This window comes from Heterocephalus glaber, unplaced genomic scaffold (assembly GCF_053883595.1).
Source record: "Heterocephalus glaber isolate CG9 unplaced genomic scaffold, H.glaber_assembly_v1.0 deba00001606, whole genome shotgun sequence".
Classification (NCBI taxonomy): Eukaryota; Metazoa; Chordata; class Mammalia; order Rodentia; family Bathyergidae; genus Heterocephalus; species Heterocephalus glaber.
The window spans coordinates 5,643,654-5,932,011 of NW_028258377.1; the positions used below are offsets into that span (position 1 = coordinate 5,643,654).

The window sequence follows — 288,358 nt, forward strand, 5'->3', positions numbered from 1 at the left end:
ATGCCTTCCCTGGCCCATGTACCTTGTGTAGAAACAAGTGTTTTTATGTTGGAACAATAAACCCAGAAAACTATAGCATTTCAAATTTTTTTTAAAGAACAAATCCTCTTGTTTACTTTGAAAATTTATTGAATTACTTTATTCAAGTATTTCCTTATATTATGTATATAGTATAACTTAGGGAAGTAGTTCTCAAAGTGTGGTCCCCAAGCCAATATCAACAATGCCTAGGAACTTGTTAAAAATGCCAATTCTTGAGCCTTGTCCCAAATCTAGTAAAACAGAAACTGTGAATTACCAAGTCTTCCAGGTGATTCTGATGCATGTTCAACTATAAAAATCTCTGACTTAAAGATTGTCATAAAAAAAAAAATCTGAAGAAGGCTGAATTCAACTTTCTTTATACTTCCTACAATGTATCAGAACTGAAAAAACTATATCAGGTTTCAACTGCTTATCAATATACCTGAAAATAAACCATTTTTGTAAATTGAAGTTTTTCCTTTTGAACTAATAGTCTGAAATACTGACCCCGGAATTAAAAATGTAAACCAATGGCTTTTAGAATATCATCTCAATTTTATAAGAAAAATACAAATGTTTAATGATGAAAATATTAACAAATTTTATTGTAACATTATTGAAACACAATAAAAATGAGGCTAAGTTTATACAGTGCCAAGGCACAAGGATTACTTTTAATTCAAATGTCAGTTCTGACTTGGGACTAGAAATATATAATATTCTAAGGATAACTAGGTATCATACATTTATGGTTCTATGTTCTATGTAAGAAAAGCTCTCAGCTACAGAGTTCTGAAAATCTTAAAACTATTTATTCTCAGACACCAGACAAGAGGGAGAGATTTTTAATGTGACAGCAGAGTGGAGATGGTGGGCTGAGGAGAGAAGTTGACCCATCCACTTTCACATCCTTTAGTCTCAATTAAGGAATTTGAGAAGATACAGACGTTTATAGAATTACTGCCAATTCTGCATCATTCTGTAGTTTAAAAGAACATGAGTTTTAAGTAGGTTTTTCCAATATTTTGTTCCAACCCTGAAATTTTCCCAAAGGAAAATGGTTATCTTACATATATAGAAAGAAGAAACAAATCAATTTACACACGGCAGGTTTTAGTCAGGAATGTTAAATGGCAGTGAGCTGATGATGTCTCCAGATTCGGCAACAATGGCATCATAAACCCATCTGCGGCTGCAGCGGCACTCGGGCCCACACTTGTTGGAGTTGCACTTGGGGCAGGGGTAGAAGCAGCCCAGGCAGTTCTTCTCTAGACAGTCACACAGATCAACATCATTGCAAATCAGCCTGCCACTTTTGTCATACTTCTTCATAACTCTGCAGAAGTAAGAAGGACATTAATATGATAGTACAGTGGGCTTCAACACTGAGAATAAATTACTGTGCGGCAACTTCATACACATGCTCTTTTGCTTTGAGAGAACAGCACCCTGGAGATTACCCAGAAACTATCCAAAATAATGTATGGCAGTGATGTCATGGAAAATTCAGTCCTTATGTAATCAAACTGTTTCTGGTGTAGCCAGGCTTGTCATGGAGAATAATTCCAGTTTTCTAGCATTGCTAGACAGTATAACAATGCAACTAAGAAAATTGTGAGGAATGGGTGACTAAAGATTCCTCCTAGAAAGGCTCCAAATATTTCTTTAAAATATGACCTTTCTTTTTTCCCTTAAAGAACTATACTGAACGCAGCTACATTTTTTAATGATTCAAGGTGAGGACGATCAGTTACTATACCATAACCATTTAAAGACAACAACAACAAAAACCCTACCCTTTTGCTAACAGTCTACAGGTGCCAATTCCTCTGTTCTCTTCTGATTCTGTTGTCTACACAGTTACAAAAATAGTTGGACCTTGTATCATAAGTTCTCAGTGAAGGCAAGATGCTTTCTTTGTGCCAGAGGAAAGCCCCAGAGTCTAGACTGTGCTGGGGCTTCCCCACTTGCTCTGTTAGGCTCAAAAACATGTCCAAAAGGAAGAGACTTTTATAAGCATTTCACCACACTCCCCAAACCAAGAATATTTTGAAATATCTTTCAAATCTGAGATGCTTGAAAGATTTAGATAACAAAAACATCTATGTATAGCTTGTACCATTATTACCAGTTCAAGTCCAAAAGACTAGCCCATCACTGGTGTGGTCAAATTGTATACCCTCTGTACCCTTGTCCCCAGCAGGCGTAACACCTCCTTTTTTCCTGTACAGTTAAGTAATGCAGTTTCTAACAAAGCAAGGAAAGGCAAGACGTACATTACATATACTTGCCACCTGATTATCATACTTCAGCAGAAATGCCTTCTATGAAGGTTTACACTTAAACTGCTTCCTCTGAAGACTAGATCTTTCTCGAGCCCCTCAGGAAATCCAGTGGAAAATATTCAAATTTAATTATAAGAATGATGGGCATGAGTGTTCCTGAGAAAAGTTGAGAGCACAGGCCAGATTCTGTCCTTCCCACCTTTTCCTTAGCCCAGTCATCCCCCTGCATCAACTCAGACATCCAGACACAGGTTGCATGGTTTCCTTCCTATAGGATGCTATTTTCATGAAATTCTGCATAAAATCTACATACTGCACACTTACAGAAGTATTATACCTTTGAAGTCCTCTCCTTTCCCCACTCATTACATCATCTCCCACACTCCAAAAGGAACTTTAGCTGGATATTATTAAAATCACACCCTTGTTTTATTTTCAGTTATGTCATATATGTGTGTCTCCCTAAGGATATTGTAGTTTTTCTTCTGTAATTTTTGAGATTCTTCCATGTTAGTATGTTCAGTTGCATTTAAAAATGTTCACTTCTATGTGTATTCCATTCTCTGTATATTCCTCAAGTTATTTTTTCCATTATTGATTATCTGGATTATTAGCACTTTGTTTTCTTTGCTATTACAGTGCTATTATGAAACTTATTGAATGTGTCTCCCTTAGTTGTATATAAATCTTTTTCCAGTATATACCAAGGAGTGAAGATGTAAGGTCATAGGGCACATAGGAGATACCAAGCTGTTCTTACACAGTGATTGGTACCATTTTATAATCAATGCATGTCCCCTAGCTTCATCAACTTTAATACCTCTGAGATGTGTGGCACTTCTTCATAATATACTAAGGAGGTTCGATATTTTGAATGTTTATTATCTTTTTTTCTATAAAATTCTTATTATTTTCTTCATTCATGAGTTGTGTTTATCTTATTTACTTGTAAGATTCTTCACAAATTTTGGATACTGATTTCTTATGTTATGATTTCTCCACTTTATAATCTCTTTCATTGTTTTAAAAATACCTTCTAATAAGCATGTTTTATCATTATTGTGGTTGTATTTACTGACATTTTCTTTATAGGTTGCTTAATTTAGCTTTTTTTTTTTTGGAATGCTAAGGATGGAACTCTGGGCCTCCCTCCCTCCTGCTAGCCAAGTGCTTTATCATTGAGCTATTCCCCCAGTTCTTAGTTTATTTCTGGAAGCTGTTAACTTGCAGTATTAAGAGGTGCTGCTGTAAATTTAGGAAAGATATTTTTAAATCATACAAGAGGCAATTATTTTGCTTTATCAGGGGGAATTGTGCATTTTTAAACCCACAAATCAAATATATTAAGTCACGTCCTTACTTGTACTTTACAGAAAAATATTCATTCATTTTTGACATCCGTGCTTTCTTTTTCTGTTGTCTTGTTTCAGGATTAAAGTCTGCTACCTGTGGTCCAGGGTTTTGAAATGCCAGGCATTTTAGCTGCCGCTCTATTTGTTGCTGTGAAATAAACAAAATGTTTTATCAGTGAGAGACAAATAATTTTATTCATTTTACACTGTCTCAAAATGAACTCAGCCTGAGAGCAAAGATCCTTCCTGTGGAGTCCTGACTGAGCCTGCCCTTTCACCAAATCCATGAGCATCTCAGAGGTCCCCAAGCTGGGAACTCAGCGAATACTATGGAGTCATAAAATTCATATGCCTTACCAGTTGCTTCTGTCCAATTTGACAGCTTTTCTCTGAAGAACTTTGATCTGTGTGTCCCTCTTGAATGGAATTGTTTTTATCTGCCTGTTCACTCATTTTTGATCACTATAAAAGTAATGGGAAAGAAAACACATTAATATCACACATCTCTAGTAACCTTATTTATACTCCTTTTCTGCTCTCCCTTCAATTTCTTTTAAGCCCAGGCTTCCTGAAAGAGTCATCTGCACTCCCCGCTCCTTTATTCCCACTCACTCTTACTGCATGTGACTCCACAGAACTCTTACTGGCTTTTTCCCTAGCAAGTGCTCCATGAGCAAATTAATTGTACCTCTTATGATTCCTAGCACCATAGACCTCTCTGGAATAGGCAACATTGGAACCATTCTCTCTCGCTTAATAAGACTGTGAATTTTTATATTTCTCCTTCCCCTTTTCATCTCCTTTTACACTTACTCTCTTGAGGAAAAAAAAGGTAAGATATGTTTATGTCATACACCCCCAGGAACTTAGTGAAAAATCTCATCTACTCCCAGGGCTCCAGCTGCTACCTTCTCAATTATCATTCCCCAGCTACCTCTAAAAGCCTTGTCCCCCACCCCCTACTCAAGTTTTCTGGCAAATTTCTAATACAACTTGGGCTAAAAGAAAGATAGCGGTTTCCCATAACACTGAGTTGCTAAAATGCCTATAACTTAACTTCAATGTACTTCAGTGTACATAGGGGTACTTGGTGTGTGTGCATATGTGTGATTGAGCTGAAGTCCACAGTTGCTGATCGTAAGTGGGCAATGCAGAGCTGGTATGCAGTGCTTCTGTAACACTACAGAAGAGTCCACAAGTGCTGCTGTCATCCCTAACTCTCATCAACCACCAATGCAGCCTATCAGGTACTGTTTCTCCAAAAGGAACCAAGAGTTAGACTCAAGTTGACTTAGGTTATTTGGCATCAGCTTCCAACCAGCCACACGGAAATTCCATTTCTATCGGTGGATCTTCATTCTCCCAGCATCTAGGTTCACCATCTTTGTTCCTACTTTTGCACCCTACTTTTCAATCCCCAATCTCATATTAGAAAATCATATTCATTTTTATTTTCTCATAGTTGTAACATGTATTTTTTCTATTGTCTACTGAGTAGTCTACCATAATAATAAAAGTAGTTGTAGTCATAGTAGTAGCACTGGTAATAGTGGTAATACACTATCTTAGCTTGACTAAACTTCAGGCAAACTTCTTCCTGACAATAAGACCTTGACATTTTTTCCTTAGAGCATTTGCTGTAGAAAACTTGCAATTATAATCTTGTTTTTGCCCCTTTTATATGTAAATCCTCTCCCATACTCCTGTCATTTTGAAATCCAGAGCTATTCTTCTTAAGGACCTGGTGCCAACTGTTTGAAATGTAATCAAGGGAAACAGCACCCCATATGAGGATAGGAGGTTAATTTTCATTAAGTCCCAATTAGCAAACACAGGTGACCTTATCACAGAGAAAGATATTTGCAAAAGTAAATCAATGTGCTTGATGCATCCATTGACCAGTCTCCCCCTCATGTCCTCCAGTACTCTTCTAGTAGTTTACCAGCCAGTTTCTGTAGTGTAGTGGTTATCACATTTGCCTCACATTTTTCCAGTAATTTATCCCATCCCTTAAGAGCTTGCTCAGCCTTTGTTTCAGTGGAGTTAAGTTCAGGCTAAGTTGTGGTCTGTTATTTATGGGAATAGCTCTGAATAGTCTTCCATGTTTCTTTAAAAATTGGACCTTGTCCAGAACAATTTTTACATCAACACTTTCATGTTAGTTCAGATGGGGTCAAACAAATGTTCCTAAGGAGTGTTTTTCAACTTGTATGAATATAAAACTATGGAGCTTTAGACAATTATGAACTTAATTCATTCGCAAGGGCTGGTCGTAACTCAAGTTGGTCAATTGAAGGCTCAGGCTCCTCTGCACAGCCTTCAGTCTCTCTCCTGTATACAGGCAGATCTCAGTGTCTTTAGAGAGACACCGGCCCAGGATTTCTCAATTAATTCCACACAGGAAAGGATATTGTAATGTTCTTTCCAGAACTCTTTAAGGGTTAAATCTGTATCTGAGACCATGTGGAAACACTTGAGCTGAAGGTGCCTGATCTCTTTCCATTAAGGCAACTCTCACCTCGTACCTAAATGAATCTTTCAACTTTGGCCCCACACTGTCTAGCTTCTTTATATAACAAATTTTCCTTCTCAAAGACAGATACAAACATTTCTGCAAGCAAAAACTTTTCTCGAAATGGTACGGGATTTACATCACTGGGAGAAATAAGTATCTTATGCAAATCTTCTCCCTGGGGAAACTTTGCGTCCATCATGAAATGTAAGTCTACACAAAGAGATTAGGAGGAAAACTTGCTCCCTTTGTTCCAAATAAAGTGAAAAAGAAATTATAATAGTATTTCATGAGGTACTGAAATTATAACAAGATTTTATTGTAAGCCCAAAATATCTGTTCCAGGAAAAGTATAAAAAGGCTCAGAATTTCCTCTCCCCTTGTTTGGTATTTCTAAAACAGAAGTTCTTAACTCAACAATGCAGGGAGTCCTTGAACTTGGATGAATAAAAAATACATGTTTATTTTCACTAACTTTTAACTGAAATTCAGTCATTTCCTTCAATTATAATGTAATCAACAGACCCCAGCAGTGTTAGCAGTATCTGACTTTGCTGACTATGAAAATGCAGATTTTAATAACCCACTAGAATTACTGTACATATCAACATTTCATTTATATCTACCACTTCTTCCAAATAATGGTAGTTCTCAGACCTTCCACTTGATCTTATTATTTGATGTGTTAATAATTTAGCACATATGTAACTATCAAAACATTTTGCTAAGTGTATTTTCATCTAGTTTCCTTTGAAATGTTACGGATTTTACTTTATAAGATTAAAAACTTCCTTCTGAAAAATAGTCCATACATATCACTGTCTGACAAAAGGGTCCATGACACACAAAAGAAATAAGATTAAGAGCCCCTGAAAACAGGCCTGGAGAACCTACTGGCACCATCTCCACTGTTCATGGTGATGAGAATGGCAGCTCCCAGCTCAGCAAAATTACAATTTTTACATGAAAATTCCTATTTCTATTAGGTGTTCTGCTAACTTGAAACAGTCTTCCACCTTTCTTTCTTATTAATGCATATTAATTATACAGAGTAATGAGTTCCATTGTGACATATCACCCCTGTTATCCTCCTATGCCCTACCCTACCCTTCTTACACCTGTTTTCTTTACTCTCAGGAAGCCCAGAACTATTTAGTAGCTAGTGCTCAAAAAATACCTTGTAAATAATGCACTTATGGCATCTGTTATCTGCTAAACATTACGCATATATTCATTTATTGAATTTTCAACACTGTGAACTACACATTATTTTTCTACTTTACAGATGAGGAAACAGACCAACAAAGATCATTTAGGTCACATGGTTTAGTAGTTGCATGAGTTTTGAATCCTCATCTGCCTGACCCCAAATACTATGGGGATCTTTTGGGGATGTTATACTGTGTTATGGCTTGTGTCTAGATGTGCCCCCAAAGCCACATGCGGTCATGGAGGTGCTTTTCAGAGGTGGCTGGATCTGGAGTGTGTGATGCTGGGATCAAGGGAGTGTGGTTACTAAATTAGTCCACTGATTGGTTTGGCATAGTTCTGGGTAGGATTAAGGGTACGCCACCCTGGATGGAATATAAGGGACAGAAAGAGGGTAGCCACTTATTGCTTGCTGCTTCTTTGCTGCTTTGCTGCCTTCTGCCTGCCAAGAGCTGTTTCTCCTCTGTGATGGCCCTCTGCCATGCTGCTCTGCCTTGGCTCCTTGGAGCCAGCCAACTATGGAGTGAAACTTCTACAAACTGTGAGTTACAATAATCCTTTCCTCCTTTAATCTTGGATGTTGGGTATTTTGTCTCAGCAACGAGAAAAGTAACTAAGACATAGTGTTTTAAGGTTAATTTTAATGATGATCATAATTTCTACATAGGATATTGCTGAGGAAGGGGATGCAATTGATGTCAGCCACACAGAGCCTTTTCAAGGGATGGGGAAGATGTGCTGAGGAGGGATGGGGAGAATTGCCTCCCTAAGTCACCTCAAGTTTGCCTTGTTCAGTTCTTCTACAGTAGCACACAGCTAGATGCCCATACTGGGAAAAGGCTCCCATCTTCGGCCACAGTTGACTTCAGGACTGGATAGCGAGGCAGGCGGCAGAACCACTGAGCTAAATCCCCGACCCTTCAGGACTGGATAGCGAAGTCAGCATAAATGAAGAAAGTCACTGTACTAGTCTCCTTAGTTTGCCATAATAAAATACCATGAAATGGGTGGCTTAAATAGTACACATTTATTTCTCACAGTTCTGGAGGTTGGGAGGTTCAAGATCATGGTACCAACTGATTTGATTTTGGCAAGGGCTCTCTTTCTGGCTTGCAGAGTGCCACCTTTTTACCAACTCCTTTCATGACCTTTTCTTGGTGTATTAATATGGCGGGGAGAAAGGTAGATCTTTTTATTTATTTATTTTATTTTTTAAATTTTTTTTTGAAAGGTAGATCTTTTTGTCTTGCTCTTCTTATAAGGGTACCATCCTCTCAAATTAGGGCCCTATCCTTATGATTTCATTTAACCTTACTTTGTAAAGGCCTTATCTCCAAATATAGTCACAGTGGAATTAGAGCTTCAGCCTATTATTTCAAGAGAGGGTACAATTAAGTCCATAGTACTCACATTTAGGCAAAATTACTCTTTAAAATTCCTTTATACAAATACCATATTGGAAGTGTCCTATACAGCCAAATATTTCTCCAGCATTGGAATAGAGTATACTTTCTTAGGTTGAGCATCCAATGAAGCAGTTAGCTTATACATAGTAGCCATGCTGGCTAAATTAGTCATTATGGAAAGTGATTTTTACCTTTAAACTCTGTAATCACACACCTGGCAAGTTGTACTCTCTGGAGTCCTCAAGAACTATGTCACCTGAAGAAAGAGCACCAGGTCAGGTCTCTATCATCACACTCACTCTAAGGGACGGGTCACAGAGGGAACTCCAGGCAACGAAACAAAAAAACTCCCACTTTAATCACTTATACTCATCGTTAGGGTACCCTGGAATGTGTACTGCTGTGTCATCCATACGATGCAATGAATATTTTTCTACCTTTATCCCTAAGGACATCAGCAAATTATCAAAGCAAGACAGGTGTTCAGTTTAAACTCTGGGCCAAAAATTGGCCTCTATTTTTATTAGTATCAGATTGAGTCATTTGTTCAGAGACATTATCTCTTAATATTCCTGGAAAATTATTTAGAAGTAAAATAGTACACATATATTTATGAAAGACAAAAGAGTCAAGCTGTTTTAATTTCATCCTGTCTCTAGCCTTAGTTCCTATACTTGCTAAAAAAAAATTGACATGCCACTGAGATAATTGACAGGTGTGTCAAATCCCGCCAGGGACATATTTGGTAAAAAGAGATGACATTGTGCAGGTGGTCAGTTAAATTATTCCCTTGCTGCTCCTTGCCATTTGAGTCAGCTGTTTTCAAAGCCACAAAACTGCTCAATAACCTTTAAAAATACTCCATTGCCATTTGTCCATCAGAATCTAATTTTGACCTATGCTTTTGAGAGTGTAATTTGATAAATAATGTTAGTGCTTTAGAAACAACTTCATAGTATCTACAGATATTCCAGAGATATGGTATATTTAAAATAATTTGAAAGTGCATGGAGGAGAGAATTTGATTATCTGGAGAACACAATATGACCATACAATAGCTATTATTACTAATGCCATAATTGCAGCAGTCTGGTATCACTTTACAACCAATCCCCCTAAAGTGCCCATCAGGTCAGTTATAGATCAGCATCTACAAGAGATGCTGACTACACATTATTTACAATGTGGAACTCTTGAATTATGTATTCAAATTCTTATTTGCAATTTACAGCATTATGAGAACCAGGAACCTGTCAGTTTACCCTGCCCCACTGACAGAGTACAGAAGAAGGAAACTTTTACAAGACCAGAAGGCTGGACTATATTCAGCATTATCTGATAAATATTATTTTAAAACACTCATCTCCAATATTTCAAGGTGAAGGTTCTTTTTCCCACCGTCCTACAATCCTTTCATACTCATTTCTTAGTTTTCATTTTGATTTCAGTCCAAACTGCAATAGTAGAACTCCAACTGTCTTTCCCTCTCAAGAACACCACATAGAAACATGTATTCAGAGTCAGCGTTTTGTAGCTGTTTCTCCTGTTCTTTCTCTACCAGCCTCAGAGGGCACTGAGTTTAAAATATGCATCATTCGTGAATTAGTGGCCTTCAAATGAAGTCATATCTCTATTTCTGCCTACTTATAAATGACAGTTGCCTGCTGAAGCTGAAGTTGTAGAGTGGTAAAGAGAAAGTACACATACCTTTAAGTTGGATGAAAAGAAGGAAAGAAGATAGGAAAGGAAGAGAAACTGTAGTCCCTTGTTTTCTTTGTTTTGCTGAGAAACCATAAAGCCCTCAAGGGAAAAATCCTAAGGCCTCAAAGGTGTTTCTATAATTTAGTGGTTTGGTAATAATGGCTGGGAGGAGGAGGAGGGGTGGAAAGGGCGAGGGGTTGATGTAAGTGTCATCTCGCTCTCCACTATGAGTTAATTTCTAAAATCCTATGAAATCAGTGATAATTAATCTTCTCTCCCATTTCCCATTCAAAATAAGCAACTGCTCTAGAGTTTTGATTGTACGGCTCAGTATTATATCTCAACTTTAAATGTTTAGCTAATATTAACAGCAAATTGCCCATTGGCTGTTTATACACATGAGTGTATATAGCACACTATCTATATACATTTTGGCTAAAAATTAAGAAAAAACTGCGTTGCCCCAAGAGAAAACTAAACCATGTTTATTAGCTGTGTCTAAGAAATGTATTAATCTCTAAATTATAGCCCTCTAAACATTGTCCTCTGCCACCAGGATTCAGATATTATGTTGTGAGTCATTAAAAATCACTTCACTGGCAGGTTAATACCAGTCCTGTTCATTCGAGAATTACAGGGTAAAACCCACCATTTCATTCCTAATTACTTATATTGCAAAGAACAAGAAAAGGAAACAAAATCTTTAGAAGCTAGCAATCCAGCTGGCAATGATGAAAAAGCTTAAGGTGACTCCAGAATGAAGTGTATTTGATCTGAACCTTACATTTATTAAGGCACTGCTATCTTTTAGGTAAATTTTGAATAAACCACAAATACGTTCAATCTTTCTAGTTTTAGACTGATAAAACTCAAATCAGGTAAAAATCTCACCAGATATTTCCACAATCAATCACAACCTAAAAAACATTCTTTGGCCAGGGTTTGGCTTCATCCTGATGGTCAGTAGAAGGGATTTTTCTGGAGACTTCACTGTACAAGATGCTATATCAACACTGACAAAGAACATCAAGGGCCAAGTGTAAACACAGTAGGGCTCTTAAAAGTAGGTGGAGAAAAATCTTCTAAAGGATAACCAACCAAGAAAAGTACCAATGAAAAACTTAAAAATTCAAGCTGTTAAGAAATAACAGTGCACCACAGTATTGAAAGCTGTTACTTCCTTATATTTCTTCAATTTAAATATCATACAAAATAATTATCTTGTATTAGTTACAAGTTTCTTAAGCATAACCTAACTCAGTTTCTGGTCTACCAACTAGTAAGTCTTCCAAGAACTGTATAGCACCTCTTTTAAAGATTAAAATTTAATTTTAAAAGATAGAAGAGTATTTTTCAAAGATAACAATATCCTACTAAATTTTCTAGCCCAGAATTGATTGTACTTTGGACATGACTTTTACTAAGAAAATATATTTCTGTCTCTCCAGATATTCTCAGGTTTGCTAGAGAATAAATGTAATGTAATGTAAAATTGATTGTTTTTCCAAAGAAGGATTCACATTCTAAAATATTCCTCAGTTCATCTAGTTTTTATTTTCTTCTTTATTTTTAATCCTATTTCAAGCAAAAAATTCTAACAGATTTTTAGGATTTGTAATATTATGTAGGTTGTAGATCTAATACATATGACCAATACAGAACAAAATGAAAACACTGAATGTTGTTTAATAATGTGTACTTAAATAATAATCTGTGTCATAAATGGGAAATTTTAACCTTACACATGAATTTTTATCTTCAAAAACTTATACATTTTAGATTTCCAGTGAACTATATGTCTTTCTTAGTGCATATTGATCATATACAATGGGTTTCATTGTGACATTTTCATACTTGCATGCAATATACTCTGACCATATCTTCCCTCCCATTACTCTGTCACTCTCATCATCCCTCTCTAGTCCTGGCCCTCTTCCTCTTTTCTGGTAGCCTACCTTCTCAACTTTACCTATTGATTCTCAGTGTAAAAATCTTTATGGTTTAATTTATCAGTTTGTAGCTATTTATATATTAATTTGCAGTATACAATGTACTTATAACTCATAAGCTTATTAATTGTACAGTAGTACTAATTATAACTGCAAAATATTGAAATACCCATACACAGCAGAGTAGTTATATGAACCATAGTACATATGCATGGTAAATTGGAATACTATGCAATTATGAAAAAGAGTAAGGAAGATTCCTATAAAGTGACATAGTATGATTTGAAAAAATTTTAATTAAAAAAGAGTATAAAAGTGTATTTCCTCAACTTATGATGAAGTTATATCCCATAAACCCATGGTAAGTTTAAAATGTCATAAGTCAAAATGCATGTATGGGGCCAGGTGTGGCGCTACACATCTGTAATCCCAGGTTTAGGCAAGAGGAACACAAGTTTGAATCCAGCCTGGGGAACTTAGTGACACAGCAAAACCCTGTCTCAAAATAATAAATAGAAAAGAGTGGAAATATAGCTCAGTGCAAAGACTATGGGTTCAATCACTGGTACTACCAAAAAGAAAAGGTATGAATGGCTGGGAGTGTGCCTCCATGTCAGAGCATCTGCTCAGCATGCATGAGGCCCTAGGTTCAATCTCCAGGACTGAAAAAGGTTACATCTAATCCTGTGAATGTCCTATCCTAGCAAAACAGTGCCCTAAGGAGTATCAGTTGTTTCCATTGGGAGGACAGGGCTGCCTGAGGGTCGAGGCTGGATCCCCCTGTCCTGCATCACAGGAGAGGATCACTGCACAGTGCCAGCATGGGAAACAGAAGGTAAAATCTGAGGTCAAAGAATCATCAGCTGAAGCACTGTACACCGTGATCTAGGGTTGTCTATATATGACTGTCATATACAAAGGGGATAGAAGAAAATTCCTATTGTGATCAAACAATTTTAGCAAATTCAATATGACTTTTGTATGAAATTAATATATATGGATGAATTTAATAAATTCAATATGATTCAATAGGTTTTTTGTTCCAAAATAATTAAAAAGCCATGACTTTGAGTGCCATAAGCATCTAAAGAAGCACTGCAGTATCATCTTTTCTAGTTTTATTACCCTAAACATTTTAACATCTTATTCAGCAGTTATTGAATAAACTCTCCCTGGATTTATCCAACCCTCTAATAGAAAAACCCCAGGAAGGCATGATTTGTTGTCTGTGCACCACTACTTAAGGCTCACTATGGTGTTTGTTTGATCAAGGCGTTGTGCTGCTGTGGAACCGTAATCAGTTATACATTTGAAAAGTATATTTTGGGCCAGGGATTTAGCTCAGTGGTTCCACCGCGTGCCTCCCAAGCACAAGGACCCGAGTTCAATTCCAGCTACCAAAAAACAAAACAAACACACCAAAAAAAAAAGTATATTTTCTGGTGGGAATCACGGAGAAGATCCAGCTGTGTGGAGCTGACAACCCGAGCCAGGACTGGCAGCTCTGTCATTGGGGGCCTTCAAGAGTAGCCTGGCTACGCTTAGAATCAGGCACTCTTGGCTGCATGTAAAGACCATGAAGGCATAGTTCTTCTCTTCCAGAGCTCACAGGTCTAGTACGAGAAGATATGTAATTAGATAAGTTCAGGTTGTTTATCACAAGAGTTCAAAGTACTGCTGAGCAAATAGAGAGGGTAGAGAGTCTGGCTAGCTTTCCCCAAGAAGAATGATGTCAGAGAAAGCTCCCTGTAAGAGGCTCATTTGAGAGAATCTTGTAAAGTGCACAGGGAATCCAGTTAAGGAAGGACTGGAAAAGCCACTGCAGGTGGGGATGCTGCTCTGAACAAGAATTTCATGTAGAGAGAAGTCTATATATTTCACAAGGTTCTATTGAGAGTGTGAAGAATTGTCCTAGCTATGATAGGGCCAAACCCCAAAATGCACTACAATAGCCTATGTGTGGGAATGTGGACTCTAAAGAATGTCATTTCCAGTGGCAAAAATAGAACGGCTGGCAGGCAGATGAAATAAGACAGAGGAGAATAAGCAGAGCTATGTAACTGCAAGACCTCCAGCAGCTCCATTTGGGATTAAAATGATTTTACATAATTTTTAACCTAAACAGAATAGTATAAGTGAATGTAATGCACAGCTAATAGCTTTATGCCAAAATTAAATTATTTTACTCTTACTACTCTTGTATTTACTATCACTATATTTTACTATTATTAATATATCTATTATGCTAATATTGTGTTGCTACTTTGATTTATTAACATCATGGTACATTTCCTACTTCATAGAATATTTCCCATTCTCAGAACACATTTTGTGCTTGCTTTGTCCATATTTGCTCCTATTATTCTGTCTTCCAGGAATGCCTTCTGTCATTTCTTTAAGGAAAACTGGAGCCACTTGGTATACAACAAAAGCTTTAAAAATAGGCATCTCTGGTCGTGCAACTCTTCTTTGGGGAATTTGTTCTAAAGAAAGATAGAGATCTTCACAAAAATGTAGCTATGAAAGTAAATCTTGATCAATTTCTAGGTTGTAGAATTGCTAAGTTGGGGATGTAAAATTTAGCAACAACTTTATCACATAAAATAATATGATGATTAGACATTAAGATGATATTGTAGGTATTTATTTACAGAAAGAAAGATGTACATATTTTACTGATAAGAAAGCAGATTTGAGAATGCAGAGGATTTTATCTGTCCCATAGGGCAACTTGTACCACCTTATGGAACTGTCTTATGCTCCCGAATGGGACAGTCATGCAGGTATCACCAGTGGTTCAGAGCCGTCTGGCAGCAAAACATAAATTATGACCCCATTGTGAACATGTTAAAAATTTCTTTGTGCGACTCTTTGAGTTAATTATACTTTTCTATGAATTTAGCCATTTCTTTCAAGTTTTCAAACTTATTGATATGAATATGTTCATGTTATCACTATGTTGTCATTTATGTCTATAATATCCATAATTACTTTTTAATTCAAAATATGTAGACTTTCCCTTACATTAAGTTCATTAATTCTCCCAGGAATTTCTCATCTTATCAAAGAATACTTAATATTCTTCTTTTTTGTATTTTCCATTTACTATCTTTCTAAGAACTTGTGACATATTTTATACTCTTGATTACACTTTGACATTCAGTTGTCTTAAGACATATGCTTAGCTCATTATTTTTCATTCTTATTTTCCCCTAATTAAAGCATTTAAAAATATAAGCACCGTTAGATTCTGCCTCTGCCAACCCAGCTTATTTTTTATCTTATCATATCTCTATCATTAATTTGATCTCTTCCTTCAAGGAAGAAATGTTTTCTTAATTTTTTCCATTAACAAATTTGTTCAGTATTTCCTTCTGCCTTATGGTATATTTGTTCTTCCATGTATTCCTTACCAGTTAACTGTTTCTCCCAGCACCTTTGCAGAGGGCCCATTTTAATCCTTTTTTGTTATCTGTGATCTTTGCCTGGACCCCTTCCTTACTGGAGCAGATAGATGCTTATTGAAAGATGACTAGAAGAGGGTTTGGGGTCAAGGGAGCATGAGCCTGTGAAAACCATCAGTTTGGATTGAGTTTGGATGATTTTCCACCAACCCCTGTTCAGGGCATAAGCCTCCACCTTTGGCTCACACTTATTCCTGGTGGACAACGGAGTTTGAATGTCTCCAGTCCTCTTATTCATCAAGACCAATACCTGCAGAATTGATTGTTGTTACTCTCACTCAACTATAGTATAAATATATTAAATGGAAAATATACAGAAATAATTCATAAGTTTTAAATTGCATGCCACTCTGAGTAGTATGTTGAAATCTCATGCCATCCTGATTCCTTCTGGTCATGTTCAGGACATGAATTGTCCTTCTGTCTCACATATCCATGCTTTATGTGTGATCTACCTGCTAGTCACTTAGTGGGTATCTCTATTATCACATCAACTGTGGAGGTATCTGGTGCTTGTGTTCATGTAATATATAGGGTCTGGTACTAACAGAGGTTTCAGAGGGTCGTGGAACACATCCCCCTCTGATAAGGAGGGACTACTGTACTTCTTTACATCCTTGTCTTCCCCACTAGACTTCTATCAGTTCAAGGCAGTACCTACATGACTTCTCTGGCATGTGCCGCAGCAACGAGCACATTTTTCCCCATGCATATTCACTAAGAGAAAAGATAAATGACATTTTCCACTGGGAATAGTAACCTGATGATCAGAGCAGTGAGTCTGAGCAATTTAAGGTGCTTTTGCCAGAATCCAATGCCCCCATCCCTACCCCAACCCTATCCTGATAAATTACAGCATAAGATTTCTGCTTTACATGAAAGGCAAAGCAAGCCTTAAGAAACAAACACAGCAGTGATAGAGAGCAGTGCCTCTACATGAACCTCATATTTGCAGTCTGTCCCCTCTTCTTATATAGCCATACCTGAATAAATGTAATGATCTCAAATGATCATAAAAAAACAAAAAATGAAAACATGTTCTTCTATGTGCACGTTAGAAAATATTGTTAGATATTAATAGATGTCTCTGAATTTTTTTCTTTTCCTGTATTTACCTATTCTTATAAAAAAAAACCATGGATTTCACAATGTTTAATGTTTTAGAGGAATTAGAGGTATTGCTAAAATGCTAAAAGATACTTCTGAGAATAATGGATAGTACAGATCTCTTGTATGTGCAGAATAAATATGTCCAGCAGATGGTGCAATAACCCTAATCCAGAACTAAAACACATTCAAGGGGGAAAAAAATCACTGTTATTAATTCAAGAATGCAATATGAAAGGCATGTTTGTGACCTGGAACCAGCCAGTGTACACTGGCTTTAAAACTATTATCTCCTGTAAATAAGATTTGTTTACCTCTTCTATAGCTAAAAAGGAGTCATTTCCATCCTACAGAGGCTGCAGACCAAGACTGTGTGGAAGATCTCCAAGGAGTGGACCATGTTATATCACACCTACAAATGGCTGTGGAGGTCATACACAGTCCAAGAGCTTTCCATTACTGTTTAAAAGATTTTTCTCTAAATAATCTTTGCACATGAAACCCACAAAAATGAAGCTATCCTAACTAAAGTAGGAGATGGGAGCAAGATCTATGCTAGGCCTTCTGTGTCTCAGCCCAGTCCTCCCTCTTCAGTGGCTGACATCAAGAATTGGCTGGCTGGGGATTTAGCTCAGTGGTTCCACAAGTGTAAGGTTATGAGTTCAATCCTCAATACAAAAGGAAAAGAAAAAGAAAAGAAAAAAAAAGAATTGGCTATGCTTAATCAACATTCATGGGATCCATAAAATACTTCCAACAGGTCTCCACCAATGCAGAGAAATACTTTCATTTTACTACTGAGAAAAGAGATGTTCAGAGGAAAGCAGTATGTTAAAAATGGAAAAATAATAAGTAAAAAGAATCATTAACTCCTTTTAAAGAAAACCATTGATAAGAACATCTGAAAGGTGTTCAGAAACCCAACATTAATCTTTTACATAAACCTGAGGTCTGAAATTTGAATTAATAATAGTGTATTAGTTTCTGATATATGTAAACGTAGATTCACTTAAATCTATTTTAGAGTTGTATATGGTTTATAGAAACCCAGGGAAACAGCATTTCAGTTACAGGTAGCTTTTACAAGTGATATAAATATATTCCTAGGATATATATCTATATAATAAACCACCATTTACAAGTGATATAAATATATTCCTAGGAAATATATATATATAATAAACCACAATAAAATATCCTTAGGCTGTATTTCTTTCATATAGTATAATTGTATCTTATGATTTGCAGCATTGAACCCAAGGTCTTCACACAAAGCTAACCCCTCAGCCCTTTTTATCTTTATTTATTCTGAAACACAGTCTGGCTAAATTGCTAAGTTGCTTGGGCTGAGCTGGGCTTGTACTTGCTATCCTTCTGCCTCAGAGTCCCAGAGTGCTGGAATTACACCTGTGTACTGCTACCCATAGCCCATACTGTGTAATTTTAAATGCAATTATGAACTATATGAAACAATAATTTGATAGCATAAAGCTAGTCATTTTAGAACTTCTGAAATCCCATACAAATCTGCCTAAATAATGTTTGCAAAGTAGATACAAGACCTATTTAAATGTATTTGCCTAAAGTTTCTTTTCTGTACAAGTCTAAATTTAACTGTTCTTGTTGTCTTTTGTTCTGAATGCCTACATACATGCAAAGTACTATTATTTCCAGAAGTTTCCTACTTAACACCCTATATTTCTTGTCTAAAGATGCATGTGGAGTAAAGCTTTCAGATGATGCTTCTCAACATATAATACTACCAGTCATAAGGTAACAGAAAACAAAAACGTAAAGGTAAATAGGATCTGGAAGTAGACAGAATGGGTTTTCTTGTCCCTGCCTCTGCTGGCACTGTGATCTTAAACCACCATTCCCCACTTGTTACAATCAGGAGAATTATATTGGCCCGAGTAAGCTAGTAAGCCATTTTCTGTCAGTTCCAAATCCATTTTTTCACTCTGTACTTTGTTACGACTGGGACTCTGCAAATCACATTTTGGCTTTGCCAGCTGTGCCAACATGGGGTGCCAAGGGGTAAGGACAGGATGGAGGAAGTGGAAGTGGCTCACTAGCTTCCTTCTGTTTGCTTCTGACTTCTTTCAGGATTACCCCCGCAACGACTTTCCTTTCTACTTTGGCTGTTGGATTCCAGTTCCCAAGATTTTCCACTCAGTCTCCCAAACCCAGGCTAATGCAGCCCCTGAAGATAAGCAGCATCAGTTGCTCGAGCTCCCTCTTCAGAGGTCTGAGTCCAACTCCCAGGGACTGTCTTTTGGTTTCTGAGGCCCAGTGAAGCCAATTTGCTCCTCAACATGTGGATCCCAGCTCTGCTGAGCCCTTGAGCTGCTGAGGCAGGTACACAAAATTTTAGGTTCTAATTACCCCATCTCTTCCCTTGTCCCTGTCCAGCAATTGCTAGCTGTTTCTTGTTGTTCCTATCTTAGTGTTATCTCAGTGTTATTCTTTGTTTTATTAGTTCTCCATTGCTTATTCCTTATGTTACGTTCTCTCAGTCAAAAAAGCCAATCCTTTCTGATTTCCTGTTTGTACCCTGACTGATACTAGAGAATGCCAGGAAATATATTCTCATGTGAGGATTCTGAGTTCAGGCTTGATCATTCCTTCAGTCTTAAATATAGTGCTGTCTCCTAAAGACATTTTGATTAATTAGTAATCAGCTGTGGTTGATTACAATGAGAGAAAGTCATACTCAGTTATCTGTGGGGAATTAGTTTCAGGATCCCCATGGATACCAAAATCTTTGATGTTCAAGTCTCTTATGTAAAACAGGATAGTGTTTGCATAGCTACGCACATCTCCCATATACTTCAAATCACTTCTAGATTACCTGAAACAGCTAATATGATGTGAATAATATGTAAACACAATAGTTATTATATATACTGTATCATTTAGGGCAGCAATTCCCAACCTTTTGAGGCAGGGACTATTTCACGCGAGACAATTTTTCCATGGACTGGGTATGAGATGACATTTTTGGGATGGTTCAAGTGCACTGCATTTATTGTGCACTTTATTTCTACGATTATACTGTAATATATAATGAAATAATTATACAACTCCACCATAATGCAAAATCCTTGGGAGCCATGTTTTCTTGCAACTAGATCTGGGAGTGCTGGGAGAGAGTGAAACCCAAAGTGTGTTGCTTACATCCATATTCATAATCTCATATTGTTGCTATTGCTTCAGAAAACCCTGCTTCACAAAGACCAAATGTTGGAAATGGAACCAGGGTTTTCAGTGCTTTTGTTGCAATCTCAAGCTATTCCACCTTAACTTTGATCCAGAACATACAGAGATTTGAAGTTGTCTCAAATATACCATTAAGGTCACCATAATTTGTGATCTTAGCAACTAATCCTCTTCTAGCACAGACAAAATTGATTCACCTGGCTTACTACAAATTGGTTGTGGGTCTACTCCTTCCCATTTCAGGGGTCTTTTGTGGTTGGGAAGTAATTCTCAAACTCTTTCGAAAGCGAGATAAGTGATCATGCACCAGCTAGGAGAAAGAAGGCCCTGGCTCAATCTCTTGCAAAACATCTGCTCATATTTGAAACAAGTAAAAAAATCCCAAAGTATTTTCATTGTCCCCATAATCTCCCATAATCCAAGTTTGTCTGGAATGTAGCTGCTTTATCTGCCAACTTGAACAGAGCTGTCACTCCCTCCTTGCAGTGACAGGTTGAGTTTGTTGAACAGGTTGAACATGTACATGAGTAAGCAAGTTTTGTGACCTACCATGTCATTGAGTTTTGCTGCCAGTGGTGAGTGTTCTTCTAAAAGAAATCTCTGGAGTGGTTTTCATAACTCAGTAACTCTGGCCAATGATCTACCTTTAGAAAGCCATCTTATGTCTGTGTACAAGAGAAGACATGTGTGCTCTGCATCCATGGACTGACTAAAGTTAAGTGTTGGATTCTGACTTAAAGCTTGCCTGCAGATGGAGCTGTACAATTCAAGTACATCAACTTACTTGCCGCTATAAAGCCTGCTATCAGATGCAGTTTGATTGCCACTTGCCACTTCATTGATGGAGTTTTGACATGCAAGCAATTGATTTGTCTGTGCAGTCAGAGCTCTCTGCTAATATTAATCTGTATTTTCAACCGTTTCCCAGTGCTAGCATCCCTGCCTCAGCTCCATCTCAGATCATTGGGAATTTGATGCTCCTAAGGAGCATGCATCCTAAATCATTCACACAGGCAGTTCACCTTAGGGTTCTTGCTTCTGTGAGAACCTGCTGATCTGACAGGAGGCAGAGCTCAAGTGGTAATGTGAGATATGGAGAGCAGCTGAAGATACTGATAATGTTTGCTTGCTTGCCTGCCATTCACCTCCTGCTGTGCAGTCTGGTTCCATGGCCTAGGTGTTGGGGACCCCTGATATATGGGAAAATTACAAGAAAAAAGTCTATACCTGTTCAGGACAGATGCAATTTTTTAAAAAATGTTCACTTTAAAAGAAAATGTGTTTGCTTTTCAGTTGGTAAAATCCAACTGAACCCACAGATATAAGGGCCAATCATACCTACTAAAGAAGTGTAATACCACCTGCCATGTTGTGACATAATCAGATGGTCCTCATCACTGGCCAACCAGATGGAGCCACCCAAACTTGGAATTTGCACCCCTAAACTGTGACCTAAATAAATCTCTTTTCTTTATAAAACTATCCAGCTTTGGGTGTTTTGTTATACCAATAAAAGACAGATTAAGACATGATCAGAGAGCCAGAGATCATCTAAGGCAATTAGTCTAAACAAATCCCTGAATTCTTGTAGCTGCTCTCCAGAATACATCATTACAATGCAAGTTGAAATCACAGCCTTCCCAAGTGCCTTCTGTGAGAATTAGAGGTTTGGTCAGGAAAGAGAAGGAACCTGAGATGAAATAAAACAAAACAGAAAATCTTGTACTCTCTCATTCAATTGTCTACATTCTATTTACTCCAATCCTTGCCCTCCTAGACAGGAAAACTATTTTCTGGGCTATAGCTTGGGATTCTTCTTTTACTTCTCCATTGCTCTAATATTTAACAAATTCCTACCATTAAAATCCCTGTTAAAATGAATGCACTAAAAAACAAATATGGTTTGTTTTTCTGATTGACCCTAGTGGACATACTGACTCAGGAATTCTCTGAAGCTGAGGCAAACTGCATATAGCACATTGCTAAGTGTATCACAGAGAAGACATTTGCAAGGAGTGTTTTTGTACTGATCACAGCTCTCCCCTACTGTGTTACACTACTTTTAATTGGGGGCATCATATCCTCTCTCCAAGATTATAAAATGAGTGCACTTTCTCTAAAATTTTGGATATGTTTTGGGAAGAAGGATGAAGGAAAATATCGACCTTATGAAGAAACAGATTGTTGGGCTAGTACTCCCACCTGCCTATCTCTTACAGGAGTTCATAAATATTGGATCCATCATCTGATGCTAGGTGATTAGGCAGGCCTCTTCTTCTCTCTTGATAAGTCAAAGAAACACATGATGGAAGAAACTATAGCTATCCTCCATTATGGGGTATTCTTAAGAGAGTCTTGTAAATGAGGCCTGAAACTCCTGGCATCCCCAGGGATTATTCTTGTTTATGGGAACCAATGGGACTAATAGTCTGAATTGTTCTCAAATAAGATATGCTAAAATTGAGGGACATTTTCTGACTGATAGGGTGATCAATGCACAGGGGTAGAAAAGCCAAATGTCCTTCAAATCCTAAACTTAGGGCCCCTTCACTCCTCTGATGCATTTATTTATGAGCTTTCAGGATCTAGGACTTGTTGAGTCATTATAATAGGCCACTTTTAGCAGGCTGGAAGCAGAGAAAATGACAGCTTCCTCTCACTCAGCTTGGCATGATGTTTGAGGAAATAAAGAAAAAGAGAAAGCCTTTTATCTTGGTCTTTCTTATCCACAATAATCAAAAGAATCAAAGTTCAGTTCAGCGTAGGACAGGAAGGTGTTCACATACATACTATTTATGCATGCACATGCACACACACATATACCATATTATATATATATGAACACACACATCATACACAAAGTGCCTTTTTCACAAAGTAAACTTTTCAGCAAAGGAAATGTTATCATATACTTTGAAGAATACAGCTTATGTAGGAAAGTCTATTATAAAGCTTGCAATTTATTATATTGAAAATCCTGATATAAGGAAATCAATTTAACAGAGCAAAAACTACCTGTATTTTTCATTCTATACTTCCATAAAACTTGATTTAGAATTCTAAACTTGATTTAGAATTGTGAAGTCATATCATAACAATCAAGTCAAAATAAGTTTTATTCATGTAGCTTTTCTCCATAGAAGAAAGTAAAACTCTATAATTAGCAAAGAATTTTTATGTTTGCATCCATTAAATCAAGATGATAATACTTAAGAATATATAGCTATATATCGGGTATTGTATAAAACCTCTAGGCTTATAAACAATTCATCACTAGTTATGTGAATGGCAGTATGTTATTTAGGTATCATTGTAGCATGGAATAAGTCAAGTTGTTGGCAGTGACTTCAAGGTTACATTCATCCATGTACAGCGGTACCTCAGTTCATGAACTTAATTTGTTCCACTATTCTGGAAAAGATGGCCAAAACATTTGTATTCATGCAGGAAAGATGGCCACAGTGGCATTTGTCACCCGATGCAGAGTTCACAAACAAAAACAAAATTTGCCAAATGTTTCTATTTGTGAATCAAATTGTTCACAAACAATAGTGTTTGTGAACCAAGGTACTACTCCCCCCTCCAAAAAAAGCAGTGACATTCTGTTTTAGCAGTATCAAGAGTATAACACACAGCAGTTTCAAAAAACATTATGTGAAAATGTACTGATTTACATTTACTTTACCTCTACACAGTGTTGTTAATTTTAAATGTTTAAAATGTTTTTAAGCCCTCTAATTGAAAATGAAAAGTGTTGACTGAAACAATAAATTAATTCTTTTGGGACAACTTGTATTTCCACTCTGTGATCATTAAAATGTTTAATAGATCATTTCAGGGCTGTGGCTGTTTGAAAGAGAAAAGTTATTTTGAAAGAAAAATGCATTGATGTTCTAACAACAAATAACAGTTTTAAAATTTATTTCATCACAAACTTACAGAAAAGTTGGACTTATTATTAAAAAAAATTTTTTTTCCTGAACCACCGATATATTTCTGGTATCTATTCCTCAGGATATTAGCCTCCCATTTTGTAACAAGTACCAGAGAGAATCAACTTAAGAAAGTTTATTTTGGCTCACAGTTTTGGCAGTTTCAGTCCATGCTGGGTTGGCCCCGTTGGTGGGGCACCATATCACAGTGGGGAGCACAGGACCGAGAAAAACGATCATCTAAATGCAGCAGGGAAACAGAGCCTGAGATAGCAAGAGCCTGAAGACCCACATACCCAGTTGCCCTCTGAGGGGCAGGGCATGGCCCCAGTGACCTACAGCCACTCACAGGCCCCGCCTCTTAAAGGTTCCACCATCTTCCAGTAGCTCTAAGCTATTCTAATTGTCCCACGAACATCCTTTGTAGGCCAGTATTTGTCCAGGAACTATTAGTGGTAATTGCTTCACCTGGTCAGTACTGTTCTGACCCCATTCTTTCACTCTTTCCTCTGCTTTGTCCCAAGGGCTGCACATTTTCTCTTTGCCCTGAACAGGGCTGCCCTAACTCTGAAGGTCCAGCATCACCAATCCCTGAGGATACATTCTCAAACTGGCAAAGCTGCCTTTTCTATTCATGTAGGTTGCTAAATAGCTGAGGTCCTGATGGCTGCCCACTGACTTGCATCCCCTGCTCCTGGAAGTGGCTAGCAGGCCTTTCAGAGTAGCCTGCCAATCAATTTTGGCGTTGGCCATGAAGTCAGCTGCTGGTCTTAGGTCACTGGGGGCATGGCCTTGCTCTCCTCAAAGGGGACTAGAATCTTGCAGTTTCTCAATGAATGTGTTTCCCTGTACAGACAGAGAAGAAATGAACAAAATAGAAGAAAGGGTGGAGTCAGGAGAGTAGTGGGCCAGTGAAGCAATTACCAGCCATAGTTCCCAGAGAGGCCATCAGCAGATATTGGCTCATTACTGATGGTGGAGTACAACATGAAGTGGTATATGTTGAAGGTTCCACCTTATCAGAACACTAAACTTCTATAGAAAGAAATATTCTAATCCTTAGTGGGGAGGTTGATCCAGCAGAGCAATGTACTGGACCACCATGAGCAGCAGCAGAGATGTAACTTCATTTTGCAAGGGCAAATTTTGGGGGGTATATGATGTGAAATAGTCAAACTGAAACCAAAGATAGTTACTATGGCATAGATTGGCCAAATGATGATCAATGGATATAAGAATTATATATGTATCTGGGTGTGGTGGCACAGGTCTATAATCTCAACACTCTGGGAGGCTGAGGCAGGAGGAGTGCAAGTCTGAGCCTAACCTGGGAACTTTAGCAAATTAGCAAGACTGTGCCTCAAAAACAAAACAAAACATAAATGAATAAGGCCAGAGATGTAGCTCAGTGTAAGAGCCCTGGGTTCTATCACAGAAGAAGGGAGAGGTGAAAAATATTTCCTGACGTCTTAGACAATCTTAAAGGAGACTGGTCTTGGGTTCTAGTGGAAAACACTACCGAGCAAAGGAGTTTTATTATGTAATTAATGATTTGACAGCTGCCCCAATCTCCATGTCTCCAGAAGAAGATTCTACATGTGAGTGTCTCAGACCGATTCTTGACATCTCCATGAAATATTGAAACAAGATAGGAAACAAGATAGGAAAACTGAGTCAGTTTGACAGAAGCCCTGCTACTCCATGAAAAACAGCTTTGGCACCAATATTATCCTGTGGAATTTTCAAAGAATGTTATCTGTATTGCATATTTGCAAGTGTGGATATTTTACATTGTTTGGAAGAAAGCTAAACTTTAAAGGGCTAATCGTGTGTGCTGCAAATAGCCTTCTTGATTGCCAAATCCTATACATGACATCAAAATGAGTTGGCCAACTATGAGTTCCTTAAAGTTTTCTCTTTTTAAAATTATTATTTTTTAATCAAAAAAGCAAGTGGAAACTATATATTCTAATGAGCCAGAGTGTTATTTTTTAAAAAGTCATCTAAAAGACAATTACCACAGCAAATACTGCAAACTATACTAAGCCTAGAATGTGATTTTCATTACTTTTTATAGCTGAATGAGGTTTTTGTTTTATTTTGTGAATCTTAAATTTGGAATTTTGGAGGAATGAATATCATTATTTTGCTTTAGTGGGGAGTTCTTGATAGTGTTTCTCTTCCAAAAAAATTGGTAAGAAAGTTAAAAATGATTAGCAATGCTTCATTTAAAATTACAAAAGAGAAAAAAAGAGTAAAAAAAAGAATGTTGTATTTTTGTCATTTCATTTCATTAAATAGAACAACATTTTTATTTATCTCGTTGTGTTGATGTTCAAATTAATCAGTTGATTAAGGTGACATCTGCCAGGCTTTTCACTATAAATTCCTCACTTTCTCTTAATAACTAATCAGTATTTTGTAGAAAAGTACTTTGAAATTATATAAATATACTTTTCTTCATCAAAATTTGTATTTATTATTTAAATATATAAATACAGACTTGTGGTTTTTTATGTTATTCTCTTACCGGTTTTATTGATACTCAAATTTTTCTAAATTTGGTCCCAGGGGGTCTCTTCAAGCTTGTTTTTATGCCCTTCTGCTATGTTCTTTAAGCACTCCCTTGCTTTTTGGTACAAAAAAATGCCCCATATCTAATGGTCCCTCTCCTGCTTTGGCCCTGAAATCAGTCATTTCTCCAAAGAACTCTGGTTCTTTTAGTAGAGAATGGCATTTCAAAGCCAAGATCTGGGCACTGGTTATTAGGGTTGTCTTAGCTTCAGCTCTTATAACAAAGTACCACAGAATTGGGTGGACTAAGCAGCAGATGCATTGCTCATAGTCCTGGAGGCTAGGAAATCCAGTATCAATGGGCCATAAGATTCTGCTCCTGGAGAGTTCTCTTCCTGGCAGGTAGACATCTGCCTTCGCACAGCATACACACGTAGAGAGAGAGAGAATGCTCTGGTGTCTTTCCTCTCCATACAAAGACACTAATCACACAACCAGGGCTTTGGCACAACTTCATCTGAACCTAATTACTTCCTAAAGGCCCTACCTCCAAACACCATTACCTTGGTGGTCACAGCTCAATGGAGGGTACATTCAGTCCATAGTAAGGTGTTGATGCTCCCAGGTCCTCTGAGTTGAAGAGTCAGGGTCTATATCTACACCCTTATCTATGTATGTATGGATAAATAAAGAGAAAAACATGATCAGTGGTGATTAGATCAGTGGTGGCAAATCTATGGCACACATGCCACAGCAGGCTGTTTGTTATCACTGAAAGCTCTAAAAGGTTTGCCATCACTGCTTTAGATATTTTTAAATCTGTCTGTATATTGAAAACCATGCATTCCCATCAATACTAATTCAAAAGCAGAGTTAATTCTAGTTTCCTCCTTCTGAATATCTGTAACTCCCTTCCCCAGTAATGAGGAACCTGGGTCCTGTTATCACTTAGATATTTTTTGGCTTGGTCCATGCACCTGTGGTAACCAAGCTTCGGTCTCTGCTTCTCCCTTCCTGATGTAGAGGGCATCTCTACATTCCCTCTTCATTCATTCTCAGTTTCTAGTACCTCATTGCTTGGCCATTACTCTCCTCAAACTCCAGACATCTGAACTTTCTGGAACTTGAACTCCTCACTGTGGGTTTCCCTGCAATTCAAAGCCCATCTCACTCAAGTCCTTCTTGCCTTGTTTGGCTCTGGCTCCTCATGTCATAATCCCATCACCATACCATGTGGTCCCTATCTTCACCCTGCTTAGGCTCCAATGTCTTGTGTGAGCTCATTCCCTCTGTGTGAACTTCCTCACCCCAGTCCAGCTCCTATGCTCACATCAGGTTGTGGCCCACAGCCTCTCCTTGGCTTCCATGGGTGTAGATGTTTACTTGTTCTCTTTTGCCTTTATGGCTGACTTGTTTGTGAAGAAGAGTCCGAATACTCCTAAATATGTGTTGTAAAGATTATCTCTGATGAATCTGGTTGAATTAGAGGAAAAAGTGAGCTACAGGCACTGTATGTATTGTTTCAAATGCTACTATGTTACTTAATTCGCTGTGAAGGAGAGGCAGTTATATTTACTTGTAAGTCCTCATTAAGGCTTTGCTTTGGACATTAATCCTGCTAGAATTTGGATGGGGAAAAAGCTACCATTTATTAGTGCAAAGAGTGATTCAAGAGGAAAAGTAACTAAGAAGAGCTTTCTTAAGAAAATAAGATAAAGGAAATCTTATTTTTGCTTGTTCATTCATTCCTCAATACGTCACTGTACAAATTTTCCTCAGAGATCTAAATTACAATTGATCACAAACATCAGAGTAAGGCATTTGTCCTTGTATTTGGTGTCAGCAATGGAAAGGCTCTGAGTAGGTCTGAGTAGGAAAAAGCATAAGATTGTGAGGAAAACTATAATTTCTAATGGCTGCATTTTTAAAAAAAATCATAAATACGTTGTATATTTTATTAACTGTTTTTAGGATGCGTGGTATAAAGTAAACTGATTGGGCCAGGAAAGCTGTTTTATACTTTGAGTACTAATAGATTTGCTGGTTTTATGGGTTAATAAAATATTTATTCCATTTGGATAAATCTGCCTTGGTATTACTCCCTCCCTTGTACTGCCTTAGTGCTACCACAGTAATCAATCAATAATTATTTATATTTACAGTAAGCATAAAGGTATAATAAGAAGTGTTTGATTTTGGAAAAGCACCTTCAACACTGTTTATTATTGAAGCTAAGATATAACAAGACTGTTACACAAACAGGCTGGAAGAGGTTGGAGAGGCCTGCCTACTTACTCTTCCAGCTAGACAGGCAGGGCTTGGCATCACCCAGTACCATGGATCACAGCCCTCATGGCCCCAAGTGTCTCTTCAAAGTGCACTTGGTGAATCAGAGCAGGGTAGAATATAAGACAAGGAGAGAGCGGAGGACAGCCAGACAGTGGGAAGGCAGAGGTTACTGGGAAAGGTGGAAGGGAACACATGGCAGGCCGAGGGACAAAGAGAGGGACTAGAAATGGAAGGAAGGGAGAGAAGGAAGAGAAAAGCAACTGAGAAGACAGAGGAAGACAAAGTCATTGAAAGGCGAGATTATCAGAGGAAATACAAATCTACAGGATGAATGTTGAAGAAAAAACAGGAAAATATCATACACATAACAATTTGAAGGCGATTAAAATATACATTGCTAATTTTAAAGACAACATCCTCTGTACTGTGACCTATGGCCAGGTCAAGCAGACTCCTTTGTTTTGCCAACGTAGTGAAGTTCATAGACTCCCACTGACACATAGGGAACATCCACTTGTGAAGGAAATATAAAGGTGAATTTGTATTGTTCTTTAACTTGTGGCTGCCTTAACTTATACAAGAAATGGGAAAAAATCCTTAGATTACACTTCCTTGAGTTTACATAGTATCTTCAAAGATTTTTAATTAAAAGCATATTCTACACATGTTACAATATTATTCTGAGGTAGATAAGAGATATGCAGTTTTTACCCCCATTCTACAAAAACAAAGCAAGATGTAAGAAAGAAGGATTTAATTATATACACAAAGTTTAGAGTAGCAATGATTTGCCTCAGTTGTCCTGTTTCAATCAGGTGTGACAAAATTTAACTAATTTCATACATTGCAACTGATGAAACTGTTTGAATTGACCCACATTACAAGTAGATTCAACTTGGCCGAATGAAAGTACATTTCAAACTTAATCCCCTGAATGCAAAACTGTAAGGATTATGCTCTCATTAGCCTTTTATTTCTGTTTCCCTTCATTTGAAGATTTCCCTGAGCCCCAAAGATAAGTTCATACTTGGTGCTGTTTTTTTTTTTCTTTTTTTTTTTTTTTTTTTGGTACCAGGGATTGAACTCGGGTCCTTCTGCTTGCAAGGCAGGTGGTGGAACCACTGAGCTAAATCCCCGGCCCCTTGGTGCTGTCTTTAGCAGCATTATTTTCTCTTACAAGCTCTGGCTAAAAGAGTGTCCACCCCACACATCAACACACATGGGCTTCAGGGCAGACCCTTCATCCCCACAGTGACCACCACAGCAGTGGTGTTAGAGGCATCTCATGGGTCTTACAATCATTTGTCATTTTATAATTTCATAAAATTCAGTACCATCAAAATATACTTCAATGTAATAAGTTCTTTGGGAGAGAGAAATGGCACATTTCTTGTCTTTAGGGCACTTAATATGGCTCATAAAATTGTTTGCTTTTCCTCCTTGAAACTTGCTTTGCTTTGGCTTTTGTATCTCTTAGTGAATATTGTTTTTCTGGTTTCTGTTTCTTCACACTGTAATGTTGTGTTCTCATTGTTCTTTCAATACTGATCTGAATAAACCCTAGAGTATTGCAAGTCTGTATTTTCCTCAGAAAAGAATGTTCTCTTCGTTAATGCCAATAATTTAATATTCTACGGTCTTCACAACAGAATTAGCAAAACTTTCTTGGAAAAATTTGTTTTCATAAGGTATTTAAAGTAAATTCTTTGGGTTTATTGCCCAATGTGCAGTGCAATTTTCCTCAGAAATATAGCAGTTTTGACCAAATCCTCATCAATCACTAAGCCTCAGGGCCAAACATGACAACATAGGAACAACATGAGTCTGAGTAGTGAATGTGACTGAAATACAAACAAAATATGCAGTTCTCAAGACCCGCAAAGTATTGGGAGACAAAACTGTGAGCAAACAAGATTATAATATGTAAGAGGTATGCTGGACGTAGCCTCAAACTATATATTTTTCCGGAGCCACTCAGCTATCCTGGCACTTCGCTTTTTGGTTTTGAGATTTTCATTCTTTATTGTCTGTAATTGGGCATGAACTGTAATCCTCTGGTGCTCCTCCAACATGTTACTGAAAAACTGCTGCAGCTGGAAGGATAGAGAGACATTTTATCAGTGCGATCTAACCTCTTATTATACAAAACAAAGTTCTTGCTAACTGGTAACATGATTTTGCAAAGGAGTAATGATGTCTGGAGTGAGTAGGAATGTGTATTCCTAGGCTGTGTGTCCCCCAGGGGAGTCTGCGACTAAGATAATGTGATGAAGACCACACCTGTTCCCCTGTTCGGAAGAATTAAATGTGAATAGAAAGTCCAGTATGCAAGAACTTACTTCTGAGTATTTTAGCTAAATTGTCACTATTTGCAAATGACAAGGTCTTATCTTTAGAAAACCCCAAAGATTTCATTAGAAAAAAAAAAACTATTAGAACCAATAAGCAAACTTAGCAAAGTTGCAGGACACAAAATCAATTTATAAAAATCAGCAGTTTTGTTGTACTGGAAAAAAATCAGGAACGCTACCCTATTTTTCAGTAGCTACAAAACCCAAACCAAAACAAAAAACAGTAAAATTTTTAATCAAAGCAGAGAAAGAGGTCTGTAAAGAAAACAAAAAACACTGAAGAAAAAAATCAAAGTACATACAAAATAAATAGACATCCTATATTCATGGCTCAGAAGAATCAGTATTGGTAAGATGTCCATACTATCCAAAGTAATTCACAGATTCAATATAATCCCTATCAAAATACCAATGACATTCCTCACAAATCTAGAAAAAAATTACTAAAATTTGTATAAAAATACAGAAATCCCCGATAGCCTAAGCAATCTGGACCAAAAAAGAATAAGGCAGGAAGCATTATACTACCTACCTTCAAATGTATTTCAAAGTTATTAAAACAGCATATTACCATAAAAAACAGACCAATGGAACAGAACAGAGAGCCTAGAAGTAAAACTACATATTTACAGCCAACTGATGTTTGACAAAGGTGCTAATAGCATGGATTATAGAAAAGACAGTCTTCAATAAATGGTGCTAGGAAAATGGGTGCGTATGTAAAGAAGAATGAAATTAGACCACTACACACAAAAATCAACTCAACACAGGTAATGGGGAAAAAAATAAGAATCAAGATATATCATGTACAGGTACAAGCACCCAATGATAAATGTAAATGTATTGTATACCTAAAATGTGCCAATAAAAGAATTTAAGCAAAAAAAAAAAATCAACTCAAAATGGATTAAAAACCTAAATGTAAGACCTGAAACTATGAAACTACTAGAAGAAAACATTTCATAAAACTAAAAAGTTTTTACACAGCAAACAATTAAGGATGTGAAGAGAGAACCTCCAGAGTGGCACAAATTGTACTTCTTGAGAAGGGGTCAATGACCAGAATATATAAGGAATTACAAAAGTACAACAGCAAAATAAGTATGATGATAATAATCCCTATTAACAAGTGAATAACAGATTTAAATACAGTAGGAATTTCTCAAAAGAAAACCTACAAATGGCCAACAGTTATATTTAAAAAAATACTCAGAATACTTAATCATCAGGGAAATGCAAATTAAAACCACCTTACCTTACTTCAGTTAGATTGACTATTTTAAAAAAAAAAAAGACAAAAGCTAGGAAGTGTGTGAAAGGATGTGGAGAAGTGTGTGTGTACATTAGTGACGAGAATATAAATTAATACAGACATGATGGAAAGTAGTAAGAAGGTACCTTAAAAAACATAGAACCACCATATTATCCAACAATCCCACTACTGTGTGTATATCCAAAGAAAATGAAATCAGTGTATCAAAGAGATGTCTGCACTCTCATTTTTATTGTAGCTCTATTCACAATAGCCAAGAAATGGAAACAATCTAAGTGTCCATCAACTGATGACTAGATAAAGAAAATGTGCAACATATGCACAAAGGTATGCTCTTCAGTAAGTAAAAAAAATGAAATGTTATTTGTGACAACATGGATGGAACTGGAAATCATTATGTTAAGTGACATAAGCCAGGCACAGAAAAACATACTGCATGATCTGACTCATTTGTGAAATCTAAAAACAGTTGATGTCATAGAAGTTGAGAGTAGAATGATGATTACCAGAGGCTGGGAGAAAGTAGAGGAGAGACAGGGGTAGATAAAAGTTGATTAATGGGCACTAAGTTAGAGTTGGGTGGGAAAAAGAAGTTCTGTTGCACACCAAAACTATAAATGATGGCTATAAATGGTGGCTATAAACAGTGATAATGTATGGCATCTTTTACAGCTAGAAGGAGGGATCTTGGATGTTTTCACCATAAAGCAATGATAATTGAGAAGATAATGAGGAGCTATATAAGTCTGTCCTGATTCGAACATTACACAATGTATAATCATAGGGCATTCCATAAATGTGTTTAATTTTATATATCAGTTAAATTTTTAAAGGAATTTTTAAAAAGCATATTTTGACAGTGAATTCATCCACTGGTTAAATTCTGCATTGGGTTGGGTTAAGGGTTCAGTTATTGGAACATTTGCTACAATATTTTATATAAGCCAGGCGCCAACTGAATAATAAGTTATCTTCCAAAAGTCTATTTTCTGCATCCGTACTTTTGTTTCAACACATATCACTGTAACAGAGTACCCATACCACATCATCAATGCTCACTTAAGCCCTGATGCACTTGAAATTGAATAGTAACAGGGCCCATAAGCCTAATTATACCATAAAAGAAAAGTAAATTCTAGGAGAAAGTAGGTTACAGAGCTAGGAACAAGCCTCTCACTCTCGCCTTCCCTGCCCATACTTCCAGGAGGTGGAAGCCACATACCCACAACTCCATGCCACAGGTGATGTGTTCGTGACGGGACTGCTGCAGTGGTGGCAGGGGGATGGGGAGCCTGTGGGACCTCAGGGAAACTCCATGTGCACTTAAGGGTATGAGTGAGGCCAGGTTCCTGGCAGGGGAAGCCATAAAGACCAGGGTCAGAGTTGTGGAGTTGTGGAGCTGTGGGAGCTGGGAGGGTGGAGAGGGACAAGGGACTCAGATGATTGCTTTATACCTTGCCATTTTAGCATTTATTTAGCTATTGTCCTGTGAACTGATGTGATCGAGTAAAACTGTTGGACATTGAAACATTGTTGACAAAGATACTTGATATAGCTAATTTGTTTTCAGAATTGCAATAATCTAACTACTGCTAAATCTATTTTTGCACTAAAAAACAATTATGACTATAAAGTTTTGGAAAGTTGAGAATTGCTAAATTTATACAAGCCTTATTCATTCATTTGTTAAACAAAAACAACAAAACTGGATTCTGTAAAGGCAAAGATTAACTGTGTATATTAGAAGATACAAACACAGTGGATATGATCAAAATACATTACATGCATGTATGAAAACACCACATTGAAAACCAACATTTTTAAAAATTAATAGGCACTAATAAAATATAGAAAATACATAATAAAACATACATTAGCGAAAAGAAGAGAGCAAACACAAACTCAGTCTTGATCCTGAGAGTTTTCATTCCTAGCATGCTGTGTGTGTTCTCTCTTTTCCAGGGAATCCCTGACCCATCTGATCCTGACAGCACAGCCTCAGGTAGGCCAAAACCCAAAGAAAGATCATTCCTTTGGCAATTAGCAGTTCTCCCTCTCTTATTATCACAGCTACATAACTTACTGCTTTTCCTTTATTTTTATTTATTTATTTTTTGGCTTATAGGCTAAGATCCAATTTCAAGCCTTGGGACCTACACATTTATTTATTTGCTTGGGGAGGGGCTGAGGTTTTTTTCTCATTTATACAGCCTCTTCCTATATTTATTAATATAGTACCAGGTCCTAGTGTTTAATTTTATTGGGATATAATATATATAATAAACGATATCAGGTTAAACTTAATGAATTTTGATACAGTATAGACCTTTGAAACTATAGGAACAATCTGGACAGGATGCATTTCCCTTACCCTGAAAAGCTCCCTCATGACATTTTGCAGCTCTCTCCCTGGCTGCCAGGCAGCCACTGATCTGCCTTTTATTACTCTGGATGAGCTTTCTTTTCTCAAAATGTGACTGGTTTCCCTTACTCAGCCTAATTGATGTGTGTGGCTAAATAAATTTATTCCTTTTTTTGTTTGGAGGTAGTATTCCATCGTGTGGTTATATTACCTCTTCTTCCTAATCCCTTGACCTGATGACTTCCAATTCTTCCCTAATGTGAATAAAGCTGCTATGAACATTCATGTACAAGACAGGTCTTCTTTCTCTTGAGGAAAAAAACCATCAAAAATGTAATGTTTAGGTCATGTGTGTCTGATTAACATTTTCAAAAAACTACCTGTTTCCAAAATGGTTGTACCAGGTTATGGTCCCACAATCCCAAGTAAGATGAAAGGGTACAATTGTTCCACATTTTTTCAAACTTTTGGTGCTATAAATCTTTCTAACTTACCTATGCTACTGGGTGTGTGAAAATTATATCTGTATTCTTGTTTTACACTTCCCCCACCCCAGTGCCTGGGGTGTGAGGTGGGCTGACTCCAAGAGTGGGCACATGATCCAGGCTGAACCAATCAGGGTATCCCACCTCCTCAAACACATACACATACAATGATTTGTACCAAGACAAGCAAAGGTCCTTTTTTTTCTTCTTCTTCTTCAGAATAGGAACATGATGCTGGGTAAAAAAGGATCCCTCCTTCTGCAACAGAGGGTCCTGATAGTATTAAAGCCTGGAGATATGCTTGCTTCCCTATGAAGCCTGCATAAGAAGAAATTCAGCCCATAGGAAAGCAAATAGAAGAAATAACAATCCCTGTCTTATGCTAATATATAAATATGGCTGATACAGTGTCAGTCCTCAAGGAATTCACCATAGCTCACAGGACAGAATATTTACACACTGATTACAGAATAAGGCAGTAAGTCCTATGATAAAGATATTGATAGGATGATTTGGGGGCATGGAGGAGGAAAGTGTATAGATCCATTCACTAAAAAAATTCCTAGACTAGGTGGTTGGGAATTATCCAGCCAAGAGCAGGGATGGGGATGGTACCCCACAAAGAAGGTACAGAGTTGGTGAAGTCTAGAAAGTAGAAACAACATGATAATTTAGCAGAACCCCCAATGATACATACAGCTAGAGGAAAAGTACTGGGGGTATCTGTCAGTCTCTCTTGCTCTCCGACACTCTAAGGTGAAGTGGCAAATCTGAACCACAGAGTAAGACAGAGAATGGATCATAAAGGGCTTCATGTGTGAATCAAAATATTTGTTAAATTTCTTCTAAAAACCATAAAAAGCTACTGAAGCTTCTGGAGTGGGCAATGACTGGCACCAATCTGAAAGCTTGGATGGTGGGAAGAGCAGCCTGGTAGAGGGAGCCTGTGTCAGAGACCACTGAAGGAATTCAGGTAAAAGGATGAAGTCCAACCTCCATAAACAGAGCAGTCTATTTCAAGGCAAGGATGCAGTTAAATACCAACCACCTCCTTCACAGTGATAAGAGGACCAATGGAAGCACCGATTGCAATAATTTAAATAAACACATGACTTCTAATTTTAGTTCAAATTTTATCAAAAATACTTTCTAAATTATCATTATATTTCACAATATTTAAAGTTCTTACCTCCATGATTTGTAGATCTGTACTTATGGTTCTCCCTATTGTATACATTAGAGTAACCAGTGATTGTGTCCCATACCTACAAAGCAATACAATGCTAATCAGGTATCAAAAGTATTTTGCAAAATACAGTTGTATGTTATGAGCAGAGAAAAAAGCTAAATATGCAACCCCTATTAATTCCTATTTTCCAAATCTAAGCAAAAGCAATTAGTTTAGCTGCACTGTTCTATAGAAAAATCTATTTTATAGAAAATTCTATTAACACTAAATGAATATTTATAGTTAAATACTGATTTGTGTAGCATCATTTTAAAAAAGTTTTATGTAAATATAGTAAACTTTTTTCTAAAAACTATTTTTAATGAGGTAGTTAGAACACATGTCTTGTGTCTCAAATTAGGAAAAGTTATAAGGGAGTAAATAAATATTAAATTATGTCCCTCAAAAGACAATAATACAGGATCAATTTCAGAACTATTCATTAAAACACACTGCAGTATATTTGAAAGGTTAATTCGTATATGCTTTTGGAGAGAGGACCCCGTCTTTGGATATTCTCTGAGTAACTCCATGCTCAGCACCATAGCTAACTGAGCCTCCTCCAGCAGGCATGGTAACTCAGAGTCCCCCTTTAGTGCAGAGTTCTTGAATATCCAACAAGAGTCATCCAACAAAAATGGTGAAGTGTTTCTATGGAAAAAGAACAGATACGTACCTTTCCCCATTGTTGCTGCAGTTAAAAAGTAAATAAGGGACTTTGGAATGCATTAAAAAAGAAAGAAAAATTAAAATAGGGTTATTATAATGGACAGAACAAGAAATGGTTAAATGTTTAAACTGTCTTGGTAGTTAATATACAGTGAATTAATTCAAAAATGTATTTTTGAAATTGAAAGTCATAAGGATTAATTTTGACATATGAACAAATAAAAGTGAGAAAAAACAGAGCTATGTTTTTTAAGGTCCTAGCAGTAAGTAAAACTGTGGCTACTTCAGAAAGGAGGTGGACAAGACAGTCAGGGAAACAAACCTGTGTTTATGGAAAATGAGGAAATATCTATTTGCTCTCCATTTTAATTAGCCAAGAAAAAAAAGCCCGTGAGATGACATAAAGAATTGAGTTTTAACAAAAATGAATTCCAACCTTAAAAACAAAAGTATAAAACAGAAGAAAATCTGCCTAATGTGTTTAACATGTGATTTCTTACCAAATACAAGAGAAAGGTTACCTCAAGAGGCAAGGCTGCCTTGAAAGTTATCTGGTGCAACTCATAAATTGTAAAAATGAGAATTTAGAAGCATTATTCTGAGGACTCGAGAGCTGAGATACTGTACGTGGAAGTGCGTACTCTCCATTCCTCCCTGATCTCAATTATAAGAGGAGTAAGATAGGGTTTTATCACTCTTGTGAGAGCACGTTCTCTTGAAATATTCCTGAACAAAAATATATACATTACAAATAGTTTATCCCCATAAGTATTCAAACGGATTCTAATTAATATAAAGACAAGAGCCAATATGTGTCAATATATTATCCCATTGAAGACAACAGTATCCCGAGGATTTAGCTCAGTGGTTCTGCCGCCTGCCTCAAAAGCTCAAGGTCCCAAGTTCAATCCCTGGTACCAAAAAAAAAAAGAAAAGACAACAGTAACATCCAGTCATTGGCACTCTAGTCTGCTTGCCATCTGCCTCTCCTCTTTCTCAGTCCTCTCCATTCATCCTGTCTCTACCAGCTCTGGTTCTCTATGGGAAACATGGTCATGAGGCAAGCCAGGGGACACCAAGGCCTGATTCAAGGCCAGGCTCCGGACACAGGCCCTCCAGGGAGGGCTTGAGCACTACACTATGATAACATCTCAGTTTGCATATGTTTCTGTTTAATCTTTTCAACTCTGTGTTCCCCATCTGAAATCAACAGCATAGAAAGGAAAATGAGTTCAAGCTTTTAAGCTTAGCACTTTAGGGTATATAACAATAGTTGGAAGAAATCAAAAGTTTGGTGAAGACAAGGATAAGATTCATTTTGGATCAGTTAAGTTTGAAACTGGCTGTGCCTTGAATTCAATATTCAAATAGGGCCGGGGATTTAGCTCCGTGGTTCTGCCATCTGCCTTGCAAGCGCAAGGTCCCGAGTTTGATATCCCCGGTACCAAAAAATAAATAAATACATAAAAATTCAAATAAAATAATTTTCCTGTAGACTGTGAAGAACACTTAAGGTACAAATATTCCTTCTATCACACCAATAAGAAGTCACAAAAATACTATTTCTTCTTCCTTGTTTAGATTCTTTCATAGGTTCTATCCATAGCCACATGTACCTACTGAATTTTCTGTAACTAGAAAGATGTATGTATGGCCAGTGGAGTCTCCTTCATTGGAGTCAGCACTCAAAAGATCATCTTTGATTCCAAAATTAAGTAAATTCCCCACAGCAGTAGTAGCTGCTTCTGGGAGTGAGGAGAAGGACCAAGCCAAAAGTTGTTTTACTCAATCAAATATTTCAAATATTTCTGGATTAGACTTCTGGGAAGAATTCTAGGCCTGGTTGAGGTGAGGAAAGGTCCATAGTCTGCTATGGGTAGTACTCTCAGCACCAGCACCTGACCTTTGAGTCTTGGTTATTAATTGGTAATGTTTCAGGTGGTTATAAAAAGCATAATATTGCATATATAAGCATGTTATTTAAAGGACTAAACCTGAGAAATTTAAAAAATTCTAATCATGGTCTTCCAACAGTGCTGAGGGATGTTATCAATGTCATCAAGCAGAAAATAATGATATTGAGAAAAAGAAATAAACTGATTAACATAGGGACTCATAATAAGATAGGCATATAAAGTCTAAAATAATTTAATAATAATGAACATTAATCATTTGTTGTGTGCCAAGTACTTTAACTAACACATTAAGAAATCATCTTAAAATTTAGTTCTGACTACCCTGTTTATAAATTAAAAACTGAAGCTCAGCTTTAAAATCTTGTCAATGTCACACATCAGCAGTCTCACTGTAAGAGTGACTTGATTCTAGATTCTGTATTTTTTGTTCTATGACACACTATGTCTTTAATGGAGAAATAAAAAAATAGAAACACAATAAATAAAAGGACAAAAGAAAGTATCTGAAAGATGCTTATCATAATTCTCAGAGGAATAAACCACAACTTTGCTGTACTGCTTTTTGCAGATTGGCCCCCATTTCCTCCATTCTACAGTTGCCCCAATAGCCTTGTGACTGTTAAGGCTGATCTGTTAATGGCATTATCCTTCTGCTCTGCTTTCCTTCCCAGCCACCACAAGCTGAGCAGTTTTGCTCTACCATGGCCTTTCTGCCACGAACTTCCTGGCTTGGAGCCTGTCGACCATGTGAATTTCCTGAAACGTGAATTAAAGAAAACTTCTCCTCCTTGGGTACTGTATGCTGCAATGGGAAAGCTGACTAACACAAATTTTAACACACTGTCACCATCAAGTACAACCAGTGTGTGCCTCACATCCTACACAAGTTAGAAACGAGATCACCACTGAAGAGTGCACAAAATCAAACTCCTTGGCATGATTTGAGGCCTGTCATCACCCCCTGACTCCAAACTCATCTTCTTAGCCTTATCTTCCCTTTTCCAGTGCTTCAAGCTTTGGAACTCAAACGGTACTTGTGACCAGTTTAAAATCAACCTTCCAGTTCTGCCTCTAGATATTTTCCAGTGTCTAATCTTCCAAGTAGAAGGAATTTTCCAACTCCACCTATTCAAATCACAACCAACTCCTTTTTGCTCTTTGAATCCCCAAAGCCCTTGCTATTTCTCCTTTACCACATTCATCAGACTCTATGACCTAGTCACTTTACATCCCCAGCAATGGCATGAACTGTACCTTATAATACCTTATTATCAGAAAGAACCTTAAAATGTATCAAAACCCAACCTCTGTCAATTTAAAGGAAAAGAGAAAAATAAAGCCCAAATATCACCTAATGGGCAAACAATAAACAGATGTTTCAGAGCATAGGATTGGAAAATTCTGTATCTTTTATCTCTTTCTTCTGGAACAACTGGTCTACTAGGAAAATGATTCTTTGTTGATATTAGCATACTCCAAGCTGGAGATCAGAAGGACTGTCCCTATAAGATGCTAGGTTGCCAAAATGCATGGAAAACTAAATTTCTTTTTACAGGGCTTCTTGGAGACTTTACAATGATAAAATACATTGTGAGTTTACAAAAACGAGGGCTAGAATAGACAGTTTTGAAACTGTGTGGGCTATTTTTCTTTTGTTCACTGCTTCCATGAGTAACACATAGCAAAACACACTTGAGAAATACTAAGTATTAACTTGTTAATGATCAGTTACATTTTAGAAAATTCAGTATAAATACTTTTCACACAGTTAATATAAAATTTAATTGGGGCATAAGCTATTTTCACTTATATTTTTATACTATCTTCATTACTTGAAGACTGTCGACATTCAAATACTCATGTAAAATATAACTTTCATAAGTGACAGATATTCTGACTTACAAAAAAACTAAGCATACCTGTGCTGTTTTAAGTGTTTATAATATTTTAATTATTAAATTGAACCTTTATTTTAATAAATCATATATATTGTTTTTTCAAATAAAACCACTGGCAAAATTGAACAAGACTGCTATATAAAAATTAAACTCTAAAAATTAATGTATTCAATGTAAGCATTTACTGTATGAGCAACATACGTAACTATATGAGTAGCATACAGTGTTTTCTTGGGAATAAGATGAAAATTCAAGACATGGTTCTAAAAGTTCATTCATTTATAATTCTAGGACATTCTTGGAGATTATAACATGACTGTGAATTTTATTTAAAGAAATTACTTGCATGCTCTTATTAAATGCAGTTATGTAGAGAATTTAAATAAATCACTAGAAAACAGACTTTTCAAAGAGTAGAGTTTAAGCCTCAGTAGAATGTTGTCAACATTTTCCTGTTCTTTAAAAATACTCTTCTGAAAGCTAAATGTTAAAATACACATAAAGTCACTTATATTGAGAGCAGTCTTTCTCATCATTAGCACTCTTGTGATTGAGCACGGGTGCAGTATATCTTCTGATTGTTTAAAAATAAACTTCTGTCAGGATAGTTTTAAATTTACAGAAAAAGTTGTAGGAATATTACAAAAAGTTCTGTATACCCTGCACCCACTTTCTCCTGTGGTTCACATTACTATGATACATTTGTCTCAATGAATTAGCCAATGATCCTCTCATTTTTAAGTGAGAAATCTACTGGATTAGAACCATGCCCTTATCACTTATTTTCTACTCTACTGACTTACAGTGGCTGAGTAAGTATAAATATGGGGAATGCATCACAGGAGGATAGGACAGCTATCCAGCAGCAATGCCAAATATATGTCTCAGGTGACATCATGTAGTGGATTCCACAAGTTGCTTAAATCCATTGTGAGATTTTAAAGTGCATGTGTGCGGTGTATGGTATAAGAAGAGAGGAAAAATTAATCAAGGGGCTGCTTTCCTCCTGACATTGGTCCTGTCCAATTGAACTCTACAATGACAAAAATATTCTTTAAGCTATCTAATATGGTAGCCAGTAGCCACACTGAGCACTTAAAACAGATAATGCAACAGAGAAACTGAATTTTTTTTCAGTATTGGGGATTGAACCCAGGGCCTTCACGCTGAACTATATCTCCAGCCCTTTTTTTAAAAAAATTATATTTTGAGACAAGGTCTTGCTAAGTTAATGAGTTGCACAGGCTGGGCTTGCCCTTGCAATCCTCCTGCCCTAGTCCCAGAGTACTAGGATTACAGGTATCCACCACTACACCTAGCCCGAGGAACTGAATTTTAAATTTTATTTTATTTTAACTAATGTCGATTTAAATTCAAATATCCACATGGTAACCAGTGGCTAGTATATTGGGAACTGCAGCCTTATTTGATATTCAATCAGTTTCAGTATACTAGAGTTACCTAAGAATCCAGTGAAAGGTCCAGATTCTCTATCCTATTTTAGAAAATTCTGGTTATGAAGGGTAGATAGGCTTGGGAAACAATGTTTATGAGCCATCCCAGATGATTTTGAACCTCTGCTAAATTTGAAACTCTCTGTTTTGTGCTCAGCTCACCAGTCTATGCGTGGACATTTCTTGGGGCCGAGAAGCACCATTTTGACTCATTTTGACTCATTTTGACCCACAACAATACATATGATTCTTAACACTCTTAGTGGTACAAGCATACAGAGCAACAGGTACTACGAGGTATTAAGCCTGGGAACTAACCGTGAACCTGTGTCTTCTCAGAAGCCAGTAGTGCATCAGAAGACATACAGAACCTGACAGCCTGTGGTGATTACAACTCCTCAGACAAATCATGACATATTTCTTAAAAGATCTATTCTCTCCACATTCAACTCCAAAATTGCTATTAGAAAGGTTAACAGGAGATTCTGGAGGAGTCAAAAACTTGCAGCTGAAGTGAATGATTGAGCAAGCTGACCAAGGCCACAGGAGGACAAATGGCTTCACAGACCAGGCAAAGTCTGACCTGTTAGACCCAGAGGAGACACAAGAACAGAGAACTTTTGTTAAAAGCTTCAGGAAGAGTGAACAGACACTAAGAGATGACCCCATGAGGGTCAAATCTCCAAAATCTCATGCAATAGGGGAACTTGTGTAAATAATTCTTATTTAAAACTCAACTACCAAATTCTCAGTGGGATGTAGGATTGAAGGAGGGGATTATTTTTAATGATTTAAGTAAAGACAGAAGACATAATTTACCCTCAAGTTCTGAGAGAACCCAGGAAACATAAGGAATGTATATGATCCTCTAAAGAAATGAACTACAAATGACAGATAATCTAAAGTAGGAAAAAAGACAATATTCTCACTGTGTAGGTATAGTATTCCACAAATGAGCTACAGAATAAGTTTTTGTCTACACATTTTAATTTTTTTGATTAAAAACCAGCTCTTTTGGTATTTTAAAGATGTTCAAATGTTTACAGTAGGAAAACATTTCTTTAATTACTCTCTAAGAGAACCAAATCCATATTCATAAGTATTTATACTTATATATACTTATTATTCCAAAAGGATAAACTTATTTATAAAAATTATCTTTTAACTTTTCACACACTTTGAACATAACTATTAGCTACAATAGTGTATCTGCTAAATCTACAACAGCATCTGCTAAATCTGCTTCTTGCACACATTGATTCTAGTATTTTAAGAATGTACGGTGAAGCCCCCAGAAAGGATGGCTGCTATCAAGAAATCAACCAATAACAAATGCTGGCGGGGGTGTGGGGAGAAAGGAACTCTTCTCCTTTACTGGTGGGAGGGAAGGATGGTGCAAGCACTATGGAAATCAGTATGGAGATACCTCAAAGAACTAGGGCTGGAGGTCCCATTTGACCCAGCTATTCCCCTGCTGGGGATCTTCCCCAAAGAATTAAAAGAATCATACCACAGCGATATATGTGGACATGTTTATAGTGCACAGTTTGTAATAGCTAAAGCTTGGAAGCAGCCTAAGTGCCCATCAACTGGTAACTGGATAAAGAAGATGTGGGGGTTTTTTTAAAGGAGTACTACTCAGCCATAAAGAATGAAAAACTAGAGTCATTTATAGCTAAATGGATGCATACCGAGGCCATGCTCAAGAGAAATAAATAGGACAAACATGTGTAAATACGGAATAGTTTCTCTAGTGTGAGAAATTGATAGTGTAAATAAGGGTTAAAATGATTAAAATGAATAATTGATAATTTGAAATAGGAAAAAAGGTCCAAAGACATAGGGGTGAAGGAAGGGGAAGGGGAAAGGAAAGGAGGGAAAGAAAAAATTATGAGAAAAGGAAAAAAATGGAAATGATGTCTATGTAAATAGGGAAGAGTGGAGGGGGTGAAGGGCACACAGGTAATGGGGAAAAAATAAGAATCAAGATACATCATGTACAGGTACAAACACCCAATGATAAATGTAAATGGATTGTATACCTAAAATGTACCAATAAAAGAATTTTTTAAAAAGAATGCATGGTGAAGTAATAATCTAGAAAGACAGTCATCAAGGCTATGCTCTCTGTTTTTTATATGCTAATATATGTTTTACTGAATAGAGGTGCTAGGAAGCAAGCAGATTTACTCTTAAAATACAAAACGTGTTAAAAGCTCAATAATATAGGATTTAGATATATAAAGGGAATCTGCCAAAAATTAAAGACATTAGCAACATCTAGACCAAGGGACCAGCATTGTTTCTTTAAAATGTGGTGATGTCAATGAATAAATTAATGGTGTATACTCACAAGTAAACATGACTTAATCAAATGTATGTCCCTTAAGAAAAATTTCTTTGTGGGCATAATGGGGAAACTGAAGTAGGTAAGTATTCTAAGCTAATCCATTTTCACACAGAAAGCCAAAATTGAGAGTAAGTGACCTCTTCCCAGTTGGTAATAAGACAAAATGCAGGAACCATCATAATTTTGCTAGTCAGTGCAAAGGATTATTGTGACCTAGCCAGACAGTTGTACTTCTATCAAAAACCAGTTACTTAAATGAAATTGAGATCTCAGCTTCCTTACCTTTCACTCACAGTTTGCCAATTGTCGACTAAAAAGTCCTTTGCGACATATCGGCCAACTTCAGATGCTGCCACAGCTTCTATTACATTTGTTTCATTAAAAGTGAATGGAGATGCAGTGATGGCATACTGCATATATCTGAAAAAGTGTATTCACAAAAAGTAAGCTTTAAGAATCCAATACAGAGTAAATAAATAGACTAAAATCTCATGGTTCTAAGTTAGTAATGTACAAATGTGCTTTTATTTTAATTCTATTAGCATGTTTCTACTTTTCTCTCTTTGGTGTATAAATTACATTCTTCCACCAGTAACTTTCAAATTAAGTTGACCATAACTACCTGTTAAGTATCCATGGGTCTTTACTGCAGCACATTGCATAAGCAAGTTGAATTCTTTCCTCTTCTTCTGTTGTGTTAGTGTAGACGTTTAACAGAAAATCCCATTCTTTATCACTTCCCAAGGCAATGCCATAGCATAAAATCACACTTTTAATCGGATTAGGTATTCTGTAAGATATAACATGCAATGATATTTCTCATAGTAGTTAAATTATCCAGGTTGTCGTATATTTTTGGTTTTTTGTGTTGGCTTTTTTTTTTTTGGTACTGGGGATCAAACTCGGGACCTTGAGCTTTCGAGGCAGGCACTGGAACCACTGAGCTAAATCATCAGTGCCAGGTTGTCGTATGTTTAGAAGTATAAATCTAGAAAAAATTGAGACCTCAGATATAAAAATCAAAAGCAATGATCTACAAATGAAATTGTGAGAACTGTACAAGCATTAATACATTGAAAAGAGATCATCAAATTAGCTTAGAAATGAATCTAAGTTTTCAGAAAGACGTGAGTTAGAATGCTGCAGGGCAGATTGGTTGTATATCATCACATTTCTTAAGAGTCCATCTCAGGTGGAATGTTAGAGGTAAAGCCAAAACAATAGACTCATAGTCTCTGGTCTCAATGAAAGTGCGAACTCCGAGAGAGAGAGAGAGAGAGAGAGAGAGAGAGAGAGAGAGAGAGAGAGAGCTACTCTGATATATTCATATATATAAAACATTAATAAACAATCATAAAAAATTAAGACTCAAAACAAGCATATTAGATTTCAGTGTGTTTATTGAGAGATCACTAGTGACAATTCACTATATAAATTCTAATCTTCTACTGTTATGCACAGACCTGTAGGCAATCGTCTTTAAAAGATATTTAAAAAGAAATCAGAGATTAATTAGGAGAAAGCAAAGTGATCACTTTCACTGTGAAACTATCAAAAAGGCAGAGAAATTCCTGATGCTAGTAGGACAAAAACAAAGGGAATTAGATTACTCTTACTTATTCTCTGGATGGCTCATCCATTTTCTGAAGAGTTCTCTTGACAGCTGAAGACAGTCTTCAAAATCGAACCCACATGCAGTTGTGAAAAGTTTTTCCAGTGATATTCTTGAAGGAAAAGACAAATAAAAGCATTTCATTTTGCATTATCACCTTCACTTTGTCTGCTTCCAAGAATGTTTATTTCATGAAAGGATGAATACTTCCAAACAGCTTTCCATAACATCACATTTGTTTTAAAAACTAGTTTTTGCAGATGACAAATGTCTTTAAGATTCAGAGAAACATTTGCTGAGGAGCTCTGAGGCACCAAGAAAAGCTCCTAAGACTAGTGTATTTTAAAAGTTAGAAATAAACTACTGCTATCTTTCATCTCCCTCAAAGACACATGGATGTACACATACTCCACATCTGTTACCAATTTACTCTTCCTCCCTTTTGCAATAATTGCTTATGGATTAGAAAATGTCTGCAGTATCTGGTCTGATATGTTTAAAAATAAAATTCTTTATACAAGAAAAGGAAAGAAAATAGTGTATTTCTCTCCTTCTACAGTTTGCTTTCCCTTGCTTAAGCATCTATTTCTTTCCTTACTTCTCCTGGCCTTTATATACATGTCCAGGAAAACCACAGAGCTGTGTGTTTGGTTTGCTTTGTTTTTATCGTTGAGAAGAAGCATGCATTGTGGTTCAAAACAAAACAAGTTGGACAAAATATAGTAAAGAATACCACTAAATCCAGGTAAATAGTACCTTTTAGTGTATCTTACTACCCTTCTCTGATTTTAGGTCTAAGTAGAGGAAGCCAAACATAAGTTTCCAGAAAATGCAAGAGCCAAATCTCTGTTGCCCCACCCTCCAGTTTCAACCTAGTGGAACTCGACCTTCTGATAAATGGGCTTGGCATTTCCAAGAGCAGAGGTCCTCTGAGAGACAATTCTGGGCATCATTTATACACCCACTCCCTCTGCCTCCCAAGCCAACTCCAAACTGGCTGTAACAAGATGGAGTTCTATGGAAATACAGTCTGTCTCCAAAAGAAGAACTGGCCCAAGATGCCTCAGAAAATGCCCCAATTCAGACCAAAGTAGGAGAGCTGTGAGTATGTCTGGTTAATATACGTGCTGTCTAATGGAGCACAATTTTTCCTTCCCTTTCTTTCACACAATTTGCCTGTACCCACTCTATCCTAGACATGTCCTCCTTGTTTCCATCTACTGGTCCATTCCATTCCATATCCTTTCTGTTACTAAAACTTCTAGCACTAAAATTTCTATCTTCTCTAAAGGATACTATTGTGAAAGAACAATCACATTTCGTTTATTTTGTATTTCTCCATTGGTCTAATTATTTAAGCTTAATGTGGACTAGAAGTTGTAGCTTTAATGTCTGTACTATTTTTGGCAACAAATACTCTTCCTAAATCTAGAAGTCCAGCCTCCACATACAAACCTCATGTTGCCTTTCACTCCTTTCCAGACCATCATGACAGTATGTTTACTCCCCACAGGAGGGAAATTTGCAATACTTAATCATAATCACATAAAAGTCACAGATATGTATCACTGACAACCTACTTCAGCGCTCCACCCTGCCCCCTGTGGTACTAGGGTTTGACCCAGGGCTTCATTCCAAGCTCTCTCTCCCCCTTTTTTTCCTTGAGACAAGGTCTTCTTAAGTGACTAAGTGGCCCAGGCTGGACTTGAACTTGCTATCCTTTTACCTCAGCCTTCAAAAATGCTAAAATTATGCACCACCACCCCTGGCTACCTCATCACATATGCATCATAGTAGAATTCCTGTTAACAATAATACACAGAAGGGACTTTTTCTCTGTGGCCTTCCCATATGTTTCATCTTACTAGTATAGGGTAGTTTTGCTTAGCACAACCTATCATCATTAGCAGGACTCATTTACAACTTCAACCATAGCCTAAATTCTAAGAATTTAGCACTATAAACTGTGTGTACATGCATGTGCCTTGTAGGTAAATTAAGATCCCAAGTTATTATTTCCTGTGAGGATATATGTAGCCCATCAATCTCAGTACTATTGTTCTCAAATAGCACACAAACTGTCTTAGTAAACAATAGGTATTAGCATTTTATTTTATGAATCTGGAAGCCCATCTTTTCCTTTTTTGGTACCAGGGATCAAACTTGGGATCTTGCGCTTGTGAGGCAGGTGGCAGAACCACTGAGCTACATCCCTGGTCCAGGAAGCCCATCTATTAATATGAATCATTTTATTCAGTTATCACTGCTTTAAAATACTTACAGAGCTAGATAGTCATCTTGCAATGCTGCCACGTTTTCACGAATTATAGTTGCATAAATATTCCATATTGACTTTAGTCTCTTTAATAGATATTTCTACAAGCCATAAAAAATATATACTGTTAATTCTGGCTCACAATACTGGATTTTCACTATATTCTATTTGTCTGTAAAGATATTAATGGAAAAATGATATATCTTTTCAGAAATTATCTTTGTTATTAAATGTGTAACTGTTGTATTTTTTAACTTCTCTAGGTTCAGTTCCTTTATACATAAAATGTGATGTATAATAATACCAATGTTATGGTGTTGCTATGAAGATTAAATAATATAATGTCTATAAGCATGTCTATGACACATAGTAAGAACTTAACAAATATTAATTATTGCTATCATTAAATATCAGCCAAAACATTTCTGATATTAAGGAAAATGTAAAAGTATAAAACAACTTTTTACCTTAAAACTTTCAGAAGTGTGCCTACTTCCAAAAATAATAGCTGACTTATGCTCTAGACCAGTGATGGTGAACCTATGGTACAGGTGTTGTTTTTCTTTTAAGACAAAAGATGTTAATATATGAGTTGTCTTTCTAAACTAAAACTTCAGTATTAAGATTTAATTGCAGTGTTGACACTTTGCAATAAATAAGGAGGATTGGGGCTGTAGTTTGGGCACTCAGTCTCTAAAAGGTTCACCATCACTGCTCTAGACAAATTGAAGCCCTGAGTCTGAAGTAAAGCTTCTCCAACTGAGCTGTCAGCTGGTAAATACAAAATTATAGAAGTTAGACATTTCTTAATATACCCCAAGAGCAAACTAGATGCTATTCATTGAAACTTTTTAAAGGTAAGGATTATATTTTATTTCTTTTTTCGAAACTTCTTCTTCTGGGCCGGGGATTTAGCTCAGTGGTGCCGCCACCTGCCTCGCAAACTCAAGGTCCTGAGCTGGATCCCTGGTACCAATAAAAAACCTTTTTCTTCTATTGATCACCAATTCTAACTAAGTTCCCAGTGGTACTTTGAATACTAGAAAAAAATAACATCTGGAACTTGAGGTATTTGTGATTATCAACCTCAGAAATTTCAGAAACTCACTTGCAATCACCATCTAACACTTTCTGGTTTGCTTGAGGCTGCTAACTGTCTAAGAGTTGCTCCCTAAATTTTATTTTTATTATACTTATGCCGTCTTTCTTAGCATTACTGTTTAAGATCTAATAGTGAAACTTCTTTATATTTTCTCATTTTTGGTAGCATGTCATTCTTCATTCATTCATTCATTCATTCTGATTTCCCTCCCTCTCTTCCTAACATCAAAAGCAGCTTCAAAACTTCTGCTTTTTCTGTAATGTGCCCCTCTGGTTTTACATGCTGGCCCTACTAATCAGAATATTGCAATTATGAACAGAGAGTTGTTAAAAGACATTCTGTTTGTCTACCAACATCTTAGGGAAATAGTTTCTATTAGATAATCTCTTTTTCTGTAAGAAAAAAGATATTATTCCATCATTTCTGAATTCTTAGGGTACACTGTTCCTTCATCAAGAGTGAAGTGCTCTTCCAAACTTCTCTTATACTCATCTAGACTAGGACAATGGCTAAGGTACTTTCTTCTAAGTATAAGTAACTATTGCTAGGAAAATGGATAAGTATATAGAATGAGTAGTCTACTACTGTGGGAAAGATCTGTCTCACAGATGCCAGCTAGAATATGGAAAGAAGAGATGATTTATTTTAAAACTACATAACAAAGCTTGAAATTACCTTTAATAATGGATATATATCATACTTGCTCACATCAGAAACAAGATCCGTGGTTATCAAGTTTGCCAAGACTTCATACCATACTATGATTTCATCTTCTTCAGCAAGGTATTTGGTTAAATCAAGTGCTGTTTCAATCTCAATATAATTGTTTCTGTTTGGTTTAAAAGAAAATATGCTCACAAAACCTTCATCTACTAAATGATTTGTACTCTTTCCACATTTGCTCTATGCTTCAATGCCTGACTTCAGTATGATAAGTGAATAATTCAAGAAGCAAGAAGGTGAAGGTCTTATCTTATTGATGAGATAGAACCCAAGAAATGTTGCCAGACTTCTCATTTCAATTTGGTATGTTCAAAGTGTCCAACTGGAACCATAAGAAATCCAGCCCAACTGTTAGACCAATTATTGAGTGATAAAATATTGTGTACTTGATATGCACTCTTATGAGAGTATAACTTCCTTTCAACAAATATTAATTAAAAATCATTCTCTAATTGTGTGCCAGCTGCTTGTGAGTAAACACCACTACATAGGACACCATGCTTGCCTACCTTAAGAGCCTTAGTGAGGAGCTGAGACTTAGCATAAGAAGCTGATCATGAAAAGTCCGAGAAAAGGTGATGCATACTAAAAAAGTGGCAAAGAAGGAAAATATACACCTGGAAAAGTCAAGGGAAAGAGGGAAAAGTCAGGAAAGACCTCATGGAGGAGGAACTTGAGAAGAACACTGAAAGATGGGTAGGATTAAAATGGGTAGAAAGAGGAGGGCAGCCCAGGACAAAAAGGTGAAGTGGTAATTTGTATGATGGGCATACTCATCTAGTAGAGTCAGGGAGAGGTACAGTGAGAGGTAAAGGCCAACAGGTAAGGTGCTTCAAACCCACTGAGCTCCCTGAAGATCAGAATGAGTAGTTTGTATTTGTTGGCAAGGTACTTTAGGTAGTTATGTAACTAGTGTAACATGATGCAGTTGATGCCTAAAATGTTTTTCCACATTGCTAAAGAAGACAAAATGGAAATCAAAAAACCAAAAGGGTACACACCGTCTAATGCAATAGACCAGGAAAAAGATGATGAAAATTTGGATTAGCATGAAAGCAGTGAATGTATAAGGTCAGAATCAAAAAGATACTTCCTGAGCATAAGAGATCGAGAGAGGGAAAAAGACAACATTTCTGATATTTTAAGTTTGAGTGTTGGGAAGAATAGTGCACTACTGACATACAGAGGGAAACTGGTAACAAGAGCAACTTACAGACAGATATATGTTTAGAATTTAGGCACTGAATTTAAATGACTATAGGATAAACATAAGACAGGTGAAAAGACAGGTATTAGCTTGGAGGCATTGATTTAGCATATCTACTGACCATTTTATATCTGCTGGGCACTGTACATATACATAATAAAATGGTCACCGAACTAATAAGATTAATGAGTTATTTAAAGAAAAGACAGAAGAAAATAACACAGTCATGTTTGGTCTTATGTGTGCTCAAAGCAGTAGAAAGAAGTGAAGTCAGATACATGAAAAGATCTGGGTTTGTATATTGGAGTCTCAGGAAATCAAAAAGGACATTTTCAGGAGGAAGTGGTCCACAGAACTAATGTCATATTGACCTTGAGAGTTTCAGCAAAGTATTAAGCAAGGGAATTGCTACGGGTCACATAGAGAAAAAGCAGTATACATGTGACATGTATCCAAGAAATATGTCAGGCCAAAGAAAGAGAGAACACGTAATAATTTATTATATATACACCTTAACTTTATTGCCTGAAAACTTAAATCCCAAACATATATTAATTTACCTGGTTAAATATTTAGCAGCATAACTACACTGAATAAATCTAAAATATATAAAAGTAATATCTGTAATGATATCATCGTTAAAATTATACCATCACTTCAAAATCTCAAGTGATAGTCTATTTCCAACACATTTTATGTTATAAAATTCCACTATGACCATAGAATTTGACTGTAATATTAATCAGATAAGGCCTGTGTATATGAAAGGGCCAAATTCATAGTAGTAAGGTATTATTTTTATAAAATACTCAAGATATACTCTAAAGCCATGAGCAAAGAGAACATACTCACTTAGATAAGGAAAAGGCATCATCAATCAACTGTAATCTGTGAATAACAGGAATAGCCTGCAGAAGGAGATCCAAGCAGTTGCAGTAAAAGATGAGAACATTTTTTAGTGAAATATTTTCAAAACAATTTAAAGGTCATTGCTGCCTACAGAGCACTTTCATCTAAAGTGTCTCATCTGCAGAGAAATGGTAATTATTATAGACAGTCCTCATAATTTATCATTATACATCTCTTTTAATAAATGATCCCTCTGGACATCAATAATAATGCTCAGATATTGCATAGAGTTATCAAAATGCTCCCTAAACTACGCCACGGTAAGAAATAAAACAACCAAAATGAAAAGGCCTCTCTAAGCCAGAAAGTACACATCAAATTGTATTGCACTGTCCAAATGATTTTCAGAAGAGTTTTTGACATAGGAGGCTTTAAATAAATATTATTTATCACTATTTTGGTAATATTGTGGTAATCTTTTAAATAATACGTGTCTTCTCAAGATTTTACTTATGTGACACAGTCCCACTGAGAGAGCCCTCTACACACACACAGAGGCAAGAGCAATTGCCAGTGTAATTCTTTAGGTCTCTGTCTAAATTCCTTGACTTTGCCAGGGCATCAGACTCATCTCAGCTGCAGTTCTCCAAGAGCACCCAAAACCTCCTATATTATTCCTTCAGTGTCTACTGGCACTTTGATATATTTGGTCCTAGAAATTTTATCTTCACAACATTCCTCTGAGCACCTGAGTAAGCCAAGCTTAATTCTTCTATTTGTAGGAGTCTCATTTCTTTTCTGGAAGTAATGCTGCATTTTCTAGATTAATATTAATAATATAAAGTCCATTTTACTTGCTCACCAATCATGTTGTAGAAAAAAATTTAACTCAGTTTTTCAATAAACAAATCTACACCATTTTCAAGGAATTATTGCTGTAATGGCCTAACCTAGTACTTTGGTGGCTTCGAATATTCTTAGAAATCTAAGAATTTAGCCACTCTGAAAAAGGTTTTAAAAGAAAATATTACTCTAAGTGGATTTGGTAGCTTTGTTCAAAATCTCAATAACTTTGTATTAAAAAATTCCTGAACATATTCTGAATGCCAGTGCCTGAATTGTCTCTGGCCTCTGTTAAACATAATACATATATTATCTTATTTCATCGTCATAATATTTCAAGGTTGGCCTCTTACAGTCATTATACAGATAAGGAAAACTGAGGTGCTGGTCAAATGACAGGCCCAAGACCACACTTCTGATAATTGATGAACAAAATGTGAATACAGCTGAAGCTCTGGAACAATATGGTGCAATGCCTCCTCTGCTAGAAGAGCTGCCGTGTTTCAAAGAACTTGCAAAGAGAGCAATACTGAAACCATCTTTCAGTTCAAGCATCCTAGTCTTATAAACAAAGTCTAAGTAAAATGTCCAAGTATTCACAGCAGAGCCAACTGTATAGACTTCTGAGCAGTGTCCTCTACCAGTGGAGACTTGGTTTAATTCAGTGTATTAAAATCTGATTAGTCTGAGCTGACCAAAACTTTAATTTTTATAGATTTTGTAAGAATTTATAGTTATTTTATAATTTAAAATGATATTAGACTATTATTGATGTTTTGTGAGTTAAGTTCTGAGGGAGAATGGGAATATGTATTTAGAAGTAAAATTAATATTTTATAGCATATATACTAAGTATCTATTATGGACTTAGAAATTTAAAGTATATTGTAACTACATTACCTCTACTGCTCATGATAAATATGAAATTATAATATTCCCATCTTAAAGTGAAGAAATGTAAATAGAACAATTAAATAACTTGCCAAAGTTTACAAAATAAATGATTATGTGGAAAATGTGTTCTGATTCCTATCTGATAAGGTAAAATTATTTTGGAAAAACAAGAGGAATGTTCAAAAATAAACCACGTTCAGCCAAAATCACTCCTTTCTAAGAATAAGAAAAAAATCTCTCCAGTATGGCTGGAAGTGAGGAATGGGAATAGGGATGGAGTCTTTTCCAACCAGAAAGCTCACCCTCTAAAAGAAGAGAGGATGTATATTAATAAACATAAAAATTTAAAAACTAAAAGAAGACAGAGCATACTCAGAATAGTATTTACTTAAAAACATCAAAAATAGTCTTACCTTAGGATCCTTTTCAAGCTGTTGATTTAATTTTTTCCAACCTAATTTATCATAATTAACTCTATAATATCCAGTCATATTCAAATTTAAAATCACCCAGTCATTATTAGAATCTGAAACTTGCATTTCAGGGAATACTTCTATAAAAAAATAGGAAAAGTTTGAAATAGCATGATTTTTAAAAATATTCTAATTACTTTTTTATACAATTCACTCTTAATCCTAAACAATGAACCTCTAATTAAAGTAATTCTAAATTATATATTTGTTTTACCATATAATTATATTTTTCACATATAATGAGTTTTTATTTGAAACTTTTCTTCAAAACTCTATGTCCAGTGAAAAGATATTTTATTTTTAAGTGAGATACCTTTTCAAAAGCTAGACAGTTTAGGATTTTATTCTCTATCTTCCTATGTGTGTATATGTGAAGATGCTTTTAAAAGTGTTACTTACCACTGCTTTTATTTAGCCAGACTAAGGACTGTGTCATTCCATTTTTCATCCAAAGAATGGGGACAGTCCATGTGCCACTTTTTGGAAGAAAAAAAATTAGTTAATTTTCAGACATAAGAATTTACACACAATAGAATACCCCTCTGCCATAAAGAAAGATAAAGTTGAGTCATTTGTAGCAAAATGGATGAACCTTGAGATCACAATGTTAAGTGAAATAAGTCAGACACACAAACTTAAATAGTGCATTGTTTCTCTTACTTGAGAAAACCAATTATAAATAAAGAGCAAATAAAAGACAATAGGAAGTAGGGTGACAGCTCTTTCTCAAATGGGAAGAGGATCAAGAGATAGAGGGAAGGGGGAGGGGAAGGAAAGCAGATGAAGAAAGAATTAAGATGTGTTACATACATGTACAAACTCTCCACAAGGAACATAAACATTATGTACTCAAGCATGTTCCAATAAAAAAATAAAATCCAAAGTGTAATTACATTTTACTTTGAAAAAACAATATACATCTAATTTAATATTAAAGAGATGGTAAATAGTAGACACAACTCAATTTCTTTGTTCATTCCCTCTAGATATGTAGGACTTTGTTCTTAGGGTTCTTTGCTGCTATTTTGCTTTGGCTCTTTGTCCACCCCTCTCCCTTGTTGTGTCCTATGGATTTACTTTTTATAGCATAGGTAACTGCTAAGACTGCCTTGCATCTGAAATTTTCAAGGTCTGTTTATATGAAATTATAGCCACCTGGTCTGACTAAAGGGTGTTCAAATATACACTGCACGGCCCGCCCAAATCAGTCCATGCCCAGAGAAGTGAAGAGTAATTTAAGAAAAAAAAGTTTGACAAACATTTCAAAATACTTTTCAGCATCAAGCTTTTTCCAAACCTGAAATGTGATCAACAAGAACCATCAGGAGGGCCATACCAAAAAAAAAAAAAAAACCCAGCAGGATATTTATATTTATTGAATGGCTATACTTTTCCCACATTGGTTGGCGCGACCTAGGTGAAGCAGGCAACTGAGGAAAAACATTAGTCATCTGAAGATGTGTGAGACTTGTAGCTTGACCAATATTCCCAACTCCCCCAAATTCTCACATGCCTGCTTCTCAGACTTTCAACTGTGGGTCCGTATTTATCCGATTGCTAAAAGTGCCCCCTCTTCTCAAAAAATCACAGAACATTACAGGGAGAAGGATCTTGAGTCTCCTGTTTCTTTCCCCAGTATTTTGTAGAATGAGAACTACCTGAAAATTTTGTTGATGGTATTTGAAAATTAATTACTTTTGTGCTGTTACCTATTATAATGAGATGTGAGAATCAAAACTATCAAAAACAGTTTAAAATTATCTCACAAATTAAGAAAGGAAAGGAAAGGAGAAGGTGACGAAGGCTAGGTTACTACTCATTTTATCTTTACATTTCATTTTATAGACAGACAACTAAAACTAAGTTAAAGTAAGATTTATCTAAAGTTTGAAATTGGTGAAGTCAACACAGGTCTAACTATATCTAGAAGTATTCTAATATTGCAGGTATGATTTTAAATACACTCACAGACACACAAACACACAACATGCACAACCATGTATAGAGAAATTCCTCAACGATATAGTTACATTCACTTCTATATTTCTAGGGAAGAGGCTACTTTGTAATAGGACGTCCTTTTCTCTTAACTAGCGTGTGGCCACTTGTGGCACCATCTTATTGTTTCTTATCCAGCATCCTGAATAGTTCACTACCTCTGTCTGAAGGTATACAGGCCCCCACAAAGCTTTGGCCACTAGTGTGGCCCTGAACCCTGACTGAGGGAGGGGCACACCTTGAATCTCTAACTGCAGATCTTTAGTCTGGCTCAGGTCTTGGGGGCTCTGCCTCACTCTAGCACACAGTGACATCCCTTCGTGCAGTCACTTGCAGAAGGGAGTGTTCCAGCAAGGGGTGTGTGCTTTCTCACTGCTGGCTGGTTTCCATCACATCAGAGATCAAACTCAAGGAAGGCAAAGACAGAGAGGAGTAAAGCTACCTACTTGTGGGTCAGAAGGGTCTGATTTTCAACTTTTCCCAGATAAAATGGCTCCTGATTCATGACACCACTGGACACATTTAAAGTGATGACTGGAAAACCACTCCGGTGTGTCCAACTGTCCATTATGCTTTTTACTGTTGCTGGCAAAAGAATTTTACTCTGGTCATCTATAGCCTGATTTAAAAAATCATCACAAAACAAAAAACATGTATGGTTATCAGCATGTTTTGAAGTAGCAACCTCCTAAAAATAAAAATTCTTTTCCTGATTTATATACTGTAGTTATCCCAAATGGTTGATGTTCTGGGCCAAATTCAGAATTCTGTTTATTTTACATAAATGTACGGAAAATTATAAGTTTTCCTTTGGTATTTGAGAGGAATTAGTTCTAGAACTCTCACAGATTCCAGAATTCATAAATGCTCATGTCCCTTATACAAAATGGAATGCATTTACATGTAAACTGTGCACATTTTCCCACATACTGTATATCATTTGCAATTATTTACAATGCTGTGAATGCCACATAAATACAATAGTTGTTGTATTGTGTTGTTTAGGGAATAATAACAGTAAAAAGAGTCTGTATGTGCTCAGTACAGATGCAGCTTTTCCCCTAGTATTTTCGATCTGGAGTTGATTGAATCTACAGATGTGAAACCACAGATATGGAGAACCGACTCTATATGTATGGTTCCTTATTTCATTGATTGATTGATTGATTCATTCATTCATTCACTAAGCACACTCATGTATCTAATTTGTGACAGACTGTTCTATGTATGGGAATACAATGAAAAAAAAAAAAAAGATGCAACTCTTACCCTAAGAGAGCGTCACAAAGTAAAATGACCTGATCTTGCAATGTATTAGACAAAATAGCTTCACAAATATATGTCAATGTAGGTAGGACAATTACCATTTGAAAATGCCTCCATAGATCATCTTGCTCGGCATTTGAGTAAGAAAACGCCTTCAAATAAGACTGTAAAAATAGAGAAGCGAAAGTTTTTAAAAATAACATTTCAAAGCAATTTGTGTTTGCTGTCATTCAGGTAATAACTATTTTGCCAACTCACCTTAAGTGCACCGATGAACACATGTTCATTCAGGAAACTGGAAAGCATGCGGGCCATAGATGCTCCCTAGGAAAGAAGAAGCTGCTCATTATTTGAACAAAATATTCCATTTTATGAGCACTATTTGAGCTGTGCTCTTGACTACAATTTGTACTTTAATTGAATGTTTGAATTATTCCCAAACATACTGATGAAATGGTGAATAGTCACTAGGTAAAAAGTGAGCAAATGTCCTACATATAAAGAGGTCAGGATCTATACCAAAAATTTTAAATTGAGGTATTTATTTGGAAGAATAAATTTCTACTAAACAGAAGGGTTTGTCATTAAAATAGCACATTATTTAAGTCTATTCATAATGATAGGTTGTACCCAGCATCTAATATGGGATTCATTAATACTTGCTGACTCAGAACTGATTTAACCATATTTTCTGAAACTAATTTATTCAATAAAATTAAGGTATTAGTAGTAAAAATTTTAAATTGCATATTAATCTGCAATCCTTAGAATCCATTTTATGCAACTCTCTAGAAGAGTACAGAAAAAAGGGAAATATATAACTGCTTTTACCTTGTTGTAAGTAAATAAGTCAAAGAGTTCATGTATTTCACTTGTTTTTGTGAAATTTTCCACCTTCATGGACACAGCTCTAGACACCAGGGCATGATCTTCGCTGAGGACACCATGTAAAAAGTTAGAAAAAAAGATCTCATTCTATAAAGGAAAAAATTGAGCTATATTAACTTCTGAGGTGTCATAAAAACATTAAATTCAGTGGTTCTAAAATGCTTTCAAAATATTGAGGCATTTTAAATTTCAATATATTGAAAGCATGGATATTCAATATCAGACTTTCATGATAATGAAAGGAGAAAAAAGACAATTGAGAAGTATGAGTGAATTGCAATATGCCCCCAAATCAGATTTTCCTGAATAACAGAACTGTAGGATATTTTCCTTCCTATTTTGTTTCTCTTTTATATTTCAATTTTTTTAAAAAAAATCAATTACTGTGGTTTCTAACAGTCATATAAGTTTCCTCACAGGAGATCCATAGCTGCCTGACAAAGCCTTCAGGAAGCAACATCTCTTAATTCTCTAGAATTTTATTGGGAAATGCATTAATGTCTTCTTAAAATTGCTCAGTCTCTCTTATATGGATATTTACAAAGCAAAATGTAAATGTGTGTTAGATGTGCAAATTTACAAGGACGCTAACATAATAACTTACAGCTGGAAAGAAATTCACAACTGGATACTAGAGCTTATGGCTCATGCATTATGAGAAGACAATTTATTATATTTTAATAAAAACTACAGAATTCTCCAAGAGGCTAGCTCTCTCTCTCAAACACATAACAAGGACAATTTATCCCTCATGTAAAGCTAGATAGAAAACCAATTTATAGTCAGAGGGTCTTGGGATGACAGAAACCAAGCAAAGATCTGTGAAGAAACCATACAGTTTGTTAATAGCCTGTAGAGCCGATTAGCCCCTGAGAATCCATATGAAACTTCAGGTCCCTGCTGCCTGTCTTTCATACTCCCAAATTAACTATCTCAGCCTTTGACAGTGTCAGAAAAACTTTCAAATTTTATTCTACTTCCATTTGTGAATGTTTCAATCAACCTTTCTTGTTATCACTTTAATTTTAATTAGTAATACACGGATCAGGCTATTATTAAACTCTGTTCTTCCAAAAATGAGAAAGTCACATAGAGTAATGTGTTTCAAATGATTTTTTTGAGACAGGGGCTCACTATGTTTATCAGACTGTCCTTGAAGTCATGATTCTCCTGCCTCAGTCTTCCAAGTAGCTGGGCTTACAGACACACACCACCACACTGTCAAACTTTAGTGTGAACAAGGGTCACATGGGGACTTTGTCAAACTCATATGCTAATTCAGTTGGTCCAGGTTGGAGCCTATATTGCTAATAAACTATCCAAATACTACTGATGTTTCAAGTCCAAGAATCATACTGCAAGTAGCAAGAATTTAGAGAAAACATCAGCATATGTCTTATTCTATTCATTAAGCATAGGTTTTATTAGTTTGACACTTAAGGGTTCTTGAGAATATCTCAGTATTAAACCATATGTCATGAAGCACAATGTAAAAAATAGAGAGAAAACACCCATAATCTAATACCTTAAGATTTAACCACCACTACAATATTAGTATAGCTATTTCCAATCTTTTCCCCTATGCAGTTCTTTGTCCCCATAGTTGCACACCCTACTTAATATAGTATTTTAAAGTTTGCTATCTAATCTTCACAACTATTCCTTATAATGGCTACTACATTATAAATGGAACAGAAATATAAATTTGAAGAAATAAACCAAAACTTAATAGTGATTATTACCACAGGGTGATCAAGTCACAGAGGATTTGCTTGTTTTCAAACTATAGCAGATAAAATTTTTGAAAAAGTAAAACATTAAAATAAAAATGTAGTTTTTAGGTCAGTGGACCATAATCATTACCCATCTATGTTGTTTCCAGCTTTTTGTTGTTATAATCAGTTTTAATGAACACTTTTGTACCACATATGACATTCTTCCTATTTTGTGAGATTTTTCCCATTTCAGAATAGATTGTTTGTCTTTCTTTTTCCTGTCTGGCATAAGGTTTTACATAATCTTGAGGGTATCACTGCAACCACACAAGATAACTGTGATAAATGAGGCAAACATCTTTTCCTCAAAAACCTGGAAGTCTTTCTACTCTGGGCCTGTCATAAAGTAATGTTGTCCCCACCCTGTTCCTGTCCTGCTGAAGGCAAACAACATTTTAAAAAGTGATATCAGCTTTTAGGGGAAAAAGACATTTAGCCACTGCATATAGTGATTAGATAAAATCCATCTGTACAACCAGTACTTCTTCCTGCAAGCCATGATATCCCAGAGAAGACTATTTCTACTAAAATCTATTGTTATCCTTGGAAATATAACACTATTTGTTATTATCTCATTTATTGTTGTTTTTACCATTTTCAGATGGTAAAACAATTTCAGTTTTTAAAATGGTGCAAACAGCAATGTTCTCAGTGGACTACTATGAGTACTAAGTTAATTCACACAAGTTCTTTGCATAATGCCTAGCAAATAGAACATGCTCTTCCTCCTCCTCATCATCATATCTTCAGAGCTCTTCTGAAGATGGAATGAGATAAACACATAATGAATGGTTAGTTATGGGCAAGTTCTAGAATATACACAGCTGATGATCAGTGATCAGCTGAAATCCTGCATGAAGCGCAGTTAAGCTCAGAGGTGTCCCACCGTGCGCCTCAGCTTGATGACAGTGGGATCTTACTGGGCTGAGGGGCCCTCCATCAAGTCTGCTGTTTCCTTGGATCAGTCAGAACAAGAGACAGAGAAAGGTTATTGAGTCTCAGTGTTAGAACTGGAGCTTCTAGAGCCAAGAACCCCTTTGTCCTTAACGTTCTGCACCCTTGACCACAACTTTCACATTCTGCTTTGATGACTTTCGACTGAAATTAAACTAAGCAATAGTAAAATGGAAATCTGCTCCTGCCTCTGGTTCTATAAGTTCCATACTAAATTTCAATCAAATTAATAGATTAAAAGGAAATCAAAGTTCTTGGTCTCCAGAGATCATTAAAATAAGGCCTGAAGCTTTTATAACATACAACTCATTGTAATTTCCTGAAGCTCCAGGAACTGACATTCTTCTGACAAGAGTTATATTTGCTCAGCTTTACAAATGACTGAGAAATGTTGACTAGAAAAGAACGATTAAGAAATCAATGAAAAAAAGAAATAACTAAATGGTTCAAAAAGAGAATATTATAATTTTAGCTTCAAAAGTATCAGTAATATGTTTTCATCAAGTTTTGCCAGATTCTGTTAAGTTAGCCATTTTAGTTGTAAGAGGTAACTGAAAGTCATGTGAATACTATAGTCTATTCAATTAAGAAAATAACATGAATTCCATTTTTTGAAATTTATTTCTTTCATTATTGACTTTAAGCACAGAGTTAATTTCGGATCCAACCAAATGCTTTCAAAAACATTCATAGATGGCATTAACCACATTTGGTTCTATTTCATAAAAGAGGTATATATGCAGGTTTGTAAGTATAGAACCTATAGAAAGAACTTTAGGAGACAACTATACATATATGTTTATTATATGTATGTGAGTAAAAAACATATATACACATATAGAGATTGCCAAAAAATGGATACACACTTCAGGAAAAGAATATATGATGTTTCTTCAACAAATGATGTTACCCTCACATGGGGGACCTTAGAGGATTTCATATATCACAAAAAACCCACTGCACTCCCAGCCCTTAGAGAAGAAATTGAAAATGCATGTGCAGCAATTTCAATGACCAAGGTTACCCAAGCAGCAGTTCACCATACTAATAAATGTCTGGAAACTGATGGCCACCACTTTGAGCACCTCTTGTAATTGTAGAGGCCAAGGGTAACATATATTAATCTCACGATGTTTCGATAAATTTAGTATTAACATATTTATACAAGTTTTACTTTTCCTAAAGTGTGTATACATTTTTGGTGGTTGCTCTGTCTGTCTGTCTCTCTCTCTCTTTATATGTAATGTATATATTATATATGATAAAATAAATATATTCATATATTAACCAATATTAATTAATAACAAATATAATAAAATAACTATATTATATAATATAATGTTAATAATATAAATATATTATATATAATCATAAAATAAACACACATCCCATGAGCATCTTGAGAATAAGAGTATTCCTGTGTCTTTTCTCAGCATAGTGATAAAAAGCTTGGTCAGAGTCCTGGAATTGAATTTTGGCTTTAACATTTAATAACTGTGATACCTTGGGCAACTCAATTAATCCTTTTCTGCCTCCATTTACTTATCTGTAAGGTAGAAGTAATAACAACTATACTCATGTGGTTATTCTGAGGATTAAGATGATATATGTATAACATTCACCCTGCCTGGAATTGACCTTCTAGGTACCCAGTGAATGGCAAATAGGATGTTATTACTGCTATCATCATCTTTATGCTTATCATAAGTTAGGCCCACAGTTAGGATTATAGTCACAGTTCTGGACTGGTTAGGAAAAGGACCTGGAGTGAGTCACAGAACCTCTGCATCTCCTGATCTATATAACAATGTCCAGCCACAGGGCCTGTGCACAGTCCAGGGAGGAAGGGGAGACACTGCCGAGTGACCACACTGGCTGGGAACATCTTCCAGGATGCCTGCAAAGAACAGAACAGCTGGCATAGGATCCAGTGTCAAGAGGCTGCTCAACTTCCCTGTTTCCCACACACTGTGACTTCACAAGCAGAGAAAAGAAAGCTTTCAAAAGCCTTTGATGGAACCAAGATCGGCTTTTTGTATTCTGCCCCAAAATCAACAAAAAGCATTGAGCTATTACTACTTTTCACAAAAGAAAGAAACTTTACTAGGAAGATAATATAGACAGTCTTTTATACTGTGAATCCCACATCCAGGGATTCAACTAGCTGAGGATCAAGAGCAAATGGTGGAAAGAAAATGCATCTGTACTGAACACATACAGATTTTTTTTCTTGTCATTGTTCCTTAGGAAATATGGTATATGTACCTACACAGTAGTTAAATTATACTAGGTATTACAGGTAATCTAGAGATGATTGAAAGTATACAGGAGAGTATGCATAGGCTATATGCAAGTAATACATTTTTTATAGAAGGGTTTTCCTGTCTGAGAAGTATCTGGGAGCTAATCCCAGAGGATCCTGAGGAACAACTACAGAAAGGAGCACCATCTTAAACTCTTCTTTAACAGATTTAGTGTGCAAAGAAGGCCTGGCCAATGGAGACCAGCATTTCCAATATTAATAAGCTCCGAATTAATTAGGGTAGGGAGAAGAGAGAGGAGGTCAGGTACATAGCCTTAAAACAGTGAGGAGGTGAGATGACAGAATGCTAGCCAACAGTCGCAGGGAGGAGCAATCCTGAGGAACAGAAGAGGGACAGGAGGCAGAAATGGGGCTGGGCGGGGTAGATATGCAAATGAAGAAAGGACTTTCGCTTTGCTAAAACTGTGAAGTCCACCTCAAAAGATAACATTAAATCTAAACATTTATATATCTAAATCAAATCAATTGGCTTTATCATGTCATTCTAAAAGGACTATCTAATTACTTTAAATAAATATCAGAAACATATGCTATAGTTGAAATGATCAGATTCTGATATCTGATTGTGATATCTGAAATTAAATTTATTTTCAACACATACTACTTTTCACTACAATCAGCAAAACAATATCAGCAAAAATATTTAATGAGTCACTAAAAGTAACATATTACTTACCATTGAAGTCAGACTAAAGATTGCAACTGCCTTAAAATTTAGTAGGAATAATGAAAATAATCAAAAATCTAAATAATTAAAAAGATTATATGTAAACACTTTATAAGATAACATAATAAAATACTGAGTAGCCATTAAAAACCTTGTTTTTAAAGAGAATTTGATGAGTAGAAATGCTCATGATATAATATAGAGTATGAAAAGTACTATGAGTTCTGTATAATTCCCATTTTCAAAATATTTATAATAGGTGTAAAGCCTGGACTAAAGACATCAAAAAAAATCATGGATAATCTCTAGTATTGATATCAATAATTTAATATTCTTTGAAATTTATATATTTTGAACAATATTATGCATTGCTTTTAAAACTGGGAAAAAAAATTTAAAAATAAATTTAATAAACATACTTACTCTTGGGAGTTTAGGATTGAAGTAGTTAGTTATTCCAAACTCAAAATAAGATGCAAAACCCTCATTGAGCCAGATATTGTTCCACCAATTCATGGTAACCAAGTTTCCAAACCACTTTTGGAAATGGGAGGGAAAAAGAGCTTTCATGAATTTGTCATACTTGCATATAAAATAAACATAAGGTCCAAAGACATGATTCAACTTTATCTGCCATCAATCATAAAGCTTGAAAACAGGATTCCAAAGACCAGCTTATTGTTTCAACTTAAGGAGATAGTTATGCATTTCTCTGAAACAATTATTTCATGTACAATAATTGAATGCAATTTTTGCTTTAAAATTATGATGTTCAAACATAAGGTAGAATAGTATCTTTTAAATCATTTTACTTTGCCAAAAAGTTGTGCTTAGTTAAATAAATCAGAAGCCCTGAATGCAGACTTACCACCTATTAATTCTCTCACCTTATACACTCAACAGAATTTTGTTGTAAGCAGTTTAATAAGAACATGATTTAATCTGTGCCACACATAAATCACTAATGGTCCACATATGATTATTTTCTATTTCAATTGAACAGAAAAAAAAGTGCTGATTTTGAACAGAATTAGGAAAGAAAAATATAATAATTTCCAAAATCAACAAATCCATGCCCTGGTCTTTAACCAAATTCTTATAATAACTTTTAGAAGCCTGTATTCCAAAACAGTATGTCACTTAGGCTTTAGTTTAAAAAATGACACTTGGGGTGACTGGTCAACACTTGTGAAAAGGTGTGTTGACTGTGTTCTGGGTGTTACCCAATCCTAGGAAGTTGCTCTTTTCAAAAACTTATGAGGCCACATAACTAAGAAGATAACATTTTCATGGTGGAGATAGTTTCTTTCTTGACAAATGTGTGTTAATGGAATTGAAACTAAAACATAGATGTGAGAACCTTCATCAAATCAAACGGCTAACTTTCTAAGATGACAGTGTGAACACACCTAGATCTAATGAAATGAATTTTTATTTACAGTGCTATATGGATGCATCTTGAAGATTAATTATCGCTCCTCTTATTACTGTGCTGTCTGCATCCACTTAGCCTTTCTTCAAAATAAAAATAAACGTTTATAATCAAAAATAAAATTTATGACAATCTAGCGATGGAGTGTGAGTATCTTGCAGTGACATTTTCAAATATCCCTTGTTTTAAGGTGGAATGAAAAACAAATACAGCTCTGTGCAGCTTATGTTTCTTAAAGAAAACCTTGCAATACAAAATTAATCTTTGGATGCAAATCTTCAAACTTGGATCAGACTGTGAAGTCCCATTACTTCCATTCATCACCAATAACTCAACTCCAGCCAGAATCTCGGTACACAGATTCTTCATTGCTTTTACTCACTGTTGTACCTTTCAAGAAATGGGGGGTTTTTTCTTTCCTCAAATTTTATTTACGGCAGGGATTTCTATTTTTTTCCTATTTTAGGCAGAGCATCTGGCGAATGTGAAATAAGAAAGAATATTTTACCACATGCCTGATGTCCAATCTCATGGGAGACAATATGGGAGATCAGAGCCTTTTTTACTGTCAGTTGATCACTTGGCAGCAGCAGTAACAATGATTCATCAAACATCATTAGTCCCCAATTTTCCATTGCATGGTTGTCAAAAACAGGCAAGGCAATTAGATCTGAGTGGATTGAAATGAAGGAAAAATGAAATCATCAGTTACAAAAATATTGAGATTACACCTATGAATTATCTCAAAATGAAATCATAGGGAGAGCTCCAGGGCTGGATGTGCACCTGCGCGAGTTGGTTGCGCTAACCCAAACTCGCAGGGTTCGGCAGCAGGGGCTGAGGGACGCCGGGCGGTCAGCGGTCTGCGGCGAGGCGATGAGGTTTTTAATGTGAATATTAATACCAATCAAGGTACATTGAAATAAGGGCAATACAACAGAGTCCAGTCCTTGCAGCATATTATACAACATGTGAATTTTGACAGCATGATTAACCCACAGTTGCTGTAGGTGGTACAATAGAGGCTAGCCTAACTGAAGAAATAAAACCAATGTTTATGTTTCACATTGGAAGTAGAACCTGAAGACAAAGACTTTCTTATATTAAGCAGTTTTGATGGCAGAAAAAAGACAGTCTTATAGTGTTGGAGAAGCAATGGAGCAACTCACAGGACCTGATAGATAAAAAATGGACCAATATGGATCCAGAAGAAAGAATGTTGTCAGCTGCCACAGCTTTTGCTCGTATCTGTGCAGGGCAGGGTGATGGAGACCTAAGCAGAGAAGCCCAATCTATCCAGTATGATCCCTACAGTAAAGCTTCAGTAGCCCCAGGGAAGCAACCTGCTCTGCCTGTGCAACTGCAGTACCCACATGTAGAAAGTCCTGTCACTTCGAAAACAGTCTCAGAGGTCTCTCAAAGGCTCCGAAAGCCAGTGATGAAGAGAAAGGTGCTTTGTAGAAAGCCAGATGGGAAAGTATTAGTGACAGATGAGTCAATTATCAGTGAATCAGAATGTGACACAGAAAGTGATGCAGATCTCTGGGACTTAAAACAAAGGCTGATGAATCTGCAGTTCCAGGAAGATAGGGAGTCCCCAGTGGATATTTCACAAAAATTTAATCAGCCACATGAATACCAAGGAATTTCACAAGATCAGGTCATTGGCTATCTACAAAGAGAGGGAATGGGCCCTCCCGCTTATGAACAAGACCTGATTGTTGCCAGCAGACCCAAGTCCTTTATTCTCCCAAGGCTGGACCAGTTAAGCCGAAATTGAGGCAAGATAGACGGGGTAGCTCGATATTTTGAATACAAAAAGGACTGGGACTTGATGCGGCTGCCTGGTGAAGATCACAGGAAGGAGGTACAGTGGGGTATCCAAGAAAGGTTTCTTTCCCGAGCAGAACCCCAGTCCAAGCCTCAACACGTGTATGTTCCAAACAATTACATAGTGCCAACTGAGAAAAAAAGATATGCCATTTGTTGGGGTGTTTGCTGTGGCCTTGCAAACGGTGACATGCCCAGGAAGCTTCCTTTCCCTCTTTCTCCTTCTTAAGATTTTTTTAACCTGTCTCTCCTCCTACAGAATTGTTTAAGATATCCTGTTTCTTTATCTGGTTCCTTTTAAATAGAAACACCCACCATTAGTGGTCCCCTGCTGTGTATCATACAGCTATCAGACACTACTTAACTTCCAAATTACTACTCTCAAATATAGAAATTACAAGAAAAATCATGCCAGAGAGATAAAAACTTATCTGGTCTTTGTATTTTGTCAAATTAGTAAGCACTATTTGTGTTTGAAAGCCTTTTTACCTTGGGTCAATGTAAGCTACTGTGTTTTAGTGTGTTTTAAAATTGGTGGGCATTAAGCTTATCTATTAAAGAATTTTGGAAACAAAAAAAAAAGAAACCATAAAATTACTAGAAAATGCAACAGGTTATTAATAAGTTGAAGGTTTTCAAAAACTAACACCAAAGATAGAAGACAAAAAATAAAGTTTCACTATATAAAAATCAAATACAACAGAATATTAATAAGCTGAGGCTTTTCAAAAACTAACACCAAAAATAGAAGACAAAAAGTAAACAGTTTTGCTATATAAAAATCAAATACTTTTGATAAAGGACTTATAAAAATATATAAAGAACTCTTAAAACTCAATCTGAAAACAATGGTCAAAACTAGGAAAGACGCCTTACTAAAGAAAATACACAAATATCAAATTAACATGAAAAGATGCTCAACACCATTTGTTGTTTAATAATGGTAAACTTTAAAGCAATGAGATACCACTATAGAGAATGTGAATTTTGAGCAGAGTTAGGAAATGAAATGGCTACTACAATGGCTAAAATCCAAACTATTAGCAATACCAAGGATGCAGAACAAGACAAATGCTTATTCACTGCTGTGGAATGCAAAATATCATAGTCACTTTTGCAGGTCGTTTGGTAGTTTCTTACAAAGCTAAATGTAGGCCTACCATAAGATTAACAATTGTACTTCTAGGTATTTACCCAAATGAACTGAAACCTTACATGTACACACAAAAATCTGCACACAAATGTTTATAGCAGTTTTACTCATAATTGCTAAAAATTGTAAACAATCAAGATGCCCTTCAGTGGATGAATGGATAAATTGTTGTGCATTCTTACAATAGAATATTATTCAACAACAAAAAGAATTAACTCTCAATCTATGAGGAGATGGGGAGGAACCTGAAATGCATATTGCTGAGTAGCAAGAAGCCAGTCTGAAAAAGCCACATACTGATACATACATACTACATGTCATATAGGTGTGATTCCAGCTACATGACATTGTGGAAAAGGTAGAAATATAAAGTAAAAAGGTCAGTAGTTGTTCAAGGTGCAGGGAAAGGGAAAAAGATCACTATGTGAGCACAGGAGACATTTATGGCAGTAAGACTATTCAGTATGATATTGTAATGGTGGAGACACATCATTCATTATATACTTATAAAAACATATAGATGTAGAGCTGGGGATTTAGCTCAGTGGTTCCGATGCCTGCCTTGAAAGCGCAAGGTCCCGATCCAATCCCTTGTACAAAAAACAAACAAACAAACAAACCACATAGACATATACAACATGAAGAGTGAACCCTGACTTAAATTAAGGATTGCAGCTAGTAATAATGTGTTGGCAATGGTTCACCACTCGTGACCAATGTACCACACTAGTGGAAGCTGTTAACAATAGGGTATGGGGTGGTGAGAAGGCGTAGTGGAGAGAAGATATATGGGAACTCTCTGTACTTTCTGCATAATTTCCCTGTAAGCTTAAAGCTGCTCTGAAGCATGAAGTCTATTTAAAAGTAAATAGTTCACCCAAAACCCCCACTATGAACAAATTTGAAAGGCAAACCACAAACTGGGAAAAATATTTGTAATACATACCACAACAACTAGGTTTTTGAAAAAAATATTTAAAGAATACTGACAAACCTAAAAGAAAAAGCATAGTCGGGAAGCTGAGATGGGAGAGGGGAGGATCCCTGCCTAGACTGATCTCAAACAAACTGCTCAACATAGTGAGACTCTTACCTCAAATATAAGCAAACAAAAACAATTCACCAAAGAAATAATTCAAACAGTCAAAATGTTATTTAAAATACTCATCAAGAAAAAAAGCTTTAAAAAAAAGAAACAAAGCTTAAAATCATATAGCACTTCCAAATGCTTGAAATTAATAATGAATACTGGTGTAGATGTAGGAAAATTGGCACCTAGACCATCGGCGAGGGTGCCAATAAAACAGCATTTCTGCAGAAATCTAGCGAAGTGTTTTAGGGTTCTCAGAATACTGATACAATTATACTAAATCATTCTACAGTTGGAATTTATACTAATCCAAATAATACAGATATTTGGAAACATTTTCTTATAAGGATTTTATTTTTTATTTTATTTTATAGAGACAGGGTCTCGCTATGTAGTTCAGGCTGGTCTTGAACTCACTCTGTAGCCCAGGCTGGCCTCAAACTCATGGCAATCCTCCTGCCTCAGCCTCTGGAGTGCTGGGATTACAGGTATGTGCCACCACACCTGGGTTTGTATTTTTAAAATAGCCAAGAAAGTAAAATCAACCCAAGTATTCAACCACAGAGGATTAAATATAAATAAATTGTTTTGTTAAATGATATATGGGAATTCCATATCTGAAATGATAATACAAAATAATATTTAGTTATCTCTACCCTGTTGAGTGTACTGTTATCTTTTTTTTTTTTTTTTTTTTTTTTGGTACCAGGGATCAAACTCGGGACCTTGCGCTTGCGAGGCAGGTGGCGGAACCACTGAACTAAATCTCAGGCCCTGTTATCTTTTTATAAAGCCATTCAAAGAGCAGTGTCAACTCTATTGTGACATTTTTGTTAAGAGGAAGACAGAGATTGAGACTGACAGACCTTGGGAAGATATACACCAAAATGCTAGTGATGATTAACTTTGTGTGATAGTATTACAATAGATTTTTCTTCTCTTTTTTGTGCCTTTCTGTATGTTTCCAAACCTCCTACATTGTGATTATTTATTACATTTATAATTAAAAGAACAATAAAAGTATTTTTTCTTGTAATGTCATCCCTATTGCCCTAATGCCAACCTTTGCAAACAAATGTCCTGACATGTATTGTGTTAAGCATTTGCATTTGCACGCAGCTGAAATGCACACTATGTAATTAAAGTCCATCCCAGACCTCTCATAACCTGCATCAGCGAGTGCCACACATGTACTGAGTTGCTTAGCCTAGATTGCTCATTCTCCTAAACTTTCTCACTTCCCTTCATACCTACCCTGGCTACCAACCTACTCATTTTCCTCATAAAAGACTATTCTGCTCAGCCAAGTTAACACAACCAGAGCCTTTTTCTCTGCACGCTATTTGCAATCCCAGGAAATTCTCTGTTCAACCTATGGTTGTTACAAAAGTCATTTCTTACTAATCCTGATAACTATTTTTAAACTCTTTTATTCAGATGTATAGAATTAGATTAAGGAAAATTGGTGAACTAACACTGGTTCACTCGTGACCCTGTTTTATTTAAATGATTAGCTCATTATTTTAAAATAATAATATAAACATCCATGAATCTACCACTTAACTCTGTAGAACAGGGATTGGCAAACTTTTTCTCTAAAAGACCAGCTATCAAAAATGTTGAGCTTTGGGGCCAGGGATTTAGCTCGGTGATTTCACCGCCTGCTGCACAAGTGCAAGGACCCGAGTTCAATCCCTGGTACTAAAAAAAAAGCCAAGCCCAGTGGTAGGGGCTTCTCAGCTGCCTTCCCACTGCTCCTGGTCCAGAGGAAGGGGCTTCCTGGTCACCATCCCTCCTGTCGCTCCCAGCCCAGAGGAAGGGGATTCCGGGCTGCCATCAGTCCCACTACTCCCAGCCCAGAGGTAGGGGCTTCTGGGCCACCATCCCTACCACTGCTCCCAGCCCCTGTCCCACCTCTCCCAGCTCAGAGGAGGAGATCCGCATGGGCTCCATCAGCACCCCCTCCCCGCCCCCCAGTTGAAATGAGAAAACACATAAATAAGTTTCAAAACCACACTTCCAGATCACCTACAGCAACCCCAAAGGGAAATGAGATGGAACACTCTGATACTCAACCACCTGGACCCCATGAACTGGCAACAAAAAGGGATCTAGAAAAAATGAAATCAGAAATAATTTCTCAGATAAAGGAGAAATTGTGCTCCTAGTGCAAGACATGATTAATAAACCTAGAGAGGAGCCGAGGAACATGATGGAATCCCAACATAGGAAACAAATGGAATCCATAAAACAGATGCAAATAGATTTCCAGGAGATGACAAACTCCACTGAAAGTCTATACAGCAGAATGAGCCAATGTGACAGAATTTCAGATATAGCAGATAAGATTGTAATTAGTGACCAGGAAAAGAAAAATTGCTTCAAAATTATAAGGAAACATGAGAAATCAATCCAGCAGCTGCTAGATGATGCAAAGAAGAATAACATAAGACTGATTGGAGTCAATGAAGAAACAGGAGACAGTGCAGATGACATAAAAAAAACTCTTCACAGAAGCAATGGCAGAAAACTTCCCAAGCAGGGGAAAAGAACTTGACATACAGATAAGTGAGGCATGTAGGACTCCAAATAGCCTTGATCAAAATAAATCTACACATAGGCATATAACTGTTAAGATTCCAGAAACTCAACAGAAGAACAAAGTTCTACAAACAGTTAGAGAAAAGAAACAAATCACATACAAAGGAAAGCCCATCAGAATCACAGCAGACTTCTCAACACAAACCATCAAGGCAAGAAGAGCTTGGAGTGACATATTCCAAGCCCTAAAAGAAAACAGCCTCTAACCTAGATTGATGTACCCTGCAGAACTATCTTTCAAAATTGATGGAGAAATAATATATTTTCATGACAAAGAGCGCCTTGGGAACTTCATGAATACCAAGCCAGCACTCCAAAAAATTTTACACACTATCCTAGGAACAGACATTGATGATCACAACCACAGGAAGCAAAGCAGAATGAACCCATCTGGCAGGACAAGAAATTAAATGTAAAGAGGGAGAAAACAACAAAAAGAAAAAGTCATGGCAATGACAAGTCAATATGTTTCAGTTATAGCTATCAACATTAATGGTCTCAATTCACCAATCAAAAGAAATAGACTGGCAGAATGGGTCAAGAAGCAAAATCCAACAATATGCTGCATACAAGAAACACAATTCAAAAGGAAACTCATAGACTGAAAGTTAAAGGGTGGAAAACAATACTCCATGTGACAGGAATCCAAAAAAAAGCAGGAGTAGCTATCCTCTTGGCAGATCAAGTAGATTTCAAACCAACACTGATGAAGAGAGACAAAGAAGGACATTACATCCTTGTAAAGGGAAGAATCCAAGAGGAAGAGATGACAATCATAAATATCTATGCACCAAACACTAGTGGCCCAACTATATAAAACAAATACTAACAGACATGAAAAGTCACATATGCACTAATACAATTGTAGTGGGGGACCTCAACACCCCATTGTCACAAATAGATAGATCAAGTAGACAAAAAATAAGTAATGAAATACTAGAACTCAATCAAACTCTTGAACAAATGAACTTAACAGATGTTTACAGAGTCTTCCACCCCACAAAATCAGAATACACATTCTTTTCAGCTGCACATGGGTCATTCTCCAAAATAGACCACATACTCACACATAGAACATGTTTAAGTAAGTGCAAAGGAATTGAAGTGATCCCCTGTATATTATCAGACCATACGGGAATGAAATTGGAGATCCATAGCAAATGAAACTGGAAAAATTTCATAAACACATGGAAATTGAACAACACACTTCTGAATAACCAATGAGTCACAGAGGAAACTAAAGAAGAAATCAGACAGTTCCTTCAATTAAAAGACAATGACAATACTACATATTGGAATCTGTGGGACACAATGAAAGCAGTCTTACGAGGAAAGTTCATAGCAGTGAATATACATATTAGGAAAACAGAATGAGCCCAATTAAACAAACTCATGCTGAACCTCAAGCTTCTAGAAAAAGAAGGGCAGGACAACCCCAAAGCTCATACAAGGGAGGAAATTATAAAGATCAGAGGAGAAATCAATGCAATGGAGACTAAGAGAATGATACAAAAAATCAATGAAGCCAAGAGTTGGTTCTTTGAAAGAATCAACAAAATTGGCAAACGCTTAGCCAACCTTATCAGAAAAAGGAAAGAAAATGCCCAAATCCATGCAATTAGGAATGAAAAGGTTGAAATTACAACAGACCCAGCAGAAATCCAGAGGATCATCAATACCTACTTCCAGAACCAATACGCCAATAAGATGGACAACACAGAAGAAATGGACAGATTCCTAGATACATATGAATTACCAAAGTTGAATGAAGAAGACCTAAAAATTCTAAACAACCCAATATCAACCAATGAAACTGAAAATGTAATTAAAAACTTATAAACTAAGAAAAGCCCGGGCCCTGATGGCTTCACTACTGAATTCTACAAGACATTTAGAGAGGAACTACTGCCACTACTGTTTAAACTCTTCAATGAAATTGAAAGGGAAGCAATACTCCCAAATTCATTCCTGGAAGCAAGCATCACCTTGATCCCCAAAACAGAGAAAGACCCAACTGAAAAGGAGAACTACAGGCCAATCTCACCAATGAACATAGATGCAAAAATCCTTAATACAATACTGGCAAATAGAATGCAGAAGATGATCAAGAAGATTATACTCCCTGATCAAGTGGGATTCATCCCAGGGATGCAGGGATGGTTCAATATACGAAAATCAATCAATGTAATACACTATATCAATAGAGCCAAGGACAAAAACCATATGATTATCTCCATTGATGCAGAAAAAGCATTTGACAAAATCCAACATGCATTTATGATAAAAACCCTACAAAAAATTGGAATAGATGGTCTCTACCTCAAACTGATACAAGCCATCTATGAAAACCCAACAGCCAATAACATACTAAATGGTCAAAAACTGAAATCCTTCACACTAAAATCAGGAACAAGACAAGGATGTCCACTATCACCATTCTTGTTCAATATAGTTCTGGAAACATTAGCCATGGCAATTAGACAAGAGAGAGAAATAAAAGGAATAAAGATAGGAAATGAAGAAGTCAAATTGTCATTATTTGCAGATGACATGATACTCTTTACAAAAGACCCCAAGAACTCCACCAAAAGTCTTCTAGACTTAATAACCAAATTCAGTAAAGTAGCTGGTTACAAGGTCAACACACAAAAATCAATAGCTTTCCTCTACACAAATGACAGACTCACTGAGAGAGAAATAGGGAAAATAATTACTTTCACAATAGCATCCAAAAAACTGAAAAACCTAGGATTCAATCTAACGAAAGAAATCAAAGACCTCTTCTCTGAAAACTATGGCACTCTGAAAAGAGAGATTGAAGATGATATCAGAAAATGGACAGACATCCCCTGCTCCTGGGTAGGAAAGATTAATATAGTGAAAATGTCCATACTTCCAAAACTGCTATATAGATTTAATGCAATTCCAATTGAGATCCCAGCAGCATACTTCATGGACCTTGAGAAAACAATCCAAAAATTCATTTGGAACAAGAAGAGACCCAGAATAGCAAAAACAAATCTAGTTAACAAAGACATGGCAGGGGATATCACAATCCTCAACTTGCAACTATCCTACAAGGCTACTGTGATAAAAACAGCATGGTACTGGCAAAGAAACAGACTTGAGGACCAGTGGAACAGATTAGAAGATGCAGAAACAACACCAGACACACTCAGCCATCTCATCTTTGATAAAGGACCCAAACATTCTCACTAGAGGAAAGATAGCCTCTTTAATAAATGGTGCTGGAAAAATTGGGTTTCAACTTGCCAAAGATTAAAACTAGACCTATATCTCTCGCCATGCACTAAAATAAATAAAAATGGACTAAAGATCAAAATATTAAAACAGAAACTCTGAACCAGTTGGAACAGAGGTTAGGTAGAGCTCTTGAAGACATCGGTGTAGGAAAAAATTCTATGAACAAAACCTCAGTTGCCTGTGAACTAGCACAAACAATCAACAAGTGGGATCTCTTCTTATTAAAAAGCTTCTGCACAGCAAGAGAAACCACCAGCAGTGTGAAGAGACAACCCACAATGTGGGGAAAAATCTTCACCTGCTTTTCCTCAGACAAAGGTCTATTATCTCAAATCTATAAAGAACTTCAAAAGATAAGACCTCCCAAAGTTAAAGACCCAATCCAAAAATGGGCATCTGAAATGAACAGACATTTCTCACACAAAGAAGTAGAAATAGCAAATAAATACATGAAAAAATGTTCAACATCACTGGTAATTCGAGAGATGCAAATGAAAACAACACTGAGATTCCACTTCACTCCAGAAAGAATGGCTGCTATCATAAAATCAACCAATAACAAATGCTGGTGGGGCTGTGGGGAAAGAGGAACCCTCCTCCACTGCTGGTGGGAGTGTAGACTGGTGCAAGCACTGTGGAAATCAGTATGGAGATACCTCAAAGAGCTAGGATTGGAAGTCCCATTTGACCCTGCTATTCCACTGCTGGGGACCTTCCCCAATTAAAAGAATCATACCTTAGTGATATATGTGCACCATGTTCATAGCGGCACAGTTTGTGATAGGTAAAACTTGGAAACAGCCCAAATGCCCATCAACTGGAGACTGGATAAAGAAAATGTGGGTTTTTTTATAAAATGGAGTACTGCTCAGCCATAAAAAATGAGAAATTAGAGACATTTATAGCTAAGTGGATGCACATTGAGGCAATACTCTTAAGTGAAATAAATAGGACACACATATGTAAATACTGAATAGTTTCTCTGGTGTGAGAAACTGAAAGTGTAAATAAGGACTAAAATGTATAATAGGTAATGTGAAATAGGAAGAAAAGGGGCACAGGGGAAGGAAAGTTGGAGGGCTAGGGGAAAGGAAAGAAGGGAATGGAATTAATATGAGAAAATGGAAAAATAGGAACAAAATCTTTGTAAATAGGGAGGACTGGAGGGGTTGAAGGGAGGGCTGGGCAAGGGTGAAAAATAAGAACCAAGAGAGACTATGTAAAGATGCAAATTTCCAATGATGAATGTCATTATATTGTATACCTAAAATGTACCAATGATTAGAATGAATAATTGATAATGCAAAATAGGAAGAAAACGTCCAAAGGGGTAGGGGTAGTGGGAAGGGCAGGGGAAAGGAAAGAAGGGAAAGGAAAAATGCTGAGAAATGGAAAAAATGGAAATAAAGTCTTTGTAAATAGGGAAGGGTGGAGGGGGTGAAGGGAGGGCTAGGAATGGGGAAAAAATAAGAACCAAGATGCATCATGTAAAGGTACAATTCCCAATGAGAAATGTAATTGTGTTGTATACCTACAACGTACCAATAAAAGAATAAAAAAAATAACATTGAATCCTCCCTAACACTTGCCATTTGCTAGAATGTTTGCCTTTTTCACTGTAGTTTGAGCCAGGGTCTTGTACGCAATGCAGACTGGCCTTGAACTTGCTATGTAGCTCAGGCTGGCCTCAATCTCACAATCCTGCTGCCTATAACTCCCTGAGTACTAATATTGAAGGCATGCACCAGCACACTATGTTCAAATGTTTATGTTCTGACCACTTAGGAAGCATGATGCTTCACTGTGGCTTTGGATATGCATTTCTCAAGTTATTCATGAAGTGTCTCTTCATTGATTTATTAGCTACATATATTCTCTTTTCTATTCATATATCTTTTACGTGTTACTTTTTCTACTCGATGGTATTTTCTCATTTATTTTTAGATGTTCTTTATGCATTTGGGACACTCAAACTACCACTTTCTCATCCTCTTTCCTTTAAGACTTTTACTTAGCTAGCACTTTATCTCTTGCTAATATAATTTGTTACTCGAGGAGTAGCTGTTCCCTTCACTTAGTTACTTCCACAAAGTCCCAGCCACTTTCTGCTTTTACATTCATACAGCATCTAGGAGTGTATTTGGTACCCAGTATTTCCCCAATAAATTATCATAGTTATCATCATTTTTTCTCTGCTTTATGATTTACCTTATACTTGGGTTTTATTTCTCCAAAAATATATATCACTCAGGAGTGTACAACATAGTCCATTATTACTACAAGTTAAGAGTATAATCAAAACATGAAAGGGAATCTGCCATTTACAATTTTGCAAATCTCTAATGCCCTTGTTTAGTCTTAAAAGCATTAAACACTTTTTCTTTCAAAATCTGTAACCCAAACACTTAACTCTACCAGTTTCTAAAATACTGTGATATTTCAATTCACTTTTGACTTTAAACAGAGTGAGTTAAATGATAGCAATGTCAGAAAAAATACTGTTCTTTATAATAGACACATAAATATGGTCTACATTACCTTAGGTTCTAAGGCTCAGAATTCCTTGAGCAAGCTACAAGATAAACTAAAAGAACACAAGGAATAAATTAACCAATGGCTTTCACCTGACTCACCAAGACCAAAAAGAAAGGCCTATGTGGGAAATGCTGGTGGGGAAAGCGTTCATTTTATTGGTGACTCAACCATAAGTTAAAGTAGTTAAAATATATTTGTTTACCTTTATCCTAAAGATCCATCAGTAGAGAAACTATATAATCACTTATAACCAAAGTAAAATTTTAATTGAGTGGCTACCTATGAGTGTTCATAAGGTAACATTAGTTAAGATGCTATGAAGGATATGTTTTAAAGTGTTGCATATAATCCTGATACCTAGGAGTTGATAATCTAGTCAGGATAAACTAATTGTATGTATTTATTTCTACCACCCCAAAATGTTTACTGGTTACAGTCTGAGAGAAGCACTACCATGGGCACTGGAGGTACAAAGAAAAAGACAATCTGGGTGCTAAGCCTAAGTTTCCCCTGACCCAACAGGACAGACCATTAGGAGTCCAGAAAGGCGTCCTCCAGGAGAGAGCACTCAGTCGACAAACTTAAGGATTGAGTTAACCAGTTGGATAGAAGATATTCCAGGACATGCAAATTGCAGGTTCAAGACCTGGAGAGCAGAAGATGAAAGCATAAGAGGGAGCACAGAGATACTTATTAAAGCCTGTCAGAATCCCTGATGAGGTAGATGCATTGTTCTAAAGGCATGGTACAGAGCTAGGACTTCATCCTCAAGGCAATGAAAGGCTGCAGAGAGGTTTTTAAGAGGACAGTAACCCGATTAGATTTTTCTCTAAAACCCTTCCTCTGGCTTTGTATGGGAGGACAGATAGAAGGGGCAAAAGGGAAGGAAGTTGAAACCCTAGGAGGACTCCTGTGATGGAGATGTTGGTGATGTAAACTGGGAACAACCAGGGGTTGGGAAAGAAGTGAGTGGGGAAGGCGATAACAAAGTGGAGGAAGGACTCTGCATGGAGGGAGTGCCTGAAAAGAACAAGGATGACTCTGGACTTCTCCTTATCTAATGACACAAATGGAATTTTTCTTGCCTACACAAGGACCACCTTATGAGCATCCAGCACAGAATTCTAGGAGTTTGATCTGAAAGCCTGGACTTATGCTGCCTCCAACCCCCTAAATGACCAGCGTCACCTCCAGAATCTCTGACTGGGCTGTGGCTGGTTCCAGACCTCATTCCTCTTTAGACAGAATGCTGGATTACAGAGCTTCTGGATTCCTGGTATGCAACAGCCTCATACTCCAAATACTTATTCCCCATCTTCTTCTACCATCTGCTAGCATAGGCAGAGCATACTGTTTCCAGGGCTTCCACTAACATATCAAAAGAACAAAATACATTTACATGATGCTCAACATTTAGGAGGAAAGAAAATCACTGAACAACTTTCTGAGCTGAATGGCTCATATAATTTTACACATATACCATACAGATCTATGAGAGATAAAATATTTACACATTTTCTCAAGGATCGTATTATATTCACACATGATTCCAATTTTATACATTGAAAATTCATAGATGGGACCACCAAGTCCTAACCAAATGACTCACAGCTAAAGAATATTTTTGAAAAAAATTTATTAAAGGAAACTAGGATAAGTCATATAAGCCCACTAACTAAAAGGACCCAGAACACAGTGCTACACACTTGAATTATGAGAAAAGGCCAGAATCCAGGAGAAAGATCTGGGTCTGGATGAGGCAAGGGTGCTATTGGGTGCCCAGAACCCAAATGTTCTTGAACATCTGCTGAGTGAGTATACAGCATACAGAGAAGAAAGGGCAGCTGGGCCTCTATGTGTTTTGGAAGGTGAAAAGCATAATGAGGAGAGGCCAAGAGGCTAACTCCAAAGTACCCTTTAAAGGCTTATCTGTGACTGTGACTCATGGGTCCCATAATAAGAAAACAACTGCGCTGGAAGAAAAGATGCCTCACCTGTTTTTGGAAGAGGATAACTGATATTAAACAAATCCTCTAGAAATGAGAAGATGGGTCCTGTGATGTTTAAAGCAAAATCTGCATTTCCATTTGCAATGGCATCTTTCCGGGCCCAGATGCGTATCTAAATCAAAACAATGAAGGAGTAATTAGGAATGTGAAAGCAACTTTGGAAAGTGGTAGCCTGCTTGCTCCATCTCTCTCTTGCTCAAAAGCCAGTCTTACTTTTCCAGAAGAAGCTACATGTTTAGAATGTTTAAGTGCATACATGTGATGAGAAAATCCAGGAGGCAGTGAACTAAATAAAGAACAGTGACTACCCTAGAAAGTATGTTATGTCAACCTTTGAAAATAACATCTATAATTCTATAATTATAAAACAATCCTTGGAATGGTCCACACTACTACTCAAAAAATGTGGATTTTATGTAAAAGGGTACTTTGGACAATTCCTTCTCTTTTCAGGACATATTTCTGATTCAAAACAGAATTGTGCTGTTAGTGATGTTTATACAGTATGGTATATATTAAGCAAATTTGAATTATGCACATTTTAAATGGTTCAATAATTAAAGTATTAATATTCCTAGCTTATTTTCAAATTTTAAAATGAAACTAAAAAATCTTGGAATAAGAGTTGAGGTGAGATTAAAATATTTGTCCAGATGTGAGCGCAATCAATTTATGAAAGAGTTCTGTGCAAAACACTGGAGGAAATGCTACGGAAAATAAAAAGCAGCATAACAATTGCAGCCTTATGTATTCCAAGAGCACATTCACTGAACTATGCTTTTACTTCTGCTGGAAAATTGGTCTTGAATTATGTGAACTTTCAGTTGCGTGAGGGTTTAGGAATGCTCTTCTTTCACAAACTGCAACCACCTGTGTTTTTGAGGCTCTAGCTTGAATCCCTTCACTGCCTTCTGTCTCCCTTGTGCTGCAGAGGCCTCTTTGTGTTGGGAAAGTTGGTCCCAAGACTCTGCCCTGCCCTTGCAGTAAACCTACACTCCCCCTTCCCAAGCTCTCACTTTTGAGGTAACAAGAAGCCTGCTAACCAAAGACCACTCTACTGGGTAAAACAGCAGTCATCTCTCCCCAGTGTAATTTAACTGTAGCCTTTTGGAAAAATAATAGAATTACCAATTAATATTTGCACATTAATTTTTCATTTACAAAGCTCTTCCCATAAATGACCATTCTATAAGTCAAAAGTCCTTCAAAAACACCCCTGGCCCATGCGTGGGCTCTGGCAGCCCTCACCAGACACAGCAGATCTTGACATCTAAGAGAAGAGCATCTTTGCAAATCCCCTGTGTGTCAAAATTTTAAGCAAAGTGTGTTATTGTCATCTTTATTTATGTGTTTCCATGTTTATTCTTGCACCATATTCTCAACTTTATTAAATCATTATCTCATACTTAACTAGCAATTTTTGGATAGGCTGACCACTATTCCAAGCACACATTTTGGTTTCCCTATAGTATATGATGGACCTACTCACTTTGTGGAGCTGAGTCATAGCCAAATGCAATGTTCTACTGATAAACTGAGCCCAAACTTTAAGTTTTCTGGCTAAGAATATTACTTTCTTGGGCATGATCCATTTCCTCTGTTTCTGTGGCAGCTTGCATTCTTTACAAGATAATTTTTCAAGAAGAAAGAGACTTTATCCCTATACAGCAATTGATGGTGGGACAGCAGCACTTACTAAAAGTCACTTGAAATACGGATACTGAGGGACCATGATGTGTCTCTCACTAGCTACGGGAAACAAGGGGCCCATTCCTTCTTCCAGGCCCAAAGTAGGCATTTCCAAATCATGCAGAGCAGATTCATCAATGTATGTCATGAACTTTTCACTTGGCCAATTTTATCTGAAAGTTAAGGATCTCCCAGTCAATAGCTCAGAAAGATAAGCTGTTGTTTGCATACAACACAGTATTATTCGATTGTTAGGTTAGGAGGATGTAGAAGGAGTAGCTTGGAGTGATTCAGCATGGCTCACCATAGCTTCCTTTCTCCACCTCTCAGTGGTATGAGCCTCCAAGATCTTAGTTCTGAGAGTGGCTCAGCCAGCTGTAGCACCTGATTTTTTTCTGCTCCCTAAAGGTCTATAATCTGACTGAAGAAACGGCCTCAGGCAATCATGTTGCATAGCTCCACACTCTGATAGGGAGTTAGCCAGCATAGAAAAGATGATACTTTCCTGAAATCTTACAATGCAATGAGGATATAATTAGAGGGAAACTAGGATTTCGGGACAGAGAACCTCCCACACTTTGCACAGCTCTAGGGAAGTGCTGCATTCCCAGAGCTGAGGAACACAGCAGCCCAGCTCCTAGATTAGGGTGATATATAGCCTGCATTTCAGCCACAACAGTTGCTCCTGGCTGATATCTGTTTAGATTGGATGATGTCTGGGCCACACTTGATGCTAAACACTTTAGCTTCCAGGCTACACGAACACTTTAAGCTAAGCAAACAACACATACTGAACCCAAGCCTCAGGTGCCAGTGTAACAGCCCTCTCTGTTCTCTCTTGTCCTCTGCAAAGGCAGAAACAGGAAAGGGGAGCTCAAAATCTACATGAAGAGTGGGCTTAGAGTGTAGTCTTTGCATGGAAACCCCTCCGTAGAGCGGTAGCAGAAAATGTCATGTCCCACTCTGCAAAGCTTCACTGAGGACTGTAACAGTGCTTGGGAGGAAGAACCAGGAGGTGACAATAAGATGTGTAGGCATAATTCCCAAATGTAGGCAGGACAGACAGGCAACCCATAGCCAGTGCAGTGTCCTTTACCTGAACAATCTTCCTTACTCACCTCCTTGCCCCTTTCCGTTCTGTTGACTTGGTCATAGTCACATATGGCAAGTGCAACTAAGTAAGTTGGCATGGAGGGTGTGGTGTAGAAGGTAGTAACTGTCCATTTGCTTCCATTTACATCTCTTTCTGACTGACCTAGAGAAATTATTTTTAGTCCAAATCAGTGTAAAATTAGATAATAATATCTACCTCTGAAAGACTGTCAAGCCAAATGTCACCCAGCCACTCCTTCTCAACTACTCTCCTCTCCATGGTCTTGTACTTTGAATTTCTCTACCTACCCTACACCCTCAAAACAGCAGTAGGTTATTGTCAAAAATGGTCACCCAGCAGGATCCAAACACAAAGTAACAATATGGAGATACAAACACTGATTGCCCTGGTTTGATTGATACACATGCATACATGTGTTGAAATATCATACTGTATCTCAAAAATACGTACAATTATTTGTTAATCAAAAATATTTTTTAAGATGTTTAAGGAGATGGGAATGCTAACCACCTGATTTGATAACACCTGTTGTATACATGTATCAAATCATTATCCTGTACCCCATAAGTGTGTACAGTTGATATGATTGTAATTGTTTTTAAAATAAATAATATACTAGGAGTATCTAAGGAAGCATCTTAGGCTTTAATTAGCATCCTGAGTAACCTAGGCTTGAGTGGGGCTTGAATCCCAGAGCACTGCAAATTTGGCCCCAATCTGCATTCTCTCTCTTCCACCTACTTCTGTTTCCTAGTCCAGTCTGCTTCTCAGACAACTTAATCTGGAACTGCGTAGGTCTGTGGTAGGTCAATAATGTGCAAACCTGCTCTTTTCCAATTTCAGCCTGGTCTTTAGCAGAAGCAATCGGGAGATTAAGGCAGAAATTACAAACTCAAATGTTTATAAGGATTGGGCATTTTCTGTGACCTGGGCATGTATATAACTGGGAGCCAGGGGCACATGGCCCAGTCTGCAGGAACCAGCATCTTCTCAGCTGGTACTGGTGGATATCATGTAAGAGTTCCAGGGTCGGGGGGTAGATCTTTCATTTTTAAAGAAATAAAAATCTAGACTGTTTTGTAAAATCTCGGGCTCTTTAAAAGTCGGAGACTAATTCAATCAAAAGAGAGAAGCCATGTGAGACAAATAAAACACATCTGTGCATCAGATTCAGACCAAGTCCACCAGCCTGTTATCACTAATGATCAATAGCTGAAGCCCAACTAATGGGCAGGCAGGCAGCCAATCTACACAAACAGTATCACATCTCCAGAATCACATCGTCGGATTCAAAGACAGAGAGAATCAGGATTTACTATTTTCAAGATGCGGGGACCCACATACCTATCCCATATGACTGCTCTCCCCAATTATTAAAAAAAAAAAACTGCAACTACTAACTTGCTGCCTAGCAAAGCTATCGACATAAAAGCTATTACAAAGTTTATATTTATGTAATGATAGAAAACATTGCTTACCTAGCTGTGGCATGTTGGAAAGGGCCACATAACTTGGATGGTGGATAATTGTAATATTAAAAGTTGCCTTAAGAGCTGGCTCATCAAAACAAGGGAAAACACTCCTGGAAAATGTTGGTTCCATTTGAGATGCTATCAGGGCTCTGAAATACATTTTGGAAAAAACAAACAAACCTCTTTATTTTGTCTCAAACCAATGGAACCAAAAACAATTTGAAAGATTGTGGCTTATAATTAAGTCTGGTGTGTGGGTGGGAAAGGACTAGATGTTTTTCCGCATCTTCTTCACTGTCTTCCCCATAACACACACACTCCAGTTTACATTGCACCTAAGAATTCTTGTAAGACCTAAAATAAAAAATAGCTCTTTAATTTTCAACCACAAAATATTTGCTTCATTACACCATAAAGCTTTAAGAGTTTTCATAAATAAAATAAGAACAAATATAGCAAACACAATGCCAATCTTTTGAAAAACAGGCCTTTTAAAGAATAGATTATTTAGGAATGGTCTATTGCTTTCACCTTCATCAAAATACAAGTCAGTTTGAAGAATGCTTACATTTTTCTTTCTTGTCCTCAAGTGTTCTTTCTTTCTCCTGATTGAAAACTTACTAAAAGGTTTATTTTGGACACTCTTGAGGGTAAAGAATATAGGTACACGCTAACTGAACAAAACAACTTTCAATTATATATGGGTAGATTCATCAAATCTCTATTGATTCTTCTCCTACTTCCATGGAAAAATACAAAGAGTGGCATCCCACAGTGCAACAGTAATTTATAGGAAGAAACTGAGGGACAAAAGTCCCTAAGAAAACAAGATGATGTCAGGTTAGCCTCTGCAGACATTGCCTGAGTCAAACAGAATATGGGTCCTAGGAAACTGCAGTCTCAATATCCCACTTCCCAGGGGTTTTTTTCTTTTTTTTTCTTTGCTGTACTAGGGAACAAAGGCAGGACCTGCACTTTCGAGGCAGGGGCAGCATCACTGAGGTAAATCTCTGGCCCCTCCCAGGATTTTGGATGATAATTGTGAGTGTGAAATTCCTTTACTACTGAGGATCTGAGGCTTTCTGTCTCAGATACAGTTATCCTTGCTGCAGGCTCAATTCTTAGATAAATGAAAGATAAATTCAAGTGGGTATGTCCTGTCTATCCATTACCTCTGTGAATCCCTCCTCCATTACAATAAGGCCTCTCTACTCAGAGTAATTCACACCACTTTAGCAAAGACACACAGGGCAGTCAGCACATTCTGAAAACTCTCAAACAGTTTGAGGTGTCTATAATCTCAGAGTGACAAACCTGTAATTTATAAATACCTTGTTTTGTCCTATTTACTTTTAAAATTTTAATTATACTCTTGTTTGCTTGAATCAGAAGGAAGCCTGTGAGCTCTCTTGCTGACCAATTTGGCCAGGTGACCCTGATCCTTCTGCTACCAACTGCACACTCCTGGAGGAGCCACATAATCTGGCTGAGCCTCAGTTTCTCCACCTAGAAAAAAGTGACACTATATACATCGTACTGCTGTTTGAACTCATATTATTAGCAACTAAATTTATCAATAAATCAGTTTAATCCTTTAAATCCTTCCAATCTCATAAACCATTAATATAGATGAAATGAAGAAATTAGAGTCATAAATTACAGAGGGGGGCGAAGGTTGAAAACACTACAAAGGCACTGAAAAGGTCACAGAGATTACAGCTAATTACAAGCTGAGTATAAATCATGCTTGTTCAATATGAAACTGCTAGAAGCAAGGGGTTATGTTATTTTGTTTATTCATTTGTATCATTTACAATACTTAACAAAAATTGAGTTCACAGCAGTCAAATAAGTATTTACTCAACCTTGAAACTACACAAAATATAGGCAACATAATATTAGTATATACAAGAGAATATGAAGTACTTGGACAGAATCTGTTATACTGGCATTTGTTTGTTCTATAATTTTGGTTGCTGTACTTAAGGGGGGGGTGGGATAAAGTCCAGAAGATTCACATAACTGATGATATAATAGGTAATTCAACCATCTGAGTTCTTGCTTAGGATTTGCAGTGAAAACAAAGTTGTATAACTTTGGGAAAAGTTGCTTAAACTCTCTAGATGTCAATTGCTATGAAATCCACAGACAAGATTAGATGATCTGAAAGATCTCTAAAACTGTGATTCTAAGATGGGGTGGAAAAAGATCTTGTAAAGTGGCCATGACTAAGCCATCTGGAATTGGAAGTAACAGCTTGGGATTCACACACAGCTTTCAAAAAGTCTATAGCCCTCTGAAATTTAGATCATTTTGTGTAAATTGTGGCATATTAACATGCAAAAATATAAAGTGCAAAAGCACATTCAATTATATAATACATGTTTATATATTTTGAAAGCCTACAAATGCCTACTGTTTTTGTAACAAAAACTATAGAAAGAAAAAAAGCTTGACAGTGTCTTCTCCACTACCATGAGATCACAAAGCTTTTGAGTGTCAAGGAGACTGCAAGGTGGGGAGCAGGGAGAAAATCAGACTCTTCAGGAAAGTGGGAAATTTTATGGTACGGATTTAAAACGGCTAAGAGACACCAGCTTAGTGAGTCACCACTTTAACAATCAAACATCAAGCAAGTGCCTTCCAGTTCCATGATTCAGGCCTCCAGAGAAGTGAAATGAAAAAAACTCTCAGACTTTATTCAACTATTTCTATCCCTAGTTTTATACAAATACACAAGAAGTTAGGGAAAGATTCCTAAAACACACAGCCTTTTTGGCTCTCAATCCTAACGCCAGAGGTCAAGGACAGTCAGCAGTACATATCATTTGGTTATACCACATCTGGGGACCTCAGAATGGCATTTCCTTCCCTCCTCTCTCTGCTATGGAGTCAAGCAATCCTGTAAGGATATCCAAACCTCAGCAATAGAGCCATCCATCACTGTCTCCTCCCTTCTAATTTCACCAAAACATGTTATTATGGTGCCCATTAAGACTATGTTTAGATTGGTCAGCTCCTGAAGGAATTAAATTTGAGAGAATTTGCCTCTTGACTTGCCAGGGAGTCATAGACTCACTGCTCTCTGCTGCTGGAAGAGATCTCAGTGGTCAAGAGGCACATGATGCCCTTGGGGAAATCATACTACTACTATTATAGAAAAATATCCATTATATTCACTCTGTAAGGCATTTTATTTCGAATTATTTTATGAACGCCATATGCTTACAACTCTGATTAACAAATGCTAATACAGAGCTGGTCAAACATTAAATAAAAACTCTTCAAGAGATTCCTACCCTCCCCACTCATCTTAAAAGTTTTTTTATACAATGCACACAGAAATCAAAATCTTTAATAGAGCCAAATGTTATACTAATGGCCTGTGGTTCAAGGATTGGGCCATGAATCATGTTTGTTTATTACTTGTATAAAAGATCTGAAAACTGAAGTTTCCACCATGCAACAAAATATAATCGATGAAAAATTCCAAAGAAAGGTGCCAAACTGTCATAGAGATCTTCAAAGTAAATGCCCTTGAGAACCTGCATGTAATTCTTGGACTTTTCTACTGTACGTGGAAGGATATAGAAGAAAGGTCAAGGAATGGAGACAGAAGAGATCTTTTTGCAGGCAGTGGGTGATAATTTTCAAAGCCTTCCATGCTGTCAGGGAGTCCGCAGGAAGTGCAATTCTCTAACCCTGGACAAAGGGGAAGGAACCCTCAGAGAACAATAGTTGTGTTTCTTGAGAGCCAGGTGTGGTGAAGCACACCTGTAATCCCAGGTACTCAGGAGGCTGAGGCAGGAGGAATCCAAATCCCAGGCCAACCTGGGCAACTTAGCAAACCTGTATCAAAATTAAAAATTAAAATTTGAAAAAAAGGGTTAGGGATGTAGCTTAGCTGTAGAGCATTTGCCTTATGGTGTCGGACCCTGCATTCAATTCCAAGAACTGAAAAAATAAAAGGGAGGCTGAAAGACACACATATGTGTCCAACTCACTCTTAAGAAAAGTGAAACTGACACTGTGGTCAGGGTCTAACTCCTGGAAGATGGGTATCTAAAACTCAAGACAATGACTGACTGCCTTGAAGGTAGAGCCAGAACATACTGGTGCCTTGGGATATGTGATAGTCCCAGCCAAAGGGTGCACAAGTGTTCCTTGCAAGAAGAGTGGGCCATGAGACAAAAAGTGAACCGCTATGGGGACTTCTCAAGCCTTTTCCAAGAGAGCCACCTGGAAGAGGCTGAGGAACTTGGAGATGCACTTTCGATGTCCAGAAGCTGAGGAAGGAGTCATAGTGACCCTCAGGACAGAAAAAAATTTAAACATATTGCTGAGCCACGGGAATTGCAGGAGAAAGAGAAACCACAGGAAAACTACAAAAAGTCTAAGAAAATAGTATCTCAAGGGGAAAAGCATCTGCTAGGCCACAGTGATACCTAATGACAAGAGCCCTAGATCAAGTAAAAAGTGCCCTATGTTTCACCTCTTCCTTTTGATCTCTACCCCAGTGGACCCTTGTGGAATTGAAATAGCAGCTATCAAGATGGGCAAGAAGGAACAGAAACACAAAATGGAGAAACAAATGAACAACTACTCTTTATCTTACTGCAGCCTTCCATCCTAAAACCAGCCCTAGAGTGGTGATCCAGGGTAGGATTAGGGGTTAAAAACAAATTAAAGTTTGAGTATTACATAGTACCAGATTTTCTCATTTTCGCTTCTGACTGTTTTTGTGACTTGGTGACTAAAGATGCTATGGCACCTAAGAATGAGCAGGAAATTATAGGCTGCTTTATGTAGGAAGAGGGAGGATGAGCCCAACATAGACTAAACTGTAAAAAGATAGTGGGATAAAAACTTGTATTTTTACTCCACATATGCTTTTTCAATGTTAGTTATCAAAAGATACAGGATCTAAACCTTTTGTTAGCAAACTTGCTTCCCAGAGAAAACTACTTAGTCACATGAAATAGGTGTGTTCAATCCAAATGTGTGGGTTCAAATGTATAAGAAAATGATCTCTTTCCTCTATGACACCAACAACATCATGTGCCTCACACTAGAGTTCACTGACCTGGCTTTGAGACTTCCAAATTATTTGCTAATATTGCTCATTTTTCTATTTTATGTCTCATGCCCCAAGATTGGGCCAGATTTCCTCATAAAAAGCAACTACAAGTTGAAAATACAAGTATTTTTCAATTCTCTGCTCATTCTGTCCACACTGCACAAATTAATTGATTTTGACCATGCTGTTTTCATCTTTATTTGCCCTCAAGTTATCCTAACTTTCTACAACTATTTCATATTTCCTTCTCTGGTTCTATTTCTCATTCTCTGTAGACCTACTTTTATCAAGAGAATATTAGCATCAGAAATGCAAGAAGTATTCCTACAGATGCCATAGTAGGATTATATATTCTCTCATTAAATTTAAAAAGTGAAAGAGATCTTGGAGCATCTCACCATCTCAATTTACAGATGTGAGCCTCAATTCCCAGGGAGTTTATAGAACTTCGACAATTAGTAAATGGGGTGGTACTACAATCAGGGCTCCAGCTCCCAAGCCTGAGGTCTTTTCTAGTTCACTGCTGGCTTTCAAGTATATAATTTAATACATAGTAAAAGCTAGCTAATATATCATGAAGATGACTGAAGATTATAATTAATGGCCTTCCTAAATCTATGGAGGATGAGACTCCTGTTTTCCACCAGGAGGGCTAGCTAGAATTAGCTTTCTGCTGAAAAGAACTAAAAAATCTGACAACATATATGAAACAACTGTTTTCAGACATTGGAGGACAGGAAATACAGGACTGGGATCCTCAAGAGAAGGCAAGGTGAACTCTACATTACCCTGTCTACCTGGAAGCAATTTCTAAATTGCAGCACAGGAAAGAGGAACAGACACAGAGGCCAGTGGTTTCACTGAGTCAAGGAGACAGAGATTAAAGTTCAGAGAGGCTTAGACAGCTAAAATTTCCAAAGTAAAGTATACAAGAAGAAGTAACTATGCACAGAAAGACCTCCAGAAAATTTCACGGGGTTCCCCTTAAGTCATTGGTCCCTGGATTTTCTCATTTTTCCCCAACTATATTTGTGACTTAGCAACAGATCATTTGTCAGTTAAGAATGGGCAGGAAATTATGGGTTGCTGGAGTCTTCATATCACAGTAGGAAAGATGACCCCATAGACTAAACTGTGAAAGGATAGTGAGGAAAAACACAGCTGAACACTTACTGCATTCTGTGGGTGCTTGACTCTGCACTTGATGAGGTAGGACAGAGAAAAGACATTGGAGAAAGAATAAGCAGCAGGAATGAGTAAACTGAAAAATTCCCAGAGCTCGCATAGTGCTAGGAGTTGTTTTGTTTCTCAAATGTCAGAATGTAGAAATCTCTAGAACATGTGGTTTGTTCAACAGAGGTCAGAGAGGTAATGAGTGGGTAGTGAGTTAAGAAGCCCTAAAGTGATGGCCATTATGGAATTGCTATCAAAGAGCTTTAAAAAAAAAAAGGCTCAAGAGGACAAAACAAGGATCAAGATGATCACCATGTAATTTAAGCTGTGTGGTGACCTGAAAGAGACTAGCATTCTTAAAAGAATATAACAAAATCTAGTACTCAAAAACATAAACATTGAAATGTCAAGCACTCAATAAAAAAATGAGAAAGGCCCAAATATTTGGAAATGAAATAACATGGTTCTAAATAATCCATGGAGCAAAGAAGAAATCACAATGGAAATTAGAAAGTATTCTGAACTGAATAAAAATGAGAAAACAACATCATCTGTGGCAAGCTGCTAATGCAATGATTAGTGGGACATTTATAACATTAAATGACTATACTAGAAGAACAATATTAAATTAATGACCTGTGTAAAACTTAACACTATAAAAAGAATGAAGGAAATGAAATCCAAAGTAAGAAGGAAATAACAAATATCAAGACAGAAATCAATGAAATTTTAAAAGCCTAAGACAATAGAGAATATCAGTGAAATAAAAAATCTGCATATATAAAGTCAATAAAGTAGATAACTTGCTAAGAAGACTGATCAAAGTCCTTCAAAAGTCCCACCCTCTTAATTTGCAGATGTGAAAGTTTAGGCCCTGGAGATTTATGCAATTGGCTAGAAAACTAGTAGGGAGGCACCAGACCAGAGAGAAGACAGAGATTATGAGTCCCAGGAACGAACAAAGTGGTATCACTACAGATTCTACAGGTTTTGAAACAATAATAATGAAATGTTTTGAACAACTTTATTCTTTTAAATTTGATGATTTTGATTAAATTGAAAAATTCCTTGAAAGACTCAAACTACTAAAGCTCACCCATGAAGAAATATATAATCTAAATCATCCTATCTCTAACTTGTAGTTAAAAACCATTACACAAAGAAGTCACAAGCCAAGTGGCTTCCTTGGTAAAATTCAACCATGTATTTAAGAAAAAAAAAGTACAAATATTATACAAATTCCGTCTGAAAGTTAAAGAAGAGACACTACTTCTGAACTCATTCTTTAAAGTCAGTATTACTTTGATAACCAAAGACATCGCAAGAGAACCACAACCAGTAGCTGGTATATCTAACTCATGAACATAGATGCAAAAATTCTAAATAAAATTTTAGCAAATCAAATCATAACATATAGAAAGGCTAAAGTATAAAGGCCAACTGGGATATATTTCAGGAATGCAAGATTGATTTACCTTTAGAAAAATCAATGTACTGTAATTTACCATATTAGAAACTAAACAACATATGATTATCACAATACTTGCAGAATATTTGACTGAGTCTAACATTCATTTCTTATAAAACTTAGAAAATTGGGAATAAAAGGAGACTTCTCAATCTAATCAAAAGTTACTACCAAAAAGAAAAAAGAAGAAAAACTCATGTGGAAAATTACAAGACTGAATGGTTTCACTGTAAAGGGAGAAAACTAGGATGCCTGGATTTATTTCTTCTATTAAACATTGTACTAGAGGCAATATACATTGGAATAAGGCAAAAAATAAAAATAAAAGTAATCTAGGCTGCTATCAAGAAATCAACCAATAACAAATGCTGGTGGGGGTATGGGGAGAAAGGAACCCTTCTCCATTGTTGGTGGGAGTGCAGACTGGTGCGACCACTGTGGAAATCAGTATGGAGATACCTCAAAGAACTAGGACTAGAGGTCCCATTTGACCCAGCTATTCCCCTGCTGGTTATCTTCCCAAAAGAATTAAAAGAATCATACCACAGTGATATATGTGCACCCATGTTTATAGCAGCACAGTTTGTAATAGCTAAAGCTTGGAAGCAGCCCAAGTGCCCATCAATTGGAAACTGGATAAAGATGTGGGGTTTTTTTATAAAATGGAGTACTACTCAGCCATAAAGAATGAAAAACTAGAGTCATTTATAGCTAAATGGATGCATATTGAGGCCATACTCTTAAGTGAAATAAATAGGACACGCATGTGTAAATACCAAATAGTTTCACTAATGTGAGAAACTGATAGTGTAAACAAGGGTTAAAATGATTAAAACGAAGAACTGATAATTTGAAATAGGAAAAAAGGTCCAAAGACGAAGGGGTGAAGGGAGGGAAAGGAAAGGAGGGAAAGGAAAAACTATGAGAAAAGAAAAAAAAATGGAAATGATATGTGTGTAAATAGGGAAGAGTGGAGCGGGTGAAGGGCACACAGGCAATGGGGAAAAAATAAGAACCAAGATATACCATGTACAGGTACAAGCACCCAATGATAAATGTAAATGTATTGTATACCTAAAATGTACCAATAAAAGAACTTAGAAAAAAAATAAAAAATAAAAGCCATCTAAATTAGAAAAGAAGTAAAGCCATCTCTATTCAAACAGTATGATTATCTATGTAGAAAATGTAATAGAAATTTAAAGTTTTTCAAACAAAATAAAAGGTTATCAAAACTAAATGAGCTTAATAAGCCTATTGCAAACAAGATCAATATACAAAAATTAACTAGCAAAAAGCAATTCAAAATTTAAAAATATAATTTATAATAGATTCAATATGAAAGAATTAGGGATAAATCTGACAAAGCATTCAATGTATGTATAATGAAAATTATAAAATCTTGCTGAAAGTAGTTCAAGAAGACCTAAAATAAATAAACCACCTTTGGCCCCCAAATATTCTCAGTACCTGTGTAATTAATTTTACCTTCAGGGAGATATTTCAGAAAAACCTTCTTTCTTTATAATGCCCAAAGCTAACTTGTAGCCCTTCTGTAGTATGGGACTAGTCAAGTGATTTGTACATTTCTTACAGGAAAAGAAAAAACCATGAACTTCTTTTCTCTTCAATGCATCTATTATCAGATGACTAAACAAACCTCAGGAAGCTGAGTAATTGGCTTTCAGGGCAGGAATGTCCCCTCAATGGTTCCAAAGGTCAGGAACAGTTGGTACAAAATACACTTTCATGGTGCAGTGTATTATGGAATCCTTGTTTAGAAGCCATGGATGAATCAGAATGTTACAATTCCAGTCATTTTGGGGTGATATATTTATTTTACTTGGAAAGGATTGTAGAGTATCACCAAAATTTACTTTCTCAAATGCAGATGGGTAAAACAAATGGTCTTAAAACTACTCTTTTCATATTCTGGAACCTGTATTTTCATGGATGGTACAGAAAAAAATGCAAGCTTACCAATTAAAGGTTCTTTGTTATTACTGGGTTTAAATCAACCATATTAGGGAAACAGTCAATTCAAAACCAAACTCCTTTTCAGGGCTCTTGTATTTCCTTAAAACATAAGACTAAAAAAATGTTTCCTTTTACATTCAAATGCCATATTGAAAAAGGGAGAGGAAGAGTAGACTACTTGGAAGGAATGTACTTCTAGGACTCACCAGCCTGGTGTGACCACATATTCTGAACTGGTGTGCAGACCAGTGAGCCATTCCCTCAAAACAGATTCAGGAGTTCCCACTAATGATGAATCCCTCATCTGGGATCTTGCTTGCATAGCCAGCCACCTGAGCCTGGCTACACCTTTCTTTAGGGCAAATCTCGAGAAGCACTTCTACAATGTTCACCACAACAGTTACTTTGATCCTTTGTATCATGGCCTCTTTATAGCTCTCCTGTCAATATCCTCAACTATATGGGAAATTCTACATATCCTTTGGCCTCAAAAGGATCACAGGGACCCTGTGCACTATTTAGGACTTATGGCCTAAGTCACTTCTAGTCTATGAATTAGAAACCATAACAATTGCAGAGCAATGCTAATCATAAAAGGAGGAACAACCAGAACTCTGAGAGGTGGAAGCAGAAAGATTGCAAATTTGAGCTTTTAAAATTTGTAATTTTGGTAAATGAAGCATAAAATTCATGATCTTAACCATTTTAAAGTACTTAATTTAATTCAAGGGCTGGAGATTTAGCTCAGTGGCACCATGCCTGCCTGGCAAGTGCAAGAGTTTGGTCCCCAGTTCAAAAGAAAAAAAAAAACCTGTGTAATTCAATAGTGCTAAGTCCATTCACATTGTTGTGCAAATAATGTCCAGAACTCTTTTCACCTTGCAAAACTAAAATGCTATCCCTATTAAGTGATAGCTCCTCACACCTTCAACCCTTGGCTTCTTTCCATCTGGAAATCTTCAACTGACTCATGGATTGGGAACTTGGCAGGTCCAATGTTTAGATAACTAGGAGCTACTCTTAACGATAACCTGACCTAGTGGTAACAGGTACCACTGCCCAAGCTGTCAGTGTCAGCACCTCCTTTATCATTCCATTCTCACAACACCTTAAAAGTGGATAATTCTTATATCTAGTCCATGAATGAGGAAACTGACTCGGAAAACCAAAGATGCTGGCTCAATTCACACAGCTGTTAGGCCTCTCAAATTTACATTAACACATTTGTCCAAGTTCTTTGTGACCTTGGCTTCAAATTTAACTACAGATGTCTTGTCCTTGCAATTTCAGACCGCAAGACCCAAGCGACAACTTCCTGGTAACAGCCCTCCCCACATGCCCCAATTCTGGAGCTCTTCCTTGGTTTTAATGTCCTGAAACATGATTTCTTGTTAGTGCTAGGGTTGGCTGGTGGAATAGAAAAATGCAAAGGTACTTTCCTTTCCTTTGTTTACTACTTTGGGTCACAGTCCCACTAAGAGATGGAGGAACATAAGATTTACCAACCAACAGTAGAAAACTAAAAACCAGATATGGATGCAAAGAGTTCCCATTCTTTTTGCTTTGAAAAGATCTTGCACCTCTCAGTTCAAAAGGTTTTCAGTGTACATGTTGGGTAACACATACTAGCAAGAAATTTCAAACTATATTTCAAGAACTGATGTAATTTTGAAAGAGAAAAACTAAACACGTGGTCCTAAAACACAAAAGTTACTGATCACACACCCTCTAAAGCAGTGCGTTAAACTTACATAAAACCCTTGAAACTTTAGGGGGAAAGTGCAAGAGATGGTTTATGGGGTAATTTAGTGAGGTTTTCCCCCTCTGAGAACATTTTCTCTAAGAATAAAGGGCAAAGTACATGCAGTTGTGCAAACCGAATTTCCCACCACACCACCACGTGAAGGAAAGGACAGCAGGACAGCTGGTTTAAAAACTAAAGCCACACCACAACACACACACACACACACACACACATCTTTTGTTATCTTCCACATAAGCATTTCCTCAGCGTTCACTGGATTTCAGTAGCGTGGAGAGAGGCAATTCTCGATCTGGGACTGGAAATACCCCTTGTGAGAGACAATACCTCACACGAGTGTAAAAAAGAACAAATGTATACTCTCTGGACTTGCAGACCCAGAGAACAGATCTCTGGACACACACACACACACCCCTTTTTTTTTTCAGCAGAGAAATGCCAGAAGCGCTGGCTCTGACGCGCTGCAGGGACTGACAGGCAGCACAGACGGCCAGGGTACCCCACAAGGCAGCCAAGGAGAGGCGTCCTGTCCCGGGAGAGTGAGAGAGGATGCCCAAAGACGACCCCGAAGTTTTGGAGAGCCTTAGCCTTACCTGGACACAGAAACAGCCCCGCGTGGACACACTGCTGCCGGAGCAGAGGTGAGAGGGCGCCCCCAACCCAAAGCAGGACGCGCTCGGACCCCAGAGCAGCAGCGCCCAGAGAGCTATACCGCGGTGGCGAGGTCGCCTTAAAATTTAGATTCTAATTCGCTGTAGGGACGGGCACTGAGAGTCTGCCTTTCCAACAAGTTCCCAGGCACTACAACTGCTCTTGGTGAAAGCACTGAGCTTTGAGTAGCAGGGGTGAAGAAATTCGGGGCTGGAGAAGAAAGGGGCTTTCTAAACAAAATGCTAAACTTCTGAGGTAGGGTCGCAAATGGGGACAAACTGGGCAAACAAGGATAGAGGGGGACACGAAGCAGAGGAGGGCCTAGGGCTCCAAGCCTTTATTCCGAGTAAGGTTTCTGGAGGGAACAGGGAGAAGGAGGCAGCTCTGGAAGAAGACGTCTAAAGGGAAGGCAGGAGCCTGGGCAGGACTCACAGCTGGACCTACAGCCTGCTCGGGACTCGAGGAGGAGGCCGAGGGCCCCGCCGGCCGGCCCTTACCTGCGCTCTCCCTGGTCCGAGTAGACGTTGAGGAAGAGCCCCTCCCTGGTTCCCTTGAACACAGGACCCGTGAAGCGGAGCTGCAGCTCATAGAGGCTCCCGGGCTGCAGGGCCTCCCCGAGCTCCAGCACCATGTACTGCGTGTCCACGGCGAACCACATGTCCTGCACCGGCACGCGGCCCGCAGCAGCGTCCCTGGCGCCGGGCGACAGGGGACCCAGCACCTCGGGGAGCTCGTGGTCCAGGTAGAGGCTGTGCAGCAGCAGCCGCACGGTGGCCGCGACGCAGCGCACGGTGATGTTCACGCGGCCGGTGAAGCGCAGCCTCCGCTCCCAGAGCCCGTCGGGTAGCAGCCGGGGCCACAGCTCCAGGTCGTAGTGCAGCGGGACTAGCCAGGGCGGCAAGCGCAGCTGGTCCCACGGCCCAGGTAGTCTCCAGTCGGGCGGGAGGGTCGTCACCGCCGGCTCCGGTGCAGGGCCGGATTTCGGGGTCGGCGCCAGCTCTTCCTGGCCGCCGGGGGCAGAGGGCGCGGCGTCCGGGTCCCAGCGGCTGCAGGGCTCCGACAGCGGGGCGCGCGTGCAGAGGCCGAAGAGGGCGGCGAGGACGAGGAGCGCCAGGAGCAGCGCGACGGCCAGCGCCGCCAGCAGCAGGGCCACTGCGCGGCTCATGAAGAAGCCGGAGCTGGACGGGGGCCCCATGGCGGGCTAGGGGCGCGGGGCGCAGACTGCGGGCCGGCGGCGGCGAACCCTGAGGCTGGTGTCGGTGATGGGACCCGCGCGCCTCCTCTCGCACCGTCCCTCCTCCTCCTCAGCAGTCTGGGAGGACAGAGACGGCAGCGAGCGGCTCCCGCTCCCAGTTAATCAGATCCAGGTCCCTGCCCACCCACCCCGCCCCACAGAGCCCGGGAGAGGCGGACCCGGCCCCAGGGCGCGCGTCCCGAGGGTCCGAGGAGCCGCTGCAGAAGGGGCTCCAGGGTCCGCGCGGGAGGAGCGGTCCCGCTGAACTGTAATCTGGGCTCCTCTAACGCGTTGTTTGTATTAGCGGGACCTCCGGAGATGCGCCTTAGTTTCAGGGGCTGTCGGAAACCTCGAATGCCACGCACCTCGTCTCCTTGACCACAGCTGAGCTACCAACAACACAATTGCTCGGCCACTGTCCGGAGCTCCGTGTGCCAGGAGATGGGGTGGGGTTTGGAGGACCGGGACCTGCGGGGACCTGCGGGGACCTGCGGGGACTCGCTCTGAAATGACTGCAAGGGGCGGCCTCGCCGCCATACCAAACACCTGAGGCCAACACCGTGGCCCCAAATTCGCCTCCTGAATGAGCCCGGGCTACAAGCGGCCCAGGCAGCGATGGAGAGCTTGGAAACAAGGGGAGTCCTGGAGTCTTTCTGGAGCTTGAGAAGCTGGGCTGGAGAAGGCGGCGTCCGCGTCTCACCGGCGAAGGGCGGGCGAAGGACGCCTTTCCTCTGAAGTGGGTGACAGGTTAGCGCCTCTTAGCGCCCACAACCTTCCGTGGCGGGGGCTTCCCTTTCTGGACTCTAGTCTGGCTCTTCGCATCCCCGCCTGCTGAAAGGGGACTCCTGCTTTCGAAACTCGCTCATTTCAGCAGAGGATGCCACGACCCAGCTCCCAGTCTTCCCATCCGGAAACCGCGGGGATGGAGGTCTCTGGCATGCCAGCCATCTGCTTGCCATTTAGCTGTTGCGCCAGGGGGAGTTCCCAGGCTTGTCCGCGGTGAGTCCCGAGTCTGCACGCACGCACGCAGGCACACATGGTGGCAAGGATCCGGAGGCACCCGGGAAGAAAGAGAGGGTAGTTAAGACCCATTCCAGAGTATCCAGTCTTTAGACTCCAGCTTTTTAAAGTAAAAAATATTTTTTCTGTTGCAGCTATAAAACAGGCTCTTTTTCTTGCTTTTCTTGATTTGTCTTGCTGAGATGAAACCCTTTCACCTGAGTTCAGAAACCGGGAAGGCCACGGCGATTAGTCCTGAGAAATGCATGCCTACCTTCTCTTGGAACTGAAATTACAACAAAACCCTCTGGAACAAGCCGAGGAGGTGGAACAAGCCCTCTGTGCTGTAATCTGGGAGTCATCTCAAGGTTCCAGGCTGGGTTTGCTTCAGTCAGTAACAGGACAATCATATTTAAAAATAATTATGACTAGAGGCATGACTCTCAGAAGATCCTGGGCAGAGCCGAGGGAGAGGCTTCTGCTATTTCTACAGACCTGCCACAAGTTGCACTGCCAGAATTGTGACCTACTGCGAATAGCACAGCTTCTTGGGTTTAGGTCAGCAGATGGGACTTGTGACAGATGTGGAGCTAAAGCACGAACCATGGCCTTATCACCCCCTGGACAATTTCTTGAAGGATTTTTAAGGATTCCAGACTCCAGAGGTTAGGTTAAAAGAAAAAAAGAGGAAAGAAGTAACAGGATCACTTCAACACATTAGCCACGTTTCTTTCCTCAATCATATTTAAGAAACTAGTAAAAAATATACACATGGACACCAGCATTAATTCCTTTTCTCTAACATTATTAAAGAAATGGAGATGGGCTCACACTAAAAATGTTTCAAAGTAATAAGACCCTCTAATGGTTCAGCAATTTAAATATCTTATGAAAAGAGAAATATTTCTGATAAATCAGTGCTATTCAAAAGAAGTTGAAAATAGCATCCTGGCTAAGTCAGGATCATGATAACAATCTTTAGAACTGGAAAAGAATACAAAATATTTGCCATCTCAATGACAAAGTAGTTCTGGAATATAGACCATTTTCCAGGAAAATATTCACTAGAAATTTTTGAAACAAATTTTAATAAACTGCTCATAAAATCTACTTCCTACTCAGATGAGTTGAAGCAATGTTCCTCAACTGGTGACAACTTTGGTGCCTCCTCCCCATTTGGCAATGTCTAGAGATAATTTTGGTTGTCACAACTGGCCTAGGGGAGTGTGACTGATACCTAGTGTGCAGAGGACAGGAATACTACTAAACAACCATACATGCACAAAACAGCCTCCTAGAACAACAAATTACCCTGCCTGAAATGTCGTTAGTGTCCGTGTTCAAAAATCCTGACCAATAACCTTAAAACAATAACACAAGTCTTTTACATGCCATCCAGTGAAACTTCATCTTTGCATCTTGCACCGCTATTTACTTTGGCTGTGCATGTTTATGTTATGCTTCAGCATGTCTATTATTTTTCCACTTTTATTTCTTCATACTTAATATAAACCCTTATAATACTTTATTAGACTTCTTGGGTCATAAGACTTAATTTTTCTTTATTATTTACTTTTAAAGTTCAATTTTTTGGATAGGTGATATATTCATACATTTAAAAATCCATGTAAGGGGGGCCAGGAATTTAGCTCAGTGGCACCACGCCTGCTTCACAAGCGCAAGGTCCTGAGTTTAATCCCTGGTACCACGAAAACAAAACAAAAAAATCCATGTAAGGGCCAGGGATTTAGCTTAGTGGTGTCACTGCCTGCCTCGCAAGCACAAGGTCCTGAGTTCGGTCCCCAGTAGCAAAAAAAGAGAAAAATCCATGTATATGTTTGCAGTGCATAATGATTCCATTTCTTGTGGGAAGTCAGTACATTTATGTAACACTTCTTAATTCTTTTTCCAACCCCTAATCTCTTGATCCCCTTCCCATTTGAGAAAGCTTTATTTCCCTACTTTCTATTATCTATTTTTTATTGTCTTTTTTATTTATATTTTGGATTTCTCATGTAAAAGAAGGTATGCAATATTTAACCTTGTGCATCTGATTTATTTCACAAAGTTATAGCTATATAGATATCTTATATCCTTTTCTTTCATAGTAATTTTTAAATTTTCATGTGTGCATTCAGTATGCATATCAAGCAAATATGAATATTAACCATTGTATTTCTTTCCTTTACTTCCATCTCAGAGTTAGTATACTATGTTGCAGTTGTGCACCTGCATTTTTATTGAACAGTGTATCTCATCTGTCTTTTCATATCTGCCCAAAGGTACATTCCACATAATTTTCTACAGCTGCATAGCATTGTATTATGTGACTATACCATTGCAATGATTTCCTCACTTGGGTTATTTGAAAGGATTCACCAGAGTTTATTCACCTAGGCTTTTATTTTAAAGCAAAGGATATGGTGCAGCAAGGAAAAAAAATAGTACAAGCGAACATTGGAGGTCAGAGAGATATCCTATGTGTAACCTTCCCAAGGACTCCTTTTTCCACAGTGGGCCATACTGTGTCACCTGATTGAACCACCAAAGACTGTGAGAGGAATCTTGTCTATAGAGAGCACTGTCTTAGATACTTTTCTCATTGCTGAGACAAAATACCCAACACCCAAAGTTAAAGGAGGAAAGGTTTATTTTAGCTCACAGTTTGTAGAGGTTTCAGCCAATAGTCAGCTGGCTCCAGGGTAGGGTAGCACCACAGAGGGGATCATAGGGCAGAAACAGTCCATGGTATGGCAAGCAGGAGGCAGCAAGCAAGCAAGTAGCCACAGCAGGCAGCAAGCCTGTCCTCTTTCTCTTTTATCCCATCCAGGCTACAAGCCTTTTGGGTGGTGCCACACCCACCCTGGTGGGCCTTCCCATTATCCACACCCAGAACTATGCTAATTCCAATCAGTGGACTAATTTAGTATCACACACCCTTAATCCCAGTATCACACGCCCTAGATCCACCCAGCTCTGAAATGTCCCACCTATGAGTGCTTGAGGCTTTGAGGGGACATCTAGATACAAGTGTAACAAGCACAAAAGAGAAACTCCTAGCCCTGAGCTAGGTGGCATTTTAGCTTGCCCTATTCTCATCTAGAGCCATTAGTGACCTTGAAAACCAACAGCCTTTAGGCATGGGGTGGGGGTGGGGGGAAGCAGCCTGACAGCTACTGGAAGAGACAGAGAAACAGAAAGCTATTGAAGCTACTTTAAAGCCAAATTCTCAAAAAATTGTCATAATTTGAACAGTCTGATAATTCCTTGGAATACCCCACTTGCAAGACCATCTTTAATCCAACTCAGAGTTCAACCAGTATGAATATCCTTTCTCCAGGGTCACTCATTGGAAACAAGCAGAGGTAACTGTTTAATAGAGCAACTGTCAGGGGTGAACAACATTGGGCCTTGAAAAGAAAAACTCAGGAACAAGATATCCACAGGGGGCTTTAAAAAGTTTCAACATATTCCTGAAATTTCAGAAGGATGCACACTTTTGTAGAGCTACTATACATGGTCAGTGAAAACCCGAGAAGGCCCTGTGTTCTTGCTTCATTGCTAATCTTGAGGTACCACTTAAGCTGAATGTGAAGGCTAAGGCAGAGTTGTCAACTGTTTGGCTGAATTTTGAGAGGATGCCTCAATACATGCACAGAGCCCCTTCTCAAGAGGCTCCCTTCTGAGAGGCTTATGGGTTCTAAACATTTAAGGGGACTCTCTGCTTAGATATTAGATGATCACAGGCTAACTGAGCAAGTACATCAGTGGCCACAACAACACTGAATACACAATGTTCTATATTAATTTTTTCTGAATTTGTTCAGAAAAACCATAAGTAAAATGTGAATAAATAATGACAACAGCAGTTGGCAATAACAAACTCTGGAGGGGGAAGAGAAAAGTATTTTCAGAGTTGTCACATTATTTGAAATGTCATGCTCCAACAAAGAAAGAGGGAGGCATGCCAATAAACAACGAAGTATACTCATAGTTAAGAAAAAAAGCAGTCAATAGAAAATGTCCCTGAGGCATTTTAAACATTGGATAAAGACTAAGCAAAAACTTTAAATTGGTGATTTAAAATATGTTAAAATAATTAAGTGTGCCATGTCTAAAGAACAACAGGAAAAGATGAAAATGATATCTGATTAGATAGTATCAATAAGGAAACAAATTACCATTTTTAAAAAGAGCCAATATAATTCTGGAATTGAAAGTACAATGATGAGAAATTCACTAAATGGGCTAAATAGTAGGTTATATTACAAATCAATAAAACTGAAGATAGGTCAATTGAGGTCATACAGTCCGAGAAACAGAAAGTGGGGGAAAGAAGAAGAATCAACAGAATTTTTAAAACTTGTAAGACACCATCAAAAAAGACCAACATACACATTGTGGGAGTTCTAGAAGCAGAACAGAAAAAGGGACAGAAATACTACTTGAAGAAATGGTGGCCAAAATCCTCCCAAATTTGGTGCAAGATATTAAGTCTACAAATCTAAGAAGCTCAACAAAATCCATGAGGGTTAAACTGAAAAAGTTCCACACCAAGACACATTATAATCAAGCTGTAGACTGCCAAAACCAAAGAGAAAATCATGACAGCAGTAAGAAAATGTGATTCATCATATGTAAATGATGCCCAATAAGACTATCAGATGATTTCTCAGCAAATACCTTGGCATCTAAAAGACAGTGGGTTGATATATTTTCAAAGTGCTGAAAGAAAACTTCTGTCAACAGAATTTTGTATCCAGCAAAACTATCCTTTAAAAATGAGAGAAAAATTAAGATGTTGACAAAAGCCAGTAAATCTGTCCTGTAAGAAATGCTAAAGAGAATCTTTCAGATTGCGAAGAAAGAACACCAGACAGTAACTCAAAAGACATAAAAATCTCCAGGAAAGAAATATATGTGAGCAAATATAAGAGCTTATATTTATATAATTTTGGTTTGTGATTCTACTTTTGAGTTTTTATGTGATTTAAAAGACAAATGCATAAAACAATTATTATTTTATGTTATTGGACACACGAAGTATAAAGTCATAATATATGTCATTAGTAACAAGAGAGAAACAGAGCTGTATAGATAAGTCTTTGTGTGCTTCAAAGTTAAGTTGGTATTAACTCAAGCTAGATTATTATAACTTTAAAATTTTAAATGTAATTCCCATTATAACCACAAAGAAAAGAAGAAAATATCTATAAATTAGGCACATAAAGAAGTAAGAAAGAATGAAACTATTTTATTCAAACAATATCAGTTAAACACAAAATAAGACAGTAATGGAGAAAATAAAGAACCAAAAACTCCTATAATGCATATATAAAACAAATAGTAAAAGCCCTTAAATAAGTTCCTCCATCTATTAGTTAATTAAATGTAAATATATTAAACTCTCCAATCATAAGAAAGATATTGGCAGAATAGGTTTATTTTTTAATGACCTTTGTTGTCTACAAAAGACTACTTTTAGATCCAAAGACACAGGTTGAAACTAAAAGAAGGGGAAAAGGTACTTCATGCAAATAGTAACCAAAAGAGATCTTAGTTGGTTATACTAGCATTAAAAAATAGAAGTTTAATCAGAAAAGGTTACACAAGACCAGGATATCATGCATTGTTTTGTTTTGTTTTTGGTACTGGGGATTGAACTCAGGACCTTGCACTTGTGAGACAGGCAGCAGCACCACTGAGCTAAATCACTGGTCCAGGATATCATATATAAATGAAAGGCTCAATACTGGAACAAGGTATCATAATTGTAAACATTTAAGTACCTATATATCATATCCTCAAAATACATGTGCAAAAACTGACAGAATTAAAGGGAGACATAGAGAGTTCTAAAATACTATTTGGGATCTGAGTACCCCATTTTCAATAATGGATAGATCAGTGGAGTTTGGTAAATAGGAAATAGAATAATTGAAAAACACAATAAGACTACAAGACCTAACAGACATACACACAAGACACTACCCAACAACAGCAGGATACACATTTTTTTCAAGTACACATAAGAAGAAAAAGGTTACAATAGTTTTTAAAAGATAGATGTTATACAAAGCACCTTCTCCAATCACAACGGGAAAAAGTTAGAAATCAATAATAGAAGAAAAGCAAAGGAGGTGAACTTTCTGGGCTGACTTACCACTACCCCCAGTGCCAAGGAGGTGAGCTACATGGGCACCAGCAGCACACATCCCTTCCTCCCCCTGCCCTGAAATGAGAAGACACTTAAACAAGCCTCAAAATCATGCTCTCAGATCACCTAAAGCAACCCCAAAGGGAAATGAGATGGAACAACCTGATATTCAACCACCTGGACTCCCTGAACAGGCAACAAAAGAGAATCTAGAAAAAATGAAATCAGAAATAATTTCTCAGATAACAGCAGAGATTGTGCCCATAGTGCAAGACATGATTAATAAATCTAGAGAGGACACAGATAAAAAAAAAATAGAGGAGCTGAGGAACATGATGGAATCCCAACATAGGAAACAAATGGAATCCATAAAACAGATACAAACAGATTTCCAGGAGATTAAAAACTCCAATGAAACTCCATGCAGCAGAATGAATCAATGTGAGGACAGAATTTCAGATATAGAAAATAAGATGGCAATTAGTGACCAGGAAAAGAAAAATTGCTTTACAATATTAAGGGACCACAAAAAATCAATCCAGCAGCTGCTAGAAAATGCAAAGAATAACATAAGACTAATCAGAGTCAATGAAGAAATAGGAGAGAGTGCAGATGACAAAAAAAAAAACGGTTCACAGAAGTGATGGCAGAAAACATCAAAAGCAGGGGAAAAGAGCTTGACATACATATAAGTGAGGCATATAGGACTCCAAATATCCTTGATTAAAAAAAGTCTACACATAGGCATATAGTTGTTAAGATTCCAGAAACTCAACAGAAGAACAAAGTTCTACAAGCAGTTAGAGAAAAGAAACAAATCACATACAAAGGAAAGCCCATCAGAATCACAGCAGACTTCTCAACACAAACCATCAAGGCAAGAAGAGCTTGGAGTGACATATTCCAAGCCCTAAAAGAAAACAGCCTCCAAACCAGATTGATGTACCCTACAAAACTATCATTCAAAATGGATGGAGAAATAAGATACTTTCATGACAAAGAGCACCTTAGGAACTTCATGAATACCAAACCAGCACTCCAAAGAATTTGACACAATATCCTAGGAACAGACACTGAGGATCACAACCCCAGGAGGCAAAGCAGAATGAACCCATCTGGCATGACAAGAAATTAAATGTAAAGGGGGAGAACCCAACAAAAAGAAAAAGGCATGGCAATGACAAGTCAATACATTTCAGTTATAACCATCAATGTTAATGGTCTCAATTCACCAATCAAAAGAAATAGACTGGCAGAATGGGTCAAGAAGCAAAATCCAACAATATGCTGCATACAAGAAACACACTTAATTCAAAAGGAAACTCATAGACTGAAAGTTAAAGGGTGGAAAACAATACTGCATGTGACAGGAACCCAAAAAAAAGAAGGAGTAGCTATCCCCTTTGCAGATCAAGTAGATTTCAAACTCACACTGATTAAGAGAGATGAAGAAGGACAGTACATCCTTCTAAAGGGAAGAATCCAAGAGGAAGAGATGACCATCATAAATATCTATGCACCAAACACTAGTGCACCCAACTATATAAAACAAATACTAACAGACATGAAAAGTCACATATGCACTAATACAATTGTAGTGGGGGACCTCAACACCCCACTGTCACAAATAGATAGATCAACTAGACTAAAAATAAGTAATGAAATACTAGAACTCAATCGAACTCTTGAACATATGAACTTAACAGATGTTTACAGAGTCTTCCACCCCACAAAATCAGAATACACGTTCTTCTCGGCTGCACATGGGTCATTCTCAAAAATAGACCACATACTCACACATACAGCATGTTTAAGTAAGTGCAGAGGAATTGAAGCTATCCCCTGTATATTATCAGACCATAAGGGAATGAAATTGGAGATCCATAGCAAATGAAACTGGAAAAATTTCATAAACACATGGAAATTGAACAACATACTTCTGAATAACCAATGGGTCACAGAGAAAATTAAAGAAGAAATCAGACAGTTCCTTCAATTAAATGACAATGACAATACAACATATTGGAATCTGTGGGACACAATGAAAGCAGTCTTACGAGGAAAATTCATAGCAGTGAATATGCATATTAGGAAAACAGAAGGAGCCCAATTGAACAAACTCATGCTGAACCTCAAGCTTCTAGAAAAAGAAGAGCAGGACAAGCCCAAAACTCATACAAGGAAGGAAATTATAAAGATCAGAGGAGAAATCAATGCAATGGAACTAAGAGAATGATACAAAAAAATCAATGAAGCCAAGAGTTGGTTCTTTGAAAGAATCAACAAAATTGGCAAACGCTTAGCCAACCTTACCAGAAAAAGGAAAGAAAATGCCCAAATCCATGCAATTAGGAATGAAAAGGGTGAAATTACAACAGACCCAGCAGAAATCCAGAGGATCATCAATACCTACTTTCAGAACCAATACGCCAATAAGATGGACAACACAGAAGAAATGGACAAATTCCTAGATACATATGAATTACCAAAGTTGAACGAAGAAGACCTAAAAATTCTGAACAACCCAATATCAACCAATGAAATTGAAAATGTAATTAAAAACTTATCAACTAATAAAAGCCTGGGCCCTGATGGCTTCACTACTGAATTCTACAAGACATTTAGGGAGGAACTGCTGCCACTACTGTTTAAATTCTTCAATGAAATTGAAAGGGAAGCAATACTCCCGAATTCATTCCTGGAAGCAAGCATCACCTTGATCCCCAAAGCAGAGAAAGACCCAACTGAAAAGGAGAACTATAGGCCAATCTCACTAATAAACATAGATGCAAAAATCCTTAATATGATACTGTCAAACAGAATGCAGAAGATCATCAAGAAGATTATACTCCCTGATCAAGTGGGATTCATCCCAGGGATGCAGGGATGGTTCAATATATGAAAATCAATCAATGTAATACACTATATCAATAGAGCCAAGGACAAAAACCATATGATTATCTCCATAGACACAGAAAAAGCATTTGACAAAATCCGACATGCATTTATGATAAGAACCCTACAAAAAATTGGAATAGATGGTCTCTACCTCAAACTGATACAAGCCATTTATGAAAACCCAACAGCCAATAACATACTAAATGGTCAAAAACTGAAATCCTTCACACTAAAATCAGGAACAAGACAAGGATGTCCACTATCACCACTCTTGTTCAATATAGTTCTGAAAACATTAGCCATGGCAATTAGACAAGAGAAAGAAATAAAAGGAATAAAGATAGGAAATGAAGAAGACAAATTGTCATTATTTGCAGATGACATGATACTCTTTACAAAAGACCCCAAGAACCCCACCAAAAGTCTTCGAGACTTAATAACCAAATTCAGTCAAGTAGCTGGTTACAAGGTCAACACACAAAAATCAATAGCTTTCCTCTACACAAATGACAGACTCACTGAGAGAGAAATAGGGAAAATAATTCCTTTCACAATAGCATCCAAAATACTGAAATACCTAGGAATCAACCTAACAAAAGAAATCAAAGACCTCTTCTCTGAAAACTATGGCACTCTGAAAAGAGAGATTGAAGATGATATTAGAAAATGGACAGACATCCCCTGCTCCTGGGTAGGAAAGATTAATATAGTGAAAATGGCCATACTTCCAAAACTGCTATATAGGTTTAATGCAATTCCAATTGAGATCCCAGCAGCATACTTCATAGACCTCAAGAAAACAATCCAAAAATTCATTTGGAACAAGAAGAGACCCAGAAGAGCAAAAGCAATTCTAGGTAACAGAGACATGGCAGGGGGTATCACAATCCCCAACCTGCAACTCTACTACAAAGCTACTGTGATAAAACAGCATGGTACTGGCAAAGAAACAGACCTGAGGACCAGTGGAACAGATTAGAAGATGCAGAAACAACACTAGACACATTCAGCCATCTCATCTTCGATAAAGGAGCCAAGCACCCTCACTGGAGGAAAGATAGCCTCTTTAATAAATGGTGCTGGAAAAATTGGACTTCAACTTGCCAAACATTAAAAGTAGACCTATATCTCTCGCCATGCACTAAACTAAAATCAAAATGGATTAAAGATCTAAGTATTAAATAGAAACTCTGAACCAGTTGGAACAGAGGTTAGGTAGAACCCTTGAAGACATTGGTGTAGGAAAAGATTTTATGAACAAAACCCCAGTTGCCCATGAACTAACACAAACAATCAACGAGTGGGATCTCTTCTTATTAAAAGGCTTCTGCACAGCAAGAGAAACCACCAGCAGTGTAAAGAGACAACCCACAATGTGGGAAAAAATCTTCACCTGCTCTTCCACAGACAAAGGTCTACTATCTAAAAATCTATAAAGAACTTAAAAAGTTCAGACCTCCCAAATTTAAAGACCCAATCCAAAAATGGGCATCTGAAATGAACAGACATTTCTCAGACAAAGAAGTAGAAATAGCAAATAAATACATGAAAAAATATTCAACATCACTGGTCATTCGAGAGATGCTAATGAAAACAACACTGAGATTCCACTTCACTCCAGAAAGAATGGCTGCTATCATGAAATCAACCAATAACAAATGCTAGAATGAATGTGGGAAAAGAGGAACACTGCTCCACTGCTGGTGCAACCACTGTGGAAATCAGTATGGAGATAAACCTCAAAGAATTAGGACTGGAAGTCCCATTTCACCCCGCTATTCCACTCCTAGGGATCTTCCACAAAGAATTAAAAGAATCATACCACAGTGATATATGTGCACCCATGTTCATAGCAGCGCAGTTTGTAAAAGCTAAAACTTGGAAACAGCCCAAATACCCATCAACTGGAGAATGGATAAAGAAAATGTGGTTTTTTAATAAAATGGAGTACTACTCAGCCATAACAAATGAGAAATTAGAGACATTTATAGCTAAGTGGATGCACATTGAGGCAATACTCTTAAGTGAAATAAATAGGACATACATGTATAAATACCGAACAGTTTCTCTGGTATGACAAACTGAAAATGTAAATAAGGACTAAATGTATAATAGGTAATGTGAAATAGGAAGAAAAGGGGCAAAGGGAAAGGAAGTGGGAGGGCTAGGGGAAAGGGTAGAAGGGAATGGGATTAATATGAGAAAATGGAAAAATAGGAACAAAATCTTTGTAAATAGGGAGGACTGGAGGGGTTGAAGGGAGGGCTGGGCAAGGGTGTAAAATAAGAACCAAGAGAGACTATGTAAAAGTGCAAATTTCCAATGATGAATGTCATTATATTGTATACCTAAAATGTACCAATGATTAGAATGAATAATCGATAATGCAAAATAGGAAGAAAAGGTCCAAAGGGGTAGGGGTAGTGGGAAGGGCAGGGGAAAGGAAAGAAGGTAAAGGAAAAGTGCTGAGAAATGGAAAAAATGGAAATAAAGTCTTTGTAAATAGGGAAAGGTGGAGGGCGTGAAGGGAGGGCTAGGAATGGGGAAAAAATAAGAACCAAGATACATTATGTAAAGGTACAATTCCCAATGAGAAATGTAATTATGTTGTATACCTACAATGTACCAATAAAATAATTTAATTTTTAAAAAAAGAAAATACAAGGTATATATAAAAATTCAGGTTCATGTATACTTGCTATAAATGAAGAATTGGATATTGAAATTTAAAAGTTATGTAGGAGTACAAAGGACCTAGAAAAGTAAAAAGAAAAAGAAGAAAACTGTTGGAAGATGTTTAGTACCTAATTTTAAGACTTCTTCTAAAGCTACAGTAATCAAGGCAGTGTTGGTGTAAGGAAAGACATATAGATCATTCGAATAAAACAGAGAATCTAGAAATACAACCACACATATATGGCCCACCGAGTTTTGAAAGATTCTTTAACATTAACATTTTATAGAACATAAACTCAATTCAAGAGCAGTGTTTTCAGCAAATGGCACTAGAACACCTGGTATCCACATAAAAAAAATTAACCTCAACCCTTTATTTCCATACATAAAAATAACTTAAAAGGATCTATGAACCTAAATGTGAAAGACTAAAACTATAAAACTTTAAGAAGAAAGTATAAGCGAAAATGTTAATGAATTTAGGATAGGCAATAACTTCCTAGGATACAAAAAACATGATGTATAAAAGAAAAAATTGATAAATGAGATTCCATCAAAATGTACAACTCTAAATGACATCATTAAAATGAAAAGTAGTCCTTAAACAGACCATATTTACAATGCATATAACCTATGACCAGAATATATAAAGAACTCTTACAGCTCATTAATAGACAACCCAATTAAAAAGTAGACAAAAGATGATGATGAATAGCCAGTACAGCACAAAGAAAGGTGTGCAACACTAGAATCAGAAAAATACTAATCAGTACGATAACAAGATTGAATTATACACTCATTAGGGAGATGAAGTTAAAAGTTTTAAAAGCCTTGTCATGACTTTTTCTTTTTGTTGGATTCTCCTTCTTTGCATTTAATTTGTCACACCCAACGAATTCATTCTGCTGGGCTTCCTGGGGTTGTGATCTTCATTGTCTTTTCCTAGGATATTGTCTAAAACTTTTTGGAGTGTTGGTTTGGTATTCATGAAGTTCCTAAGGTGCTCTTTGTCATGAAAGAATCTTATTTCTCCATCAATTTTGAAAGATAGCTTTTCAGGGTACATCAATCTAGGTTGGAGGCTGTTTTCCTTTAGGGCTTAAAATATATCACTCCAAGCTCTTCTTGCCTTGAGTGTTTGCACTGAGAAGTCTGCTGTGATGCTGAGGGGCTTTGGCATGTGATTTGTTTCTTTTCTCTCACTACTTGTAGAATTTTGTTTTTCTGTTGGGTTTCTGGAATCCTAACTATTATATGCCTATATGTAGATTTTTTTTTAATCAAGACTAGTTGGAGTCCTATATCCCTCACTTATTTGTAGGTCAAGTTCTTTTTCCCTGCTTTTGAAGTTTTCTGCCATCACTTCTGTGAACATTTTTTTTTAATGTCATCTTCACTCTCTCCTGTTTCTTTATTGACTCCAATCAGTCTTATGTTATTCTTCTTTGCATCGTCTAGCTGCTGCTGGATTGCTTTCTCGTGGTCCCTTACAATTTTAAAGCAATTTTTCTTTTCCTGGTCACTAATTGAAATCTTATCTTCTATATCTGAGATTCTGTCCTCACATTGGCTCATTCTGCTGTGTAGATTTTTGATGGAGTTTTTAATCTCCTGGATATTTGTTTGTATCTGTTTTATGGACTCCATTTGTTTCCTATGTTGGGATTCCATCATGTTCCTAAGCTCTTCTATTTTTTTATGTGTCCTCTCTAGATTTATTAATCATGTCTTGACTATGGGCACAATCTCTGCTGTTATCTGAGAAATTATTTCTGATTTCATTTTTTCCAGGTCCTCTTTTGTTGCCAGTTTAGGGAGTCCAGGTTGTTGAGTATCAGATTTTTCCATCTTGTTTCCCTTTTGGGTTGCTGTAGGTGATCTGGAAGTCTGTTTTTGAGGCTTGTTTATGTGTCTTCTCATTTCCACAGGGTGGGGGTGCTACTGGCACCCATGTGGCTCACCTCCTCTGCCCTGGGAGCAGTGGAATGGCAGCAGGGGAGCCTCTTCCTAGGTGCTGGGATTGGCTCACACCCTCTGCCCTGGGAGCAGTGGAATGGTGGCTGGGGATCCTCCTCCTGGGCGCTGGGATTGACTCACCTCCTCTGAGAATTCTTGAAGACATTGTGTAGGAAAAGATTTTATGGGCAAAACCTCAGTTGTCTGTGAACTATCATAAACAATCATCAAGCGGGATCTCTTCTTATTAAAAAGTTTCTGCACAGCAAGAGAAACCACAAACAGTGTGAAGAGACAACTCACAATGTGGGAAAAAAATTTTCTCCTGCTGTTTCACAGACAAAGGTCTACTATCTAAAAATCTATAAAGAACTTAAAAAAATCAGACCTCCCAAATTTAAAGACCCAATCCAAAAATGGGCACCTGAAATGAACAGACATTTCTCAGACAAAGAAGTAGAAATAGCAAATAAACATATGAAATAATGTTCAACATCACTGGTCGTTTGAGAGATGCAAATGAAAACAATGCTGAGATTCTACCTCACCCCAGAAAGAATGGCTGCTATCATGAAATCAACCAATAACAAATGCTGGCGGGGCTGTGGGGAAAGAGGAACCCTGCTCCACTGCTGGTGGGCGTGTAGACTGGTGCAAGCACTGTGGAAATCAGTATGGAGATACCTCAAAGAACTAGGACTGGAAGTCCCATTTGACTCAACTATTCCCCTGCTGGGTATCTTCCCCAAAGAATTAAAAGAATCATACCACAGTGGTATATGTGCACCCATGTTCATACCAGCACAATTTGTAATAGCCAAAACTTGGAAGCAGCCCAAATGCCCTTCAACTGGAGACTGGATAAAGAAAATGTGTGTGTGTGTTTTTTTATAAAATGGAGTGCTACTCAGCCATAAAAAATGAGAAACTGGAGATATTTATAGCATAATGGATGCACATTGAGGCCTTACTCTTAAGTGAAATAAATAGGACACACATGTGTAAATACCGAATAGTTTCCCTAGTGTGAGAAATGGAAAGTGTAAATAAGGACTAAAACGTATGATAGGTAATGTGAAATAGGAAGAAAAGGGGTAAAGGGGAAGGGGAAGTGGGAAGGGTAGGGGAATGGAAAGAAGGGAATGGAATTAATATGAGAAAATGAAAAAATGGAAACAAAGTTTTTGTAAATAGGGAGGGATGGAGGGGTGGAAGGGAGGGCAGGGGAAGGGGAAAAAATAAGAACCAAGAGAGATTATGTAAAGGTGAAAATTCCAATGATGAATGTCATTATATTGTATACCTAAAATGTACCAATAAATTTAATTAATTAAAAAAAAGAAGAAAATTTGGAAAGTTAATAAATATGTAAAAATTAAACAATACACTGTTAGGCAGCAAATGGGTCAAAGGAGCAATCACAAGGGAAATTGGAAAAGTCTTAGAGTTGAATGAAAACAGAAACACAATAGGCCTGCCAAACCTTAAGAGATACAGTGAAAATGCAGCAAGAAAAAGCAATGCTATGAGGGAAATTTATAGCTGTAAATGCGTACAACAAAAAAGAAGAAAGATTGCAAGTCAGTTACAAAACTTAACATATTAAGGAATTATAAAAAGAAAAGTAAATTAAATTCAAAGCTAGCAGGAGAAAGGGAATAATGAAGTTGAGTAGATATAAACAAAATAGAGAATAGAAAATCAAAGAAACCAAAAGTTGGTTCTTGGAAAAGATCAATAAAATTTGCATCCTTTCAACTCAGCAGTCCCCAACTTTTTGGCACTAGTTACTGGTTCTGTGGAAGACAGTTTTTCCATGGACCAGGGTGGGGGTGATGATTCATGCACATTACATTTATTGTGAACTTTAATTCTATTATTATTGCATTATAATAAAATAATTACACAACTCACCATAATGCAGAATCAACAGGAGCCCTGAACTTGTTTCTTGCAGCTAATTGGACCCATCTGAGATGATGCGAGACAATGATACCCGATCTGTGTTGCTGTTACTACAGAAAACCCTGCTTCACAGAGACAGAATGTTGGAAATGGAACAAGGCTTTTGTCTTTTTGTGGCAATTTCAGGATATTCCACTTTGACTTTAATCCAGAATGCATGACAATTTGAAGTTGTCTCAGACATACTTTTAAGGCCACTATCATTTACAATCTTCAGAAGTTGATCCTCTTCCAGCACAAAGTTAATTTACCTGGGTCATTACAAGTAGGTTATGTGTTCATTCCTTTCCAGTTTGGGGGCCTTTTGTGGTTGGGAAATAAACTCAAACTCTCAAAAGCTGAGATAGTTGATCATGCACCAGCTAGGAGTAAGGAAACTCTGGCTTAGTCTCTTCAAAATCTGTGCTAATATTTGAAACATATCAAAAATCCCTATGTTCTTTCACTGCTCCTATAATTCCAGTTTGTCTTTCAATACAGCCACCTTATCTACCAATTTGAACAGAGTTGTAATTGTCTCCTGAAGTGATAGGTTGAATTTGTTGGGCAGGATGAATATGTCACACAATCACATGAGTAAGCAAATTTTCAACCCATTCTGGGCCATTGCAATGTGCTGCAAATGGAGGCTATTTTTCTAAAAGAAATCTCTGCAGTAGCTCTCATAAGTAAAAAATTCTGGCCTTTGGAAAGCCATCTCAACTCTATATAAGAGAAAATATGTGTGTTCTGTGTCTATCTCCTTACAGAGCTCTGTGAAGAGAATAAAGTAAGGGCATGTGCTTTAATGTGGTTGATCATTTTAATCGCACTTTGCAAAACATTGTTACATTCAGGTAACATTTCGTGGCTAACCAGCATTTCCATAAGAATGATACAGTGCATAGACTTTCAAAAGTGACCTCTTTGATTCAAGTAGTAAAACCAGAAAGCTATCTAATCATGGTGGCCACTCTATCTGAAACAAGATGAGCACTTCAGCTTTTCTGACATGTCATCATCCAAATATTGAACACAGTGGTTTGGGGCTGTAGTACTTGTTGTTCACAAAACCTCACATAGCTTACTTATCCTCATGCCCATCTTCCTGAAAAATAAATTACACAAAAACAGCATCGTTGCCTTGTTGTAAACATTGGTAGACTTGTCAACCTCTATTGCACACCACAGTACCTCCTTAATCCTCTCCATCAATTGTGCCTCGACATCCTCTGCTATTTTATCAACTTATCCATCTATATTTCTAGCTGAAAGAAGAACTCATGCCACCTTTTGAACTGCAGCTTCTCCTAAATGTTCGTGACAAATGTCCTCAGCAGCCAGAAAAACCAACTCTTCACCAATAACAAAGGCTTCTTAGCTTTAGCAATGGGATTACCCACAGAGAATGGCCCTTTCAGTGCAGATACATGTGATGAAGTGGTGGTCACCAATACTTGCCTTTTTTCTTTGTGTTCACATTTTTTTCTTTAAAAAATAAAAATGCCAAGGCTTGTCTTTTGATCCAGGATGCTTGGTCTCCATATGGTGAAACAGTTTTGGCAATTTCATGGCTTTATTGAATAGCTGATTGACACATATTACACAAAGCAGGGTTGGAGGATGTGAATCAACTGCTGCAATGAACCTGTAATTTAAGTAAGATTCTTGATATATTCTTTTAACCAATTACCAGTCCAATTATTTGAATACAGGGTGAGCAAAATTGCATATTTTGCCATTCATTTTTATATGATAATATAACAGCAAATATAAAACTGACAATTTTATCAAATGTATTCAATAGTTTTTCTGTGTATGCCATATCTTAAAACGTTCAATATACAATGCAATATTACAATCTAGACATTGGTACCTAGCCTGTTTTTGAATTCTTTTTGCATTATTGTCTTTCTTTGAACAACACATTTTACATTGTTGTGTTGGCCTTTCTTTTTTTCTAAGAGTGGCATAATTTCAATAAAATGGCTGTCTACTAAATGTAATGTTGATGATGGACATCTGGTTGGCATTTAGCTATTCTGTGTTTTTCAATTATTTGGTTTATTAGACCTAATCTAAATTGTAAATGACTTTTTAAATCTGCTTATTTTGAATTCCTTATTGTTTGGTCCAGAAGGTGCATAAATATTTTATAATAATATTTTTTCCTCACTTTTTGATTATGGGATAACTTGTTAGATGTTGGTCAACTCTGGCAACAGCACCCATAGAATTATTATACTCATTCATCACTATTGGAATTTTTTTAGCTTCTTCTCTCAAGTTCTACTATTTCTGTATTATGAATAGTTGACAATAAGGAGATGTCTTTTTTTTTCATCTTTTCATTTCATAACACAGATTTTTCCTTGCTAATATGCTAACATTTCTCCCTTTTTCAGTTTTTTTCTTTTGCAGATATTTTGGTACTTCCTTCCTATTCAGTCTCAGTGTCCCAAATGTGTCTATTTTGAATTGTAAAAGAATATCACTGAGTTTTGAAGAGTATAAAAATTATAGCTAATGTACCTATGATAAGAGTTTTATAGATTATAGCACAAAATTACTGGTTATTTTTCACAAATAAAATAAAGACAAATTAGTAAAAGAAAATAACCAGAACTTATTATTAGATTTCACTAGAAACAGTGTTCTAAATAAAAAGCACACAAAACATAGTCAATATAAAACAAATACACAGATGTATGAGTGTATCTCATGTAAACAAGAATTAACTGGTTGAAATGAGTCAATATGTAAACAAATGCACTGCCTGAATGACACTCAGGGTAAACTGCTAAGTGATTAAATATAACTTTCTTTCTGTCAACAGTCTTGGAGTCATCTGCTGTCCAGTGGTGTCTATTTTTTACTCATTTTGGTAATGGTAGGCTTGTGGGCTTACCAAAGCTGTGACTGAGACAAGTTCACAGTGCACAAAAGGGGTGCAAATGGAAATGGTAAATAAAATAATGGGTGGGCCACATGAGGCTAAAGTGTCTGACTCTGATGCAAAGCCTACCATGAGATGCAGTTGTACAACTGAAGTACAGCAAATAACTTGCCACTATAAAGCCTGCCACCAGATCCAGTTTAATTGTCACTTGCCACTGACTGATAGGGTTTGATGTGAGTCTGCAAGCAGTTGGTTTATTGTGGTCTCTGTGCAGTCAGACCTCTCTCCTGATGTTAGTGTGTATTTACAGCTGCTCCCTAGTGCTAGCATCACTGCCTCAGCTCCACTTCTCATCATCAGGCACTAGATTCTCATAAGGAGTGTGCAATCTAGACACTGGCACACACAGTTCACTGTAGGTTTCTTGGTCCTAGAGAATGCCATGATATGACAGGGGGCAGAGCTCAGCAGTAATGTGAGTGATGAGAAGTGGCTGTTAATACAGATGAAGCTTTGCTTGTTCATCCACCACTCACCTCCTGTTTTGTAGCCCAGTTCCTAACAGACCACGGACAGGAAAATATTCTAGATTGTGTTGATACTTAACAACCGTGGGCCTGATATTTAGGATTTTGGCTGACTGCATATAATAGCCATAAAAATGCTTCCTTCAGACCTCCTGCTGCAGTTAGTGCAATTGACTGGCACCCATCTTCTGCTCTGAATCACCACCATGTTCACACTGAGGCCAGACTTTCCACATACTGGTGGAAGCCAGTGAGTGACCAAGCATAGAAGGGACACTAATGAAGGTTCTGCCAGGAACTTGAGGCACTTGGAAGAGTTGGCTGACAGCTAATTTGGCTGAAAAACTTTCAATTGGCCTGCCAGAAACTTTCTTAAAATTGTGCTAGAGTCCGAGATCACCTGCCCTGCCCTCTGTCTTCCCTCTCCCTGTCTGTGTAGAGGTTAGAGTTGCATTACAGTATCCAGATTCTCTCCTGCCTCTGCTGGCTCGCTTCCCCTTCAAAGTCACTTCCTTCAATACATCTTTTATTTTATTTTTGAGACAGAGTTTCACTATATAGTGCAGGCTGGTCTTCAGCCCACCATGTAGCCCAGGCTGGCCTTGAATCCACAGGGATCCTCCTGCTTCAGCTTTCTGAGTGCTGTGATTTCAGGTGTGCACCACAATGCCAGACCTCCTCCAATAAATCTTATGCAGGTAGAATCCCCTTTGGAATCACCTTTTTAGAGGACTCAACTTTAAGTAATTGCTTTGAAGCTAATGATACACAATCTAATAACTATTGTTATTCTCTTATTATTTGTGTATGAAAATACATTTTTTTCATTTAAAAAGTCCTCATTTAAAATTCTGTTACATTTCTGCTAGATACATAGTCTTTTTTCTTTTATCCTCACAATTCAAAATTTGATGTAAGACATGCCTAAGCCTCTTTAGGGATTGATTTTTTAATTAGAGTATCATGAGTTCGTCTGAGATTTGTAATTTGAATTCTCTCTCAGTTTAAGAAAGGTTTTTAGGATTATGCTTTTAATTATTGCTGCTTCAATTGTTCTTGCTCCTTTATCCTATCCTTAGGATGTTTGTCTTAAGCCATATCATTCCTTATTTTTATCTTAAATTGCTTTTCTCTTTAATTTTTGTAGGGTGCCATGTGCTGTACAAGTGCAACTGTCAGGTGCCAGCATAACGCTCTTGCTTCCAAATCCTCATCTCTACTCCCTCAGCTTTCCTATCTTTCCTGATAAATTATTACAACTCCTAGGTACCTGACGACAAATGTTCAGGGAATGAAAGGTTGCATCTGAGATGAATTATATCTGCAAATAAATAATTTTAAATAGGGAGAAGATACAGAAACAGGACTCAGCAAGGCTTTGGGGCATTACAGTTTTCCTTATATTGTTCTATTTGGCATCAGAGAACCAGAAAAGCGGTGAGAGAGGAGAGAGGACAGAGGGAACAGCAGCTTTTTTGAAGTGAGCTTGGCATCCTCTGTTATTTTTCTCAGTTCCCCACCACTTAATCCCATCTTTGTCTTGCTCTTTGCTTGGGGGTGCTGAGCCCTACTAGCAGTACCAGCCAGGCTCTCATGACTTTGACTGCAGGTGCATTTGGCCAGTAGGAGGTGCTGTAATGAGAAATCACAAGGCACAAAGAGAGAGGTTGAAGCATCTATTCTGCCTGGCTCCTTCTGTGCCTCAGCACTACAATTCTGGTGTGGGTAGAACTCATCTATGGTCATAGCTCTTGCTGGGTGTCTGTCTTCCACGTTTCCAGCTTTGCCCAGGCTCTGGTAATACCGTGTTATCTTGTTCCTTATGGTCCAAGTATGGTAATGATTTCTCATTGTTACTAGTCCCTGTGTGTGTAATGATGCCTTATTTGTATCCTTAATGCTGTCCATGTTTCCAGAAACACCCTCTTTATTGAATCTTTTCAGTTAAACCATGACTGCGCCACTTTTTTCTGTTAGGACCTGGCACAGAGATTTTAACAAAAATTGTTCCAGGAAATAAACTTTCAAATGTGACTATGGGAAACCCTACAGCTAGTCCATCATCACTGTCCTGGATTATTGCAGTAAGTTCCAACCAGTCTTCTAGCCCTCACTTTTGCTCTTTGTTTTGACATTCACTATTTTCTGGGTATTCTAGCTGATATGAAATGAGTGGGAAACAAGAGCCCCTGCCATTTCCATTCACTTCCATTATAAGAGATGCTTTCCCTTGCCGAATTGCAAGCAACCACAGAGCACATCCCTAAAGTGAGAGTTATATGACAAAATCTCAGTGAGAGACAATTGTTTTGGACTGACTGACACATTTGCACACACTGCAAATTCACATGTTAATGCCCTAACACTTACAGAGGTAATTAGGTTTAGATGAGTTCATGTGAGTGGGGTCTTAGTGATGGGATTAATCATAAGAAGAAGGAGAGAGAAAAGGAAAAAAGAAAAATAGGAAGGAAGGAAGGAAGGAAGGGGAGGAGGAGGAAGAGGAGGAGATAGATCAGTGGCCAAAGTGCTCTCTCTCTCTCTCGCTCTCTCTCTCTCTCTCTCCTCCTTCCTCCCTCCCCCTCTCTCACTCACTCCTGTGAGATAACGCTCCACAATCCAGGCAGAGAGCCATCATCAAGAACGAAATCTTCTGGCACCTTGATCTAAGATTTCTAGCCTCCAGAACTAATTGCTTACAATTGAACAAAAAAGAAACAAATAAGTTGTCTTCTGACAGACCTGAAGGAAAATTAACTACGGAAAATTGTTCAGAAACATGAACCTCTGAATCACTAATATAATATGTTTTCTAAGACCATGTTTTTGGATAATTTGTCAATACCCAATACTTTTATACTACTGTTGTAATAGCAGAGAATGATTAAGAGAAATATAATGTTATGGTGATAGTGAATAATAAAATTAGTGAAACAGAAAAATGTGACTACAGGGCTGGACAGCTCACATATTTGAAGAGCACAAGAACACCCCCCTCACTGGGACAATGTTTACTCATATTCTCATCAGTGGTGGCAGAGGATGGATTATAAATTGTACCTTGGTTCATGAACTTACTTCTTTCCACGATTCTGGTCACAAACAATACTGGACAGGAACCAAATCAAATTTGCCAATAAGGTCAACATTGAACCTAACCATTGAATTTGATTTGGTTCTCATCTAGTTTGGTTTGCAACCAGAATAATGGAAAGAATTAAGTTTGTGGGCAGAGGTGCCACAGTAGGTAGAAAGAAAGGCATTGGGGGATGGAATGGCTATACAATTTAGGTATATGGTGTTTCTACAAATGTATTTTTCTTTGTGCACTGGATGCATTTTTCTGATAGGCTGTGAATAAACATTTAGCTCTTCATTCAAGACTACATATTTTCTATTACAACACAGACACTTTAATCAACAGAAATGTTCTCTACTTTGCAGCCACAAGACAGCCTCATGCTTCAACATCCATTATTCTATTCCACACCTCATTCTTTTATCAGATCTAACCTATATTCTCTCTTTTAACTGAGTTGTTTGGAATATTTACAACTGATATAGTTACAGATAATGGTTTATTTATACTTGACATCTTGCTGAGGGATTTTTTTCTATTTCCTTGGTCTTTTTACTTTTCTTTTTGCCTTACTTCAAATTATTCCTTTGTATTTCATCTTATCTTCAGTGTTGGCTTATTGGTTATACCTTTTTTATTTTGAATGATTTCTTTAAGAGTAACACTAGTTCATATTTAATATGTCACAGTCCACCTTCAAATAATATACCACTTCACCTGTAGTATAAGATGCTTAAAAATGAATACTCCATTTTCCTTTTCCATTCTTTTGGGTATTATGCATTTTATTTCTACATATGTTATAAACCCCGATTAGTTCAAGTATTTTGTTTGTTTGTTTTTGTTTTTGTTTTTTTGGTACCGGGGATTGAACTCAGGGTCCCTGCGCTTGTGCAGCAGGTGGCGAAACCATCAAGTATTTTAATTTATCCAGAAAATTATTTCTTAATGTTTCATGTTAAAGAAAAATTATTTTATATGCTATACTTTTTATAACTTCCAATGCTTTTTATTTTTCTATGTAAATCCAAGTTATCATCTAGTGTCACTTTCCACTTTCTGCAAAACTTCCTTTAATATGTTTCAGGGTGCAGATTTACTGGCAATAAATTTTCTCAGCATTTATTCATCTGAGAATGTCTTTTAACTTCATTTCAAAAAGGTATTTTCCTAGGCTATATAGTGAGTTTAAGACCACCCTGAGCTACACCGTGAGACCCTGCCTCAAAAAAAAAAAAAAAAAAGAATTCTAGGGCCGGGGATTTAGCTCAGTGGTTTCGCCGCCTGCTTTGCAAGTGCAAAGACCCAAGTTCAATACCCGGTACCAAAAAAAAAAAAAAAAAAAAAGAATTCTGAGTTTTCAAATATGTTACTTTCACTGTGTCCTAGCTTGCATAGTTTCTTCTGGGAAGTCTGCTATAATTCTTTTCTTTGTTCTTCTGTATATATTTATCTTTATCTTTGACCACTTTTATGATTTATTCTCTCATGTGTTAAGCAGTATGATTTTGATGTCTCTAGTAGTGAAATGTTGTTTCTCTTACTGTGCTTACAGTTGTCTGAGTTATTTGCATCTATGACTTTGTTTTCTTTTTGTGGCTTGTTTTCATCCATTAATTTGGGGATACTCTTAGTTACTGTCCCTTGAAATATTTCTTGTCACCAGGCATGGTGGTACAACCACTAATCCCAGCACTTGGGAGTCTGAGACAAAAAGATCATGCATTTGAGGGCAGTGTGGCCTACATAGTAGGATCAGATCCAAAAACAAATCTTGTGTCTTGTGCCCCATTCACTCTCTCATTTTCATCTTGGAATGCCTTTAAATAAATCACAATTTGATACTGTTTATATTTCTTAGATACTGTTATTTTTCTTTCTTTAATTTGTGTGTGTGTGTGTGTGTGTGTGTGTGTGTGTGTGCTGTGAATTCTTTCTATTGACACATCTTCAGGTTTGCTGACTCTTTCTTCAGTTTTCTTCAGCCAAGTCATTAGCCCATCCAGGAAGTATTTTTTTTCTCTGATAATGTGAGTTTTTCTTAAAATGTCTAGTATTTATTTGACTCACTTTTATAGTTTTTGACTCTGCTAAAAGTTCTAACTTGTTCAAGTAAGTTGTCTTCCTTCTTTGAATCCTTCATCATCTAAATCACAGTCATTTTGGAGTCCTTGTTCTATAACATCTCTATGACTGGTTTTATTCATTATTTTATTTCTTGACAGGTCTTTTTTTTTCTTACTTTTTCTGATCCCACAAATTTTGATAGAATGCCAATCAGTGTATAAAAAGATAAAGATACTTGAGTATATAGCTCTTTTACCTGAAAATGGCAATCAAGGTACAAATTCTATATTTCTTTTCTGCTAGGCCCTTAGTGCAGGGGATTGAATCAATTTAGTTAGAAATTTAGTTGAGTTTGGGTTTTTGTTTTTGTCACCATTGCAACATTTAAATATTCTCAGTGGTGCATTGTTCCATTGTGATTTGTGTGGAATGTGAGGTGCAGAGGTTTTCTTCAGTGTCCCAGCTCTACCTCTGGTTTATTAGTCCCCACAGCCTGTGCCACAATCTTCACAATCTTGTTACTCCTTCAAAGGCAGATTTCTCTTGATTGTGACTGTGTGCAGGGTTCTCAGCGGGGCAGAAAAAGTTCATGGTTACCCTCCAATCTACCTACCACACAGCTTTAAGGATGGTCTGTATTGGTCCCATTGACTCAGTATAAGTTATTTCTTTAATCATGCAGAATTTATTGGGAATTATGTTGAAGAGCTGATTTGGAAGTGGTCTATGGTGGATATTTCCTTCCAACTGATGTTCCTATCTAACCATTAAAAAATCCAAATATCTAAACAACTATGGATGCAATCATAGATTACAAAAAGATGGACTATTTTCTTCTAATTTAACTCATGTCACAAGCATTCCCTCATGTTACTACCTAATTTTCACAAAGTTTTTCAAATTTTAATATCTACATAATAGGTGTGGTGTTTTGTTTTGTTTTGTTTTGTTTTTGGTACTGGGGGTCAAACTCAGGACCTTGGACTTGTGATACCACTGAGCTAAATCCCCAGCCCAACATAATAGAGTTTTTTAATTTAACCATTCCACCACTAATATATATTTAGATTATTTCTAAATGTTTTCTATTACATGATGAATATGGTGCCACATACTTGTAATACCAGCACTTGGGAGGCTGAGGCAGGAGGGTCACAGCAAGTAGCAGTGATATTTACCCTGCTTGGACCTGCTTGGGACATCAGTCAATACCAGAACTTGTTAGTGTGGCCAGGAGCTGTAGCAGTTTGATTGGCTAGAATAAGCATGTTTCACTGCACCTCCTCTTCCTTTTTCTCCTCCTTCTTTTCTTGGACCCTGGCCTCACTCATATGGACTGAGAGCAGTTGAGAGATTTTCAAATAAAAATCTGTAGCTACATCTGGAGGAAGAGGAATGGATGCTGGGTAATCAGACAACAAATATCTTCCAGAAACTTCTCTGTCCTGGTTTGATTTGTTGTAAAAGTAAATTGAGAAAAGTATTTAAAAACAAGAATAAATTAGCCATAATATTTTAGAGTATTTCTTTTACTGCTTACAACACTGTGAACCCCTCTACTCACTACTGTTGTTATCCTTTGTCCCTGGGTGGCAAGTCTGCAAACCATCATGCATCTAACTAGTAGCTTTTTCTATGTCTGCCCAATGCTGCAGGAGAAGGTTCCAAGACTGAGCATGTTGATGAAACTTTAAATTCCTGGTGATGAGTCTATGATGGAACTTTAGTCTCTAGCATTTTGCTTTTTTACTATCTGCTGAAACTATTTTCACACATTCTTCACTGTCCTCACTTATAGCCTTCCTCCTTCCCACTCACTTCCCACTTCACAGAGAAAGTAAAAGTCAGTGGCTGAGAACACTTCAACTTTCCATACCAGGCCTATTTGTGCCCAACTCATCTCTTCCTCTTCCTTCTGGACACAGCAAATAACATGTGCTTCTGATCTAAGGTCAGTTCATCGATGCTCTGAATCTTACTCTCACATTTTCTTGGAAATCTTGCACTGTCCCTTAGTCTTATTCTTTCTTGCTTCCACTCTCTTTCCTACCCTCCTCTGCTGTGTCATTTCCCTTCCCATTTAATCATGCTCTTTACAGGAAACTTGTACTTTAGAAAAAGAAAGATAGTCATTTGATCTCCTGTGCTGGCCCATCTACTGTCTTTAGAGTATGTACTTTTGTAGTCTGTCCTCCTGCCCGTCACTCTTCGAGTAAGCCCAACTGAAATTCCATCCCCGTCCTCTCTCAAAATTGCTCCTTCTCGGGTTACTGTCACTTCAATGTTGCTGAATCTAAAGCTCTCATCTTACGTGGTGGCCCTGCTTCATTCATCACAGTGGACCACTCTCTTCTATTTGATGTCTGAGAGGCCACTCTCCTTGGTTCTTACATCTCTCCTTGGCCCATCTTTGCAGATACCTTTGCTTAACTTTCCCTTCTATTCACACAATATAGGAGTAGCTCAGGGCTTGGTCTTGACCCAACTCTCTTCTGACTATGCGCTCTCTCTTCCTGAGTGGTACCATACCATATCATATGTTCAAATAACACACATATGCTGATAAGTCCTACATGGATGTCTGCAACCCCAACCCATGTACCCACTTACTCCTTGGTATCTTTATTGTTTCACAGGCTCATTCACCTCAACTGAATTCATTTTTTCTCTAGCCTCTTACACTGTAATACCTGCTGCTCTTCAAGTGTTCCCTGTCTTGGGGAATGGCATCTTCACTCCCACCACAGTTGCTCAAACCAGAAAGCTGGGAGTCAGCCATGTTTCCTCCTTCTTGCTCACTCCATATATCCAAGTAGTTGCTATATTTTATCAGTTTTGCCTCCAAAATATCTCTCAAATATTCTCTCTCCTCAGACCTTCTAAATCATCCTCCTCTCCTAATGCCAGAATAATGTCATTCCTAACCCAGAGCATTGCAAAAGACTCTTTTCTCCCCCATTAAGTTTATTGGTACATTTTAAGTATACAATACAGTTACATTTGTTATTGGGATCTTGTACATTTACATGATGTATCTTGGTTCTTATTTTTTCTCCATTCCCCTACCCTCCCTTCACCCCCTCCATCCCTCCCTGTTTACATTTTTACATTTTCTTGTATTTTTTCTTTTCCCTTCTTTACTTTCTCCTACCCCTCCCACTTTCCCTACTCCTTTAGACCTTTTCTTCCTATTTCACAATATCAATTATACATTTTGATCCTTATTTACACTTTCAGTTTCTCACACCAGAGAAACTATTCGGTATTTACATGTGTGTGTCCTATTTATTTCACTTAAGAGTATGGCCTCAATGTGCATCCACTTAGCTATAAATGTCTCTAGTTTCTCATTCTTTATGGCTAAATAGTACTTCATTTTATTAAAAAACCACATCTTCTTTATCCAGTCTCCAGTTGATGGGCAATTGGGCTGTTTCCAAGTTTTAGCTATTGCAAACTGTGCTGCTATAAACATGGGTGAGCATATATCACTGTGGTATGATTCTTTTAAAAGACTCTTAACTGATGTGATGTTTATTCAAGGGCATCTTATCCACTGGGCTACTTACTCCATGAAGGGAAAGATAAGGGCTGTCTTATTCACCACTGAACTTACACTTCCCATTCCACTGCTTAGCATGGAATCTTCCACAGAATTAATTAAGGAATATAAAAGGTTTATTTTGGCTCACAATTTTAGAGGTTTCTGTCCTTGACTGGTTGGTCCTGTTACTTTGGGACTGTAACATTACATCAGAGAAGAGCCTGCAGCAGAGCAAAACACTCCCCTCATGGCCAAGAATCCAAAGAGAGGAAGAGGAAGGGGCAATCATTCCACTATCCCCTTCAAGAACATGCCTCCCTGACCCAAAGACCGCTCACCAGTCTCCACCTGGCAAACATTCGACCTCTCACTGGTACCACCCTGGAGAACAAAACTTTAACACATGGGCCTTGGGGTGACACTAAGGATCCAAAGTAGAGCACTTACCCTTGTCACACAGCTGGTTTATGGAAGAGTAACAATGAGGACTCCAGGATTTTGGCTCCCATTCTGGTCCCTTTTTCTACCTTGCCACAGACCACACCTATTAAAGTATACATACATTTAATCTTATTATCCTAACAAGGTTTTTTTTTTTTAACTCCAGTTTCCCTAGAAACTCTGAAATTCTTTCTAGGTTGTAACCATAATTCACCAGGAGAAGAAGATGATAAATAGGTGGGAAATAAAAAGCAAGCTAGGCTCCAGAATTCAGACTGGGTGGCTACATTGGGAAACAAAAGAGTCTAGGTTAAGAGAGATGTCACATTCTTTGAGATGAAGTGCTTCAGAACTCAACAAAATAGCTAGAATAAAAATGTCAGACAATAAGAAAGGTTGAAGACATGGAGACATCAGAAGTCTGAGACACTGCTAGTGGGAGTATAAAATGGTGCAGCTGCTTTAGAAAACAGGCCATTCCTCAGATGATTAAATTTAGTTACCAGATGTAATGGTTAAGCTTAATTGTCAACTTGATTGGCTTGGAGACTGCCTGGGGATTAGTAAAGCTCACTTTTGGTGTCTGAGAAGTCACAGAGGCATGCATGACCCAGGGATCTATGGGTTTCACTGTCATGGCTGCCTCAATGTCCAGAATCATTCAGAACATTTACTTTTCATGGCCATTTTGACTTTGGGGAAGAGCCACATGTTGTACAGCCAGATCCAGTGAATAAGGTAGATGAGGACACATCGTAGTGTTCTTACAAGCCTGCCTTTCTATTGGAACGGCACTCCGCAATGGCATGCGCTGTATTTTTGTCACACTTTGTAGAGACCCTCATGAAAGAGGACTTCCAAAACTGCTTCAAAAAGTGGCTAGAACAATGCATAAGTGTGTTTGAATCAAGTGAAATGTTTTGAGGAGGATTGATAGCAATGTATCTTTAAGTATAATAAATTTTTTAAAGTGTAAACATTTATTATATATTTTGATCACTCCTTGTATATCTGGTCCCTCCCTGGCCCTTGTTGGCCTTGTTCCCCTGCTCTGCTTCCCAGTCCCCATGAAGTGGGCAGCTTCACCCTTCTACTGTGGTGATATTGCTGCTGAACCTGCACTGAAACTTCTAAAATCATGAGCCACATTAAGCCTCTTCTCCTTTAAGCTGAGGGTGTCAGGTTTTTTGTCCCAGTGATGGGAAAACTGACCGATAACACAATATGACCCAGCAATTCCACAGCTTTGTACATGTCCAAGAAAAATGAAAATATATGTCTACACAATGACTTGTACTTAAATGTCTGTAACAGAATTGCTCGTGATAGCCAAAAAATGGAAATAATCTAAATGTCCATCAACTGATATAAGAATTTTCAAGAGTGGTATATACAAACAACAGAATGTTATTTGGCCACAAAAAAAGAATAAAGTATTAAGACATGGTGTTACACACCTGCAATTCCAACACTGTGGGAGGCTGAGGCAGGAGGATTCCAAGTTTGGCCCAGTCTGGGCAATTTAGCAACTTAGCGAGAACTTGTTTCAAAACAAACAATTTTTAGAAAAGGTCTAGAGATGTAGCTCAGTGAGAGAGCTTTGAGTTCAATCCCCAGTACTGCCAAAAAGAAAACGAAAAGAGAATTAAGTACTATTGCATACTACAAAGATGAATCTTGAAAATATTCAGCTAAGTGAAGGTCACAAAAGACCACATATTACATAAATATATTCATATGAAAGTCTAGAGTAGAGACAGAAAAGGTAAATTAGTAGTTTTTAGGATTGGGGAGAAGAGGAGATGGGTAGTATGGAGCTAAAGGGTAAGAACTCATTTTGAGGTGGTAAAAATATTCTAAATCAACTATAGCTATGTTTACACATAGCTGTGACTATTACATTGTATATATTTAAGGGTGAATTATAGGGCATGTGAATTGTATCTCAGTAAAGCTGTTTTTTCTTTTAATCAGCAGGATGTGACATTCTTTTGTAATGAGAAATGAACTGTAAGAATGAGCCCAGATCTGAGGCAACCTCTCTACAGGAGAGGGAAGTATAGTGACAGAGAAAAGGAAGGCAGGTGAGAGAAGCTGCCTTAAATATTGTATTACCTTTATTTCACAAGTGGAGTCTGCAGTAACTGCAAAAAAGCCATATAGATTATTAAAGCCACCAGGAAACAGAGGATCTGAGAATGTTCTTCTCATAGACAGATGTGGTCCCTGCTTTCTAGGGGACCTTACCTTGCTTTAGAATGACAGAAAAAAACACATCAGGACCAGATTTCAAAGAGGCTTCCAACCCCACAAAAAAAGCAAAAGAAAGCTTTTCATTTTCCTCAGAGGACTAGATGGCAGTTTATTCATAATATAATGTCATGATAGTTGTTTTTTTCTTGAATTTTGTGTGTTGATTGCAGGTCCTGGCTGGCTGATATTGGTGCCCACATTTCCCACACCCAGATGATCTGCTGTCCTGCACATCAGCACTTCTCAATTATTCTTATAGTGATTTTAAATTCCAATGTTAGCGTTCACTAACTTACTACATCTTCAAAGAACAAAGAAGGTAAATACCATCGGCCCGAACCTCCTCAGCCCTATTTGCCTCACCATACAACTCTGCACAGACTTTCAAGTTTCCTTTTTGTGATCCTGCATTTTCAATAAGATTGTTCTTGTTGATTCTACAACATTTGTACTTCTGGCACAATGTCACACATATTGGATGACTTCATCGTCTGTTTTTATGGCATTTTTGGCTTCCCAATTTCTGCTTTCCTTCTTTTCGCAAAAATTCAAGGAAAGCCCATAAGTTATGGTGCCCAAGGAGAAAGTGATAAGCCCACTTGATGATCTTTAGATGCTATCAAATCAGATCAGGACCACTTTCTACACATTTTGTAAGCTTTGGAAACACACCTATGTCAAATTGGGTCTGATACAAGAAATACTATAATGATTCTCCCTATTATAGTTAATTGTACTCCTTGACAAAAAAAAAAATCACTTTTCTCTCCATTAAGGAATAAAATGAATCTGCAGAGTATGACATTTTTAGGGTCTGGACCTGGCATTCTATGAACACAGAGATGAAGAAACAGGCCCAGAAAAAAGCAAAAGAATGTACCTAACATCACTTAGCCAAGACTTGAAACCAATTCTTTCTGTTACAAAGACTGGACTAGATTACATATTATATAATTCCAACTGTATGACTTTCTGAAAAAGGCAAAACAATGGAGACAGTAAAAAGGTCGTGGTTTCCTGTGGCTGGGGGGGTGGGTGTTACAGTTTAAGGTAACCTACTTGGGACAACAGGGAATACCAACATGGTGACAGAGAAAAGGAACACAGCCAAAAGAAGCTGGCTACTTATTGTATTGCCTATTGATTTCGCAGGTGGCAGATACATAAGTGGAACTCAGAGGATTGTGAAACTACTGTGCATGCCAATGTAATGGTGAATACATGTCATTGTGCATTTGTCCAAAGCCATAGAATACACAACAGGCAGTCTGGACCCAGTGTAAACAATGGACTTCGTGAGATAGTGATGAGTCAAAGTTGGTTCATCAGTCGTGACCAAGGTATCACTCTGGTGGGGACATTGACAGTGGGGGAGGTTATAAATGTGTATGGGATATTCAGGAAATTATGGTACCATCTGCTCAAATCTCCTGTAACATAAAGATGTGAAAAATAAAGTATATTTTTAAAATTCCAAAAACAGACTAGGCTAGTAGCTGCTAGATTTCAATGACATCAAATGTCAAATACTCTCATTCCTGTTCTGTCTTGCATTCATGAACCATTTATTTATAAGTATTTAATGAGCTTGAGTGCTGAGTAGTCACTCAATAATATCTTTGGATGGTAGCAGTCTCCATCGATGTCAGACAAGCAGGGCAGCTCCCTGCTGCCCAAGGATGGAGTAGATTGAAAGCAGGACTAGTTTTCTGCTTTACCTTGCAAAGACTTCAATATCAACCAGCTCAACCTGGATATTCCAAATGATCACTCACTTCCTGCATTTTGAAAAGCTTACTTAAAAGGAAATGCAATTCATATGTTTCTGGTTCATTACATTTAAATCATCCACAAAATGTTATTTTGCAATAGCTACTAGATGTCCAAATGTTTCTGTAGACTTTTTTTTTCTATGAGGGCAGGAAGCTACATTTGAACAAGAGTGATCACCAAAAGTCTTAAGTTCACAACTTGAAACTTCAAAACCATAAAGTTTAAATTGCAAACTTGCCCACTCCTTATTCTAAAAACGCCCCAAGGAGCAATAATAACAAGAAGCTGGCAAATGTCAATACATGAACATCTGGAAAAGGGAGCTGGAGGTGGAATGAGAGGAGAGAGCAGTGACCTATGTGGACATCTTCAGGGAGCCAGGCCAGGGCAGGGCCCCTTGACGAATCCAGGAGACACAGTGTCCTTGGAGTCCTGAGGTTCTTGTTGTGGGATCAGCAATGGCAGTTGCAGCCAGAATACACCAGGAAGTGTGAAGGAATTCAAGGTTGGAAACAGAGCTAGGTCTTAGATCCATATTTTACATAAAACTGAAAGCTGGGTGCTGAGGCATCTATTTGTTCAAATATCACACGTGAAGATTTCTACTTCTGCTAGGCTGTGGCAGAATCTCAGTCTGGGATACTGTTAAACAAGCTTAAAAAACTAATTTTTCATAGTCAAAGGATTAAAAAATAACTTTCTTGATGAGATTTATATAACATCTCATTTCATGTTTCTTTTAATCTTGGTGTAGAAAGGACTAAGAAGTTTGTTATTATAAACATATCAAAATGGAAATAAAATTTGATTAACTTGAAAAAATGAAGAGTAAATAAGTTGTTTTTAAATTTGTTGAAATATAAATATTTCTTACCATTAGTTTTTAAGAATGATGAATAGACTAAGTATATATGAAATCAGACCAGGTGGGCAGTCCTCTGGAGATAAAGTAAAATTATATGAGTTCTAGCTGAAGGAATTGCATTAAAGTTAAAGGACTAGTTGTGGAAGTAATAATAAAAATGCATTATGGGTTTTCTCTATAACATAATGGGCCACACAGAGACAGACAACATTGCCTAAAATCATTGTCTGATTGAGACTCTGGCACGGTTGACACGTCCCCAAGATTCATATTACACATGTCTGTCTGCCAAGTGATACTCTCAGCCTCTTTGTCAAGGAAAAATGCAATGTGAGGAAGGGAACTTGCTGGCAGGAAGAAGAGAAAGCCCATGGAAGTGCTAGGAGCCAAAGAAGATGGGAAGAGAAAAGATGTCTACCATAGCTGGAGGAGTCTCTATCCATTTTGTTGTTTTTTCACTTTGAACCTGTGGTTGGCAAATAAATTCCAGTTGGAAAAGAGAAATTATGGTGGAAATCACCAGCTCTTAACTGCCTCAGCCCAGAAGAGCCACAAATGGCTCCTGTTCATCGTTTCTTGGCTGGAACATGCTCCATCTTAACTGGGAGATCACGTAGGATATGTAGAGAAGTTCGTTTACAGTTGGAGAGCTCTGTTTTTCCTAGGAGTCTCTTGTACACCTGTACTTTAACTTCCTGTGGATTTCTTTGTCCTAATTTCTAGTTAATTGGCTGAATTAAGTCTGCTTTCTCCCAACAAGTTCTAATTCTACAAAATGAGTCAACCACTCAGGGAAGACATAGAAGGAATTTCCAGCACTGGAAGTACACTGTTTCAGTCTTTAGCTATAGTATGGAGCAGAGATTCTTATCCATGCCCTGCATCATTTACACTTTCTCTGGGTCAGGTAACATGGAAACTGAGGGAAGATATTTCCAAAAGATGCTCAATTTTCAATCACCTTTTCCATTTTCCTTTAGAGAAGGATATAATCTTCCTGCTGGGAGAAAAAAAACTGGCAAAGAAGCACAGCTTAATTGGAGGAAGAGTGAATTCTGAAGGAAGGTGTGTAGCAATTGTGTACATAAGCACATCTTACATATTCTACATGTCATTCCTAGAAGGTCAACTGCAGGGCTGCACAGGGCAGCCCCTGTGATGTCACCCTATGCTACTCAATGTTTGAGCAAACAAAATTAGAGAGCATCAAGAAAAGCTTGTTATCATGCCTGTCACCTCAAGATCTATCACAAAACTCTCTCCTACTCCCCAAGCTATTGTAACACTAAATGGGGCCACCCTAAAAAAGAGGGGGAAGAAAAGAAGGATGCTGGGGCTCTGGGCTTCCCATCTAATCAAATAAACATGAAAGCCAGAGGCAGAGGTGAGTAATCCAGAGAGGAAGAGTAAGGGCTCAGGAACTCTATGAATGAAAACTACTAAACCTAAAGGCACCTATGTTCCGGCCTTTGACTATGTCCAAACTTTGAATATATATGAGGGCACATAGATAGTAACGCTCTGAAGCTACTACTTTGCCCAGAACAGCAGAAATTCTAATGTTTTCTTGCCAGGAGTTCTCTGGCCACAGACATCTTTTCAGTGTTTTTTGTCAATATGAATCAGAAATTTATTGCTGTCACTGACTCCACTTCTTCTGAAATAGATTATGAAATATGTTCCCTTAGACAAGTGAGGGCCAAGGGCGGGGTGTATAAATGGTACATTCTTGAATGGCCCCGGAGGGATAGATACTGAGCATGCAGTATTTTAAGGTGATTGTTGCAGGGTGGGTTTTCTGAAAGCAGACACTGGGATGGAGTTCAGCACACAAGATGCTTAAGAGCTGAGTGTGGTGGTGCACACCTGCAACCCCAGCACTCTGGAAGGCTGAGGTAGAAGGGTTGCAAATTTGAGCCCAGCCTGGACAATTTAGTGACTTAAGAACCTGTATCCAAAGTCAAAAAGAAAAGAAAAAGGCTGGGGATGTAGCTTAAGGTGAAGGCCCTGAGTTCAATTCCCCATACTACAATCACACGCCTCTCCAAAAAAAGATGCTTGTTAGGGCTCAATGCAAATTTGCAGCAGATAAAGCATGGTGACTAAGGTCAAATACAGGAAGACATGCACAGATATGAAAATCTTACAGATGAAGCACAGAGCCTGTTTTGCCACTAATACTCATTCAACAAGCATATATGGACCACAGTGAGGGCATTGTGTTGAATGCTGGGATTGAGACATGAATAATTGGTTTCAAATGCTACAATCAGCTGAAGCGATATCTCGTGGAAAGCTACCCGACACATGGATTCCTTCCCCTGTTGATCAGTTAGGGCTCAGTAGAAGAAGATTTAATATAACACATATATGTGAAGAATTTACAAGGTACACTTACAATGGCCACCTGTAGAGTCAGCGGTGGAAGAATGGGAAAGGTCTGTGTGCATGCTGAAGCGCTGGAGGACCCAGCCAAAAGTCGAAGGCCTGGAGCTCACTGCATTTAAAAAATAAAAAGATTCAGTGCATATCGAACATTTGCTCATCTCTGGGGGATAGTAATTAGGCATGTGTTTCACGTCTTACACTCTTTTCTTACTCTCTCCGGCTCCTACAAGTAACATAGGAGTGTTATAAGTCACAGTTACTTTCACTTTCAGGGGAAAAAAGGAGGCTTAAATGATTTGTCTCTTAGACCCCTCTTTGTACCAGCTCAAACACTCTCAGCTTCATCTGCCTCAGGGATCCTGGCAGCTTGTTCCCTTTCAACCCCCACTGCAATGACTGGCTCGAAAGCTTCCAGTAACTTGACAGGTCTTACCTCTTGCTCACATCTTGAACTTCAGCTTGGTCCCCAGCTTTGTCAATGCTCACGAGGTATGAAACCACTCAGTACCCACCTATGTACAACCACCACGAGCTGATGAATGGGGCTGGGAAGTTAATTTATGGTCCCTTGACCAACAGGAATCAGAATATAAATTGTTCTAATTTCTCTTAAGGAGACTGAACAATCAATTGGGCCTGACACCAGACCCAACATGTAGACTCTCCCTCCCCATCTTACTCTTTTGCTCACTCCTCTGAGATTTCACTCTCTAATAAAGTACCAGTACATAAGCTCCTGCTTTGGCTGTGGTCTTTGGAGAACTGAGACTAAGGTGATTTGGCTTTTAGGTTGAGACAAAATGTCTCAGGACTAAAATTTCCCATGCAGAAAAACAACTAGTCACATACAAATATTATGGCTGGTCCAGGACTTTAAGACTTTTACTGTGTAGAAACTGCCCATCCCAATCCCCCATACATGAAGGGGTCTTACTCTTCATACTTTCTCTTACTCTTTCATATTTTCTCTTATAATTAAAGATTTAAGGCATGTAAATCTACCCTAATACCTTGCCTTTCACTTGAACAAGGAAACTAAAAGTAGAGGGAAGTACTTAGGCCTTTTTCCCCCCAACTCAGAATGCTGAAACTATTAGGTATATTTGTATTATTTATTTTAAAGTAGAAAATTAAGAAGACAGAATGTGAGAAACTTTTTCATGTTCTTGTACTTCATCTGGGATCTGGTGTCCAGTGTAGAACATTGCTTTCATTGTTCAGTCAAGCATTCTGCCTCCAAACATCTCTGCAGCACTTTCAGATGTGCCTTTAGAGGAATTCCTTGGGGGCCATAATGGAACTTAGCCAAAGGAACACTGAAGCCTATTATACCAAGTAGGACACTTTATAATTTCAAGTAGATTATTACCAGACCAGTGTGATGCACCAATGGAGACTCCCTTGATGGGCCTATTTTCAAACGTCATTCATGATACAGCAATTGCTTTACACTAAACATCTTATGTAGCTGAATCACCTGCTAGAGATTGTGTACTCTGTTTTCCTCAGGCTTTAAGACGCTGAACACATTTCCACGTGAAGAGCAACATGCTGTAGTAGCAATCCTTGCCATATTTGCAAGAGAGAAAGATCTGCCCTAGGGTGTCCATGGTTGTTATACTACCTGAACCCTCAGACACCTTGAGCCCTTTTGGGACTTGTTTAGAACCTGCAGCTACCTTTAGCCAGAAGGCAAGGAGCTCATACTGGGTGAACAGGGGGCATGATTTATCAGGGTTGCCTAAAGCGATGGAAACCTTAAGCTCTGTTACTTCCTTATATCCCATTCCATGCCCTCCAATTAAACAGAGGGAAACCTCACTAAAGAATTCAGCATGGGGACCAGGGATTTAGCTCAGTGCCACCGTGCCTGCCTCGCAGGCACAAGGTCCTGAGTCTGATCCCCAGTACCACAAAAAAAAAAAAAAAAAAAAAAATTCAGTATGAGGCTCAGAGAAAATAATAAGAAATTAAGAAACCTCATCAAAATATCAGGCTGTCATTGTGCCCAGGCAAAGGCCCAAGACAGTTGTCCAGATGTCTGTACTCTAAGGCCTCCTTTACCATGTACTTTTGTTATTGGCTTTTTGGGTGGAGAGGAAATACTTTCCAGGTTCTTGGTCTCCTACACAAAAAAATTGGACAAGACACATGAAAATAGTGAGGATTTACTTTATTGAAGATGGAAATGAATTATACTCTGTAGAGAGTGTCTGGTGAAAAGACTCACAGCGTCCATGAGGTCAATGGCCAGGCTCTTTTGTATCTCCCCTTCCTAGATTGCTTCTTTTGCATGCAAACAAGGCATTTGGGATGGTTGTTTTATCATAAACTCACTTGGCCTGACATCAGATCTAAACTGTCCAGTCATAGGCCTACTGAGTTCCACAGCAGATGTCAATGAAGAATTGAAGATAGCACTCTTCATTGGTCCCTCATAGAGGGTTTGGGAACTGGAGTCATCCTGGATCTTGTGTTCTGTGCAAGTCTCCCAAGTCCCCATGACTGACAGGCCATGCCCACTTGCTCATCTGGTTGGCCTAACCTGATCTCCTACCTCGTTTCCCCCTGAGAGATATAATCTCCATAATTCTTTATGGGATGCTGAGGGAGTGGAGGTCTCTGTCTTTATTATTTCCAGTTGAAAAGGGCTGAAGGCCCTACTAGGGATTACCTTGAGATGTTGAAGCCAACTGACTAGGCTGGGAAAATCCTATCAGAAGACAATGAGAAAAAAATAGTGCCTATTTTCAAGAATTATTGAGTTGTCTGTTCAGTAGGGGAAAAGAAAGGTCAGGGAATTTGTCAGGAGAGTCATGCCTGGGCTGTAGTTTGGATCATCATTTGAAGCCTTGAACAGATAAATTTTATTATTAGGTTGAGGATACAGAGCCCAAATATGAGAAGGAGCAGGTGAGACCATTTCCTGACCTGTCTTAAAAGGTGGACTCTGATAGATTCAGCAATTAGAGACATTATTTTTCTATTCTATTACTTGGAATAAGTGTTCTAAGGAATTTTATTTCCATGCTTCCTATGTGAAGAGGGATATTAGATAAACTACCAAGAGCCAAAAAGCCACAACCCTAGCAAGATTACCCACTTTATGGATCCAATTAAAAGCAAGAGTCCCAATACAAGTACCCCTTTTAGCTGTGGTGAGTCAGGGGTCATTAGTGACTCTACATGTCTGTACCTAGAGCAGTACTGGAGTCTTGCTTTGTGAAGAGGAGCCTGAAGATCACTAAGGGGCCCTTCATTGTAGTTTTAATTGGTCTGCAGGAGTCCCTTCTTTCCAGATTTTAATTAGCCCTTGATCTCCAGGGTGGACACTAGGTGGTCCCCTTGGGCCAGGAGCTAGAAGGTCTTTGTGCCCATGTAGTTGGATAGCTTGTTCTACCTGGTCCAGATTAATAAGATATTGTAAGAGTTTTATGTTCTCTGGGTCCACTACCATATCAGAAGATAGAAAAGTCCTTCCATGTAGCATCTCAAGTGGACTCATACTTAGCCCATTTTAGGAGATGCTTTCAATCCTCATGAGGACTATTGGCAATAATTGGAGCCAAGATGCACAAGTCTCCTAGCAAAGGTTTTCCACCATTTGCTTTAAGGTCTGATAGGCTCTTTCAACCTTTCTGAATAACTAAGGTCTTCATGTAAAATGGAGATGGTACTTTATTCCTAAAGCCTTTGCCACCCCCCTGAGTTATTTGAGAGGTAAAAGAAGGCCTATTGTCCTTCTGAGTAGTCCAAGGTGGGGGATGATTTCTTTGAGGAGCACCTTGACCAGCCCCACCTTTCTGAATGGGTAGGGAAGGATCAATCCAACCTGTAAAGGTGTCAATTAGGACCAATATTTGTTTAAATCCCTTACATGGTGGTATGTGAGTAAAGTCTAATTTCCAGTCTTCTCCAGGGTATGGCCCTCTCCTCTGTACAGGTTTTAACAAAGGAGGTAGTCAGAGCTTGCCAGGGCTATTTAAGGGGCAGAGTGGGCAAGTTTGCAGACCTGTCACGTGGTGGCCACTATTCTTGATCCTATGAAAATTTGAGTGATCATTTCCCATGTAACATCTCTTCCCATATGAAAAGAATCATAAAGAGTTTTCATAGTTTTCCACTTTGTAGCTTAAGAAAGGACCAATTTATTTCCCAAATATCAGCAAAGCTCCCTTATAATTTCCCCTTTTCCTAAGGCCCATTTATTTTCCTGGGAGGTATAGACTGGTTTTAATGGTTCCTCAGAAACTGGGACTAAGGCTAGGGAATTGAGTGCTTGTAAGGTTCTCCTTTTTGCCTATCATTCTATTGACTTTCCATGGAGACTTTACATGTCTCTTTGGTGCCCCTTGCAATGAATTACAGCAACCTGCCTGAGAAAATAGACTGTCGCAGGAGTTGTAGTTTCTTGCTTATGCTTCATAGATGATTGTTTATTAGTTAGCAAAACCCTTTCTTTTCAGATGGCTGCATGGGCATGTTGCACCAGAAAGGTATTTTTGGGCTCTATGTAAATATTTAGCCTCTTATCTTTTCCTAATATAAATGCCTGAGTAAGGGTTATGAGCTCTGCTTTTTGAGCAAAGGTCCCTGGGGAAAGGGGTTTGGCCTCAGTGACCTGTTCTGAAGTAACAACTGCATAACTGACCTTTCAGTGTCTTTCTTGTACAAAGCTACTTCAATCAGTGAATACCTCCTCAGGTACTTGGAGGGGCCAGCCAGTCATTAGTGTCCTGCCTGCTTGCATAGGTCTTGGAAATTACCTATTCACAAGCGTGGGTAAATTCTGAGCTTATAGGCATAAGTGAGGCATGATTAAGAATAGTGCAAGTCTTTATGGTAACTTCAAGGTTGTCTAAAAGCATGGCCTAGCACTTGGTAAACTGTTCCCCTGTCAACTACGAGCAACCTTTTGTGACAAGAATAGCCTGACCCAATGGGGAGTCAAGGCTTCTAGTTTTTGTCCCAAAGTTAGTTACATAGCTTCTTCAGTTAGCATAGCTGTAGTTGCTATTGCTGACAGAAAGGGTAGCCATCCAGTAGCCATTCCTTCTAAGTTTTTTTGAAAAGTATTATATTGGGTCGGGTTCCTGTCCCAGATTTTGGGTCAAGACACTTAAAGCAATTCCTCTCTTTTCTGATATGTAGAGGAAGAAGGGTTTTCTTAAGTCAAGTATTCCTAGTGTTGGAGACTGAGTGAAGGCATGTTTTATTTTTTAATAGGCATTGTCAGTCACTTTTGTCCTTTTTGAGTGCACACACTGACGATCTTCAACAGCCTCATCTAAATTTGGGCATCTAAATTCAGTAGAAACTGGCTCTTCCCAGGAAGGAATGAAGCTATTGTTTGGTAGTGGGAGGCCCACGATCACAGATAGTTTGGATCCAGTCCCTACACAGCTGTTGCTCCTCGGGTGTAAGAATATATAAATATTTGACTCTCTGAAAGGATATCGGCCTTTTTCTTTGAGACTTTAAATCCTTTTGTAGGGACAGACTAGAGGGACACAGCCAGAAACCCCAGGCAAAGTCTAGATGAATGATGATGGTAGGATCATTGCATGCTCATCTGGGGTCGACATCATTACATGCTTATCTATGGCTGATGACTGTAAAAACATCACATACTTAACTGTGTACTATGTACTAGAGAAAGGGTACCCTACTATATCCTTATAAAAATATTATTCATGATTAAGAAATCCCCAACTAACCTTGTTCCTTTCTCAGAAACAAAGGTGAAGACCCTGATTGTACCAATCAGTAAAATAGTCATTTTTAGAAAACCAGCTTACTCCTGTAAGTATGGACAAGACAGAGACCATGCTGAGAAGCTCACTTGGGGCTTCTCCCTGCCATACAGCTTGCTTGCTGTGTGGAAGTTCTCCTTGCTTTTGCAATATGATCAGTAAAACACCTGCTTTACTATACTTTTGTTTTCTGAGATTCTCATTCAGTTCTGTAGAGACTTTCATTTCTGAGTCAGCTTCAGTTCACCCCTTGCATTCTTGCTGAGGTGGAAAGACAAACCAGAAAAGTGGAGGGTCTCTTCATGAGAGGACCCCCAGCCTCCCAGATCTCTACCTGATGCAACACCTTCTTAGGTAGAAAACTGAGTTTGGACTATGTTATGACTGGATAGCCTCCAAGCTGAGCTGCAGATTAGAACATCATCTGTATATTGGAGGATGGTCCTCTGTTTAAGCTCTAAGTTTCTTAAGTCCTTTTCTAGTGCCAAAGCAAAAAGGTGAGGACTATGGCTTAAGTGCTGTGAGAGAACTGCCCAACTATGTTGTTTTTCCTTTGAAATGGGATTTTTTCATTCCATTCTCTCTGGGAGCAAGGAAAGTCAATCCTCCAGTGCCATGAGTCAGGAACAGTACAGACTATGTCCAGTACAGAACTCAGTGGTCTGTTTGATTACCTCATCTGCCAGGAAACTGGGAACTGGGAATCTGGATGGAGGGGAATAGAAAAGAAAGCATCTCTGAGGTCCAAGACTGAGAGCCAATTTGTGTTTCTTGGAATTTGGGAGAGGAGTGTATATATGGATCATCCACTAGAGGGTGGATTGAGATTACAGTCTCCTGAATGAGACAGAGGTCTTATACCACCCGATAATCTCTTGAAGAGAATGGGAATATTGCAAGGGGACTGGAAAAACTGTAGAAGGCCATGTTTGAGAAACCTCTCTATAAGAGATTGGAGGCTTTTATGGGACTGTTGTTTGATTGGATATTATTTTTGGTTGGAAAACTAGCTAGTATCTTTTAGTTTTATAACTATTGGCATTGCTTAATTTGCTCTCCCACATATTCCATTATACCATGAACAGGATTCACCTGTTGGCTGATTATGGCAGGGACACCTGACATACTCCCAACACATAAAAATCCACTTTGTCCTTTCCTGGAATTGGAGAACTGTCCCCCAATTTTATTAGTAAATCTCTTTCTAGTAAGGATATAGGACATTGTGGGACAATTAAAAACTCATGGTTGAACATCTGACCTTGAATTGACATGTCAGAGCAGGAGTAAAATAGCTCTGACTAGGGCTCACCTCAACCCTAGTGATGGCTTAAATTAAAACAGAGTAAGCCAGGGGCCGGGGATTTAGCTCAGTGGTTCTGCTGCCTGACTCACAAGTGCAAGAACCCGAGTTCAATGCCCGGTACCGGAAAAAATAAATAAATAAATAAAACAGAGTAAGCCACTTTTGTATCTATAAGGAACTGAAATTACTTACCTGTGACATCCATGTTCATACCGGGTTCCTCACAGAACATGGAGATGTCCACGGACAGGGGTATTGCAGTTTGCTCCAGGCCCCTTCGATCCATTGTCAGAGTATGAAGTGAGGGGTTTGGCTGGCCTAGCCCCTCTCTGGGAACAAGGATGGACAATCCTCCAGTGCTGTGAGTCAGGCACTGTACAGACTGTGTCCAGTACAGAACTCTGTGGTCTGTCTGCTTTCCTCCCAACATGACTGGGGACACCCCTCAGTTACCACACCCCAGGGTGTATGGACAGAGTGGCCTCTCAAGCAAAGAGGGCACCTCACAAGTCCAAGGCTAGTTAGAGATAGAGATTGCAGCAACTTGGGGTGCACAGAGGAGCATGGACACTGAACCCTAGGGCAGAAATCACACCAATGATTGATCCACCCAGCAGGAAATGAGGGGCATGACTCAGCATATACACACACACACACACACACACACACACACACACACACACACACACAGAGATGTGGAAACAAAATAGAGCCTACCTGCGATGATCTTTCCCCCATACCTGGGGCATTCCAAAACTGTATTCCAAAACTTTCTCAGAAAAGACTCTCTCAAACTCACAAAGGAAAAATTTGGACTCAGTTTTCTTTCTTTTTTTTCCTTTCTTTTTCTTGTTCCCTGTCTTTTGAACTTTGTATATTTTCCTCTTTCCTTTTCTTTTTCTTATTTGTTTTTTCTGTTACTTTTACCTAATTCTGTCAACTTTTTTATTCTTTATTTGAATTTTTTGTCTCATATTTACTCATCTTCCTTTCTTTTTCAAGTTTTAATTCTTTCAGTTTTTCTTCCTACCCATTAATTTTAAAATTAAGTTTGTTAATTTTTCAGATAATTAAGTAAATGCTGTTATTGCTGAACTCTTTTCTATTGTTAATGGTGTTATAGTTGTGACATTTAAAGGTATTGACTATATGTCAATATTTACTTTGTCTTTGTGTCTACAGATCTTATTTTCTATTGAATAGGGTGATACAGTTATGGCTTTTCTTGGTTCTTATGATATGTTAATATCCTGTTTTGTCTCTGACTCTATTATTATTGCTGATGTTTTGCTATTGCCAATGGTGGTATGGCTCTTGTTAATTGGTTTTTTTCTGTATGCTAATAGCTGATTTGCCTTTGTGTAATCAACATTACTGCAGTTTTTTTCTTTCCTCTCTATGCTATGTTGGCGATCAAGCCCCCAGAAGAAAAGAAGACCTTCAAATATGTTGAATAGTTTGAAGAGGGGTAGAAGCATCAAAGCATATCAAAACACTATGGTAGAGAAACAGATTCTAACAAAAAAGATTTACACACTAAGGATAGTTTCTCTACTCTAACTGTTCTTCTGCCTGCAGCACAAAAACAATAGAAATGTAAGAAATCAAGGCAACAAGATGCCTCCAAATTTCCATAGGTCCTCAAAAGGTAATCTTACAGTCAGTAGAGAAAGTTACAGACAAAGAACTCAAAAACCAAATTCTCAAAATATTTGAAGACCTCAAAGGAGAAACACATAAGCAATTTCATAAGATGTTTAGCAAGCTTAAAGAAGATTTTATTAAACAGAAGAAAGATTTTATTGATAAAATATTTGACAAACTTAAAGAAAAAACAAACAAACTGAGTTAGACAGCACAAGATAGTAATAATGTGGTGAAGAATTACAAATTATGAAAAGAAAGCAAGCAGAAATACATGATATGAAAAATTTAATAGAAAGCATGGGTAGCAAATTCAACCAATATGAATAGGACAAAGTGTCAAAATTGAAGACCAGGTGGATGTAGCAGACCATACACTTAATGACACTCTGAAAATGACAAGAGATCATGCAAGTTAGACCCAACAGGTGTCAGATGACGAAAAAAATGAAAATTATAAAAATTAAAGAAAAAATTAGGACATGCCTTAAAAGGAATAAAATATTTATTCATTGAAATCACAGCAGAAAACTCCCCAAATCTAGAGAAAATCAATATTCAAGTACAAGAGGTATATAGAATCCCAAATAACTATGAACCAGAAAGCAATCTCTTCATGACACATCATAGTCAAAATTCTATAAATTCAACAAAAGGAGAGAATACTAAAAGCTTTTAGAGAAATGTAGCAAGTTACTTGTAAAGGCAAGCCAATCTCAATTACAATAGATTTCAAAGCACAGACCTTAAAGTCCAGAAGAGCTCAGAGCAAAGATTTTCAAGCCTTGAAAGAAAACAACTGTCCACCTAGACTTTTATATCCTGCAAAATTAGCCATCAAAATTGATGAAGTAGACTTTCCATGACAAAGGAATCCTTATGAAATGCATGATGACGAATCCAGCATCATGGAAAGTACACAAAGGAATCCCTGACCGAGACACTGAGTCTGTAAACACCAAAGAGTCCAAAGGAATATATACACTAACTGGGAGAATAGTTACAAGAAAAAACCATGGAATCAGCACTACAAAAATAATGCAGGGACAGGACAGAGTAAACACCTTACAAAAATAACTCTCAATACCAATGTTTTTAACTCTCCACTTAAAATATATAGACTGGCAGGGCTGGGGATTTAGCTCAGTTGTTTCATCGCCTGCTGTGCAAGCGCAAGGACCCGAGTTTGATCCCCGGTACAAAAAAAAAAAAAATGCATATATTCTGCCAGTATATATATAACTGGCAGATTGGATTTTTAAAATACAATCATATATTGCCTACAGGAGACACACTTCACCTAAAAAGAAGTTCATAGACTAAAGGTGAAAGGACAGAAAACAATACTTCATGCAACTGGAGCTAGAAAGCATGCAGAAGTAGCTATCTTATTTTCAGACACACCAGACTTTAAGCCAAAATGGTCAGAAGAGACAAAGATGGTTACTACATATTGATAAAGAGAATAATTCTACAGAAAGAGATAACAATTACTAATATGTATGCACCAAATGGTGGGGCACTTAAATTCATAAAACAAAATTATTGTAAATAAAAGACCAAATATACACTAACACAACCATATCAAGAAACTTCAACACTCCAGTCTCACAATTAGACAAGTCAACCATACAAAAAGTTAACAAAGAAATATCACAGTTAAATCATACCATTGCACTTGATCTTAGCCAAAAGGCCAAGAAGCAATGTAAATCATACCATTGAACAAATGAGCTTAACAGATATCTACAGAGTGATTCATCCAACAACAGAATACACGTTTTCCTCAGCAACAAATGGAACTTTTTCCAAAATAGATTTATCTTAACCCATAAAGCATCCTACATAAATACAAAAGAATTGAAATAATTTCCTGCATATTATCAGATCATAGTGTAATGAAGCTAAAAATCAACAGTGAAAGAAACCACAGGAATTACAGAAACACATGGAGATTAAACAATATATAACTGAATACATTACTGAATAATCAATGGATCACAGAAGAAATTAAGGAGTAAATAAAATGTTTCTAGAATCAAATTACAATGGAAGCATTATGCTAAAACCTATTGAACACAATGAAAGCAGTTCTAAATGGGATGTGTATACCTATGAATGTACTCATAAAAAGAATTAAAAATCCCAAATAAATAATTAAAAGAAACAGACTGGACCAAGAAGAATGGGCCAAGAAACAAGATTGAAAAATATGCTACAAACAGGAAACACATTTAACTCAAAAAGAAATTCATAGACTCAAAGTCAAATGATGGAAAACAATGATTTATGTGACAGGAACCTGGAAAAAAGCAGGAGTAGCTATTCTATTTGAAGACAAGGTGGATTTCAAGCCAAGACTGATTAAGAGAGACAAAGAAGGCCACTACATACTTGTTAAGGGAATAATCCAAAAAGAAAAGAGAGCAATCATAAATATATGTGTACCAAATACCAGCACACCCAGCTATATAAAACAAATATTAACAAACATGAAAAATCAAGTAAGCACTAATTCAATTTTTAATAGGGGACTTCAGTACCCCACTGTCACAAATAGACAGATCAACTAAACAAAAAAAAATCAACAAAGAAATCTCAGAGCTGAATCAAATTTTGGAACAAATAGACTTAATAGATGTCTACAAAGTGTTCCATCCCATAACATCAGAATACATATTTTTTTAGTTGCATATGGGATGTTCTCCAAAATAGATCAAATACTAGCTCATGGAACATACTTAAGTAGATGCAAAGGAATTGAAATTATCCCATGGATATTATCAGATCATAGTGCAATGAAATTGGAAATCATTGGGAAAAGAAACCACAAGAATAGCATAAACCCATGGAAATTAACACACCCCTGAACAACCAATTGGGTGCAGATGAAATTAAGAAGAAATTATTTATTTTGTACAATTAAATGATAATGCCAATGCAACATACTGGAACTTATGGGGTGCAATGAAAGGAGTCCTATGAGGAAAACTTATAGTAGTGAATTTTCACATGAGAAAAACAGCAAGCTCAAATAAACAACCTAATGTTGAATCTCAACCTTCTAGATAAAGAAGAGCAAGTTAAACCCAAAAAGCATACAAGGCATACAAGGAAGGAAATTATAAAGGTCAGAGCAGAAATTAATGCAACTGAGACTAAGAAAACAATACCAAGAATCAATGAATTGAAGAGTTTGTTCTTTGAAAGATTAAATACAATAGACAAATCCTTAGCCAACCATATAAAAAAAGAAAGAAAAGACTCAAATCCATGTAATTAGGAATGAGAAGAGAGAAATCACAATGGATCCTGCAGAAATCCAGAAGATCATCAATACCTATTCTGAGAATCCATACTCTAATAAGATAGAATATGAAGAAGAAATGGACAGATTCCTTGATACATATGAATTACCAAAGCTGAATCAAGAAGATATAAAAATTCTAAATAACCCATTATCTGTCAATAAAATTGAAGAAGTAATTTAAAATCTACCAATAAAAAAGGCCCAAGTCCTGACGGATTCACTTCTGAAAGCCACAATAATTTTAGAGAAGATCTAATGGCACTATTCCTCAAACTCTTTAGTGAAATGAAAAGGGAAAGCAATACTCCCAAACTCATTCCTAGAAGCAAGCATTTCCCTGGTACCAAAACCAGAGAAAGATCCAATGATAAAAGAGAACTATAGCCCAATATCCTTAATGAACGTAGATGGAAAAATCCTCAATAAAATACTGGCAAACAGAATGTAGCAAATCATCATGAAGACTAGACACCATGACCAAGTAGGATTCAACCCAGGGATGCAGGGATGGTTCAACAAATACAAATCAATAAATGTAATATGCCATATTAAAAGAACCAAGAATAAAAGCTCCATGATCATCTCAGTAGCCACAGGAAAAGCATTTGACAAAGTCAAACACCCATTCATGATAAAAGCCCTACAGAAAATTGGAATAGAAGGTCTTTATATCAATCTGATGAAAACCATCTAGGACAAAACAACAGTCAATATCACACTAAATGATCGAAAACTGAAAATTTTTAATTTAAAACCAGGAACAGAAGAAGGATGGCCACTATCATGACTCCTATTGAATATAGTTGTGGAAGAAATAGCCAGAGCAATTAGACAAGAGAAAGAAATAAAAGGAATAAGGATAGGAAAGGAAGAAGTTACATTATCATTATTTTCTGATGACATGACACTCTACCTGGAAGATCCCAAAAACTTCACCAAAATACTTCAAGATTTAATAATCAAAATCAATAAGTGTGATACCAAGTCAACACTCAAAAATCAATCTTGTTCCTTTACAAAAATAAGAAACTGAGAGAGAAATCAGAGAAACAGTATCTTACACAGTAACATCAAGAAAAATGAAATACTTAGGAATCAATGTAACAAAGGAAGCAAAAGATCTTTATGTTGTAAATTGCGGTACTCTGAAAAAAGGAAATTAAAGAGTATATCAGAAAATGGAAAGATATCCCTTGTTCTTGGATAGCCAGAAAAACATAGGGAAAATGGCTATACTTCCAAAACTGTTATACAGATTTAATGCAATGCCAATCAAAATACAATAGCATATCTCATAAAACTGGAGAAAACAATCCTAAAATTCGTTTGGAATCAGAAGAGACCTAGAATAGCAAAAGCAATTCTTGGCAACAAAGGCAAAGCAAGGGACATCACAATCCCTGACTTGAAATTATACTATAAAGTTACTGTGATTTTAAAAATAAGCATGGTATTGGAAAAAAAAAAAACCAAATCCAAGATTGAATAGAACAGAATAGAAGATGCAGAAACCTCAAACACATTCAGCCACCTTATCTTTGACAAAGGAGCCAAACACCTTTACTGGAAGAAAGATAGTCTCTTTAATATATAGTGCTGGCAAAACTGGCTTTCTACATGCTGAAGATTAAACTTAGACCCAAATTTCTCACCATTCACTAAACTAAAATTTAAATGAATCAAAGATCTAAATACTAAAACAGAAACACTAAATCTGCTGGAAGATAGAATAGGTAGAACTCTTGAAGACATACGTGTAGGCAAAGACTTTATGAACAAAACCACAATTACCCAGGAAATATTAGAAAGAATCAACAACTGGAATCATACCATATTAAAAAGCATTTCTATAGCAAAAGAAACCACCAACAGGGTGAAGAGACAACCCACAAAGTGGGAAAAAAATTTTATTCACTGTTCCTTAGACAAAGGACTAATATATAGAATATATAAAGAATTCAAAAAATTCAGACTCCCCCCCATTTTTGGATTTACAGACCCAATACAAAAATAGGCATCTGAAATGAATAGATACTTCTCAGATGAAGAAGTAGAAACAGAAAATAAATGCATGAAAAAAATGTTCAACATCACTGGTCATTCTAGAGATGCAAATTAAAACAATGGTGAAATTTTATCTCACTCTAGAGACAATGGGTGCTATCAACCAATAACAAATGCTGGAAGGGCTGTAGGGAAAAAAGAACCCTTTTCCACTGCTGGTGGGAGTGTTGACTGGTGCAACCACTGTGGAAATTCCTCAAAAAACTAAAACTAGATGTTCCATTTGACCCAGCTATTCTCCCTTTTGTATCTTCCTGAAAAAATTAAAATCATCATACTACAGCAATATATGCACACCCATGTTTATAGCAGCACAGTTTGTAATATGTAAATCTTGGAAACAGCCCAAGTGCTCATCAATAGCTAAATGGATAAAGAATATGAGATTTTTTATACAGTGGAGTACTACTCTGCCATAAAGAAGAGTAAACTTGGATGCACTTTGAGACTATACTTTTAAATGCAATACATTGGACAAACATGTTTAAAAATTACATTGCATTAGAAATCAAAAGGGTAAATAAAGACGCAAATAGAGGATAGATACTGGGAAGTAGGAAGAAAATATTCAAATGTGAAGGGGAACAAGGGAGAGGGTTAGGGAAAGGGAAGGAAAGGAAAAGGAAAAAAAGAGAATAGAAGGGAAAAAATGGAACCAAAGCTTTTGTAAATAAGGAGCAGAAGAAAGATTGAAAGGAAAGAAAAGAATCAAGATCTATTATGTATAAATTCCCTCTGATGAATTATGTATATTAAAAATGCAACTTAAAATTAATTTTTAAAAATAAAATAAATACACAAAAATAAATAGCATTCTTGTATATCAACAATGAATCCACTATGAAAGAAATGAGAGAATCCCACTCAATAGCATCAAAAAATTTAAATACTTAGGAATTAACTTAAAGGAAGTGAAAGACCTCTATAACAAAAAGTATAGCACCTGAAAAAAGATTGGAGAGGACATCAGAATGTAGAAAGACATCCCCTATTTTTGATACGCAGAAGCAATATTGTCAAAATGGGCATAATTTCAAAACTGAATTAACACAATCCCAATGAAAGCACCAACAGCATTCCTCACATAACTAGAGAAAACAATCCTAAAATTCATATAGAACCAGAAGAGACCCAGCATAGTAACAGCAATCCTGAGCAACAAAAACAAAGCAGAAATCGTCACAATCCCAAATTTCCAGTTACATTACAAAGCTTTAGTGATAAAAACAGCATGGCACTGGTACAAAAACTGACGTGCCAATCAATGGGACAGAATAGGTGATGCAGAAATAATCCCAGGCACATTCAGCCAAGTAATCTTTGGCAAATGGACCAAAAACATATGCTTCAGAAAAGGTATCTTCTTTAGTAAATGATGTTGAGTAAACTGGCTGTCCACATGCAGAAAATTGAATCTAGGTTCATATCTCCAACAAACAAAACAAAAATGAGTCAAAGATTTAGATATTAAAACCACAACACCGATTCTGTTAGGAGATAAATTAGGTAAAACTTTTGAACACATAGGCATAGGCAAAGACTTTCTAAACAGACTGCCAAATGTACAAGAAATAATCCCCAGAGCCAGCAGGGCTATTATATCAAATGGTAATGTATCAAATTTAAAAGCTTCTGAACAGCAAAGCAAACAAACAGAATGAAGAGACAACCTACAGAAAAAAATTTTTTTGCCAGCTACACCTAACAAAGCACTTAAAAAAAAATAGACTGCCAAAAAATAATAGACCCAATTTTAAAAAGGGCTGGTAACTGAAAGGCAGAGACACTTCTTAGAAGAAGATCTGAAAATGGTCAATGAGTACATGAAAAAAATGTCCAGAGGTTAAAAATGATGCAGTAGACACCAGCAGGAAAACACAGCCTTTCTGGGACCTGCAATGAAGATACCTGGAAAACATCAAATTGATGAGAAAAAAAGTAGTTCTTCTGGTATTGGGAGGGATGAGACAGGAAAACTAGAAACTACAGAGAAGCTGGAAAAACGGAGCACAATGCAGAGGAAAAAATGAAACAGCCTGGGAAGCTGGCCCAGCTCCCAGTGAGAGAAGCCCATCTCTGCTGACACACTGTAAGACTGCGGAGGGTTGGCAGCCACCAGGAGAAACAACAGACTAGGCTGGCAGTGAACAGCTACAAGCACAATGGCCAATAAATACATGAAAAAGCATTCAACATCTCTAGCTATTAGAGAACTGCAAATTAAAATTGAAATTCCTTCTTACTCCAGAAAGAATAGCTATCATCACAAAGTCAATGACACATCAGGCTGTTGCGATCATGGGGGAAAAGGGATCTCTCCTATGTTATTGTTGGAAGGATAAAGTAGTACAGTCACTATGGAGATTCCTCAAAAATAAAAATAGAAATTCCATTTGACCCGCTATTCTTTTGGTATCTTTCTGAAAGACTCGAAGACATCATATTATAATAACACATGTATACCCATATTTAGAGTAACATAACTCATAAAAGCTAAATCTTGGAAGTGGCCTATATGTACACCCACAGGTGAATGTATAAAGAAAATGTGCTATTTATACACAATGGAGTACTACTCTGTCACAATGAAGGATAAATTTGAGACATTTGTAGGAAAATTGATAGACCTTGAGATCATAATATTAAGTGAAGCAAATCAGACACACAAACTTAAATATTGCATGGTTTCACTTATATGTGAAACCAAACATATAATGTAAAGAGCAAAATAAAAGATGATAGGAAACAAGGAGGTAGACTTTTTGCAGATCAGAAGGGGATCCAGAGCTTAAAGAAGAGGGGAGCGAGGAGAGAAGAGGAAATAAAAAAGACTAAGATGTGTTGTGTACATGTACCAACTCCCCCAGAATGAATGTATTCATTATGTATTGCAAACATGTACTAGGAAAAAAAATGATTCACCTGCTTTAATAGAATGTTGGAGGAGATTTGCACTTGGGATGTGTTTAGTTTTGTGAGTAACTTATACATCACTGTTTCCTGCACCTACTACTAGCTGCTTAGCTGGCCTGGGCACAGGGAAAGAAAACAGAAGCCAAAGACTATGTCTTGTCTTTTGAAATTTTTAAGACAAGATTGAGTCAGTCAAAGTAAAGTTTATAGAAAGCAATTGAAACATAAGTATGATATGATTCATACATTATCATTGTTATTTTTGGTATTATTTTAGTACCAGCTCAGATGACTAAACTTGAATGAAATGTTGCTATCAGACCAGGAGCTCTGCTGTGAGACAAATGACCATGGGTTGCTGGGTCTGACCGCTCACCTCTCCTGCTGCTCCCCTCCTACCCCAGTGTGCAAATTACTGAGAATATTTGCATGTGAGCATTTATCTGCTGTGAGCTGACTCTAAAAGAACTGGAACTCTCCTCATGCTTTCCATATGTGAGGCCAACATTCTTCTTACTTTTCTTCTTCCCTTTCTTTCTTCCCTTTCTTTTCTTTCTTTCTTCCCTTTCTTTTCTTTCTTTCTTTCCTTCCTTCCTTCCTTCTTTCTTTTTCTTCCTTCCCTCCCTCCTTCCCTCCTTCCTTTCTCTTTCTCTCTTTCTTTCTTCCTTCCTTCCTTCCTTCCTTCGTTCTTTGATTATTCTTGTTTTTTCTGTCTCCTTATTAAAAGCATCAATCTTTACATTTTTCATTTGGTTTCTCTAAGTGCTTCTTGGTTACAAAATGTTAAAATGGTCAGTTTGTTTCATCACATCTCCCTTAAGCCTACTGAGAGTTTGTTTTCCCAAGGCATCTAGATATGGGCTAGGCCCATGAATGTTAATTGTGCAGTGATCCTTTTTAGTGAAATACAAGGGAAGTTCTCTGTGTGGTGAGTAAAGCGTTGTCTAAGTGATAGGAAGAGGGAAGGATGGGTGAGAGGGAGGGGAAGGGTGAGGCTAAAACATGAGCAGCAACAGGTCTTCCCAGAAATAGCGAACTAACCAAGGGACACATCAGGACACGGGGACTGCCAGGAACACGATGCACTTTAGCCCTATTAGAGGAGAACACAGCCTTGGTTTTGTCATTTCTGAATGAGAACATGAGAACTTGAGAGGCTAGGGATAAGTTCCGATCTCTTAAATGATTACTTTGGGAAATCCTAAGAGAAAAAAATGTGGCCATATAATTCCAGGAAGAAACTCTAACATCTGTTCCATGTGCATCTGGGTCCAATCTGAGATTGCATGAAGCCAACTGGCAAAATGTGCTACTACCTCTGGCCAGAATCATAACATCTTTAGAAATCTAAATTCACCTTGACTTTTCTTTTTTATAAGTTGTTTTCATTATTGAGTTTTGTTTTTCTTCTAGTCAGATTTTCTTTCTAACTACTCTAAACCTTGATCTTGGATGCACACTCCAAAAGAGAAATGCTACCACTGCAGATTCTGTGAGCCTCAAAGAGGCAGTTTTGGAATGCAGAGAAGAGAACCATAAACAAATTTTAAATATTCTGTTATTATTTAGAAACAGACTTTGGTTATTTCTGCACATTTGAACTTCATCTCCATGAAACTTCTATTGGACGTGTCTGGATCTTTCCACTACCTTAATTGCTTTATGGGTGCGACAGGCACAAGTAACATTTTACTTTTACCACTTCTACCCTACCAATCCTTTACAAACAGGCACCTTGGGTTGCATACAGATTCTTTGCTTTGATAAATTTAAGGATTAAACTGTGTTTTTAAATGTTATTCTCCATGCTATGATTGATCTACTAGTTTCTACAAATTCTCCAAGGACTTTTGACAGTCTGACTGTCTATATGCAAGGACCATACAGCACCCTTCAAAAGAATGTACTGAATGGCATTTAGATAAGCTTTCACATTCTCCTTCCTAGTAAAATCTTCTTAACATACTCCTTTCAGGAAGACAAATGATAGAGTCTCACTTAACTCTGAAATATATTATTTCCTGAAAACTATAAGCCAATCATCAATTAATGTTTTTTCAGGGTTTTTTTGGTACCAGGGATCGAACTCGGGTCCTTGTACTTGCAAGGCAGGAAGCAGAACCACTGAGTTAAATCCCCGGCCCAATCATCAATTAATGAAAATATCAAGACATATGCCCACCATCTAATAGAAAGTCAAAAAAGAAGCCAATTGAATATAAAGGATTTAGAAAAATCTGAATATTTTCTTCTGTCTTGTTCATTTGTGTGGGTTGGTTTGTTTTCTTGAAAATTTGCACATAGGAGCCCTTGACTTGTTTTAGTCAGCTGTGTATAAGCTTATGGCCCGGTACACAAGGAAAGCAGTAAGAGAAGTGAGAGGGATGGTCAACAGATTTTGTTGTTTGTTTTTGGACCCTGATGATTTCTGAAAACTATTACAACCTCTTTTGTGTGTTTACAGGAAAGTATCAATTTAAAGGATAAATGACATTTTGTGAAAGGTCATATATTACTTCACAGTACAGCTGGGGTTCATTTCTATTATCCTTGTGGTACTGAGCACAAAGCCTTGTACAAAGAGGACATTTCCAGAAATTTAGATGAATTCTGAAAAGTCATATGTAAATTCAATTTTTATAAGCTGAATCATAATTTTATTTTATTTTGTTTTTTATTTTGACACAGGGTCTTGCTATGTTGTTCAGGCTGGCCTCAGAGATCCTCCTGTCTCAGCCTCCCAAGTGCTAAGATTACAGGTACATGGCATCATGCCCAGTTTAAGAAGAACCATAATTTTATTCTTTTTTTTTTTTTTTCGGTACCGGGGATTGAACTCAGGACTTTGAGCTTGCAAGGCAGGTGGCAGAACCACTGAGCTAAATCCCCGGCCCCAGAACCATAATTTTAAAACATATGGAAAGTACATTTAAAGGAATATGGCATTGAGCCATTTTGTAAAATGAGTATCAACCTCCTGATTTATCTATTTTGCAAGTAGAATTGAGTTTATCAATTTTCCTTAAAAATGAGCACAAAGATCTTCTATTCCTCAATTGCTACAGGAATTTGTGATCTTGAATATTCCTTCCAGGGCTAAAATTCTAAGGTTTTAGAATCTTATTATCAATTAACATTACATATTAGAAATTGAGAGATTTATTCATGTTTTCTGGTTTGAAGTAGGGGAAGAAAAATGTTTTCTTCAGTCCTCAAAGTTTCTTAGCTGGAATGGACTCTTGTTTTAAAAAAAAGCATATATATACATATACATACATATATATATACACATATATGTATGTGTATATATATGTGTATATATATATATATATACACAAAAGGAAAACAAACAGAAATTTGTTTCATGGGGAACACCTAAGGAATAAGTACTTCTCAAAGAAGTGGTTTCGACTTCCAGCTTATATACCATCTTCAGCAAAGAACAGCAAATTTTTCTAGAAGCGATAAGACAAAGGAAAAAGGTGTTGAGTCTCTAAATGTGGTACTTGTAAAAAGTCAAATAAATTACAGAAAGGAGCCAGTTAGTAAAACTTATTAATGTAGATTCCTTTGGTACCATCTCCAGGCCAACAAGTGTCTGAAGTTGTTTTCAATGATTAACCTTTGTTCTCGCTGGTAGAAAGGATGGTTGGAAACCATGTGTCTTTATAAACCTGTGTCCTGCTTTTAAACCAGTAGGGAGAAAGCAGAGGGTTTCCCTTTATTTGCTTCTTAATAGCCTTCAATTCAACAATCCTTCATATTTTAGGGTGGCGTACTCTAGTCTCCCATACATGGAAAGGGAGAAAAAGTAGAATGATTCTTCTCAAGTTTTGTCTTGTTTTCATTTATTCCTAACCAAATGTTATAGTTTGCATCTTAAATATTCCCTGAAAACTCGGGAGCTGAAAGCTTGGTCCCCAGTGTAGCACTGTTCAGAGGTGTGGCCTTTGGGAAGTGATCAGATAGTGATGCCCTGATATCATGAATAGATTAATCTATTGATTGGTTCATAGCTTAATGGGATCCTGGGAGGTGGTGGAAACTTTAGGAGTTGGGCCCTGGTTGAAGGAGGTAGAGCAATGGAGGCATGTCTTCAAGGGTCTGTTCTGAACTTGACCCCTTTGCTGCCTGGCCGCTATGAGGTGAGCAGCTTTGCTTTAGTGAATACTACTCACCATGATGTTCTGACCTGCCATAGGGGCTAAAACAGTGGTGTCAAAGAACAATGAGCAAAACCATGCGCAAAAAGAAACCTTTTCTTTAAGTTTTCTCTCAGATATTTTGTCACAGTGACAAAAATCTAATACAACCCCTTATTGCAATTATACGAACCCCAAATAACAATTATTTGTATCATGTCAGACCCACCTCTCACATTAGGCAGAGCTCCACTAGGAATTCAATGACTCTTTGCTTTTAGATATGTTCACTTCTTGACTACAAACTGAGCTCTGCTGTTTTGAGATGGAAGCAATTGAGCATCCTTCCTCCCTGTGGGCCTGACTATAAAAGATGTGATTGTACTTAACAGCAAAATCACACAATTGAAGTATTCTATGTGTATGTTCCCACAGGAAAAAGTTGAGAACATTCTTTTCCGCTTTTTGTTTTTGATTATATGACTAACTATATTCAAATGTACTGATAGATTATGGTCATTCAGCAAACCCTTTCGTGGGTCAAATATCCTGCATATTACAAAATGAAACAGCATGCTGGCTCTTACCATAACTAGACTATTATTAATGATAGAAAGTTCTTGATGATAAGCATCTCTCTTTCTCCTTTATTAAAAACATAGTGATTTAATGCTTTGATAGAAACACCATATTATTAAAAGTAAATCAAGCAGTTCAAAAAATCATCACAGAATCCACTGTTTCAATCTATTTGTCCTTAAAATGTAGTAGAGTCACACAGATATTTCTCTATGTAGATACAGACAAAATAGCGCACAGGAAAGATGGAGGTATAGATAGATGGAAAGAAAAAAGAAAGGAAGGAAGGCAAGAAATTCATTCCAGATAGCTTTTTGGGGCTTTAAATTTTTGATTCTTAAATATCATTAAATGTTAAACTAGTTTTAGATCTACAGAAATAGTACCCTTATACCCAGTATCCAATTTCCCCAATTGTTAATGACTCACCTTTGTTTAAACAAATGAATCACTATGGATGCAATAACCAAAGCCCACACTTCATCTGAAATGGGTCAGTTATTGCCTTATATTATTTTTACTGACCAGGATCCCATCCATACACCATGGCGCATTCAACCATCACGTCTCTTAGGCTCTTTGAGGTTGGGACAGTTTCTCAGACTTCCTTTGTCTTTGACGGCCTTGACAGTTCCAAGGAGTATAGTTCAAGGTCCTTTGCAGATTGGCCTCAATTTGAGTTTGTTTGATATCTTTCTCATGATGAGACTGGATTTGGGTTTTTTTTTTTTTTTTTGGAAGAACACAAAGATAAAATGCCATTCTTATCATATTGTGTAAGGGGCACTGAGGTAATGTCTCGGGTTTCCTTGCCCTTTTGTTCTGCTTTCTGTATGAGCTCTTTGGCTGGAGGTTACTGTGTGCAGCCTTTATCCAAGGATCAGGAGACAATGGTTCATCTATGGAGGAGGGGCCAGTATCTACATAACCTATTTGGAATTCTTTCATACATATTTGGCTGTTCTTATGCAAGCACTTATTTACTTAAATCATTTATTTGTGCCAGTATGGACTCAAGGATGTTTATTTTGTACTCTGCATTTGTATCATGTAATACTACGTTATTGTCATTGTTCAAATTGTTTCAGCTTTTGCACTGGGAGCTCTTTCAGTTGGTTTGAGTCATTACGACATTATTCATTTTGTTTGTTTACTTGAACGCTCCCTTGCTGTCTGCCACCAAAAGACGTGCCAGGCCAGGTGTGAGACTCTGTTTCAAAATAATGTAAAAGAAAGGCTGGGGATTACATCCTAGGATTGATAAGGCCTTGAGTTCAATCCCAGTAGTGGGGAAAAAAGCGGGGGGGGGGAGCGGGGGGATTCAAGTTCATCTTGTACATCCCTGCTCCAGCCCTAGAATCAGACATTTCTCCAGGAAGGTCTGTTCCCCTTTACTGAATATTGGTATTTAAAGTCCAAGATCTGAGTGCTAGGTGTCCTCATTGCCCTAGGGCATGGCACTTCTTTTCTTTTTCTTCTTTTGATAAAGAAATATATGTACTTATCTATCTCCGTCATCTATCAATCTGTCACCTATCATCTATCTATATTATAGTTTCTTCATGTATCCAGCTGTCTCTAAAGTTAATTAAGCTAAACATAAGATCATACTGATGTGCCAATTCTTTTTTTTTTTTTGGTACGGGGATTGAACTCGGGTCCTTGCGCTTGCGCAGCAGGCAGCAGAAACCGCTGAGCTAAATCCCCAGCCCCTGATGTTCCAATAATATATTTTGTAGACATTGCTTGGAAAGTTAGTAACTTCATCAGGTTATATATTCGCATTATATTGTGTATATATGTACATATATATATATTTTCTAGCATCTAGTGTATCCTTTCAATCTGTAGATTATTTTTATTTATATACATAAACTTTTAAAAAATAATTTCTTGAGATATATTTTAGATTGCATTTGTTCAGTTCTCTACTTTAGAATAACAATTAGTGGGCCAGGGATTTAGCTCAGTGGTTCTGGCACCTGTCGCGCAAGTTCCCAAGTTTGATCCCCGGTACCCCCCACCCCCCAAAAAAGAATACCAATTAGTGATCACTGGAGTTCCTTCATCCAGCTTCCATAACAATCATACACTCTAGAATCAAGTTTTATTTCCTTTGATTTTTTTTTTCTGTCTCATATTGTATTTTTCTCAAGAGTCTAACTGATTTTTTCCACTCAGTTCTTTTCTCTTCCCTTCTTCCTTCCATCCTCTTCTTCCTTTTTGTTTCCCTCCTAAAATATTATTTTTCTTCTTTATTTCTTTTTTGACTTCTGCAAGCCTTTTTATCTATGCTTATATTCTTTAAATATTCCTGTTTTTGAGTTCTCTTTTAAAAGAAGTCATCCTATTTAACCTTTCTTTGAAACTATACATAATTTCAGTTCTTTCTGCAAGTTTCCAATGCATTTTACTTTTTCCTCTCTTATCATTTGTGGTAATACCTATCTTCTATATGTAACATATTATCTCTTAATAGTCATTACTGTCAATTGGGCCATAAATAAATAAATAAAATGGCGTGAAGAGGAGTAGAGAGTGAGTTAGGGCAGCATATTTTGTTTAGTTGTTGGCTTTCAAGAGGCAATGTGTTCTCCAAAGCTTTAAGTCCCTGGCTCTTTGTGTTGGCATCTGAAGTAGTAGGTCTCCAAATTCACATGGTCTCCCCAGACCTGAAATGGGGGAAATCAGCAGAGCTGTCCTTCAACCCCACTTCACTGTTGTTCTGTGGTTAGGGAGCTCTCTCTAGGGACACTGCTTGTTTCTTGCCTGGGCCATCTATATTCTTAGATCTAACCAAATGTTTCCAGTTAAAGACCGTAGATGGTAGGTTTAACTTTCACTTTTCTTTCTTTGATTTCACTATATTTCAAGTATGTTTTCAAGTTTGTGGCTTGGACTTGTGACCATTTTTTTTTTAAACTGAAGACGGAAGGGCTTTTTTGTTTGTTTTTCTGGTGGGGGTCTTTTTGTTTCTATTATTGTTAGATTTTTCAGTGAGTTTTGAAGAGAACAGTGGAATAAAAATGCTTTACTCAGTTATGTTTAACTGAAACATTTGATTTCTTAAGTGTTTCTTTCCCAAACCATTTTCCAAATGTTTGGTGAAGCCAGGTAATTTGAACACTAAGTGAGTGTGCATTAATCAAACACTCAACACAAGAGATTGTCAACATGCTCAAAAGCTTCCAGGGAATAACATCAGAACAGAGTCGATCACCTACTCAGGGTACAACAGTTGTGTTATGTTTTCATGAGGCTCATGATCTTCTTTCCAGGTTACTGCTTACTGGCAGAATCCATTTTCTTGCAGCCTTAGGACTGAGGTACCTTCTTTCTTATTGGCTGTTGGCCTTGGATCTCTCTCAGCTCCTCAGCTCATCCCTGACTATGATTTCCTGCTGTGTGGCCTGCTTCTCAACATGGCAGTTTGCTTCAAGGCTGACAGAAGTGAGTCTGTTTTGCTTTGAATCTGTCCCTTCAGCACATACCTGGACTCTACTTTAAAGGAATTCTCTGAATAGGCTAGATCCACCCAGAATAATATCCCTCTGGCTTAATTCATTGTCAACTGACTAGGAACTGTAATTACATTGGCAAAATTACTTCATCTTTGTCATATAACATGACGTAGTCAAAAAAAGGAAAATCTCATCATTTTCACATATCTTGCCTACATCAAGAAAAGTGATTATTCTGGGTTTTTACACCAGGAAGAAGAGCTCTTCTGTCTTAAACATTCTACCTATCATAATGCTTAGTCCTTCCTACCAAGTTAAATGTTTCTTATAGAGGCCTTCTTAAATCCCATTTCTTTATGAATCCTTCAGTGTTCACTTTGTAGTTAACAAAATTGAAGCCCATATGCCATTTGATTACAGTGACACTCCACTGACAAACAGCAGAGCCAGCCTTATTTCACTTCTTTAGGCCTTTCCTCATTTGTCAAGGTATATCAAGGTAGGAGTTTAATGTGGATATTTTTCAGGTATCTCGGCTCTAACAGCTATAGATGCAAGTGGGATGTTTCCATTATGAGCACCTGGGTAAGTCACTAAGGTTGGGGGCAGGGAAGTCCAGCTTTCATTAATCACATGCTGTCATACCAAGTAAAACTGTGAACAAAATTTACAAGAATGTCAGAAAAAAAATTGAACACCATTGACTTAGCCTAACCTTTCATCTTACAGATGAGAAACATGGGACCCTCCCTCACTCTACGTCTCCAAGGCTGGGATGCAAGACAAAAGCCTTGATGGAGGCATGAATGTGAGTAGGCAGAGGGGAATGGGCTTCTTACACTGGAGGAGCAAGCAGGACAAAGTCAGGTGTGGCAACACTGAATTATGCCCCCAAGGTATCTGTGTCTTACCCTTGGAACCTGCAAATGTTACTTTATGTGCCAAAAGGGACTTTTGCAGATATGATTAAATAAAGGATCTTGAATAGGGAGATGATTCTGGATTATCCCAGTGGGTTCCATCTAATCACAAAGATCCCTGTGAGATCAGAAATAAGGAAACAACATGAAAAGATGAGAAGCAGACAAAGATTTGAAGATGTTATACTACAGGCTTTGAGACAGAAGAAGGGGCCTTGAGCCAAGGAATCTAAGTAATGGAGCTCCAGAAGAGAGAAAAAGTTGTCCCTTTAGAGATTCCGAAAAGAACCGCCCCTTTGGGCACTTTAACTATTATGCAGTTAAGTTGATTTTGTATTTCTGATCTCTTATAAGAGAATTAATTTGTGTTGTTTCAGGTCACTAAGTATGCAGTAATTTGTTACAGCAATAAGAAACTACCACATCAGGCATTAGGAGAGATGTGTATGTCCAGGGGATATGCTAAAACAGAACAGGGATTCTCAAACTTTGTGGATTGTAACTGTTGGTAAGAAATACATTTTATATCAATATCCAGAATGAGCCAGCATATAGTTGTACATCTACACACAGAGAGAATTCAAAATTTGCAAAAATATTTATTTCATTATTACATTATTTCACTTTTAAAAAATGCAGGTGGAGACCCATTACACTGGTTTCATAATCCCTTAATGAGTATTTTGAAAAACTGGCATTTGGGAGAAGATACTTGGCCCTAAGAAGGGTAGACTTGGACCCCTCTGAGAAGGGCTTTGAGTGTCAGCTTCATGACAGCACATGGCAAATGTTCCTTCGCAGTTCATAGTTGGTGTCACTGCCACTGCTCTAGGAATCTAGGGGGTAGAGGCTAGGGTTAGGTTACTGCTGCTAATCATCCTATAATGCCCTCATAGCCTTCACAAGAATGAATTATTCAGCCCAAAATGTCAGCAGTGTCAATAGAGCCAAGGTTGAGAAATCTGCTCCAGCTGCATCTTCTCTTAGCTATGCTCACTCACAATAGTTTGGTTTCTTTGGAAATGCTTCCCCAGATGAGTCTCCCTTACTATGCCCTATGCTTCAGTGTCTCTACTACCTACTATAAAACATCACCAGCCCTTGTGTGTTAAGCTTGCGCTAAGTGATAGCTGAATTTAAAGGAGGAGGCCTCGTACTGGATCTGAAAGCAGTAACTAGGGATAACACGCGTGAGATCTTGGCACACATAGGTCTCTTCCAGGCTGCTACTGTCAGTGACCTGAACAACCACACCTACATATCATTTCAAACTTCCAAAACTGCTGAATAGTTCATCACTGCCATCTAAAAAAAAACCCTGCTCTTTAGGTTCAATTTTACTACAACTAGATTTAAAGTATATTTGGAAATCCTTTGAACAGGACATAGGTAACATTGCTCCACTGAAAACAGAAAAGATAACGACTTCTACTTATAAAGCTGTTTAGAAGCTCTCCTCACTCTAAAAATAACTTCACTGGTGCCTCTAATTCTGTATGGTTCATTGTAGGGGACTAAAATGCAGCTTAAGGGTAAAAGGAATAACCAGTAACTGGCTTCTGTTGTTTCCCCAAATAACGAGTATAGAATATACCATATGTTTAGGAAATGGCATCTAATTAAAGCCAAAGTGGGGGAACTTTCTAAGGGAGGCCCAGGCCATTTCACAGGACTGGCTTATTGGGGTTGGGAGTGAGGAGGGTACACACTGGAGATGGAGTGGCGAGTGGAACATGAAAGTAATCTATTTTAGTCATTATACTTTGGAGTCTTTGGGGAAAAAAAAATCTCACATGTATTGCTAATAATTTCACAACCAAGGATTTTGAAGTCAGGGTACTAGTATCTCTTTTTCTTTGAAAGAAACATGAAAACACCTATAAAAATAAACTCAGGAAGTGGAAGAAATACTACAGAGAGAGTTTTGAACATAGTAATTAGAATTCCTTCCTCCTGAAACTAAAATAGCTTTACTGTGGAAATAATGTGATCTTATTCTGTGTAGCAGTATGCCATCCTTCCTCAGCCTTGGGGGAGGTTGGAGTGTTGAGGAGGGGAGGTCTTAGCAAACAACTATTCATGAACAATGTAGGAAGGTGTCTGAAGAAGTTTCCAGAAGGGCATGTTCCAAGCAGAACATGCTTGAAAGTGAAAAAAGCTTCTTTACTAGTCAGTTGGGTTCCTTTTATATTGTATGGACTTCCTTCTGAAGCAAAGGCACATAGTTAAAAACAAAACAAAAAACTACTATACATTGAATGCTACTGACCTTGTTGTTGGCTCTGCTAAGTACTTAATATAAATTAATTCATATAATCATCAGTCATTCTGTAAATACCATTGGCATTCCCACTTACAGATGAGAAAACTGAAGCTTAGGGAGATCATTTGGTTCAGTAAGGGACCAAGCTAGGATTAGAGACTAGGGTATTTTGACTCCAGAGACCATGCAATTAATCCTCATTGGATATGGGATTCTTAAGGATGCATTAACTTAAAAAATACATAGGAGCCTTTTAATCACTTTGATCTCCTCATATCAATAGGCAAAAAAAGGAGTCCCTGCTCACCATTCCTCACAGGTAACTAAAATCTGATGAGGAAAAGAAATGTCCTTCAAAGCACCATGACAGAAAGCTGTCTTGGCTCACCTAGTGGAAATCTCAGCCACATTTCATTAAGACTCTAAAATACCTGTATAAACAAGTAAATTTTATAAAATGGAGTACTACTCAGCCATAAAGAATGAGAAACCAGAGACATTTATAGCTAAATGGATGCACATTGAGGAGATACTCTTAAGTGAAATAAATAGGACACACGTGTAAATACCAAATAGTTTCTCTAGTGTGAGAAACTGAAAGTGTAAATAAGGATTAAAATGAATAATTGATAATTTGAAATAGGAAGAAAAGGTCCAAAGGGGTAGGGGAATTGGGAGGGGAAGGGGAAAGGAAAGAAGGGAAAGGACAAATTATGAGAAAAGGAAAAAATGGAAACAAAGTCTTTGTAAATAGGGAAGGGTGGAGGGGGTGAAGGGTGCACAGGGAATGGGGAAAAATAAGAACCAAGATGCATCATGTACAGGTGCAAGCACCCAGTGATAAATGTAAACATATTGTATACCTAAAATATACCAATAAAAGAATTTAAGCAAAAAAAAAATAAGTAAATGAATGAACTAGAGGAGCGATGATAGGGAGAGAGAAAGGGAGAGGGGTAAAATGATCATGACCAAGATATGTTATATGCATGTATCCTAAAACAAACATCACTATTTTTTTTTTTTTGGTACCGGGGATTGAACTCAGGACCCTGCACTTGTGAGGCAGGTGCTGGAACCACTGAGCCAAATCCCCAGCCCAACATCACTATTTTGTATTACTAACATGCACTAAAAAAAAAGTTATTGCTACCTGTGCCTTTCGAAGAGGCATGCATTTCCTTTCTGGGACAAAAGACCTCAGTAACCATAGATCCTACAGTTGTGAGGACTAGAAGGAAAAATTTGCCAAGTGGGTCATTTTAAGTGGTATAACTGAAGCCACTCTTATTTCCACCCCTTGGTGCCTGGCCCTATGTAGCTTATCTGTCGGAGATATAGCACTATATAATGGCTATTGATTTAGGGTATGTATTACGACCTTGAGAAAGTTGCTTCTACTTTGCAGGATATCATGTCCATGTTGGTGCTCAGGTGTGCCATTAAAAGGCCATTCCATTACTCTCTCAGTCCAGGGATTTGTTTTGTGGCATACTGCAAGAATAGTTGCCCTCTTGGATCTATATTCACTGCTGCACCTCCTTTGTTGAAGAGTGAATTCCTTGGTTCTTTTTGATATTATACAAGACCTTATATAAGTCAATCAAATCTTTTGTAAGTCCCTAGATAGGGAAGTTAGCTGAGGCCATGCAGCTAGGAAGGGCAAGCTCATATCAAGAATATGTATCAATTCCAGTCAGGATTAATTTGTTCCCCTTTCCAAGATGCAAGGGGTTCAATGTCACCTGATGAAAGGGGTTCAACATCCCAGATGCAAGGGGTTCAATGTCACCTGCCACCAAGTGGCTAGTTGGTTTCCTCAAGCGAAAGTGTAGACCAGAGCTAAGCCTTGGTCTCTTACTGGTAGATGGGATATTTGACAGAAGTAGCAGCCAGACCAGCCTTGGTGAGTAAGAGAACATACTGTTCAGCCCCTGTGTAGCCTTTATCCCCAATTCTATGGCTTCTCCATTCAATTTCCCATTGTGCCAGTGCTACAGTGGTTGGTGACAGAGTGGTTGGTGACTAGCACTTTGATGAATCATGCTGCCTTTCAATTGTATACTATCTCTTCCATGATACTCCGATAAATAATATGATTCAAAAAATTTCAAGTAAAATAAATATTACATATTTACCTGCTGTTCCCATAAGTCCATCTGCATGTTTCTTCCCCAAACCTTGTTCCTGAACTTCACATCCCTTTGACTTACTGGCTAATTAGTCATTGTCTAGGATTCCATACATAGTCTTACCTTGGACTATTTTTATTTTCATACTGTATTATTCAGGGTTCCCCAGAGAAAGAATGTATATATTCATATAATCAGAGAGATAGGAAAGTTCCACGATGATCATCTGTAAACTGGAGACTTTGGGATGTTGGTAATGTTGTAATGTGCCTCAGTCCAAGTCTGAAAGTCTCAGAACCAGGAATGCCAATGCTACAACTCTCAGACTAAGTTCAAAAGTTCGAGAACCCAGGAGTTACTGGTGAAAGCTCTGGAGTTCAAAGGCTGAAGAACCTGGAGTCTCGTGTCCAAAGTGACAAGAGAGAATGTGCCCCACTCAAAGGAAAACCAGAGTTTTTTCCCATTCTTCTGGATATATCCAATAATTTAGTTCTGTTTCATCTAGGATCTCAATTGGATAGTGCCTGCCCACATTGAGGACATGTCTTCCCCACTCAGTTTTCTGATCTGTACACCAGTCTTCTTTGGAAAGCCTCTCACAGACCCATGACTTATCAATTCTCTAGCCATACCTTAATTCAGCCGACATCCAAAATTAATCATCATTCATACACATACACACCTCCTGAATGGACAGGCATATGCATACTTGTTGGGAGCAATGCTACATAATTTTAGGGAAAAATCATTTGATTGGGCCTAGTTCTCTTGCCTACAGGAAGCTATGGCATTTTGAGACATAATTCCATTTTGGCCTCTGGTCACAACTGAGACCTCAATGATCCAGTGATGCTGTGATGCTCCAGGACAAGATTACATCAGCTGAAGACAACCTGGGAGGAACAAAATCTTCATCTACCCAGTTCCTCATTGTTCTTGGATTGTTACACCTTGTTTATGCCGATGTACTGAACTCTCTGGAAGTCATCTGTTACATCTGTTTCTCCTGATGTACTGAATAAAAGGTGCGGTAAGCTGGGGGCTTTCGTCTTTGCCCCCCAGAGCAGCCCTGATCAGGCCCAAAGCTCAGCTTCTTCTCAAAGTCTCATTTTTCTACCTTTCCTGTATAATAAGTTAGTTTTTGGTCCTGGGGATAGAACTCGGGTCCTTGTGCTTGCAAGGCAGGTGACAGAACCACTGAGCTAAATCCCCGGCCCTCCTGTATAATAAGTTAATTCGCCTTGAGCTGCTGTGGCTCGCAGGAGACTAGGACTTACTTCAGAAGTTCTGGTAATGTCCCCTTTCTCTGTTCCCTACATACACTGAAAGCTCTGCCCACTGGAAGGGTTTCTTTCACCATTGTCTTATCCAGGAGTGGAATCAGAGGTCTTGGTCAACACATGAGAGTGAAACTGGCAGGTGAAGCTTACTTATGTCCTCTGGCTCCTTCCGATCCTATGTACCATTTCCATCTTACTATAGATTGTTGCTGGGTCTGACTAATTTCATGATTTTGTGGGTTTGAGATCTCAGTTCTGGATGCATGACCACTTGTATCATCAGGCACCAGCAGCCCAAGGAACTGTTTTTAAAAAGGCTTACCATGTCCCACTACAGGTGGCAAGGCTTGGTTACAAAGCCATAGGGGCCCTATACTGTGACTCTCTGCCTGGGGTGTGCTCATAAACACCACAAAGTAACTTTTTCCATGACTGACAGCTCTAATATCATTGGATAAACCTGGTAGTATGGGGCAAGAGGAAAAATCACTTACTTTTACAGCCTGAACCTTCACAAGGTTTATCTCCTAACCATGGGAGGTATGTACCTTACGAAAGTCTGCAGTAAACTTTGCAATTGTTGTTCACTCAATCCAAATCATACAATGTTATCAGTATATGCACCGATGTGATACTATTTCAGAAGATCCAGATCCTTTCTGCCTGTACAGTGACCAAGGGCAGATGAGTTCACATTTATAGTGCACTCTTACGTACCCAAAACTAATGCAGTCTTTCTGATCCTCAAAGGGATAGAAAACGGGTATTTACCAGGTCAATGGCCACATATCATCTACTGGAGGCCTTATTAAATTTGCTCTAACAAAGACTCCACATCTGGTACAGTAGCTATAATTGGGTCTGCAAATTGGTCAAGTTTGTAGCAGTCCCCTCTCACCTTCCAGCATCCACGAAGGAGCCTACTATTTCTGAATCCTGAGGTCTTTAATCTCGATCCTTCTCTCCAAGTTGGAGTATTGCTGTTTAGTTAATACTCTAAGAGAGTGGGGGCTGTTTCAAAGACTCCAATTAGTCTTCCTTTCTACAGCAGCTCTTATTCCACAGATCACTATAATAATTTTTGAAATACAAAGTGTGTCCACACCAATTAGATACATTCAAGGGATAGGAACATGACCACAAGGTAGATCTGTGAATCCAATGGACTCATTATGCACTAAACCTGGGCCAGGCCTAATTTATTATCTGGCTTCCATTGCAGTGGGAGAGTGAGCATGATGCTTTGTTCCTAGGGCAACCTGAAGTCTGTGCTCAATAATCAAAACATTGGGTATTTTCCATCTCCTGGTATTCAGTTACCCAAGTACATTGCTTTTGAGAAACAATAGGAAAAATCATTAACTTATGTACTTGCTTTGTTGTGTTGCAGACTTTCTTCCCAGAGATTGGACTGTCTTGTGAATTGGTTACTTCTGGGCCTGAAAACTGGCTGAGAACCAGAAACTGGACAAAGATCCATGATTTTTTTTCCAGCTGCTTTCAGTCTTTGGATAATCCATTCTTGATTTGCTTTAATTGTATAGAATGAGCAATACCCTTACTGGCTGACCATCTATGTTGCACCTATTGAAGAGAACTGTTCCATTACCCATTCTGTCCTGGCCTCCCGAGTGCTGGGATTACAGGCATGCACCACCACACCTGGTATGCTAGAGTTCTTTCAAACATCACATTCCTTATTACTCTGGCAAATGGAGTTACCTCTGCATCCTCTGGCTATACGTAGTATATTCACTTTAGCATATATACTTCTCTGGGGTTCTTTATCCTTTCTCATCCTATCTTGGCAGTTCTGGTTACATTTCCCTTAGCTGGCCCAAGCTAAATGACTCAGATTTCCTCCAAACTTCCAAGCACTACCCCACCTGTATGTTTGCACTCTTCCAAAGTGTTAATTTTTTTATTTTGGAGAGTGCTTACATAAAAACTCTTGTCCAGCTTCAGTTCCTTTTCCCTTGACCCAGAACCTTCAGTATCCAGGCCTACATATACTTTCTCAGATCCTCTATGTTTGTTTTGACAAGGTTCTGTTATCAGAATCTCCTGGATATGCCAAAATGTGATACTTCTAAAAGTGGCTTGTCAGTTAAATGCTACCAGGTTCTGGATTGCTCACCTCTCCTTCTGGAGTTGGATTTCAGGATCTTCTCATCCTGAACAAAGAATTGAACGAAACAAGCAAAAAAGAAGCAGTGGCAAAGTTTTTTGAAAAAGAAAAAGTGAGAGAAAAACTCTGCAGAGCAAGCTTGGGCCGAGTGAAAGAGGGAAAAGGAAAAGGACCTTGGAGAAAGCAGGGTGGGCTATTGTGAGGAAAGCCACAATAGTAAGCTCTTCTTGGCATCTGTATCCTTTTATTCTGTACAAATCTTGAGGAAACCCCAAGAATTTCCACATACAAGTCCTGAGAGGTCGTGCTGGGATCCTACATGTCAGGCTGACGTCAGCTCTAGGCCAGCCTATGAAAAACCTGCTCAGGTTCTTGGGAAAAGTCCATGTGTAGGGCTCTGGCAACTGTGCTATGCATGCATCCTGGGATTTTGTAATTAACAAGTCATGCCTATTTCCCCAGCCAGTTCTGTCATGCCCTAATCTCATCTCAGGATAATTCAAGAGTTAAATTGCAATGCAGTCAGAAGTATGGCCTCAACTAATACTATGGGCAGCACTGGAAGCTAGGATGTACTTTTAGAGCTGTCCTGCCTTAGCCAAGGTGGCTGGAGTTTTACAGTTTGGATGCAGAGAGTCTTTGGAAAAGAGACATGACCTTGTGTGAAGCAGCTCTCTCTAGCTGATGACAGTTCTCAGCCAGCCAATCAGCTGAGTGCTCAAACCCAGCAGCCAAGGAACTGATGGCCCACATTGTATTGGGTGTGTGCTGTAGCACCCACTAGACACAACCATACACCTTACCTTGTCCTTTGTTTTACCTCACAACCCATATATAGTCTCAGAATAAAAATACCACTGTTGTGGATGAGTGAGTTTGAACAATAGAGATGCACCACCCTCTGTGCCAGATTCGAACCTGTTTACTATAGCTGGTGGCTGAGGGGGGCTAGCGCCCAGAAAGGTTCCTTGGCAATGGGAAGCAGTTTGACTTCTCCTTTTAAATCATGCTTTCAGTTGGGAGGGCTCAGGGGAGAGCAAGCGGAATCTTACAGAAGCAGAATCATGCCAGGTTAGTGGAGGGTACAAGGAAGGTTCACACACACTAGGTTGAGGTACAAAACATCCTGCAACTGTAGCAAGTTTACTGCCAAGAAGGATGTGGGGGTTTTGGGTGCTTTGTTCATGTGCAAGCACTTTGTTTAAGCTCAGGCACAAAATGGCATTGAGGCACAAGATGGAGTCGGGTCGGCCATCACACCACCAACATTGTGATTACTGAAAATGATTGGGAGTGGGGTGGGGGAGGGCAAGTCTTCTTCAACTTTATTGCTGTACAGTCAAGTACTATACAGTGATGTGAAATAGCTCCCCTCTGGGTGATTATGCTACCAACCGATTATGTAGTTCAGTTCATTTGTTTTGTTTTTAATTTTTAGGTATTACTCTTTCAAAATTTAGTTTTGTTTACTAATTATGTAAATTAAAATGGTTCCAAGATAAGGTACTTCAAAATTTACCTTCTATCCCCGATATTCTACTGTTTCTTCTCTCTCACTAAGATACATACATTTAAAACCTGCATGGCTTATCCTTCTGTTGAAAGTAGCTTAGTTAGCTTATAAGTAAGGGAGCTAGCTAGGGGGAAGGTCTAAGAGTTGGGTGACCAGCCACATTGATAATTAAAATAAGAATAGACAGTGAGCTAGGACTTGGGACCAAGAATCTTCCTCAAGCAATATGGGATGCAGCCCAAACTCTACTAGGGAGTTGCAGCCATTCCCTATTAAGCTCCTGAGTTTTGAGGAATTTAGACGCAAAATAACTAGTTTCTTTTCCTCTAAAATTCCAGTTTTCTTTAAACTCTACATGTTAAAGAACTGAGTCAGAAGCAACTTCTCCACAGAGACACCCATGATGTGATAGGTGGCAATGAAACAACTGCCCAAGTCCTGTACTTTTCTTTTGTTCTTAATTAGGAATGGATTGAGGAGCCATGTGGCTGCCCACTTGAGACTCCTCCTGGAAATCCAGGAGCTATTCTTCTTACTTCCTATAAAAACTCTCCTACCCTCATCCTTTGTTTTGCAACTTTATTTCTTGACTTTTGTGGAACCAAGAGCTAAATACATATGTTAACATTTCCATTTAAAAAAATATAAACACATAGGCGCATGCACTCATTCCTCCTTTTTCTTGGATAATTGATAGTATACTATGATGGTTAATTTTGTGTCAACTTGACTGTGCCATAGAGTAAGTAGATATGTGGTCAAACATTCTGGGTTTTTCTGTGACAGTGTTTTGGAATAAGTTTAATATTTAAATTGGTAGACCGAACAAAAGCAGTCTTCTTTTTTTGGAACCAGGGATCGAATTCGGGACCTTGTGCTTGCGAGGCAGGCAGAGGAACCACTGAGCTAAATCCCCAGCCCCCAAAAGCAGTTTTCTTGAGTGGGCCTTCTCTAATGAGTTGAAGGCCTGAATAGAACAAAAAGGCTAGCTCCCTGGCATAAAGAAAATTCTTTCCAATTCAATGCCTTGGAACTGGGGCATTGGCTTTTTTCTGCTTTAGGATAAGAACTAAAACATTGGCTTTTCCTAGGTCTAGTTAGAGTTTGCCCAGAATTACATGATCAGCTATCTTAGGTCTTTAGTTTACTGGTTCACTCTGTAGATCTCCGGTTTTGTCAGCCTCTTTAATGTCATGGGACCCTATCCCTTATAATAATTTCACAAATATCTGAAATTATATATATATGATTCTATAGCGTGGATGTAACCTAGGGTTTCAACGAATCCTTCTGATAAGCATTTAAGTCATTCTAGTCTTTTGTTATTATAACTAGTGTAGTTACTGTAATTTATTCAACCCTTTCCTTACAGGTGGGCAATTACTATATTTCATTTATTATTTTTTGGTCTGCAAAAGGAATGCTATATGAATAGATTCTTAAAGGGGAACATGATGTATGTGCAATATGTGTACTTTTCATTTTTAAAACAAAATTTTCACAGAGCTTGGTGTATTCATTTTTAAAAAATGTTATTGTAGCAGGGGATTTAGCTTAGTGGTGGCATGCCTGCCTTGCAAGCACAAGTTCTGAGTTTGATCCCCGGTACCAGGGGGGAAAAATGTCACCATAAATTATATTCACACTATCAATATATGAGGGTTCCCATTTCCCCAAATCATCTCTAGCATTGGATGCTCGTACCTCTTCTAATTTTTGCCAACAAATGCATAAAAATTAAATCTAATTCTTCTTTTAACATCATTCTGACAGGTAGTGAGATTAAGCATTTCTATGTATTTACTGACTACTGAAATTTAGGTTTCTATGACTTGTGTATTTCTATTCTTTGCATATTATTATTATTATTAATTTTTTACTCAGTGTTTCTGAAATATCAACTTTCATGTTCAAATAATACCAAACTATTATAGGCCCATAAAAAATTTTAAAACTTTGCTATTTACTTTGGCCAGAAAAGCTCTTTCTGTAAGTTCAAGACTGTGGAGTAATCCCCTAAAAGCTATTATCTAGTTCTTTTACTTTGACATTCTATATACACAGCTGTTTTGAAATATGATGAGTCCCTCTCATCTTGATTTTATTATGTGTGTATATATATATATCTCACCAAAGTTATTTTTAGGTAAAAACATTCCATTACTATAAAAATTAGTACTGCATCAATAAACTTAGAAAATAATCAGGCTAATAGTTTAACTTTACATTATAATTTCCACATCTACTAAAATGAGGTTTTTCTTTCAGACATTTTTCCTTACACCCTCCATTTTCCTGTTTTGATCTACACTAATTGTCCTTTAGCTCTTACACAAAGATTATGATTCTGAGACTCACCATGCCCTTTGCCCTGGGCTGGACCTATTGCTGACTAGACCTATTGCTCATGTGTTTATTCTGGTGGTGCACATCTTTCAGGAGCTTTCTGAAAAAAGAGGGCATGAGAAACATTTTTGAAACTTTGCATGCATGAAAACATTTATTATAATCTCACATATGACTAAAAATTTAGTTAGTAGGGAATTCTGGGTTGACATTTTTTTCCTCCTCAGCATTTTGAAGTAATTTTTGTCTTTTAACTGCAAATACTGATTCCTAATCCTGAGTGTAACTCCCTTTTATCCCTTTCACCTGATTTTAGAATCTTTTAGAATTACACTGATGTACTTTGATGCTATGTTCTGAACATGTGCCCTCATTCATAAGCTGAAACCTAACCCCCAATGTAATAATATTAAGAGGTGGAGCCTTTATGAGGTAAATAAAATAGGTCCTGAAGGTAGATCCCTTATGAATAAGATTTTGGTCTCTTATGTAACAGGCCCTTTACACAAGACCTTGTTTACCCCGAAGAGGAAATAGCAAGAAGCTATCTTCTATGGGGAAACAGGCCCTTAACAGACACTCGCTCTGCTGGGGACTTGACCTTGGACTTCAAGCCCCCAGAACTGTAAGAAATAAATGTCTGTTGCTTGTAATCCACTCAGTCTATGGTATTTTTGTTACAGCAGCCCAAAGGGACTAATATTCCCACAAACTCTTACGTTGAAATTCTAATTCCCAATGCAACAGTATTAAAGAGATGGAGCCTAGGAAATAATTAGGTTCCTCTCATAAATGGGATTATCACTCTTGTAAGAGGCCTTAGAAAACTAGCTAGGCAACTCTATCATATGAGGACACAGCCAAAAAGTCATCATCTCTAAAACAAGGAACAGGCCCTCACCAGACACATCTGCCAGTACCTTGATCTGGAATTTCATAGCCTCCAGAAGTGACAAAATACATTTCTGGTGCTCATAAGGTACTTAGTTGATGGCCAAATGGACAAAGACATTTGATATGGGTCTTTTTCATTCACTGCTATGTATCTGGTAGGCCCTTCAACCTGGAAATGCATGCACTTGTAATCTGTGTAATTTTAAGGAAAATTAGGGAGTGGCAATTTCTTCCCCTAAATTTTGTTTTGTAACCCTCCATCCCCTAGTCAGATTATCAGGAGGTAGTCTCTAACTTTACCTTTTACTTTCCATCTTTTTAATTCCACTATTTTGAGAATCCTCTCAACTTTATCTTCCAATAGTTTCATTAAGTAGTATTCAATTTTTATAATATTTAAAATATATCCAATAATTTAGTTCCCCAAGTGTTCCTTTGTTTGCTCATATTCATGATCTTTTTATTTGCTTGAGTGGCAGTGGCTTAGCCTGGGTTCCCTAAAAGTAGTGTGACACATGCTTATATGCAGGCAATTCTGAGGAAATATAATCCTAGGAAAGTGTAGATGATGTGGATTAAACAGAGAAGGGGCAAAAGACACAAGAAGATTTAGTAGGGAGTTAGTTACTGCTACAACTGGCTTTCAATCCCATGGGATATTTTGAGAAATTCTTTTGAAATATCCTCAGAACTGTCTGCCTAAGGTAGAAAAAGGAAGAAGCAGTTACTCCACTCACATCAGGGATAGTGTTAATTTTCCCGTACCTCTAAACTCCATGTATGAGGGCTACATAAGTCATTTTCTTGTTGCTAGGACACAATACCTGAAACTCACAATTTAAAGAGAGGGTTATCTGGTTCTGGTTCATATTTCTAGTGGGTTCAGTCCATAGTTGGCGATGTCCAAGGCAGAAAGAGCATGGTGGAAGGGTATGGTAGAGGAAAGCCCAACTCACCTTATAGAAGGCAGGAAGCAGAGAGAGAAAGGAGGAGCTAGGGGCAAGAATACATCCTTCTAGAGGAGACTTTTGGGGGACATTTTATTTATTTATTTATTTATTTGTTTATTCATTTATTCATTCATTCATTCACTTTAGAGCTACAACATAACAAGGGCCAGAGGATTTGTAACATATTCCAGCTGCAGCGGCAAAGAAGTCTGAGAGCAGGGAGGAGGGTACATCCAGGGCTGGAACCAAGTCTATGTCCTGTTGCAGTTCACTGAAGGTTGTCAAGAATGACTGGCTTCTGCTGGGCATGGTGGCATATGCCTGTAATCCCAGCATTTGAGAGGCTGAGGCAGGAGGACTGTTTTGAGTCTGAGGTCAGCCTGTGCTACATAGTGAGTTCAAGGTCAGTCTGGATTACATAGCAACACTGTCCCCACCCCACCCCCAAAAAAGAATGATTGGCTCCTACCACAGGGGCTGGAGTAAGTGGTAGGCTAAGAGGACTCTGAAGGGATACACAATGGTGTCTAGTATGTCTCAGGCAATGACTAAGTTTTCAAGAGTTTTCCCTATTTACGATGTTTGTTTAGGTCACTACCTTTCATTTTTAATAGTTTTTTGGTAAAACTATTAAAAACTAGTTTTTTGCTTGATTTTAGGCTGTCTCCTCAGGTGCAAGGTCCGAAAAACCCAACGACTTTTGGGTGCACAGAAGCTTGATTTTAAGCTGTCTGCTCAGGTGCAAGTTCTGAAAAACCCAACGACTTTTGGGTGCACAGGAGAAGGGCTTTTATTGCAGGACGATCTGGAGGTTTCTTTTTTTGGGCTGATTTCCCTAGAAGAACAGATTAGAATTTTTTGTCTGAGGTACAGGAGTGGAGGGGGAAAGTGGGCTGAGGTCTCACCATTAAGAAAGTGTTCTTTAGAGTAATCTCTGAATCAGTTCAGAACCCTTGTCCTCAGTTGTTTGTATCTGCTGTCTTGTGCAGGGCAAACGAGAAACACCAGCTAAGGCTTTTGGATGGTAAAGGGGGTCTGAGCGTCCACTGGTTTGATATGGACTTATGGACAACCCTACTTTCACTCTTACTATTGCTTCCAATTTCTAAAATCTTTTCAGGTTCATGCTTCCATGATCTTTCCATTGCCAACTCAATTTTGGCTTTCTCAGATTTGTTTAGTAACATAATGCTCATTCACAAGCTTTCCAGCTTCCCACATTTTGTAGCTATAATCACCTTCTTATTGCCTCTTTAAGGGTGTCATTTCTTAAGAACTTGTTATTGTAGTGAGGTTTGAAAGAGCACAAATATTCAATAACGTATGTTTAACTGGAAGTTTCTGTCCTATTTTCCAAAATACCAGAAAGTTTTTAAGTTATTTAATATCCTTTACTGTGTACCACTCATAAACATCATGAGACTAAGAGGAATGTTAATTACCTCACTCTGTCTTGCCATACTCCTACCGGCTCCTTGCTATTTCTCAAATATCCCAAGCATGTCCTTGTGGGTGGGCCCCTGTATTGGATTACCTTGCCTGACAAGTCTCCATGAGTCTTTTCTCACTTGCTTATGATTTTTGTTCAATGTTACTTCATTGGTGATGCCTTCTCTTACCCATCTATACATCAAGGAAACAGTTCAACTTACCCTGTCCCCTGCTACTTATTATTGCTTTAATCCAGCTTTATCTTCCTCCATAGCAAGTATCATCCTTGGCATATATTCACTGTTTGTTTCCCCCCTTGAATTTATGCTGTATGTACGTAGAACAATGCCTTGCACACAGCTTATGCTCAGTAAGTTTTTCTAAGGAAGTGAGGGAAGAAAAACAAAACACAAGAAACGAGTAAGGCTAGTACTTGATAAAATATGATGTGTGATGAAACCTTTCTGACTGCTCTTGTATTCAAGTATGGTCTGGCCAAAGGTTTCTCTAATTTTGTTATTTTTAACATGACTCATCTTGCCCAGTTTTTTTTTTGGGGGGGTACTTGGGTATTGAACTCAGGACCTTGCATTTGCAAGGCAGGTGCCGGAACACTGAGCTGAATCCCCAGCCCTTCTCTAATTTTGGTATATCCCTACCAAACTAATACTTAACCTTCCCATAAATAAAAAGAAAAAGAAAAGGAGGGGAGATGTAGCCAGGCATTCTGAATGTTACTGTATACAACTCCATGAGGACAGGGATTATTTGTTCACCTGGAACAGAACAAAACAGTGACTGATGAGCAGAGGTCTCCCTGAATCTTCTACTTTGTACATCCTCTGCTGGGAATTTTATGTAAATCTCAGCTGATGGAAGTCACAAAATCAGATTGAATTTCCCGTTACTTAAAGGGAATGGGGTTTAGAGTCAAATTTATTTTAGGGAATAAATGGACTTTTCTTATACCCCAGAATTTTTGAAGTAGAAGTCAGTCATACATACCACAAATCCAAGAAGTGTTTCAAAGAGAACATTTGGGGAAGGGGGGCTACTAGAACCACAAGGGAAATCATAGCCTAATTGGAAAAGGAACCCTACTTATAGTTCCTGAGATAACACCAAATAAGAAAATGTGGGTGTTGTAGCTTGTTTCTAGATGTCGCCCCAAGCCTCATGCAGTCATAGGTGGGGCTTTTGGGACTGGATCTAGGGTGGCTGGATTTAGGATGTGGGGATTCATGGTGCGATGCTAGGATTAAGAGTAGCCTGGATAAAATAGGAGGGGCTGCATTCGGCCTTGCTAGCTGCTTCCTGTTGCTGCTGCTGCTTGTCTTCTGCTCTGCGAAGCCCCTCTGCCATGCCACCTTGCCTTGGAGCCATCCACCTATGGACTGAAACCTCTACCAACGGAACCAGAACCAAATAAACCTTCCCTCCTTTAACTTTGGGTGTCAGGTATTTTGTCTCAGCCATGAGAAAAGCTAAAACAGTGGGCTAATTACTAGAAAATATGTGTCAGAACTTAGATTAGCTCAGCTTTGACTTTAGGGTGGGATGCTTCGGTGGAGTCCCAAAGATTTTGTGTTCAAAGTCAAATCATTATGTACTAAAATTATTTTTTATTATCTGGGCATAAAGAAATGAGATGCTAGTCTTAAAGCCATTTGTATAAAAAAAAAAATCTTACATTTTCTTAATATACATGTTAGAGAAAGATCTGTCTTCTCTCACTGCAGAGTTCCTCTTACACAATAAATATGTAACCAGATACACTATTCATTTTTTTGTTTGTTTCTTGAGACAGGATTTCGCTATGTCATCTAGGCTGGCCTTGAACTCATGGGGATCCTCTTGCCTCAGCCTTCCAAGTGGTAAGATTACAGGCATATGCCACCACGCTCAGCTAGAGATACATTATTTTTGATTTGTGAAATAATTGAGCTCCAGAATAATTCAGTGACTTTCTAAAAATCAAAAATGTGAGTATATATTAAATAAATCAACATTAACAGTGATAAAATATACCTTTATTTACTTGAGTCAGAGGGTAGTAAAAAAAATTATTGCTAAAGTAGGTATCAGGCAAACAGAAAGGTGCTTTAGAAATCCAGTTACCTTTGAATTTATTTAAACTAAAAGGAAAAGGTCATCATGTTTTTCATGCAATACATACTTGGTTCTTTAAATAACAATTGTGACAAACAGCAGAAAGAATTAAGGATTGCTACACTTGTGACCCGTACAAAACACCAACATTTTGGGTTGTACATAATTAAAGAAATACCTCACTTTCAAAATACTGTAATAGCCAATACATAGAGGCATGCCTTAGGTGGCCATAGGAATGCAGTTTAGAAAAGAAAAAAACAAATCACACCAGAACTATACAATTTCTTTAAAATCACTGAGCAAGAAAAGCAACATTGAACTTTCACACTGATTTTACACAACTTCTATACAGTACCTTGACTTAAATCCAAGAGCAAAAGTTAAGACTCTCCTCCTCTATTTTTGGTAAACAACTGTATGGTAAACTAGGATGACTTTTCCCCCTGGATTTTACCTGGGAGTGCCTGTTTTATATTTTATTTAAAAGAGGGCAGGTTTGGCACTTTTATACTGATGTCACCAATGTTAATATTCCTTGGTATCTCAGGAAGATTCATATTCTTTACAGCTGATACAGCACGGGCTGGAGCTCCTGCTAAGCCAGCCTGCATATAGAAGTAAATAAAAAAAAGAAAGAAAATGTATAACTCAGGTGTAGCTCATCATAAAACACTTACAAAGGAAAACAATAATAAAGAATTTTTACATAAGCTTAAGAGACCAGATGGTATTTTGAATTGGCATGAGATGGTTACTCTGAGATACTAATCTATAAAGAGAAAAAACTGACACATTAAAAAACAGTGAATACATGCAATAACAATGTAGGATTCAAATACAAATTGTGTACTACACAGTTATCACACACAATATTCATAAGACAAAAACTAAGTTTTTACCTATATCTTGATTTGATATATAATATGAACACAGGCATAATTTATATTAGTTTCCTTATTAAATATCTCATGTAGCAATTATGACAGATTTTTTTCTTTTAAAATGGCATTATCAATATGTGCTATGAAATAAAAAACTGAAAGTAACAGATAATACTTATTTAGTTTACTTATCCAGGGTTAAACCCTTAAAACATTTCAAAACAGTAAAATTAGTTTTTTAAATTGTAGGGGCTCTAAAATTTTTAAAGAAAGGTCTAGAAAATTTTTTAAAAATCAGGCTTTTAAGTGAAGTTTCAATCCAAAGAGAATGGATCTACTTAAAGATGAAACTGTAAGATCATTCCAACTTTTTTAATCCACTAGTGAAAATCTACTTATTAAAATTGCTTTGTCACTTAAAATAGATATAACAACATGTGTTCAGTTTATAGTTTACAAATTTAGAAAAAGAAGTACATACATAAATAAACTAATATTTCCAGTAAGTACCACTAGTGCATAATATTTGACTTTCCTCTTAGTTGGAAAAAATTTTAATTCGTGAAATAAATTTGGAATAAAATATGCTTAAAAGAACATACATAACTTTTCTGAAATAGTTAATATCAATAGACTTCATACTCAAGATTTAATTTATACCTCAATAAGATTTCATCGCTTTATATAAAGAAAAAGAAAAAAAAGAATTTCATCACTTTTTATATAATAAACAAGCCAACAAATACATCTGCATTCAGTGGCATTATCTTGCACCAAAGTAGACAAGTAATAAAAGCAAATTTTCCATTTGTTTAGATTATTAATATGAGTATCTGTAAAATTAGAAATCTGTAAAATTAAAGTCCTTTTTCAAAATTTGTTTTTTCTTTATGTAATCCTACCTCTTTTGTTAATTAAAATATTAATAATAATAAAGCTGTTACCTGAGAAAAATCTTGACTGATACAAAATAGGCCAGTGTAAACTATTTGCTGAATAAAGGATACAAACATTGTTAAGCAATGAAATAAAAGCCACGGATTATCAATTCTGAATTGGAACAGAAAAACTGGTAAAATAGTATTAACAGATATGGTCCACATAGGCAATGGGAAGGGTGACATGAATGAAAAACTCCAAACCCAAAGAAAGACCAGAGAGGGCTGGAGAGTTCAATTTTTATAATTTAATGGAGGTTAGTTGTTTCTGATGACTTCTACATTTATACCTACCTGAAGCAATGAAGTTTATGTTATATCTTACTTCCCTCCTGCTCCCTCAAAAGATATTAAAGATATAACTGAGTATTATTTAGGGTGGCATGTACCATATTAAAAAGGTTCTTTAATTTGATCATTTCAAATTAAAGGTCTAGATACCAAATTTTAGAATGGTTTGGGATCAATTAAGAATCCAGTTCAAAGAGGTTTACCACCTTGTAAGCTTACCAGAAAGTATGTTGTCTGACAAGGGAATTAAACTTATTTTACACAATTTCAGACATACTGGAACTGGCATCACTTTTCTAGGTAAAAGGATTCTGTAATTTGTCTAACTAAAAGATCAATTTATACTACTTTCACTTTGGAGTTTTGATAAACGGTACAAATAAGTGGACTTCAGAAAAGTACTGATAAAATATTTAAATATATTTGAAAAGTTACAAATTCCAAGGACTTTATTACTTTAGAAAGAATTGTGTTTCTGTACATTTTACTGGATTGTATGGTTTACATTTATAAATAGTAAATATAAGTTTTTTAGTGTTAAATTAAATATTTGTCATAAAGCTTTACTTTCCCTAATTCCCTGTACTGGATACAGCTAAACAAAGCTTAAAGAAAATAAGTATTAAAAATGCACCCTGTTAAGTATCATTAGATTAAGTTGCTTCTTTTTGACCAAAGATGGTGTCGACCGTAGGCTGCTAATGAGAATATATGAAGTTAACAGAGCAATTGATTTAAATAGCATATATGTGCCTTATTATGTAAAACCAGAAGTTTCTAAATGCGCACAAAAATCTGTAATTCCTCTGAATGTAAGCAGCAAGCCATAGACATGCAAAGGATGGGAACTATTTAGAACACGCAAATGAATTTAAAGAGAATCAAATTATTTCTCAAGCATGTCCAATTCTTTTGTGTAGCATATTGTGAATTTAATTGGTTGGATATTTTAAAATTGTAATATGTACTTTAATGAAAAGTTTGATAAAGCTAACATTTTAGAAAATCAGATTCTGCTGAATATAAAATGTGAAAAAAATATGAGGACTATAACCAATAAACAGATGCTTAAATGGGGAACAATGCTTACATATAAAAACTATGACTTAAAAAGAAACACTATTTTATTCAGTTAACACCAGAATGGTTATAAAGTAAACTTCATTTTCAGACTCCCATGAAAATAAAGTCTGAAGCACTTTTATTGAAATATAAAATGTAAGAGATAATTTGCCTTTAGGAAATCCATTTGGTGGCACAAAAGGATAAAGTAATTTTTTTCTTGGTTAAGATTTTTTTCAGTAAAGATATACTCAAAGCAATAGGATAACTTTCACTCACACTTAACTTTTTCAACACTAAAATTTACCAAAATTAAGTTTACCTGACGTGTTAGTAATATATACAATTAAAAAATATAAAATAAACTATTCCTGAAAGGACAACATAGTTCTTAAAGATTTAAGATTACATAGTTGACACAAAACAAAAAATGAAGAATGAAATTCTACTGGAGAAATAACTTGTTTCCATCTATGTTATACTCAAGCACCACCATGGCAGGTAGATTGCAGCAATTCCACTAACAAAAACAAATATATGAATCCAAAGCAGTTAAGAGTGTGAATTGGATGGAAGAATGAAGTACAGTATATAAAAGAATGGTCATGTTTTCTCTCCCATGAGATTAAATAAATTAACAGAATTAAGAGAAAGAAAACAAAATGAAGTCTGCAAGTATACCAAAATGAGGCCAAACAGATAGAAGACTTATACAGACATACTCTTGGGAATTTCAAGCATTCAAATCACAAAGATAGTAATGGATGGATATGATTTGTTTTTTATTTCGTTTTTAAATTGCCAGACCCAAAAATAAACAAAATATGTGCAAGCAAAACTGAAAAAGCAGCATTGCTAAAATGTATTTCAAAGAACCTGAAAGCTCCCTTTTCCTCATGCAATAAGCAATTAACTTTCTGGAAGGGAAATGGAAATTAATAATCTAGTTATTTATTTCATGTAACTAAATTATCATCCTACCATCTTGAAATATTTTCATCAAGTTTGAAATATTGCATAATAAGATGGTAGTTGGAATAATTTGTACATAATAAAACCTTTCCTCACTCTTCCAACTGAAAGGTGCTAAATGCACATTGATAATTTTGACCTAACAACAAGTGAAAGAACATCAACATTAATAAACATGGAATTAAATGGTTTCAGACTCAAAATCTTTAACAAAATAATGGCAGATTTTGAATGCATGTTTTTGAGCAAAACAAAATTTCAGTATTTTAATTTCTGAGTGTGAGGCAGATTAACTTAATCTGGGGATCGGTAACAGGCTTGTTCTTTGCTTTAAAGGCAGTACTTCAATGCAATTATACACACATTAAAATGTTGATGACAATTTCCTAGTGAGCAAGAACTACAGCATTTTATAAACAATTTTATCAAATTTAGGATGTTTAAAAATTTTTAAATTTTAAAATGTCTACTCATTATCTTTGGTTATACTTTTAACTTTTAACAAGATTTGTCTGTGTGAAACACATGGACTAATGACATTCATGAATTTATTACAACTAGTTTTGATCATTACAAGTGACCTCAACATAATTTTGTAGAAGAAAAAATAAATGTGTATAATAAATGTGTATGTCAACGTAGAGGGGGAGAAATCAACTCATGACTTCTCACACCTTACAGCCAGTTTTTGTATTCTATACTCTTTGAAAATAGATACATCATTTTTTTTTATAAAGCCGATTACTAGTTCTAGAGACAGAAGTAAATAGACTCATGCGGTTGATGGTTCCTCTGCTAGAAAATAGTTTAATATAAACTAAATACTGGAACATAGAAACTGGCAGTGATCTCCATCAACACAATGAATGAGATCACTATGTATTTTCCATACCAAGGGTAAAGAAACATGGTACAGGAATCAAAAAATGGCACCCTAGCTTCTCTATATAGCCCATAAATCTCAGAATAAGATATTATAAAGTTAATTGTATATTGCTATTTTTCAAATCCAGAGAATAATATCCCAAATTCTTAGTGATATTTTTCTAATTACTAAAGTGGGTAATTGATCTTGTTAAGTTATAGATTTTTTTTTTCCTTCCACAGGATTCAAATTTTTACCTGGAAAATTTTAATTTGAAGCTTATAAGCATTTTTACTCTTTTCTAAGGTGGCTTTGTTAAATAAAAAACTACTTGTTACCATCTAGGTGGAATTTTAAAAAAAGAATTCACTGTGAACTTATGGTATGAAAAACACAGAAAAACAGAAAAAAAATTTATAAAGCTAAAAGTCTATTAAAAACATTTCCAATATTTGCCAATATTGTTTGCAAAATTATTCGAGTTTTACAACATGTGACTGATCCTGATTCTGACATATTTAGATGTCAGAAGGTTTGCTACAGTAGAAATTCATTAAATTTTGGTCATTATATTTGTTTTTAGACAATTTAATTCTTTTAGATTCTGATCTTCCATTTTGTTGGCCATTATTAAAATGCACCTGGCAGGTCAAAACTGTAAAAGCAATTCTGTTAAGACTTTGGAACTGAAAACCATTTTGAAGTGGAGTGTGTACTATTTAAGTCATTATTCTAACCCTTTACTACTTCCCATCTTGTATGCAGAACTCTAAAGGTTCAGTTTTTAGTTTTTAAATTTACAGATTCCAAAATCCAGTAGATGGTTTTATGTTAGAATTCTAATTTAGAGACAGAAAAAAAATTTAATTTAGAAATGGAGAGTTAATTAAGATTGGTTCTGCTATATCATGCTCAAAATAAACTAAGTTTTTATATACAAAGTATATTGTCATTTGTACAATCTGTCAGTTAAATGACAATTTAAAAAAAAACAACAAAAATTTAAACTTTCCTTTTACAATGCAGGCAGACAAAACAGAACAAACATGACATCAATGATATACTACTAAAATACACTAAGTCCAATAAATGATGAAGAAACTACAGGAGAAACTAGAATGAAAAATAGGCTACAGGGACTATATGGGTTCATTAACACAAAGAATTTTTGAGTCTGGCCTAAATAATTAATTGCCTTTGACATCATTTTGCTTTCCCTTTGTTAAAGTACATTTTTCTCAAAGTCAGCAATACCTTGTCTACCTGTCCTGTCTGGGAGACTGAAAGATAAAGGTCTGTAAGAGAGAAGAATGGAAAGAGCTAAAAAGATCAGGATGTTCAGAAAAAGAGGACTGACTTTTAAAAAGTAGTGACTAAATTCAGACCCATTTATCCATCTTAAAAATAACATGAAATATATAAAAGCTAACAACTCTTCCCAACCGCCCTCCTCTATCTCCACCCCCCTCGCACCCAGGGAGTCTTATTTTTAGGCAGATTTGTGGATGCTTCTTAAAATTTCCCCCAAATCCCACCCATCTCCCAGCTCAAGCTCCCTCTCCCAAGATCCCATCTATAATAAATCACTTTTTCTACCAAAACAGACTGGAAGAAAATATATTCAAAGTGTATCTTTCTTTCTCCTTCCTTTGAAGATCTGGCAGATTTTTACTTGCATCTGTCTAGGTGTTGAATTTAACTGGTCACTTTCTCCCATCTCTGAAAATGTACTGCCTTTAACTCAACATAATAAAATCTTTGATTTGACAGGCACCTAGATAAATCCACGCATTTTAAAAGCTGTATCTTAATTACATTCAGACTAGGTTTTACAAAGATAAATGCTACTCCTAAAATACTGCTTATATGAAATTTAAAAATACAATAATCAATTCAGGAATGATATTCAGAATTTTAATTAAGTTTTTCTTGTGAAGTTTTGGCTTTATAATGTCTTAACTGAAATTTAGTAAAAGATTATTAAGTTTATATTTTGCTCTCAAATAATTTTGGATTAGTCTACAGTCATACCTCTCATAGATCTAACTAGTAACATGGAAATGAAAAGCATACAAAAAGTTTTGACACTTTCAGTAGACTTCCAAAGATACCTAAAATATGTGATAATTACTGAAAAATTACACAAAGTCAATATAATTTTCAAGACTGTTCCTTAAAATATGAACAGAACTAAATGGATTTTAACTCAAAATCCTATTTCATAATTAAAACAATATTAGCAGATAAAACACAAAGTAAAGCACCTGGAAACATAATTTTGTGGTTCATCCCCAATCTGATTAAAACATACCTTCCTGTAAGGCACAGGAAAAAACCCACTAATTTGGTAACAGATAACAACTGATCATACATGTTAAAAGATGATCAGTGGGTGAACAATTAAACATTCACCAGAATTCTAAGCTATTTAAATAGCACTGTTTCTGTAAAAAGAGTTCTTAAAGTTTAGTAATTTTATAACTATTGTATTCAGTCAAAAATAGGAATTCTGCATTTTACTGCTTGCCTGCCGGCCTGCCTCCTTCTTTGCTTTTCTTCCTCTCTTTTCTTTTTGCAATACAGTATTCTTATGCAGCCCAGGCCAAACTTGAATTTTCGACTGCCTCAGCTTCCCGTGTGCTGAGATTATAAATTATGTGTCACCATGCCTAGCTTACTGTTCTTTAGAGATAAGAAAACCTGTCACATTAACAAAGTTTTACTGGACAGTCAAAAAGGAAATATTCATAATGTACTTGTTTTTGCACAATTTTTTTGTTTTTGGTACCGGGGATCAAACTAGGGTCCTTGCGCTTGCGAGGCAGGTGGCGGAACCACTGAGCTAAATCCCCAGCCCATAATGTATTTGTTTTAGGTCCTTCATGACTTTTGTAAATAGTGCATATAGCACACTAAGGAGCAAACTATAAAAAGGAACACCACCAAAGGAAGGGGTCAAGTATCTGGAAATGTGAAAACTGAAGACAAACTGGTCAATGTATTTTTACTGATGATAACACAAATTCAGAAATGATCCATTCATTTTAGACTTATTATTAATGGATTATGTCATTATACCTTGGCATTTAAAAATCTATAACCATAAAATCTGCATATATTTAAGGTTATTTTAAGACTTTATGGCTTAGGGTTTACAGTTTATCTTTTATTCTACTAAACAATATGTTGCAGGTCAACTATACTAAATAATAGAGTCATTTTCCTTCTTCTTAAGCAAAATTTTCTCTATTAGCCTACTTTGTTTTCCCTTTCAAAAATCAGTATTTTAAAAGTTAGCTATAGAATATACAAAATATACAGTCATCGTTATTTGAAATAGTCCTAAATTTAAGCTCTTTATCATCATTGCAAGGCTCTCCTTTGGGAAATCAATAGGGATAGCAAATTGACATACAGGAAAGTGTTTTTATAGAAAGTTTCAACTGTTTCTAACCTTCCAATTTCAGATTTATTCATCATTATGTATTTCCTTCAATTCAATTAAGTGTAGAAATGTGTCAAATTCATCCTTTAAAATGCCAACAAGATAAAAACTTTGCGAAATCTCCTCTTGTAAATTAATGCTATGGTATTAATATCTTATTTTTATAGTAATTTTACCTTAAAACAACCATACATCTGAGCTCATGCTAATAATTGTGTATGTTTTTCCACTCTGAGTTGTGAGCATAAATAACAAATGTAACAATATCCTCAAATAAGGATAGAACTGAATGAGTTACCAAGATAATTCACCTTTTTAAAATCTGTTACAGTAAGAAACAACCAAAATAATGTCAACTTAAGTAGTTCAACCATATTCAGCCTAGTTCTTATAGCAAGAGTCATTAAAATTCTAAAGTAGCATTTTATATAATACTAAAGTGTTAGTGTCCTTAGTCACCCATTCTAACACTGAATTTAACAAAGTTAATCAAGTATGAAAACAAAATCTTTTTCCTATCTTTTTTAAAAAATAAAAAAATAATAAATGTATGTATTAATGTACAAAATTTGTGACTCAACTAACTTGTCAGTGACCTTTGGAAACGATCCAGAATTAAAAGATGGAGATACTGAATTTCTCTTTTCAATATACACTAAGACTAAGCACCTACTGTAACTTGAACATTACTCTCTCAATAAAAATTTAGGTTTTTTTCCTTTTTCTTGAAACAAAATATGGAATTGTATTATCCAAGGCAGTCACAACTGTGGTTAAAAGAATAAATAAAGCTATTTGGTGGTAATATTCATAGGACATTTAACATACTAAAATATGTATATTAAAAACTGAGTAAGCAATACTAGCTATACCTAGAGGGCAATATTGAATGACAAACAGTGAAAGCTACAATCATGCATCATTTATGATCATGCTTAGAACCTTCTATAACTAAAGCACTTGCCATTCTTACCTCAGATTTCTCCAGTTTATTTTGTGCATCAATTTGTGTAACAATTTCATTCATGTTGGTCTCCAATACCATCCCCCCCATCACCATTTCCGCAAGAATATTGTGAACCTAAAGGAAAAAATAATATAAACACACAAAGAAACTTCCCTATACAAAGTTTCACATTTCAGTAGTTTTTGTTTTACATATTGCTGTTATAAGTATCAACAGTAAAAATAATTTGGAGTGAAAGTTCATAATTCACTTTCATCATTGTGAAGCTGTAGGCCATTATGTAAACTCTTTAAGTCTTAGTTTAATGGGCTGAAAACCACAGATAATTGTACCTTCTCCATAGGACTGTTGAAAGATTAAATGATGTAATTCCTGAAAATATCCAAAACAAAGTAATTGATAAATATTAACAACAGTAATTCCTCCTTTATTTATAATGTCACTTTCTAAGGTTCCAATTACTTTGCAGTCACCTCTGGTCTTAATAATAGAAAATTCCAGAAATAAACAATTCATAAGTTTTAAAATTGCATGCCTGATGAAATTTTGGCGACCCAACTCTCTGTCTTGTTCAGGATGTAAACCATCCTTTTGTCCACTGTATCCACACTGTGCATGCTACATGTCTGACAACATCATGACTTGATGATCCAGGATCACTCAAAGTGAATGCTCCTTCTGACATAGCCTCAAAAGGTCAACAGTAGCCTAATGCTACATCACAATGCCTACAGCATTCATCTGACTTAATCCCATCACTCAAGCACTGTTTATCAATTTCATCATAAAGAAGAATAAATACAATAAGGTATTTTGAAAAAGGACCAGATCACATTCATGAATTTTTATTACAGTGTATTGTTAGAGGTATATTATTTTACTATTATTGTTGTTAACCTCTTATTGTGGCTTATTTATAAATTAAACTTGCACAGGTACATGTGTATAAGAAAAAATATAGTATAAATAAGGTTTGGTGCTGTTAGTTTGGATCTGCAGTGTCCCTCAAAGGTCCATGTATCAAAGGCACAGTCATCAGCCTGTGGTGCTATTGGGAGGTGGCAGAACATTTAAATAGATGGGGTATACTGGGAGACAGTTTCATCACTGAGGGCATGCCTCTGAAGGGGATATTGGGATCCCAGTCTTTTCTTACCACTTTCTTTGATTCCTGGCTACCATGAAGTGAACAGGCCTCCTCCTCTATCATATACCTCCTCCACCATAATGTAGTGCGCTGCTACAGGCCCAAAGGAAGAGGACTGAGTGATCATGGATTGACACTTCTAAAATTGTGAGCCAAAATAAACCTTTCATCTTTTAAAATTAATTATCTCAGGTATTTTGTCAGTTCTGAAAAACTAATTAATAGGTACTATCGATAGTGTCAGGCATCCACTGAACGGTCTTGGAACATATCACCCTTGAATAGGTGGAACTACTGTACTATTATTATTGTAACATCAAAATATAATGTCAAGTTTAACACTCAAAAATGACCTAGAAGGGGGCCAGGGATTTAGCTCAGTGGTTCTGCCACTTGCCTTGCAAGCTCAAGGTTCCTGAGTTCGATCCCAGGTAACAACAAAAAAAAAAACAACCAAAAAACAAAAATGACGTAGAAGGGTTTTTTGTACCAGATTCTTAGTCAACAATTATTAGGTTGCAATTTTATACTTATGGTACTTAACAAAGCAATGTAGCAATCTAGTTGTAAAAACGAATTTTCTTTTTTCATAGGTACTTTAATAGTGCTTTCACCTCTAAATTCTCTATACATGTAATACTCAAATTTTTATCATAAATACATCTGATAATTGGGGAGTAAAACATGATAATGAATAAAAATAATATCTGCTATTGGGGAGTAAAATGTGTAACTAAGATTTTAAAAATAAAGTATTTATTGGACAAAAATTAACAGCTCAGAGCTGAATTAGGTTTCACAGGATAGTATACTCAGCTATAATTAAAGTAATGTGAAACTACAAGTGGAGACTGAAATTAGATACAAATACTAACTCTATCAGTTATTACTTGTATGACTTTAAGCAGTTACAGCACCTAAGCCTGTTACCTTACCTACAAAGCAGAGAAACAGAATGCTATCTATAGAACTAATTAATATAGGTGCCTCATAGGGTTAGCACAATAATTAAATGAATAATTCATGTAGGTGCTTAGCACAGTACCTATTAGGTATTTTAAGATAACTCTTTAAAGGTAAAATATATATATTATTCAGTTTTCATTCTTTTATAAGATGTCATGCAAATGTAATTCATATTTTTCACTTTTTTTTATTAAGACATGTTTGCAGTACATGATTACATTTATCATGGGGAGTTGGTATATGTACACAACACATCTTAATTCTTTTTAATTCTCCTTCCCTTTCCATGTTTCTCCACAATTCATGACTTAAAAACTAGTCTATAATTATACTTGGTCATTTCAGAAATCTTTTCTTCATTTTGGAAATGTACATATTTTGAAGAAGGTTTACAAAAATTACCTTTCCCAGAAAACAAAAACGAAACAAGAAGCCATAGTTCTCTCAAAAATTAGTGATAAATATCATCACTTCTACTATCATGACTGCTACTAGACAGAATTTATAATATTTGGAGGCTGTTCTTATGGTATATAAGTTAATCCTCACATTAACCTTGTTACAACTGAGAGAATAAACCCAACTTACAAATATACAAAGTAGTATACCAATTTGTTGTCAAAGAAAAATAACTCCTATGACAGCCAATTCAAACCTGAGTTGATCCAGTTCTTTGCAGTGAATGAAAGCAACTAATATAGCTAATCAATTTTAGTCATAATCTACAGAAATGTGATTAAAGGTCAAGTAAGTGGTTGGACAATATTTTAAAACTACCTTATAAACACTAATACAAGGCAGGCGGCAGAACCACTGAGCTAAATCCCCGGCCCTTATAATCACTAATACAAAGACAAAAAGTGTTCACAAAGTCTGCTGCTAGTAGACAAGATACTCATTAAAATTTCAGTTTTGGAAATACAACCCTCCCCCTAAAAAAAATTCTCATGAGAAAGTATAATTCAGCTTCTAAAACCACAGCAACTTTCCTAGGTCCTTTGCTCAGCCTCCCTTGTGAGTTCACACCCTCCTTATCCCTACACACATCGCACTTCTGCCTTTCCAGAAATACCAACAAATATTCAGCACCTCTGTGCTACCTTAAACAGTGCTGTCTAATAGATTTACCACTTTTTTTTACTTTTCATTCCTTCAATACTTTCCTTCTTTATCTCAGACCCTGTTCTGTCAAAATATCCACTTTAGAGTTCCCATCACTGGAGATTTGCTGGGAGTATACTGTCTCATTGTTTCTTTGACAATGTATTTTGCTTATGTTTTTGAAGACATTTTTGTTGATTTTAGTATAGGTTGGCAGTTCTTTTCTTTGAACACACTGACTTCTAAAGTCTGTTGGTGCTACAAAGAAAACAGCTGCCAATCTAACCATTACCCCATGAAGGTAATCTACCTTTTATTTCTGGATGCTTTTGAAAGCTTTTTATGTTATTCAATTTTACTATCAATTGTCTAGAAACAGATTTCTTTTTTTCTTTTCTTGGTACCAGGGATCGAACTTGGGTCCTTGCGCTTGCAAAGCAGGCAGTGGAACCACTGAGCTAAAACCCTGGCCCCTCAGAAACAGATTTCTATGTATTCTGCTGTGATTCTTTTATCTCTAGACTGGTATCATACTAATTTTGAAAACTCTCAGATTCAGATATTGTATGTCTCATTCTTTTTCTTCTTCTGAAACTAATAATTCATTAGATCAACCTTACTCTATCCTCCATGACTATAAAATATCTTTCATATTTTCCACCCTATAATGTGTTCTAACCTTAAATTTATTGTAATGTCCAATGTAAACCCATCCATTAAAAATATTGTTATTTTTTCCTCATTTAAAATTCTATAAGGTTCTTTTTTCAAATCACCTAGATCATTTTTTATACTTTATCCAGTGCAGTTTTTTTTAAATTAGGACTTTTATTTATACAGCAATTGCTTTCTGTTCTTCCTTTATTGGCACTAAACTTTCCATCAACTTCTTGTGATGATTAATTCTAATTGTTAGCTCGAGATGCCTAGCACATTAGTAAAGCACACTGGTTGTATCTATGGGTGATACGTCTGGAGATGACTGGCATGCAGGGCAGCAAACTGTGGAGGGAAGACCCACTCTAACTGTGGACAGCACTGCCCAAACAGGCTTGAAGCCTGGGTGAAATGAAGAGGGAAAGGAAGATGTCCGGCTGTGTCTGAAAGCTCCATTCTGGCACTGTATTTATGATCTCTTACTCTAAGGCCTCCAGCTTCATGGGCTGACCAGCTACTAGGTCTCCATCATGCAGACAGCCTCTGCAAACTATCCCACCTCTGATCTTGTAAGCCTATCTAATAAGTCCCCTAATTATACACTAAAAAGAATCAGGACTCCCAGAAGACATAGCAGATAACATGTTTATAGCAGGAAATACACACACTCATGTGCAAGCACATAATGCTCTATTGATTCTGTTCCTCTAACCCTGGTTCCTCTAACTGGGCAACAGATGCCTCTACCACCCTCTTCTAATGAAAATACCTACTGTAGCATAACAGTACCAGCTGTGTCTCAGTAGCTGTGCTGAGGGATTACAGGAAGCAATTTGTGTTCAACCACTTGGCAGACAAACGCAAGGTGTGTGCATGTGTGTTGAAGTACCAACAGGTGAGTTTTACCCACCTTAAGCTTTGTGTTAGATTTTTGCGTATTTATAAATTTGATGTGCTAAGTGTTTCCTTTTGATTTTTCTTGTAAAATTACCCAATTCAGTACAATGCTGCATGAAAATCTGCTTTTACAACTTTGGGAAAAGATTGAAAATTAGTTATCACGTGACTCGGCTACTGTCGCATCAGTGAGATAAAGAAAGAAATGACAGAGAAGTATGAAGACCTTGATTCAGATGAGGAAGAAAACAATAAAATAAATAAATACATGACTAGTAAAAATGCTATAAAATGGTCACATATACCTGAATAATCCAATGTTAGAATTAAGTTGGAAAATGTTACCATGTTATTGCCAGGGGTGAAACCTACTGGAAAGAATGTCAATACTAATGTGAAAATAATTAACTGACTAACAGAAGGAAAGAAAACATTATTATTCATTAAATCTACTTCTACAATGACAACTACAAATAAATGTTTACCTTATAAAAAAAACAGATTTAACAATGTAGAAACAGTACCTTGTCTACATGGAAAATTAAATCCAGTTCACAGACATTTTCAAAACATTTGTCTAATGTTTCCACGAACACCTATGGAAAAAACAAAAAGGAAAAATGTTTTTGAGAACTGTGTAAATATATTCAAATTTATTATCTCTTATGCAGGCAATTCTTAACTGAGAACTAAAACCTTTCCAACTTTTCAAAACTGACTACATTTTCCTTAAAACTAAAACTATTAAATGCAGAATGAGTGAAAAAAGACAGTTCTTCAGGTAAGCTACTTTTCAGTACATAAGTACATAAACAAATTTTTCTAAAAAGTACTATACCTAGCTAGAAGTTCCAGGACCATTACGGTGGTATATCAGTTCACCAACTTAATTCTTTCCATAGTTCTGGTCATAATCAAACTGGACAAGAACCTAATCAAATTTTCTACTAAGATCAACATTGAGCCCAACTATTAAATTGGATTCAGTTTCCATCCAATTTAGTTTGTGACCTGAATCATGGAAAGAATTAATTTTTTGAGAGGAAGTGAACCTTCTGGGCTGCTGTACCACCACCCCCAGCACTGAGGAGGTGAGCTGGATGGGCACCAGCAGCACACCCAATCCCCAACTCCCACTGAAGTGAGAAGACATGTTAATAAGTCTCAAAACCAGACTGCCAGATCACCTAAAGCAACACTAAAAGGAAATGAGATGGAACAATTTGATACTCTACCACCTGGACTCCCTGAAGTGACAACAAAAGAGGATCTGGAAAAAATGAAATCAGAAATAATTTCTCAGATAACAGCAGAGATTGTGCCCATGGTACAAGACATGATTAATAAATCTAGAGAGGACACAGACAAAAAACTAGAGGAGCTGAGGAACATGATGGAATCCCAACATAGGAAACAAATGGAATCCATAAAATAGATACAAACAGATTTCCAGATGAAAAACTCCAATGAAAGTCTATGCAGTAGAATGAATCAACATGAGGACAGAATCTCAGATATAGAAAATAAGATGGCAATTAGTGACCAGGAAAAGAAAAATTGCTTTAAAATTATAAGGGAACACAAATCAATCCAGCAGCTTCTAGACGATGCAAAGAAGAATAACATAAGACTGATTGGAGTCAATGAAGAAACAGGAGAGTGCAGATGACATAAAAAAACTGTTCACAGAAGTGATGGCAGAAAACTTCCCAAGAAGGGGAAAAGAACTTGACATACAGATAAATGAGGCATATAGGACTCCAACTAGCCTTGATCAAAACAAATCTACACACGGGCATATAATAGTTAAGATTCCAGAAACCCAACAGAAAAACAAAATTCTACAATCAGTGAGTGAAAAGAAACAAATCACATACAAAGGAAAGCACATCAGAATCACAGCAGACTTCTCAACACAAACCCTCAAGAAGAGCTTGGAGTGAAGTATTTTAAGCCCTAAAGGGAAACAGCCTCCAACCCAGACTGATGTACCCTGCAAAACTGTCTTTCAAAATTGATGGAGAAAAAAGATACTTTCAAGACAAAGAGCACCTTAGGAACTTCATGAATACCAAACCAGCACTCCAAAAAATTTCAGACAAAATCCTAGGAAAAGAGGATTACAACCCCAGGAAGCCCAGCAGAATGAATCCATCAGGCACGACAAAAAATTAAATGAAAAGGTGGAGAACCCAACAAAAAGAAAAAGTCATGATAATGATAAGTCAATAACCATCAATGTGAATGGCCTGAATTCAACAATCAAAAGAAATAGACTGGCAGAATGGGCCAAGAAGATTCAGCAATATGCTGCATAGAAGAAACATGCTTAATTCAAAAAGAAACTCACAGACTAAAGGTTGAAGGGTGGGAAACAATACTCCATGCGACAGGAACCCCCCAAAGAGCAGCAGTAACTATTCTCTTTGCAGATCAATTGGATTTCAAATCAACACTGATTAAGAGAGACAAAGAAGGATACTACATCCTTGTAAAAGGAACAATCCCAGAGGAAGAGACGACAATCATAAACATAGATGCACCAAAGACTAGTGCACCCAACTATATAAAACAAATACTAACAGATATGAAAAATCAAATAAGCACTAATACAATAGTAGTGGGGGAAGTCAATACTCCACTGTCACAAACAGATCAACCAGACAAAAAATAAGCAACGAAATACTAGAACTCAATCAAACTCTTGAACAAATGAACTTAACAGATGTTTACAAAGTGTTCCACCCCACAAAACCAGAATACACATTCTTTTCGGCTGCACATGGGTCGCTCTCCAAAATAGATCACCTACTCGCTCATAGAACATATTTAAGCAAGTGCAAAGGAACTGAAGTTTTCCCTTGTATATTATCAGACCATACTGTGATGAAACTGGAGATCAACAGCAAATGAAACCGCAAGAATTTCATAAACACATGGAAACTGAACAACACACTTTTGAATGACCAATGGGTCACAGAGGAAATTAAAGAAGAAATCAGACAGTGGCTACAATTAAATGACAATGACAATACAACATATTAGAATCTATGAGACACAATGAAAGCAGTCTTACGAGGGAAATTCATAGCAGTGCATACTCACATTAGGAAAACAGAGTGAGGCCAATTAAAAAACCTGATGCTGAACCTCAAGCTTCTAGAAAAAGAAGAGCAGGACAAACCCAAAACTCATGCAAGGGAGGAAATTATAAAGATCAGGGCAGAAATCAATGCAATGGAGACTGAGAGAACAATATAAAAAAAGTCAATGAAGCCAAGAGTTGGTTCTTCGAAAGAATAAACAAAACTGACAAACCCTTAGCCAACCTTGTCAGAAAAAGGAAAGAGAAGGCCCAAATCCATGCAATTAGGAATGAAAAGGGTGAAATTACAACAGGCCCAGCAGAAATCCAGAGGATCATTAATATCTACTTCCAGAACCTATATGCCAATAAGATGGAAAACACAGAAGAAATGGACAGATTCCTAGACAGGAATGAATTACCAAAGTTGAATGAAGATGACCTAAAAATTCTAAACAACCCAATATCAATGAAATTGAAAATGTTATTAAAAACTTACTAAGAAATGCCCAGGTCCCGATGGCTTCACTGCTGAATTCTACAAGACATTTAGAGAGGAACTACTGCCATGACTGTTCAAACTCTTCAATTAAATTGAAATGGAAGCAATACTGCCAAAGTCATTCCTGGAAGCAAGCATTGCCTTGATCCCCAAAGCAGAGAAAGACAAAACTGAAAAGAGAAATTATAGGCCAATCTCACTAATGAAAAACATAGATGCAAAAATCCTTAATAACTTACTGGCAAATAAAATGCAGAAGATCATCAAGAAGATCATACACCCTGACCAAGTGGGATTCATCCCGGGATGCAGGGATGGTTCAACATATGCAACTCAATGAATGCAATACACTATATCAATAGAGCCAAGGACAAAACCCATATGATCATCTCCATAGATGCAGAAAAAGCATTTGACAATATCCAATAAGCATTTTTTATAAAAAACCTAAAAAAAACTGGGATAGACAGTCTCTACCTCAATCTGATAAAAGCCATCTATGAAAACCCAACAGCCAATATCATACTAAATAGTCAAAATTTGAAATCCTTCACACTAAAATCAGGAACAAGGCAAGGACGTCCACTATCACCACTCCTGTTCAATATAGTCTTGCAAACATTAGCCATGGCAATTAGACAAGAGAAAGAAATTAAAGGAATAAAGATAGGAAATGAAGAAGTCAAATTGTCATTATTTGCAGATGACATGACACTCTACATAGAAGACCCCAAGAATGCCACCAAAAGTCTTCGAGACTTAAATAACCAAATTCAGTAAAGTAGCTGGATACAAGGTCAATACACAAAAATCCATAGCTTTCCTCTACACAAACAACAGACTCACTGAGAGAGAAATAGGGCAAATAATTCCTTTCACAATAGCATCCAAAGAACTGAAATACCTAGGAATCAACCTAACAAAAGAAATCAAAGACCTCTTCTCTGAAAACTACAGCACTCTGAAAACAGAGATTGAAGACAATATCAGAAAATGGAAAGATATCCCTTGCTCTTGGGTAGGAAGAATCAACACAGTGAAAATGGCCATACTTCCCAAACTGCTATATAGACTCAATGCAATCCCAATTCAAATCCCAGCAGCATACTTCATGGACCTTGAGAAAACAATCCAAAAAGTCATTTGGAACAAGAAGAGATCTAGAATAGCAAAAGCAATTCTAGGCAACAAAGACACAGCAGGTAATTTCACAGCCCCCAACTTGAAACTATACTACAAAGCTACTGTGATTAAAACAGCATGGTATTGGCAAAGAAACAGACCTGAGGACCAGTGGAACAGATTAGAAGATGCAGAACCAACTCCAGACACACTCAGCCACCTCATCTTTGACAAAGGAGCCAAACACCCTCACTGGAGGAAAGATAGCCTCTTTAATACATGGTGCTGGAAAAATTGGGTTTCAACTTGCCAAAGATTAAAACTAGACCTGTATCTCTCACCATTCACTCAACTAAAATTGAAATGGATGAAAGATCTAAATATTAAAACAGAAACGCTGAACCAGCTGGAACAGAGGTTAGGTAGAACTCTTGAAGACATTGGTGTAGGAAAAGATTTTATGAGCAAGACTCCAATTGCCCGTGAACTAGCAGAAACAATCAACAAATGGGATCTCTTCTTATTAAAAAGCTTCTGCACAGCAAGAGAAACCACAAACAGTGTGAAGAGACAACCCACAATGTGGGAAAAAATTTTCACCTGCTGTTCCTCAGACAAAAAGGTCTACTATCTAAAATCTATTAAGAACTTAAAAAAATCAGACCTCCCAAATTTAAAGACCCAACCCCAAAATGGGCACCTGAAATGAACAGACATTTCTCAGACAAAGAAGTAGAAATAGCAAATAATCACATGAGAAAATGTTAAACATCACTGGTCATTTGAGAGATGCACATGAAAACAACCCTGAGATTCCATCTCACCCCAGAAACAATGGCTGCTATCATGAAATCAACCAATAACAAATGCTGGTGGGGATGTGGGGAAAGAGGAACACTGCTCCACTGCTGGTGGGAGTGTAGAGTGGTGCAACCACTGTGGAAATCAGTATGGAGATACCTCAAAGAAGTAGGACTGGAAGTCCCATTTGACCCAGCTATTCCCCTGCTGGGGATCTTCCCCAAAGAATTAAAAGAATCATACCACAGTGATATATGCTCACCCACGTTTATAGCAGCACAGTTTGTAATAGCTAAAATTTAGAAACAGCCCAATTGCCCATCAACTGGTGACTGGATAAAGAAAATGTGGTTTTTAAATAAAAGTGTGTACTACGTAGCCATAAAAAATGAGAAATTAGAGACATTTATATCTAAATGGATGCACACTGATGCCATACTCTTCAGTGAAATAAATAGAACACACGTGTAAATACCGAACAGTTTCTCTAGTGTGAGAAACTGAAAGTGTAAATAAGGACTAAAAGGTATAATAGATAATGTGAAATAGGAAGAAAAGGGGCAAAGGGGAAGGGGAAGTGGGAGGGGTAGGGGAAAGGAAAGAAGGGAATGGAATTAATACGAGAAAATGAAAAAATGGAAACAAAGTCTTTGTAAATAGGGAACGCAGGGGAATGGGGAAAAAAATAACAACCAAAAGAGATTATATAAAGGTGCAAATTTACAATGATGAATGTCATTATATTGTGTACCTAAAGGGTACCAATAAAATTGAAAAAAAAAGAAGTTTGTAACTGAAGGTCAACTATACTTGTAGTTTTTTTAAAAACTTAAAAATACTCAAATTACGCTCATCTTGTGTGTGTGTGTGTGTGTGTGTGTGCCTGTGCATGTGTGTGTACATGTGTGTAGGGTATGAGAAATTGTTATCAAAGCTGGACGTAGTGGGTCATGCTTGTAATCCCAGCACTTAGGAGGCTGAGGCAGGTATAGCAGATTCCAAGTTCCATGCCAGCGCAGGCTATATATTTGCAGTACAATTTCTTACCATATCTAATGTAGCCAGTACTTTTTAATTAGTAAAAAAGACAAAAATTATGGAAAGAACACAGTCTGTGGAATTCAACCCACCTGGCTTCAAACACTGGCCTGCAAAAACTTGTATGATTTTGCATGGGAAAAATCATGTCATCACTCCTGAGTTCAAACACTGCACATTACCCAAAAATGCCCTGTTTTCAGGACTAGCCTTTGATAAGCTCCTGAGAAGTAAGTTCTTACCTTTTGGAATGTTCTACCTGATAAGAGCATTTTTGTATTGGAGAGGTTGTGGGCTTTATTCTACAAGTTGAGAAGATAGTTAATGTTCATAATATAAGTTATGGTGAATACCTGCTTTTTCTCGGGGAGCGGGGGTGGTGTCTGCAGTTTACATAATCCTGGTCACTCAGGTACTATAAGCCTGACTGACTTCTAGTAAAAGTCCTGAACTCCCAAGCTAGAATGAGTTTCCGCAGATGGGAACACTTGATAGATACATCATTATATTTTTGGGAGAATTAAGCAAGTGCCATGTGACACCAGTGAGAAGAGACCTAAAATCTCACAATTTGTTTCCTCTGGACTTTTCACCATTTACTTTTCCTGATTTCAGTCTATATCTTCTCATTGTATTAAATTGTAACCATAAATATGCAACAGCTTCCGAGTCCTGTTAATTCTAGGAAATCAGAGAGATGGTCTTGGGAACTCTACAAATAAACCTTAAGAAAGTAACCACTTTTCTTTTTTTTTTTGGTACTGGGGATCGAACTTCGGTCCTTGCACTTGAGGCAGGCGGCAGAGCCACTAAGCTAAACCCCCGGCCCAGTAACCGCTTAAATTACATCTTGCATAGCTGTCACCAACTACTACATTTCCATTTCTATTTCCACCCCCACTCCCCAGCGGTAGCTTTCATGGACAGTGACTAGACCATTTACCACGCATATTGGCAAAATATTAATAGCAAAGGGAATAGCCATTAATAATTATAAAAGTAGCATGTAATCCTGTAACACCCTGGAATAGCACATGTAAATCAGAAATATCCCAGGAAAACTGAAGTAGACAGTTATCTTATTCATACATGATCCTATGGGGCAAGGAGCAAATCTAAACAACAGTCTTCTTCCTTAACTGCTCCAATCTTCAGCCAATTTACATAAATCATGACTCAAGTTTCCTTTCAAGGTAGGGGGATAAAACAGGTGAAACAATGTAGATATGTAACCATATAACAACAGTCAACAATGTCTTATCAGGGCTTGGGAAGCTGTCTGCAAAGAGCCATACAGACTAAAACAAAAGTAGCCACAGATAATCCATACACAAACGAGCATGGCTCTGTTTCAAAAACTATTTACAAAAATAGGAAGCAGGATGGATTTGACCTTCAGGCTGTAGTTAAACTCCTTAGGCCAAAGTCACTAGAAATGTATATGAGCCTGCTGTTGTCATATAGGTAGGTTTTCAAGCCAGGAATACTTTCTTTAATAGGTGCTATTAAAATTTTATATTTCCTCCAGAGTTAGCTTCATTAATTTGTCTTCCAAGGTACTTCTTAGAAGATGTCAAATTTATTTCAAAACAGATTTTTGAAATATGCTTTCTATATCCTTTTAAATTCTGTAAAATCTGTAGTAATGTCTCCTAGATCTTGATATTGTAATTTTAAAATGTATAATTGATATTGTGCAACAGGAAGAAAAGGTCTAAAGGTGCAGGAGAAGTGGGAGGGGTAGGGGAAAGGAAAAAAGGGAAAAGAAAAAATATGAGAAAAGGAAAAAAAATGGAAACAAAGTCTTTGCAAATAGGGAAGGGTGGAGGGGGTGAAGGGAGGGCAAGGGAAGGGGGAAAAAAAAAGAACCAAGATACTCATGTAATGGTACAAGATCCCAATGATGAATGTAACTGTATTTTATACTGAAAATGTACCAATAAACTTAATGGGAAAAAAAAAGAATTAATAAGTCTGTAGTTACCAAGAATGCATACAATTTTACCCATAATTTCATTTGTGGGAAGGTAAATTATTAAAATGATCAAGACTGGGGAATACATGCACTCCTGGAGGCTGGGGCAGGAGGGTCACTAGACCTTATGTCAAAGTTAAAAAAGCAAAGCAAAGCAAAACAAAGAAAAGAAAGGCGGGCTGGGGGATATAGCTCAGTGCAAAACTCATGGAATTCAGTGTGAGGGATGGGTGTGTTAGTGGGGCACATACAGGTGTGACATGAAACATGTATTTGGTTTTTCTAACTTGTCATGTTACACACCTCCTAGAACCCTTGGAATCTCTAAAGTGGTATGCATCTTTATATGCCAATAAGATGAGTAACGGCTGGGGACTCTAGATAGCCTCAGAATGAGGGCTGGTTGCCAGGAGAACCAACCTGATGATTAGAGGGTTGGAACTTTCAGTTCCACTCCACCCTCGAACCTCCAGGGAGGTTAAAGAAGTGAAATATTAGATTGATCATCAATGGCTAATGATTCAACCATGCCTACATTGGAAGTTTCTATAAAAAACTACTGCCCTATTGCTTATCTGTACTTTTTGTAATATCCTTTATAATAAATGAGTAAATGAAAGTCAAGTCTTTTCCTGAGTTGAGTTGTTTTAGCAAATTAATCTAATCTTACATGAGGGTCATGAGAATCTCAATTTATTGCTATTTGGTCAGAAGCACAGGTCACAAAAATCTACCTGTGACTGCAACTTATGTGGGAGGCACTCTTTTGGTACTAGACCCTCAATGTATGAGATCTGACACTATTTGGAGGTAGTCTGCGTCAGAATTGAATCACAGGACACCTGGTTGGGGTCTGCTGGAAAAGTGCTTGGTTTGTGAGGAAAACTCCCACATACATGGTGTGAGACATACTGTGATGAGTGACTGTATGAGTAGAGGGTAGAGGGAAGAGTATCTTTTTCCTTATCCTACAGGCTGGCCTCATGTGAGCTTTTAGTTTATTGTAATTTTGTGATAGAAACATCATTGAGCAGCTACCCTTACTCCCAATTTTATTTCTCCTGAAGGCCTCTGACATGGTCCCTAAAATTGTATTCATTCTGTCATTTTTTTGATACAATAGACTGATTCTCTTTATGAGGCCTAAATGGGATAATGCTACTTGAACAATGAGTTCAATACTAACAGTGAGTTAAGTAACTTCTTAGGGAAAATAAGAATGAGAATAAAAAGAAAACTTCTCCTTAAGAAGAAAATACTTTTAAAATAGTTTTAAACATCATATGAACACTAATTTATAAAATTATACTTACAATAAATAAAGCCATTTATGCCCTCCTCCCATAAATTCTTATTTAAATCTAACATACATATAGAAAAATCACTCAAATCGTAAGAATATATAACATGATAAATTTTCACAGAGTAAAAATATCTGTGTAATCAATGCCCAATTCAAGGTCATTATTTTTTATTTATTTGCAATGCTGAGGATCAAATGCAGGGCTTCACCCACTCTAGGTAAGTGCTCTACTACAGAGCTACACCCAGTCTTCAAATAAAGCTACAGAACATCAACAGTATTAGAGAAAGTCCGTCTCATTGTTCATCAGTCACTATCATTACAAAAGGCAAAGTATATGTTTTGCCTATTTCTGAATCATGTGTCACTGATGTTTTTATGGGATTCACCTGCATTATTACCTAATACAATAGCTCACTCATTCTCATGCATGCCACTGAATGAATATACTAAATGTGTTTATCCATACTTCCAGTGGTAGAAATTGGGCTGTTTCCAGTACGGGGCTACTGTAATTACTGTAATTAGTACTCTTAAGAACATTCTTATTCATGTCTTTTACAGAAAGCGTATACATATATCTATTGGATGTAAACCTACAGAGGAACTAATAAAGTGGAGAGTAATGTACTTTAATATGTAGAACAAATAAATTTTCAGTTATCATATAAATGTGTACTCATATACTTAACAGTGTATGAGAATCCTAGTAGTTCTACATGTTTGTCTCTACTTGTACTGTCAATCTTTTCATTTTAGCTATACTTTTTCTTATTGATATATAAGAATTTTTACATATTCTAGATAGCCCTATATTATACATACAACTTACAAATATCTTCTCCCACTCTGTGATTTGCCTTTTCATTCTCATAATAGTGTCCTCTGAAGTAGGCTAGTTTTTGTTTTTTTCTTAATATTTATTATTGTATTGTCCAATTTAAGAAACCTTTGCCTACAACAAAGTCAGAAAGATATTTTTCTCAGAAGAAAACAAAAGCTTTAATGGTTTATTTTTCATGTTTGTACCAAATCTAAGGGAACTGTCTTTTGTGTATGGCAAGGGATCTTAATTCTAAATCATTATTAGACTTACTAATCAGAACCATGTTTTCAGTACTTTTTTTTTATGCTTACTTTTACCACTTCTATCACTTTGCTTTTGCGTATATTGTAGCCATCTTTTTTAACCATCAAAAATTGACTGTCCTGGTGAAAATGCTGTTTAAATAGTTTCCCTTCATTTACATGTATGTACTAATACAAAATTAGTAGAACCTAGTGAATATGCAAGACTATGTTGGGAAAAAAATTCTTGAGAGCATGGGGTGTTGCCACTGGTGAATCACAAAACAGCAAAAAACAATCTCAGAACTGTAAAATGGTGATAAAAGTAGTTACTTTTCTAGATTATCACAAAGATTTAGCTGAACTATTTAGATAGAATGTTCATCTCAGTTCACAAAACACAGCACACAAATGGCAGTTAGTAGTGTGTATTTCACTATTCAAAATGACTAGTATGTAAACCTAAATTGTACCAATAAAATTAAAAATGATTTTAAAAAATGCAAAGGGCAACATGTACCTTTACAATGAAGAGATCTTGGGTTTACCAAACACAGAATGATATATAGTGAGCCCACTGGATCACATGTTATCTCCCGACACAGTTCAGCATAAAGTAAACAGCATCTTGTCCATATTCTAGCTAAAAATGTTTAACTGATAAGGCTTCTGTACCTAACTTCCAGTTCATTGGGAATACAGGCGAAAGTAAATAATATAAGATACACCATGAGAAAACCACCAGATACATCAGACCTACTCTCATCAAACAGTCAGTATTGTAGAAAACAAAGTCAGATACTAAAAAGATGACGATGACCAAAGAGATATAACCAAAAGCAACACATGAATCAAGACTGAATCGTGTATGGAAAAAGAAGTAGTTATGGAGGCAGTGGGATATTTTCTTACCAATAAAGAAATGAGTATGGTATGGACATCTGACTATATTGCACAACTGTTACTAACTCTCTTCTATGTGATGATGGCACTGCAGTTATGTAGGAGAATGTCAGCATTCTGAGATGCCTGCTGCAATACTTAGGGATAAAGGGTCAAAATGTCTACAACTTACTCTTAAAAAGTTTAGCAAAAACATGCTATACACCCACATATCCATATTCTCAAATATAAAAAGTAAATATAGCAAAATGCTAGTAAGCCTTGAATTGTGGTAGTGGATCCCTGGCTAATCACTGTCCTCTGTACTTCTCTGTATACTTAAAATTTTGGAATGAATAAATGTTGAAGAAAAAAATAAAAATTAAGATAGAAGCAGAACTAGTCTTAGCAGCATGCTCCAACTGCTAGACTTTGTGATTTGGTTGTTAACATAGAAAAATACTACCCATATTTAAGCCAGAATATCAACTACAAAAAAAGTGGGTATTAAAAAAAAAAGTGTCATAATAACATTTTTTTTTGGTACTGGAGATCGAACTTGGGACCCTTGCGCTTACGAGGCAGGCGGCAGCACCACTGAGCTAAATCCCTGGCCCAGCATGTTCTTAATTTATAAGAGAAATTCTTAAGATTTAAAGCACTCAAATACTAAGTTTGGCTTAAAAAATATCAAAGACCCTCTTCAAAAAAAACCTTTGCATTGTCTTTTGATTTAGCAACAATTTCTAACCTGGGGACAAACAACAATCTACTACTGTATGATAATTTCACAAGGAGAAAGAAAAAAGGGTTAAAATCAAAAGTGATACAGTAAATAGCACCCTCTTGTGTTTCACCTAAAAAATGATACAGACCTTACAGTTGTTAATATAACAGAGTATCCATCAAGTAGTCAGCTACTCAAGTGACAGAGATATAAAATAAAAAGACTCTCTGGCCTCAAGAAATTTAAAGGCTAAAGTGAGAGAAATTGCTTTTAACTTACAGAAAGAATCATGTAAGTTTTCTTTCATTTTAACAGATGCCAAAATACTCCAAAAACAAATATAAAAGACAGAAAAATGCCACACCGATACATAATCAGGATTCCCTTTTCCTGCACTATCAACAGAACTTCCCTGTGTTTCCTTTAGCTTTAATGAAAAATCTGTATGCCCAGGCCACAAATGGTAACAGGAATCTACTATGAGATAGCTTAGTACCTAGGAATACTAAGTAGTCACACATGGCTTAATGTTCAAAGGATATGTCCTGAGAAATGCATCATTAGATGATTTTGTCACTGTGCTAACATCACACAGTGCACTTATACAAACCTGAAATGCACAACCTACTTAGGCTCATGGTACGTATGGCAGAGCCTACTGGTCTTAGGGCTATGATGAGCAAAAAACACAACATTAAATCAAGCGTAAGAGAAAATGAAATCAAGAGACATGGTGAGCATGAGGTGTATGAGGCTGCTGCCAGTGTAGCACAGCATACTGTTTTATAGTAAACTCCTTTTTTAAAAAGTAGGTATATACTCTAAGAAAACAATAAAAAATACAGTATGACCCGTACATACAGTAAAAGAGGGACCGGGGATTTAGCTCAGTGGTTCTGCCGCCTGCCTCAAAAGTGCAAGGTCCCGGAGTTCAATGTCCAGTACCAAAAAAAAAATACAGTAAATACTTAGGCCAGTTTAGTTTCTTATCAATATTCAGCTACTGTGTATTGTACATAGTTGTATGTCCTACATCCTAGCAACACAGTTTAAGTTCATCACACCAGTATCAGTACAAACGCATCAGTCATGTGTTAACAACAGAACAGCTATAACTTCCTAGGTGTTAGGGTTTTTTAGCTTCTTTATATTCTTGTGGGACCACTGTCCTGTACACAGTGACAACATTAAGTGACACATGTAAATTCCAGATGTGCCTCTAACTCTGAGACTATCTAGGGAAGATTATTTAAATCTAAGCCTCAGATTCTTTAAGGGGGGCAGTGCTAAACATGTTACAAGACAGGAAATGTCTTCAGTACAAGAACTGGAGGCACGTTTAAGAATACAGTAATATCCCTGCTATTAGCATTCCTGCCATCAGTGTGTTAGGAAAAAAATAATCTCAGGATTTGGCCACAGCCTATAAATTGATGGATAACCTCAGAAAGTGGGGGAAAAAAATGGTTACTTTATTAGTGATTTCTAATCCAGGAAAATTTAAAGTAATAGAAATGAGGAAGTAAGCTGATAGTATTAATATTTTCATGTTAAGTCGAGAAATAATCTGTATACTGGGTATTGAAATAGTTAAAGCTTTAAAATTTCAGCATAGAATATCTTATAGTTTTTCTTTTTTTCCTTAATGGTACTAGGAATTGAACCCAGGGCCTTCACACTGAACTATATGATGGACACTTTTTTTTGAGGCCTTGCACTTACATGACTTAATATGACATGTGTGTTAAATTTAGAAAAGCAATGTTTTGACTTATAAGAAATAAATCAAACATTAAAAATGAAAGTAGCCTCTGAGTAATTTCTTAGTAAGCACAAAAGCTACTCATGAGAACATTTTATAAAACCTGTACTGACACATTTTGTTAGAACTTCCCAGTAAAAGTTTATTGTTAAAATGGTATTTGGCCTTCAAAGAAATGTTTTTATCTATAATTGAGTATACTACAATTGTTATTTTGAACACTGATTTAAAACAAAATGTATAAAAATATTAGAACACTTTTCCTTAAATTAGAATTTCAACTAATAAATACAGAAGGCATGATGGAAAAAAAAATGCTGTTTCAGACAAAAATCACCAATAAGTACTAAAATTAATGAACAAATATATGATTAGAAAAAATATTTATAAAGCCTTAAGATATTTCTCATAACATAGTTATTAGCACAAAAGGAAAACAGAACTTTACAAATTTTAAACAAAGTCTACATTAGAGATTGGACAACAGTATTGTTATCAATATGAATTTCCTGTTGCTAATAATTACAATGTACTTATAGAAGATGTTAAACTTGAAGAGGTTGGGTGGATATACATGATAAGCGAGAATTCTTTGTCCTGTTTGTCACTTTTCTTTTTTCAGCCCAGGCTGGCCTCAAACTCGTGGTGATCCTCCTGCCTCAGCCTCCCATGTGCTGGGATTACAGGTATGTGCTACCATGCTTGGCTTATGTTTGCCATTCTCTTGAAAGTCTGAAATAATTTCAATATTTCTTAATGTTTAAAAAATTCTAAAAATATTTCTTTTAGTTAAGCTCAAGGGCACTCTATTCCTTGATGTTCAATACTTCCCTTAAAACCAACTATGCTACAAATAGGAAATATTTGGAAATAACAAGGAAATAACAAATTTACCTTAAATCAAAGGAAAACACAAACATTAGCTGAATTTTCTCCCCCAGTCATATATCACAGAAGAGAAAATAAATTTTAAGTGGCTTCCAGCTCCAATATTGATTCTAAGTACTCGAGTTCCAAAATCACTATGAAGTAATAACATGTCTATTATATTCTAGGCCTTATGCTGGCTGCTTATATTATTAACTAATTCTTACAAAAATGTTGACAAGGTAGGTATCAATATCTGTACTGAAATAAGAAAACTGGGGAAAGATAAGGGTAAGTAATTTGCAAAGTTATATAACTGTTAAATTACAGAGCTAAGATTCATTTAACTGTAAATACCAACTTGATTCCATGATGCCTCTCAAGTGGACTGGTGACAATGGCAACAAAATACTAAGTAAAGTAGGTATCACCAAATCTGATACCAGGATTTATTATGAACAAGCAGCAATGTAAAAAACAGAAGTGGTTATTATATTTCAAATTACTGGAAGTTAGATTTATTAATCATGAAAACAAGATGAGAAAAGAATGTTAGAAATCCTGAGCAACTCTAATAGTCTCTAATTCAAATTAGTTGTAGAAATATTTTTCTGGTTTCCCAGAAAAATGAGAAAAAAATCTTACTGAGAATAAAAAGTTTTATGACTACTGGTAATAGAGTATGGTGTAGGAGGCAACATTTTTCTAAAATGATTCTGAGTATTCACTCTTTGCCTATACAGTAAACCCACTGGGTCAGGGCTCCCTCTTTTTTTCCAGCAGGGGAAACTGTACCAGAACTTGTTTCCATAGAACCAGAGATTTATTTCCCCTCAATGGAGTACTACAACTTCACAAAATTCCCTAGTATGGCTGGCTTTCCAAGACAATCTATAAGAACAGGTGGCATCTAAATCTAGATAGCCTCAACCTTAAATAGCAAGGAAGCTTTTGAGCCAATTCTCATAATAAAAGAGAACAATGATGGAGTGGGACTGCCTCCTTTGGCACTCCACTGTATTTTCCATAGGTCAGCAGTACCTACCTCACCACAATTTGCTATGTGATAAAGAGAAACATTCAGGGCATCTTTTTTTTTCATTTAAGTACTCCTGTCTTACAAGTTTTCCCAATTAAGCCTACTTTGTATCACATAAATGTGTCACCACACAAAATACATCTCAAGCCATCGTACAACATACAGAATAATAAGATTAACAAATGTTACTAAAAATAAGTTAAATAAATAAAAGGATTTCTCTAATTTAGTTTGTATACTAATGAAATAATACTTTATATGACTTTTTTTAATAAATACATGGTTTAATAAAAATGTGAGCTAAAACCCAGACCAGGACATGTTAATCATTTAGTCATAGGTGTCACATACAGTGTCTTTTTAAAATGCTCATTATCTATGGGTTGGTATCCCCATTTTATTAGAATGAAAGAGGAAAATTAAGAGTGAAAGAGCTTAAATAACTTATCCAAAGTTGTATAGAGCAGTGTCTGAACAGTTTTAACTACAAGATACTAGATTGCTTTAAATTTATCTAACCACATCATGAGATCTATAGGCAGCATGCTTGAAAGAGCACAATTCAAGGGTGAAAATTTTATGTCTATAAAGAATAAAGAACTTGATCAAAATAACACTAAATACACGTAGAAGTCGTAAGTAACAGTTTCATAAAGGCTTGTCTAACAGTACTGTAATAATGACAACTACTATAATAGAGCTTTAGTGTAAATAAATATTCTAACACTGCAGTCAAAACATCTCTTTCTAAACCTAAAGAAAAGTTTAGCTATTCTCTCTCTCTTTTTTTTTTTTACTACAAATGAACAAGACTGATGTTGTGGTAACTGTTACATATGGTACAGAAAGTTGTAACAGGACTTTGGAATTATTCAGTGAACTTTTATGTCTCCATCATCATCATAGCACCATAAACTAATTGAAGACAATATGAGTGCTTATAAATAAACAACCTAATGTTAATATTTAATGAACTTGTACCCTTAGTCTGTAAATATTTTATCACCTCTGGTGATGACATGCCACAACAGAAAGCCAGCTATTAGCTGAAATTTGTTTACGTGGCACTCACTATCACACCAAAATAGTACCTATCCGGACTAAAACACGACTGTCCTTTTTTATAACTTATGAAGAATTTTTTTAAAAAAGCAAACAACTGATTATTTAAGTCAGTGACATAGTAGTATAAGTTTTACATAAGATATAAGCTCAAACCTGGGACCACATTTGCATAATTTAAAAGTAGTAAAATTTTGCATAACAATATATGCTTTTAGCTGTGTGCAGTGGCGCACGCCCATAATCCTACCACTGAGTCTGAGGCAGAAGGATCACAAGTTCGAATCCAGCCTGGGTAATCTAGCGAGATCCTGTCTCAAAAAATAAAAAGGATTATGTATGATGTAACTCAGTGTTAGTACCCCTGGGTTTGATCCCTAGTACTGCAATTAATCAATAAATACAGAATAAATAAATACTATTGAGATAGGCATGGCTTACACTGATGGGGAAAAGAGGTGTGGCGGGATCCCAGAATCTACACAACACCTCTTCTCCAGACCCTGTATGTAAAGCTCTCCCAGGTTACCACAAAATATTGACAGCATATAAGGACACAGATGGCGTAAAGATCTTGCTATTATATTTCTTTATGATAGTTCACCCTATGTCTCCTAGACCCAGGGTGTACTTTTATTTCTGTTTTTAATTTTTTCTCTCTTGTTCAGCTCAAATTCACTCTGCAGAGCCAGTTTCTCCCTCACCCTTCACTTTTCAAATAAACTTTGTCAAATAAACTTTCAGCTTGTCTTGTTCAATTGTTCCAGACGATTAGAGACATGGCAGTGTTTAAAAGGAGAGCCATTTCTAAAGGGAGCTACCCAATAACATTTTGGCATAGCCAACCAGGAGTAATGCTCAAGTACCAGAAGACTAAGGTAAGGCCCATGTTTGGCACATTTTTTTTCTCTCTGTGAGGCGTTTTCTTCTCTCCTTCAACCCTCTCCCCTGGGCTGGGAATGCAGGGGACTCTTCTTATGGCATGCAGGGAAGTATTTGTTGCTTTTCTGGGGGAAAGTTTTTAGGTTTTGTTTTTCTTCCAGCCTCTTTTCTTCATTTGCACTGACTCTGCAGGTATACCTTGTTGTCCACACATTTGTTTGTTGCACTTTGCTATCCTTTTTGGGAAAATAGCCCAGTCTCTGCTTATTTTAGTTTATGAATGGCCTTTCTCTATCAGATTTATGTTTTGGCTCCAGGTGCTGCCATACTGGCTTGCCACGTGGCCGCCACCACCATTCTGTCTTGTTATACGACTGTTATGTAGGCTTGTGTTACCATCCTTGTCTTTTTGTTTTTTTTCTGTAACTGGACTTATGAGCTAATAAGCCTCTCCTTTTAGAGAACCTGTGGGCTTGTGGATAACAAGAGGAAGGAATCTCTTTTCTTTCTTCCCCACAAAAAAACAAATGTGTGTGGTCACTGAACTGAGCACCTCTGGAGAAGGCGAAAACAGGGCGGTGATGGGAGGAGCAGGTGGGAGATGCCAACTGCACCAGAGGACCAAGAGGACTGTTCCTGCCAGGAGGTGACAGTCTCACTGTGGCTCCCGCGGGGGTTCAGATGGAGAGAAAAATGTGTACATTTAAAAAAATGCCCAAGGCTTTTGGTGGGGTTTGGGGGCCAGGTGAGCCAAGTCTCGCTTGGGGAAGGCCAGACCGAGCAAGTTGAACCCCGGGAAGGATAAACGGAGTGGGCTTAACAGGCCACACTGAAGAAGCACACTGCACCCAGGTCCCCTGGCAGCCTGCTGAGCGTGCTGAGCTGGACATGCTGGGCTGCCCAGGTAGCAAGGCACCTTTGGATTCGTGTGGTGCTCCCACCCAATGCTTGTATCCCACAGCTTCCACCTCTCGGCAGGTCTCCCCTCTGAGCTTGCCTAAGGCTATGATCTCTGGGCTACATTTCTTCCCTGTTTAAATGCAGATATGTTAAAGACAAGCCTGACAGCCTGAGCAAAACTGCATTCAAAACCTAACTAAAGTAACTCTGGGTTTACAAAAGCAGAACTGTCCCCGTCCCCATTCTTACACTTCTTTCCTATTGGAATAAATCCAAGAATTTTTTCCCCCAATATGATCGCACTCTGCTGAAGAGCCATTTGAGTGGTTCAACTAGGTGGTTAAGGGAACTTTGCTTGGGGAAGTTCCAACCTTACTTCACATAAGTTAAACTACTAGATAAGGCCAGCAAATGGCTTTAACCTCCTTCTTCCTAATGAGCCATTGGCCCCAATATGGAGAAAACAGCCCTCAGGGGGCCTTTCTTCTGTCCCTAAGGTCCACACAGAAATATGTCTGGTCTAATAAGAGTCTCACAAGGGGCACTTTGTGAACCCACAGGCCTCCTCCTTCTGAACAGGATGACAGCTTTTAAGTCCAGACTAGCTGTCTTCTCTCTACAGGCCCCAAGAAGAACCAACAAGAAACTGCTTGGATCTCACCATCATGCAGATTCCACCAACTACTTCACTAGGGCATAATCCTTGATGAATAGGAAAGGTTTGATCCTGACAATTTAAAATAGAAACAGCTTATCTACTGTTGCAATACGGTTTGGGTCCAGAATGAACTAGAAGGTGGCAAAAGATGGGTAAGGAACGGTACTTTACATAACTATTCTCCAGTTACAGTATTTCTGCTTAAAACATCAAAGGTGGAATGAAGTGCCCATGTACAGGCTTTTGTTACTCTATCAATATAAATGCTAAAAAACTAGGAAGATCTTGCCCTGGAATCCCTATTTGTCTCTCAGGGAGATGTGGGTCTCTCTGATCTGTTTGATGATACTGGGAGGGCTCTTCCACCTCTTTTTTTAGTCCCGAGGTCAATAACACAGGCCCCCTTTTCAGTTACAGGTGTATAAGAGGCTAGGAACTATGAAAATGAGCAATGTGCTTTAAAAAGGGAAAGAAACTATCCTGGAAAGGTTATTCTCTGTTCAACAGAACCAGACTGGGACTATGATACTAGTGGGGGACTAAGAATGATGTCTGATTTATTAGCTGGTCTTACCATGGAGATAAAAAGGTATGTTGAGTCTTTCGTAAATACACTAATGAGGAGAGGTGAGGATGGTGCAGTACCTCTGCCTCGTTAAGGAGGCTGTCATTCCAATCCATCCTCTAGTGGCAGATCCATATACAATTCTCTCCCAAATTCCAAGGGGCATTAACTATTTCTCAGTCTTAGATTTAAAAGACATGTTTTTTTTTATCTTCCTACATCTAGACTCTCAATTTTTTTTAAATTCTTAATTAAAATCAAAATGGATCAAATATTTAAATATTAAAATAGAAACAATTTGCTGGAAGGTAATAGGTAAAACTCTTAAAGTCACAGGCACATGCAAGGACTTTTCAAACTGATGGAGACCACCTTGAGAGAGCTACAAATTCATAAATTAGCTTTTCATATTAAAAGTCTGAGTCTGCCTATTGACCCACAATGGCTTGCCTAAAGAGCCAGCAGTTGGTATGCAGGAATGGAATAATTTCCCACACCACTGGTTATAGTGGAGGTCTCCATGACCTGTAACACTGTGACATCTTAGATGGCAAGACAATAGTGCAGCCACAGGCAGCATGACTCGTAAAGAATACAGCAAACTCCTACAGAGGCAAAAATTAAGCCATGGGAAGAAACAAATTTCCCATTAATCAATAATCTGTTCCTATTAGAATATCTTGTTCCCTTGTTGCTTGGACCCTGCTTGCATCAGTGCTCTCCATCTCACTGTTCCCTGCAGCACCCCTTACCCTTTCTGGAAGCTGCATGTTCAATAAATACTGCCAAACTCCAGGAGATGGCGTCTTAGCCAGATAAGAACTTTGACCTTCCTGGACCCCCATTTATGCTTTAAGATCTTGTCTTGTGTTTTTTTTTTAAAACCTTGGTCAGGTGATTGGGGGTGTGATCAGCCTCCAATACTGAAGAGAACTCCAATTCCACTAGAAGTAACATCAAGAATCAACAAATGGAATTATATCAAATTAAAAAGCTTCTGCACAGCAAAGGAAACAACCAACGGGTGGACACAAAACCTATAGAATGGGAAAAATATTTTTTGCCAGCTACACCTTGGAAAGAGTAATATATAGAATATATTAAACTCAAAAAACTCACACTCCTCCAAAATAAAAGACTCAAACAAAAAAAGGGGCAACTTAAATAGACACTTCTCAAAAGAAATACAAATGATCAATAAATACATGAAAAAATGTTCAACATCAATGTCCATTAGATAAATGCAAAAGTTGTTTTTTTTTTTGAGACAGGGTCTCTCTATGTAGTTCAGGCTGGCCTTGAACTCACTGCCTCAGGCTCCCCAATGCTGGTATTTCAGGCATGCACTACCACACCTAGCTTAGATAAATTCAAATTAAAAGAACACTGGGAGTACATCTCACTCCAGAAAAAATGGCTAGCATTAAGATATCAAGTAACAAATATTAGTGAGGCTGTGGGGAAAACGGATCCTTATACATCATTGGTAGGACTGTAAACTAGTACAACCACTGAAGAAATCAGTATGTAAATTCCTCAAAAAACTAAAACTAGAAATTCTATGACCTAGCTATTCTCCTCCTAGATATCTTCCCAAAAGAGTTAAAGACATCATATTACAGTGATACATGTATACCCATGTTTATAGTGTGGGACTGCATGATTCCAAAATCATTTATTCCCCTAGCCTCTACTGTACTTGTAAATTAATGGTTAAAATGTGCTTGTTAGTTCTGGGATAATAGAATCTGTAACGAAACAAAGTTCCTCAGTAAAATTACTCAACCCCTTGTTTGTCCAGAGAACAAATGTTCCCGGGCCCACTACCTGTAGAACAATCCATCAATGTGTCTGCTGACCATCAGTACGTGACGGTCGTGAGCATTAGTGTGTATGTCTGCTGACCATCAGTACGTGACAGTCAACCACTAACCTTTGTTTCTTTTTTCGTAAATCTACATGTTAACCTCCCCCTCAACCCCCTATGAAACAGCCTCGGACTCTAAGCCAGTTGCCTCTCGAAGCTATTTTGCTTTGGGAGTGGCGTCTGGCCAGACTAATAAAGGTCTGTTTTATTTTCCAACTTGTCCGGTGTGTTCCTTCCCAGGTGTTCGTCACTGCAGTCAGCTCCTCAGAGTGTTTGGTAAGGCCCTCGGTCTTACATTTTGGAGGCCCCAGCGAGATCCCCGGGTAAGGAACCCTAGTTCGCTTGTCCGGTGTGTTCCTTCCCGGGTGTTCATCGCTGCAGTCAGCTCCTCGGAGCATTTGGTAAGGCCCTCAGTCTTACAATAGCAACACAACTCATAATAGCTAAATATTAGAAGCACCCTATATGTCCATCCACAGATGAATGGATAAAGAAAATGTGGTATTAATACATATTGGGCTACTACTCTCCCATAAATAAGGCCAAATTTGTGCCATCTGTACGAAAATGGATGTACCTGAAACCATAATGTTAAGTGAAACAAATCAAACCACAAGCTTAAATATCCCATAGTTCCTCTTATATGAGAAGCCCAAAATACAGATGAATTAAAAAGCAAAATAAGACATTACCGGTAATAGAAGACAAATGTTTTATAAATGGGAAGGAACCAGGAGATGGACAGTGGAGAGAGGAGGGAAAGGAGGAGAGGACAGAAAAATAGTTAAGATGTGTTACATACAGTACCCATACAAGCTCCCCATGATGAATGTAATCATTATGCCTATAATGTTATCCCTATGTATACATATGTACTAATAAATATTTTTTTATAAAGAATGAACTATTCCATACAAGTAAAAAAAAACCCTTAGATACCACATTCATACCCCTATATTTTTGCACTATCTAGAAAGATAAAGAAACATAGGTTTCATGTATTCATGATACTGTATTCTCAATCCAATAAAATTATTTGCAGCAACATTTTCTGTGAGTTAATTTTTAAACATTTTATAGAAGATGTTATGTACAAAATACAAAAATTCTAAGTGTATTCAGAGCTTCATGATTTTCATAAATTAAACATACTGTTGTAACTAGCATTGAGATTTTTAAAATGTTATTGCTCGCATGTAGCAACTACTATAATTCCTTTGTAACTCTGCAAATTAATCTGTGGGCTTGCTTGCCAGTTATTTTACATAGAATGCTAAATATGAGGCCTTAAATTCATTCATTCATTCATCCATTCAGTGATCTGTTCAAGACTTACGATATATCAGAAGCCATTCTCCACAGAGGCTAATCAGTAAACAAAATAATAATCCTGGCCCTCACAGTTACAGTGGAAGCTTGGTATGAATTTAATTCTTTTCACAATCACTTCTCAGCCTTATGGCTAAGATCAAGTGTAATTCTTTCCATGATTCTGGATGCAAACCGAATCAAATTTCTCCATAAGGTTCAATGTCACCTAATGTGGAGTTCAAGAATAAAAGCAAAATCTTACAGCATGCTTCTGTTCACAAATCAAATTGTTTTGTAACAGAAAACATTTGTGAACCAAAGTACCACTGCTAGGAGATGACAGTACACACAACAAAGTAGGTCACCTATATAGTGTACTAGATGGTGATAGGTGCTTAAAAAAAACAATAAAACAGGAAAGGAGTTAGAAAATATAGACAGAAAAAGTTTTAGAATGGCCACAAAATATCACATTGAGAAGGCAACACCTGAATCAAAATCTGAAAAAATGAATGAACCAGCCACGAACTATCAAATGGAAGAACATTTTAAGTGTAAAGTTCAGAAAGTAAAAGGCTCTGAGATAGAAGCATGCTTGGTATTTCTAAGGAACAGCAAGGAAGCTAAGCAAGCAAAGGGAAAAGGAGTAGAGATGAAGTTAGATAAGTAATAGGAGAAAGAAGTTAGCTCATGTGAGACCTCCAGGATACCTTGAAAAGAATTTGGCTCTTATTCTGAATGCAAAGTGAAGTCACTGAAGACTGTGAAATGGAAGAATGTAAGATATAGGATATTTCAACAGTATCACTCTGTCTGTTGCACTGAGTAAAAATCAGAAAAAAAACAAAACCAAAAAATTAACAAAAACAGTGGAAGCAGGAAGCCAATAATGCAGGCAAAAACTACAGTGGTTTAGACCAAGGTGGTAATAGTAGAGAGGGTAATAAGTGGTCAGATTCTGTAGATCCAATAGGATTTACTGAAGAAGCATATAGCAGATGGGGAGGGGCAGTTAAAAAATGAGAATGAAAGATAAATACCTATGTATCTGGCTGATTCAACTGGAAAAACAAAGTTGTTATTAACTGATAAGGGGAAACTGAAGTACAAATTTCTGATGGACCTTAGCTGAGGACACATTAAGTTTGAGATCTTTGTAAGATACCAAGTGGAGATGTCCAGTGGGCAGTTGAGTAGGCAGCTTCATAATCAAGACAGGAATTAAAAGGTAAGGTCTGGATTGAAGATTCAAATTTTGGTGCCCATATATATATGTGTGTGTGTGTATATATATATATATATATATACACACACATATATATATATATGTATACATATATATATATATATAATATTAGAATAAAAATCACCTAGAATAGAGCCAAAAAAGAAAAGAAATTGGAAGATGGAACCCCAGGGCATAATCAACATTTGGAGGTAGGAGGAATAAAGAAACCAAAATGAAGTAACTAAAGGATGGGATTAAAAACCAGAGAGGTAAATTGTTCTAGAAACCAAGGAAAGAAAATATTTCATGAAGAAGGATGATCAACAATCTGAATCAAATGCTTGCTTTACTGGCACATATACTAAAATAAAGGACCACTGATGAGAACCCTTGGATTCAGCAATGCTGCTAAGAATAATTCAGAAGACAGAGGAAAAATAATAATACAAAAGGGGAGAATTGCTAGAGCAGTAAAGAAGTGAAAATAATTTAGGTTTGGCCTTAGTTAGGAGCATGGTGACACTCACAAAAGACAGAGCACAATACAAGGGCACAGATGTAGGTAGCTAGGTAGATAGTGGGAATATGTGGAAGTTCTCTGTAATATACGAAGGAATGTGTTGAAGTCCTACAGATTTGAGGAAAGAGAACAATGTATCTGTAAGTCATCTAGGAGTATGAGACAGTAAAGGACAAAGAACATAAAACTTGATTACTGATTAGCATTAAAGATTCAATGACATTAAGGACTGTTATTAGTCACCAATGCACTGCTGAGACAAAATCTGTCATACATAACAGAGGAAAGAACTATAGTTTACTTTGGTTCAGTTTCATAGGTTTCAGTCTATAATTGGCTACAAAGCAGAAACACTATGGTGGAAGGGCATAGCAGAGAAAAGCTCCTTATGTCTTGGCAACCAGGAACCAGAGTGACATGGAAAAGAACCCAAGAAAAGGTAATACACTTCAAAGGTACCATACTAAGTGACCACTTTCTCCAACTACACCTTTCCTCTTAAGAGCAAATTCATCTACAAATTTATGAATGTGTTAATCTACTGATGAGGTTAGTGCCCTCACAATCCAATCATCTCTCTAGGTGTCTCTTAATCTAGTCAAGTTGACAATCAAAATTGGCCATCACAGGGAATCATGAATTTTAAGTGAGACCAGTAAGTGTTTTTTCTTCTGGGTATTTTCAGACATATGAGTATAGACAAGGAGTTAAGCGAACAGAATGATATGATTATCCCGACTGACCAAGGAATTTAAGTTGAATAAGGAAAGGCAAGACATCAGTAGGAGCAAGGAGAGTGAAAAAATGATAAATTTACAAAACTGAGAGACCCAAAGTCTGTTGGAATGATAAAAATAGGAACATGAAAAGATAAGAGGTAGTTGATGGAAGAAACTGTGAAATTGAGATAAAGAATTCATTGTAGTTTGGATAAAAATGAGGTCCAGAAATTAGTAAGATGAGGTAAAAGGCAAAATTCATTGAGGAGTTTCAGGTTTCAAGACACCGGTTTACTGGAAGAATTATCCACATGCACACTGAAATCACCAAGAATTATAATATAAGGAGTACTGGAGGAAATATTTGTGAACTAAGAAACACGATCTTTTAAGAGACAATTCTCTATAGGTTTCAGGTTTCTGTACACATTTTGAGGAGGAGTTACTCATTGTTTCTATTCTGGACTGTCTTTTCAAGTTTGCTTGAAACAAACACCCTTGGAAAATAGTATCTTCTTTCAAAGAAAAAGGTTTACCTTCTGCCTTAGAAGAGATAACCTCTTCCTTCCAAACAAGGGAAGACATTCTTCCTGTTCATTATAAAAGACTGCAGTTGCCTAAGCTTGGGGTTCCTCACTTGTAGTTCAATCAACTGAGATCAAATTTCACCTGGCCTTCTTATTACCCTTTTCACAACTGAAGAACCAGTGCAAGCAAATGCTGTTATTTTTGTTTTCTTTTTTTTTCCTGGATAATGTTAGTAATGAAGTCCACTGTTTCTAGCCTAGAAGTCTTCTTCTTGTGCCAGCATCCATCAAACTGTGGTCGGTTAACTTGTCAGCTTACAAGGAGAATAAAATCAGATCCTTGACAGCTGTTGACAAAATCTCCAATGAATGGGAGGTAGAAAGAAATGACTGCAACCAAATGGGTAGGATGTGGAATAATTTGATAACATGAGATAAAATCTGGAAATGTTTTAGAACAGAGAATGTTCTGGAAGAAGCAAGCAAACAAGTCCCAGTGTCAAGGATATGAAAAAAGCAAGAAAGAAACAGACACTTGAGGTGGTTGAAGGTAGTGTAATAAAGGAAGCAAGACTCAATACAGGAAAAGGTGAAGTAATATTAACAGAAGAGGTTAAAGAGAAAGGAGAATCTTCTGGTAAGTAACGAGTTTCAGGGACATTATGAAAGATTTTCAGGACACAAGAAGAGGTAGGTTTTAGGGGCAGATTTGGAAACATGTGGTAAGAGGCTCATGAGTCTTGGGCTCCTTGTAGTAACTCATGAAGAGCAAAAAAAAGGCATGATGAGATTAGTCTTAATCAGGTTAGTTTCCTTGCTTCTATACCCCCATTCCTCTTTAATCCCCCAGTATCTATGGAACACTTATTTCTCAGCAAACAAAACATCTTAGAAAATTGTGAATATAAAAGTTTTAAAGAAACCATAAATGCAAAACTGTTATTTAACACAGTAAAAGGCAAATGTTAACTTACTTGAATTAAATCTAAAATGCCAAGTTCACTTTCTGAAGAATCCACACAGAAGACAAAATACAGTGTTGCATAATGTCTATAAATCAGTTTGTTGTCAGATCCTCCAATTAATCTAAATGACAAAACAAAATCGAAATGTTATATGGAACAAATGCAAAACAATTTCATTAGCTCAAATAAACTAACAATTTGTTTAAAAGCCTTTTATAAAATGAAAAGTTAACAGTGGCGTAACACTAAAGTGAAATTATTTCAGAAACTAATTAAGATGGCTGTTTTCTTTAGAAATGTCAAGTAAAAGAAGCCAGTGAAGTCAGTGTTTAATTTTAATTAATTCAGTCATAAAATTACTCAGTTACTGAGTTACTACTATGTGCCAGATACTGATGGGAGCAATAACCAACAAGAAAATTATCAAATACTATAAAGTGCGACATGGAGAGTCAAAACAGGACAATGTCATATGGAGGGGTTCACTACTTCAGACTGGGTACTGAGAAAGTGACATTCAGCCTTTGGTCTAATGGTTAGGAGCTGGCCACAAAAAATTTAGAGAAGAGTGTTTCAAGTGAAGGTAACAACCTCAAGGAAGAAGAAGGCAGCCAGTGGAAAAGATTAGTAAACAAGAGGTCAAAGAAATAGGCCACAGAATTAGATCACAGGGGATTTGTAAGTGCTTACTAGATTTAACTCCATAGGTCACAGTAAGTTACACAGCTTAAGACTGATTACCAACTAGAAAACAAAACAAAACAAAACAAAAAGGAATGACATTTAAGTTTTAAATTTACCATCAATATCTTCTCCAAAAAACATCACTTTGAAATATAAATGCAAGGAAACTGAGCTAAGAGATACTCAGTTCTTTCATTAAATGCTTTTATTTTCAGCATTTTATAAATAGTAACTTAGGAATTATTCCAGACATCTTATGTTTTCCCAAATAGTTTAGCTATATTGTGGTTAATATCGTGGTTAATTTTACAATAACAAATTCACCTTCCAAAAGACTTCTAAATTACACTAACCTAATTTAAAATCAAGATTAAATTTATTGAAAGTTAAACAGTAAAACAATTTAACACAGGTAAATAGTACATATTTCTTAGTAAATTTAACATTAAACTTCCAAATTCCATAGAAGCAACTTCTCTAAGTATACACTACTTCTGTGTCCTCCAATAACAAAAGTAGAAGTGATTGCTGAAATAAATTAAGAATTTCTACTATGCCAGTTTTCTAGAAAATATATTTAAATGTAATTTAGATTCTGAGATTATATTTTGACTGTGGTTAAAATTATTCCGAGACAGAGTAAAAATAGTAGGCTTCACTTCATCCTGAATCAGCAATTTAATATTTTCTTTTGCTTTGCTTTAAAAAAAAAAAGAAGACCAAACTTTTGAAAACTGTTAAGTTTCAAGATGGCCAATAAAGTTACTAAAAGAAACCAGATATTGAAATGTCAAGTATACGTCATGCCTTTAAAAATAAAATTTCATCTTTAACTTATAGTATAATGGGGATATAAATTTTTAGATGGCATATAATACACCATATATAACCACAAAATTTTAGAAATCATCTTAGTCCAAATCTCAGTTTAGAGGAGAAAACTAAGGTCCAAGAATTTGAGGGACCTAAATAAGAAAACCAGCTTTTTAGCAACAAACTAGGACGAATCCACATGTCACCTCATTTCAGTTCCAATATTTACTTCCTACTTTTTATAAGGTTAGAAAATTTCAAGCCATAAAATTTCTAGTTCAAACAGTAGTTACATCAACCAGGTTCTTACATGTCTACTACATGCAACACATTGTTCTGGACAATAAGTTTCTTGTAAGATAAATTAAGAGGCTAAGATGAGATAAAGTGATGATAATGGCAAAGACAACGAAACTCATACAGTGGTTTAAGAGATAGAGAAAAGTAAAATTCAAAAAGAGAAGTAGGCACAGTTTATCTCAGCCATTAAAGTACAAGACTCAGCCAAGCATGGTATCATGGACTTATATCCTAGCACTTGCAAGGCTGAGACATTTAAGTCCACCAGTTGGAGGCCAGCCTGGTCCACATAGTGAAACCCTCATCTCATTAATTAACAAACCCTCAAGTTAATAAAATAACTTCCAAATTATAAGTATGCATTACACATTTATGTACAATATGATATAACCTTAAGACATTCAAGTAAACTTTCTATGATAAAATTTATTTATTTATTTTGGTACCGGGGATCAAACTTGGGATCTTGTGCTTGCAAGACAGGCGCAGGAACCACTGAGCTAAATCCCCAGCCCCCATTACATGATAAAATTTATGATCAGATAAGAACAGGTTCTGTTACTGGAACAATTTTTTCACAACCCACGTCATATACATTAAAATATGGAAAATCTAGACTTCTCTGATTAATCTTTCATGATTCATAATGATACTCATTTAAAGTTTAGTTTTAATTCTTAATAAGGACATATTTTAAGTATATTAATTATATAAACAGGAGAGGAAATATTTATGAAAACATGACAGTAAAGTGTTTTCATAGAATCCATAATTTAAAAGTACTTATTTCCAGGCATGGTGGCACACACCTGTAATCCCAGCACCTGACAGGTTGAGGCAGGAGGATCAACATGAGTTTGAGGCTAGCTTGGGCTATATAGTGATTGCAAGGCCAGCCAGAACTACACAGAAAGACTCTGTCTCAACCCTTCCCCCCAAAAAGTATTTATTTATAATATTTGAGCCAGGTGTGGTGGCACATGCCTACAGTCCCAGCACTGGGAAGGCCACACACGGCAGGAGGATTGCTGCAAGTTCAAGGACAGCCTGGTCTGTATAGTGAATTCAAGGCCAGCCTGAACTACACCACAAGACCTCGTTTCAAAAAAAGAAAATAAAGAGTACAAGTAATTCTTATTCATTTTAAAGGTAGAAAAATCTATTAGCTGAATCTGAATTTATATTATAGGTATGTAGACAGATGTACAGATGTATTTAAAAATAAGACTTTACTCTTATTTTTTTTTTTTCCAGTACCGGGGATCAAACTCAGGACCTTGAGCTTCCTTCCACAGCAGGCACCGGAACAAATGAGCTAAATCCCCGGCCCTAATTTTTAATAATAGAAGATATAATTTAAATTTTTATGAACATTCATCCTAAAAAACTGTACAGTCATTAAAAGAATGAGATTATTCTGTGTTTACAGAAAGAGCTTTAAAAAAATACTAAGCAAAAACAAGCAAGATGTAAGAGAGCATATAGTGTGATCTTAATATGTAAAATGGATTAAAGTTGTACTTTTACGTTACTAAATGCAAAATAAATGTTCTAGAAGGATACACAAGAAACTGGGAAGAAAGACTAAGGTTGGGACAGGGAGACTCATTTAATATTTTATATTTCTCTACAATGTTTGAGTTTTTACCATATGAATATACCACCTAAATATAAAATGCTCTTAAAAATTTTTAGGATGACTGTATAGCTTTAAAAAAAAAAAACGTGAACTAGATTTATAGCTAACATAGGTGACAATTCACCTAATTAACTGAAATAAAATTTTTTTACCATAAATGGATTAAATAGTATATATTTTAATCAGTAAAAATTAGAAATGTCTATGAAATGTTTTACTTACAATCCTCCTTCTAGGAAATTACAAACATTTTCATCTCTCTTAGATACCAAATGGAAAGTCTCCCTGATGATTTGTTGTTGTGTATCTTCACTCTGAGAAAAAATAATTCATATACATTATGATCAATTTTATAAGTTTAAAAGCATTTTTAAAAATACAAGGCAGTAATATCAGTCTAGGAAATCCATCTAAGAGATGTGTCCTTTGAGAAATGACTTAAATTATACTTTACAGAAGCAAAACATGACATTTTTCTAGTGAAAAAGAAAAAAGTCAACATCTTAGTTTACTACTATAATAAAAGTAATTTATTACTAAGTTTCAAAGTCAACAAGAAAAAAATAGATTATTTCAAACATTAGTAAAAGAGAAACTAGATATCAACTAGTAAAAGTCCACTGGTTTACAAATGAATAAAGGGAAGCAGAGACATAAAAGAAATTCATGTTTTTAATCTATATTTGAATGAATAAAACAGAAATTTGTAGCTTCCAATTAAGTTTAACCTTTATTAAATGCAGACTGAGTTTAAGAGTCCATCTTACTCATTTTTGTATAAGCATGATCTAAAATCAAGATTGTTTCAATACCTAAAATGTACCAATAAACTTAATTATTAAAAAAGGAATTATTTCAATAAATATTAAATTTACATCACAGTAAAAACAACTGGCTTGCCAAACAAAACATAAAACTAGGCAAAATCATGAAGAGGAAAAAAGTAACTTAGATACAAATTTTAAAAACAATGAGATAGCTCCACTGCTAGGTGACAACATCCAATCTTCAGAAAATATATGGAACCAAACAATCCCACCAGTGGGAGGGTAATGGTATAACCACCTGGGAAAAGTTTTATTAACTAGCATTTTTACTCCGAGATATTAGTTTAAATAATATGAAATCCGTTTTTGAAGATTAAAAGCAACTGAATCTTGCCAATTATAGATATAAGAAACTTTTTTAACCTGTGCACCAAGAGATACATAGAATGTTCACAAAAGCACTGTTTGTAAAGGCTGGAAAAAAATGAAAGCAATCTATATGTCCACCATTCACATAATTATGGAATTACGGTATAGTATACAATGAAATCATATTAAAAAATGAGTTATATTCTTAAATATGAATGATTCTCAAAATCTTAATGTGGAAAACATAGTCTTAGCACAGTGCACCATGACAAAATACCTTAAACTGGGTGGCTTAAGTAAAAAATTTACATTCTATCAGTTCTGGAGGCTAGATATCCAAATCATGGTACAGTACAGTCATTGCTGATGAAGGGCTCTCCTCTTATCTTGCAGATGACAGTCTTCTTACTTTATCTACACATGGCAAGGGAAGGGCCAAAAGCAAGTTCTTCAGTATCTCTTCTTGGAAGGTCATTAACCCCATCAAGAGTGTCCCACAGTCATGACATCATCTAGACTTATTTTCCAAAGACTCTATTTCTGAATACCATTACATTGAGAGGTGGGGCTCCAACATTTGAATTTTGGGAAGAAACAATTTAATTCATAGCAGAAGTAAAACAAGCAAATACCAAAATGATACATAACCATTCCATTTAAATAAAATTCAAATTAAGCAAAACTAAACAATATATTATTTAATGACATACGTATTTTAAGTGAAAAAAATGAAACTATAAGAAAATCAAAGGAATGAGTAATGAAGTCTGAAAAAATAGTTTCACAAAAATTGTATTACCTAACTATATTACAATTAGCTCAAAAAAAAATCATCAACTAAAAGCATGCTCTTAAAACAAAAAAATCCCCAACAGTCTAACAAATTGGAAAGGAAAACTAAACCTCTTTTCAAAGATAACATGATACCAAAATACCCTAAAGAACAGTTAGTGGAAAAACCAGTAGAGCTACTAAGTAAATTTAGAGAAGTGGAAAAATAGAAATACAGTATAACAAAAAAAATCCACTGTTTTTCTATACATTAGCAATCAACAACCAAAAAACATTAAGAAAAAAAATCCCATTCAGAATCTTACCAAAAAATTATTTATTTGAAATAAATTTAACCAAAGATATGCAAGACTTGCACATTGAAAACTAGAAAACACCAATTCATTTTATAAAGGTAACTTAACACTCAGATTAGATAAGAAAGGTCTGACAAGTGAAAATTACAGGCCAATCTCACTAACAAACAAAATTTATTTTTACAGAAAGTTATACATCATGACCAATGTGCATTTATTCTATTAATGCCAGTTTGGTTTAATATTAGAAAAAATTAATGTAATTTTCTACATTAACAGAATATCAATGTTAGCATGTGTACATAAACTATGGCTTATTCATGCATGAAATATTAAACAGGAATAAAAATAATTATAACTGGATATAATACCAAGAATAAATCTCAAAAACTGAATAAATTTTTTAAGAAAATCAAATCCCCCAAAATATATTTACTATCATTTTTTTAAAGTTCAAAACCACAAAACAACAATAAATTAAGAACAAAAAATATGTAGTAAAACAAGAGAATGATTTTAAAATTCAGTGAGGTTAGGGGTATATATCTGTGGTAGAACACTTGCTTAGAATGTGCAAGGAGGCCCAGGTTTGATCACCAGCCCACCCCCCACCCCCGCCAGTAAATCAGGATGTTGGTTATCTCTGAGTAGAGATGGAAACAGAAAGTCTTCAAAGTACAGTATTTGTAATTTTTTAAATACATACTGTAGTTAGGATATTATTTACAAATATCTAATAAATAAGTATTTTGTATCTATTCACTATTTCACAGAAACACTGAAAGGAAGGAGAGAAAAAGCAATGTATAAGATAGCAGCTCTCTTTCTTATATGTGCTTGTTTCCTACCCACCTCTTTCCAGGCTTCATCTAGTGCTAAATGGTGTCCCCTGAATAATCTTAACTATTCTTGGGGTTTCAACTATGTTACCATGGAGTTAATCTTTAATTTTCTTATCTTACATTTTCAGTGTCTAAAAGAAGTTTGTCCTCTTTTCTGAACTGCTGACAGGTATTTCCACATTTGAAAACGGACATTTATACTTGTATTCCACAAAGTTATATAAAAACCATCTCCCAGACCTTTTTCTCAAGAAGCTACTGGCTCTAGCATGATAGTTTAATAAACAATAAACTGTAAAATCAAGCAGTTAAACAGCCAACACAGGAAACAGGCAAAATAGATTCTAGTATGACTAGCATATAACTTGTACAGATGGGTCCTAGTCAAAAGAATTTTCTTCAGGAACATGAAATAAATGGTGTCATACCTGGCCTGAAAGAAACCTTCACAGCAAAAACAGGCTACTCTCAGTAAACAGAACAGATGGCCAGAAAGAAAATTTAGGACAAAGTTTACAATCTCCTTGGAGCTGGAGAGCCGAGTATTAAGACCATCCTTACATCCTCAATCATAAACATTCCACTCCAGATTCCTTAGTCTCTTCTCGACCCCAATATAAACTTAGTTTCCTCCCCAGCTAGCTGCTGAAATCATTCAGAATCTCAGCCCTGTCTACATCCAGACAATAAATCCAGCCTTTTTCTCACATAAAACCCACCCCTCCTAGCTAGCTGCTGAAATCTTCCACATTTCAGTCTCTGTCCACACCCAGACCGAAATGAAGCCTTTTCTCTCATAAATCCTGTGCCGGAGTGGCCTCTCCTGCACCGTTTATAACAAAGAGAAGAGGCACACAATTTAGACAGCTGGCAAAGATGTAAATTAGTGTTAAGTAAATTTAAAAAAAAAAAAGCAAAAAGGAAAAGACAATTATCTTCAAGGAAAAGAAAATGTTAGGAAAGAAAAAAACTAAGCACAAATTGCAACAATGGCTCAAATGAAGATAATGCCTATATAATCAGTGTAAAAAGTGAATAGTGGTCTAACCAAAAGTATGAATAACTATGAGGGGGCTCAAAATCAGATGTGGTAAGGGCGAAGAGCTAAATAATCATGTTCAACAGCAGAAGTGAATAATAATATCTACAAGTGAAAAAAGAGGCAGCAAAACAAGTATGTTCTTTAGAGACAGGTACATAAATACTGCCATAATCAAGTAATTATCTATGAGAAAGGGACAGTTATTTTTATAATAAATTATGGACTACTAGATTCTTTAACTTATGCATATCTATGAATGGATAAACTAAAAACTAGGAAGTGAGGGAGCAGAGTACAGAATTAGCAACCAGACTATATGAGTTTATTCCTGGATGAAGGATGGGGAAGAATAGGAGACAAGATGTTAATCGAAGGGTACAAAACTGCAGTTACACTGGAGGAACAGTTTTAGTGATCTATTGCACCACAGGGTGAGTACAATTAGTGTATTGTGTAGTTCAAAACTGATAAAAAGGTTTTAATTTTTTTTTTGAGATAGGATCTCACTATGTATTTTACACTGGCCTTAAACTCACTATGTAGCCCAGGCTGGCCTGGAATATGCGGCAATCCTCCTGTCTCAGCCTTCTAAGTGCTGGGATAACAGGTGTGCATCACCATGCCTGGCTGCTAAAGGATTTTTGATGGTCAGTGTTTTATACACACATGCACGCACACACAGAGTAAATTGGCGAGATGATATATATTCTATTAGCCTGAATCACTTTTTCTAAACGATATATACAGACAAAAATATCAAATGTACCCCATAAATATACACACTTTTTGTCAATTAAAAATAAAACATTTTAAAAATGAAAATCAATATAGGAAAGAATGCCTTGGAATCTAAACACAAAGTCTAAGCTTAGATAAAGCCTATCAAGTCTCTGCTGACATTCAACTATTTCCCTTTCTTTAATAATCAATTTAATTTCACAGCTTTCATAAAGAAGCCTGGAGCTCGCTTCAGGCTGATCAGCTTTCCTAACACTACAGTTTCATAACAAAAGTCAAGAAATATATTTCAGTTGGTCACAACCCATAGATTACATCAGTCAGTAGAGTTACATACAGGTAGTGCATTTTATTATTTTAAATATTTCTTAAAGCACTGATGCAAAACAAAAATATACATTAAAAATTCAAAAACCTACTAATAAAATTTTGTTTTCCAATGTTTCCTTTCTGATCTTATGCATAAGTCATAAAAAGGAACTTTAAAATAAAAAATTTCTCTAAACAGACATTAAATATTCTTATCTTCATCATTCATTAATTCACTAGATATCAGAATACAGATTACTGGCCAGGGATTTAGCTCAGTGGTTCCGCCGCCTGCCTCACAAGTGCAAAGTCCCGAGTTCAATCCCTGGTACCAAAAAGAAAAGAATACAGATTATCAAGATGAAAGAGAAACAAATCCTTTTCTGAAAAAGTTTATGACTTAACATAAAAAAATAAAATACAAATGTAATTAAATTTTATTTAATGTTGACTATCTTGGCTTTTTATATTCCAAAAAAGATATACCTTTATAATTAAAGTTAGAGGATAATCTCTGATTTAAGAGCAGTATAAACAACATCTATAAGAAGTCAAAGAGGAACAACGATTTTGAGCAGTAAGATTATCATCTTCAAAGAAAAGTAACAGCTAGAAAGGGCCTTAAAAATAGTCAAAAATTCAGAGACAATCGGGAATGCAAAGTTACATGACCTTTGAGGCAGAAGGAAAAATTTGGATGAAAGCATGAAATCAACAAAATAAGGGAATACGTGAAGAATAATTACTTCATTCTGATTAAGGAACAGAAAAAGTCTAAGGACTAAGCTTCAGAGCATTCCAACATTTAGGAATTATGAAAAAGGCCTCAAAGAAAATTCAATAAATTTTGTTTTGTTTTGTTTTTTGGGGGATCAGGTTTCTACCAAGTAGGAAATCTGGCTGGTGACTTGGTGTATCTGCGCAGGACCCGCTTTACCATAAATATGTAAGGAACCAACAATCAGGATAAGACTGCTCTTAAATCCTAAACAAGGGGGGACCAAAGCATCACAACAGAAACTTTATTAGCTATTTCTTTTTTTTTTTTTAGACTGGGTTTCTCTGTGTTACCCAGGCTGGCTTCAAACTCAGCTCTTGCCTCAGTCACCCCCACTTCGCAGAGCGGCTAGGATTACGGAAGTCAAAGGTAACACCAAGGCCCCTGGCTTCATTACATTTCTTCAGAGAAGAACCCTCTGAGCCACAGGTGGTGGGACAGGCCTGCAATCCAAGTTACTCAGGAGTCTGAGACAGGAGAATTACAAATTGAAGGCCACTCTGCAGATTCAAGGCCAGTCTGGGCCACTTTGTGAGATAATATTTCAAAATTTTTTAAAAGGGCTAGGGATGTAGTTCAGAGGCAGCATACTTGCAAAGGTTCAATCCCCAGTTCCACTAAACAAACACGAAAACTACACCAAAAAACACCTCCAGTATTTTCCCTTACAATGTACCAAAATGCTTAGCATAACAAAGAAAGTGCTAAATAAATGGCAACTGCTATTAATACCCTAAACCAGTGGCTCTGTGTGTTATTGTGTTTTCAAGACAAAAGATGTCAATGTATGAGTTTTTTCTAAACTAAAACCTCAATATTCAGGTTTAATTGCAGTGTTGGCACTTTACAATAACTAAGTGGGTTTTGGGTTATAGTGTGGGAACTCAATTTCCTAAAGGTTTGCCATCACTGCCCTAAACCATCATGTATCATATTCTTTCCCAGTTTCAGTGGCAAAGATTCTACTATCTTTTTTAATAAAAAACTGAAAAGGTGACAGAATTTGAAATAAAGTCTGAACCATGGTGGCAGCTGGTCTAAGAACTCCAAGGACAAGATAAAATTTGGCAGGAGGTGGGGGAAGTGAGGGAGATCTGAGGGAGGTGGGGGTTGGTAGGATTGAGGTAAGGTACTAAGACAGTTTAATGGTGAAAAAATGTTCAATAAATGGACCAGAACATTGGACATCCACATGTAAAAGAATAAAGTTATAGAGTCCTTCACACCATACACAAATATAATTCAAAATGGATCACAGACCTAAACATAAGATCTAAAACTCCTAAAGTCTTAGAAGAAAATACAAGTACAAATTTTTGTAACCCTGGTTTAGGCACAGCTTTTTTAGATAAAGCACCAAAAGAACAAGCAAAAAAAAATTAACTGGATGACATAAAAATTCAAAACCAGTATGCTGCAAGTGACATCAGCAAATTTAGCACACGCCTAGCACTCTAGGAGGGTGAGGCAGGAAGACAACCATTAGAAAAATACATATCAAAATCACAGGGAGATACCACTTGACACCTACGAGGATGGCTTCAATCAAAACGATGAACAGTAATAAGACTTGGTGAAGATGTAGACAAACTGGAACCCCCATGGGTGCTGGTGGGAATGTAAAATAGTATAGCTGTTTTGGAATATAGTCTGGAAGTTCTTCACACATATAACCATAGAATTACCAAATAACTGAGGAACTGTATTCCTAGATATATACACATGAGAAATAAGGATATACGTTCAGATAAAAATTGGTCCCTGAATGATCACAGGAGCATTATCTGTAGTAGCCAAAAAGGAGAAAAAGCCCAAATGACAATCAACTGATAAATGGAAAACAAGGCATGGTACATTATCCATATCATGGAATATTACTGGGCCATAAAAAGGAATAATCTATATGCCACAACATGGGTGAATCTCTCAAACATCAGCTAGGTGAATGGAACTAGTCAAAAAGGACTGTGAATTTCATGATTATGTTTAGTATATGTGCTGCCAAAGCAAGCATTCGTGATTATGTTTATACATAATGTCCAGAATAGACGAATCTGTAGAGCCAGAAAGATTAGCAGTTGCCAGGGACTGGACGAGTAAATGCTAATTGTACCTAGTTTCTCTTGATTTGATGAAAATGTTCTGAACTTAGTTTGTGCTAATGGTTGCATAACCATGGTATAGTTTTTAAAAAACACTTAATTATATACTTTAAATGGACTGATTTTATGGTATATAAATTATATCTTCATTAAGATATTTTTAAAAGATTAGCTAATTATTAATGAAGTAAAGAAGTCTTACAGTTTCACTTCTGCTATAAAGTCTCCCTACAAAACTTTTCTCTGGAAATCCTAGAAGACTTTGTATATTGTAATAAGAAGAAAGTTTATTCCAAAACAGAGTCCACATAATTTAAACACCTGAGTCTTTGAGAAGAAAAATAAAAGAGGCAATCTATTTTGAGGAAATGAAAAGTACTTGAGAATAATCTCTAGATTGTATATAGTCCATTGGCTACATAATCACTCCAACAGGAAATCCAAAATAGCAAGTAGAAGTAACAATAAAACTTTTATTATTAATTTAGATACAGATATTCAGTTTTTATTAGGTACCAAGTTTTACAAGTATTTTCCTAATCTTCATAAAAAATTTTATTCAAAATACAGTGTTATGTAGCCATGAAAAGTGACAAAAGAAAAAATATATAATTTGGAACTTACCAAAATTAAAAATGTTTGTGTATCAAAGGACACTATCAATAGAGGGAAAAGGGACACAATGGACAGAAAAAAAAAATTTACAAATCACGTATCTGATAAAAGATTGATACTCAAATAAAGAACTCTTACAACTCAACAACAAAAAAACAAAACACCAGATTGAAAACCGGGCAAAGGAGCTAAATAAACACTTATCCCAGACACAGAAAAGATCAATAAGCACATGAAATGTAAATGAAAACCACAATGAGATACCACTTCACACCATTACAATGGCTATTACCAAAAACCAGAAAATAACAAGTACTGCCAAGGATGTGGAGAAACTAGAATGTTATGCATTGCTGGCGAGTACATATACACAATGCTCCAGCTCCTATAGAAAACAATACGGTTGAGACTGAAAAAAAGGTCAAAACCCTCCCTTTTCCCTCTGACAATCAAACACAGTGATACCATTGACAGTCACTCTTCCAGTTCTCCCTTGCTTCCCCAAGGGTGATGGGGAAGGTCCTAGTTCCTGTCTTCTTCCTGTCACCTGCTTGCCTTGGCAACTGCAACTGTAGCTCACTCATGCAGACATGACAGGAGCCACAGATGAGCCGAGTGCAAGGGCCCTCCCCTGCTGCAGGCCCCTACAGCCAACTCTGAGGAGCAGCTGGAGGACTATGCCTAACAGGGCAAAAAAAGGTTCAAACCAGGACCCTGCTATTATCCCTGAAATCTCAAATACTAATGGACTCTGATTAAGACTGCCATCCTTCTTGAAGACTTCTTAAAAGCAGCAGTTGACTTCAGCCTGGAAATGGCATAAGTTGTCAAGCAGCCACTTCTTCCACAGTTCCCAGGGCTGTCATCATGTCAGAGGAGGACAGGCATTACAAAGCTGTTTCAGAAGATATTATTTCAAGCAGCAGGCTTGAAACAAGGACCTATCCCAGATGACTCTACCCTATAACCTCTCCAGATGACCTTGCCCTTTCTGACACTACATCAGAAGTTCCACAATAGGTATGCAAAATTCAGGAAACTATGTATGGACTTTTCTTACATAATCAGTATTCCCTCACACTCTTGAGGTCAGTCCAGGTGTGCTTCCTCCAGGGTACTATTCCCCTGTGCTAAGAGCACAGATTCTCACGTAGTCCTATTGGCTACTCAGGATTCTTATCTCAGGTAAAGAGGGTTGAGCAGGGCGAATTAAGAAAGAGCTGCTTGGGCCGGGGATTTAGCTCAGTGGTTCCGCCACCTCGAAAGCAAAAGGTCCCGAATTCGATCCCTGGAACCCAAAAAACAAAACAAAGAAAGAGCTGCTTATAGTAAGGGCTATTATTCCTGAAGAGCTCAGCAGCAGAGATCTATGGCAACCCTCAGAGACATGCAGAGCCTGTGGAGATCTGCAGACAAGTGCAAGAGCTCCAGAACAGTGGACATTGCTGAAGAGTTTCAGAAAGCTGCCCAAGGGAGCCTTGAGCACCAGCTCCTGAAGAGCTGGAAGGGACAGCTGGAAATCATCAGGAGCTGTAACACTAAGAGCCTAAAAGTTACTGGTACTTAAAGCTCAGAGCTGTAAATAAAGGCACAGAGACTCTGGCACGCAAAAGCCAGAGCTGCTAACATCAGGGAGCTGCATTTTGACAATTTATTATTTTTATGTGAATTGAGCAAAAGAACCCCAGCTGTTTGATAACATGGTGATCCCACAAAGAAGTAAATAGAATCATACGGTAATATGATCTAGTACTTCCACTTCAGGTTATGTACCCAAAATAAATAAAAACAAGAACCTGAACAGATATTTGTACATCTAAGTTCACAGCAGCATTAGTCATAACAGCCAAAAGGTCAAACCAACCAAAGTACTCATTGTCAAACGAATAGCTAAACAACCTGTTTCCATTACATGCAAAAGAATACTATTTAGCCTTTAAAAGGAATGAAATTTTGATACATACTACAACCTTTGAACCATGAAAACATGCTAAATGAAGTAAGTCAGTCAAAAAAGGAGAAATATTCTATAAGTCCTCCTACATGAGGTTGCTAGAATAGTCTATTTCATAGAGAAAGTAGAATCGTGATTGGAAGGGTTTAGATAAAATAAGGAGGGAATGGGGAGTGTCATGGTTCAGATCTTAATTGTCCTCCAAAGGCCAGGTGCCTACAGCTTGGTTGCCAGCCCATGGTGCTACCAGAAAGTAGTGCAACCTTTAGGAAGTGGGGGCTAGTGGACGGAAGTGAGGTCACTGGGGGTATACCCCTTGAAGGGAATATTGGGACCTTTGTCCCTCCTTTCTCTCTGCTTCCTAGCCACCAAGAAGAAAAAGCAGCTTTGATCTGCCACACACACTATGCCATGATGGTCTGCCTTGCCACAGATCCAAAATTAACAAAGCCAATCAACCACAGACTGAAAGATCTGGAATCACAAGCTAAAATAAATCTTTCCTCCTTTTAAGCTATTTATCTCTGGCATTTTGTCAAAGCAATGGAAAGCTAACAGAGAGTGCTTAATATGTACAGAGTTTCTGTTGGAGAAGATGAAAAAAATTCTAGAGATGACAGTAGTGAAAGTGGGATAATATGAATGCACTCAATGCCAGAGAGAACTGTATACTTCAAAATGGTTTAAATGGTTAGTTTGATATTATAAAAACTATGATAAAAATTATTTTGTTACTGAGCTGGGGGTATATCTCAATCGTAGAGCACTTGGCCAGTACTCAGGAAGCCCTGGATTCAATTCCCAGCACCCCTTCCCACACATTATATAAATAATATATATTTCATATATATATATTCACATACACACATATATAATTACTTATTTATATCACAAGGTATATTAATGGCTGGAAATAAAAGGATATATATGTGGTGGGATGAACTGACAATCTTCCCCACTTACTTAGCACACAGAATCTATACTATTCATTGGACTTGAACTATTGAGAAAGAGTCCTTTCCTTCTAGGTAGTAAAGAAAACAATAACTAACAATAATTCTTGTAATTACACCAGCTTCAAAGCAAGGCAGGAAAGACATGTTTCTCAGCAAAATAATGGAGGTGCTGTAAGTGGGTTTCACATAAAATTAAGATTGTGAGAGGTCTACAAAAAATAAACTTTCTGTTGTGCCATGTTACTTCACATAAGACAGAGTAGAATTCACTGGATTACAGGTCTCACTGGCTGTGATACTTTTTTCCCGTTGGTGAAACAAAATATCCAACACCCAAAGCTGGAGGAGGAGGGTTTTATTTAGCTCACAGTTCATAAGAGGTTTCAGTTCATAATCAGCTGGGTCTAAGGCACAGTGGCACATGGCAGAGGGACATCAGAGAGGAGAAACTTATGGTGGTGGAAGACAGCAAAAGCAACAAGAGGTCCGTTAACAGTATCTTTCTGCTCCTTTTATCTTATTCACACTACCAGGGATTAGGGCAGTGCCAAACCAATCAGTCACATGTAACAATTTAGTAATCACACGCCCTTAATCCTAGCATTACACATTCCAGATTTAGTTACCTTCAAAAAAGATTGCATGAGGCTTTGGGAGGACATCTAGACACAAGCCATAACACTAGCATAGAGGCTGTACAGAAGTAAAACATTCACTTTTGCCTTCATTCTTTGGACTAGCACTCCTATCTCACTAGAATCTAATGATAATTGGGCAGAGAAAAATAACTGATCAGAGAATCACTGCCTTTTCTAAACAGGCATTCTTCAGTATAAAATACATCTATGTTTCATGGAAAAATATTTTCTTGCGGAAGTATATTTTCTTGCGGTGAGTATGGAGGAAGATGTCTTTTTCCCTGACCTATCTTCAGGTCCAAAGAGGATTTCCCAGATGATTCTACCTAAAATATAAGGACCTCTCACTCATCAGTCCACATTTCATTCCCGCTAACCTCGTGCTGGGATTGAATGTAGGTCCTCACATATATAAGGTGAGCTTGAAAATACATCTCCAGCCCTTTTCGATTATTTTTGTTTTGTTTTGAGACAGGGTCTAAGTTGCTTGGGCTGGCCTCATATGTGCAATCCTCCTGTGTCAGACTCCCAAGTGTCTAAGATTATAAGTGAAGGACCCTAGTTAGCAAAAGCAACTCCATATTGTTGAACAATCCACCTGCCTGCCCTTTAGATGAACTTAAAAGGAGGAAGCTTAGAAACCTCCTGCCCTTGGAGAGCCTTTTAGAAACAATTAATCAACTATTGTTTTACAAATGTTCTAAGGGCAGGACTTTCCGTTTTGGTACCTTTTGCTTGCTTTACTAGTTCTATCCCATAGGGGGGCCTAGAAACTGTTGGCCTCAAAGGTGTATAAAACATGTTTGTCTCCCCCAGTCCGGGCTCAAGTCCGATGCTCAGCTCGGTCCCGGCTGGTAATAAACTCCTGTGTGGATTTAATATCAGTCTCTGGTTGGTTCTTTCTCGCTGGGTGTAACAATAAGTATGTATCACAGTGCCCAGATTTCATTCTCTTCATAGGCCAATCACAGTCTTATGTAATTTAATACCTATCTCCTATCACTAGAATGTAAACTCTCTCACTACTGTCTTATCACTGTATTATTACTTACAACAGGGGCTGTCTTAGTTTTTTTCTCCTTGCTGAGACAGTATACCAGACAACCAAAGTTAAAGGAGGAAAAGTTTATCCGGCTCAATTTGTAGAGGTTTCAGTCCATAATGGGCTGGCTTCAAGGAAGGGTGTGGCATGGCAGAGGGGCATCACAGAAGAAACACTCCAATGCATGGCAGGATAGGCAGATGCCAGAAGCAAAGCAGCAGCAGAAGCAGCAACTTGCATTCTTCCTGTCCCTTTATATTCCATCCAGGCATACCTGCCCTTTGGGCAGTGCCATCCACATACAAGGTGGGGCACCCTTAATCCCAGTATCATATCCTTAATCCCAACATCACAGCTTTAATCCCAGCATCACACACCCTAGATCCATTCACCTCTGTAAAGCCCTACCTATGTATGTACCACTGCATGAGGCTTGGGGGGAGAGGGGGATCTAGATACAAGGCATAACAGGGCCCTACAAACTAGTAAATATTTGGAAAGAATACGGGCAGGGAAAGAGAGAAGAGGGCACTGGAGCTATAGGTCAGAAAGTTTCCAGAGTGGCCACTCCTTTCGGTAGCCTAAATCTAGCAGTACCTCTACTCTAGGTTTTAATATTGTTAGAACTGCCCTTGATTCCTCTCATACTACAATACCCTTCTAAGAGTTCCTAGATACTTCAGCAAAGAAAGTTTACCTACACTATGGTTGGGGAAGGCTGACTGGGCAGAATAGGTGAGGAGAGAACATATGTAACTTATCTTAAAGTGAGAGTGTTATTTAACAAGAGGCAGAAAAGAACTGAGCTCTAGATGGTCTACACTCAAAATTACATTAGATTATCAGAAGCAGTGAAGAAATTTGTAATACACAAATATGAAGACTACAAGTACTAAAGATAAGAATAAACTGACTTCCCAATAAAACTTTGGAAGAATCTCTTTTGGAAAAAGAAAACCCTGATATATTCTAGTTACATATATAAGTTCAATTTTGTTTAAAAAAAACCACAGAAAAGTATGTAAATTGGGTCATTAAACAATGTAATTATCTTAAAGCCACAAATGTTTAGTAAATCTACCAGCTTTCATGCATGCATTGCATGTGTGTGGGTATGTATGTGTTAAAGCAGGTTCTCACTGGCCCTGAATCACTGTGTAGCCTGAGCTAGCCTCAAACTCATGGTGATCCTCCTGCCTGCCTCAGCCTTCCCAGTGCTGAGAATTTAGGCGTGTGTAAACATGCCCAGTTATTTTGTTATTAATGAATAGAAGGTGTACTTTCTTCATTCAAAAATTCTGGAAAGACAAGAAAATACTAAATACTAAATATTAATGCAGATCTGTGTGGTAAAGTCAAGGATGACCTTTGTGATCGTAAACTTCACTATTTTCCAAAAACTGACCAAAACAGTTTTTAAAATTTAAAACAAATAATTTAAGAATTAGTGACCGACCTAAAGAACATAATATATATATTCAATCTAGCCACAACCTTTTTCCTTTGTTTAGAAAGACCAAAAATGACCTATAGTAATTATAACATTTTCCTCTGTACGGCTTATATCTAGATGTTCTCCCCAAGCCTTATGCGTGGGTGGGACTTTTGGGAGGTGACTAGATCACGGGTGTGTGATAGTGGACCTGTCTTACAGCTGGGTGCCATTTGGGGCGGTGAAGCCTGGTGGGAAGAGGTGAGTCACTGCAGGCAAGGGGTGGAAGGGCATGTATGTATGTATTTATGTATATATCCTTCCTATTCTCCTGATGCCACTGTACTTCCTGCCTGCCACACCATAAATTCTTTCTCCTTTGCCACCCTGCCTTTGAGCCAACTGACTACAGACTGAAATCTCTACAAACTGTGAGCCAAAATAAACCATTCCTCCTTTAAGTTGTGAGTGTCAGGTATTGTGTCTCAGCAACGAGGAAGACAGCCCCCATCATAATAACGTGGAAGGTTTTATTTTCTCCTTTATTATTTAATACTCAACAGATTGAATCTTAATTTTTAAAAAGCAAAGCTTCAAAAATACTACACATAAAAACTGGGACCATATCAGGAATTTTAATTTTTCAATGATCTTTTTATATAAGGAATACTATACTCTGAATTAAGACTACTGTGTTATGTTCCAGATTACATATTTCTAAAAAACTGTTGCTGATATTAACAACCTCAGAATTAATCTAAAATTACAGAAAAGAAAAATATTATCTACTGAAAAGAAAAAAATGAAGTTAATAAATAGGGAATAATGACAACGGATATATTAGCTAGATTTCACAATGTACTCATGCATAAAACATATACATTATAAATGTAAACAGTGACAAATTTCGTCACCTCTTCCTTAATAACAATATATCTTTTTTAATTTTTAAAAAAGAGAATAGTGGACCCTTGGTTTATTAACCCAATATCCAATCCTCTCTATCATCTTTACACACTACTAACTTTGTGTTTCCACTATCATTTTCAGCTCCGAGGTTGATTCTGGTTAAGGTTAGCTAGTATTGGTCTTGGATAGATCTAACTAGACTAAAGGGGAAAAAAGGACAAATTCCAGAATTGAAGGAACAGAGCACTCTCTCTTTCTGCATTGAACTGACAAGGTGAAAATAAGCCTTTGGCTAACAGGAATTTCACAAAGAGTAAAGAAAGAGGAAGAAACTGGATTTATGATGATAAAGTCAATGATGTGCAAAATCAAATAATTTTGGAATCTGTCTACTCCTCTGCACTTCCTACTATATACATACTTCTTTTTAAGCCTTTGAGTCAAGTAACATAAATCTCTAAATAGCCAAAAGCATTCTAGCCACTATTGAAAGAAAGTAATCACTTGGAATTTTCTTAACAAAAAATAGAAATACTTTGTTAATATGTAACAAGTTAACACTCATAATTACACTTTGACCACAGAAATAAATTTAACTATTCTATCTGCCACATTATATAGTCATTAAAAGACATCAATATACATAGATGTATCTTTCTTAAGGCTTTAAAAAAAAGCTATATATTCAATACTTTTTATTTTTGTTAAATTTTTCAAAAAATTAAAAAGGAACCATCAGCACTCCTTGTAAGACTTGCATTTGGTTGACAACTCTATCAGATGCAGTTTATAACAAATATGAGAAAACATGTACTTTACAATTTAGAAATTTTCCTACTTGGATTTTACATGTCCACACATACGTTCACAAATGTATATATACACGTTTTATGACTGTAGAAAAAACTAAGACAACTCATATAACACAAAACATTTCTACATTAGTATAGTGATTCACCAAAAGATAAATTACAGTTCACTAATAACACAGGAATCATAATCCAAAGGTTTATTTCTTTGTTTGATAGCTATGTAAAACTATTTCTTATTTATGGAATATAAGTCTCAGTAATACACAAAAATTGCCAGACAACTATTAAAAGACTAGAGGTTATTGTTGCCAAGTTGCTATTGTTAGGCATCAATTCAAAGAGGCAAACCAAGAAAAACATTTGAACTTCTGCAGTGACAGTTCAAGGATATAAAAGAAAAGACAAAAAGGGATACACTGAGTCTGATCTTGAATTCTTACTACCTGGCTCTAGCAAAATGAATCAAAAATTCAGTTTAGTGAACAGATGTGTGACTTCTCACACATGACATAGCTGAAAGGTAAAATCAAAGCTAAAAACCTATTACAGCCTGAAATGAACATATACATTACTCAGGACAAATAGAGATGAACATATTAAGCTGTTATACTGTACTTGCACATTGAGGGAGTATAAATAATGACAATCCAATGCAGTAGGGGACATAGGTCAACAAAAGGTTTAAAAAGTTTTCAAACCATGCACTGTTACACTATTATTGTTGGACACAAACCTCAGGGTCCTATTAGGGTACAGAACTGTTCGCTCACTCATATCTCTAGACCTTGCTTAATTATTTATGAAGCAAAACCATCAATTTTATTGGATATATATTTTTAAAATCTTTATATTAGTACATGTTTGTGGTACACAATGATTACATTTCTTATGGGGAAGTTGGCACATGTACACAACACATCTTAATTTCATCCTCTTCCCCTCTCCACCCCGTCCATCTCTTGGTACTCCTAAATTCATTCATTTAGAATCTAGCTTGGGATAGAGTTTGGATTGGAATTCCTGAATGTCCTCTTGACTCTTAAAATTTAGTTCTTTATTAACCAGACATTTTAAGAGTCCATGGTCTCAGCACAGAAGTAATGGTGGGTTAGCTGTTACTTCAGTTTTTAACTTCAAAGAAGTACAGTGGTGCCTTTGAAAAAGCCTGTATACCGATTTCCTAATATCTGTCTTTTACTTTGCTCTTTATTTTTATTTTTGGGTTTCTCATATAAGAGACACTACAAAATATTTAAGCTTGTATGTCTGGATACATAGTGGTAATTTGGTTCAGGAACACTTTGTTTGCAAACAGAAATGTTTGGCAAAATTTTGCTTTTGTCTGCAAACTCTGAGTCAGTGACAAACACAACCTCAGCCATCTTTCCCACACAAACACAAACGTGGCCATCTTTTCCAAAATTGTAGAACAAATTAAGTTTGTGAACCAAGGCACCACTGTACTTCTTTGAAGTTACAAAATGAAGTAACAGCTAACCCACCATTACTTTTGAGCTGAAACCACGGACTCTTAAAAATTCTGGTTAATGAAGAACTAAATTTTAAGGGTCAGGAGGACATTTAGGAATTCCAATCCAAACTCTATCCCGAGCTAGATTCTAAATGAACAAATTTAGCAAAGATTCAGTAATAATTTTCCACATTCAAGACTGAGTGTTGCTTGATGAGGGTGATATAAATATACCTGATATCTTCCTTCAAGGATTCTACAGGATAGAAGAAGCTCCAAGGAATTATAGACAATGGGGCAGAATATCCTTCCATCATAAGGATTAAGAGAAAAATCCTATTAAAAAGAAGTCTTGCAGCACGATAAACTTCAGTAAATGCTTAACTAAAATTTGAGCTGAGCCTAGACCAGGGATGGCAAACTTTTAGAGATAAAATGCCCAAACTGCAACCCAAAACCTACCTATTTATTGCAAAGTGCCAATGCTGCAATTAAACCTGAATGCTTGGGGCCAGGGATTTAGTTCAGTGGTTCCGACGCCTGACTTGCAACCGCAAGGACCTGAGTTCGATCCCTGGTACCAAAAAAAAAAAAAAAACCTGAATGCTCAGCTACTGGGGTGATGCTGGGGCAAGGGTGACTTGTCTCAGGTGCCCACCCAGAGGCCTCTGGGTGTCTGTGGCAGCACCCATGCCACGGGTTCCCCTCCACTGGCCTACAGCAAGATGCTGAATTTGGACATATGGCAATGAAAGAAGACATTTCAGGCAGTAAGAACAGAACGTACTATAACTTTTCCTGACATAGTCTGGGCATCCCATGCCAGTCAGTTCCTCAAACAGGCACCCTCTCCTCTGAGCCTTTGCATTTGCTGCTTCTTCTGCCTGGAATGTTCTTCCCCCAATGTCTTCAAAACTGGCTTAACCTCCTTTGTCATTGGTATTCTCAGTGAGAACTTCACTGGCTACCCTATTCTAAATAGCTATCCTCACACTCCCTACCACCTTGCCCAGCTTTATTTTTTACATAGCATTTATTGTTAGCTGGCATGTTACCCAGTCTACAATACTTTTTACTGGCTGTGTCTACACCCCCGCACCCGAGAGAAGGAGGTAGATCTATTTGATCATTTCCAGCACCTGAACATAAAAGGCAAGAAGCGAGTATTTGTTGACAGACTGATAGGTTACAATCTAAAGGGTGAAGTGAATATGTAAATTATCTTGTTATTCCCAAAAGACAAAACTAAATATACTCTTCACAAAATCCAATTTATAAAGGTTAATATATAGAAACAGCTTCTGGCATCTCACTTCTATATAGTCAGTAGATCTTTTCATACCTTGTAGTTTCATAACACAACCATCACAGCTACTCATGAAACAGCCAAAAATGCTACCAGAGTTCCCCCTGCTGCCAGAACTGCCTTTTCCCACGTTAACCTTCGATGGTTAGGGATATTCTTAACTGGCAAAGGATATTCTTCTTTCCACTAAGGCAAGAGAAAGCTGTAGTCCTAAATTTTCAAATTAAATCCATATTTCAAAAGACAGTTATATTCTACACTACAAGGATAGTTAGTTATCGTGGATTAGCCAATGAGCCTATTGTTTAAAATAATATTTAACTGCTAAATTTGTTACAAAAAAGTAAACTTTTGAATTCAATTTCACTGTTGAAGCATGCTTTTTCTACATTGCAAATGCATAGCACTAGTAAAATAATTAAGTAGAAGATTCCTTCAACAAAGGCTAGTAACATGTTAAGGAAATGTGTAATAAAATTAATGGCATTTATTTCCACTCAGAAAGATCAAGTAGTTTTATTCTGTATTAAAATTTGTGTAGAATTTTTAAAAAGAGCATTAGTATTGAGGTCATACTAAATTAAAACCACACAGCCCTAAGGGAAAATATTCTTTATCACCAGCAAAAGCAAAACTACTTAAGGAAATAAAAATAAGCTCAAGACTTCGCACTTCAACCAACACCTCCACATAATGCATTATCATTGTAGGCAAACTGACATTTTCACACTTAATTTTTAATGGCAGTAATGATTTCCATCTGGGCTTTAACTGCATAAAAGTGTTAGTCTTGGCACAGTTTCAACACTGAAAGTACATTTCTGGCTTCAGCAAAATGCCTCAATCCAACACAATACTTATACTGCAAATTAATCCTACCATTGAGAGCCCAATTTTACCTAGTGGCGAATTCTGCCCTCGGATAAGCATGTAAGTCTACAACCCTTTCTCAACCATTTATAAATTGCTAATTACTACTGTAAAACCTCCTGCACTTAACAATATTGACCTGTATCTACAGCTCTAAAAGAGTTTTAAAAATACCACTGTTCTTTACAAGTAGAAGAAAAATTAAAAATTAAAGCAAAATCCCTTAGTAAAATACTAATGACAAACCGGAAGCTTAAGTCGTTAACTTTCAGGTGTAGCATCACAGCTCCAAGTGGTCAACGCAATTCACAGCCGGCAGGTAAAGCCCGGAGGTTCTTGACCTCACACCGTGACAGGAGACCCCGAAAGTCGCCCGGGCAGCGGGCAGCGTAGGGAAGCACACGGGAAGAGCTTTCCAGAGCGCAGGGGCCGCCGGGCCGGCAGCCAGAGCCCCGCGCGAGGAGCGGTCCAGGGGAGTGGCCGCCCCTCCGTTCCCGCGGACCGGAGCCGGCACCGGGGAGGCGCGAGTCGAGGTGGGGCCCGGAAGGCCACGGGGCACGACAGCCCGACCCGGCCGGGCAACTACCCCGGCCCGACCACAGCCAAAGGAATCGCCCGGGAAGTGGCAGCAGGAGGCGGCTCCCGCTCACAACCCCGCGAGGCCGCGGACGGCGCCTCGAGGGTCGCCGAGAAAGCCGCGCGGGCGCTGCCCGTCGCCAACAACTCCCTCTGCCCGACTCGGCGGCGGGATACTCACGTAGGGCTGGTAGAACTTGGAGAGCCGAGGCTTGCCGTGGTTGTTGAAAATGAGGATCGCCTTGATCATGGCTGGGCCGGGCCGACCTGGTGGGCGCTGGGGCCGGGGCGGGGGCGGGCACGCGAGCCTCGCCTAGGGATCTAGCCGGCGGTCCTTCCCACCCGCCCCCTCCCTCAAGCACGCGCGCGCGCCCCCGAGCAGCAGGGCGGGGCCCGAGGGTGAGGGACTGGGCGGGGCAGGCGCGAAGGACAGCGGAAATCTTTCTAGCCGGGTCCACTAGTCCGAGGGGGGGTGCCTACTAGGTAGCGCCCCTGGAGACGTTGTTTGCGAACGGCTTCCTGAAGCTTAATACAGCGGTGAAGCATTTTCTGACACAATAAGGGCAGAAGGTCCGATAATGGCAGAAGGTCCGAGACAGATTCGATTTGAAGAAAGAGCCTAGAGACTGCAAGGTTCACTGTTGTGTTGGACTCCCCTACTTCGACGCCTCCCTTGCGACGTTCCCAGCGCAGATCCCGCCCACTGCACGCGCTCAGGCTCCACTTCCGGCCTCGGGCCGTTCCCGGTAAGATGGCGGAGGAGCCGGAGACAGTGCTGCAGCTCTCTCCGTCACCTGCGGCTGCTGCCTGCGAAGGACTTGCGGAGCTCTCCCCCGAAACAGCCACACCAGAGCCCCCTTCTTCTGGTGCAGTTTCTCCGGGAACAGAAGAACCTGCCGGCGACACGAAGAAAAAAAGTAATTTAGAGGGTAGTTTCTGGCTAGACGGGGAATTTAGTTTCGTCCCTAAAGCTAGCAGCGAATTTAAAAAGCAAAATTTAGAGGAGGGCGCGTCCCAGATATGCATTATCACTAGTCAGAAGAGAGGAAGTGTATTTTTCAGTTTTCAAGCGTGTGAGTCCCCCCTCAAGAAAGCCATCTTAGTACCCACCTTCGCGTCTAGCTAGGATGGATTAGGTGCCTTAGTTGTGGCGCAGAGTCTGGGCTGCCATGTCCTCTGTGGTATATTCTACTCTCCCTTTGAGTTAGCCAGACCTCACACTCTTTGAAGTAGGAGGTGAGTGGGATTCAGAATAACGGTAAGGTGATAGGAAGGCAAAACATGGCTTAGAATTCACGTCTTCTCACTGGTTCGCTACCTCCCCTATCAATATAGATACTGTTTGATCAAAAAACTGGAATTTGAACCAATATGAAGAATGTTAAAGGAGCTACACCCACGCATGGCACACGCCCTTAATCCCGTCACTTGGGAGGCTGAGGCAGCAGGACTGCGAGTTCGAGCCCAGCATGGACTACTCAGCGAGACCCTGTCTCAAAAAGGGTTAAGGTGTAGCTCGGTGATGGACCGCTTATATTGTATATGTGAGGACGTGGATTCAAATCCCTGACCACTCAACACAAAGAATGCTAAGGGGAAAGTAAAAGCATAAACATTCCCTTTAAAAAATATTCTGGAATCTTTGTGAGTCATTTTGTGTTTTGAACTAGCGTTTATTGTCTGGAAAGTTTGTTGTTGGAAATCGAAGAATTTTTTAAGGTTACTTGTCCTGAACATCAGTTTTCTGTGAGAAAAACAACAAACAAACATCTTTGAATTGAACAGGTTAGCATTGTCCTTGCTTAAATTTTCTCAATCCAGACTTTTTTCCTTTTTTGTTTTATGAAAAATTTCCTAAGAAAATAACAATAGTACATTATGTATCATTGCCTTCAAAGTAATTACTTAAAGATTCTGTTACAAAGAAGAAACATAGTGGAACCAAACGTTCTTTTAAATGACTTAAGAGAAACATAGTAAAATGAAAGCCTTAACATGTGAGAGTTTTTAATACAGCGGAATAGTCTTAAGATGTAGGTATGTATGTTTTCTGATCTGTGATCTCAGGGGCCTTACAGATCTTTCTGCTGTGGTGGAGGGTAACTTGATTATCCCAGCACTACTGCTTTTTTAAATCAGTCTGCCTTGAGACTGGGGGCTGTAAATCTGTGGTTGGGCACCTTCCTAGCAGCTCAAGGCCCTGGCTTTAACACCCCCACCCCAACCCTCAGTGCAAAGAGAAAAAAAAAAATCAGACTGCCTTTACATTTGGGGAAAATCATTTCCTTATGATGCACTATGATTATTTGTGGAAAATAAGCCACTAGAATCTTTGAAACACTGTTACAGATTTTGCAGGTTTTCCTTAAGTTTATTTCTTCTAGTTTACTATAAACATTTGCCTACTTTCAAAGGGTATAAGGTCTAACAGTCTTACTTAAACCTTAGTACTTGACCCTGATGATGCCTGTGTGAAAAACAGCAGAAAACAATGGCCCACAATCCAGATTTTGCTGGAGAGCATGTTTTCTTTGGTCTGCATAATTTTCTTTGGTGTTTTTTTTTCTTTTTACAAATTGAATCATCATTTGAATTACTACCCTGAGATTGTCGTCCTTTTTGGAAAATGATCTAATGAAAGACACTAAATATTTCATATGCATTACCTTTAATTTACAGGAGAAAGATTATTGACCCTGGGTGCATATGAGGATCACTTGGGGAGCTCTTGAATCAATGTACCAGTACTGAGGTACTGCTTCCAAAAGATTCTGATTTAATTGATGTGGCCTTTTGTATTTTAAATGTTTCTCCCTTGATTACTTCCAACAAAATCACCCTCAGATTTAAGAGTACAGCTGTAAGCACAATACAATAAATACTTCTCTAGCTTCTTGCTCTCTCACTCTTTTTCAGTAGTACAATTTGATGCCTAATTGCAACTGAATTATATTGATAGCTTCAGGGGATTGAGATGACAGAGAAGCAAGGTATGAAAAACAAGCTAACCAAAATCTATTACCTCCAAGTTCATTCCTATTTCCAAGATAACTGAAGGAAAGATAATTAAGTAATTTTTTAACGAGTAGATAAACTGCTTCATATGTTCTGTGTGCCTTCATTCTAGGGTAAACTTGAATAAATTGATCTTTGATCCTGATGGTTTCATATTTTAATACTAAAGAATGTAATAAGGGAGGTTAACTTTAGGGGATAGTAGCACACAATTTTGTTTTCAGTGCTTTCAATTATAGGTGCTTTTTTAAAAAAAAAAAAAAAAAGTAACTTTAAGAGACAGTTTCATAGTCTGGAGTTTCCATATCTCTGTTTTGGATTATTGACACCTTTTGATTTCTCTCTGAAGCCTCTTTTGACCCTTCCTTATATTTTATCTTTAATGCTATTGTTTTCTTTTATTTGAAAAGTTAGTCATAGAGTGCTCACTTCAGCAGCACATATACTAAAGAAGTTAATCATAGAAAATTTGATAGTTACAAAAAGTGTTAAGTAATGCCAAGTAATAATTGCCTGTAACATCTTTACTGAGAAGTACAACCTCCTTATGCCATTAAGTATGTTTTTATGATGTGTTTCTTTAATGGCTTTTTGATAATTTAAGATTGAATGAGTATGAGTTATATGCTGGATACTGTTCTAAATGTGTATTAAATTCTTTAATCCGTATAACAACCTTGTGAGGTAGGTGTTGTTATCCCCATATTACAAATGGAGACGCTAAATAACTCACTCAGGTGTATATATTTGTCAAGTGATAGAACCACAATTTAGATCCAGGCAGTTTAGAGTATGTGCTCTGCATTATATAAATTCTGTCATACAGTACATCTTTTATTTAATCAGTTTTTTAATAGCCTGTTAGAGCCTTGGATGTACCAGTTTTTCCTATAAAAATGCTCCAATGAATGTGAAATTCTTCTAAGTGAATCTTAGTACATCTTAATGTTTTCTTAGACTAGATTCCTAGAAGTATTGCCACATTGCTTTATGGAAAGGATATACCATTTTATATTCTCAACAATAGTAATGATCTATACTGTTACTCTAATCTTTACTGCTCTTGTAGGTAAAAAAAGACTTTGATGTTTTTGTAAACTTAAATACATATTTTATATCTTTATGGTCTATTTTTTTTTTCTCCAGCTTACTTTTTCATTGCTGAGACACAGTACCTGGCAGCCACGACTTAAAGAAAAAAACTATTTTGGTGCACAGTTTGTAGAGGTTTCAGTCCATAGTTACCTGGCCCCATTACAGGATAGTGTGGCAGAGGAGGCTTGCTTATGGCGTGGCAGACAAGAAACAGCGATCAATAGAGGAGCAGGGAAGAAATTGACCCCGGGGCACACCTCTAGTGACTCACTTTTCTGGCCAGATCCCACCTCCTGACAGCAAGTCAGCTATAAGCCCCTTAGTCTAATCACCTTCCAAAAGCCCCACCTATGATCACATGAGGCTTTGGGGGCACATTTAGATATAAACCACAAAATGGGAATTAACTCTTAATGTCAAATATTTCAAAGATAAGTCCCATGGGGAGAACTTTGTAGGATCAAGAAAAAAAAAAAAAAACAGAATCTTAACAATTTTACATCTTTGATTATACCTTCTGAATCATAAGTACATAAAGCTTATGTAGATTAAACATTTTAGTATATGAATGCTTTTAGATCACATGCTCATTAGATCTTTATAATTATCTGTAATTTTTTTTCCTTTTACAGTTGACATCCTGCTGAAGGCTGTGGGAGACACCCCTATAATGAAAACAAAGAAGTGGGCTGTAGAGCGAACACGAACGATCCAAGGACTCATTGATTTCATCAAGAAGTTCCTTAAACTTGTGGCCTCTGAACAGTTGGTATAGTGATTGTTTTCCTTTAAAAATTCACAATAGTTTTTGGGGGGCAATGAATGTTTTATATGTAGAAATGCATATGGACCCACATGCCACTTTCGTTATGCTCTTTTATTAGTGGGATTTTTGTAATTCATTGCATGATTCTTTGGGGGACTCTGAAATAAAATAAATTTGAGATTTGCCTTACACTGTGAACCAATTTTTTCCCCTCATTTTGGTGGTTTTTCTCAAAAAATTGCTGAATAATTACACAGAAAAATCAGGCAGAACATTTCTTAGTAAAGAAGTTGTGATTTTTGATTCTAGAGTTGTTTTTGTCTCATTCTTAAGGTAAACAATATATCTTTCCCAAGTAATGTGAAAGAACTAAAAGGTATATGCAGTACTTATTTCCTATTGTAATGTGTGTTTAGCACTTCAGGATGACATTTACAAGGATTAATATTTTTAATGCCACTGGTTTTTAATTTGACATTTGTCTCCAGGAATTTCTCTTCATGTACAGTCATGCACCACTGAACAGGGCAGACATGTTCCGAGAAATGCATCATTGGATGATTTTGGTGTGTGAACATCATATAGTACTTAGCCCAAGCCCAGACTGCCACCGAGGATATCATTTTATGGGACCACCATTATATTTGTGGTCCCTGCCTCAGTTTCATTATGTAGCATATAACTATGTTGAGAATTTTTTGTTGTATTAATACTTTGTGTCAGACACTTTTATTTGTAAGTCATTCACAATCTTGGACAGTGTTAATATAGATAGCATGTAAGTGGATAGATATCTGCAGAATCATTAAGTATTTTTAAAACATAAATTAAGAATTTATATATATAAATATTGGAATGTATTTGCTTGAAAACGAGTTAATATAAAAACTGAAATAGGAAAAAACAAGTGAAAACAGGTAAAAAGTGAAATCATTATTAAAGTGGATATTTTCAAAGTTATTTTTGTCAGTAAAAAGCAAGAAACTGAAAATTTGATCTAAGTTTGGTTGTAAGTGGCTCTCACAAAAAGGGAAAATTCAAGATAGGTTAATTGCTAGAAGTCATTTCAGGCAAGAATAGCATAGGGCCAGGGATCCCTCTAAAGTTATTTTGGTAAAGTTTTAGAAATAATTGAGTTTTACAGGTGAACATCTCCCTTTATGATCAATCAGAATAAGAAAAGGATCTGTTTTCTTGGGTGTCATGTGGAATTTAATTAAAGGGGAAATGTCAGAAATGGGTAAGAGCTTTTAGCATCACCCACATGCATATGGTAGCGAAATCCTCAGGAGCAGAAAATCTTGCCTAGAGTTCAAGTCCTAATGGAACAGTTAGGAGAATGACGACATGCTCTTGAAAGAAATGAACAGAAGCTGTATCTACTAAAGAGGTAACATAAAGAGACGGCAAGGTCAGTAAGAGTAGTACAATACAATAATTTTAAGGCATTAGTGTTTGAGAAATATGTAGAGATAGAAGAAAGGATGAAGCAGTGCTGTGACCTGTGTTAATAGGGTTTTGAAATTTTGTCATGCCTGTATTCAGTAATCTGAATAGGACCTTATTAATGTCAGCATGTATTTAATTAAACCACATAATTGCCATTTGTCGCTTTCCTAGATTTCCCATGTTCTGACTTTTATCTAGCTGCACCCCACATTATTTTAGCAAAATAGGTGGTGAAAGAAAAGAGTAATGTTAAGAATTCTGGAAAGAAGATAGTGTCAGAAGGCATAGTTGAATCTCTAAATTACCACAAAAAGCTAGTCCTAGATAGCGAAACCAATGCACATGATTAGTATTTATGCAAAACCAGGTGACAAAATATCCCCATGAACCTCAAACACTGGTGGGAACTGCAGGACCTCCATGATTCCAGAATCTCTAGACTAAGAGAAGCTGTAAGCAACAGGGTTGACATCTAACACTGAGAAAAAGAGAACCTCAAAATAGCTAAAAGGTTCTGTTCTGCACAAATTTAATAATAGTGTGGGAGCTAAGGATTTAGCTCAGTGGTGCAGTGCATGGGTGCCTTGCTAGGTTCAAGCCTCATTTCCCTGTCCAAAAAATAGTACCTGAAACTGGGGTTTTCTCTCTGAGCAGGTGATTACAGTGTGTTCACACTAAGGAGGAGTAAAAGAGCTAAAGCAGTGTAGCCCCTGAGGGCTCTCAAAACAGACCCACTTCCAGGACAGGACCCCATATGGGAGAAATTTTTGGGAAATCAAAATTGAGCCAAGGAGGAGAAAAGAGAAAGGAAGAAAAGATAAAGACTAGATCAGAGTGGAAAGAAACAGCCTGGAAAGCAAGCCTCCATATTTTTGAGTGCTATTAAAGAGCATAACAGAAGAGGGAGCTCTCAGAAGTTACAAAAACTATCCTAGGCCACCTTATTCCAAAAGTAGAAGTAAACAAACTTCACATAAAAACAATTCCAGCAACAGGAGTTATTGAGGTCAAGTCCCATACGGTGTTATTTAAAAAGAAAAAAAATAGCATCCCTCAAGACAGTGAAATGATGGCAGAAAAATATCCATACAAGACAAAACTAAAAGGCATTCTGAAAATGATACTAGACATAAAAAAATTAGCATTAATAAAACTAAGAAATAAAATGAGAAAGCCCAAGAAGAGAATTATAAATAAAAGGAAGATTATCTCAGAATGAAGACTAGACTACTGTGAACATAATATATAAGATAGATAATAGCTTAAGAAAAAAAGTAATTTAATTCTTTTAATTTAAAAGAAACAAAGGGTAAAAACTATGTGAAAGTGATAGATACTGAATATGGTTTATGGAGGGGAGGTGTTCTGGTTGTTTTGTTTGTTTGAGACAGGGTCTTGCTCTGTAGTTTGGCTGGCCTGGAACTTCCTAATAGCCCAGGCTGGCCACCTTGAACCGAAGATCGTCCTGTCTTAGCCTCCTGAGTGCTAGGATTACAGACATGAGCCACCATACCTGCAAAGTACATTTATTTATGGTTTAAAGCTCTTAAACTAATTGAATTCTTTTTAAATACAGTCACTTTCAGTTCCTAGTTTCTGCTGCAAAATCATTGAGTTCCCTGGTTCTGCATGTACTCTGCTGTCTCCATAAACTAGCTTTTCTCTTCTGTATTAACTATTCATATGTCTGCCTCTCCAGTGGATCATAAGTTCACTGATGGGAAAAATCTCACTAATCTTCATAATTCCATACCTTGTTTGGTTCTTAGTACATCACAGACACAAATGTTTTCTGAAATCAACTAAACTTTCATCAGAATCCTTTTTCCCAATTTACTTATCTTTTTGGCACTAGGGATTGATCCCAGGGCCTCTCCCATGCTGGGCAAGTGCCTTACTAGAGCCACCCACCACCCTGCCCCCTTCTAATTGAAAATCCACCAACACGGTAAAAGTCTATTCGCTTATAGTTAGAATTCCAAGAGCTACCGTAACATCTTAAATTTACCTTAAAATGTACATTGCTGTTAAATTTCTGAAATTTTTGTAATATTTAAACATGAACTACTTTTAAATAATTTAATAACATCTGTTGAATGTATATACCAAGCACTTACTTAGTATGTATTATCTCATTTTTCTTTCCTAGCAACCACAAAAAGTACAGATACTATTTTCCGTATTTTACAAATAACTTGACTTTAACTGAATTGATAATGAAGCATGTACTATTTTTAAATAATTTTATAATTAACTCTTGAGTGCATGTACCAGGCACTTTTAATATTCTCATTTTTTTCTTTTCTAAGAAACCCAAAAGGTATAGGTACTATTATTTTGCATATCTTACAAATAAACAAGCCAAGAAGTGTTACTTGTATTTAGAGCCAGGTTTCAACCCTAGATCTGTCTAAAGAGAACCCATAAACTTAATCACCACCTTATTACCTATGGGAAAAATATTTATTATTATTATAGTTGCTCAAAATAGTCTGTCAGCCAACTATACTGACACTTTAAAGCCCAGGATATTTTAGTGTTAAAATTTGGTTATATATACTGAAAGGTGTGTTTTATTTTCTAAAAAGAAAATTAACAAAAACTACTCTCCCATCATTTTCCTGCAAGGAACTTTGGTGCTACCCAGCCTGAAATTCACTACCTTTGAAAGTTTTCAAAAGTGGTAAAAGTTTAAAAAAATAAATAAATAAAACCTAGCCATGTATGTACAGAATATCTTGAATATTAGATTTATTGAGTGGAACAAAAATTCTGGTTTTTTTTTAATACACTGGAAAAGAAAGATGTGATCTTAATAAAGATTCATTTGATGAGTTAGAAGTATGGGGAAACATTCTTCAGTTTGAAGATAAGAGCTTGAAATAGCTAGATTAGCACGCTAAAAAATGCAAGTTAATCAGGGTGCCATTAAAAATGAATCTTTTTTTTTTTTTTCTTTCTTGTAGTTTATTTATGTGAATCAGTCCTTTGCACCTTCCCCAGACCAGGAAGTTGGAATGCTCTATGAGGTAAAAAGTTACTGCTTTTTTTTCTTTTTTAATGGAGTATCTGTACTTTATAGTATACATGATGTAATGTTTAGTATGGAACATTAAGTTACATATTTAAGAGCTAGCATGCCATTCTTAATTATCAAAAAGGTGAAGAGGAAATGACTTTCTAGTACTCTGCTATATCTCACACCTTGAACATAAGATCTAATTATGTAGTGATTGAAGAATCGAGTTACAAATTGTACTTCAGAGTTGTCTTTTGTTTGTATTCTCAGGAAGTTTTTATTTATCTGTTTTTATGGTTTTTTCATTATCTGTTTATATAGTCCAGAATCCAGATCTGCCTTTGTCTTAGTCACTTTTCTCATTGCTAAGACAAAATACCCGACACCCAAAGTTAAAGGAGGAAAGGTTTGTTTTGTTTTGTTTTGGTTTGGTTTTGTTACCAGGGATTGAACTCAGGACCTTGGCGCTTGTGAGGCAGGCACCGGAACTAAATCCCCCGGCCCAGGAAAGGTTTATTTGGCTTACAGTTCAAGTCCAGAGTTGGCAGGCGCTGAGGCAGAGTGGCACATAGTAGGCGAAAGTCAGCAGAAGCAAGCTAAAGGCTCTAACAGCGTCTGTCTGCCTCTTTTATTTTATTCAGACTTTAGGGCAGGTAACACTCACACTCCTAATCCTAGTGCACTTGAGCCTAGCATTGCACTATGAGTCGCTTCCAGCATCACACACTCTAGATCCAGCCACCTCTGCAAAAGCTCCACCTATGACTGCATGAAGCTTTGGGGTGCATTTAGACACAAGCCATAACAGCCTTCAAGAAATTGAAATTAAAACTATAAGAATTACTTTATTCAACATTCTTGCAGTTTCATGGCAATAATCAAAGTGTACATACTAGTACTACTGGAAAACAGCTGAAAATAGCATTTTATGGTTAGAGGTGTAGATAAGGGACAAAATGAAAACATGTAAGCCCATTCATACTTAAGATGTTCCAGGGACAGTTTTTTACTAAACATGATTATTGATATGTCTGGTAAATATAGACATCTTTTAGAAGTAGCCTTAAGGTTATTTATAATATGTATGACAGTCTTTTAGTTTTCATCTAAGAATAACAAAAGTTGCATTTTTTTTCTTTTGCAGTGCTTTGGCAGTGATGGTAAACTGGTCCTGCATTATTGTAAATCTCAGGCATGGGGTTGAACCACACAGAAGAACAACTTGCTTCTCAAAATGATTTTTCATAAAGGAAATGGCTCTGAACAGTTTTGCTGCCAGTGGCAATAGGCCTAATGAATATGAACTGCTCAACATGTATCTGCTCTGACTCATTTATATGCATAAGAAAACATCCATAGAGTGAATCGATTCACAAAAAATGTCATAAATATTAATGCACAGATCATTGTAAAAGTTTGACATTGGAGCATCTCCATTGCTCCTGCCAATTAGTATGTTTGTTTCAGATCTGCCTCCAAGGAAAGGAGACTGAAACTATATAAACTTCTTCATTACCCGTTCTTAAAGTCTCTGAAATTGTTTACTCATACTACTGGCGCTCTTGATTTTTTTATGGTAAAAGTTAATTTATTAAAGGATTTTTTTGTGTTTTGTTTTGTTTTTGGAGCTTATTCAGGGATCCTCATTTTGTTTGGGAGAATGGGTTATATTTACAGTCTATCTTCTGTAATTCCTTATAAAACATGTTGGCTGAATACCTTACCTAGTCCAGTAGAGGGCAGCCCCGCTGGCCAAAAGGATTTGGCCGTTTGGTTTTACATCATTGCCAGGTGATAATAAGAGAAAATCCCCGTGGCCAGGGATTTCGCTCAGTGGTGCCACCATCTGCCTCGAAAGCAGAAGGACCTGAGTGAGATCCCTAGTACCAAAAGAAAAGACTTTCTTGGTAACTTCTAGCAGGGATCACAAGCATATAGATGAACTGAAGGACTTTTAGAGAATAAATATAATTATGTTGGGGAACAAGTAACTTTATAAATTCTGCACAAATGAGTCATGCACTCCGTAACGTATAATATGCAGGCTTACCCAACGACAGTGGTATTCAAACAGTCCAGTATTCACGACAATGAAGGCCATCACTGCAGAGCAGATCCTGGCATAGAGGATCTTGGGAACCCTTCAGTGGTCTCTTACACCCACCACATTCAGCGAACGGGTTAAACAGAAAGCCTGACGAGGTCTGGATGGTTGATTTCTATTCTCCATGGTGTCTCCCCTGTCAAGTCCTGATGCCAGAATGGCAAAGTATGGCCCAGACATTAACTGGACTGATCAATGTGGGCAATGTCGACTGCCAACAGTACCTTTCTTTTTGTGTCCAAGAAAATGTTCAGAGATACCCTAAGATAAGATTTTATCTCCAAAAAATCAAAGACTATCAGTATCATAGTTACAATGGTTGGAATAGGGATGCTTATTCCCTAAGTATCTGGGGTCTGAGATTTTTACCTCAAGTGTCCACAGATCCTGACACCTCAGACTTTTCAATGAAAAGGTTTTACAGGGGAAAAAATCATTGGGTGGTAGATTTCTATGCACCTTGGTGTGGACCTTGCCAAAATTTTGCTCCAGTTTGAGCTCTTGGCTAGGATGGTTAAAGGAAAAGTGAAAGCTGGCAAGGTAGACTGCCAGAAAGCCAGAATCCAAGCCTATCCCACTGTGAAATTTTATGCCTATGATAGAGCAAAGAAAAGTGTTTGGGAAGAGCATATAAGTGCTAGAAATGCAAAAATAATTGCTGCCTTCATTTATAGAAAATTGGAAACTCCAAAATCAAAAGAGAAACAAGGTTGAACTTTGTGGATGTGGAGATGAAGAAAAATTGAAAGAATTCTGAAAAATACCATCAGAAAAGGACGCCTTTTAAGAATACTAACTGCATTTATAATGGAAGTTAATGAACCCAGTCTTGTACTGATAAGAATTGCACTACCTGAAGTGTGTACAACACTGATGTAAAGGAAAAATCTGCAGACTTTCTGGAGGACACATCACAAATGTTTTAAGTTCTATGGACTGTATTTGTTTCTTTGTCGCATCTTTCTTGTTGTTGTTGTTGCTTTTAATGATTCTTTTAAAAAACAAAAACCCATTCTTAGCTCAGGGCCATACAAAAACAGATCACTGGCCAAGTTCATTCCATGGGCCTAGATTGCTGCCCCTAGAAACGTTTTGCTGTCTGGCTCTGCCATGAGCCTGTTCGCTGTGCACGGTGGAATATTTCTCAGTAAAAAGATGGAACTTGGTTATCAAAAACATGCAAATATAGGGGCCGGTGATTTAGCTCAGTAGTTGTGCTGCCTGCCTCCCAAGCACAAGATCCCGAGTTCGATCCCCCGGTACCAAAACACAAAAACATGCAAATATGGTAAAGTAGATTTAACATGCTTTCATACTGTTTTATACTGAAGAAATTCTCCATTTTGCTTTAAAAGAGGAAGAGATTTTTTATTTTTTACAATTGAGAAATTTTGCAACAGTAAGTATAAAAATCTTACGGACTGCTTTATCACTCAGAAAAGCCAGAAGGGGGAGAATTCACAGTGAGTAAATGGACCTCTAAGCTACTCCAACATAGCAAGTAGAGTTCTGTATTTTTTAAATGTGTGCATTTATTTTCTGAAATTGCTTTCATAAAAATTTTTCCACTGACTTCATTTTTTTGAGGCATCATTTCTAATATTTACATATTTACTTTCTGGATTTTCTATTTATTTACATTTATTTTTTCATAGCTGTGGTTTTTCCACTCCAATCTACTCATTCAAATAGGAAAAACTTTTATAGATTTATTTTACTGTAGCTCATAATGATACTCTGGTTGTTGCTGTGACTAACAATGTCAGAGGCTGCCTTTACCAGCTAAATGTTGGCATAACAAGTTATTTTTATAAGAAAATCAAGTATATAAATCTAAAATGGGATCTTTTAGTTCCTGGGTTGTTCTGATTCAAAAACGTCACAAAATTTTTCTTTGCATTTCAACAAAACTGCGAGTAACCTCTAGTTGTTTAGTTACAATTCAGAGTGTATGGAATGCTAAAAATTTCAACTTATCAAAAGAGGTTAATGAATAAAAACACTGCCTTTTCCCCCAAAAAAACCCCAAAAAACAAATGAGTCATGCAGTGCTTTTTAGTCGCGTCATTTAAGATTCTTTAGTCACAATGTTGTTACTTACACTTATTTATAAATGTCAAAAGAACTCGCTGAGTAAATCTGACAACATCGTGTTCATATTGTATTTTCCAAATTGAAAGCACTCACAGAATAATTGAAAAATAACATGTTATGTGTATTTTGTGTCATAACTAAGAGTATTGTTTTTACTGATGCTATTAGATGGGGCATCGTTCAAAGTGAGAGTCAATGTTTTTTTCTTCTGTATTTGTTATGCCGTATTTTAAAAAAGCATTCCAGTAAATCAAATTGAATGTCCACAAACAATCTAAGGTAAGTACTGGAGTTCCAAGTGTTTATTTTCAAAGGTAATATAGTTGGAATGATACAATTTTGTCAAAAGACTTGAGCTACACTTGGATCGCTTAAATCCCAGAATGTACTTTATGGCTAGTGGTCAACTACATGTTAACATTAGGAGATGCTAAGGAACAATTCATTTTACAGTGAAGTAGTAGCTGTCTAGTTCTCATTTTGTGCTTAAGAATGTGACTTCTTTATTTCCTGTTACGCCAAGGTCCCTTTGTAATAAATTACTACAGCCAATAGCAAAGGAATAGTACTGATAAGGTGAATTGTACAAAATTTTAACATTAGGAAAAAATCTCAAGTTAGATGGTTATGGAAAAGATGTGTTCTCGGCTTTTGGTTTACTGAAGGAATATATGTATAGACACTTAAGAAATAGCAAATACCTGAATTTATGTATCACATTTGTCACTGATACATCATATAATAGAATATTTACTACCTCAGTCAAAAATACTTGAGTTTGAATTTGTAAGATCAACTTAATCTATTTCATTTAAAAAACTTACTAGCTTATTAAGTCTATGGGTAGAGTTAGAGACATAACTCAGTGGTAGAGGCCTGGTATGAGGCCTTGAGTTCAATCCCCAGCACTGTTCATTAAATGAATAAATTTAAGATTAGCTAAATATAGATATGTTACTTATTTTCATCCATAACTACCTTGAAGAATATGTAGGACCTTTAGCTTTTACAAACCCTATTTACATTGTCTCTTGATTTAGTCTTTCTTCACTAGCTTTACAGCATTTACTTGAATCCCTGTAATCCCTGAGTTAATTAGGAGGCTAGAACCAAAAATTGTTTATTCATAAATATTAATGTAAAATTTTGCTTTGTCTTCTTGTACAAAGACCCACAGCACATAAAGTGATATGATAATTAGCAGACTATGCTCCCATTTTTGAAAGTATTTGCTTCATAGAGTTCCTCATATTTAGGTCACCAGGTTAAGAATGTTTTATCTATAATGAAGATAAAATCAGATACTTCCTGGAATCCTGATTTCTAGAAGTTTTAACTTTAAAGGGACTTTAAATATGTTCTTTCATTAAATGAAGAAACTAAAAACTGTAAAATGTGTCTCAAGCTGTATAATACAAAGTTGGAAAACATTTGATGATATTGAAGGAGTATAAAAATGAAAAACCTTTCATACAGCTTCTGCCTCATTTCCAAGGACTGTAGTACTTTGAGTAAGTTTTTAGCACTAGGGAAGCCAGCTATGGGCCACATAAAGACTGGAAAAGTATTCAAAAATGGTTAAGTGTGTTTAGTTTAATCTTAATATTATGAACCTACCTGAATCACTCAAGGTGACTTCTCCCTTAATAAACTACCACTATTAATCACTTAACTGCATAATATTATGAGATCCCTGATTTGGAGGGTGGGATGTTACTTGGTACCTACACATACTGAGTGATTTAGCTTAGAAAAGCAACAATGAAGGAAATTGAAAAATATTTTGTATGGCAGAAGGTCATCAGAATTTTAAAGCTTTTAATTTGTGCAGAACTCATTTTAGCTGACAAAGCAAAACAGCTGAAAAATAAAAAAATTATCCAGGGACTGTGAATGTAGATCAGTGGCAGAGCCCTGGATTCAAGAAAGAAAAAAATGCAAGGCAAAAGGAAAATGACCAATAAAGCATGAAATTTTGGCAGTTGGTTGCAAGGCCTTTGGAAAATAACAAGGAAGGATTAGGCAGTGGTGGGTAGGGTTGTTTAGCCCTGGTGCCTTCCAGGCAGAATTAACAGCTCTGGTAGCTGAAGAGCACACTGGAGTAGATTTTCTAACCTACTTCATTGACATCTCAAAAGGGGTTATAGAGTGCACTTGGCATGTAAACGTAGGGACTCTGGGCTATACCTACCCAGAGAAGATGAGACCATGAGTGTGGGGACAGAATGAGATTTAGAGAGTGAATGTGCCCGTGTAAGAAAGATCTTTAAGGTATTTAGGGATAAAAAAAAAAAAAAGGAATGAAGTGAAGATCAAAAAGAGGAAAGTGGAAAATGAATTGTCAGAAAATTTGAAGAGTCACCTGAAATGCTGAGAAGTTAAGCTTGTATTTGATTTTTGTTCATTTCATACATTAATGGATTAGGTAGCTGAAATAAGAGACTCAAAACATTAACAAAACAACAAAATTTTTTAGTAAATAATGAAAAGCACAAGTTACTTGAGCCCCTCTTAATCACCTCCCAGGGGCAAAACACACCACTAAGGCTAGCTTCTAGGATGCTTTTTTGTTTGTTATTTGTTGTTTTTTTTTTTTTGGTACCGAGGATCGGACTTGGGATGAGGGAGGCAGTGGAACCACTGAGCTAAATCCCTGGCCCTGTTCGTTGTTTTTTGAGATAGGGTCTCACTATGTAGTTCAGGCTAGCCTTGAACTCACTATGTAGCCCAGGCTGGCCTCGAACCTGTGGCAATCCTGCCTCGGCCTCCCGAGTGCTGGGGCTACAGGTGTGCACCCACCACCACGCCGGCTGTAGAATGATTTCTACCTGCATTCTTTTTTGAATAATGGCGATTGAGCTGCTGTTTTTCCTTAACAACATTATTAGTACATTAAAATATGACATTGTGGTACAATTAAACTGTATTTTATATAGTGGGGGAGGGGCACATAGGAAAAAACCAGACCATTTTGATGGAACTCGACCTTTAATAATCGTAAACCCAATTTATTCCCTGGATCCATTTATAATGAGAAGAAATCCATAGTTGCATTCAAATTACTGTATAAATTATCTCTTTATCCCCCAAAAGCCACCTCACCAACAATTGAAACATTAGATTCTCTGCACTGGAGCTTTCTGGTTTTTTGAGACAAGATCTCGCTATATAGTTCAGGCTGGCCTCGAACTCATGATCCTTCTGCTTCGGCGGGCTAGGGTTACAGGCCTGTGCTACCGTTCCTGGCTCTGGACGTCTTCAGACAATGTTTGACTTTAAAATCAAGCCTGGAATACGTGGCTTTCCATTGTTTCATCAGTCTAACCAGAACCCCAACTCTCCTGTTAAAACGGACTTAACACTATTGTACATTAAAAACAAAAACAAAAAAACCCTTCGTTTTCATTTGGCCTGGGGTATATAATCAGTAGATCCTAAGGATAAAACAGTGGCTCTCTACCCTGGAGGTGGACTCATCTTCAACCTTCTGGGGCGTCTCAGGACTCCTCTCCTCTTTTGGAAAGAAAGGGCCCCCAATCCCCTTCCTTCGTCCGCATCCCGCAGAAACCCCACCCTTTCTGCTGGTCCCCGTACAGGAGCCCCACAGGGAGGTGGCGCCCTGAGAAGCCTGGGACGGGTGCCGACCCGCTGTCCGGCGGGCGAGGGGAGCACGGGGAGCCGCCCCGCCTCTGCCACTTGCTCGGGCTGCTCCACGCCCCGGCCACCCCCAGGGCCTTGGTACGTTCCAGCGGACTTTGAGGGTTTAAAAGGCCGGGAGCACGAATTTCGCAGCTTTCGACTGTGCGCAAAGCCGGTCCCGGCTGCCTGCAGCATCGCCGCGCTGCCCGAGAGCCCCGTGTCTCGGCAGCTGTGCGCGGGCTTTCCGTACCTCTGGCCCCGAGTATCTGTGGGGTTTACGTGTGTGACGCCGTCTCGCCTGCAGCAAGGGTCCCTCGCTTGCTCCACTAGCCCAGCTGCTGCCGCTCAGCCGGCGGGAGACGCGCGCGCTCCAGAGCATGGAGCAGACCGAGGTGCTGAAGCCGCGGACCCTGGCTGACCTCGTCCACATCCTGCACCAGCTCTTCGCGGGCGACGAGGTCAACGTGGAGGAGGTGCATGCCGTCCTGGAAGCCTACGACAGCGACCCTGCCGAGTGGGCGGTGTACGCCAAGTTCGATCAGTACAGGTGAGAGCGCGCCGGCCTCGCTTGGGTTTGGCCCGCCGCGCCCGCCCTCTCGCACCCCGACTTGGGGTCGCGGGGATGGCGCCCTGCGCCGTGGGCTCCGAGGCCTCCGCCTAGACAAGGTGGATCTTGCTGTCGCCACTGGCCAGACACTGCTCGCAGGAGGGCCGGCGCCCAAGGGTTTTTCTTCCCCCCTTACCCGAAAACTACTCCGCTGCAAAGCACACTAACGCTCCCAGCCTCAGGAGCGATGCCCTCCTCTCCGAGCGACTGCCGACCCCAAAGTCGGAGGTGCACGGAGACCCCGCAGCTGGACCCAGGCTCCTACCCGCCTGTCTCCTGGAGGACCTGACTGGTTGTACCAGCGGAGGTGCTTCCAGACAGAAGTACATCTCCGCTGTCGAGAAAAAGGGGTGGTGGGGGCACATTGTTCCCCACGTCGGTTCTCCGTCACTATGCCTTGGGTCACTGGCAACCAAGCACCTTCCAACAGGCATTTTCCCAATGTAAAATAGCGTCTTGGTTTTGTCAACTGCTACTACTCGGTTGTTTCTGCTGTTTGCACTTCCAAACCGATTTAGCCTCCTCGACTGTGGGCTTATTTAAATTCACTATCAGCGTTCGAAAATTAAGCACACTTCTGTCTTTTCAGTCCCCAAACCATTGGCTTACTCTTATCCTAAGATGCATGGATCTGTAATATACTTGGAAGACCACTGCCTCATTTTTTATTTGGAAAGAGGCTTTCGGAATTTATTTTGGTTCCTATCAGCTCAGTTCCTGGGCAGGTCCTCTGTTAATAAGCTACCAGAATCTAGCATTTAAATTTGTTCTGCACTTGCTCCAGATAAATGAAAACTTGTTATGGGCTAGGTACTCCTTCCAGTCACTTCACACAGCACAGCCAGCTGCCATTCTTGTCCCTGTTTTACAAGCAGGGACTAGTTGGCAAATGGGAAATGGAGAGGGTGAATAAACTGAACAAGGCTTCACTTCTATCAGGGTCAAATAAATCTAATTGTTCTGAAGCCCATACTCTAGATCACTATTGAACTTCCTCTGGACACATGACACTGTAATAGCTTTATTACAGTATATATCTGACTATAGTATTGGCTAAGTGAAATTAATTAACCAGGGTGTATTGTCACCAATCTTAATCTTTAGAACCAGAGCCTTGCATTTGCTTTTGAATGAGCTGCACAACTCATTAAGATAATAGTATGGTCCAAGTATAGTCCAGCATGGACAGGTAAATAGGGAGTGAGATGGAAGAGCAGAAATTCTATCATATTACAGCATAGAATATAGGTGTCTGGAACTGCTGCTCTGTGGCATTGGAAGTGGAGGGGGGGTGTTGTGCAACATAGAACCAGTAGAGAATGTGTTCCACAGAATATGGCTGGCCAGTGTGGGCCAGACAGTAAATTCTCTGGAAGAAGGCAGAGAGAAACAAGAGGTAACCCTAAGACTGGCAGAGAAAGAAGAAAGATCCTGGTGTACGAACCCAGATTACTATAAATTAAAGGCTGTGTAGAGTCACAAAGTGAGGAGGAAAACTGACCGATAAAAGCATTTACTAAACAACTCCCTCAAGGATCATGCTCTGTAGGCACCTGGCCCTGAAGGAGGGGAGGGATGGGAAGGGACAGAAGGGGCAAATGAAGCAGGTGTTAACAGATGACCAAGTGAATGAACACTACCAAAACTGCAGTACTGATCCTTTTCCTTAAAAATAACAGGCTCAGCTGTGTCCACTTTTTCTTGTGGACCTCTTCTTTTGCTTTGAGTGAAGAATTGTCTTGGGCCACATATAAAATATATATAGTTAATGTATATAAGTAACACAACTTCCTTTCTTGAATATTTTTATTATAACACTTTTTAAAAACAGGGTAAAAAAGAAAAGATGGACTACAGGTTGGCCAGGCCTGACTGGATGTCATAACTATCAACTTTTGCTGATTAGACAGTAACAGTATTACCTGTTGGACCAACAAGAACTTTAAAGTTGAATCCTTCCCACCCAGTATAGTGACAGTATGGTTATGATAGCTGTTTTGGTTTGGATTTCTTTTTTCTTTTTTTTTTTTTTTGGCCAATTATTGATTTCTCTTGTTTACTGTTCTTCCCTAATGAAGCCTTTGTTCTGGTACTTGGGTCAACCCCCACCTCACTTGTGGAGAACTTTTCATTATAATTGCTTTTAAATGTGGTTTGTGTCTGGGCTTTAATAGTGAAACTACAGAGAATTCTAGAAGAGCTATTTAATGAAACCTTGTTTCTCCAGTCCTGTTTAGCTACAGGGAAGAACAGAGCTCAAGACAACAGTAGCATTCTTCCCTAGAGTAGTAGTATGCTTTACAAGTACCTTCCATGAGAAATTTAAACTTTTTTTTAATCAGTTTGATAACTGGCATAGAAATATGGAATTTGTTTTTTGTGATGTTGTTGTTTCTTGTTATGTTTTTACACCACTGGTCAAAACTGAGCTGCTATGTGGTGATTAAAAATACAGAAAGGTCTTTGTCATCATTCAGGGACCAGCAAAACAAAACAAAATCTACAAAATACAGAAAGGTCAAAAATCAATTGTAAAAAATATTTTTCATTTGTGCTGGATTTCTAATTACAAAACCACATTCAAAGTTGCTTAGAGATAGAACTATTAACATTTCTAGATGTGTAGTGCTTTGTAACACTTATTTTTCCTAATCCTTATTTCAGCAATCAAATTTGAACTTCTGAATCTGTTCTTTTCTAGGTATACCCGAAATCTTGTGGATCAAGGAAATGGGAAATTTAACCTGATGATTCTGTGTTGGGGTGAAGGACATGGCAGGTAACATAACCATTCCAGATATTTCTGTAGTGCATTTGGCCCAGAGGATGAAAAGTACACAGTGCCAGCCTAGCCACTAATTTTGCAAGGACTAACAGGTCACATTTCAAAATTATTACTTCACATTGTCCTCCAATCCCAACAAAAATTCCCATGGGAATTAGCATAGGGGTTCAGATATTTACTGTGTACATGAAAACCAGTTCCCAAAATGAGTAGTAAATCAATAGAGCTTAATAGTCACTTAATTTAACCTCTTCTTCTATGGAGTTAAACTTTTTAAGGAATTGTGTTTGAGCCTGACCTTTGTGGTGTTTGAGGTGTGTAAATAATTGTGGGACCAAAGACCAAACCAGATTTGGAGCTGGAAAAACATTTCACAAATTCAGAGGATTTCTTCCTACTTTAAGCTAATTATTTAGCTTTTTTACCTTGAATGCAACTTAAACTAAAACTGACTCTTTAACAATTGGTTCCTTTTCTTTAGTTTGTGCATTTGCCAGTCTTATTTTCAATTGAATATTATCTTTTTAAAAGATTCTTCTCAGTTTTTGAGAATGATACAGAACAATAATCCACATCTATTTTTGATGGGGAAAGGACAAATAAATATTTAAGGCTTTAGATAGTTAGCTCTATCAAGTATATTTATCTCATTCATTGAATATTATTTGTGAGCAGATTATCAAGGATAGGCCAGGCTCTAGGGTCTTAGATAGGCCAGGCTCTAGGGACTTAGGAAATAAGGTCTTATGATACATATATAGGTTAATAGAATTCAACATATGAAATAAATGCTAAAAACATACAGGTTCAGTTTTTTTGTTCTTTGTTTTGTTTTGAGACAGGGTCTTGCTGTGTCAGGCTGGCCTTGAACTTGCAGCAGTCTTCCTGCCTCAGCATCACAAGTGCTAGGATTACAGACATGTACCACTAAGTCTGGCCATATACAAGTTCATATATATTAATCATCCCTATACTACTTCATACACCTAAATACAGTGGACTTTTGACTTATGAACTCAATTCATTCATGAGGGCTGGTTGTAACTCAAGTTGGTCAATTGAAGGCTCAGGCTCCTCTACACAGCCTTCACAGTCTCTCTCCTGTACAGACAGATCTCAGTGTCCTTAGAGAGACACTGGCCCAAGATTTCTCAATTAACCCCACACAGGAAAGGATGTTGTAATGTTCCTTCCCGAACTCTTAAAGTATCTGAGACATCTGGAAACACAAGCGGCTGGCATTTGAGTCATAACTCAAGACTTTCATCATAAGTTAAAACTAAAATTCTGGTCATAACCCAAGTTGTTCGTATGTCAGGCTGGCTTTAACTCGAGGTCCACTGTACTATTTATTCTAAGATCAAATACAGCTTATTTTCTCCCACCAATACTGAGAGATAACCACAGACTGGCTATTCTAAACTGTAAAATATTAACATTTTATATACTGTACAGTATAATTTTAGGGGGATAAAATGCATACACATCTTTCTCAGCCCCCAAAGGAAAGAGAAAAGAAAAAGAGTATAGGGGAAAAAAACCCACTAAATAATATACTAAGTAATTTTCTCAGTGTGTACAGTTACTATAGATAATTATCTTTATTCTTTTAAAAATTTCTCTAATGTACTTTTGTTTTTATATTTACTGTTTTGTTATGTGGTACTGGGGATCAAACCCAGGGGCTTAAATACTAAGCAAGCATTCCACCATTTCTAAGATATGTTCATAATCGAATTCTAACTCAGCTTAAGTGAGCTACCAAAGGCTAGATTTTGAAGCAGATAAAAGGTTGCTGGTTTTATTAACAAATTAGTATAACAACATTTTAAAAATTAACTACTCTTCACTATGGGCATGCATCAGAACTGTGCCCCCTTTCACTATGGTAGCATATGCTTGTCACCAGCTACTTGGGAAGTTAAGGTAGAAAGATAGTGAGTTCAAGGCCAGCCTAGGCAACTTAGTGAGAACTTTTCTCAAAATAAAAGGGGCTGGGAACATGGATCAGTAGCAGAACACTTGACTAGCATGCACAAAGTCCTGTATCTAATCCCCAGTGCCACCAATAGAAAGAAAAGAAAAGGGAAAGAAAAGAAACCTGAATCTCTCATATCACTTGATACTGATGACTTGTTATTTTATGACTTCACCATGAACAATGTTGAATTGTACATTGATAACATTTTAAAAGTCCACCTGAAATGGATTTGGGCCTAGAAGATGTCCTCCTGACAGTATGTAGATATCAGCTCAGGGCAGACTGGATAATAGATCAACTACTGAGTTCCGTTGTCATTTGTGTATTAATAGCAGTATTCATGATCACACGGATTCCCACTGCTTTCTGAAAATGCTTCAAGGAAATCTAAAGGAGACATTATTTGCCTGGCCTGACAAAAAATCCAATGAGATGACCAAGAAGTCTGAAAGAACCTTGAGAGAAAACCAGTGTGCCTACATCAATGGTAACATCCTGTCCTTTCTCTAGGGACAAGTGGGGAAAACTGAATTTTTATCTGAAATAGTGATTGCTTACACATGTGTAGTGGATCCTGCCATGGAGTCACAATTTAAAATACTTGAGAAATGACTGAAGCACAGTGGGTTTTGTTTTTCAAGGCTTCGAATCTTGGTTGGAATAACTTATATAAAACATATGTATGCAGGATAGCATCCATTGAAAAGTCGTTTACCTGCCAAAATTTAGAACAGTTAGACTATAATATGAATTTATATTTAGTAGAGCCAACAAAAGGGATCAAATTGGGACTAGTAGTCTGTTTGTTAGAAAATGTAAGGAAATGTTCTGGAAGTGATTAAGAACACTGGCAAGTCTCTATTTTTCTAAAATGCATACAGCATAACTAAATGACTTTCCTCATGATTTATAGATATCTAAATATGAATTCATTCTTTCTCCTAAATATGGTATGAGAAAAGTAAATGCTTCTCAGGAGAGGCAGTGCTTTAGCTTTTATATACCTAAAAGGGACAGTATCGCTCTCAAAAACTCAATAAAATATGAGATAAATAATATATAGGAAAGTTAAATACCTTTTCTGCGGTCACTCAGCTTTTGAGTAGCAGCCAGGATTTGAACCCAAGTAACTTGGTTCCAAAGCACGTGTTCTTAATCAAGATGCAAACTCATTATATAAAATAAAGTATGGCAGATGTTTTTCTGGCAGTGCCAGTTCGTCATACATCTTAAAGTCTAGTGTTAGTCTTGATACTTGGCCTAAATTTATCACATCATTAGGTCAGGAATGCAAGTCACTTGCAAAAGTCAGATTGTGTGAGAAGCTTTTTTTCCTCTCTGTTCACATAACACAAGGCCTAGTTTTCTATGTAGTACAAAACTCAAAATTCATTCTTTAAAATATTTGAGAGTTGCCATATATAAGGTATGCCATATTTACAAGAACAAGGTTGTTGCCTGTACTATACACAATCAAGACAAAAGCCTTTCAAAATAGTGATCTTCAGTTGAAGTCAGTCTGAGATTGGATACTGAGAAATACGTAAGCTTTTTGCAGAAGTTTGTATAAGCCACGCCTGCACAGTCAGGAGTAAAGCAGGATGGGACATGGCTGTGGTGAGATGAGTGAACTGGAGTGTGCAGGATACCCAAGGGGACAATGGTGTCACCCACCAATGAGATCATCCTCATTTCTTTTTCCATAGAAGCTAGAAATGTTAGTTTTTATTTATTTGACTTTTTGCTAATCTATAAAATATTAAGTGAGATGTACTAAATATTTTTGTAGACTAATTATCCAAATAACTGAAAACCCACAAATTTTTAATCTCTGATTTGTACAGATCCCAGATTAAGGCCATAGATGGATAATGAACAGAAGAAAGATGAAGAGCATGAGTGAAGGCACAGTGCTTGCAGAGTGGAAACTTCAGGAATGGGGTCAAAGGGGAGGGAAAGGGGAAGAGTGGGCTTGGGTGGGGTTAGTAGGAGAGGAAAGCAAGATAACCAACTATCGGGGCTGCCAGAACCAGCAGCATAGTGTAGAGGAGAGGAGATAAATGGAGCAAGGAGATCAAGTTTGGACAAAAAGTCCATAGAGCATGCATGTAACTGTCCTTCATAAATATCACCAAGACAGACCCCAGTATTACTGAGGGTACACTATGAACATAAAGGAAAAGGAGGCAAGGATCAAAATATAAGAATGATGATGCTGGGAATAACAGTAAGGCTCATACGTGGACTTGGGCTCAGCCAAAGGATGGGCATTTTGTTTTTGCAGTGTTTACTTGCAAGATCGTCCACCAGAACTTGAATGGTGTGTATAACTACTGTTGAAGAGACAAAATATTATTTGTATAAAGGACAGTCAGTTCTTAGGAGTATTGAACATTTGTTCAGAATTGTCCTTAAGCCAATATATTATGAAAGCAGCAAGCTATAGAATCAGAGCATTTGCTGGTCTGAGAATTGCGTTCCACTTTTAGAAACAAGGACTACTGCAAATCCTTGAAGTTGTGCTTGTTCAAACATAGCCTTACAAGTCACTTTTAGAACCTAAGTCTTCTGCTTCTAAACTTTCTTCTTCAAAAAATCTCAGAATTCAGCTCCTGCACCTCGATTGGTAATTCAGTTGTACATGGGTTGTAACTTGGCAGATGTCATCCCTCAGAACTATAGTCTTTTTGTTTTTCAGTTTCCAGTTTATGTCTAAAGCCTGCTGCCATTCTGACTCTTACCTCTTTCTATGAAACCTATTTGTATTTCTAGGAATTTTTGGAATATCTTTTGGTGCTTTCATTTTGTCCCCAGTATTGTAAAATTTCACAGTAATGTATCTTGGTTAATGACTCCTTCACTGGGCTGGGTACTCAGTAGGTTCTTCGAATCTGGATATTTGTGTTCCTCAAAGAAGTACTCTTGGGTTATGTCTCATTGTAGTGGTGTTTCTGAAATTAAGATTTTAAAAATTCTGAATTATTCCTCTGATTTTCCCCCCTCTGTCTTATTTTCTACATGTCTTTTTTTTTTTTTTTTTTAAACCCCTTCAGCTTTTTCTGCCAACTCTGCTATTCAGGTATTTATTTCTAAAAGCTCTTTTACTTTCTGGTCCCTTGTTCAGGACTTTATCTCTCATGGGACATTCATGATAGGCTTTTTTTTGTTCCCGGGGATTGAACTCAGGACCTTGTGCTTGCCAGGCCGGCGGAGGCACCACTGAGCTAAATCCCTGGCCTCTATGTTAGGCCTTTTTTTTTTTTTTTTTTTGGTACCGGGGATTGAACTCTGGTCTTTGCGCCTGCAAGGCAGCAGCGGGGGCAGCTGAACCACTGAGCTAAATCCCCGGCCCATGTTTGGCTTTTTTAAAGTCTTCTAAGTAGCCTGTGTTTCAAGTTGCCTTTTTCAGGTAGCTGTGGTCTGTTTTCCATACTAGAAACGAGCTCCAATATCTGATTATATGGTAATGTGTAAAAACCAGGGACAAAAAAGTTAATTGATAGCTCTGAACACAGGAATGGGACTTGTCAGTAGATTTTACTTTGATTATCTGGTGGAGACCTGTCCGTGAGGAATTCCCAATATCAGTATCTTTAGGGCTTTTTGCTTGAGCAATAAAATGCCTTGAGAACTGCTTCCCATCTTCTTCCTGGAGGAAAAAATCCTGTCTGGCACCTGGATGGTGGGAAAAACAGGAATCTTATTATTCACTACTTAAAGTTTTACTTAATGCACCTGTTTTTTCTTGGTGTCCACCCAGTCTCCAGTTCATCCACTGATTGTACTCTTTGCAGAGAATAGATCTCAGTCTTCTGGAGGAAAAGGGAAGGAAAATTGGTGAAAGAGATTTTAGATTCTTCTCCTTAAATGGGCTTCCAATCAGTTAATGTATTTTACCTCTCTCTTCACTGCCAATTCCTGAGCCAATTGAGAGTTTCAAGATACAAATCAGGTTACTTCCTGGATTTCCCCACAAATCGTGTAAGATCTCACTATCTCTCTTTGCAAAGCCATCCATCTTTCAAGCTTTCACACTTTTATTAATGTTTTCTCTTTTCCTATTTTCTTTGCTTCTGTATGTCAGTGTCTTTTTAAAAAATTCTTTTATTGCAAGGGAAAGGGGTTTTTAGGAAGGAGCAAAGGTGAATGCATGCACATCACTTACTATTTTAACTAGAAATTCTAACTAATTTCTGTTAATTCCATATACCTCCATATTTATTCAAAATCATAGATGATTAACAAATTTTTAACCTCAGCTATCATCTAAGCTCCTGCATCTTTTCTTCCCTTTGTGATACTGTTCAGATTCCATTGGCTTACATCGAGTAGAGAATATCAGCCATACAGAACCTGCCGTGAGCCTTCACCTTTACAGTCCACCTTTTGATACATGCCATGCTTTTGATCAAAGAACAGGACATAAAAACAAAGTCACCATGACATTCCACAGCAAATTTGGGATCAGGACTCCATTTGTAAGTATAATTTCTCTCTTCTGGGTTTAAATGTCTTATGGATTAGTAATATTCTGTTGTATGTACTCCTGCTGTTTTAAATATTTGAATTCCTCAAGTGAAGAAGCACTCTTGAAGAATGAGCTGAACTTTAACTCCAGGGAAAGACTCAATATATAATTATTTCTTAAAATTTGGAGACTATATTTAAATTAATTTTTTAAAAAACATTAAATTAGATACAAAGAATTAATCATTGAGAAACTTCAAAGTGTATGCTCATTCTTAAAGAAAATGTTTTCTCTTTGTTTGAGAAATGAGTAAAATCTTACTTGATAGAAATGTTACTGCTATGACTTACTATTCCTAGTGTGAGACTGAACAACAGTTACTCCATTTTGTAATAGGGCCCCAACTTGTCTCTTTCTGTTACGGATCACCAGGTAGACATTGAGTTCCAAGGATGTGCTTGTTGTTGTGGCAGGAAGGTCTGTTGTGTGTGCATTGTTCCGTCATGCTTGCCCAACTCCATATCTGAACATATTATCTTAAGAACAATCTGTAAAAGTTCCTTCTGCATTTTGCTTCTGTGTTTCTGCTTGCCACCTCCCCTCTAGCATCTCCTATAACAGGACCTCACCCTCTGAGCCAGTTGCCTCTCTAAGCTACTTGGCTTTGGGAGTGCCATCTGGCCAGACTAATAAAGGTCTGTTTTACTTTCCATCTTGTCTGGTGTGTTCCTTCCCGGGTGTCCTTCACTACAGTCAGCTCCTCGGAGCGTTTGGTAAGGCCCTCGGTCTTACACTAGGTCTAATTTGCTGGGGAAACACATATAAGTTGCATAGTTAGCCTTTGTAAAGTTGAGACTCTTCTGATGTAACTTGTCTGTTTTGATTGCTTTTTCTCTGAGATATGATATTATTTAGATCACAGATAAGTGAAAATGGACTTAACTAGCATTGTGTGTATGTGTGTATGTGGTAGCCTTGTGCATGATAGGCAGTTCCTCTAGTAGTGAGCCATACACCAGTCAGCCCCTGTTTCTTCTTGAGGAACAAGCATTTGCACTTAAATGTAATCAGGCAACCAACTAACACTAATGTGATATGTCTGTCTTCTATATCTGGTGAAATAAATTGGCTCTTGGGAGGAATGGGCTTTATTTAGTTATTGGAATGTCCAAAAGTAGACAGTATATGAAAAAAGAGACTGAAAACAATCCCTTTGATTATTAATGAAAGCACAGCCTTGGAGAGAAGCAAGGGTAGAATTTTCTCATGTTATTTCCCTATTATGTCTTTACCTTGTACATTCTGAAATATAAGATATCCTTATCACTGGAACAAAACAAAAAGGCTTCACTGCCATGGCCAAATTTTCATATAGTGCCAGAAAATTAAGACTACTTTGAACAAACGATAATGCCTTGTTGAAGATTCTTTCACAGCTTTCTCTTATCTTGTCTTACAGCCAACTTCAGGTTCACTGGAGAACAATTAAGAAGCACCAACTCTGCAGTTTTTTGCTATAAGGTCTGCTGAATGTTTGCCTTGGACCAGAAGGCCTTCCACTGTTTGATGTCCAGTAATACACATAAATAAGCCAATACTTAGATCTACTGTAAGACAGATACTAATGATAAGGCATTAATAAGCAAATAATGCCCTGAGCTACTGCAAAAAAAAAAATACCATTAAAAAGTCTTGAAATTTTAAAGGCCAAATCAAGTGCTCTTCTGGTTCTATCCTTTAATTCCACTGCAACCATACTGGGAGCTTCAAGGAGGTTTTTATTTTGTTTTGTTTTGTTTTTTTAACCTTTTGGAAATACTTTAGTCTCTGAACTGTAATTAGCAGTAAGTATAAACAAGAATCCAGATATCAACTGTCTGCTCTATTATCTGGAGGACTAAATGTAGATGTTTTTAATATACTTTGTATGCTCTTAATATTTGAAGAGAATTTTTGGATTTTGGATTTTATTTTTTCAATATTTTACAAATTCCTTTTCTATGGGTAATAGAGAAACTTAAGGCAATTTTTCTCTTGGTAATGAGCTGAAAGGCAGGGAATTTACTTTAAAATATAATGTACTCAAACCTACAGTAAACCAAAACAAGCCCATGTCTAATGCGTCCTATGGTCGTAGACCTTTGTACTGCTCCCGGAATTGCCAAATAATTTTAATAAAATTTGATTTGAACTCAATTTGAAGTTGTCTTTTTGAAAAACTTTATAAAAGTCATTGTTTCTTAGATTTAGAGTACCAAAAGCACTGTGAAAGATGCTTTTATGATGTAAGACTGTGAGAGCCCAAAAACTACATTCAAAAGCAGTTTGCCAGATTGGGCATGTAGCTCCAGTGTAGAGTATTGCATAACACACACACACACACACACACACACACACTGCCCTGAGTTTGATACCCAGAATGAGAAAAAAGAAACAACCAAGGACCTATGGCCCTGGTATGGCTCATAAACATGATCTGTTTTGCCTGAAAATTGTGTGTATGTGTGTGTGTGTTTAAATGTGAATTGATTTCCAGAATTTAAAAATTAGAGATTTGGGCTGGGGATATAGTTCAGTGCAGAACACTTACCAGCATGTACAAGGCCCTGAGTTTGATCCCTACAAAAAAAAAAAAAAAGGAAAGAAAAAAGGGAATTTTATAGAAGAAGGTAAATATTTCAAATTTCTTGAAAGTTTGAAGTATCTGAAAATAGCAGGCCTATACTACATATTCATTGTCACCAGTGAGACCAGGGTCTGCCCCTCAGAGGTGCCACCTCTCCAGTCAGGTACAGCCAGCTCTTAGCTCATCTCTTTCTTTGTTACCTGCAGAGCTGCACATGCATTTGATTTTGCTGCCTGAGTTATATGCACTTACCTTAGAAATATCTGTTATAATCTCAGTGAATTCTCTCTGGAAACTTAATTATAGGCTTTTAAAAATAGTTCCTAGTTGTGTTGTTTATATTATCTCATAGAATTATTCATATACTAGCTTCTTCCTACCTTTGAAAAATACCAACATTTATTTAATCCTTACTACAAAGTAGGCAATTGATGCAAGTTGTTCAGATCTACTAACAAACTTAGTTCTAAAAAGCAAACTTCATGAATTAGAAGACAGTTGGTTTTCTACTGCTACTATATTACTACATGTTTAGTGGCTTAAATCAGCACAAATTACCCTTCAGCTCTGAGGTCAGAAGTCTTGACCATTTCACAGGGCTAAAACCAGGGTATTATGAGGGCTACATTCCTTTATAGGTCCTGGGTAGGATCTGTTGTGCTTTGGTTTCCCAGCCTCCTGTTTTCCCTTTCCTCTAACTTTAAAGGCAGCAGTGGCAGGTTAAATCCTTCAACATCTCATCACTCTGAGATAGTCTTCCCTCTCCTTTTCTACTTTAAGGACTCATGATTAGATAATATCTCCATCTTGAGGTCCCTCTAGTCACACCTGTAGAGTCTTTTTTGCTACAGAAGGTAATATTCATAGGTAATGGGAATGGAATATGGATGTGTTGAGGAAAGGAAGGACTCCCGCCTGTCCCAGTTTACCCTTTGGCCCCCAGTGAGCCATGTCTATCCTGCACGCAAAATAGATTCACCATCCCTGGCTCTCCAAAGTCTCCCATTGTAATATCAACTCAAAGTCCAAAACTCTTAATCTCACCTAAATTAGTTTCAGGGAAGGCTCTTGTTACAATCCATCCTGAGATACAATTCCTCTCTCTATGCAGATAGATTGATCATGGTTAAGAAACTTACCAACTGGGCCAGGGATTTAGCTCAGTGGTTCCGCTGCCTGCCCCGCAAGCGCAAGGACCCAAGTTCAATCCCCAGTACCAAAAAAAAAAAAAAAGAAGAAACTTACCAATGATATGCAGCCAAGATATTAGAGAACTAAGATGTAGATACAGGATTTGATTTCACGCAACATTTCTCTAAAGCATTGTCTTTATATTTGGGCCTTTTGAGGTATTATAGTTGGAATCTAAAATGTCCCCAAAAGGCTTATTGTGCTGAAGGCCTGGGTGCCAGCTGATGGGCTTTGAGGAAGTAATTGGGTCATTAGAGCTATAATAATGTCAAGTGAATTAATCCATTGATGAGTTCATTAGCTAAATGAAATTATTAGACAATGGGACCTAAATGTATGAAGCAAGTTACTGGGAGCCTGGCTGTGAATCGTGTATTTGGTCTCTGGCTTCTTCTCTAGGTTTTTCCCCTTTCTCTGCTTCCCAGCCACTATGAGGTGAGTGGCTTTGCTCTACCATACCCTTCTACAAGGGAGCCGGTTTACCATGAATTGAAACCTCTTAAACCATGAGACAAATATTTCCTCCTCTAGGTTGACTTTCTCAGATGTATTGTTATAACAATGGGAAGATGACACACAAGGTAAATTTGAAGCCTGGGCCATTTTTGTGTCTCTTACCATGTTAAAAATATTATGGTATAGTTATAAATTTTATATATAATATTTAATAATTATTAAATAAATAATAAATTAATAAATATTTAATAATTAGCAGTATTAACACACAAATGAGGTAATAAATACCTGATGAGTGACAAGGATGGCAAAATGTAAACTTGAAGGTCCTGTGAATACGAGGCTCTAGCCAGATAGCCACGCTGGCAGTGCTGCCTGCCCTTTCCTCTGCCCTTGTGATTGGCCCTGCTTGCTCCAGCCCATGACAACATTCCTGCAGGAGCAGATGTGCTGGTGCTCCTCCCAGAGTTCAGGACTTTCTTGGGTCACCCAGGTGTTTGCACACGCAGCAAGGGATTGACAGCATCAAGGCCTCAAATGGGTTCTGAGATCCAAATAAGATGCAAGCCTGTGATAGAAACATAGTTTCATTTGCTGCTGTATTCTGGGTCCTTACACTACTGTTGACACATAGTAGGTGTTCAATATTTATAAAATAAATGGGAAAAGAGCTTCAACCCCTTTCACAATAATTTTGTATTAAGGTATCCTGATACTATGTTTTTTTCCTATGAGCCACCAAATCAAATAACATGTTATTTTCATTACATATGACAACTCTAAGATCACTTTTTAAGTAAAGCCTATGTCAGGAACTTATCTTTTGTTGTGCATTCATTAATCATAGACTTAGACAAACTAGTTAATGAACAGAGGCCTTTTGTGTATATTCCATGGGAGAAAACAGCATTAATTATACTATTTAGCAGTGGTACTTATCCTTCTTTTGGATCATGCACCACTCTGAAAATCTTTGGATGTTAAAGGATGAGTCTGCAGAAAGATAACATACAGAGATCTCCACAAGATCTTAGAAAGTAGTCATGTAGGGGCTGGGGATTTAGCTCAGTGGTTCCGCCTCCTGCCTTACAAGTGCAAGGTGCCGAGTTCGATCTCCAGTGCAAAAAAGAAAGTAATCATGGATTACTTTCTGCAGGTCATTAGGAGCTCTGGTGAAGCAGCCATATATGAGTCAAAACAGATGGGGAATGCTGACTACTTGACTTCATTTTCTGAGATTAAACAAGCATTAGCACACAGGGCCACTAGTTAGCCTTTTAAAGGTTACAATGCAGTTTCTAGGAAACAAGGTATGAGCTACCTTGTCCAAGGCACATTCACACATTTCACAAGATCTATTTTCTCTGTTTCTAAAGTAATTTCACACTTTCACACCTATAGAATTTGCAGATGTTTTTAGAAAAAAATTTATGTAAGAGAGTGACATAAGACCTGGACAAATATCATATGACTCCACTTATTTGAGGCACCTAGAATTGGCAAATTCATAGAGACAGAAAATAGAATGGAGATTACTGGGGGTTGATGGGAGGAGAAAATGAGTTATTGTTTAATGGCTGTAGAGTTTTTGGTGTGAATGATGAAATGTTTTGGGTATAGATGGTGAATGTATTAATGCCACAGAATTGGACATTTACAAATAGTTTAAATAAATATATATATTTTCCCACCACAAGGTTTTTCTTTAAAAAATATTATATATGGAAAAAAGTTTGTGCATGTGTACAGGTGTGATCAAAATATATGATGAGTGTTTACATTGTTTGAAATTTATTACACTAACAGACATATTGCCATCAATCCCACTCAAAATACTCCCCCTCACTTTGAACACAATTATCCCATCATTCTTTCCACTTTCTGAAGAAGCCCTCTTTCCTGAGTGTCTTTACAAAGTGTGATCAAAATATGGTGAATGCTGCTGTTGAGTGCCATCCGAAGTAGTGGCAGACTCACAAATCATTATGGTCTGTTCTCATCCATCTTGCTCACTGGATCTGGCACTTTGTGACTCCTGGCTCTTCTTCAAAGTCAAAATGGCCACAGAAGGTTAACACTTTGAAATGATTGAGGACACCAGGGCACCCAGGATGGCACAACTAAAGAATTCACTAAAGAGTATTTCCAGAACTGCTTCAGAAAGTGGCAAGAACAATAGAATAAGAGTGTTCATTCAACATAAGAGCAAGTATTTTGAGGAGGACTGATAGCAATGGGTCTTTTACTGTAATAAATTTTAAATATTAACCATATTTTCTGATCCTCCCTCATGTGTTGGAATAAATAAGATATACCGATCATAAAAAGTCCAAAAGATGTGGAAGACTTAGTGCAAAGTCGCTTTCCATTTTTATTCCCAGGTAATCAGTTTCCCTCTCTAAAGGTAGACAATATGCTGGTTTTTTAAAAAATTGATTACTTGGGATTGAACCCATATCTTTGTGTATATTAAACAAGTACTCTACCACTGAGCTACACCCTCAGCCCAGCATACCAATTTCCTCATTTTTTTCTCCTATTTTTTATAATCGAAGTAGTATTTTAAAGTCAATGTTGTGCACTCAAAAAATCTTTCCATCTCAGAATCCAATCAACTCCATTCTTTTGCAAGATGGCTACGTGATATTCCATTATATGAAAGTACTGTAGTTGAGCTAACTAGTCCTCTACTAATGGCCTTTTACTGATAGGCATTTTCAACCTTTTACCATTACAATTTGCCATGTATACCATACACATAATGTCATTTTACAAATATCAATTGCTATATTTCTTTATCACAAGAAAGCAAGATAACAAGCCCCAGAGAATGAGGTAACAGCAGATTACCCCTTTCAGCCAGTTAGCCCTGCCTGAAAGCTCTCTGTAGTGCAGAGCCTGCCACTTGACATCCTCCCACTTTCCATCCAGCCATTTCCATCCCGCTCACTGGCTGACTGAGGTTGTGCGCAGCTCCAATGCTGTGAGAAGTTTATCACGTACAGAAAGATTACACATCACAACCATGGAATTCCAAAGGAAGTCCATGGCTAGTAAGATCTAGTGATCAGTTTCTTGTAGAATCTTGAGTTACTGTCAATAGCAGAGTTGATGTATTCTTGACATTTTTTTCATCACTGAGCTTTTTGTTTTGCTGAAGGTGTGCTTTATAACTGTCTGAAAACATACCTCACTGAGGGACATTTGGTTGGTTGGTTGGTTTTTGATTGACTGATTGATTGGCTTACAGCCTGGGGATTGAATCCAAGACTGACATATGCCAGACAAATGCTCTACTGCTGAGCTTAACCCCCTACCCTTGGTTTACTGTTTTGAATAATTCACAAAGAGACATAAAGAAACTGTAGGAGATACAAGCTCAAGGAAGTGGTCATCAGTTTAAAATATATACAGCTAAATGTCCTAATACTAGAATTATATGCACCATGTTTACCTAAATGTAACAACCAGAATATTTCCTTGCAAATAAGGGGTAGAAATATTATAGAACTAGAAAATAATCTAATGCCACTAAAGATTGATGTGGCTTCAATGCCAAGAACCTTGTCAAGCATGTCATGGCACAAAGAACAATTGTCATAGCCATTTTTCAAGGAAAGCTGTATGATTATAATGATTTTATACAGGATTCATGTGAATGACACACTGATACTCTTGAGATCATGAAGACGAAATGTACTTGAGTGAGAATTTAGTCAAACAGGTATTTTGATAAGCGGAGAAGCTGAGGCAGGTGGGGTTAGCCAGTGTATCTGAGCAATGTGCTGATGCAGGCTCATACAATCCACAGTATCTGACTGTAAGGAATTTTGCAAGCAATTTGGTGGATTAAAATCGGCCATATTGGGAGTACTCATACCATGAAAACTAGTCAAGATTATCAATTGGGGAAAAAAAAAACATTATCAATTGGGATATTTTTCTTCCTGCAGAGATTCTGTTGTTAAACATTTGCCAGGAGATCACCATCTCTAAGGTTATCAATTCAAAGTAAAGGTATGATTTTCATAGATTATTTAAATCTATATTTTTAGTCAGGCATGGTGACACACTACTATAGTCCCAACATTCTTGAGAGGCTGAGGCAGGAGGATTGCAAGTTCAAGTCCTACCTGAGTCTATCGCAAAACAAAACAAATGTTTTTAAAGGGCTGGGAATATAGCTCAGTGTGAAGGCCCTGAATTCAAGTCCCAGTACCACCAAAAAAGAAAATCTGAATTTTTATCTTTTCATTTACTTTGGATTACAATTTCAAATCTCTCTCTCTCTCTCTCTCTCTCATGATCTCATCAGAGAAATAGATCCTTTTATGCAAGACAGCAGCTATTTCTTCCCCTATTTCAGTGAAGAGAACATTTAAGAACACATAAATGAAATATTTTGCCCAAGGAGGCACAGATAGGTATGAAAAAAATAAAAACAGACATCATTTCTGCGAAGAGCATGTAGACCTTTGGCAAAAGAGAAAAACTATCAGTAGGGACAGGAAGCCAAGAATGTGACCAATGCAATAGTGGCTCTATGGCTTCCCATCTGAAATCTCTCAACTGGTTTCTGACTTCACTGTTAAAAAAATATATTCATAAAATACTCAGGCTGGATGGAACAGAATAGTTTTGTTTTTTCCTGAGTGGATACAACTAATTATTATGTCATAGCAAAGGCTGAGATGGTTTTATAATTTATTCTGATTTAGTTTATAGGGCACAAGTATTAAATGTTGGGGCACTGTTCATAGCTATACCCTGCGGCATGGGGCCAGTATTCCAGGTTACTTCAATCGGACATGCTCAGTTGCAAGGGACAAAAATGTGACCCAAACTGACCTTAAAAAAAAAAAGCTCATATCATTGCAAAGTCCAGAGGGTAATCAGCCAGGGTAGACAAAGAGGTCCTAGCAGTCTTTTGGACTCTTTCTTACTCCTCACACTTCTTTACTCTAAAGTCTGCCTTTGTGGTTAGGATGACCCCCTACATCGCCAAGCTTACAACCTGAACTTTCAGTTTCAATTTTGACAATATGATGTGTTTTATTTTCATAGTTTTACCATAGGCATTAAGGAATTTAGATGTACGATCCCTGGTTGCATCACACGCACCTTGGTGACACATTCACTATGGTCAGCAGGATGTGAGGTCTGGCCTGACGCACATCATGTGTTTGCTTCTGGAGTCAAGGCTGGAACCAGTCCCACCAAATCAAAGGGATTTGTAGCGTGGGTCAGGGATCACCAAGCAAAACAAGGGTTCTGTTATAAGAAAGGGGAAAGGGAAAATCAGATTTCCATCACATAGCAGCTCTACAGGCATCTGCTAAGTGAATAAAGGAAGGGATGAGAAGAAAGAGCACAGCAACTAAATCATCATCACCTTTTTACTCCAGCAATACCAATTCTAAAATGCAATTCTAGTTGCTTTTCTTTTTCTGCTTTCACTCAAAAAATTTCTAGAAACACTCCTGTCACCTCCAAGACAGAGGACTTTGCACATAACTCATGGATGTGTTATAAAGAAAGCCCCAGTCTCTAAACATCCTCCATCAGTCCCCTGTGTCAAAACCCTTCTATTAGAATTAAAGCTTTGCAACAAGAGACAGGTGAGATTTTCCTAATGTGGTGGAATCTAGCTAAGGCCCTAGACTGAAATTAAATATGTCAAATACCCTTATCTAATAAAGAAAACAGACAAAATCACTAAGTGCTTGGGGTCAGATATTTCCCTTAAGCATTTCTGAGGGGGCTGCTCTCTTAACTGCACCCTGGCCTTTGTTTTAGTTTTGTTTTTCAAAAGCCCTAACTGATGAAGAAACTATGGAGTTTGAGGGTTGGGAGGTTTTGTCAGTGGTAGTCCAATGGAAAGGGCTTCGCTTTTATGGCTTTTGTGGTAGAGACCTATGCCCCACTGAGGCGGGAGATAGAAAGGGTGAGAGACATCCTGGTTTTAGGTTCACAAAAGATTTCCTTAACATCCTAAGAAGTATGGTCCTGCCCTCACTGTATGGCCTTAATATCCTGACATGAGCCTAAGAAATACGCTCCTTCCCTTATCACACCTCCTTGGCCTTCACGATGAGCCCATGCACGGAACATGTACCCTAACTGGTTCAGAGTACCTGAAGACAACCAACCCCTTGGTCATTATAATATCATTAGCTTTGTGTTTTTGACACCCTCCCCTTCCCTATCTAGGCCCATATAAAGTAAATATTACCCCCTACCAATATGAGGGTGGAGACTTTCAATTAATTGGACAGAGTCCTTCAGGTGTCAGTCACCCCACACACCCAAATCCAGGAAAGGCCCCAATAAAAACCTCAAAGCCTAAAGCAGACAGGACCACTCTGAGTCAAATTTGCTCTTGGGTTTTCTCATCACCCACTCTTGATCTGAGGTGTGTACTCGTCTTTAATAAATCTCTGTCTTTCTTACAATTCTGTGTGTTCTGTTCAGCTTCATTTTGGATTCAAAGATTTTCTATATAAGGTGAGACTGAGACCAACACCAACCATCCAGAAACACTAACACCCTAGAAGCATTTTAGAGAGTGAAAGGCAGATCTCTGGGCATCAGTGTCTCCAGCTTCAGCACAAAGCAAGATTATTCAAGAGACCTTACAGATTTCAGCAACAAGCATATCAGTGACTACCAAGGTGAACTGAAGCCTATAGGTATTTTCTTTCCTTTCTCAAAATCTCATACATTTTCCTGAAAGGGGTAGGAAAGTTCCTTCCCTACAAAAAAAAAAAAAAAAAAAAAAAGCTAATATTTAAGTAACTCGATGGTAGAACACTTGCCTACCGTGCCCAGTGTTCTGGTTTAAATCCCTGGCACCACAAAAAAAGATGTATGGCAAAAATATGACATTGAATTTTCCACTAGCTTGGTAGGATATTGGCCAAGAGTTGTAATTAGTTTGAGTCACAGAAAATGAAATAATACAGCTTCCATTGTAGGGTAAGGTGCTGGCTGCAGTGAGCTGGGTTCAGATTCATAGATCAACATCGATTTGACCCCAGGACAAGAATCTTCTGAGAACACTTGAGCTTGTAACTCAAAATAGGCTCAAATCATGAGAAAAAAATTTGTGGATAGTGTAAAAATAAAGGATGAAGCTGTCCAGTGACTAGGGTAACCCTAACAGGTTGTAAAACTAAGAGATGAACTTTGTCTTACCTTATTCTGAAAATGCACACTCCTGCATTATAGCAAATTATTTAAAAACACAGACATTCTTGATTTCTTCACAGGCAGTATGCACTTATGGAGATTGAAAATGTACATCACCATCAACAAATACAATAGTTAAATATGTTCTGTAAAGATGTGTTAAACACAGGCACTTCAAATCTTTGACAGTTAAAAAATGAATAAATGTTGTGGGATGCCTAGAAACTTGGATAACATTAGAAAATTGGGGGGAAATATGATTTCAAAATTGAAAGCACCTTTTGAATTTGCCTGTAGAAAAGACTATCTTTGTTTTTAGGAAATAGTTTTAAATGTATTTTGATATATAAATATAAATCAAGGAATCAGGAAGCACCCCTACCCTTTGCTTTTGGGAAAACTGATGTCATTGTTTACTTCTACACAAATGTTGAGATAAACCAACTAAATTCTCTGAATGGTCATATGAATTGGATTGATATCGCTGCAAATATTTTTGTTACTTTGGAATGAAAGGATCTTTTCTCTTTCTTAATTGTATGAGTGTTCCAGCTGGGGCCACAGGAGACCAACTGCAGAGATCTGCGGGAAAGAGAAGATTGCTGTGCGATCGCTTCACTCTGCAGACGAGACCATGGAAGGAATGGAATAGGCTTGCAGCCTTCCTCTCTTCATGGTGCTCAAGAATGGATAAACCAAACTTAAGAAGATATTGATGTCGGACTATTTTATTTATGGATAACCTGCAAGAGTCAAAGAACCAGACCACAAAGTGATTGGGTAGGAAGAGGAATAGGGTGGACAGATTTTCCGGAAAGGACTGTCCACTTCTCATTCTGGAAATAGGAAGATTCCAGCTGAGTGAGGGAGGAGGAAATAGCCACAGACTGAAAGGCAGAGAAAATTCCTTCCCCCTTTCCAGCAGTGTAGAATGTGGTCAGGGCTGTTCCCTGCCATGTGGAGGAAGGAAATGGCCCTTTTGAAGATCCCAGAGCAGTCCTAAGCCTGAGATCTCAGAGCAGCCGCATCTAAAAGTGCTATGAGTTTGTCTTATATATGTTTCATTTCATTATGCCCAGTTACTCATTTATTGTTAATTTCAACTCAGTCTTTGAAGAACTATGAGGAATCAATAGAAGAATCGGGTTGAATCCACAAAGGGGCTATGGTATACTTTTCCTCAGGTTAGAACTGGTGATGCAGTGACGGGTCCTTTCCAGGAATCACTGGCAGCAGTGTGGGCTAAGCACAGAAGGGACAAAGGGAACTGGCTGCCCATGTGGGAGTTGCTTTGCAATGACCAGTACCCAAATCATGCTAGTAAGGTCTGCAGCCTTCATCATGGGGATATTTAACAAAAATATGATGATCTAAGGTTTCATTTGCAGACTAGTAACAGCTAACCACATGAGCAACATCTCCAAGTGAGCAGCTCCCATTCTGTACTCCCCAATGCCACCACTGATTGCTGCTGCCTCTTCCCAGCCTGATACTGATCTTTTTAAAAATACCTAACCAAGCAAGGATAAAGCAACTCTCTTCATGATCATGATGTTGTCTTAAAATAAATTTTAAATTTTGCCGGGTGTGGTGGCACATACCTGTAAATCCCAGCACTCTGGGAGGCCTGGGAAAATTATCAAGACTCTGTCTCAAAATTTCTTAGAAAGAGCTAGAGGTGTCATTTACCCTCTATTCTTACACTTTCTACACCTTTTCCTCATGGATTTGAACCCTTTTTGAAACTCAAGTGTTTTACAAACTCAAGTGTTCACACAAATTTCTTGTTCTGGGATCAGATGGGTATCAGGCTATGAATCTGAACCCAGCTCATGGCAACCAGTACAACTAGCTAAATAAATAAATAAATTCAAAAATTTATCTCATAACAAATATTGAACTCTACTTGACAGGTTGAATTATTTTAACCTGTATGTTTGACATTTTTTATAATAAAATATTGGGAAAAATAAATTTACAAAAAATGATATAAAAATACAAAGTTGCTCAATATTTGTATCTGAATCCAGAACACCTTCAGATCAGTGTTAGGGCAATTTCACAAACACTTCCCTGGATTCTTTTTCCTATGTGCCAATCTGTCTGTTTGGGCCAACTTCCATCTTGTTCTCTACCATATAACAGCACTGTCTGAAACACCTTGTTCTCTTTTTCATCCAATTACCCACTTGGTGCCCATTTCCACCTCTTTTGCATTTGTATATTGAAGGACAGAGCTTCAGATTTGTTCATAACAATTCAGAGTAGGCTGTCACAAAGAATGACTATATAAACCCACAATATCATAAGCTATGGCCTAGTTGTAGCATTTTCTTATAACACCAGTTTTATAAACTTATTAGAGGAAAACAATTCATCCTATATTCTGCTACTCTTTGTATAGACTACTCTTTGCATATTATAGGGAATGAAAAAAGGGGTGTTACCATAGACCTCTGCAGTAAGTCTACAGTGTCCTGTGTGGCACTACAACACAAGATGACAAGAATAAAGACAAGAAATGAGACTTAGAACTGGGTCTTGGGCTGATCTAAGCTACTCGGGGCAGCAAAGACAAGAGGTGCCAAGGGCACCCAGTATTTTATTGACTACAAGCATGGGAAGGGTATGCTTCAAAGACATTTAGTGGCACAGTGTGAAGCATCCAGAAGCATCTGGCGATGACTGATATGCAGGCAGGGATAGCTGATATGCAGGTAGGGATAGCTGATATGCAGGCAGGGATGTAAAGGGGGAAGGCTCTTCTTGTCTTGCTTGGAGAGATCAAAGGGTACTGAGACTGGATTGTAATTAACTAGCAACCCATAAGGTCAGTGAGAAGCCATAATTCAGGGGAAGGGATTTGGTTGGACCCAGGTTGACTTTGACTGGAAGTGAACTCAGCCAAGCCCTGCTACTTCATAGAGGTCTTCATAAGTCTCAGCAAAAGACCAATGCTAAGTCAACTCTGCTATCATGTCCATTTGAGTCATATAAAGCTTTGGTCAGGCTCCTAAGATAAAACAATATAGCTGATTATGGAAAAGCAGGAAGCATGTGCCACTTATATATATAGCCAGCTAGTACTCAGCAGAGATGTCTGCTACAGTATATGGTTGTTATACTTTATGTCTAACTGTCCCCCCAAAGCCTCATGCAGTTTTAGATGAGACTTTTTCAGAGGTGGCTGAATCTAGAGTGCATCATGCTGGGATTAAGGGTGTGTGACTAGTAAATCAGTCCATTGATTGGTTTGGCACTACCATAATCCCAGTAGCCTAGATAGATTAAGGGGCAGAAAGATGCTGTTAAAGTCCCTTGCTTGCTTGCTTTTTATGTCTTCTGCCACCATGAACTGTTGCTCCCTACCACGTGTGACCCTGCTTTGGAGCCAGCCAATTATGGATTGAAACCTCTATAAACTGTGAGCTAAATACATCTTTTCCCCTTTAACTTTGGATGTCAGGTATTTTGTCTCAGCAATGAGAGAAAAGTAACTAAGATAGAATTTGGTACCAGAGAAGTGGGGATGTTGCTATGACTATACCTGGCCATGTGTTGAGGCGCCTTTGGGATTGGCTTGTGGGAAGAGTTTGGAAAGGTTCATAGATGGTGACCGAAAAGGTAGAGCTGGAACACCTTAGGCTATACTGTATAGGAGATTCTGGTCAGAGCTCAGAAGACCAGAAGGTTGACAGAAATCCTGCCAATAAAGACTAGGCTCAGGAAGTTTCTGCTAGGAAGAAGGATTACATCAGCTGCTGGTCTCCAGACAGTGTGCATTATGCCTTGGCAAAAAGTTTGTCTGCATTTTGCTCATGTGAAGAGACTTTGCCTAAGACTGAGATTAAGGGCAGTGGACTAATTTATCTGGCAGAAGAAATTTCAAGGCAGGCTAATGTTGAGGTGATGGCATGGCTACTGTTGGGGGCTTTTAGCCAGATTTATATTGAGAATCAAGAGCAAAGATCCTAGCAGAATGATTTAAAACATTTTGAGTGTGGCCAGGAAGGAAGCTCTAGTAAAGTTGCAGCCTGCAAAGATAGAGCAGAGGTGATCTTGATTGCTGAGAATGAACAGGAGAATAGAAAAGATGTCCTGAGGGCATCACAAGAAGCAGCAGGACTCCACCTTTTGCAGCCTCAAAATTGCAAAAGTGAAAGACTTTGTTTTGAGAAGAGAGCCCCAGAGCACCATGTTCTAGAATGGTGGCAGCCTAGGGAAGTTGTTCCTAGGAATTTTGTTAAGAGGCACTAGATCCCTACAGCCAAGAGAAAAGGAACCCTGGCTATTGCTCCAGCTGACAGCAGACCTTGGCATTATTCATGTGGTGCTGGTTTTAGGTGCATGCAGTATGCAAGAGTTGTGGGGTCAGAAAGGCTTCCACCCAGATTTCAGAAGCAGGCCTGGGTGGCCAGGCAGTGTGCCCCTGCAAGGGCAGTGTGTGAAGCTGTGAGTGTGAAGCCAAAGGTGCAGTGGAGACCTCAGAATTTTGAAGAAGCCAGGAATGTGGATTGTCTGAGGAAAACTGCAAGGAGGGAGCAGAGCCAGCCCAAAAGAGAAGCCATAGGAGCTACAACCACCAGAAGGGCCACAGGGGCAGAACCACAAAAGCCATTCAAAGTTCACAACTTGCCACAGGTTGCCAGGGATGCTGGAAGTGGAACTGTGAGACTTAATGTTTGCCCTGCTGGATTTTGGACTTGCTTTGGTCCCGTTCCTTTGTATCCTCCTGTTTGTAAGTTGTGGAATGGAAATGTCTATCTTGTGCCATTGAATGTTGGAAGTGTTTAACTTTCTTTTCATTTGTACAAAGGCTTGCAACTAAAAGTTTGACCTATATGTCAGAGGAGACTTTGGACTTGGACTTTTCAGCAATGCTGAAACTGTTAGGACTTGGGCAACTCTTGGAAAAGGACTAAATGCCTTTTGCATAAAGGGATGTGCATGAGTCTTTGAGGGGCCAGGGACGGAATGTTATGGTTTACGTCTAGATGTTCCTCCAAGGCCTCATGTGGTCATAGGGCTTTTTCAGAGGTGGCTGAGTCTAGAACGTGTGTCACTGGGATTAAGGGTGTGTGACTACTAAATCAACTGATTGGTTTGGCACCACCCTACTCTCCGATACTCTGGATAAGACAAAAGGGGCAGAAAGACGCTGTAAAGGCACCCTTGGTTTTTTTTGTTTTTTGTGGTTTTTTTCCTTATTAAGTTTATTGGTACATTTTAGGTATAAAATACAGTTACATTCATCATTGGGATCTTGTACCATTACGTGAGTATCTTGATTCTTATATTTTTCCCCTTCCCTTGCCCTCCCTTCACCTCCTCCACCCTTCCGTATTTGCAAAGACTTTGTTCCCATTTTTTTCCTTTTCTCATATTTTTTCTTTTCCCTTCTTTCCTTTCCCGTACCCCTCCCACTTCTCCTGCTCCTTTAGACCTTTACTTCCTATTACATAATATGAATTATACATTTTTAAAATTATAATATCAAGATCTAGGAGACATTACCACAGATTTTAAAGAATTTAAAAGGATATAAAAAGCAAATTACAGAAATCTTTTTTGAAATAAATTTGACAACTTCTAAGAAGTATGTTGGAAGACAAATTAATGAAACTAACTCTGGAGGAAATATAAAATTTGAGTAGCACCTATTAAAGGAAGTATATTCCTAGCTTGAAAACCTACCTGTATGCCAACAGCAGGCTCATATACATTTTAACTGATAAATTATATCAAACATTTAAAGCAGAAAAAAGAAGGAACACTTCTCCCCTCATTTTAGGAACTCAACATTGTGCTAATCCTAAAACTGGATAAAGATAATAGAAGAAAAAAGTATGAACATAGAAATTTGTTTAACAAGACAAACTATTAGAAGTCAGATCTGGGAGTATGTAGAAAGTGGTTTTATTATAGGGATGAAGGCCCCCTTGTTTTGCTACCTCCTGTCAGCCACCATGAACTGTTGCCCTTATGCCAAGCCAGCCTTGGAGCCAGTCAATTATGGATTGAAACCTTTACCAACTGTGAGCTAAATAAAGCTTTTCCCCTTTAACTTTGGATGTTGGGTATTTTGTCTCAGAAATGAGAGAAAAGAAACTAAGACAATGGTATTTTCCAAAATGACTGCAGCAAAATTTTGGACCCATGTGTTCTTCCCAAACCTATTTCTTTTTCCCCTTCCCCTGAACCTGAGCAGAGTCTGTGATTGACCACTTCAATGAAGAGAATATAGCAGACACGATGCTATGTGATTTCCAAGGCTAGGCTATCAGCTTCTTCCTGTTCATACTGTCTTCCTCCCTCCCTCTCTC

The 288,358-nt window shown here is 37.4% G+C and overlaps 6 protein-coding genes and 1 pseudogene across 11 annotated transcripts; 3 read left to right on the forward strand and 4 right to left on the reverse strand.

The window, feature by feature from the left end:
* Positions 1–600: 600 nt before the first annotated feature.
* On the reverse strand, positions 601–45,289 carry Arl14epl (ARF like GTPase 14 effector protein like). 2 transcript variants are annotated; one of them, XM_087194686.1, is made up of 5 exons: positions 45,232–45,289; positions 36,624–36,699; positions 4,019–4,123; positions 3,670–3,809; positions 601–1,360 (listed from the first exon to the last, which is right to left on the reverse strand). In XM_087194686.1, exons 3-5 carry the CDS (start codon positions 4,112–4,114, stop codon positions 1,138–1,140), a joined length of 459 nt encoding a protein of 152 aa, XP_087050812.1. In that variant the 5' UTR covers positions 4,115–4,123; positions 36,624–36,699; positions 45,232–45,289; the 3' UTR covers positions 601–1,137. The 2 variants fall into 2 exon arrangements, with proteins under 2 accessions (XP_087050812.1, XP_021093921.1); XM_021238262.2 differs by lacking the exons at positions 36,624–36,699; positions 45,232–45,289 and adding an exon at positions 27,238–27,335.
* Positions 28,488–98,454, reverse strand: Lvrn (laeverin). Its single transcript, XM_004836168.3, has 20 exons — positions 97,593–98,454; positions 84,994–85,136; positions 83,520–83,656; positions 80,698–80,824; positions 66,746–66,900; positions 65,222–65,335; positions 59,023–59,166; positions 58,450–58,515; positions 58,290–58,355; positions 57,372–57,544; positions 55,327–55,403; positions 54,868–55,007; positions 52,721–52,776; positions 50,614–50,767; positions 48,843–48,937; positions 46,566–46,673; positions 45,572–45,739; positions 45,232–45,369; positions 36,624–36,699; positions 28,488–31,056 (listed from the first exon to the last, which is right to left on the reverse strand). Exons 1-20 carry the CDS (start codon positions 98,288–98,290, stop codon positions 30,916–30,918), a joined length of 2,976 nt encoding a protein of 991 aa, XP_004836225.1. The 5' UTR covers positions 98,291–98,454; the 3' UTR covers positions 28,488–30,915.
* Positions 67,105–68,518, forward strand: LOC101719178 (centriolar and ciliogenesis-associated protein HYLS1-like; annotated as a pseudogene).
* A 15,283-nt stretch (positions 98,455–113,737) lies between the features above and the next one.
* LOC147822901 (uncharacterized) lies at positions 113,738–142,398 on the reverse strand. Of its 2 annotated transcripts, XM_087194687.1 has the most exons (4): positions 142,047–142,398; positions 134,806–134,904; positions 127,523–127,619; positions 113,741–116,607 (listed from the first exon to the last, which is right to left on the reverse strand). In XM_087194687.1, exons 1-3 carry the CDS (start codon positions 142,282–142,284, stop codon positions 127,528–127,530), a joined length of 429 nt encoding a protein of 142 aa, XP_087050813.1. In that variant the 5' UTR covers positions 142,285–142,398; the 3' UTR covers positions 113,741–116,607; positions 127,523–127,527. The 2 variants fall into 2 exon arrangements, with proteins under 2 accessions (XP_087050814.1, XP_087050813.1); XM_087194688.1 differs by lacking the exon at positions 127,523–127,619 and having other exon boundaries at positions 113,738–116,607.
* Positions 142,399–177,832: 35,434 nt separating this feature from the next.
* On the reverse strand, positions 177,833–243,936 carry Ap3s1 (adaptor related protein complex 3 subunit sigma 1). Of its 4 annotated transcripts, XR_015444716.1 has the most exons (8): positions 243,734–243,936; positions 223,159–223,250; positions 219,510–219,621; positions 192,650–192,721; positions 187,364–187,471; positions 184,200–184,240; positions 179,762–179,809; positions 178,403–178,541 (listed from the first exon to the last, which is right to left on the reverse strand). XR_015444716.1 is itself a non-coding variant. In XM_004836172.4 (7 exons), the coding sequence occupies exons 1-6, from the start codon at positions 243,800–243,802 to the stop codon at positions 184,205–184,207; spliced, it is 489 nt and encodes a 162-aa protein (XP_004836229.1). In that variant the 5' UTR covers positions 243,803–243,936; the 3' UTR covers positions 177,833–178,541; positions 184,200–184,204. The 4 variants fall into 4 exon arrangements, 3 of the variants coding, with proteins under 3 accessions (XP_004836229.1, XP_004836228.1, XP_087050816.1); XM_004836172.4 differs by lacking the exon at positions 179,762–179,809 and having other exon boundaries at positions 177,833–178,541; XM_087194690.1 differs by lacking the exon at positions 184,200–184,240 and having other exon boundaries at positions 177,934–178,541.
* Positions 243,937–244,263: 327 nt separating this feature from the next.
* Atg12 (autophagy related 12) lies at positions 244,264–254,508 on the forward strand. The gene is made up of 4 exons (XM_004836174.4): positions 244,264–244,469; positions 248,295–248,431; positions 252,844–252,906; positions 254,041–254,508. The coding sequence occupies exons 1-4, from the start codon at positions 244,304–244,306 to the stop codon at positions 254,098–254,100; spliced, it is 426 nt and encodes a 141-aa protein (XP_004836231.1). The 5' UTR covers positions 244,264–244,303; the 3' UTR covers positions 254,101–254,508.
* Positions 254,509–260,706: 6,198 nt separating this feature from the next.
* Cdo1 (cysteine dioxygenase type 1) lies at positions 260,707–272,770 on the forward strand. Its single transcript, XM_004836175.4, has 5 exons — positions 260,707–261,280; positions 264,042–264,119; positions 266,439–266,593; positions 270,415–270,584; positions 272,034–272,770. The coding sequence occupies exons 1-5, from the start codon at positions 261,111–261,113 to the stop codon at positions 272,061–272,063; spliced, it is 603 nt and encodes a 200-aa protein (XP_004836232.1). The 5' UTR covers positions 260,707–261,110; the 3' UTR covers positions 272,064–272,770.
* Positions 272,771–288,358: the final 15,588 nt, after the last annotated feature.

Excerpts from the sequence above, each read along its gene's own strand:
- Arl14epl (XM_087194686.1), bottom strand. The coding sequence starts at position 4,114 with ATGAGTGAACAGGCAGATAAAAACAATTCCATTCAAGAGGGACACACA. Across the intron at positions 3,810-4,018 it reads AAATTGGACAGAAGCAACTG|CAACAAATAGAGCGGCAGCT; the intron begins GTAAGGCATATG and ends TTTATTTCACAG. Across the intron at positions 1,361-3,669 it reads TATTTTTCTGTAAAGTACAA|AGTTATGAAGAAGTATGACA; the intron begins GTAAGGACGTGA and ends TTACTTCTGCAG.
- Lvrn (XM_004836168.3), bottom strand. The coding sequence starts at position 98,290 with ATGGGGCCCCCGTCCAGCTCCGGCTTCTTCATGAGCCGCGCAGTGGCC. Across the intron at positions 55,404-57,371 it reads CAGACCCTTCTGACCCACAA|TGGCACATGGACTGTCCCCA; the intron begins GTAGGTAGCTTT and ends TCTTCCAAAAAG. Across the intron at positions 50,768-52,720 it reads GATGCCTTTTCCTTATCTAA|AAACAATTATATTGAGATTG; the intron begins GTGAGTATGTTC and ends TAAACCAAACAG.
- LOC147822901 (XM_087194687.1), bottom strand. The coding sequence starts at position 142,284 with ATGTTGGGAGGAAAGCAGACAGACCACAGAGTTCTGTACTGGACACAG. Across the intron at positions 134,905-142,046 it reads TATGAACATGGATGTCACAG|TGAGCTCCAGGCCTTCGACT; the intron begins GTAAGTAATTTC and ends TTTTAAATGCAG. Across the intron at positions 127,620-134,805 it reads TGACTCTACAGGTGGCCATT|GTGTGGTCTGTGGCAAGGTA; the intron begins GTAAGTGTACCT and ends ATACTTTAATAG.
- Ap3s1 (XM_087194690.1), bottom strand. The coding sequence starts at position 243,802 with ATGATCAAGGCGATCCTCATTTTCAACAACCACGGCAAGCCTCGGCTC. Across the intron at positions 192,722-219,509 it reads GCATTTTAGATTTAATTCAA|GTGTTCGTGGAAACATTAGA; the intron begins GTAAGTTAACAT and ends TTTTTTCCATAG. Across the intron at positions 179,810-187,363 it reads ATAAACTGGAGAAATCTGAG|CAAATAGTTTACACTGGCCT; the intron begins GTAAGAATGGCA and ends TCCTTTATTCAG.
- Atg12 (XM_004836174.4), top strand. The coding sequence starts at position 244,304 with ATGGCGGAGGAGCCGGAGACAGTGCTGCAGCTCTCTCCGTCACCTGCG. Across the intron at positions 244,470-248,294 it reads CGGCGACACGAAGAAAAAAA|TTGACATCCTGCTGAAGGCT; the intron begins GTAATTTAGAGG and ends TTCCTTTTACAG. Across the intron at positions 252,907-254,040 it reads AAGTTGGAATGCTCTATGAG|TGCTTTGGCAGTGATGGTAA; the intron begins GTAAAAAGTTAC and ends TTTCTTTTGCAG.
- Cdo1 (XM_004836175.4), top strand. The coding sequence starts at position 261,111 with ATGGAGCAGACCGAGGTGCTGAAGCCGCGGACCCTGGCTGACCTCGTC. Across the intron at positions 264,120-266,438 it reads TGGGGTGAAGGACATGGCAG|CAGTATTCATGATCACACGG; the intron begins GTAACATAACCA and ends GTGTATTAATAG. Across the intron at positions 270,585-272,033 it reads TTGGGATCAGGACTCCATTT|CCAACTTCAGGTTCACTGGA; the intron begins GTAAGTATAATT and ends CTTGTCTTACAG.